The following is a 222,901-nucleotide window of genomic DNA, read 5'->3' on the forward strand; positions in this document are numbered from 1 at the left end:
ATATTATATCAGGAGTTTCTCGAGGAATTTCTAGGTTTTTTTCTTCTAGGGATTTCATAAGGAGTTCCTCTAGAGATTCCATCAAAAATCTTATCGAAAAATCCCTCCAGGGATATAGAATTTCCATCAGGAGTTCTTCTAGGGAATTCATCAGGAGTTCCTCCAATAATCCCATCAAAAGTTTCTTCAAGAATATCTCTGGGAATACCACCAAGGATTCCATCAGGAATTCCCCTAGGCATTCCATCAGGAATTCCCCTAGGCATTCCATCAGGAGTTCCTATAAGGATCCTATCAGGAGTACCTATAGGGCTGCCATCAGAGTTCTTCTGATGATATCATCTGGAGTACCTCCAGGGATTCAATCAAAAGTTCCTTCAGAGATTCTATCAGGAGTTTCTCCAGAGATTCCATCTGGAGTTGCTCTAGAGATTATATCAGGAGGTCCACAAGCAATTCTATCAGGATTTCTTCTAGGCATATAAAAGGAATTCTTCTAGGGATTGTATCAGGAGTTCCATCAGGAATCTTATTAGGAATTCATCTAGGGATTTCATCAGGGGTTTCTATAGGCATTCCATCAGGAGCTCTTCAAGGGATTTCATCAGGAGTTCCTCCAATGATTCTATCTGGAGTTCCTTCAATTATATCTTTAGGAATTCCTCCAGGGATTCCATCAAAAGTTTTTTTAGAGATTTCACCTAGAATCCCTCCAGAGATTCTATCTTCTTCTTCTTGGCATTAACGTCCTCACTGGGACAGAGCCTGCTTCTCAAGTGTTCAATGAGCACTTCCACAGTTATTAACTGAGAGCTTTCTTTGCCAAAGCTGCCATTTTCGCATTCGTATATCGTGTGGCAGGTACGATGATACTCTATGCCCAGGGAAGTCGAGGAAATTTCCATTACGAAAAGATCCTGGACCGACCGGGAATCGAACCCAGACACCTTCAGCATGGCTTTGCTTTGTAACCGCGGACTCTAACCACTCGGCTAAGGAAGGTCCCTGTCAGGTGCTTCTATCAGGTGTTCCAGAAATCTTATCAGGAATTCCTCCAGGGATTTCATGAGGAGTTTCTCCAGAGATTCCATTAGAGGTTTCTTCAGAGATTCCACCTGGAATTCCTCCAGAGCATATATCAGGAGCTCCTCAAGGAAATGTATCAGGATTTCTTTAAGAGATTACATCAGGAATTCCTTAAGGAAACTTATCTAAAATTTCTTCAATCAGGAGTTCCTTTAGATATTCCACTTAGAAATCCTCCAGGGATTCTATCGAATGTTTCTTTAGGAATTTCATCAGAGATTCCACCTGGCATTCTTATAAGAGTTCTTTCAACTGTTTCCCTTGGGATTACATAAGGAGCCCATTCGGAGATTGCACCTGTAATTTCTCCAGAGATTATATCAGAGGTTCCTCAAGGAATTCCATCAGGATTTCTTCTTGGGATTTTTTAAGGAATTCCACCAGACATATTATCAGGAATTCCTCCAAGGATTTTATCAGGAGTTCGAATAAGGATCCCTCCAGAAGTTCCTTCAGAGATTCCATTAGGATTTCAACATCAGAAGTTCTTCTAGGAATTACTGCAGGAGATCCTCTAGGGATTCCATTAGGAGTCCTTCTATGGATTTTATTAGGAATTGTTCCGGGGTTTTCATCAAGAGTTCCTTCAGAGAATCTAATTCCTACAGGAATTCTATCAAGAGATACTCTAGGGATTCCACCAGAAATTGCTCCAAGGATTACATCAGAAGTTCTTCCAAGGATGCCATCAAAAAGTTTCTTCTAAAGATTTCATCAGGAATCTTTCAATAGATTTCATAAGGAGTTTTGCAGGGTTTCCATAAGAAATTCTTCCATGGATTCCTTCTGAAATACTTTTTAGATTTTATTATAAAATCCTTCCGGGACTCCATCATGAGCGCCTTTGGGGGGGATTCCAACAGGGATTATATCAGAAATTCTTCCAAAGGTTCCTTCAGGAAATCCTTTAGGATTATTTTGGGTTTCATCAGGCTATTTGCTACGGATTCACACCGGTAATTATAAAGGGATTTAACCGTAATTTCCTTCAGGGGTTTGACTATTTTCAAAGGATTCCGCCAGGAGTTCTTCGGTGGAGTCCTCCCAGAATTAATCAAATGATGCCTCCCGTAATTCCTCATGGAAATTATCTCGGTCGAATGCCTTGTCCCTCCAGGGTTACGAAGAAGAATCTTTGAAGGGAACACTGGAAGAATTTACAAATGAACTTATTGAAGATTCCTTAGAAAAATCCCCGGGAAATACCCTAAGGGAACCTCTCAATAAATTGCAAGCGGACTCTCTAAAAGAGTTGCTGGTGGAATCTATAGTAGGAAATTTTTTAAACTCTTTTGCAGTATTTTTTGTGGAGACTCTGAAGGCTTCCTCTTGGAATCCCAGGAAGAATTCCTTGACGAATCCTTGGAGAACTTCTGGGTAGAATCACTGTTAGAGTTCATGGATTAAATCCATCCATGTATTTTTGTAGGAATTCTGTAGGATTTTCTGGAGTTATTCCTAGAGAAATTACTGTATGACTAAAAGATTTTTGATAGAAGCAATTCCTGGTGAAATTTTTGGAGGAATTCTTGTATTGATTTTTTGGGAGGGAATCATTTTGCAATCTCTTTAAGAATTTCTAGAGGAATTCCCGGTGGAATTGCAGGAAAAGTATCATTATAGAATATGTTTAGCAAATCCTGAAGTTTCGCTCGAGGAATTCCTGAATCATTGAATAAATAAAGCATTGAATAAATCACTGCAGAAATCCCTTTGGAATTTGTTGGACAAATCCCTGGGGGAATCTGTAAAAAAAATTACAAGTATGAATCACTGAATTCCTTTTGAAATTTCTGAAGCAACTCCTGGTGGAATTTAAGGAAGAGTCCTAGGAGGAAATCCTGAAAAAAGTACTGGTGAAATTCTTGGGGGAATTAATGGTGATGGATTTCTTAAGGAACCCCTTTAGTACCATCTGAAAAAAAAAATCGTTTTGTGATTTCTGGATAATGCATGATTGAATCCTTGGAACTAACTTCTAGAATAATTCCTGAAAGAATCTTTGAAAAAAATGTTATAGGTAGCCATCTCTGGAGTACTTTTTGGAGTAAGCTCTGAAGAAATCACTTGCGAAATTTTTAGAATTGATTTTTGAATGAATAAATGGAGGAAATCCTGAATAAATAGTAGAGGAATGTTTGAAAGAACCTCTGGAAGAATGTCACCTGAATTTCTAGTTGAATCGTTTTATAAATTCCCAGAGGAATTATTGATAAAATTGCTGGTAAAATTCCAGGAATGATGTTTGGTGGAATTGTTACTATAACCTATGAATTCCTGGAAAATTTTCAAAGTAGAATAACTAGAATAAACAACAAAAGATTCTAAATAGAATCTGTTCGGAAATTACCATATCGATGACTGTTCAGAATAATCCCCGACAGAGACCCCTTATAATTAAAGAATTATAACTGGAATACTTAATCAATATCCATTTCTTCCGGTACTTAAATTTTGGAAGTTCTGCTCTTCCTCACTACGATTATTGCCTAAAAATCGTTGGAATAATTCCTCCCAGAGACACAGAATTCGAAAAAAATACCAATCACATATTCACTAGACTTTTCGAGATCATTCAAAACAAGCGAAGAGTTACACTGTTGCGGCAACAAATTTTGATAGTAGGTCAAACGGTTGCAGCAACATAAATCGGTTTGACTAACTTGGTCAAACCGTCTGAGCGTGTGTGGGCTCCATTAGCCAAATGTCCTTAATGCCAAACAACGTTATGCCTAATGACCTTATTCAAAATGACCTTATGTCATAGAATTCTATGCCAAATGACGCAGCGCAGACCCGTTTGAATCCCATTTATCCAATAAATGGAGTCGGAAAAAAAAACTAGCGATTTTCATTACCTGTGTGTTAATTTTGACCAGACGGAATGCCAAAAATTCATTCAAATTCTTCAATAGAGGCAAAACCGTTCCTTGTGTAAATCTGAGAAGACGATCGTGATCGGGGGAGCGATCCAAGCCGGAGGTCCGTTAAAAATTTCAATTACTTCCTAATATAGTCAAGTTTTTGCGTTCCATTTCTTACCCTCGTACTAAACAGCTATGAACAACGAAGAGAATGACACAATTCCGCACAGATAGGGATATCGCTGAAACCAGGGACACCCCTTTTTTTCGCGTACAATTAATTTCGACCGCGCACAAAACAGAAAATCGCCGGACTGCGGCGACCGCTTACATCGAACCCGACTTGGGATAGTTGCGCAGACCGGATTTGCCGCTGCTCCCGCTCCCACTACCTCCGCCTCCACCACTACTATCGTTTCCGGTGGGGGCAGGATTTTCCGCCGACTGCCTTTCGTGGTATTCCTGGAAGCAGGGAACGATGCACAAGTTCGTCTGGCACTCGGGACAGTGGTACTTGGTTTTCCGCCTCAGAATTCGCCCATGAGCGTCGATGGTGTTCCAACAAAAGTTGCACCCCAGCGCAGGGCCCTCCCGTACCACCGGGCAATGGCTGGATCGTTGGCTGTCCAAGCCGGGAATTTCGGTCGATCGGCTGCTTGTCTAAAAAGTGAACGATTAGTTGTAGAAGTAACACCACAGACAAACAGACGTAACACTTAGAACAAATCGCGATCAAAATCATAGTCACGAGGACATGTACGCCCAACAGATGGCGTTAGTGTGTAAACGTCAAACGCGAACAAAAACGATGCGAGCGCTGCGGGTGGCGAATTGGCCACCTACCATATTTTTGAATCATCCGTTAAAAAGGTGGTCGATACACAATGATGAGAGTGTGACGTCTGTTTGTCTGTGGTAACACTCTCCACTCATTGACCCACAATGATCAAACTACAAAAATCTTATGGTACACTACAAAATTTGTTCTTTTGGACCCCCCCCCCCCCTGAGCTATTGTGAAAATTTTAGCGGACTAAACCATGTATATGCAGGACTGGTAACGACTGACTTGAAATTAGGAACTATAACGACCTCTTGTCTGAAAAAGAGTACAAGAAGATACCAAAAGAGGACCAAATGTGAACCACATATTTGCTCAAAGTTTGCTTCAAATAATACTCCAAAGATTTTCTCTGGAGCTTGTTTAGTGAATTTTAAGAATTTATGAAAATTGAAAGAGTTTCGTTTTAGATTTAAGAATTCAACCTGAAATTATTCTAAGGATAACCACAGAAGTTACTTCAGAGATTCCATCAGAAAATTCTTCAAAGATTATTTTAAAAAAATTCCAAGAAAGTGCTAAGTCCTTTAGGATTTTTTTCAAATTCTCAATCCGTTCTCCAAGATTCCTCAAGAATTCAATCTGTATTTCAAGCTCGTTTTGTCCCCTCTCTAAGAGTTGACGGAGTCCGCTCATTTTTTTCCAGTAGCTGATGGGGGTCCAAATGAACAAGTTTCGAGGGTGTAACTTAAATGTTCCACAAGTTGATCATAAAAATGGTCTAACCCTTCATACTTACCAAAGGGGATGAAGCAGACCGGGAAAGTTCTTCGCCTTTCACGCGAATCGAACTCGGTGCGGTTGAACTCAAATCGGATAGCAGTGCTGTAGCGGATGATGAGCTGGTGGTGCTGCTGGTGGTGATCGTTGTGGTAATAGCACTAGATCCACCTGTACTTGTCAGCGTGCCTCCCGATAGATGATGCTGCTGTTGCAGTGATTCCATATCGGGAACCAGAACAACTGTTGGGCTCGATGTACGGTCGGTTTGTAAGTGGATTTGTGGGATCGTTGATGCGGGAGTCGACGGTTCTTCGTCGGAATCGGTTTTCAGTGAAGAGGACGGCGTTAGGTAGTGGGTAGACCCACTACTGCTGGTGACCAAGGTCAGCGGAGTTGAGCTTTGCGTAGTGGTCATTGGGTGAGAGAGCTGACGTTGCAGAGAGTATGACGAGATGGTCTGGAACGCCTGATGAGGTGCCAGGGAACTTGACGTCTGGCTAGGCAACAACGGGTGGGAGTGTTGTTTCACAAGATATGGCTGCTGGGAAACGGCTAGATGATGTCCACCGTGAGACCGCTCTGCGCCCGCTATGCGAGCTTCCGGTGGAGATGATACGGCGGGAGATGTAGGAATGATCGGTTCGGAAACCTGCCTCTCGAACCGATGGTGCGTCGGGACCGTTAGTAGGTTCTGCGAGTACATCGTAGTTCCGTCCGGGGTATCCAAGTCGGAGCCGTACTGCTGGCCGGACGAAGACGAATCGCTTTCTTTCTTTATCCGCTGTTGACGGATCAGCAGACGACCTCGTTTTGCGGCTGAAGGCATGCCGCCGACCGACGAAGATGACTCCAAGCTGGCAGATAGGCTGGATGTGCCACTGGTACTGGACTGGCCGGGTGTCAATCCGAGGGCAATCTTAGCCATTTCGACAACTGGAATTGAGAAATGAAAATACAAGATTAACGAAATTGCTTAACTAATTTACATACGTTTCATATATGTGTAGCATAGAAAGATTCGGGAAATAAATCATTTGAATCGACATGTGAATGTATAAGTAGTGTAGTGATTTCAGTAGTGGTGTTATCCTTTCATTCCGATATCCCGACCCACGATATACAGTCCACCCCGACCCGACCGGAGTTGGCCACGGTGAACAGCGCCAACATAGTGGTCCTTCGAGCCGGATCCAGTGCCGCCCCCGCCTTTGGAAAGGATTCAACACCACCGCTACTCGACACGTTTGCGTGGCGCTTCAGCCAGAACGTGTACCGCCCAAGGATTTGATCAGTCACTACCGTCGCCGCCGCTTGTGAATTGTTGCGTACCGACCACCAATCGCCGAAGGAGTACTCTGCACCGCCGTTCTGACCCGATACTCGCTACTGGTGATTTTTCCGACCAAAATTCGACATGTCGCAAGGACGCTCACCGAAGACCAAGTCGGCTGCTAAGGCAGCAGCTGAAACCGTCAAGCAGATACAGAATAGAGACGCCGAGCAACACAACTGGGAGATCACTGCCGATGCCGAAACGCTGAAAGCACTATCATCGCTATCCCGCCAACGTGACCAAGTGAGCCTAAAGCTTACACGAGTGCACAGGGCACTTGCCGCCGCTCAGAACCAGCTCAGCCTGCCACAGTTGAAGACGTTCCTGAAAAGAGTAGACGATGCGTACGCCGAGTTCAGCGCCGTGCACACCAAGCTGGTTGCCATTATCCCAAATGAGGCCTTTCGACAGCAGGAGGAGATCTACATAGCTTTTGAAGAACGATACGACTACGCTCGCACGGCCATAGAAGAACTTATTCTGGAACACGAACCGAACACCAACAAGACTCCAACGACGCAACCGCAAGTGATAGTGCAACAGCAACCATTGAAGGCTCCAATCCCTACCTTCGATGGGTCTTACACCAACTGGCCGAAATTCAAGGCCATCTTCCAGGACTTGATGGCCAACTCAGGAGATTCGGACGCCATCAAGTTGTACCATCTCGACAAGGCACTTGTTGGTGACGCGGCTGGAGTTTTAGATGCGAAAGTGATCAGCGAAGGAAACTACCAGCAAGCATGGGCTATTCTCACCGAACGCTACGAAAATAAAAGGATCATTGTGGAGGCACACATCCGTGGCCTGTTCGATGTGAAGCCAATGACATCCGGATCATCCAAGGACTTGCGACGCCTACTCGACGAGTGCACCAACCACGTGGAGAGCCTGAAGTACCTTGAACAGGACTTTCTGGGTATTTCCGATTTGTTCCTCGTCCACATCGTGTCAAACGCAATGGATCAACCGACCAGGATGACGTGGGAAGCCACGCAGAAGAAAGGTGAGCTACCAAACTATGCGCAGACCATCTCGTTCCTGCAGACAAGATGCCAGATGCTGGAGAATTGTGAAGTTGCATTCCAGCAAACCCACTCCGAGACTCAACGGATCCCAAACACAACAGGCCCAGCGTCATTGCAAGCACCCAACGTGAAGGTTTACACCACTTCAACCGAGCCGAAGAAGGATAGTTGCGATTTCTGCCAGGGACCACATCGCAACTATCAATGCAACGTAATAAGTGTTATGCCGTTCGACCAAAGGATAGAGAAGGTGCGAGCATCTGGCTTCTGCTTCAATTGTCTCCGCAAAGGACATAGCGCCAGAGACTGCTATTCGACAAAATCGTGCCAAAAGTGCCAAAGACGACATCACACACAGCTCCACAACGAGGAAGTAGAGCTTGAGCCAAAACCCAGTGTGTCCCTTCCAGCACAAGAACCTAAGCCTGTGACTCCCCAAAGAACAGTATCCGCTTCAACTTCCACCAGAGACTCTCCGATCATGCCGCTCTCTTGCAACTACGTTGACTCTTCGAAGACTGTGTTCTTGCTAACTGCTATGGTCCAAGCCTTGGATGAGAACAATCAACCGTATCCCTGCCGTGTGCTCCTGGACAGTGGCTCACAGGTAAACTTCGTCACAGCTGATCTTGCGAACCGTCTTGGAAGTACGAAACGACGAGTCAATATCCCGATCAGAGGAATCCACGATGTGAGGACCGTCGCATACGACAAAGTAACGATCAAATTCCGATCCCGTGTGTCCGAGTTTGAATCCCAGGTGCAGTGCCTCGTAACACCAAACGTGACCGGGTTCATTCCTGCTACGAAAGTCGACGTTTCGTCCTGGAGTATCCCCTCTGGTGGTCAACTCGCTGATCCAGAGTTCCACAAGCCAGAGAAGATCGACATGCTTCTCGGTGCAGAATTATTCTTGCAGCTGCTACGACCTGGTTTCATCAAACTCAACGACGATTTTCCAGAGCTTCGCGAAACCACTCTAGGATGGGTGGTAGCCGAAGTGTTCCGAGAGAAACCCGTTGCCAGCAAGACTCAGCATTCGTTAGTCGCATCGATAGACGATACCGAGAAGACTTCACAACAATCGAACACCGAAGAGCTAGCAAGTCCGAACCCGTTACCCAAGCAGATTTGTAAGCAATGCGGGGAGTGGAGGCAACGCCGAGAAATACGAAGCGAATGTGACAACCCGAATCAACGAAACCTTCCTCCGCAAGACGCCATCTTCCGACCTTCAAGTTTGCCCTACACACTTCGGGTACCCGACGCTAGCCTGAAGACAACCGCCGTTAGTAATCCGCTCAACGAGCCACCATGTACTGCCAATCACCAACAAGGATCAAGGAGAACGACAGGATTTCGCCCTGGATTGAACGTGCTGAAAAATACACCACGAACATGGCGCGACCAGAAGGTAGGACGCATGACACGAGAGTATGCTGAACCAGGCGAAGTAGCACGCTCACTCGATGCGCATTCGAATGGACCTACCTATCGACGAGGAAGCATTCCGACCAAGAGCAACGAATCACGACCACCGGAAAATGTTGAAACTTCGTGTCAACCGGGGGGAGTATGTTCCGTACGGAACGTGCGGAAAAGGCGCAAATGACTATCCGTTCGCAAATCCAACCCAAATGTAACACGCACCGAATACAGCCCCCTGTGTGTCCCAGCATAGCTACGTCACTGTGATCGCGAGTTACTTCAATTGACGTGAGTTCCACTCGTGAGTGCCTGCGAGAGATTCCCGCCATCATTGTCATCGTCATCAAGGTACTCACTGGAACTCACCACAACAGCAGCGAAACGATGAGTGCAGACGCGTCGCGAATGTTCCACGCGCGTCTGGAACACGTGTCGCGCCAAGACGCGAACATTCCAGAACGCATACGCCTCGATATAAATATGAGACCGTTCCGACCGCACAGTCAGTATTGCTTTAACCTCCGCGCGATTATAATCGAAGTGTGTAACAGTGACTAAGTGAACAAATAAGTGTAAAAAGTGAAAGTGCAGAGTGTAATAAAGTAGTGTAGTGATTTCAGTAGTGGTGTTATCCTTTCATTCCGATATCCCGACCCACGATATACAGTCCACCCCGACCCGACCGGAGTTGGCCACGGTGAACAGCGCCAACATCTACAAAAACCATACACACTTAAATTATTGTACCGACCTCAGTAAAACTTTTCGCCGAGAACCCAACAGCTGAGAATTTGGTAATTTTTAACGCCGAATCTCGGTACTTATTTTACCGAGATTTCAGCAATCCGATTTTTTTTGCCGAGATCTCGGAGAACGTTATCAAGATTCGGCAAACGTTTACCGAGATCTCGGTAAAAGTTTTACCGAAAATCGTCAAATTATTACCGAGATATCAGCTGTTGGGTTCTCGGCGAAACCGTTTAAGTGTGTATATCTGCAAGTAGCTCTGAACAAGCGATATGGTGCCGTTTTCAAAGTGCCTTAGCCCCCTGGTGAGCCAACCGGCACATCAGGATGGATGTCAGTAAAATCATGATTATGGAATACTGGCCGCAACCAACATGGACACGATTACGGAATATATACGTATAGACACCGATGATGCAGAGATGACAGCCGTGCTATTCCACTTCCCTAGTAAGGAAGGATGACATCTCCTCCCTGAAACGGTGAATGGGAAAATATTGCGATTGCCCCCGTCCCGTTGGCAAGCCTCCAAGTACATTTCAAATCCGCCACCTTAGCCAGTGGAAGTAGGCACAATTGAACGTTTCCTGCCTTTCACCGATCTGGCTCTGAATACGATACCCCATGAAGGACTGTGTCAACCCTAGCATGGCTCTCACTGCTTGCAAAGATCACCATGGGATCACGAAGGCGACTATTTACATCGGAGGAAGATGGCGGCGTCGAGGGGCCAACAAAATGGAGAACATCTCAGACAATACCATAATGGAGGTTGAAGCAGAAATTGAGAACGCAAATGCTTCGCAAGAAGCGGAAAGCTACAACAGTAACACAGCAGAAGACACCAGCAAGTAACAGCAGGGAAGGCGAGAATGCTAGACTCCACTATATTCAGGACCGCTATATTCACACCGAATTCGAGCAGCTACATTTGCCAGGAAGGCCTAACGAGGAATTCTAAGATGAAGGAGGTCAACAAACTCTACGAGTACATGAAGCACAAGACTAATGTGCATCGCAAGAATAGAAATCTGGTAACGAGCAGAAAATGCGCCATGAACGCAGCCGAAAACGAATAGAAAGCGCTTAAAATGGGAGCCTATAAAATGCTAAGGAACAAACAGTTGCTGACGCGTCGAAAAAGCGTGAAAGAGACTCGGATAAGATGCGGAATCGAAAAAAAAAACAGAGGAACGAGCAGAGTAACTACATGCTGAACGGAGCAGGAAACGATGAAAAATGGCAAACCGTCAGGAACCAGAAAAAGAGAATTAAGAAACACTGCGAAGGAAGTAAAAAAAGGGGGCGAAGAAAGTGACTAGTCGCTCGCGCCGTAAGTAATCACCATCAGTGCTGGAATAGTTCGCATCACGAAGCAGCTCACGAGTGTATACCAACGCATAACAAACATCACAGACTCGGGATCTGGCTAGGTGTGAGTAAGCCCGCACCCGTCTGCTCGGGAGAACATGTCAAAAGAAGTAGCAACAAGCTCGCGAGCGTTTACTCGCGAGTAACCGAGCAAGGTGTGATTTATTATGGTTTTGATAGACAAATTAATTGTATAACCATCATATCGATAGTAAACTACTATTTTGTAGTCAAAAGCCCTTGCAAACCATAAATCTCGGAGGGTAAGCACCTTTTTTCCCAAAAGCACAATATAACTCTGAGCAGCTCCGAACACGTTCGCGAATCACTTTTTGCTTCAGTTACTCGGGAGTCGACAGATGCGAGTAAGCCAGCGCTTTGACGCTCGGGAGCGTTCGGTTTTGGTTTTGTTCCAGTTCAGATGAAGCGTTCGCCACTTTCCATCACTGATCACCATACTTATTCAGGGGTGATCCAAAGCTGAAAATTCTCGGAAAGAACGTGGTCAGAACGAGGCGTACTCAGAAAGGAGCAATGCTCTTCGAGCTGAATAACGCTACGGTGATCAAGAGCTCGGCCTACTAGGAGTTGATTGCTGAGTCGTTGGCAAACGAGGCAAGCGTAAAAGCTTTAACTCAGGAGGCAGTGGTTGAGTGCAGATATCTGGACGAGATCACATCCAACTATGATCTGCAACAGTAGTCTGCGATATTGGCGATGTGGCCATGAAAAACAATAGAAATATTAGTAGTAGAACGCTAGTAGCGCTGTTGTCACAAAACTGATTTTAATTATTCGTACCTTTAATTATGGTTTTCGTTGTTTGTTCAATGCCTTGTCGTTGTTTATGTTTTCATAATTAATTTGACACTTTGATGCCCGGTACTCAGCCTGTCAGTTCGTGGCAAACTAGATGTTGGTAACACGAACAGCAGCGACATTAGAATTCTTAGGTTAATGCTTCTACTTGAAAAACCGACTTTCAAAGTTGTAAGCAGGGTAGACAATCGTCACCGTCAAATGGAAAAAGTCGTCGACGAAACTAATAAAAGAATCGTCGTCGTCACTCAACCAGCGTTGGATGACGATTTGCTGCAGTGGTCCGCCACAAAGGCTCGGCGTCATGACGAACAAATAAGCCTCCTTCGTTACGGTCGAATCTTCGTTCGAGAGCTCTGAGCCGACTGAAAATATGAACCGTGGCGTCGATAGGTTATGAGCCTTTTTTGAAAAAATAAAACAAAATCAAAAATAAAACAAAACGTGTCCGGATTTGAACAAACGACCTCTGAATCGTCAATGTCTCGCGCTTATCAACAGAGTTATTATTGAAGCTTGAGGAGTACGGGTTAAATTGCCAACAAAAGCAATTCTGGTATGGCATTCGCCGTTTTGTACATAGCAAGCGAATATACAAAAAACGCCTCCTTCGTTTGAGAAAGGGGAGCGAATGGAATGAAGACAAAGTTGTTCGTTGACGATTTTGGATTGACGTTCGTCGTGCATTCTATCGTCGATGACGAGACGATGACCTGCCTGAGTTATTATACTGGATGACGATGTCTTTTTTTATTTCGTCATCGCACTGTGACGAATCTGAAGATTGCCTGCCCTGGTTGTAAGATAGCATACAGCCTAAGTATATTGACAGCTATAGAAGATATGCTATTCATGACTGTGCATAAGTATTGGTAGATAGTTATGAACTTTTTCCAAATTTGTATGGCATTTGTTATATTTTAATGCAATTTAAGTAAATTTAGGTAATTAAGATAACAAAATATCGATATTTCAGCAGAATAATTTGTTACGTATCTGATTGGGAGGTCATTTAATGCATTCGTCCTATTTATAAGAAGTATTTTTCATGTTTCTCGTCACAATGCATTACCTCCCTCAGAAATAACTATTACACGGTTAGTTTTTAATTTATATAAAAGAATATATTTACTATATGTACAAAGAAAGGCCTTATTGTGCGGAATTAAATAGGAATTAAATCTATTATAAGTTGGGAAATTTGAACGAATGTCTAGATCACACGAGGGGCCCAAATTACCAAGGAGTGAGAGTGACATTTAGGTCGGTTTTGAGTAAAGTATACTGAAAAGCTTCAAGCTTTACAACAGTGTTCCCGGAAGATTTTCGATCGACCCTTTCGATATTTTAGATAGGTATAATATAATGAATAACACAAGGTGCATTTGCTTGTTGTTTATTGTTCAGTGTAATTTAACTTTCGATACTTGTTCAAAACATACATCAGGATTTTCATTATTTTCTTCCGCTATGCTCCTGCTATCTGATTTTCGGCTTGGAACAAACGAAAAGATTCGTGGTATTTGTTTTCAAGTTTTACGCCAAAAATGTTAGCCATCGGTTTCTCTGCGCATTGATCGTTGGAAAACTATGGAACGTAACCGGTTCACATAGTTCTGTTTTAGGGTTTCTTCGAATATAATTTGCTCCGGCTTGTCGGAACATGACACAACATTTTAATGGTGAAATTTAAGCACTTTTTTAGTTGCAAACAGGTTTTCACTGGCACTGAAAAAGTTTTCGTTGCTTGACCGAAAGAGTACATTTTTCTAAGTATAATATAATTTGATGGCGCTTCAATATCTTAATTTTGTTAATATTATTTAATTGTTATAAATTAAATTATTTCAGTTTACATAATGACAGCTCGTTCCGTACTAACATTTGCCGAGCAATGATTCAAAAGCTATTTCCATGCTAACTTTAAATGTATTTTAAAAATAGTTCTAGGGCACGGAAACTTATGAAACTTTGGGTTCTGGCTCAATTTTTCACGTAGTATCGTAGTATATGTAAAAAACTTGATACCCCTAAACAAGCCAATTGAATAAATTGAATTTATATTCCGATTTCAGTACAAATCTGACGGATTTTCATAACTATTTTATCTGTGTGAGTATTTTCGTGTAAGATACACAAAAATGCAGCGTACCTTTAGTAGCTGTCAAAATACGTTGGCATACAGCGGCGATTCGGCTACCAATGGCCGCAGCAAAAAAAAAACTGGTGGAGAAATAAAAAAAGAAATTTAGATGATCGTTTTGCTCGCAGAGACTCGTCTCTCGAGCCCCATCCAAAAAGTGGTTTCTAGCACCGAAGAAAAATTCCTGATCGCGGAAGTCAATGGTGTCTACGTAGGCAGCTCCTACGCTCCTCTAAGGTGTGACGAATCCAGGCAGATGTTAGAGGAGTTGACCGATGAGCTTGTCGTTCGGAAGCCAGTACTAATTGGAGAAGACTTCTATGCATGAGCTGTGAAGCAGGATAACCAATGCCAGAGGTTACAGCCTGCCGGAGGTCCTGACAAAGCTAGATCTCCAACTGTGCAATGAAGGTACCGTTTGCACATTTAGGAGAAACGGACGAGAATCGATAATTTCATTTAATTCATTTATTTAGTTAACATCTAAACAGATAACACTGAATCAACAATTTCACGCCACAATACTCAGTTCGTGGCCGCATCTCTCCATCCTCGGTTCTGCCCCACCGCTCGCCAAATCGAGGCGCCCTTGATCCGCCCACCTAGCTCACTACGCTCCACGCCTTCTTGTACCAACCGGATCCAAAGCGAACACCATCTTTGCAGGTTTGCTGCCTAGCATTCTCGCAACAAGCCCCATCGTATCCTTCCAGCTTTGGCCACTGGGTTCGCCGTAGGTGGGCGAGCTCGTGGTTCATCCTTCGCCGCCACATACCGTTTTCCTGCACACCGCCAAAGATCGTCCTTGCAGGTCCTCGAGCATCGTCCACATTTCATGCCAGTAGAGGACTACCGGCCTTATGAGCGTTTTGTACATGGTACATTTGGTGCGGGTGTGAATCTTTTTTGACCGCAGCTTTTTGTGGGGGGCATAGTAGGTCCGACTTCCACTGATGATGTGCCTCCGTATTTCACGGCTAACGTTATTGTCAGCTGTCAGCAAGGATCCAAGGTAGACGTACTCGTCGACCACCTCGAATGTATCCCCGTCTATCGTAACACTGCTACCTAGGAGAGCCCTGTCGCGCTCGGCCCCACCAGCTAGCATGTACTGTGTCTTGGCTGCATTCACCACCAAACCAACCTTTGCTCCCTCGCGTTCCAGGCGGGTGTATAGGTCTGCCACCTTTTCAAATCTTCGGCCGACAATGTCCATATCATCCACGAAGCAAACAAATTGACTGGATCTCGTAAAAATCATACCCCGGCTGTTAAGCCCGGCTCTCCTCATAACACCTTCTAGCGCAATATTGACCAACAGGCACGAAAGTCCATCACCTTGTCGTAGTCCCCGGCGGGATCTAAACGAACTGGAGTGTTCGCCTGGAGCCTTCACACAGTTTTGCACACCTTCCATCGTCGCTCTTATCAGTCTCGTGAGCTTTCCGGGAAAGCTGTTCTCTTCCATGATTTTCCATAGCTCTACGCGGTCGATACTATCGTATGTAAAATCGATGAAAAGGTGATGCGTTGGGACCTGGTATTCACGACATTTTTGGAGGATTTGCTGTACAGTAAAGATCTGGTTCGTTGTCGATCGGCCGTCAACGAAGCCGGCTTGATAACTTCTCACGAACTCGTTTTTCTACAGGTGACAAACGACGGAAGATGATCTGTGATAATACTCGCCGTAGGCCGCATTTAGAATGGTGATCGCTCGAAAGTTCTCACAATCTAACTTGTCGCCTTTCTTGTAGATGGGGCATATTACCCCTTCCTTCTACTCCTCCGGTAGCTGTTCTGTTTCCCAGATTGTGCCTATCAGCCGGTGCAGACAAATGGCCAGCCTCCCTCAAAGTGGGGACTGGTTGGTTTCCATCCTCCGCAGTACCGACGAAGGCATTTCCTCCGTTGTCCCGACCTTCATTGCCTGTGCTCTCAGCGCCATTCAGATGTTCGTCGAAGTGCTGCTTCCACCTTTCGATCACCTCACGCTCGTCCGTCAAAATGCTCCCATCCTTATCCCTGCACATCTCGGCTCGCGACACAAAGCCGTTGCGGGATGCGTTGAGCTTCTGATAGAACTTGCGTGTTTCTTGACACCGGCACAGCTGTTCCATCTCCTCGCACTCCGTATCCTCCAGGCGGCGTTTTTTCTCCCGAAAGAGGCGGGTCTGATGTTGCCGTTTCCGTCTATAAAAAGATACTGACAAAAGCATGATACTGACAATTAAAACTTGATTTTGACTTGATAGATATAAGAGATAAAAGATCTAAAGATTAGATCAAAATTGCCTTCCTGAAACTTCTGAAAAATAACAAAATTTGATTTTTTAAGATCTAATGAATAACTCGTTGCTATTGGTTTGATCTTACAAAAGCTAAACATGATATGCAAATGATGTTCCAGGAGTAAATTTCAGATATCATTTTCAGATCGTTTATCTCTCATATCTATCAAGTTAATATCTCATTTAGCTATCCATATCAAATTTTTCTATTACCGTAATACGGAACAAAGCAGCAACAAAGCGACCTTCAGTTAAAAATGCGACTACAGTGAAACCTCCATGAGTCGATATTGAAGGGACCATCGACTCATGGAAATATCGAGTCATGGAACAGCAATCCTTTGGAAAGCTGCTTCTAGGGACCATCATAGTAACCATGATATTTTGTTTTTAGTATGGTTCCATGAGTTGATATCGAGTCATAGAACATCGACTCATGGAGGTATCACTGTATCATGTAATGATAAACTTTAAAAACTTACTGAAATATATATATATATATATATATATATATATATATATATATATATATATATATATATATATATATATATATATATATATATATATATATATATATATATATATATATATATATATATATATATATATATATATATATATATATATATATATATATATATATATATATATATATATATATATATATATATATATATATATATATATATATATATATATATATATATCTTTTCATTAGATAATAACAACAGAGTATCGCTAGACTATTTTCAAATTAAAAATTTTCTATATTTCTCATTAACAAATTGGGAAGAAAATATTGAAATCTCAATCATTTTTGATAGCTTAAAACATCCACCATTTTGGCAGATTTCAAAATTGATCGAAAATTGAACTTAGTTTTAAAAATTTTAATTTTTTTCTTCACTAAGTAAATACATGTTGATATATCTTCAAGATGTACTTAAAAATGTGTTTATTTTTCCATAAAAATGTAAGAAGAATTGATATTTACTGAACAGTGTTTCTATTCGCCCCATTGCGGGGTGAATAGAAACATACAACATTTTCATAAATCATTGTACGATATAATTTTTATTTTTTACAGTAATAAAGGAAGACGCGACCCATATTTAAGGCTAAAAATATTGGTTGTTATCCACACGGTTTAAGTTGTACACATTCAAACATTTCGGAAAGTGTTGTCTTGTTGTCTATTGTTTTTGTTCATCGACAGCTGCAATGAGCACAAAATTTCAAAGTCTGTATCAATGATTCAGTATAGATATAGGTGATATAGATGTTAGACAGGTGATATTATTTTTCTTCGTCAGCTTCATCACAAAATAGAAACAAGATGAATGATTTTCATTGTATTTTATTAGATTTTCTTTAAATTAATTTTATTACTCACATAAGTAAATACTTGCTTTTTCATTGGATGTCCGTGTGTTGAATTTCATACCATTCAAGGTTTGCTCAAATTTACTTCGTTTAAGTAAGTTTACTATGTGTGTAGTATGTGTCATTCCGCATTTTCTTCTTTTATACTTAACCTTATGTAAGAAGATATTGATTCTATACATTCTTAAAGTATTTTCATTACGCTCAGTTTTCAATAATGTTCATTATATTTGCAAAGTTTCCTTTTTTCCAGTGTTTTCCTTCATTTCAGCTATTGATATTTGTTTCTCTTAAACGCTATAGTTTAACCCTTTCACTGCGTTTCTCCACCCTTCTACACCACCGTATAGTTTTACCGTGCAGAAACATTCCGTTTTCCAATTACATTAAAAGTTATCCTTTACTTTAGATTTTATTTAATTTAGTTAAATATACACATGTATTTAAATTGCTAAAAAAGAGTTAACAAAAATACTAGTTTTCACTACGTTTGCGTATTTTTTGGGGGGTGGTGTAGAATGTACACTTACACACCATCCTTTTTTTCCTAACATTACTCTGGTTGCGAATCACTGTCGCTCAGTGCATCTAATTTGGTTGACTGAGTTAAACTAGTTTAAGGAATATATAAGGGTTTACTTTTTACACTTCTTCATGCTAAATTGATGCTAGAAAACAAAATAAATCTGTACGGGGTTTTCACGAGGATGCAAATCGAACGCCATACACCGTGTTTCACGATTTATATGGCGCGTGATAGTGAAAATGTACAAAAGTAGTATAATTTTTGCTATTTGTAAGTGTTATGAGAATGGAAAATGCCTTGTCGATCGACATTGTTACGAAACGCTACATCCTAGGTTCATGAATTGCATGGAAAATTAGACACGGAGAACACAGTCGAGCCCTGTTGGTTTATGAATGCACCTTTTTAACGTGCATATACAGCTTTTATGGTAGAATTGCCGTCGTCGTAAGCGTTAGAGAAAGTACGATATTGTTCAACGAAACTCAACACGACCTGTTAGAACTGGAACTGAATATTTAAGATCGAAACGATAAAAACAGTCAAAATAATCTCATTTATTGCACATAGCTAACTTTTCACAACATGCTTAAATCGGTATCTAGCTGATCAGTATGAAGGTAGTTTTTAATTACAACTAAAGATACCATCAAAGTGACTCACGACACGATCGGCAAAACCCCAAACCCAGAGACATGTGTGTATTTGAATAATTCTAATGGAAACAGTCACGCTCTGAAAATAATCACTGGGCTTTCGACGAGCGAGACGGTTAGGAATCAAAGCTTGAATAGACATAGGTTTTTCATAATTCTCAGTTTCATTGATCAACAAAAGTGAGTTGAGCTTCACACATTCTGCCAAACTGGTGTAGATGAAGAATTTTCGAGTTACTGTGAAAGCTCCCACAATAATGGTTAAAACAGAAACAAGACTATTATTCCACATTGTTTTCTGTTGCTGTGACATATACATACGATGATTAATACGGCATTACCTATATAAATTTTGCCTTCGCTTCGCTTTCTACAAGATGAAAAATTGTGTTCCGATTTTCTTCCGGGTTTTCTCCGATTCGATACTGCCTCGTTAAGGTTTCTCCATAATGCTATTATAGTACAACAGTCGTGGTGATTGAATGCTTTCTCGTCTGCTCGGTAGACACATCTCTATAGATAGAAGCGGTGCTCGCTGGTAGTGAGTGCTCTGAGAATATGTCAATGCCAATGCTAATATGGACCGTATAATTACGGTCCTGTTTACTAAGCTAGTGCACCGGTTTGCTGCCACAGGGTTCTACTTCGTTTTGGCTATCAATCTGCTAACAATATCACTTGACCGGTTTCGAGGGTGGACCTTGAGAATAACAATGGGGAATGAACTTGTTCTTCTTTAGGAACTGCATGGAGCGGATATGGTAAGGAGAGATTGATTCGAGAGTGGCTATTTTTGAATAATTTTAAATGGAACCATAAACATTTGATTGTGAAATTTTTCCAGAGGATTGATTGTACAGAATCTTACATCAATCCTGAAAACATATATTCAGAAAATTGAAGTAACAACTTTTCAGATAATCAAACTTCCAGGAATCCTTCGTGGATTTCGTTGATATTTTTAATGTCCCTCTGATAATTATCATCGAATTATAATTTGTTCAAATGTTTCCACATGTTTTTTTTTCGACATTTTTTTGGTAGAACTTCTCTTAGGGATTACTCTAGGAAATGTTTCTGGAATCATTTCGATAATTCTTTCAGGTACTCTACCTGAAGAAGTTTTTTGAAGATGTTTCCTCTGAATCCTATCATAATTGAAGGAATTTAGGGATTGTTGTTTTATAAATACTTTCCTATTTGAAATTTCTTTTAAATGCCTTAATTTATTTAAATCTTGGCAATTTTAAATGCTCTACATTTTTATTCCTCCAGTGATTCACCCAACTTCCCAAGAAGTTTTTTTTTTTCAGGATTTGATAGAGAAATTCCTGGAAGAACTCCTATAAATACTTAAAAAAATGGTGGGAGCTTTGGGTAAATTCTCTGATGAAACTGCTATTTATTATTTTCTGTTCTACTTGATCTACAGGATTTCTTAAAGAAGTTATTCAATAAATTTCTAAACGAATGCCGGTAGGAGTTCCTGAAGAAACTCTTGAAAAAATAACTTCAAGTTATTGAAGTTATTCTTGAAGTATTTTCTGGAGGAATTCCTCCAGAATCTCCTTGAAGACTTCTTGAAGAAACTGCTTAAGTAAAAGAAAAAAAGAAAAAAATACTAAGCGATTTTCTGAACAAAGGTATGGAGGACTTCCAGAAAGGTGCTCATAAGATCACTAAGCTGAGAAGTAGGCTTTTTATCCCAGTGGGGACATTACGCCAGAAAGAAGAAGATACAACCATTCTAAGGGGTTTTTCTATGGAATTACTCTGAGAAATCATGCTGGAACTATTCCAATAGGGTCTACCACAAAAGGCCGAATCACATAAAGCCGAATCGCAAAAGGCCGAATACACAAAAGGCTGAAACATACAGGTACTCTACCTGAAGATCATCGAAAAGTTTTTTAAATGGTTTTTTTTCTGAATCCTATCATTACACATGCAAAAATGGTCAATTGATAAAGAAAAACGCTCAGTTCATGAATAGGAAAGTGCTCGTAAGATCACTAAACTGAGAAGCAGGCTTTTTGTCCCAGTGGGGACGTTACGCCAGAGAGAAGAAGATACAACCATTTTAAGGTAGGGGGGTCTGTAGCCTTGAGGTTACGCTTTCGCTTCATAAGCGGAAGGTCATGGGTTCGATTCCCAGCCCCTCCACAAAAAAAACCCGTCCAGCCACCAGAAGACGCCTCACGGAGGACCGTGCTTTGGGGAGCACATCCATCCTCCGTCAGTATCAGATGGTGACTGAGACAAACTGACCCTCTTCGCAGGCAGCTAGCCTCACTAACAGCAGAGCTCTCTCCTACCTGCTCGGTGTGAGAGTGAAAGGGTAGGAGAGAATGAAACTAGATGTAAATATAGATAAGTTGAAAATAGATCTGTATCGATAAAGAAGCTACAGATCAACCGAGTCCGGCACAGTAGTGGCCACGAGCACGGAGTGCCAAAAAAAAAAACATTTTAAGGTATCTTTTTTTTAAGATTACTCTAAGACATTGTTCTGGAACTATTCCAATAATTCCTTCAGGTACTCTACCTCGAGAAATTCTTTGAAGATTTCTCTATTAATCCGTAATCGTAATCATAGTTACAGAAATTTAGGGGCAGTTTATCTATAAATCCCATGTTATTTGAAATTTTCTCTAAAATGTATGACATTGTATATTTTAGAATTGCTCTAGACTTTCCTTATAAAACTTCTCCAGTGAAATAATTATTATTCAAAGATTTTTTTGGACTCTTACAGGAGCTTCTCCGTTCATTTAGGAACTCCATTTGAGTTTTCCTCAGGAATTTTTCCATCAAAAAAATCTTTGCTTGATTGCTTGAGTCGGAGAAAAAAAAGGTTTCTGAAGAGATTTATAGAAAAATCTCAAAAGGGGTTTCTGAAAAAATCGTTCGCGAATGGGACTCTATAGGAAGTCCTGGAGGAATCGAATAAATTGTTGTAGACATTATCGAAACCATTTTTGGATCTCTAAAAGAACTAAGACTTCTAAAGAAATATTGATTATTTGTTTTGTGGATTTACCGATACAGGAGGAGTTTTTGGAGAAATTTACGTAAACATTTTTTGAAAAATTCTTAGGGGGAATTATTTTAAACAACTTCTTAAGTAATCTCAAGAGAAACTTTTTGTGGATTTTTTGCAGGAATCTCATCTTAGAAGAAATGCCTGAAGCGTTTATGGAATTGTTAAAGGTATTCCTGGTAAAGCTTGTTAAGATTTCCAAGAGATTGTTAAAAAAATAATGGAGAAATACATAAAGGAGCTATTGGAGATGTACCAAAAAGAATATCTAGAAGAGCTTTTTTGAAAGGAATTTTTGGATTTATTTCCTAATGACAATCTTATGGAGGAAACCCCAGAAGAAAAATGTCTAGAGAATTATCAGATGAAAGCATCTCTGGAGAAACCCATCCATGAACTATTGGAAAATAACCTCGTGGAAATTTTAAGTTACATCAGAGATTATTTTTTCCAATAAATTCCTACTGGAACTTGTTAAGGCCTCTCTGGACGTATTTCTTTAGTAACTACATTAATCTTCAAGATAAGCTGAAGGAATGACTCCAGGAGATCGTACAAGAATATCTCAATGAGAATCCTTAAAAGAGTTCTCCGCAAATTTCTCCGGGAATACTCCTGAAATTCTTTGAAAATCTCAGTAAAAATTTTCCCAAAAATTCTTCCCGTAATTATCCTTCAAGTTCCTTTGAAACCCTTCGCTTGAAATAACTCATCGACGAATGCATTAAAAATTTCAAGATGTTTCTCTGAAAATAATGTTTTTTTTTTTTTTTTTTTTGTTTTTTTTTGTCGGTAGCGATAGGGGTAGTACTGGCACTCTTAATCTGCCCTAAGCTCCTTCCCAGCATTTGCTTTTATAAGCCTCTATTGCGTTCATCACACAGACGTTCCTAAGCAATGTTGCTCAAATGGTCACTGTGTACGCTAGCAGCAATCAGCCCTTGCCGTAGTTTTGCAGTCTAGTAGTTCAGACTACTATCAAACTATGATAAGGCCTGAAATGCTACTAGAGTGGTTAAAGTGAAGAACGAAATAGTTTTATTAAAAGGTCCTCATTCCCCATTTCATTTCATCACTCACTATCGTCACTTTTATTTTCGACACTATCACGTATTTCACCGATTATCACTCATCAACTTTCGTAATACACTTCAGATATACCTATATCACTTTTCACATCACACCATTTTCATATAAATTCATTGTTATTATCATTTACTATCTGTTAGCATTACTAAGTAATTAAAAGATATTCAATTTAAATATTTAATTATTTTTGTTGCTGTAGAGTCATTACTATTCAAACTACAATTTAGCACTATTAACAAAGTTACAGTAAAACAAAATCACTTCGATCCATTTTTCTGCACTCGCTGTCATTATTAACACTTTTATCATGCATGTTTGAAGAACTAGGCAATAATGTTTATATTCAGAGAAATGGTTACAAAATGTATTATGGACTTTATTAAATTAGTAGAGTTCACATCATTATACATCATCATTATTATATTTCTAACAAAACTATCAGAATCATTTCCAATTTAATTTTCAAATTTTCATCACCATAGATTTTATTATGAACACACCATTAGCACACCATTGGCGCGGTAAATGGCTGGGCATGGCGTACCATTGGTACCTCGCGTACCTGCAGGAATAAAATAGACCCCTTTGTGCGGTCCTTAGCCTCTTGCCCAGCAACTCCTATCCCTACCTCCTCGTGGTACTGGCCGGGGTACGAGTAACCTTGGGGAAGATCGGGTAACCAACCCCCGGTGGGAACTTTGGTCGTATGCTGACAGGGAAGGGGGGGTTTGCTTTTGCTTTGCTTCTGCAAACCTTGAGCGTCTGTACTCCACGTTAGGAGCGGCTCACAACAGCGTCTGTTCCCCATGTCAGGGGCGGCTGATCATCGTCCGAGTGCCAGAGAAGGACTCTAAGCTAAACTGCGCACTATGGCCCTCCGAACATTTAGGGGGAATGGTCCTCCGGAAATTTAGGGGGTTGGTGTCAGGCCCTGCGAGCCAGCCGTAAAAACACATCAGCACAGGAACGTCAACGAGAGAATACGGACCGGAACAATCGGCAAAGACCACAGCGACGAAAATGGACTAGCGATTGGAAACTCGGTACGTGGAACTGCAAATCTCTCAACTTCATTGGAAGTACTCGCATACTCTCCGATGTACTGAAGACCCGCGGTTTCGACATCGTAGCGCTGCAGGAGGTGTGCTGGACAGGAGCATTGGTGCGAACGTTTAGGGGTAATCATACCATCTACCAGAGCTGCGGCAACACACGCGAGCTGGGAACAGCTTTTATAGTGATGGGTGATATGCAAAGGCGCGTGATCGGGTGGTGGCCGATCAATGAACGAATGTGCAAGTTAAGAATCAAAGGCCGATTCTTTAACTTCAGCATAATTAACGTGCATAGCCCACACTCCGGAAGCACTGATGATGACAAGGACGCATTTTACGCGCAGCTCGAACGCGAGTACGACCGCTGCCCAAGCCACGACGTCAAGATCATCATAGGAGATTTGAACGCTCAGGTTGGCCAGGAGGAGGAGTTCAGACCGACGATTGGAAAGTTCAGCGCCCACCGGCTGACGAACGAGAACGGCCTACGACTGATAGATTTTGCCGCCTCCAAGAACATGGCCATTCGTAGCACCTATTTCCAGCACAGCCTCCCGTATCGGTACACCTGGAGATCACCTCAGCAGACAGAATCGCAAATCGACCACGTTTTGATCGATGGACGGCACTTCTCCGACATAACCGACGTCAGAACCTATCGTGGCGCCAACATTGACTCCGACCACTACCTGGTGATGGTGAAACTGCGCCCAAAACTATCCGTCATCAACAATGTACGGTACCGACGCCCGCCCCGGTACAATCTCGAGCGGCTGAAACAACCGGATGTCGCCAATGCGTACGCGCAGCATCTTGAGGCAGCGTTGCCGGATGAGGGCGAGCTCGATAGGGCCCCTCTTGAGGACTGCTGGAGGACAGTCAAAGCAGCCATTAACGACGCTGCCGAAAGCGTTGTCGGATATGTGGAACGGAGCTCAAGAAACGATTGGTTCGACGAGGAGTGCCAAGAGGTTTTAGAGGAGAAGAATGCAGCGCGGGCTGCAATGCTGCAGCATGGTACGCGGCAAAACGTGGAACGATACAGACTGAAGCGGAAACAGCAAACCCGCCTATTCCAGGACAAAAAGCGCCGCCTGGAAGAGGTGGAATGCCAAGAGATGGAGTTGCTGTACCGTTCTCGAGAAACGCGGAAGTTCTATCAGAAGCTCAACACATCCCGCAAAGGCTTCGTGCCGCGAGCTGAGATGTGCCGGGATAAGGATGGGAGCATCTTGACGGACGGACGCGAGGTGATCGAAAGGTGGAAGCAGCACTACGATGAACACCTGAATGGCGCAGAGAACACAGGCACAGAAGGTCAGGACAGCGAAGGCGATGGCTACGTCAGCACAGCGGACAGCGGAAATCAACCAGCTCCCACGATGGGGGAAGTTAAGGATGCCATTCAACAGCTCAAGAACAACAAAGCCGCTGGCAAGGATGGTATCGGAGCCGAACTCATCAAGATGGGCCCGGACAGGTTGGCCGCTTGTCTGCATCGGCTGATAGTCAGAATCTGGGAAACGGAACAGCTACCGGAGGAGTGGAAGCAAGGCGTTATATGCCCTATCTACAAAAAGGGCGACAAACTGGAGTGTGAAAATTATCGTGCAATCACCATCCTAAACGCCGCCTATAAAGTACTATCACAGATTCTCTTCCGTCGTCTATCACCTATAGCAAACGAGTTCGTGGGAAGTTATCAAGCAGGTTTCATCGACGGCCGCTCGACAACGGACCAGATCTTTTCCGTGCGGCAAATCCTCCAGAAATGCCGTGAGTACCAGGTCCCTACGCACCATTTGTTCATCGATTTCAAGGCGGCATACGATAGTATCGACCGCATAGAGCTATGGAAAATCATGGACGAGAACAGCTTTCCCGGGAAGCTCACAAGATTGATCAGAGCAACGATGGACGGTGTGCAAAACTGCGTGAAGATCTCGGGCGAACACTCCAGTTCGTTCGAGTCTCGGCGGGGACTACGACAGGGCGACGGACTTTCGTGCCTGTTGTTCAATATTGCGCTTGAAGGTGTCATGCGGAGAGCCGGACTTAACAGTCGAGGCACGATTTTCACGAGATCCGGACAATTTGTTTGCTTCGCGGACGACATGGATATTATTGGGAGAAAATTTGAAACGGTGGCAGATTTGTTCACCCGCCTGAAACGCGAAGCAACAAAAGTCGGGCTAATGGTGAATGCCTCGAAAACAAAGTACATGCTGGTTGGCGGAACTGAGCGCGACAGGACCCGCCTAGGAAGCAGTGTTACGATAGACGGGGATACCTTCGAGGTGGTGGACGAGTTCGTCTACCTCGGATCCTTGTTGACGGCTGACAACAATGTTAGTCGGGAAATACGAAGGCGCATCATCAGCGGAAGTCGTGCCTACTATGGGCTCCAGAAGAAACTGCGGTCAAGAAAGATTCACCCCCGCACCAAATGCACGATGTACAAAACGCTTATAAGACCGGTAGTCCTCTATGGGCATGAGGCGTGGACTATGCTCGAGGAGGACTTGCAAGCTCTTGGGGTTTTCGAACGCCGAGTGCTAAGGACGATCTTCGGCGGCGTGCAGGAGAACGGCGTGTGGCGGCGAAGGATGAACCACGAGCTCGCTCAACTCTACGGCGAACCCAGTATCGTGAAGGTAGCTAAAGCTGGAAGGATACGCTGGGCAGGGCATGTTGCAAGAATGCCGGACAACAACCCTGTAAAGATGGTGTTCGCCACGAATCCGGTCGGAACAAGAAGGCGTGGGGCGCAGCGAGCTAGGTGGATTGACCAGGTACACCAGGACCTGGAGAGCGTGGGTCACAGTCGAGGATGGAGAGAAGCGGCCATGAACCGAGGGAATTGGCGAAATATTGTTGGCGAGGCTTTATCAAGATAATTGATGTAAAGCCAAATAAGTAAGTAAGTAAGTACCATTAGATGTAAAGCCAAATAAGTAAGTAAGTAAGTACCATTAGCACCAACACAATCACTAAATTTAATAACAAGTGTTACGCGCAGCTCCACCAAACTTCCATTATTATATTGCATTATAAAACGATTGATCACACGTTAGCTTCGAAACTTAACAACCATTACTGATTAGTACAAAGGATGCTACAGCTCGTGGTAAACGAACTGAACCATCAACAACCCGCACTGGTTTATAAGTAACTAATGAGCCCTGGCGGTCCCTCCGTTCGAAGAGGACCTGATAATATGCCGAAACATATTAACAGATCCTCCGCCTGAATGCAGCCGTTTCATGATAAATCATGAACCGTTAGAGGTGTGCCAAAGTATTGGGAAGGTGATATGTTTCACAGACGGATATTATTATGGTGCACCTTCTACTTTGGCACCGTCAAACCCTGTGATCGTGGCCAGGGTTTATGACCTTTTACCCTTCCCCATGTTTCTCTGAAAATAATGTTAATCATTTAAGTACAGTCGCCTCTCCACATCTCGATATCGAAGGGACCATCGAGATAGGGAGAGATCGAGACAAAGAACAAATTTTTGATGAATACTAGATTGAAAAACACTCCGTTGCCAAGAAAGTAATACACAAACAGACGTCATTTTGCGCTCCTAATTTGTTTTGAATCCCAAAACTTTGGTCTAGTAACCTTCGATATTGGTCATATCGACATACGGAGAGAAAATTGAGATTGAAAAATCAACAGAGACGCATCGAGATATGGAGATATCGAGATAAGGAGGATATCGAGATATGGAAAGTGAAAATGTATGCAGACTGAAGGGACTTATGAAATCATCGACATACGGAGAGATATCGAGATGTAGAACATCGAGATGTGGAGAGTCGACTGTATTATTTTTCTTGAATGAAAATTTCTCGTGAGAACCCTTAAGAAATTCTCGGAGCAACTTCCTAAAAGAACTTATACATTCCTATTCACATTTTTTTTTTTATATTCTGTTGATTCTAGAGGAATTTTTAGGGTAAAATGTCGGTAAGAGTAGTTGAAAAATTCCCAGAAGAAGTTCAAGTGTGAGTTCATGAAAAAACCTGGTGGAATTCCTGTAGGAACAGTTGAATGAATTCTTTGGAACCATCTTTCACAGTGTATTTAAAATAATAGTGTATTTGAAATAAAACTTCTGGAGTAAATTTCAAAGGAGTAAACAATTTCTCAAAAAAAATTTGCTGCATTTTCTGGATTAATTTCTGCATGAACTCCTGAAAGTCTTCTTGTGTAATTCCAATAGTAATTGCTAGAAGATTCCCTGAAGAAATTCTTGAAGGACTCACATGATTGTTTCTGATGAAATTGCTCTAAAAATGTCTGTGCATAGTCCATAGAGTAATCCTTGGACGAACTTGTCGATGAATGCTTGAAGACATAAGAAATTAATATATATATATATATATATTTTTTTTTTATTTTAATTTGGCAGCTTTTGGTGGGGAAATAAGAGCGCAAGTCAACCCAAAACCGACGATCGGAAGGGTAATGTCCGAATGCTCTATGCTGACCATGCAAACACCCCAAAAATACCAAGAGAAACTACCAAGACTTTTCTGAATTTCTGTAAGAACTTTTAGAGAAAATCGTTTAGAAATGCCTAAACTTTTGTTTTTTTGGAACAATTTCGAAAGGAATCCGTGCAAAAAAAAAAGATCTGGAAGAACTTTTGGTGGAGTACCTAGACTGCCCATAAACGCATGTCAGTTCCACGATTGCTGGATTTCCTATTCACATGGGACAATTATGCGTTTATGGGCAGTAGAGGTCTGCAATCTTTTTTTTTTAAGAAGAACTTCTTTAAGATTGAATGGAGAAATTCCATGAATCCATGAAGGAACTATTGAAACAATTTTTGAAGAAATTCATGTAGATATCAGTAGAGAAATTCTTATAAGGAAATATTTGTTGGAAGGACCTTTAAAAGGTATGTTAGAGGAATTTGCAGAACATCTCCTGGCAGATTTAATTGACGAACTTCTAATGAAATTCCTGTGTATTTAATGAATTCTAATTGGATGATCATGGAAATTTACTGAAGCAACTTTCTATGTATAAGTAGGAAGGAACCATGGAGAACCTTCTAGAAATCTTAGAACTTAAGGAAGTATTCTTGTAGGATCCTTTCGAGGACACAATAGAACACCGTTTGTGATAAAAAATCCTTGAGGAGCTTCTGTAAATACTGCTGGCAGAACATCTGGCAAAATTTTTGGATGAATACCAGAAAGGATTCATGAACGATTCAAGGAACTTTTGCCGTTACCTTTGGGAATTGCATGAATAAATTATTAACGAAATTCTTGCTTACCATGATCTTCCTGGAACATGGAAATGAGACAAATAACTTATTTTGTTATTTTCTCTTATCGATATTTTTGCCATTGGTTTGTTATTACAATGGCAGAACGAGTTATTTTTTAGTATTATGCCATACAAACTTAGTTATTATTTTTTCTTTTATTTCAAACAATCAATTAAAAAAAATTAACATTCAAACCATTGAAGATAGAATTCGATATTAATTTGCAATTCTCCTCTACCCGGGAGGTATACGGAGATACTCTATGCTCTGGAGGGTCGAGAATATATCCAATCCAAAAAGATTCTTGACCAGAGATATTCGTACCCATGCCCCTCAGCTTGGTCTTGCTGTAATGTTATCCACGCGTTAAAAAAGAGATTCTGTAGAATGCATCTCAATATGCATCTTCAGAGATTCTTCCAGAGATTTCTCCAGGGATTCCTTCAAAGATTCCTCCAAAGATTTTACCAAAAATTCCACCAAGATAATCTCAACTGTAATCCCTACAGCATTTTCTCTAGGAATTCCACTAGGGATTTTGCCAGAGATTACATCACGAAGAACTTTTATTCGCTACGAGATTTTTTAGATAGGACTTCAACAATATTTTCCGAAATTTTGTCAGGAATTGTTGGCGAGGAGATCTAGTTGGCAACTATTATTCATAGCACACATAGATTAGTAAATTATGTTAACCCTCTCTTTCTTACGACTTTGATCGACTATTTCTTTACGAAAAAAGCGTTTTTATCAAAAGTACTTGAACAAACAATGTTGCAAATGGTCTTAAATTTTCGAATTCGGTAAAAAAGTGTTTGGTTGTTTTTCAATAGTAAATTGATTGTTTATCAATAGTTTTAATATTGAAACAGTTAGTTTACTTTTGGATTAATCTGATGAGTATATAAACATATTCTAGTAACTATTACTAAGTATTCATCTAATTCGGGTTGTCTCCAGTTCGTCGAAAACTAGTGGAGCTCTGGAGCTACCATGGGAAAGAGAGGGTTAAATAAATTGCATCCCAAGTTTGTCTCATATCAAGATCAGAAGTTTTATTTCAACCAAGAGTAGAATACTCGTTCTACGGCCATTCACAATCCCAGAGGATTTGACAAGAATTTTTGCAGGGACATTCCTACAAGGATTCCTCGAGCGATTACGCGAGGAATTGTGCCTCCAGTGATTCTTCCATAGATTTCTCCAGTACAAACTATACTGGGATTTCTTCAGGAATTTCTCCAAGGACTCCTCCATGATCTTTTCTAAAAATTCTTGCAGAGATTACTTCAAGGACCCCTCCAGAGATTTTTTAAATGATTTTTTTATATTTCTCCAAACATATTTTCAAAGAATCTTATTAGAATTCCTCCAGGGAAATCTCAACAGGGATTCTTGCAGAGATGTCTTCAAAGCTTTCTCCAGGTTACACTACGACAATCTATTCAATGATTACTTCAGATATTTCTCTAATGGTTTCTCCGTGAATATTTGCAGGAATTTCCTCAGGTAGTCCTTTCGAGATTTCTCTAGGAATTATTCCTGAGATTTCCTCATGGATTATCCAGGGATCGCTCCAGGAATTTTATCAGGAATTCCTCCAGAGGTTCTACAAGAAATAACTTCACGTAGGGAGTTTCCTGGCCGTGCGAAGCATTTAGCCGCATCGATCCTAGAAGCGTGGATTTCGGTGTATCATTGGGCGTTGCATGCTAGTTCGTTGTCTAGTGTGGTGCTTCGAAGGGCAAATCGTTCACTGGAAGCATAAACGTGTCGTCGGTGTTTTTCGAGTGTTATAAAAAAAATCCTATAGGCATTCTTCAAGGAATTTTCCCAGGTATACTCCCAGAAAATCGGTACATGAATAATTCCAAGGATTTTTTCAGGTAATCCCTCTGATATAACTCGAATGATTCGTTCCAGGCCTCAAAAAATCATCCGGTGATTCCTTCAAGAATTCCTCTAAAAATTTCTTCAAAGATTCTCCCAAAAATTCCAGGGATTTCATCAGAAACGATTATTTCCAAAATGCCATCCAGAAACTCCTTTCCTGAAGATATGTTTGAAGAAATATTTGGATAAATTCCTGGAACGGTTCCTGGAGCATTGTTCCATCCCTAGAAAATTTTCTAAAATAATCCCTACATACCCTTGAGGAATCCCCGGTTAAATCCCTGGAGAAATTCCTGCAGGAACCATGCATGCAAAGGGAAATCTCTTAAGAAATTCTTGAAGAAATTGCTGTGAATCTCTTCAGGAATCCCTGTACAGATTAACCTAGAGAAAATTCCGGAGGAGTCTCTGAAAAAAAAATCCTGTAGGAATCTCTGAAGGATTATCTGGGAAAATTGCCACTGGAATCAATGTAGGGTTAACTGGGTAAATTGCTGAAGGAGCCTCTGAAGGATTATCTGAGTTAATTATCTCTGTGGCAATCCCTGGAGAACCCTTAGGGGTGTCCCAGGAAGAATCACTATAGAGATTTTGCTGGAGGAATTCTGAGAGAAATCCCAGGAGAAAAACCTGTAAAGATTTTCTGGAGCAATCCCAGTAATAAACTATGAAGGAATCCATGGCAAAATATTCTGAAAAATCCCAGACGAGATTCCTGGAGGAACCCATATAGATTTGTTCCAAAAGGAATTTGTTTAGAGACTACTGGAGGAATCCGTGTAGAGATTTTCCTAATATAATCCCTGGAGAAAGTCTTAGAATAGTTTCTGATGAAATTCTTGATCGAATTCTGAGGAAATTTCTATAGGAACTCTTGGAGCAATCCCCGGAGGATTTTTTGAAGGCCCAGAACGATTCTCTGGAGAAATTCCTGACAATTCCCTGCAAAATTTTAAACTCATGGGTCATTTTTTACCCTTAATGCATGCTTTTTTGCATGCCTTAGGAAGGTTAATGAGGATTCATGACGGAATTCCTCTTAGAATCTTTCGAAGCATCCTTAGAATTCTTGGAAAAGTCTTCGTAGGTGTCACTGACGTAACCACTGATGAACTACCAAAGCAAAATTCCTGGAAGAACTTCTGGCGGATTTTCTTGAGGAGATCCAGTTGAGATCCACGGATACATTTCAAAAATATCTTGTAATGGATTTTGCAAAGGATTGTTTGGAGGAATATAGTAGAACATTCTTGGAGGAACTTATTAAGCAAGATCTAAAGATGTTCCTGATGGAATGATTCGGGAAATTCCCTGAAAATATCTGCGGCAATCCCTGGAAAAATTCCCGCAAAAACTTCTTAATGTTTTTCTTAAACAATTTCTACAACTTTCAGGTATAGCAGGATAGGATAGATATTTGATTATTTTGAGTAAAATTTTTACTTCTCAACACAATTATCCAAATTAGAAGTAAAATTTATATTCCACAACATCCTACTGACTGGATTCTTTAAGTACCGTCAAACGGGGTGACTTGCAACACTTTTCAACTTCAATCAGCCAAAACCATGATCTAAACATCATCTAAAAATCTAAATTCCTTTTTGTACTTTTAATGGCCGGCCCGCCTACAGAATGTGATGACAGAAGATTGAATCCTAATATTTTATCATATCAAAAGTAATAATAAAGATGAATTTTTAAGAATGTACTCGTGCGGGGTGACATGCAACACTCAATGTTAATTTAGATTTTGCTAACAAAATGCTGATATTTTTTATTAGTCGGACTTATTAACTATTGTTATTCATGTATTTAAAACATTCAAACCAGTACAAGAGCATTTTGATTACTTATTTGTAAGAAAATAATTGAAATATTTATGTATGGGAAAATGAGGTGTTAAATCATCAAGGTCCAATATCTTAACCAAACAATATTTTTAACGAGTGTTTGTAGTTGATTGATGAATTATTACTCGTTTGATTATAGAGTAGACCTAACACAAGACTTTTCCACTTTTATAAAACTCTAAATTGCTTGAAAATTAAGTGTTGCAAGTCACCCCGCATAGGTATATTCTTTTAAAAAGTATTTTTATTAAAAAGTTGTTGCTACAATTTTGTAAAATAAAATGCGTCGTATTATCACTTATTAGTTATAAAAACACCATGTAGAGTTTTAGTTTTGTAAATTAAATCTACCTCATTTTTTCAGGTCACGATTTGGACCTTCCATCAAGTATCAGTTTTTAAGACATTTAAAACAAAAATGTCTAATGTGTAAACATATTTCTAATAACTGCTTTAATTGTGGCCACTACTTGAATTGTAAGCCACACGTATTGTAGCACCGATTTATAACGAATATTTTTTTGATATTTGTGTTTTATAGTTAAATTTTGTTGTAAATTGCAATGTGTTGCAAGTCACCCCGCCGTTGCAAGTCACCCCGTTTGACGGTAAATATATTTCGAAACATTTACGACAATTATGTCTACATAATTTAAAATACTGTCTTCAGGTTCAGATCCACCCGTGTTGAAATGTGATATACCTGTAGAATGTAAAAAAAAATCACACACTAACTCGATCAAAATCAAAGCAAACGGCATCCCTCAACCCCAGAACAGCAAACCCATCTCGCCCCGGTCCACCCTGTCCACCTTTTCCCATTAATCCTAGCACTGTTCGCACCGATTGCCTTACATCGAGTTAAAGTTTAAGCCCTGCAAGTTGACCGCTCCGGTGTTCATGTTGACCGTAGTCGTGTCCGGGTACCTCTGTCGGGACATTTGGTGAATACCGGCGGCTGCCGTCGTGAAGTCTACGTGTCGCGTATCCAGGAAGCCCATCACTCCCATCGGGTGCGCATGCGGAGGACACATAAGCGGGGCGGCAGCGGACGACGCTGCCACTGCGGCCGCAGCTGCAGCCGCCGCCGCCGCCGTTGCAGCGTTCTCGTTTGTGGTTTGATGCTGGGTTTGCTGTTGCTGGGCTTGCTGCTGTTGTTGCTGCGCTGCCTGTTGCTGCTGGGCCGCTTGAGCCTGCTGCTGGGCTTGTTGCTGCTGTTGTTGCTGTTGCTGGTGCTGTTGCTGTAGGGACATGTTAAGCGCTGGGGACGATAGCGAGGTGTCGTAGTGTTCCAGCGAAGCATTTTCATCGCCAGTTGGGGTTGTTGAGGGAGGTGGTGAAATGTTCGGTTCCAGTTTTATCCTACTTTTTATACTGGGCCTACTGATGGGGTAACCTCGTTTCTTATATTCTAACCACAGGGTTCGGTTGTTCACTCCATACAGTCGTGCTGCCTTGCAGAAGCCAATTCCACCGAACCGGACGGCTTCGAGTGCTCGCAGGAAGTTCTCATCGCCTTGCGGGTTGACAGACCTTTTCCGTTTGACCGGCTGGATTATCGTTGTCCCACTAGCACTAGTAGTTCCGATTGTGGTTTGATTGGTATTTGCAGGATGACTGTAGACACTCTGGACCATTGCTGCCGCTGCCGCAGCCGCCGCTGAATCATTTCCGCCCTGCGGTGACGTTGGCGTCGAGATATTGGACGAACTGTAGCTGTTCACCATGTTGTTAGGATTGACGGAGATGATCTGCGGCGAGAACGGATGCTGGTAGATTTGTACTGGCGTCGTGGGCTGCGGCGTTGGAGCATTCGAATTGGTTGTCGAAGCATTCGATAGAGGATTACTACTGTTGCTGTTGTTGTTGGCGCCACCGCCTGCACTGTTGCTCAATGACTGACTATCACTCTGTTGCTGTTGCTGCTGCTGTGCCTGATGATGCTGAGCTGCAGCTGCTGCTGCTGCCGCCGCTGCTGCTTGCTGTTGCGCTTGGGCTTGCTGACTAGCTGCCGCTGCGGCTTGCGCTGCTTGTGCGGCTTGTTGCTGCTGCTGATGATGCTGTTGCTGTACGGCTGCGGCCGCATGTTGTTGCGCCTGAGCATGCTGCTGCTGGAGTCCTAAGTTTGTCTGACACGACGCGATACCAAACCTCGAGTAATTCGTATCGATTACAGTCCATTGCCCACCTGGGAACGGAAAAGAAGGAACAAGAGAGCTTGATTATTATTCGTTTTTTGATTGATTTCTTGTGGGGGGAATTTATTTTATGCAGTTTTTCTTCTACAGAATACAGAAATGTATAATTTTCCAAACTGAAAACTGTTTCCAACTATTGCTTCGTAATGTTTCTCTGATAGCTGATCAAATTGAGCAAATTAAACTTTGATAACGAATGCCATCGATTTCTCTGAACTCGAGCGCGTTTTCAGTCTTTTCTAGCCTCCGAGGTATTTTCATATCGTTTCTATTTCCGATTGGCCTGATTGATTTCTCGACTGCCTACATGGAACATTTGGAGCTTTCTGTGGCGGCAAGAGTCGGGGCTCCAGCGGAGGGTCACATTTTTTGCATTTTTCATTAACTGAATGTCATGTATGTTTTATTTGTTCAATCGCGAAAAAAAACCTCTCATCATCGATCGCGAAAATGTGCCGCGCGTAATTACCAAAAAAGTGAATGTGTTTGTGTGCGTACTGCCGCAACTGGGCACAACACAAAAAACTAATGAAAATTGGGAAAATTAAAATTGCTTCGATTCTCCCGGCACCATCCAACTTTTTGATTAATTAATCGATTGTATGTCTTTCTCTATCGCGTTTGGCTTACGGGGGGTGCATTACACTCTCTCTGTCTCTGTCTCCACCTCCTTCCAATGTCCATCGAATCGGCAAAAAGGACCATCCGGATGCAAAAAAAAGAACCAAATAAAAAACAAATAAAAACCGAGCTCTCTCTTTCTCTTTCTCTCTCGCTGATACACTCAAATTGGGGATTGAACCCCCCCTCTAGGTGTTGTGGGGGGGGGGATGCCATGCTTTGCATGGGTGGCAGGCAGGGAGGCCAATCTCTTCCTTTCGCGCTGTAAAACCACGCGCGCCCAGGTGGAGCAGGGATTTCTGTATTTCTGCGTTCGACTTTCTACTATCTAAAAGGACATCAGACAAAAAAAGGAGCCGGGATTGGTCCCCGATTGAACTGATTCACAGCCAGGTGACAAGGACACCGACGACGACGACGACGGACTCGATGTCGATGACGCTGGGATATGTGTGTGCTGAACTGATGAGCGATTGGCGCGTTTTTTTTTTGTTGGTGATGATGGTCATGATGGAAGCGATTACAAGAGTGAGTGCTGTTTGGTCGGTCTTTTTTTTGCATTTCTATTTATTCACGGCAGCTTCTATTTGAATGAGGTATATTTGGTACGGGGAAATTAATTACGGCAGAGTTTGATCCAGAAAATTGCTGTTAATTGCAGGAAGTTTGGTGTATCATTTAGCGTTCTTTTTTTTCTGGAATTATGTGACTGGCATTTTCTAGGTATTTTCGAAAACGGAAATTGGCGCGGAAGTTGCATATAAATAACAATGAACACATAGAATCTCACAGTATGACGGTTAAGAACATTGAAGCCACTAGTATGTATTACAAAATATTGATGTAAATTTATTTGTCATAACCAAACTAGGCAAATCACTACGAGCGTTAGGTTGTTATCGTAGATCAACAAAGTACAAATTGCAAATAAATTGTTTATATGCATGTACAGTAGGAACACTCGTTGCATTTTCTGCAGCTTTGTACTTTTTGCCATGGGGGTTTTCTAGAATTCATTGAGCTCAATCATATTATAGCATGGAAACACTTCTTACTACTGTATTTTAGAAGATTAAAAAAAAATAAAACCTTTGGGACGAAGAGAAACATATTGCAGAAAGCTTCCTGAAATCTTAATAATTGTAGATTTGCAGATTTCAAACATACAACAAGATTGAGAACGACTAAGTACCTAATCATCAAAACCATCCAGGAGACGAAGAGTGACCATTTAGCCTGGGACAAGGTTATATGAAAAATTTAGATTCTCGCTCCAGTCTACTTTTTGGATTGCATTTAGGTCCCATAACAACTGTGCAAAATTTCAGCTCGATCGGAGAAACTATATTTACGCGCCAGCCGTTCAAAGTTTGTATGGGATTTACTATGGGAAAACTTTCTTTTGCAAAGAAAAATCGTCAGAGGTCGCCCATTGCCCTCTATAAAAATTCTGAACACAGACCTCGATAGGTATTTTACCGATGAATAACATTGCTATAGACCATAAAGCAATCCGATGCTTGTGAAAAAAGTTATTAAGCATAGACTATTCGGAAATTTTGTCCGATTTTTTTATTATTGTTATTCCTTTACGTGTTATTCAACGTCACCTTGCCAAAAGGTTTTAATTGAATAACTTTTTTCACAAGTGTCGGATTGTTTCGCGGTCTTCGGTAATATTCTTCATCGTAAAAAAACCTATCGAGGTTTGTGTTCAGAATTTTTATAGAGGGCAATGGGCGACCTCTGGCGATTTTTCTTTGCAAAAGTAAGTTTTCCCATAGTAAATCCCATACAAACTTTGAACGGCCGGCGCGTAAATATAGTTTCTCCGATCGAGCTGAAATTTTGCACAGTTGTTATGGGACCTAAATGCAATCTAAAAAGTGGATTGGAGCGAGAATCTAAATTTTGTCCCACACTAGTGACCATGAACATCTACATATTGATATGTACTCATGAGACTAATGCAAATGTTAATGTTTTTGCTCCACTATGTTTAAAAGGTGTCCATTATGATGAAAATCATGCTCCCAAAGTTTAAAGTGATTTGGAAGAACAAACTCTTCTCAAGTTAAACCTTTTCAGCAAAAAGTTTGCGAAGGTCACATTTTGATTGGATGTCTGGATAATTTGTTATTATTTATTTCAAAGTCTAAATTATGCTGAGACGATCATTCAGTTACTTTCACAGCAACACTGTTTTTTTTGCAGTAGAACATAGTAGCCCTATTAAGATCCATTGTTGCCTGCCTTGGTGAAGCATGCTACATGCAAACTAACTGCAAACTTTATAATAATTAGAATAGATAGAGTGCTGGAAACGAAAGGTTTTCCTTTCCCATAACAATTTCTAGATTGACTTTAAGTGACGTGTGCACAGCTATATTTCTTCCAAGTCATTTCAAACTTTGGTAGGGTACTATTTACCCTTATTAACATCGTTTAACCATAGGGAAGCCAAAACTTCAAAATTTGCATCACTGTAGTGCCTATTATTTAATTTTATAACGCCTCAAGTGTTACGGTTAATAAAAAATAAATGTAGTACATACTATGGACATATAAAAAGCATTACAAAGGGATGGGAAGTTATGAAAAGGTTATTGTGGAGAAGAACGCAGTGTGTCAGAATATAAGTCTGTTCGGAATTTGAAACAAAACGGTATATTCGTACATAATAGAAAATCTGAAGTTTTCCATAAAACGTGACCGGCTGTTGAAGATAATCGGAACGGATTATTTTGCGTGTACCGTAATCCAGGGTAACATTGATCAGTTTTCAAGATATTTCTTGAATTTTTCATTTGAAAATGCAAATGTCGTATGTTTTATATTTTTAAAAGCAAGTACTGGCACTCACCGCTCGTAACAGTCTACTGTATTTTGCTTTTCAGAAGATTTAAGCAATTTCAAATAAATGTTTTAAATGATTTTTTGACTTAGCTGATATGGGGTAACATTGATCACCCATGTAAACAACGTTCGGTAATATTGAAAATGTCGTTGCTCACTTAAATCATGGCCCTGAAGCCGAATATGAAGACAAAACTCTTACAAGTCATTTACTTTTTGAGCTATTTCAGAAATATAAACACTTTGATCCGCGGCATACGCCTAAAGGTAGGCAATTTCCTAAGGTAATTCTGCATTCTTTGTAAAAATTCGTTAATGTTGCTTAAGTGAATAAACTTATGAAATATTTGACAACGGAATCGTTTTCGGCGATGCCATTTTTAAAAATAATCACATTTTCTTTGCTCATACCATTTGCAGAACTCATGTGAGACATGAATCTTCGGTAGTATCATCCATAATGATAAAAATCATTGATTCAAAAAGTTGATCAATGTTACCCCGGATTACAATATCACTTTTTTAATGTAATCTTCAACTATCCAATAATCATGTAACAGATATTCTTCCCTTGGGCAGTAAAGTCTGAATCGTAATCTACCTAAATCAACATCTGCCGATTCTGTTTTCCACGGCCGAATTTGAAAAAAAAAGCGGAACCAAAGTGGACATGGAGACTGCTAACATGTTGAAAAGGTCGATTTTATCTAAATTTAATCGTTCATTTTAACCTTTACAGTACAGGTCGGACTCGATTATCCGGAGACTCGATTATCCGGGGACTCGATTATCCGGGATTCGATTATCCGGAATTTTAGACTCGATTATCCGGAATTTGTTTTTTGATGTTCTTGTTTTTCAATTTTTATGCATAAATCTGAGATAATTTGGTATTCTAATATACAATATGAATGGTTTTGCAGTTTAAAACGTATTTAAGAAAAGGGGGGTTTGAAAAAGTGTTTTTTGTGTATGCTGGTCAAACATTTTTTTTTTTTTTTTTGTAGGGGTTCTGTCCCTAGGAAAAAATTCTGGCTACGCCACCGCATCATACAAATAAAATAACGAAAAAAAGATAATATTCAAGTTCTTTTGTCAAAGATTTCAATTTTTTCTTAGTGATTCGATTATCCGGAGGATTCGATTATCCGGAGTGAAAAAAAATCGATACTCCGGATAATCGAGTCCGACCTGTACTGTGTGCGACATCGAAGTTTCAAAATTCTGTATCTTCGCCATTGATCTATTGATTTTGATGAGATTTTCAGGAAAACTCACAAATGAGTTATATTTTTTATGCATGCATTTTTTTTTTAATTTGATAGCGGTTTCAGACTTAGGTACGAATTTTTTGGGATACCTAGGGTATTCATCAATTAGAAATGATGAAGAAATGCAAAAAAAAAATATCATAATGTCATAATAATCACATTTAACATAATTATATCTTGTTTACGTTCAATTGCGCTTTTGATCGAAAACCGTTACGCATGTGACATAACCTTTCATTTACGATTTTTTCCTAAAGCGTTACGTATTTCATGGTTGATCCCTTATGAACATCAAATATGTACTCAAAACAGAAAATCTATGATTTATGAATCCTATTATTGCAATGGTTGACTTACTGATGTGGTTTAACGCATGAAACTGGATGTGTCCCACTTGCCCCTTTTAGCGAGGTAACTGCGTCTTATGGCTCACTGTCCATTTTTCTTATTAGGTTTTCACAAATTTCGAAATTATTCGATCAAATTCATGCACACACCAGCACATATGTTGCCAAAATGTGACTGTGTTGTTGGATTTGCGAAATATTGACATTTTTAAATTATATTTAACAATCTGTTTGAACCAGTGGCGCAACCAGGGGGGGTATTTGGGGGTCAAACCCCCCCCCCCCCAGAGCCGAAAAAAAATTAGGAAAATCAAGTATATTTTTGAAACTCATCACTACACATCTTATGCAACTTCACAACAGTAATTTAGTTCGGTGCAAATTATCACTAAAATTTCAGTGATTTTTACAGTTATATCTTCGAAGTTATATCTCTCAGATCTCTGAAGAGTTTATTGAAAAAAAGGCCAATAAGCAACAAAATTTTCTTGCCTTTTCGGAATAGGAAAACTTTGTGTGGGAAGTTTGTCAAATATTTAGATATATTGGGGACTTTTAGATACTTCAGTAGTGGCGCTTTTGTATTTTGTACAACATCGATCTATATTCGTACTCAGGATCAGCGCGGTGCTTGTGAAGTGTTCAACGGAAAATTAACATAAGATGCAGAATCCGAAGCATCAAAAATATTTCAGTTAGCTCGGTATTTAACCAAATTTTACAACTATTTTTAGAACATATGAACTCCCGTATAAGCCATGCCTACAGAAAAAATAGTTTGTATAGTTTAGTATGCAAAATTATCGAAAACCATAATATAATGTTCCTACTTGAAAAAAAAGTAAAAAGATGTTCACACATATTTGGTTATCTAAATCTTCACAGTGAAAGAAAAGCTCGTTTTTGACTTTAAGACTCGATATTCTGGATTGTCGGTTCTTTAACATTAGATAATTATGTTCCCACTGGAAGTTAAGTTTAGCTGTGCTGATTTGCTTCCAACAATTCCGGCTGTAACAATAATTGAAATAATTCTATTGCAAAATTTTGCGCTAAAGATGATTCTCATCGTTGAAAAATTTGAAAAGACATTTAAAGTACACATATGGACGAACAAACGGTATCACGTCAATGCATTGTAAACTTGTTTCACAATGTTATACTATGCGTGTTAAATTCGTGAAGTTTGCTTAAATCTTCAAGTCGATTTTATTCTATTAAAAAAAATATATTTTCAAACTCAAGTTTACAAAACCCCCCCCAGAACCAAATTCTGGTTGCGCTACTGGTTTGATCTATCGTTTTTTTATGTCCCACTTGCCCCGGATACCTTATATTTTCTTATTCAGTTTTTTCTTCACGAATTAATCAATCGAGTTTTAGAGCAATCTTACAGAAATAATCTATCTGTCAAGAATCCAAATATATCATATATATTCCACAAGAACAATGTCAAACAATTCAGCAGAATACGCTCAGGGTCATACCAGTATCTGGCCGAAAATTAACAAAAGGGTCCCACCAAAATACCCCAAAACCTTGTAAGGAATGTGCTTGAAAGCAAGTACGTTACGTAAAAGTTTTATAGCATAACGTATTTTCGAAGAAAATTAAAATATTTCCGAGAATCCACCAAAGATCTAGCAAAGAACGTATATGTGGGTTCTATTCATCTTCTTTTGACCATCAATGCCCTAATAAATAGTGTACTTTATGAAATTGCACCACTTTTAAATGGTTGTAACTTTTTACCCTTTGGGTATTTTTTATTGAAAATTTGGGTGTAATTTGTTCAATGTGTATTTGTATACGCGCTTACGTATGGGATGTGATTATTGAAATCAAAGCCAAACAAGAAAGATGAATTCAAGTTAATTTTTCTACAAACTTCGTGTCTTCGACAAAGTTGTTGAGAAGCTTGAAAGCAATTTGAGGAAGCCCTGTTTAGTTGGCAATTTTGCCGCTACGTGGCGCTAGTGTGCATGTAATTTGGTCACATTCCAATAGATTCTAGCTCATGATCTTGACTACCTAGGAAGTTTTTCTCTTCAGCAAAGCTGTTTAGCAGCTTGAAAGCAATTTGAGGCAGCACTGTTTGGTGGGCAATTTTTCCGCTACGTGGCGCTAGTGTGTATGTAAATGTGGTCATATTCCATACTGTAGCTCATGATCCCGACCTAGATTTTTTTTTTCAAAAACAATTTGAGAAAACACGGTTTGGTATTTGGCAATTTTGATATTTGCATATTCTGAAAACAATTTCATCATTTCATTTTGCATCATTTCATTTTGTATTATATTATATTCCACCATGTTTTGAAATTTTTCCTAAGTGCACAAGTTTGTAGAAACATACCTTTTTCTTAACATTCGTGCTTCAAAAATATTTCTATGCGGATATTTTGCTATTTCTCTTAAAATTATATTTTTAACAACCTGTGCTAACAGCAAAATCACAAACAAAACAGTGCTGTCTCAAACTTTCAAAATTTGTAGTTAAAATAAAAAATAAATAGTGCTGTCTCAAACTGATTTCCAGCTTTCAAACAACTTGACTGAAGACATGAGCTTTCTAGGTGGTCAGGGTCATGAGCAAGAGCTTTCTAAAACATGACCAAATCACATGCACACTAGCGCCACGTTGCGCCAAAACTGCTAACTAAACAGGGCTGCCTCAAATTGCTTTCAAGCTTCTGAACAACCTTGCTGAAGACACGAGCTTTCTAAGTTGTCGGGATTATGAGAGATGGTACACAAATTAAGTCACGCTAAATTTCAACTCTTTTGAACTGTTTTTCAACTTTTTTCTAGGTGGTCGAGATCACGAGCTAGAATCTACTGGAATATGACCAAATTACATGTACACTAGCGCCACGAAGCAACAAAATTGCCAACTAAACAGTGCTGCCTCGAACTGCTTTCAAGCTTCTAAACAACTTTGCTGCAGCCAAGAACTTTCTAGGTGGTCGGGGTCATGAGCTAGAATCTGCTAGAAAATGGCCAAATAACATGCATACTAGCGCCACGTAGCGACAAAACTGCAAACTAAACAGTGCTGCCTCAAATTGCTTTCAAGCTTATGAACAAATTTGCTGAAGACACGAATTTTCTAGGGATCATGAGCTAGAGCCTGATTGGACATTACCAAATAACATGCACGCTAGCGACAAGTAGCCGCAAAGTCGCTAACTAAACAGTGCTTTTTCAAATTGCTTCCTTAACAACTTTGCTGACGACACGTACTTTTTAGGTGGTCAGGATCATGAGCTAGAGTATGATGAATTTAACCAAGTACCATGCACACTAGCACCACGTAGCGGCAAAATTACGCATTACAAATTTCACCAAATAAACGCTTTAAGGCTGCTGGACAACTTTGCCGAAGACCGCAACTTTGTAGAAAGTAAAGATTCCGAGATATTCCATCATAAATATTATTATTTTTAGGTGATGCTTAAGTTTTTGGGGGGTGCTGCAATACTCAACTTGGGTGTTGCAACTAGGTGATACGATTCCATACTTGAAGTAGTGTAGTCATTCGGGTTAACATCAGTCAGTCAGCGTTACCTATTCAAGGGCCAAAAATCGCATTCGTAGAAGTTGTTTGATCAATTACCACCGAAAGGCAAATTAAGCATAAAATCATCGAAACAAGATAAAAACCATGCTATTTTTTTCTTGTAAATCTTTTGACTACGAAAGATTTTGGGAAATAAGCCCAGTCATACTTAATGCCAGAGAGAAGTTTTATGGAACATACACTTTCAGTATCTATAGAAACAAACACTTAGCTTCCTAGATGAAACAGGTAACTTGGTAGCATATGGCCTTGAGTGGCATGATTTTTTTCTGCTCCTTTCAATCGACTTTTCCGCTCTGAGAGTGTTTGTGTAAGGATTAGGTGGAAAGTGGGGTAGACTTTCTTCTTTCTTTGGGGTTTCTTACTTTTACACACTCCCCTTTTAATGATGACATTGATTGATGTTGGGCCATCGATTTTCCTGGTAGTGTCTGCTGGCCTGCCTCGGACTGACTGACTGACGGTCAGTCGGACTCCGCTCTTTTCTGTCATATTTGTCTGCAGAGATTTTCCTCTATCTGCTACAATTTTCTTTATGCTAGTATACACAAAAGGGATACGGACTGTTTTTTCTGGACTAATGAGTGATTGGATTTGTATTCTTTGCGTTTGAAACAGATTTGAGATGTGAAATCCAACGGCTTTTCGAATTGGCTCTATTTAGGTAAAAACTGTTGTCGAAAGAAGACTGGCAAATATTAATTTTTGTTGTGAACTTTACAAATCAATTTCAAATTCAGGGAATTCAGTATTTTTTTTAGTAATCTTAGCTTTGTAAGCTCCCAGTTAATAACTATGTTAGTGCTCTTGGAACACTTAACTGAGAAATAAAGTCTGTCCCAGTAGAGATCAAATGTCAAAAATAAGAATCATAGCTCTCTATAAAAAATGTTTGAGATACAGAAAACTAACTTTCTTACACGTATTTCAAAAAAACAATTTTTTTTTATGCCCTCCACTCTCCCACACACCAAAAAGCTCGTAAATGAGCTTCCTGGTAGTGGGCTCAACTATCTCAGCTCAGTTGGCAACAAACTAAATATATATATACTTATTAAACTACAAGAGCTGAGACAAAGACAAGTACAAATTTTCAAACAAATAATGGAAGAGAGTAAAACAGAAAAGGAATCCCAGTGAAACAAACTCCTTTTAAGGGTTCCTTTGCCTGGCAACACTCAGAAGAAAAAATATAATAATTAAAATTTGAAAATCAAAACTGACAATGCGTTGTCTGACACAGTGTCCATAACAATAACTCAACTTTGAATCTTTAGCACAGACATCACAACAGTGTAGTGTAAGAAAATCATAAAAAGCTCAGCGAGTTAGTAGTAAAGGAAAATTTGGGTCTTCTATATAAAACTATTTCATCAAGATGCCGTACGTGAATGACAGGACTTCCATATGTATTGCTGATCCTTTAGCTCTTATCGTTTCAATGTCAATGCAGGACACACAATTCATCTGAACAAATATCGCAAAATTCATACAACCCATATGATAAATATAAATTATCAACCCCATTCTCATTTGAATGCATCCGTTGAAGCGATAATAAAAAATACCAAATTTTCACAAGCATAATTCAACGTTCTCACCCCCATTCAAGTACAACTTCGATGCCTCGGCAAAAAAATGCCCACCCCGCCCACAATTCATTATTTTTGGCTATCGAAGTTTGCATCCGCAATTTTATAAATTTTATATTATAACCATTATTTTATTGGATTGTGGCACCGTATCGTTAGGTAGGACGTTAATGTCCAGGCACAGAGCCATTGTCCGAAGGCTCCAATTCCAAAGCTGAATGGAAGGGGTTTGAACATTTTCATTTTTCAGCCCACTGACAGAAATTGTTAGGTGGACACTGAACAGGATCCTTTTCGGGCCGAAAACAATCACCAGTTTTTTTGCCACCTTCATTTAGAACAAAATATGTACGATTCACTGGATTCCAAGTACCGCATCTGTAAAAATTTGACCACGCATACAAAATGTCACGCCAATAAAGTTTAAATTGTCGCATTTGGGGCGTGTAATGAATGATAGATCAGTAAACTGAGTTTGATTCGAACCACACAGATTTTGAGGATTCGGACTATTAGACTTTCTCAGTGACAACTATTTTCAACAACAGTGAATACAAATTGCTGTCCCTTATTTAGACTGCAAGTGATATCAGAAACACGTGTATTTGTTAGAACTACTGAGAGGAATTAAAGGAGCTAAATTATTTATTCTACTGTCTCAAATCTTTTTACGAGAGAGTTCTTAGGGTGGGATGAATTAAGTAAAAGGACCCAAAAATATTCAATTGCTTGTCTTTGTTCAAAATGTTTATGATGGTTTGAAAGTTTCGCTACTAACATTGGCACGTCGAAAGGTACAAGCAGTAATACGATAAACACTTGAATAACGTCGATAGTACAGGCAATGGTCGTGGAGAATATTTCAGCGTTGATGAAATTGAAGCTTCACTAGCCCTGACTTAAATAGGTGAAAGTAACCGTTTCAATTTAGGCGGTTGCTAATAATGACCTCTTTAAGAAACGAACCAGTTCGGGCTGAAAGCCTCGACAATAGGCCAAAAGAAGAACAAGAATGATGGTGTCTTAGAAGAACGCATCAAGATGGGAGAAGCTATCTACTTGAGGAGTGGAAGGAAAGGGTCATGCAGCCCAGAGCCGATAAATGGGAAGTCGAGCAAAAAAGCAAAATTATCTCAAGGAAGTTTCAATGAATTTCCCCAGAAATTTTTTCATGGATATTCCTCCAAGATTTTGATTTCGGACTATTTCAAAAATTCAATCTGTAATTTCTATAATATATATCTTCAGAAATTACTGGAAAGATTCCTCCAGGGATTACTTACGATATTTCCCGAGAGATTCTTCCGAAAACTAATCGACAAATTTCTTGGGGAATTTTCCCAGGAGTTCTTTTCAGGATCATTCATAAGTTCATTAAGTGTATCCTCTACGCACTTTCCTTTTTATGCGTTACCTTAGTTCAAGATTTCTTTAAGAATTCAAGCCAGAAATTGCTCTACAGATATCTCCAGTAGTTTTACAGAGATAAGTCCAAAGCTTCAATCATTAATGCCATTAATAATTACGGAAATATATGAGATTTTGTTTGGTGAAATACCTGAAAAAAGTCAAGCTTTATTTAAAAAGGAAATCTTGGATTCATCTCTACTGATATACCTGATGAAATTCTGCATGAGAAAACTCCTGCAAGTGTCTCTGAACAAAACTTCTGGACTCTTGAGGTAGGTTTGATTGAGGTAGATTGATTGATTTTGAATGATTCTTCAAATAAAGATAAATTTCTGGAAACATTATCAAACAATACTTTTCATAATATTCTGCAGGGATTTCTGTAGGAATTCAAAAAAATCCAGTGGAATTTTTGAAGGGATGTGCAAATCTCATGTATTATTATATTTTCCTGCAAATTAGCATATTACTTGAGAAATTTTTGGAATGATATACTGGAGTAATAGGCCGTGTCGATTTTGGCAAATTTTCTAAATCGATAAACCGCACGGTCGAAGGGGCTCAAACGAAACCCTGCAAAATTTAACCGTTTCAAAAAATCGTTTAGCTACTCGGCAAGCGACTTGAAGTTTAGTATGGGAAAATGATTTATTCAGTATGGGGAAACGAACCCTTGCAAAAATAAATAGAAAAAGGTACATTAAGGACGTACTAAATATCCTCTCCCTAGCTGATAATTTAGGGCATGAAACAGTGAACATTTCGTTAGAACACAACTTTCTAGTAGCTCTTCAAATAAACGAGTTATAAAATTTGGAAGAATTGAAAATTTTATACGCATGATTTGCCATATTTTAATCTGGCATCACGGTGCAAAGCATCACCGCCCGCTGGATGGAGGTGCCAAGTAGTTGTTGAAAGTAGTTTTACTTCAATCTTAAATATTCATGTGATTTTTACTAGACAGAAGAACGGCGTCTACAGCAAAGTTGTTACCTAGTTCAAGAACTACCCCTTGGTGAGCCTTTTTTTTAGGAATTCAACCGCTAAGCGGCGCTAGTGAGCATACGTACTATACACAAGCTCTACAGATATATACTGATATCTCAAGATCCTGATCGTTTAGAAGGACGATTCATTCGACAAGTGTGTTCAGGTTGAAAATTACTATCAATTAAACATTTTGAAATTCAATATGGCGGCCTAGAAAACAAGATGGCGACTTCAGGTTTATAAAAATAATTGAATCTCAAAATCCTGATCATTTAGAAGGAAGATTTCTTCGACAAATTTGGTCAGGTTGAAATATGCTGTCAATTAAACATTTTGGAATCCAAGATGGCGGCCTAGAAAACAAGATGGCGACTTCCGGTTCATGACAATTATTGTATCTCAAGATCCTGATCAATTAGAAGCATGATTTTTTCTACAAGTTTGTCCAGGTTGAAAATTGCTTCAATTGAACATTTTGGAATCCAAGATGGCGGCCTGAAAAACAAGATGACGACTTGATTCCTGAAAATCATTGTAGCTCAAGATCCTGATCATTTAAAAAGACGATTCATTCGACAAATTTGGTCAGGTTGAAAAATGCTGTCAATTAAACATTTTGGAATCCAAGATAGGGCCTAGAAAACAAGATGGCGACTTCCGGTTCATGACAATTATTGTATCTCAAGATCCTGATCATTTAAAAGGAAGATTTCTTCGACAAATTTGGTCAGGTTGAAAATAGCAGTCAATTGAACATTTTGAAATCCAAGATGGCGGCCTAGATAACAAGATGGCGACTTGCGGTCCATGACAATTATTGTATCTCAAGATCCTGATCAATTAGAAACATGTTTTTTTCTACAAGTTTGTCCTGGTTGAAAATTGCTTTCAATTAAACATTTTTTTTTATCCAAGATGGCGGTCTAGAAAACAAGATGACGACTTCGGTTCATTACAATTATTGTATCTCAAGATCTTGCTAATTTAGAATGAAGATTTCTTCGACAAGTTTGTTCTGGTTAAAAATTGCAGTCAATTAAACATTTTGGAATCCAAGATGGCGGCCTAGAAAACAAGATGGCGATATTCGGTTCATGATAATCATTGTATCTCAAGATCCTGGTCATTTAAAAGAATGACTATAAAGTTGTGTTCTAACGAAATGTTCACAGTTTCATGTCCTAAATTATCAGCTAGAGAGAGAATTTTTAGTAAGTCCCTAAAGTACCCTTTTCTATTTATTTTTGAAAGCGTCCATTTCCCTATCTATATAAATAAAAATGGAGTGATAAAAACGGGCCAACGGATGGACGCAAGTTTTTCACTGTTGCACTCTCCAAGGGATGCGACGTGTTTGTGCGAGGAAAAAGATCAAGAAAGTCGCTGGAATACTCGGGAAAACGGGAGAAGACTAATGTGTCATTTTGTATGGTGCATTTCTTGACGTTTTCCAACAGCCTACTTGATGGCAAGACGAAGTTTGCCGGGACCACTAGTACTGAATAAATAATTTTCCCATAGTAAACTTCAAGTCGCTTTCCTAGTAGCTAAACGATTTCTTAGAATTTTGCAGGGTTTCGTTTGGCCCCATTTGCTACCATTTGTGACTATGCGGCTTTTCGATTCAGAAAATTTGTCAAAATCGATACAGTGCACTGGAGTAATCCTTGGATTAAATTTTGAGGAAATGCCTAAAAATTTCTTGGGGAAATTCCGCAAGAATCATAGTGATCGATTTTGTTGCAAAATTTTGGATGAAATTGTATAGGATATCTGGCCTGTATGGGGTAATTTCTGACACAAATTCTGTGAACATTACTGAATGTATTAGCGTTGAACTACTGGAGGACTCTTGTATGAATTCCTCATACTTTGAGAAATCGCAGGAGGAATTTGTGGATTGTTTGTTAGAGAAATCTCTACAGACATTTTTGGATGAAACCCTTGATTTTTTTTTTCTCGAGGAATCTGTGAGAGAATCTAGAAGCTATAAATTTTCGAAAAAGAAAGTTCGAAAAATAGGATTTATTAAAAGGTTAAGTGATTTATCTGAAACAACCGTTTTAGAAGTAGTTGATGGATAGTGCAGGGTTGCTAACAGCCTCTTTTTAGAGAGCATTCTGAAAAATGACTATTGTTTTCAATGAAATTTCGTCTCTTTCTTTGGAAAAATGGTCAGTTTTCAGACCTTTTTTGTTCGTCTTTCGCATGTTGTCTTCTGATTTCTGCATGCATTTTCTTCTTACAGTCATACATTATTTTTGAACGATGAAATTTTTTTTTGTAGTAAATTTAATATCACTCGAATCTTTTTTTTTTCTGTGATAGATCAATTCTGGTTTTGCAATATTTTGTACAAGATACCTACAATATATAGTTAACCTTCCAGTCGTCGCGCGGTTTTCCACTGTCAGAACCACCGCGACGACTGAAGTGTTAATAAAACTCAAGCTTATATAAATTGTAAAATAATTAAAATTTTTCAAACATTTTTTTTCGATCAACGATTAACGAGCAACTGATGGAACATACACTTCGTAGTTGCTCTTATGTTATCAATCAGGATAGTATTATTGCACAAAGAACCACTTAGATGGAGCTTGGGTTCTAGCTTTTTACCATCTTCAATGTACAACTACCCTTGATATTTCTAGATTGATAACGGCGCCAGCCACGTCCTTATGCCCATCGGGGAGAGGAAGGTATGTTAATTAGACAGCCGTTGTTACTAGGAAACCGGAAAATCTCCTGCATTTTCCACAGCTACCTTGGAAGTAGGAGTATTTTGTTAGTGATGGATAAGGTATTTGACCATATGGAAAGCGGTTAAGCCGATTTATTCAATTCTAGCGATAGATAGAACTGATGATGTTTGCGTCGAAATGACGCAGAGAGGATAGAGAAAGATAGCTATTAGGATGAATGTTGCAAATATGAGAAAGGGACGGGCCTGGTATTGAACCCACGACCTTCTGCTTGAGAAGCAGAAGACAATTTGCACCGTCTTCAGCCAATGGCTGCACAGACTGAACGATCACTAACATTAGGCAACGGACAACACATAACACCCAGTAGCCCTGTGATGAATTTTTCGTTTGACGAAAAGTTTCCACCGACCGGAGTGGGAATCGAACCCACACCCCGTGACACACGGCCACGAAGCCCACGGTAGCCATTAGACCACCAACCACGTCTCTAAAAAAAATTTCAAACACTTGTTTTGTAAATTTTTATTGTCATAAAAACTTCCCTGATATGCGTGTTGTGATCCTACCATTAACCGAAAAGAGCAATTTAATTCTTGATTTACAACAAAAAATATACAAAAAAACACCAGCCTGTTTGCAGTTAGAGGGTTAACCACTGCTAAATTATGAATAAAAAAAATTATCCCAACCTACAGCGAACTTCCCCATGATGCCATTTTGGATTTATGAGACTTTGCGGAGATCGTTATGCCCGCCGTTGTTCGTTGATTGTAGAAATTGAATCTTCTATGCAATTAGCCGCACCTTTCCCATTCAGTCAAAACTGACTATCCCCCACACAGGTGAACGTCCTTCGTCAAAGGCAAACGCTAAACAAGAGGGTCATCCACTTTACAGTGACTTTTCGTATTGTATTTAGATGTTCAACTTCACATGTTCCCTGGTAATGAAAATAAGCAAACTATTCTCTTGTTACTTGAGGCTTCTGAAATCCGATTTCGTTATCCAATAGGATTCCATTTTTTTTATAAATTCTGGTCTTTATACATTAACGCGATAAAAAGTGTTCTTGCAACTACACTGGCAAATTTTCCGCTTAAATAACGGCTAATTCGTAATAAAACTTTATTGTTATAGAATGGGACTAGAATTCAACTCTGACACTTTTGATCATCTTTGACGTTTATTTCGTCAACAAAAAATTCAATGGGGATTTTGACGGTGACATAAAATGTCCTTTTCTGACATTTCGAAAGATACACGGAAAACATAATTTTGAGTTTTAATCTAGAAATATGGGGCTGCACAAAAATCCATCTCTCTCTTTCACTCTACCTTGAAATTTGTAAACAACAAGGCTAGTAAACGTCAAAATCCTTAACTAAACCAAAACAGTGAAGTGCCCTATAGCATTAACTTGAAAAAACAAGAGAACTTGTTTTTTTTTCTTAAGGTGAAGATGAATCGAAGCCAAACATCAAACTTTCAAGAGCACCAATCTTGAAAACCGAACACCCGTTTGAGCTGAAAACTTAATCGATTGATCACACCCAGCTAATGACCAATCGATTAGGTTTTCAACATAAACGGATGTTTGGTTCTCCAGATTTGTGCCCTTGAAAATTTGAGGTTTGGCTTCGATCAATCTTCACCTTAAGAGGAAAATATCCATAATCGTTTTTCAAATTTTCAAAACCAGTTTTTTCCCTCAAAATTCAAGCAATGTTCATGACAATCTATCATTGCATTGCACTTATTATCTGTAATTCAATGATAGATTTGCATGAAGATTTCTTTAAATTTGAACGAAAAAACTGGTTTTTAGTTTTCGATGATTGCTGATGATTGAATGATGGATTCTTGAGCCTTAAACCAATGCCAATATTTAGAAAATTGAGAAAACAAGACAAGTATTTCTGACTAAAGCGTTTGGTAGGAAAATTTAGATAGGGTTTTGATACCATATTTGACTGCATTACGCTTACTATGCTTGTCAACGAGTGTTTTTGAAATCTACAAAGGCGGAACTACCTATTCAGAAGATAACTCAATAGAATTTTGGAGAGATACTTCACCCTTTCATTGCTGAACTATAAAGAAAGGAACAACTAGGTACGCTGGGATAATGACGCCCAAGGGAAAATCTCCCCCTTCCACGGATGCGCCCAGCCAGCCAGCCACAAACGAGCATATCCCCATCAGTCATACAACAAATCGTGCCTTTTCTTTTGCACAATTTTTTACGCTTTCTTGTGGCGCGTTACGAGTTATGGTTCCAAGTGGGTGTGTAAGCCAACCGACCGTCCAACCGCCAAGCAACGGGTACGTCAAGTGGAAAATCTTTCGGTTTTGTTCTCTACGGCGAGGCGCCCTTCTGCCCGCTTCACTTCTTTATAGCACTTGATTCTTGGCGTGGAAGTAAACGCGCGCGATATGAATCGGAACAGTAGGAAATTCGGCTGGCAGTTATGGGAATTATTACTAACGCATTTCTGAATGTGGAGGATAAGAGTGATGATGGGCTGGTGTGAATCGAATTTCACGCATTTAACTCAAGTCAAAGAAAGCAAAATTGTTGTGCTGAAAAAATGAAGAAAGCGAATCAAAAGAATCTCGCGTAACAATTCTAAAGGGCCAATGATCTAACTGTAAACAAATCGGATTACTAACCGTGCAAACAACCGGAACTACTAACCGTGCAAACATTGTTAACAGAGCCATAAAGTTTACTTTTATAAACCCGTTTTTTTAAAATGGCCAATAATCGCTTTTTTCTAATCATTCATGGGCCAACTACCGACCCTTTTAACTAAAAATGGCTTAGGGCAGATTTCTTCACCATAGCTTACCCATATATGTAGTTAAACTAGGTTTAAGGCTGCCATTGGACCAAGCGCAGAGAGAGAGAGAAAGAGAAATTTTCTCTCCATAAAACGGTCAATGATTCTCTTTCGTTCATTCGATGCAAACAAAAGGGCCATTAATTGGGCCAACGAACGCTAAAAAAATCAAGTTGGCCTATAAAAAGTGCTTCAAAGATTTCTCCGGGAAATCAACGATTTTGTTCACATGATTCAGCTAAATACTAGAATTTGTTAGTCATAATACAATGTTCTAGTTGTCAATCAATTTGAATTCCCTGATTTTTACTGAAATTCCCGAATGGATGCACACCCCGCATCTTCAGACCATCTATCATGCTCCATCTGATCTAAACGCCCAGTGAAGATAATCTTTGCAGTTTTTAATTGATCCTAATTTCACCGGAACACCTAGCCAAAAAGCGCAGCAATCATCGCAATAACTGCCCGCAATTAACCGAGCGCGGTAGTCTAATGGCTGCACCATTCATGTTACTGCACATCCACAACAGTTTCACTTCCGATCAATGCTCGCAAAAATCGATGCTTAATTTCACCTGCCTTTGGAGTAGTGCGCTTCGCCCCTCTATACTTACAACTATTTTTCTAGTCAGAGAACTCTACGTTCCCGCCACTCTTGGCGTGGTTAAATACGCTATGGCCTCACACCCTGCCGCTGTGTACAATAATTCAATTATCGGAAATAATTAGAAAAATCCAATTACTAAAGCTTTGCTACCGGCGAGTGTGCCCCTTCCGTTCTTACTTGAAGCCCATGAGGATCAGCAACATGGAGGCTTCCTTTTCGCGTACCGTAGAACGGGGGCGAATTGGTTCCTGATTAACGACTTTTTGTCATATTATCTTCATGAATTTGGATATCGTCAAACTAAACTAAACTGAATACTTCGTTGATCGTAATGAGCCTGCGTAATTAGTTTGTTGAAGAATAGCATATAACAACTCAAAATATTCTTGAGAATCAAACATTTAAAATGACACTCTGGGGTTAGCTATAGTTCTTTAGGATCCTACTCCAAGTTTGCCTGTAGAGATGTAGCATCAGCAGATTGTTAAGTGCTGACTCTTTCTTTTGTTAATTACACATTAAAAAAAACAGTGAAAAAAAACCATGAGATCAATTTAACCCTGGGTTACGGTATCAAAAGTTCTCACACCCGCTCAACAGTCGGCCTAGGACGACCAACCGGGCGTAACTCGAACTACTCCAACCACCCAGTAGAGTTCACCTCTTGATACCGAGGAAGTCGCAGTGCTGCTAGATACCGCCACTACTGAACGAAACACCTTTCGTCGTTTGGCTGACTTGGGGGGCCTTGCCCATCGTCGCGTCGTTCGTTTTAGGCGGCAGCGTTACGACATGAGATGGCTTGGTTCACATTCGTAGGCTAAGTACCGGGGACAAGTGTTGCGCCTTTCGAGTCGACCATACACGACAAATCATCGTCATCGCCCATTGTCGTCGGTATCATTGGAAGCTCACTCGCTTGGTCACTTGTCCCTGTTTGCCGGGCTTGGGTGAGCCAGTTGGTTACAGTGATGTGTGGTTACTGGTTTGAAAATTCAACTTCCGTTCCGACTAAACTGAGGGTGATGGAATGGAAGGAACGAATTCCAACGAAACTGCCTATAGTTCAATGCAGACATCAACGAGAATTTGGTTATTTGATTGTACCATAGTCATTTTATAGCACGGCTTTAAAAATCTGTCATCAAGAATCATCTCACGAGCTGCTATAAACCAAGTGATCAACCTTTTTTTCTTGATTTACTCTTTTGCAAAGATTAACTTTTTAAAGAAAATTATCGTCTAGAACCAGAACTTCAACTAGGAAGCGGCGATGGGCCTGTTCAAGTAAAATGAAAAATGTTGATGTATTTTTACAATATTTTACAAATTATGACCTAATTCTGCCAACATTTTTCTTACAAACTGACATTTGTAGACAGTGATGATTACACTATCTGAAGCAGCTCACACACTAATTTGAGAGAATTCAGTCTGATGGAATACTGATGTAGTACAGATCTTGAATTACAAAATATAGGAAATCGCCCAGCCTTCATGGTGTCTGATCTGCTAGAGAAGCTCTGTTTGATATAAAGCTTTACTCGAACTGAATTAGACACGAGTTGACAAACTGGCATGTGTCAGATGAGAAGTCATTACTAAACCACCAGTACATCAACTTTGTGCTCTCAAAAGTAACCTCACGGACCTATTTCATGGAAGCCTTTGAAGAAGCTCGCCCTTTGCGTTCTGCCAAGAAGAATTACATGGTTCCGACCTTATCAATCTCAGGAAGCAATGATAGATATGGAACACACGTCGTTTATCTGTATCAGAATCATTCAAGTCGACTTACAAGACGTACAAGAAGATTGTTCGGTCAACGAAGCGATCCAGCTGTAAAATTCTCTATTCAAATAATTCCAGTCCAAATAAAGTCGGTTTACAAAATTAATCGCGCTGCAATTTCATATCCCAGAATTCTATTTGCTCGACATGATTTCATGCGAGGTGAATGCATTCCGAGTATTAGTATATTCGAGTAAATAGATTTCGGGATCATAGCAGTCGAGTTAATAGCATTCGGGGTAATTGGATAGAATCTAACAAAATTCTACCCCATTAAACTTACGCTGAAATCCATTACCTCGAATGCCATTAACCCAGATATCCAAGATTACATTTCTCCGAAGTTACCATTACACACTGTAGCCGTCGCTGAAAAAACGTGATCGAAATTGTTTTGACCATGAAAACATGATTTTAGTACTATAGTGTCTTCGGGAAAGTTTTTCCATAAAATAATCGCTATTTTATGAAAGTGTCAGTTTGGTGATTAATCCACCTATAAGTGAGAACGAAATTTTATTTTTCGTATTTATGAATTTAAAAATAAACTTTATTCGGGAAAGTTGTAGGTAATATTAGAAAAAACAACTTTGCTGAAGACACCGTATGCATATTTTTTGATTTTCATGTACATTTGTGGAGTTTTTTGTGGAACACCCCTTAAAATCACTTTTTTCATCATAACTTGGTTGGATGATTTTGTACAATTTTCAATTGTTCTAGTGTTATTTGTTACTTGCAAAAACACATAACTTTCTCAAAAAGAGCATATTTTTATCTCTCATACTTTTCGAGTTATTGAAGGTTTTATATAAAATTTTGCACCTTTTTGACACTAAAAATCATTTGGACGCGCACATTTCCGCAGTCTGAAACATGTTCATCCAATGGTTTGAAACTAATACTATGAAATGCAGAGAAAGCCGTTTTTAGCCTGCTTTAGCCTGACGGTCGAAAGATAGTCTGAAAAAATGTTTACTTACATGCAGATATAATTTACACTTATTCACTACACCCTATATTGGCTTAACTTGAATATCTGACATCACTGTATCGAATTTTATGCAATAAAGTCAACAATATAATCAATCAACAAAAGGTTGGAATAATCTATTCAGACAAGTTTATCACAGACAAACAGACAACATATCCAACACACTTTTCGTCGTTCACCTTTCCAACGTTAGCTGTTTATTTTTTGCAGAAAAACACTTATTGCTATTTTTTCTGCAGGAAGTCTCAGTCCTTTCTTGAGAATTTTTCGGAGCTCGCAGCAAAAACTAAAATGTATAATATAACTATGAAACATTTATTTTTTCCTTTAAAACTCATATGCAATCCATAAATCAGTAAATATTAATGTTTAAGATTATCATCATTATTTTTGCTCCGCTATCACTGGTTTGTTCGTTATTTTTTTAACCAAAAGATTTTCCCATCCTGATAAGGAAACACTTTTTTCTCGGGAATGCTCTAATAGATGTAATCACAGGATTTGATGTCGCCAACAAACAGTGTAATAATTCTTAGTCAGTATCAATTCTGGAGATCCTCCCTGCAATTCTTAATATCCTTGTTACATCCTCTTGAGCCTCTTCGGTCAACTGTCCAATAGAGACCAAGAAAGAAATTACCTCACTAGTATTAAAGGGACGAATGACCTTCGGGTTAAAGTGCCTCTCAAACAACAACAACAACAATTACCTCACATCCTCGTATAAGGATTCAGTGTACAAAGCGTTGAGCAAATTTCTTCATAGCATCGATGTTACTGAATCGATTCACATTTGAACTGTCGAATCTATTTATCGATTTAATCGAATCCTTTGCATCTATATATTTGAATTGAAATTTATGAAGTTTGGGATGGGATCAAATGAATTAGCAGTCGACACCAACATCTTTCAATAAAATCAGTTTTCATATTCGATACAACAAATTCACTAATTAAAAATTTGGTTTCTCTCCCATCAATTCATTAAGAAACATTTATCGATTTCTACAAAATAAATCGAATCAAAAACTCGAATTAAGAAAATCAATTCATTCGATACTAGATGCTCCAAACATCGATTCAAAATACCGTCAAACGGGGTATCTTGCAACAGGGGTGAAACTTGCAACACTTCGACATGTAACCGTATAGTCGTTTCGTTCAGCATTGAGTTGAATTATTATGATTTATTCCGCCGTTTATTGACCTTAGGTATACAACAGAAGGTTTTGACAAGGGTTTGGGTATCGTTTCTTTTTTGGTGAGTTTGCTGGAGGTGAAAATCATATTAAAATTTGGATTGTATAAAACTAATCTTGAAAAACGTTCTTCGTACCACACAAACGGTAGAAATATGTCATTCGAGGCATTTGCTATCAGTTACAGTACTTAGTAGTGTACAAATTGACAACATAAAAGTTTTGATAATTTTTTGCTTAAACACTCTAAAAATTCAAAAACGTTTTTTGACTACCCTTGTGGGGTAACTTGCAACAGCAATTTTGATCTCAATTGTTTGATATTTCCTGCCGTTTGTCATCGGTAACACATGCAAAGGCAAAATTGAACGTATATTTGTACAGTAACATTAAAATTTTTGTACCTCAATAAATTCAATACACTGTTTGCATTAATTTTTGAAAAATTTAAATAAATCGTATTATTATTAGATTTAGTCTTATTTTTTTCATGAAAATAAAGAATAATTTAGAAAATCTGCAAAAAAATTAACTAACAGATCAGTCATTGGGAACTCTCAGCATGAAATATGATGAAAGTTATGTGAAACCAATTTTACATATCAATATGTTATACGTTGCTTTGATTTAAATATGTCTAAAAAATAAGTTATGTGAAGTAAAGCCTAAAATACCATTGTATTTGTAAAAAAGTTGCATTAAAACGTTTTGATGGCTTTCCAATAACTGTCAAGACTTATAATATGCTAGAATTTTCCAGTGTGGACACCCTATGCAATGCCAATGAAGCTTTCAATCAAATTGATTCAATACTCATAATACAATCGATAATAATTAGTTTTCTAAGAGAAAAGCAGCCTTTTTCTGATAATTGTCATGCTTTTACTGTAGACAATTATTAAATGACCATAATAACACAATATAGGATAATTTTTTAATAGTGTACTTCAAGTACCATTATGTGTTGCATGTTACTCCACATCAGGGGTAGCATTAAAAATGCATATTTTTCGTCTCTCCTGATTCCAGAAAACTAAATACTGATAAAATTAATACCGTGTGGTATTCTTTACGTAGCGATTAGGGTACCAGATGGATTTTGTTTCATCTGAATCCTCAATTTTTTCGTCCATATAGCTTTGAAGTTGAAAATTGTTGCAAGTTACCCCGTTTGACGGTATCGATTAATCGTGAATCTATGACAAAAGGTCGAAAGACAAAAGGTCGAAAGGACAAAAGGTCGAAAGGACAAAAGGTCGAAGAACAAAAAAGAAGGGACAAAAGGTCGAAAATCTTTTTTCAAAGAAGGAAAAATTTCTCACCAAGCAAATCATATTCGACCTTTTGTCCCTTCGACTTTTTGTCTTTCGACCTTTTGTCCTTTCGACGTTTTGCCTTTCGACCTTTTGTCCATGAACCCTACCGATTCTGATCGATGTAGTACCGTTGAATCGGTATTCAGCAAAAGTAGTCGGAGCCGGAATCCCTAATTGACCACCTACGTCATAAATGAAACTAACGTTAGAAAAGTGAACGATGAAAAGAGTGTATGATATTTAGTCTGTTTGTCTGTGGTAAACCTGTCTGAACAGATTATTCCGATCTGTTGTTGATTGATGTCATTGTTGATTTGATTGCATAAAATTCGATATAGTGATGCCAGATATTCAAGTTAAGCCAATATAGGGGGTAGTGAATAAGTGTAAATTATATCTGCATGTAAGTAAACATTTTTTCAGACTATCTTTTGACCGTCAGGCTAAAGCAGGCTAAAAACGGCTTTCTCTGCATTTCATAGTATTAGTTTCAAACCATTGGATGAACATGTTTCAGACTGCGGAAATGTGCGCGTCCAAATGATTTTTAGTGTCAAAAAGGTGCAAAATTTTATAAAAAATCTTCAATAACTCGAAAAGTATGAGAGATAAAAATATGCTCTTTTGGAGAAAGTTATGTGTTTTTGCAAGTAACAAATAACACTAGAACAATTGAAAATTGTACAAAATCATCCAACCAAGTTATGACGAAAAAAGTGATTTTTAGGGGTGTTCCACAAAAAACTCCACAAATGTATATGAAAATCAAAAAATATGCATACGGTGTCTTCAGCAAAGTTGTTTCTTCTAATATTACCTACAACTTTCCCGAATAAAGTTTATTTTTAAATTCATAAATACAAAAAATAAAATTTCGTTCTCACTTATAGGTGGATTAATCACCAAACTGACACTTTCATAAAATAGCGATTATTTTATGAAAAAACTTTCCCGAAGACACTATAGTACTAAAATCATGTTTTCATGGTCAAAACAATTTCGATCACGTTTTTTCAGCAACGGCTACAGTGTGCATTATCCCGGGTTACTGTCCTGTGAGGTAAGTGTGGATTCGGAGTAACTTAAGTACATCCAAACCCCTTTTTACGCTTCAAATTCCAACTTACGCTCCCTTTTATTGCGCTCCAAAAATTTCAACCTACGCTTCTGCCCACGAGAACCAATGTAATATGGGTATTTCTGGAGCGGGACCAAGGAGGAGCTACCGGAAATTGGTGTCTAACCCCATTTTGGATTCCAAGATGGCGACTTCCGGTTTGTAGAAATTACGCACAAACCATGCAATATGGGTATTTTTGAAACGGGAGCAATGAGTAGGTTATGGAAATCGATGTCTAGCGCCTTTAAACCTAAAATGGCGACTTCCGATTTGTACAAATCACTAGGAATCTATGCAATATGGGTATTTTTGGAACGGGAGCGATTTGTAGATGCCGGAAATTGATATGGCGACATTTTAGAATCCAGATAGCAACTCCTGGTTTATGAAAATCACTTGAAACCCATGCAATATTTATATTTTTGGAACGGGATCGATGAGTAGGAGGCGAAAGTCTATGGCAACTTCCGGTTTGGGAAAATCACTTTGAACCCATGCAATCAGTATTTTTGAAACGGGACCGATGAGTAGATGACGGAATCCCATCGATCCCGCTCCAAAAATAACCAGATTGCTTGGGATTTAAATGGTTCTAACAAACCGCTGTCTTGGATTTTAAAATGGCGATTTCTTCACCACCGCTTAAGCCTTAAACCTGGTTTAATCGTATGGGTAAACGTGGTTTACGGCTCAAGTGAAGGTGAAGAAATCGGCCCTAAGACTTTCACCTTGTACTCATCGATTCCGTTCCAAAAATACCCATATTGCATGGGTTTCGGGCAATGCTGTAAAACGGTGAACAGAGTCTGTTCATGCACTACAGAAAAATGCGGTGGTTCCTTTTGTGCGATAGCGTTCTTGCTTTCTTTGCTCACGATCGCCCAACAAACTGTAGAGGGCATCGCATCATTTTATTTTGACATGCACTCACGTATCCGATTCCTTGCGATGTTTCTACAATAACACCATATACCGTTCAATTTTCTCAATTCTGTAGTACATTAGTTTGTAATCTATTTATTATAATCATTATCCACCCAATTATTTACAAGAATAGCTATGAACGGAAAAAAGAACGGCTGTGAGCAGTCTCTGCTCATCCAACAATCACACTCTTTTTACATTTGTTTTGTTCTGGTTCTCCAATGCAAGAATCTGTGAGCAAATCGGTTACTGTTGGTTCGTGAGCGTGTGAGCGTGGACCCTGCTTAATATTGGTTCATTTTGCGAAAACGGCATGATGCTTTCCACCACTGATTTCAGGTGATTTTCACAACCGGAAGTGGCCATCTTGGATTCCAAAATGGCGTCAGATATCGATTTCCGGCATCAACTAATCGGTCCTTTTACTAAAATAACCATATTGTATAGGATCCAAGTGATTTTCATAAACCGGAAGTCGCCATCTTGAATTTCAAAGCGTCATACATAAACTTTCGCCTTCTACTCATCGGTCCCGTTCCAAAATTATCCATATTATATAGGTTCCATAGTGGGTTACCAGACGTACTATTTTTAGAGAACATGTACTCGTTTATGCCTTAAAATTTTGTGTACAATTCTTTCCTGGTAAACGGGCCCAAGTATACTCTTTTTCACATATTACTGACAATTGCCGAACAAATCAAATAATCTGTGGAAGTAACCAGATTATCCTCTGTGATCCATCGATTTTCGACAAATACGTATTGAATCGAATTGGTACTGATTAGAAACAATGTATACGCACTTTTATTTCATTCAATACAGAAAAAAGCGGTCAAATGCTAAAACTATTGATAAATAATCAATTTACTAATAATTTTAAGTTACAAATGGTTAAGGTGGTTTTAAATAGTTAATCCATTTTGTCGATTCAATTTTTGAGCGAAGCTATGGGGACGGAAGGATTTAATTTGAATGGATAGTATCCAAAACATAAATCTAGAGTATTAAAACGGTCCAGGTTCTATCTCTCATAACGTTCAATAAGTTTTTAGTGAAACTTAAATTTACGACAATGACTGAGGTTCTTTTCAGATCCAAGGTTTCAATATTCACTCTTCTTCGTTTTACTGGTTCCTTTACGTACAAATAGTGTTCAACATTTTGTTTAGAACATTCTTGCTTTATATTAGGAAAGGGTTTTCACAAACAAACCTTATGAACGATATTATTACAAAAATTACATTACTTAGTATAGTTAGCAAGCATATTACATAATTTATAAAAAGATAAGTGAAATTTCGTGATAACCATAATAATAAATTGAGACAGGGTGGCCAGTGAAAAGTCAATTTCAAATTCCCGGTTTTCTCCCGATATTTAAAAAATATTCCCGGTTTAATGATATGCTAAGAAACATTATTGCGATTTTTTTTACTATTTCAAATGACTTTTAAGTACGAGTTTTTTGTTTAAACCAAAGCATTTCTATTAGGGGTAGACGGAAATCAGATATTTTGCTGCGCATTCAAATTTTCTGCGCTTATACTGATTCTGCTAAATTTCAGTTTGATCTATGAAACGATATTTTACGACGGTCATTTTAGGTAATCGTAAAATTTGTTATGAAAAAGTTCAGTCTAAAAAAAGATTGACCCTTGTTTATATTATGGGATCGAGTCAATCTTTGAATGAATCATAGTTTAAATTTTAAACGGTCGCAGGTTTGGTAGACATAAAAATGAATATATCAATTCTTCAACATTTCGATCCATGGTCATCAGCATATAATTTTTTGTTATGTTTTATCCCCACAAATCTAGAACATTTTCTCAGGGCAATTATTTCTGATAAAAAATAAAGAATATGTTCTTGGCTTTATTGACTAACTTGGGATTCGAATTCAAAAACTTTAGTAAAAATCCACTAAAGTATAGATCAGTGATTCCCAAAGTGGGCGAATTCACCCCCTGGGGCGATTTTCAGGCTCAAGTGGGCGAAAATTTGTAAAACAGAATTGGGGGGGGGCGAAAAATCTAGAAAGGTGGCTAAAAAACTAACACGGGAGAATTTAAAAAAAAAATACTCATAACCTTTGGAGGACACATATCTGATGGTTAATCAATTCTAAACTTAACTATTTCCAGGACTATTTTACCTTAAACCGTTATATCTCTAATCATGATCATTTTCAAATTGTGATAGACAACACTTGATGATTGTGTGATGCATTCAGGTTTTTTAATATCATGAGTTTTTAGAACGGACAAAAATATCTAATGTGCCCATTTTGATGTTCCGGTTGCATTCTTTTTCATTAGTTATTATGGTACAAATCATTTTAGAAACAAATTTTAAAAAATTTAGCAAACAAAAATCGAGTTCCAACCTAAAGACGTAATTTCTTCAAATGTAGTGTTAGTGGTGTTAGAAAAATTACATTGAACAATGAGTTGAAAAACATTCTAGATTTTCATATATGTTTCAGGGTATTTGGATTGGATAAAAATGCGTTCCCAGAAACATCAAACATTTATTATTCACAATTTCTGAAAATTATTGCAGTAATTTTAGAAACGGCAGATGGTGGAATGACTGATTCAGTAGCCTGTAATGCACGCAAGATATTTTTAAAATCGATATTATAAATTACAATCCAATAAATCATTCATAGTTACTGTGGGGCCCAGATAGCTGTAGCGGTAAACGCGCAGCTATTCAGCATGACCATGCTGAGGGTCGTGGGTTCGAATCCCACTGGTCGAGGATCTTTTCGTAAAGGAAATTTCCTCGATTCCCAGGGCATAGAGTATCATCGTACCTGCCACACGATATACACATGCAAAAATGGTCAATCGGCAAAGAAAGCTCTCAGTTAATAACTGTGGAAGTGCTCATAAGAACACTAATCTGAGAAGCAGGCTATGTTCCAGTTGGGACGTAACGCCAGAAAGAAGAAGAAGTAACTGTGGGTTATCGATATTTAAGAAAATATTTTTAAATTTACATAAAAATTATTGTATTATTATTCTATGGATATGCGAGTCAAGGAAATTTTCTGGCGTACAGCGCTTAATTAAAATATGTGAATCACATATTAGGGGGCCTCAAGGGGGCGAAAGTTGAAAAAGTTTGGGAAGCACTGGTATAGATCGTGCTGGTTAAAACATTACTTGGTATGCAAAATTTTCCCGGTACTAATTGAAATTCCCGTATATTTCCCGGTGATTCGAAATTCCCGGCTTTTTCCCGGTTTTCCCGATTTCCCGGTGCGCTGGTCACCCTGTTGAGAGTATCGTTTTAGCTTTAGCTTAGCTTAGCTTAGCTTAGACTGACTACACATATCAATGGTTGCTATTCCGTGATTGACCGAAGTCAGTGAAAATGCACAAAGAATCAACTAGAAGTTCAGCTGGGATTGGCCATAATCTTCTTCAGTGTGCATAATTCAGTGCCTCTATTTATACAAGGTCAATAGCGGCGCCGGCCACGTCCTTGCAGTCAGGTGGGATTGAGGGAAGGAATGTTAGTGTGTAACCTTTGCTATTTGGAGACCGTGTTTGCCTCTGCATCTCCACAAAGGTTACTGGGAGGGATGTTTGTTAATGGGGAGGATCGTTGGGTCAAAGGATTCACTTTGATAAGCGATTAGACCATGATAAACAATGATTTGTGAGATATATACATGCTTATACGTAAATATAATTGTTCATATAATTTCTATGTAGAGGAAAATTATGCCGACACTTGAGGTGACGAACCATTCAAAGTTTGTTGAACAAATACCTAAATGTAACATTCCTACAGCTGTCAGTACGAAAGCATGTGTTATTATATTTTACTCTATATATATTTGAAAAGAAACAAAAGACTCAATTGGTTGGGACATCATAGAACACTCTTATTCTTATGCCGACACTTACAGTGGCGAACCATCCAAAGTTTGTTGAATAAAGTGAACCTTTCGCAAGTCTACACTTGTAGTGTCGAACCATTCAAAGTTTTTTTTAATTACAAAAATACAGGTATATAAGGGGTGTTCTGAAAAAAAAATGTTAAACATAAATAAATCATGAATCAGAGTTTGTGTCGACACTCACAGTGACGAACCATCCATAGTTTGTTGAAACATCATATTTACATCCCACCATTGTAACGATTAAATGTCAGTAATACATATTTTATAGATTAGAAATAGTAGCATGAAACGAGCTCACCAATTGATCCGTTATCCTTGACGGAGCAGCCACAATCCACTTTCAGCTTCACTCGTTTGCTCGGCTAACACTCAGAAAAAAAAAAAAAAAAAAAAAAAAAAAAAAAGTAGGCGCGCGACCCGAAAAAAAACACGGACGACAGCTCGGGCTTTCTTGACGCACTGCCCAGGAGCAAGCGTCAAGGTCGTCGAAAGATCAAAAAGAACGAACCGATCGCGACACTTTTTAACATACTCCAACCGAACTCCCCGATCACGCCACTTTTTCACTTACTAGACCGACGCGCGACATGTTTGATCCTGCCCTCGTCTAGAGTTACATATTTCTCAGGAGCACATAAATGTACTGACGAGCCTCCCACCAAACCGTCTCTCAGCTCATCGGAATCCTAGTGTGCTGCGCTAGACGGAGGCTCACGAAAATTCTAAAAGCGCGCGCAAGGCGATGTGCTCCCGGGGAGACTCGTCTCATGCGCTGCTCGGCGCTACGGCTCGCCATTGCACAGTGGTCCAGGAATCAGTTTTACGCGGAAAGATGCATTTTGAGCTTTAGAATGAAACATTAGACAAAAATGGTCTTCTACAAAGTTGTTTGTATTAGTTAAGCCCTTTGTTTGGTGTAATTGAAAATTAGGGTGGACCACATTTTCATAGAAATTGTGTAACTAACTTTCTTATTTGTAGAAATTATATTATACATGCTTCAGCAAAGTTATAGACCATTCAATTTCAAGCAACTTTGCCAAAAAAAGTTTTTTTGTATCTCTTGAATTGACCGATTTAGAGCTTTTTTCCTGCAGTGACATAGGGTGGTCCGAACAAAACTGGTTTTCTGGATCTAGAGTTTTCAATTCAAATTTCTCATCAAAGTAGTCTATGAAACACTTTTAGAGCTTTAAAAAATGCGTAATTTGGTGAGTGAAGAAACTCGCTATCTCCTTCCGTTTAGGAGTTATTGTTGTTTTTCTCTCAAAAACATGCCTACTTTGATTGTGAATATCTCTGATTGGGGCAAACATAAAAAATATCTTTCGACGGCAATCAAAAGACAATATACTATTGTATATTATATCAAAAAATTACAGATGTGTTATTTTTGTAACTCTAATAAAATGCCTTTAAAAACATAGGTTTTTAAGCAGAAAAACTTTAATAACTTTTGAACTAAAATAGATATCATCAATATTTTTGCATGAAAATTTGCGTTTTGTTAAGTTCCTAAAGTCGTTCATAGACCGCTTTGACGTGAAATCTGAAATAAGAAAGATAGGGCTCTAAAACTATTTTGAAGATTTTCATGGTATGTATTTCTTTATTATTTTACATTTTGAGCATGAAAATGAAATTTTAGACAAAAATGATCTTCAACAAAATTATTTCTAAAAATGTAAGCTTTCATACTGTGTCATTTGAAACTAGGGTGGTCCACAATATCACACATATCATAAAATCAACTTTTTTATTTGCAAAAATACTGGTATATGCTCTTAGGCAAAGCGGTAGAACTTGAAATTTTGATCAACTTTGCTTAAAAAAGTTTTTCTGTAGCTCAAAATTTGACCAATCTAGAGCATTTTTTCCTAATCATCGCAGGGTGGTCCAACAAAAATAAGTTTTTTAACTCTAGTTTTTTTAATATCATTTTCTCGTCAAAGTCGTCTATGAACGACTTTTAGAACTTAATAAAACGCAAATTTTCATGCAAAAAGATTGTTAATATCTATTTTAGTTCAAAAGTTATTAAAGTTTTTGTGATAAAAAATGTTTGACTTTCAAGAAGTTTTTTTAGAGTTACAAAAATAACACATCTGTAATTTTTGGATATAATATACAATTTTGTTTTGTCTTTTGAACGCCGTCAAAAGATTTTTTTTATGTTTGCCCCAATCAGAGAAATTTACAATCAAAGTAGGCATGATTTTGAGAGAAAAACAACAATAACTCCTAAACGGAAGGAGATAGCGAGTTTCTTCACTCACCAAATTACGTATTTTTTAAAGTTCTAAAAGTGTTTCATAGACTACTTTGATGAGAAATTTGAATTGAAAACTCTAGAGCCAGAAAACCAGTTTTGTTCGGACCACCCTATGTCACCGTAGGAAAAAAGCTCTAAATCGGTCAATTCAAGAGATACAAAAAAACTTTTTTTGGCAAAGTTGCTTGAAATTGAATGGTCTATAACTTTGCTCAAGCATGTATAATATAATTTCTACAAATAAGAAAGTTAGTTTAATCATTTCTATGAAAATGTGGTCCACCCTAATTTTCAATAAAACCAAACAAAGGGCTCAACTAATACAAACAACTTTGTAGAAGACCGTTTTTGTCTAATGTTTCATTCTAAAGCTCAGAATGCATCTTTCCGCGTAAAACTGATTCCTGGACCATAGTGCATTGGTATCTAAGTTGTGAAACAACTGCTTAGTAGCGAAAAGCCTCTACAACTATTTTCGCCTCATTATGCAGGTGTCTAGATGGCCTACATGATACGGTCGCGATTCGCGATTCGCGATCCAAGAGTTACAACTTCGATCCTCGTTGAAAACTTTTGTAATCACTTCAATTGTTGCGCTGAATTTTAAACAGCACATGTGACGGAGCGCATGAGACCGCAGTGAGACACATCTCAAGAAAAATGAGGCGCACCAAAAAAGGTCTCAAAATGTACAGCGCACCCGTGCGCTTGCAAGCAATGAGGCTCCTGCACCTAAGGCTACAGCACGTGCACAGTAACTCTACCCTCGTCGCTCGCTCCGGCAAAAGCAAGCGTCAAGGTCGAAAGATCAAACAGAACTCAGGGAGTCTATAGAAGATTTTTACAAATGATTAATAGGTCAAAACAAAAATAATTTAAAACAATCACAATCGATACCTTCTCCTTTGTGTCTAATTTTAAATATTTATTATCAGAGATCCACAGTATGCTTGATGAACCTAAAAGGGAATCGCCACTGCAACAAGCTTGGAAACCACCGCCATAAGCTGTCGACGACCGCACCGTTTCTATGCGTTTATCTCACCCTGTTGAGAGTATCGTTTTTCTGACAAACTTAACTGTGATTTGAATGTAATAGAAAGTAGCTGTGATTGTGAATTTGACAATTAATTCGATTATTTAGGTTAAAACAAGCCATAATTATTTCCATTTGTTCGAAGTTTAGTTAAGTGACCAACGACTTTAGAATTGAGAAACACAAAAGTTGTATACACGGAAAATTCAAGTGTACTCTTTATTACTCTTTTACAGAGTTTAAAAAATGTACTCTTTCTAGTGAGAGTAAATGTGGTAACCCTATCCATACACAATCTTTTAAATAATTTTTTTCTTGATTTTTCTGTACATGGGAAGAGTAGCATCGTGCCTGCCTGCCTGCAAAAAACAAGATCTCAGCCAATAAATGTGGAAGTGCTCTTTAAACACTAAACTAAAAAGTAATCTGTTCCATTTGGGATGTTATGCCAGGAAGAAGAAGCTGTTACGTAACTGTTTAGTTTTTGTGCAATCGAGAGAGCAATTTCTTAGTAAACACTTATTAACCTTCTGTCTGTGCGAAAAAAAGTTACGTTGTCTGTGTTTTGGGGTCATCTTCTTCTTCTTTCTTCTTTCTGGCGTTACGTCCCCACTGGGACAGAGCCTGCTTCTCAGCTTAGTGTTCTTATGAGCACTTCCACATTTATTAACTGAGAGCTTACTATGCCAATGACCATTTTTGCATGTGTATATTGTGTGGCAGGTACGAAGATACTCTATGCCCTGGGAAGGCGAGAAAATTTCCAATCCGAAAATATCCTCGACCGGTGGGATTCGAACCCACGACCCTCAGCTTGGTCTTGCGGAATAGCTGCGCGTTTACCACTACGGCTATCTGGGCCCCTTTGGGGTCATATTAAATTCAAATCGTAATAACTTCGCCAAATTTGAAAGGTTCGATTTTTCAGCAAAGCAAAGTTGATTGAGTTTATCTAAAAAATATAAGAACATTCAAAAGGGTCTGAAAACAGCGAATGTTTGAAACTTTGGGCACTTATATCTCAGAAGGGGGTTTTTATAAAATTATACTTTCTTTGGTGAAAATTTGTACCATCCCGAAAGGTATACTATACTACGCAATGGTTACTTGGGCATTTCAACGCATGATGGCGCTAGCTAAAAACATGGTTTTGTGATTCCCCTAAGCGTTCAGTAACTAGATCTTAGGATGGTTCTAATTCCTGATGATTTGAAATAGTGATGTCTTCGGCAAAATTGCTACATGTTTGCTTAGTTCAACATTCTACAACTAGTAGGCGCTAGTAATATTTCAAACTCACATATCTCACCATGTAGAACAGCTAAAAAGTCGGCATTCTCAGCAAAGTAGGTTTAGGACTAAGTGCTGCATATCTGGATAGTTCGGAATTCTGTAACTAGGAGGCGCCTTGAAAATTCAAAATTTAAATATTGGCTAACGTAGTTTCGATGGAAGGCTATTGTTTTCGGTGAACTTGTACGTTATGGCTATATATTGAATACCTAACATATAAACATTCTACCGCTTGGAGGTGCTAGTGAGCATCAAATATTTTTAGCCCATATCTCACGATGCAAATCAGCTATTGAGCCAATGTTTTCAGCAAAATTGTTTGTTAACTTCAGGACTATTTGTTTACGATATTCTGTTATTACGATATACAAAGTCCTGAACCTAACAAAGTAGTGTAGCTAATAAGCTTTAAAAAATTTGAAACTTTCATATCGGCCGATGCAGACCAGTAAGAAGATTGATGTTTTCGGTAAAATTATTTGATAGTAAATCTTTGGGATACATGTCTGATTAGATCGATTTTTGGCAACTGAGGGGACATAACGAGCTTAAAATTTCAAAACCTTGTGTATCGAAATGCTGATAACTTAGTTGTAGGTATTGTCGACAAAAATGTTTTTAACAACAGTTGCGAGATTATGGAAAAACACTATATGAATTTGATTTAATTCTAAATGGCAAACTAATGTACAACTTTTACGAGAATACCAATCTTCAGGATTGAGTTAGGAATTTTAAGGCGTATGGGTTTTAAATATTTGATGCTCATAAATGCCATCTAGTGACACTATTTCATACTAGTCAGGTATGCCAATCATTGCTCTTGGCCTAACTAGCAACTTTACTGAAAACACAGCCTGTTTTTTTTATCTTTATCCTGAAATAAATGAGTTTTTAATTTGAATACTCGCTAGCTCCTTCTACTGACAACATATAGAACCAACTGAAAAATCATTTTGTAGCCGTTGAACAAATGAAAAACATTGCCAAATACACTAGTCTTCTAACATAACTCAAATTTGTGATATATAAGTTTGAAATATTTGATGTTCAACAGCGCCTCCAATATCTCTCGCACACCATCGTATGAAAAAATTACACAGATCGGTTTACTGACAAAAAAAGTTACAACTTCGTCAAAGTGCTCTGGGATCATATTGACCCCAACACAGACAAAGGGTTAAATGAAGCTGATTTCAGAAACTTTCTTTTCAACATTGGGTAGTTCTTACCTCCTTGTGGTTAGGAGCAATAGGCTCTCTCTCGTGAATTGTACAGTGTTCTTCAGCATGAAGCCTTACAATCAGTAAAATTTTCCAACCAATAGTTAACATGCTAGCCATTGACCCATCGAAGCGTTGCAACGCCATCGTAAGCACCAAGGACGCGTCACCGTTCGAGAGGAATGAGCATTTAATTCCCGAACACACTCGTTTATTATGCAACAACGATGAGAGCACCGAAACCCCACCTACACACATGATTCACAGCCAGCGCGACCGTTGCTTGGTTAGGATTATATCTGGTGCTGGATCATTCGGAAAAGTGAGCCAAGACAAAGGTATTCCACCGGGGGGCAAATAGAGAAGAAGAATGGTCGTATGTTTGCTAGCCTCCGACATCGACGGCGCACAGTGGTTCCATATGCTCTACGAAACGGTCATAAATTATCATCAGTCATCATAAATCAGCTGAAAGAGACCATGGAATTTGAGAGCCTTCCTTAGTCGAGTGTTTAGAGTCCGCGGCTACAAAGCAAAGCCATAGTGAAGGGTATCTGGGTTCGATTCCCGACCGGTCCAGGATCTTTTCGCAATGGAAATTGTTTTGACTTCTCTGGGCATAGAGTATCATCGTACCTGTCACGAATGCGAAAATGGCAACTTTAACTAAGAAAGCTCCCTGCTAATAACTGTGGATTGCTTATTGAACACTAAGCTGAGAAGCAGGCTCTGTACCAGTGAGGACGTTATGCCAAAAAAGTGGAAGAGGTAAGGGAGGCAAAAACAAGGCAACACATTTTCCGATTTTTGGCCCATGGGTGGTACCACTGTGCCGTGCACTGAATGGAAAATAAGGTACAGACTGTGCGAGAAGGGCGGTCACTGGGGATTCCTTTTGAAATAGGGCCTTTGACGACACAGCGGGCAGCGCGTGGCTGTGGTGGATTGTGTTTGGTTGGATGGTGTGAAAGCAATTATCTCTTACACCCTCGACAAATGGGTTTTCCGAACTGTATCGATGGGGCGAACAACAAACGAGTTCCATTCATCGCACCAAGGACGTTTTGTTTCATCCACTCACTAGGTATGTCTCGAAAGCAGTATCGGAAAAGTTCAATTTTTGGTTGATAATACATAAACACAACCATTTTCACGAACATTTTTTAAATGTAGACGTTACAATACTTTGCAATTAGATTAAATGGATTACTGCGTTCTTGGACGTCGTGGCCTAATTGGTAGTGCCCCTGTCTAGCGAATTGGAAGTCGTGAGTTCGATTCTCACCGAGAAGCCGTGCAACTTGTAACCCGCTGGATAGCCGCAAACGCGACATATAATAGCCAAAGGAGCTAGGTATATTCTGTATTTCAAATACAACATGTGCAATCAAACCCATATCGTTCAAACCTTCTCTTAATTGGCCAAATTTCATCACAAAAATAGTCTTATTATACTGCTGTCACCAACTGCCCACACATCTTCGCAATTTGTCAACTTCACCATCATCAGCATCATCATCATCATGGCTGTCGGCGAGCAAACCAACGAAAATGCCCTCTAAATGAAAAACACGCGACGCGCGAGTGCGCCCAAAAAAAAGGATAATCAAGTGGAAGCCGAGAAGGCTATCTGCTCTGCATCGATGTCGCCACCCAACGCCACATTTCCCGACTCCAGCGACAAAAAACTGCTTATTTTTACTTCGCCAACCCTTTTATCGTCCACTCAGCAACACGACCCAGCCACACAGTGCCGGATTTAGGCTTCGGGATGGGCGGGTCAAATCTCATAAATGGCCTAAGAACGCGCCTTCCTGGGTCCGATTCCCGGTCAGTTCAGGATCTTTTCGTAACGGAAATTTTCTTGACCTCGATGTATGTACGAATGCTACAATGGCAACTTTGGAAAAGAAATCTGTGAAAGTGCTTAAACTTCGAGAGTCTCTCGTAGGTCCATTACTAATTTTAGGCAGCTTTCGTTTGTTGGTCGATTACATAGAAAAAAACGATAAATTTTTAAATTCAAACAGACAATTTTGTGGATTTCGTTCGAAGGTTACTCTAAGTATTTAGTGAATATTCGACAAAACCCAACAAGGCATACGAAATGTAAAAGCATTTTTAAATGCTGCCATCAGATTTCTGCTTACAGATTGATAGATATGCAAATAGAATTCTGATCTAAAACAAATAAACTCTATGAATCGAGCACTACCTCAGTAAGATAATTTATTGATATTGACTTCAACATTTCAAATTATTTGTCTACAAAGGAAACATTGAAAAGTATTTCAAACCATTTCTCTATTATTATTTTGGGTCTTTCAGGGGCCCCTCTAATCGGGAGGCCCGGTAAACTGCACACCCTTTGCCCCTCCCCTCAAATCCGGGCCTGCCACCACCACCCAATCGCTTGCGACGACCATTGGTCCATCCTCTTCCCGCTCGCTTCACTCCGCTGTAATGCAATCGATTTTTCATTAAACCGCTCTGTGCGATTCGACCAGACCACCACCAAGCACACACCCCTGCTTCCACTCCAATCGTGCTGCGGAGTGCTTCCATCCCTATTCCGACTCGTCCTCTCTTGCAATCATCCAACGCGAATCCGTACAATTTCACCCAATCAACCCTAATTTTTCGGTTTTATTTTTTATTTATTTTATTTTTTCTACCCCATCTCTACGCTTATCGCCGCACCACTTGGCGCTCATTTGGTCCTTTTACTGCATTGTTGCGTCGTCGTCGTCGCCGTCGTCCTCTGACTGTTCGATAAGCAGTGTTGTTTTTGTCGACGGATTTTTATTATTAAAATCCAATGACACTTTTGGGATCGATCATCAATATGCGAAAAAGGAGCAAGGGGGAGAGGCGTTTGGTTGCTGAACTGGCTCACACGTGGTATCTCACATGGATGAGGCTGCAGTAGTTTTTATCGGATATGGAAACACCAGGATCACATTACGTGATAAATTTTGGACAACGCAATCGAAATGTTGCGATGTTCATGCTATGAAAAAACGAGATCTGGCCTTTAGCTGACTGAACGGAAGGAAGCTTTTGACCTTTTCACAAAAGGGGACTCAGATTGGACTACGCTCATTAAGGAGGAATACAATACCTTATATAATGTCGAATTATGGAGCCACTGAAGAATTCCAAGTGAATATTAAGCTGGTTTTCGAGAAGGCCAGTCAACGAATTGAGTTGTCCGAATCTCAAGTATCAATGTTAGTTTTACTACGATATTATAATCCAAGTTTTGAATTGAAATCAGTTTGAAAACCGTGAGAAAACTTGAAACGTTACTTTGGATGTTAACAGAGCAGCGATGGTTACACGTAGACTGCGAAGAGCTACCAAAATTTGACCATTTGCATTACCTACCTATCATTATCACAGCAGATGGAATCACAAATAGACCTATGATCTATGAACAGCACAAACCCGATACAACCGACGTTAAAACTCATCGTGGCCCCAACATTGACTCTAAACACTATCGTGATGATAAAACAGTGCCCAAAAATATTCATCATCAACAATGTACAGTACCGACGCCTGCCTCATTACAACCTAGCGCGACTGACACAACCGAACCTTGCCACCGCATACGCGCAACATTTTGAGGCAGCGTTGTAAGAAGAAAACAAGCTTAACCTTTTACATTACCGACAAGAAAGCTGACGTATTTTTTTTTGTTCTTCAACTTGCAACAACTTTGTTAATTCTCAACCGATTTGGATGATTCCTCCACGGTTAGATTAGAGGTTAACATAGTTTTTAGAAAATTGTAAATAATGTCTAGAACTGGCCCAATTTCAAAAATGGGCCAAAGTCGCGTCGGCTACCAAAGGCAGCTAAAACAGAATACTTTGAATTACTCTGAAACTTCAAGTAAATCATTACATGATTAACACATACATACATACATACGGGGAAGAGATGGTTTGTCTATTTTATTTCAATTATATTAATGCCTCACTTTAGATCATGATCTAACAAATTCTGCACAACATAAATTAATGCGAATAAAACGTACCTTTTAAAGGGTATAAAATTATCGCACAGCATTACATCTTCTGTAGCATATCCTGTAGCCTGTAGCGTGGATATCATCAATGCCAATATGCGAAGCACCGGGTCATCTGTTCAAGTGCCAATCGTAGATGCAGCTAGCAAAAAAGTACAAAAACAAAGAAAAGTATCCAATACCCAACACGGAGCCACAAATCAACCCAAATTTGACTTCTATTGGCACAATTCGGCCCTCCCGTGAGATAACTCAAATTTGGGTTAACTCACATAAAGCTATCATTAGGTAGTTTTCGTTTGACAACACCGAAAAAAAAACTACCCAGCGTTAGCTTTCGAAGTCTCCGTAATGGGTTGAAACAACTTAAAGGGGGGTAAACTCAAAAGGACCCAAATTTGGCTTATTCCATTGAACTTTGACGCTGGGTCGGTGCGTCTCTCTCTGTTTTTGACAACATTGCTGTAGCGAGAGAGGCAAAACAACTCAACCGTGAGTAAAAACTAAATGCAGTTTACCCAAATTTGAGATTAAAAACCTATTTTTTGGGTAGTCTGATTTCTCCAAGGAGACCTGGACCGGTGAGGGAGAGAGAAAGAAAACACATTTTTATTCTGTTTTGCTCTTTTCAGAAGGCGTTACACTTTTTGAGAGTCAACGGCAACGTTTTTGAAGGTGTAGCATTAAAGAGAGATTTTCAGGATCAGGAGGCGTTACACTTTTTGACAGTCAACTGCAACGTTCCTGAAGGTGTAGCATTAAAGTAGCCCGTTTTTTACGTTTTGCAAGCATTTTTTACTTTGCTTTTAATGCGCATATAAAGCTGAATGTATGCTGGTTTAACTGCTCAATGGGTACTCTATGCCCTGGAAAGTGTGATTATGATCCCTCGTAGAATCTGTTTTGAATGGTTACTCAGCGGTAAAAAGTGCGATGAAACCAGAAAAATAAAGGTAGTCCGCTGATGCAAATTTTAGAACATTTCTCAATGTTACCAGAATAATATGGATATTAAACATTTGGAAATATTCTCATGCGTTCTTTTCTGGTCAATTTGATAATTGTGGTTGTCGAAATATAAGTGTCAATCCTTTGAAAATGCTTCCGATTTTTTTTTTGCTTATTAGGGATGCACTCAACTAATTGATTCTTGAGCGATTTGACCAGGGAAGGTTTCATGCAATGGAACCAATCATTTCAAATATCTTTTTTTTTTTAGATGATTTATCTTTCAGTTCAAAAAATAATTCAAAATCTAAATTCACAGATTGTTTTAGCCATACATATTATAGATATATTGGATCTCTGCAAGAATGGTTTAGTTTAGAACATAGGACTGTCATTCTAATCCAATTTCTAACTTGTCATCCGGAATCTAAACAAAAAATTGAAAATTTATGGTGATGGTGTTCTCGCATTATAATGACAGTTGTATTTGACGACAGTGTGTTTTTAACTTATAATAATCACTGTCTGATGTACCACGCTTTTTGATGGCGATAGTGCAATTGCGTTTTTAAGTATATCTCTTAGTATAAATAAGGCAAATGTTTCAGTGTTCCCTCGCAACGTTTATCGAGGATTTTCTTCAGAAATTCTCCCTGAAAGTATGCAAAACATTTGTTGAATAACGCTTCCGCAGATATCTACAAATAATCCACAAGGAATCCCTCAAAAATATCAAGAGATGTTTTCAGGAATCCAATACAAAATGTTGGTAAAAGTTGTCCCAGTTGAGGCCTACCGGAACCGATATCGTAACATCCGGATATGGCTTAAAGATAAAAAATCATGAACTATATGTCGTCGAACGTTACCAATATGTAAAATTCCCAAAGTGTCCTCTTAGGTTGCCTATCGCAACCTGTATCAGATTAGCGTGTAGCCACAATGGTCCTACATGGTCTTAAAATACTCATATAGTACACCCCACGCGACTTTGGCCCTATTTTGAAATTAAGCCGTTTTTAGAAATAATTTACAAATTTCTGAGAACTATATTAGATTCTTGATCTAACCGTTGTGGATTCATCAAAATCAGTTGAGAATCGACAAAATTATTGCAACCAAAACAAACTGATAGATTTTTTTGTTGGTACTGAAAAGGTTAAAAATGTATTTCTTGAGGACTGCTGGCGTATCATAAAAGCCCCGAGAGTATTGTCGGACACGTGGGTAGGATGAGGAAAGAATAAAATTAAGAAAATGGAAGCATCTTGACGGACCGACGAGAGGTGATCGAAAGGTGGAAACAGCACAACGACATACACCTGAATAGTACAGAAGGTCACAATATCGAAGAAAAGGACTACGTTACGGTGGGCGAAGGAAACCAACCTGCTCCCGCATTGAAACAAGTTAAGGATGCTATCCACCAGCTCAAGAACAACAAGGCGACTGGGTAAGGATAGTATTGAAGTTGAACTTATCAAGATGGACGTGGATATGTTGGCCGACTGTCTGCACCGGTTAGAAACGAGGGATGGAACAGCTACCGGAGGAGTGAAAGCAAGGAGGTATCCCCCTAACTCAGGGCTGGTAGTGACTAAGTGTCACGAAAAAAGGAACTTTTTGTGGGCTTCGTGGACGTGCGGTTAAGTGTCATCAGGCAGTTAAGTGTATTGTGTCATGGGGTGTGGGTTCGATTCCCGCTTCAGCTGTTAGAACTTTTCGTAGGGAATGTTTATCGACTGTGCCACCGAAGTGACAGTCTGTGCAGCTCAATGGCTGAAGACGGCGTTCGTGTCTTTTTTTAGATACCTATTGCCTGAAAAAACTAACAAAGTTTATGATTTTTACGAACTTCCAATGGAATCCCTCCAAGCGTTTGGTTTTAGATACCTTCATGAATTCAACCTGGATTTTTTCTAAGGATAACCACAGAAGTTACCTCGAGAGATTCCATCAGGAATTCTTCCAGATTTTTTCCAAGAAAGTCCTCCAAGAATTTCTCCCATGATTCTACCATCGTGTTCTAAAAACTTCCACTTCCATAATTATGGTTTTTACAAACGTAATGTCCTATACAGTGACCGGCAGAAAAAGATCATTTTACCGTTTTTGGTCGGCTTTATTGAAGAATTCCTGAAAGAGTGTTACACATATTTCCTCAATTACCCTTGCAGGTATTTTTGGAGCAATTCCTGTGGTAAATGTAGATGAATTCTTGAAGGAATCCCAAGAAAATGTTCAATAATTAAATAATAACTGTAGACATTGGCGTAGGAATTATTGTGGATCTTCCGCGAAAATAGGGAATTTCACCAAATACTGTGGAATGATTCTTTGTAAATTGTCTATTGCAACCTGTAGGAATATTGGCGGAAATCAGTGGAAGAAATAATCAAAACATATCTGGAGTAAACCCTGAGATAGCCTCTGGGAAAATTTCCCTTGTAAAAATTATAAAAGGCAGAAGCTTTGGAGTGTTTAAAGATTTTCTATATAAATTCCTCTAAGTATACCATGAAATATCGCGGTGCACCGCTGGAAGAGTTTTTGGGAGATTTGGTGGAGGAATGAATAGATAAATTTCTAATGTGATCTCCGGATGGGTCTCTGAAATAATGCCAGAAGAGAACTTTGCAGAAAACACTAAAAGAATTCCGGAAAGTTCTCCTAGATGAACCTGAGAAGAAATTCCTGAAGAATCTGTGAAATAGTAACGTGATGGTGATGGTTTCTCTGGAACCTCTATATTTTAGCAGACACAAGTATGGATTGATTAAATTGGCGTAACATCGTGAACGAAAGTCCATCCATCGAATTATCAAAAATAATAACATATTCCTAGCTAACAAGAAGCAAGTAATAGATAGATACCGTCAACGTACCAGTAGCCCGCTCACGAGTTTAAAAAGTAAGGTCATTTAAGTAAATACGCAAAAGATTGTGCACAGTATAATTCGATTGGTCGATTTGTTAACCGTCTAGTGGCTATAGTTTACATATTTACTTTGTTTAAACTTATCTTTTTTCGGTGTGAGCGGGCTACTGGAACATGAGCGGATACTGGTACACTGATGGTATCGAACGCCGGTAATAATCGGAGGAGACTTCAATGCGTGGGCCGTGGAGTGGGGTAGTAGACTGACCAACGCGAGAGGCTACAGTTTGCTTGAAGCTCTAACGAAGCTCGACGTAAGGCTTTGCAACGACGGTCTCGCTAGCACATTTCGCAAAAGCGGTAGGGAGTCCATCATAGACGTGACCTTTTGCAGCCCGTCGCTGATCACCAATATGAACTGGAGAGTTAGCGAAGAATACATCCACAGTGACCATCAGGCGATCCACTACTGCGTTAGCCAGAGAAGTTGTTCAGTATGGCAGAGGAGGAATGGAGAACGAAGGTGGAAGACGAAGCATTTCGATAAGGATCTTTTCGTCGAAGCACTCCGAGCAGTAAGCGACGCTCCAAACATGGATGCAGGAGAGCTGACAGAAGCGTTGGCGAGAGCGTGTGACGCAACTATGCCGAGAAAATTGGAGCCAAGGAATCAACGGCGTCCTGCATACTGGTGGAACGACAGACTCAGCACCCTTCGCGCAGCCTGCTTAAGAGCCAGAAGACGCGTGCAGAGAGCTAGATCCGAAGCCAGCATGGAAGGGCGTAAAGTGACCTACCGACTGGCCAGAGCCGCGTTCAAACGGGAAATATCGACGAGTAAAACGAACTGCTACAAGGAGTTGTGCCGGGAAGCTGACGCAAATCCCTGGGGCAACGCCTATCGAATAGTGATGGCGAAGATCAAGGGCCCAGTTACCCCAGCTGAAATGTGTCCCGACAAACTGAAGGCGATAGTGAACGGTCTCTTTCCTACGCATGCTCCAACAGCGTGGCCGCCCACACCGTACGCTGACTTAGATGAGGAAAATGCCGGTATACATGTGTCTAACGCCGAGCTGATAACTATTGCGAATGGATTGAAGCTGAACAAAGCTCCCGGACCAGATGGTATCCCTAATGTTGCGCTAGGGGCAGCAATCTTGGCGTTCCCAGACATATTCAGGACAGCGTTGCAGAAGTGTCTAGCGGAAGACCAGGTCCGTCACACTCGGGCTCAGATTGGGTACCACTTCTAGTACTGCATTTGGTCCCTCGGTAGTGCAAAAGGTACCCAAGTTTGACAGATCGCAGTACACTTTGAACGGCATTCTAGATTACCTTATGAGCTATAAAATTTTGAGCAACTGCAAGGGACATGGGGGTCTTTAATTTGTCTTTGGGAAGACTGCTTCCCAGACAGATGGAAGGTGCAGAAGCTGGTGTTACTGCCAAAACCGGGAAAACCGCCAGGAGATCCTGCTTCATATAGACCAATATGCTTGCTGGATACTCTTGGCAAACTTTTGGAGAAGGTCATCCTCGGCGTCTATACTGAGGTATGGAGTCCCGGCTTGGGCTGCAGCGTTGGGAACCAAACGTAATCGAGATAAGCTGGCAGGTACGTTCCGGCTCATGTCTATACGGGTTGCGAGTGCCTACCGCACTATATCATCGGAGGCAGTGTGCGTTATCGCCGGAATGATTCCCATCTGCATCACTCTGGCTGAGGACATCGCATGTTACCAGCAAAGGAACACCAGGAATGTGAGGAATACCATTAGGTTCGACACAATGGCCAGGTGGCAGCAGGAGTGGGATAACTCGGAGAATGGAAGGTGGACCCACAGGCTCATTCCTAACGTGTCGGTGTGGACGACCAGAAAACATGGAGAAGTTAACTTCTTCCTGACCCAGTTTCTGTCAGGCCTCGGCAGGCTGACGATCTACACGGAAGGCGAGAACGGATTGTCGAAAAGGCAGTTCGGATTCCGTAAAAAGACTTCGACGGTGGATGCTATTCGGGCAGTCATCGCGTGCGCGGAGAAAGCGTCCAAGCAGAAGAGGAGAGACAATCGATACTGCGCAGTGGTAACAATAGACGTCAAGAACGCGTTCAACAGTGCCAGTTGGGAGGCTATCGCCGCAGCCCTACACAGAATGCGGGTTCCAGGATATCTATATAAAGTTCTGCAAAGTTTCTTTCAGAACCGGGAACTGGTCTACGACACAAACCAGGGACGGATGTCCATTGAAGTCACGGCGGGAGTTCCACAAGGATCCATACTTGGTCCAACATTGTGGAACATGATGTACGATGGAGTGCTAACCTTGTCAGTGTCAAATGGAGTCGAGATCGTCGGGTTCGCAGATGACGTCGTTCTTGCGCTAACTGGTGAGACTGCGGAGGAGGTGGAGTTGCTGACGGCGGAATCGCTAGACACCATCGAATCGTGGATGACTGGAGTCAAGCTGCAGTTGGCTCATCATAAAACGGAGGTGGTGCTGGTCAGCAACTGCAAGGAGGTACAGCAGTTGGAAATCAACGTCGGAGGGCACGCAATCCCTCGAAGCGCTCTCTAAAGCATCTCGGAGTAATGGTCGACGACAGGCTAAACTTCAACAGCCTGCGAAAAGGCGGCGAAAGCTGCTAACACCGTAGCCAGGATCATGCCCAACATTTGAGGACCAAGAAGCAGCACGAGGCGTCTTCTAGCGACCGTATCATCGTCTATACTGAGGTATGGAGTCCCGGCTTGGGCTGCAGCGTTGGGAACCAAACGTAATCGAGATAAGCTGGCAGGTACGTTCCGGCTCATGGCTATACGGGTTGCGAGTGCTTACCGCACTATATCATCGGAGGCAGTGTGCGTTATCACCGGAATGATTCCCATCTGCATCACTCTGGCTGAGGACATCGCATGTTACCAGCAAAGGGACACCAGGAATGTGAGGAATACCATTAGGTTCGACACAATGGCCAGGTGGCAGCAGGAGTGGGATAACTCGGAGAATGGAAGGTGGACCCACAGGCTCATTCCTAACGTGTCGGTGTGGACGACCAGAAAACATGGAGAAGTTAACTTCTTCCTGACCCAGTTTCTGTCAGGCCATGGATGCTTCCGGAAATATCTGCACAGATTCGGACACGCAGAATCTCCACATTGTCCGGCCTGTCCAAATATCGAGGAGACACCGGAGCACGTTATATTCGACTGCCCTCGATTCACGGATATACGAAACGAGATGATGCCAGAAACCGCAAACGTCCTAAATCCGGACAACATCGTGCAGAACATGTGCCAGCATGAAAGAACCTGGAATGCGGTGAACAGGGGAATAACGGCGATTATGTCGTTGCTGCAAAGGAGACGGCGTGAAGACCAGAGAGCTCCGGGTCGCGATCGGAGTAGGCTAGATCCTCCGTCGGGGACTAGACCGAGTAGAGCGGGCGTAGCGTAGTATCGGTTAATAGTCGTCGGGGCGCCTGCAAACCGGAAGCCATTCTCCAACCGGAATTGCAGAACCGACCCTGGCACTTGGCCAACCAACGTCGTGTCGGAGTAGGCTGAGTCCACTGCCGGGGTCCAGCTGAGTAATTCGCGAAATAGCACCGGCAAATGGTCGTCGGGGCGCCTGTGAACCGGAAGTTTCCCTCCACCGGAATCGCAGGACCGACCTCGGCATCTGCCCGGCCAGCTTCGGAGTAGGCTAAGTCCACCGCCGGGGACTAGTTGAGTAGATCGCGTTGTTGCACCGGCAAATGATCGTCGGGCGCCTGTGAACCGGAAGCTTCCCTCCACCGGAATCGCAGGACCGACCTCGGCATCTGCCCGGATAGCATCGGTTCGGGAGATCTTCCGCCGCCAGGGAAATCTTCGTCGGAGTAGGATAGATCCACCGTCGGGGACTACTCTGAGTAATACGTAGCGTATCACCGGCTTGAGTCGTCGGAACGCCAGTGCACCGGAAGCCATCCTCCAACCGGAATCGCTGGACCTACTTCGGCACTCCACCGGCCAGTATCGAATCATGAAGAAGCGCGTAGCCGGAGTAGGCTAGCTCCACCGTCGGGGACTAAGCCGAGTAGCATCGATCGTCACAAACCAGTTTTGGGTCGTCTGGGCGCCAGTGTACCGGAAGTCATCCTCCAACCGGAAGCGCTGGACCGACCTCGGCATCCAACTGGTCAACAAGGAGAGCTCGAACAGCAGCAGCGGAGAACGAGTCGTCGTAGAGCAACGAAGTGCACATGAGCGTCCAGTAGAAGATCAACAGAGCTCTGACGCGAGGCCAGCCCAAGGGAAGTATGCGTCGTCTCACAGAAAGCTGTCCAAAGTCCCGGCGAGATGTTCAACCGCCAATTGGGCAAAACGCTCCAACAGCGAACTAGCAGAACAGTTAGAGGCTGAGATTGAAGAAGTGCATGAGCACAGAAGTGCATGAGCACAGCCCTCCCCCGATCAAGTTGCCTGATGTAGTCTGGCAGAGACTTCTTACAATTCGAATCCGGCCGGTACAAGACGAAGGGGAGCGCAACGAGCTAGGTGGTTTGACCAAGTTGAGCAGGATCTTGGAAGTGTGGGGCGATCGAGAAATTGGAGGTTAGCAGCCATGAACCGAGTTAGTTGGCGTAACATTGTGGCGCAGGTCATGTCTTGAAGGACGTAGTGAAGTAAGACTTTTTGAATAATTTCTTACTTTTGTCATCTACGAGTTGTGTTTGATCCTTCGACCTTGACACTTGCTCCTGCGGGGGCGGGCGATGGGGGCAGGATGAAACATGTCGCGTGTCGTTCGTGTGTTCAAAAGAAAAAAGCGCCGCGGATCGTTAGTAGTGTTTGATCTATTGATCGCGTCGCTTGCTCTTCCGTGGTCGAGTAAGGAAGTGTTCGGCGTACAATGCGGTTATCGAATTACATCGCGAATCCAATTATGGATCACATCACCATCCATTTATGACTCTCAGATCTTTACCTTATCCCACTAACCCAATATCCTATCCATGACAACTGTGGAGATGCAGAGGTATGCTCGGTCTCTAGTAACAATGGGTGTCTAACTAACATTTCTTCCCTTCCCCGATAACTGTAAGGACGTGGCCGGCACCGTTATTGACTTTTAAAATATGAGCTCTCGATTTGTGCACATTGAGAATGGTAAGCTAATCCCAAGCCCGATTCATTAAATTTGCAACTTCGATTGTTCTGGTCAATCACGGAGTAGCAATTACGAATTGTGCTAAATTTCTTACTTTTGTAATCTACAAACTTATACGTCGTTTTATTCGTCCAAACAGTGAGTTTGATGAACGATTACATGGATGAATTGACGTAAACACCAGGTCACTATTATAGCAACCTGGTTTATACACTAAACTATCCAAATAAATACTCTTCAAACCGGGTGTTTCTTCGGGTAAGTTGCTCATGTCAATCCGTTTTCCTCTTATAATGTTCAATATAAGACCATTAACCTCGTATTAATTTCTATCTCGTGTGACAAACACGAAGATATTCTATGGCCACGCTAAAATGCATGAAAGTTCTTTCTTGACATTTGTCAATAGAGTTATAACTTGCAAAACGAATCATGTTTTATGCAAATTATACAATGCTTCAGAATACCAACAGCCAGCAATAACGTTAAAATTTTACGATGACCATAACATATAGTTAGTTTCAATAGTTCCCATAACACATGCCGAAACAAAGTATCCCCTTCGTTCGTATGTCCTCTCCAGTGCTGTTAAAAGTCAAAATTTTGGAAAAATTAGAATGCTCATAGCACCCTCCTATGCGAAATATCACATCAGCACATAATGCCAACCGATAGTAGTCTGGAAAACGTCACCGGAAAAATGCTTTTCCGATGACTTTTTCCACGGGGATCGATGATATTAGCAATATTCAAATATCAAAGTCGCGTGAAATTCATGACATTTAACAGCTCTGGTCCTCTCAACTCCGATAATGACGATCACGGTGAAAAATAATGATTGCCCCGGGAGAGAGAAAAAAAAACCTGCCGTTGCTTCACTGCGCACACATTTGAACGAAACGAGTGCAATTGAAAATAAAAAGGGACATTCGGGTCAAAAATTAAGCTTCTTTCCGACCCGCCGCCACACTCCATCACAACAACACAATTGCGAAAGTCGAAATGAACCACTCGTCTCTCTCTCGCTCACCATCTCGATTTTGATGACGGGGTTTGGCGATGATGCTGGAGGTGATGGAGTGGTTCCTCCTATAAATGTTGACTTTTTTCACAAGCATTTCGGCGACATCGAAAGCTAGGATGAGCAAACGTACACTCAAGAAACTGAGCATGCGAATATCAAAAGGTAAACCTTATGAAACAAGATGAATTAAGAAAATTGATTTCATAAGGCTCTTATTTTTTTTTCACAATTCCTGACACTGAATTTTCATTTCAGTTTCCGAAAGTAAGGAACTACAGACCTCATTGTATCAAAAATAGAATTTCATAAACCGCGTTGCGAATTTCTCTATCTCATTTGTGAATTACATAGTGTTCATTGTGATATTCAAAATGGACAAATTAAATTTATAGATGTTACTTCGTTGAATTGATACACTACATTTTAAAATGATAATACGATTTTATTGTTGTTAAATTATTGTTAGCTTGATTACATTTTCATAATTTGGAATAATGTCTTCCTTAGGTTTGAAAGTTGTACGTTACCTCATGTTCCTCAAAACCTTGTTTCAAGCTAATGGGTAATTTCCAAAAGGCAAATTAAAGGATTCCTTGAACTTATTTCCCCGAGTGTACCCTTCACATAAGCAAGTAGGGAACGATAACTAACAGCATCAGCAACGGGAGGACACGCCGCCAAAAAAAAACCTTATAATTGGCAAAGCGGGAATCATGTGTATGACACATATGCAAATTGTACCACGCGCCCGATGAACGAACGGCAACGAGGTGGATCGCTTTGTTCCAATCCCGGCAAACACCGCTGCTACAAGGTCTGCCTTCACAATAGCACAATGTCGTCATTGGAAGGGTTTGCTTTGGGGCAGATGGAGATGCGGAAACAAACATGCCAAATTGTGACTACTGCTGGTACCGTCGAGTGGAGTGGGATCGAGAAACTTTGTTTTGACTCGTCACCTAGTTTTCGGTCCATTCATAGGATTTTGTCCTACTTTGTATAAATGTTCAACGATTGGCATAGAATTCTTGTAGGTTGAAAATAGGTGCTTTTTTCCTATTTCAAATTTAAATATTTTTGTGCACTGCTTAAACTTTCAGCCTTTGTGAAGATAAAAGCATGAATTGTGAACAGAGTTACAACATGCCAGTTTTCCTATGCATCAGAAACGATGAATTTATCATCTTTTTTCTTCCTGGAGAGATGCCTGGGAAAGTTCCTGAAAGAAATCTAGAGGAAACACTGAAAGAATTTTTGAAGCTTTTCCTCGATGGAACTAAGAAAAAATCCTAAAGAATAGTGACGTAAGAGTCTTTGAAGGTTTCTCTAGAGTCTCTCAATTTTACAGCAGGATTCACTGCAAGAAGACTATGGAAAATAGTGATATTGGAGTTGAAAAGAGAATTTCCATTAAAAATAGAAACTTTTTTGAGACTTGCATTAAAATAGTTACTTGGATGCCATGTAACAAGTGAGTCTCTAACTTACTATTTTTAAAACAATATTTCCATTCCAATTTTTTATGAATGGAAACATTAATCATCAAGCAAGATAATCAATTACACACCATGCGACGGTCCCCACATCCCGGTTCCAAAAGGGGGCTGGCTTATAGTAGCAGGTGTGATTCCACCCGATTGCGTGCGTTTTCGCGAGAAACAAGAAATGAAAAAAAAACACAAATGTGAAGAACAAATGAGGCAGCAGGTGGAAGGGTCAGTCGGCAGCGAGTCGCGAGAATGTTTAATTTCGACGACAGCCAAAGGATGAGTCAGATATGACGAAATCAGCTCGTTATTTATGCATGAGAAAGCAAATGAAAAATAAAAATATTTATTAATAAAATTTTATGAATTCAAAAATCGGTTTGCGAAACGAAAAGGGGCACGCGTATGGGGAGAAAAAAAATTCCAGAGAAGAGAATAATTTCTGCAGGTTTGCACAAAAAAAGTGCGCAAATAAAAACGAGTTGAGAAACTGAAAAATTATGCTATAAAACAAGCTGGAAGCAATAGCACAACAAATCGGTACAGAAATCGAACTTTCCTGTGAACGAGAATAATGGAGACAAAAGTTCGACTGAGGCGACACGATATATAACGTCTGCTCGATTATACTAAAGCTTCTGCAGATACACTCTACGGGTGTCCCCATGGACTCGGACATAAATGGGTTTGGGCAATTTCTGCGTTTTTTTTTTGTATGGCTTCTCCCCTTGTTAATACAGCAGACTGAAGACGATCGATGACAGAATCGCGATGATGACTGAATCAATGAGATAATAATATCGACGCCAAATGGGACTTTGTTAGAGCGGGAACGTTTTGGCGACAGTGATATGACTTCAGCAGTCTTCGGGAGAAATTTGAATTTTTATGATGCGATGATGCAAAATTCGCGCGGAATTGATGGCGACTATCAATATGCAGCAATTCCAGCTTGAATGCAGACAAAATATTGCACAAGCTGAGGAATTCAAATGTGCCGTTGCACAAACTTTCAGGTTTTTTTTTCAGTACAAGATGAAGTTAGTAATCGCTCATTTGAATACGTTAAAATAATCAGGATGACTAGTAGTGAGATGCAGGTTTAACATTGACTATTCATTTATATACTGACATAATTAGGTGAATATGATGAACATTTTAGATGACAATTACCAAAAGCAGAGACAATAAGTTTGTCAGCTTATGACTCCTAGTGGAAGGAAAATTAATGAACTTTTCTGTTTTCAAAACATAAAAATCGGTACATCGATACGGGATAGTAGTTCAGGAGGAAAACAAAAGAAAGCTCCATAGAAGAGAAACGCACGTGTGTGAAAATGGACAATAAAATAGAAAAAAAGACACTCACCACTGTGCTGAGATTGCGACTGGGGGATATTGACTGCCGCCACGCTAGTCGACGTCGCGGAAATGTCCATCGGTATCGTTTGCGTCACACCACTCAAGTCCTCGGTTTTCTGTTTGAAAAGAGGAACGACATGAGCATGCCGCCAAAGCAGAGAAATCAATTAGCTTGGGCGATCATCGGACTTTCGTGACGAATTGACTCGTCGCACATTTGGTTCTACTCACGATGATACTTGGTATATGGTGACCGGACTCGTCCACACTTTCCTGGGACGATTCATGCTGCTGTTGGTCAACGTCGGAACTGGGACTTTCCTTGATTATTCGAATATTGTTACCAGCTCCGCCGGCCGCCCCAGCAAGTGACGCCAGCGCACTATGGCTGGTGCTGTACGATATGTTATCAACCTGTTGCTGTATGTGCAGATGTGGGACGATGTTTATCGTTCCATCCGTGTTGGTACCGTGCTCTTCCTGCTGTTGCTGATGCTGGTGATGCTGCTGCTGTTGTTGCTGGATGCGTTCGGTAGAGAGCGAACCCGACCCCGTTGAGGTTTTTCTTAACCGTTTCCGCCGTGCCGCCGGCGACATGTTGGTGGTGGGGGAGGGTGTCCTTCGCAGCTGGGGCTGTTGGGCTTGTAGCTGCTGATGGTATTGCTGTTGTTGTTGTTGCTGCTGGGCGGCGGCTTGCTGCTGTTGAGATTCTGCGCTGCCCCATATTGACTCTGGACCGCCTGTTCCACCCGGACCTAGGCCGGCGCCCACCAGGTCCGGATGGTCGAGCTTGCTCGGGTCGGCCTTACACACCGCCGAAGCGTCAGGCATTTCCGCGAGGCCTTTGATTTTTAGCATCTCTGCCGTTTTTAGCACCTGGGGCAACTGTTCCGTCGACACGTTCACCTCCCCGTAGTACATGAAATCTACCATCGTTTTGAGGTCGTTGTACTGTACGTCCTTTAGTATCACTATCGGGTGTTGGCAGGGATTAGCGGTGAACAAGGACTGTAAGTAAAGAGCAAAATCATCAAATTAGTATTTGAAAATGTTGATATTCTGATATTTTGACTAATAAGCACTCGAGTGAAGAAAAATACTTAGGAGTTGTATTCGCGATGGTTTTTGATTTAAAATAACTTTTTTCAAAAAAGTTTTTTGAATAAACCATGTTGCTAAAATCGATAATAAATATTCTCAAAACCTTGTTTAAGGGGTGTTTCATACGGAACGCTTTATAACTAGTGAAAGAAATGGAAGTGCCATTATCTACAACTTTGCTGAGGATAGCTACACGATTTGAGCATGTATTAAAACATGATTTTACAATGCCCTGCTAGGTGGTTAGATTACAAATATGTTTATGGAATACCCTCCAACTCTTCAGAAGCCACTCTCCTTCAAAATCACATTTAGATATCTAAACTAAAAAAAGGTATGTTTATCAAGTTCTGAGCTGCTGCACGCATCGAGGAAACAGTCACTTTTTCCAGGCGTTCTTTCAAAGATGTCTCCAGGGAAAGGTTAACACTTTTTTTTTCAAAAAATGTTGGAATAATTTTTTTTTTTTATGGTGTACTCAGCTGGAGCTGTATGACAGCTTCATTGTCTGTGCTGGACCCCGTAGTGCAAATTTTTACCTCTACTTTTGCCAATATTTAGACGGAATAGGCTATGTTGCCCGCTTTAACACTATTTTGGATGAATATTGTGCAGAAGTAGTTTTATTAAATTGTTTTTGCTTCAGTTTCCCTCCCGTAGTCATGTTTGTATAGTCATCCTATAGTTCTGAGCAATCGGATTCTAGTTTACGCATGGAGAAGCGACATGAAAATATTAATTGTTATTAATTAATGCATTTCTTGGAAATAACATACAGAGCTATGTTGTAGTAGTCTATGTTGACAAATTGTAGCACAGATGTCATCTCCAAGCATCTTTTGACAATGATAGACAGGAAATGTTAATTATACAGAATGCGGTCGTATATCAAACGATAGCGATAGGGAGATCCTTTTTTCCCGAATGGAATGAAGGTTATTGAAGTGAAAAACATGAAATGTACTTCCATCTATACGCGAACAAGAACTATCTGAAGTGCCTCGTCATTGTACGTCATGTATTCTCTAGTATTTTAGTCGTTTATGCTACTAGTCTGAAACGTGATGTGTTATACTATATGAATAAATTTCAAAATATGAATCAAGTGTTTGGTTTTAAATAGTCTTTATCTTCCGAAAGTCGTACTGGAATGCTAATCAATACAATACTTTTCTAGGAGAGATGATTGTTTATGTTGCCATCTTGTAGTACCGAATCCAAGTTGTAGATAATTAATATGAGGAGAAGTATCAAATCTAAATGTACTGTAAATGTGTTTGGTGTGGTCATCGATGTGCTTTATGTTCGTCTTATTGTTATTGTTCTGAGGTCTTCTCAAAATGAGAATTCAATTGAATAATGTCTCAAGTTAGTTTACAGTTTGGATAAACAAAATTATTAGTACGGTATTATGAATATATAGGGGGGCTGAAATGATATACAATATGTGTTCGCTAAGAACTAAAAATGTTACTTACCCCTTTCTTAGTATACCCACCAACGCATATGGATTGTTTTTACCTCAGTTTGATGGTAATTCGATCCGTGTCCGTGCTGATCTATGTGCTTCGGCTCCTAACACGACGTTTGATACATACGACAGACGACTTGCTCCCTCGTGATGGTGTTGTTGTTAGTTGTTATACATGAAAAGAAAGAAAGAAAGAAAGTTATTAGTATTAGGAATAAACAGGATTTAGTGAGTTTTCATTGAATTACATTTGACTACATCGCTGATTATAGTCAACGACATCGGAAACTTTATGTGTCGACTGTTGATCTAAATTTTCCTCATTCCCGTTGGTCAGTATTGCTAAAGGTCCTTTTTAACAAGTTTATTAGTACTTGGACAAATTGAATATTTTAAGTTTACTACTTTTGTCATGTTGGTCAATAATGATTTTGATCAGTTTGTTTTATACATCTATTCATATTCAAATCTGGTCTCGTCTGTTTTCATTTAGAATCGTCGTAAATACATTTCTATGTGTTAAAAACTATACTAGAAATAATAAAGAAATAGAAAGTCATTTTATTTTTGTCCGGATCCACTTTTCGGTGACAAAATAAAGCTTCATCGCGCCTAAGCCCTATCTATTTATTATAATTTTGCGAGAATGAAGTTGTTGTAGTTTTATGATACCAACATAATAAATGTGGTTTTTTATTATGATTCTAATGAGAGAAGCATAACAAATTAACATTTGTGTCACATTCTACTCGATGGATCCTCAGTCATTCTCCTCATTAGTCAATATTATAACCATTTGAACAAAATCTAACCTATCTGCATCAAAGCGTGGCTACGGCTCCTGTTACCCCGATGCCTGGTAACAGGATAACCGTTGGATCACATCCGTAAGATTGATGCATCTATGCCAGATGATTGATGACGCGGCATTAAACAAATATTTCCTGATGTGATACCACCACGACTGGACATGTCTTTGGTTCCCATATAAGTGCTAATGGGGTAAGCCCACCCATCGCGGCAAGATTACACGTCCTAGGGGAGGGATTTTTCAAAAAATGTTGGAATAATATTCAAAACAAAAAAAATGGGGAGGTATTTTTAAAGAAAACTCTAGGTTCTAAAATAAACCTTGATGAACTCCTTGAAGGTTTTCTGAAAGAACTTCTGAGAAACTTTGAGAAAATCTAAGAGCATTTCCTAGGATAAAACTAAGCGCATTATCTAGGATAAAACAATTTATCGAATCTCTGGATAATCTCCAGTAGATTTTCTAAAGGAATTCCGAACTGAGTCCCTGAAAAGGTTTGAGTGGAAGCCGAACTCGCTTACTATATGTGACAGGCGACGGACGATGATCTGGGATAATACTTTGTTGGCCGCATTTAGAATGGCGTGATCGCTTGAAAGTTCTCACAATTTAACTTGACGCCTTTCTTGTAGATGGGGCATATCACCCCTCCCTTCCACTCCTCCGGTAGCTGTTCTGTTTCCCAGATTGTGCCTATCAGCCGGTGCAAACAAATGGCCAGCCTCTCCGGGCCCATCTTTATGAGTTCAGCTCCGATACCATCCTTACCAGCAGCTTTATTGTTCTTGAGCTGGTGAATTGCATCTTTAACCTACCTCAAAGGTGGGGCTGGTTGGTTTCCATCCTCCGCAGTACCGACGAAGGCATTTCCTCCGTTGTCCCGACCTCCATTGCCTGTGGTCTCAGCGCCATTCAGAATGTCGTCGAAGTGCTGCTTCCACCTTTCGATCACCTCACGCTCGTCCGTCAAAATGCTCCCACCCTTATCCCTGCACATCTCGGCTCGCGTTTTTTCTCCCGTAAGAGGCGGGTCTGCTGTTGCCGTTTCCGTCTATAACGCTCCACGTTTTGTCGGGTCCCTTGCTGAAGCATTACCGCCCGCGCTGCGTTCTTCTCCTCCGGAATCTGCCCACATTCCTCGTCGAACCAATCGTTCCGTCGACTCCGTACCACGTACCCGACGTTACTCTCAGCTGCATTGTTGATGGCTGCCTTCACTGTTCTCCAGCAGTCCTTAACCTTTCAGTCGTCGCGCGGTTTGCCACCGTCAGAACCACCACGCTGCTGTTGTGAAAGAAAAGCGAAGTTTTTCCAACAGTGTTGTACGAAATACAACAGCGCGACGACTGAAGTGTTAAGAGGGGCTTCCTCCAGCTCACCCTCTTCCGGTAATGCAGCCTGCGCGTATGCCGCTGCGACATCCAGTTGCTTGAGCCACTCTAGGTCGTACCGGGCGGCCGTCGGTACCTACGTTGACGACGACGGAGAGTTTTGGGCGCAGTTTAACCATCACCAGATACTTAGTAGTCAGAGTCGATGTTGGCGCCACGATAGGTCTTGACGTCGATAATGTCGGAGAAGTGCCGTCCATCAATTAGAACTAGGTCGATTTGTGATTCTGTCTGCTGTGGTGATCTCCAGGTGTATCGGTATAGAAGGCTGTGCTGGAAGTAGGTGCTACGAATGGCCATATTCTACGGATCATTCTGGTTAGCAAAAGGTAAACTGATCGTCACCAATTGTATTAATGTCCACTTCGAATAGATTAATTATTTGAAATGGGCATCAATTCTATCAATGACGTAGAATGTCCGTTGGATCACATCCGAGATATTATTGCGTTTATGCCGGCTGCCAAAATGCCAAATGCCAAAATGTGATACCACCACTACAGGTTACGCCTTTGGTTTCCATCATATGGGCTAATGGATTATGCCCTCCCATCGCGGCAAGGTCGCATAACCAAAGGGAGGAAAGTATAAAAATCATTTCAAGACTATTTTTCGATGTATTGATAGTTTCCAATAGGATTAATAACTATGAAAGATTTAGCAGTTAAAATAAAACAGTTTGCAGGAGTTCCAAGTTCAATAATATTGATGTATTATCTGATTAAAGTTGAACATAACTTATGAAATTGAATGAAAGCATCTAAGTTATTGACCAAATAGATTATGTTTTGTTGTTGGCAAAATATGGTTTTATTTACGAAACTCAAATTCCTTAACACCCCATTTTGCATTTCCGTCAAAAATCACACATTTTCATGATTATCTCACAAATCTGTCATAGGATCCTCATAATTGTATTTGGATTTTGATATACACGACGTGAGCATGGTAGGGCTGTCCTTTGTTCAATTATTGACATACTAGAAGTTGCTTCTAATTCGAGTCGAAATTTTTTTCATCTCTTAACAGCCCATTTTACGGTACCTTATTGGAATCCCGTACTGGCTCACACAAGTCTTATCTATAGCATACCTTTTTTTCGTAATATACCATAATGAACACCTCTACCAGCAGCTTAATGTTTACCGCAAAAAAAATCAAATCGCGATAACTTTTGTTTTTCGAAATTTATACACTATTTTTTCAAAAAAGCAAGTAACACGTCAACATTTCCCTCCCATTCCCAAATTGACCTGCATTCGGACGCAGCCGGCGCCGGTATTGTTTGTTATAATAATGAGAGCACCAGTACTTACACATTGAAGATGCTACTGATCCTGAGTAACTCCTGTTGGTTCCTTGTGTAAGTACAGCTGTTCTGGCAATAACGGAGTAGCAACTGCGGGCGGTCAATCATGTTCATGCTCATGCTCATGCTCATTTATACACTATTTTTTTCAAAAGATCTCAAAATACTCTTCTACTTTTAGAATATGTGTCGATATTGATCATCTGGATCCGGAGATATTCCGAAATTCCTTGGGGGACCGATGCGTAGCCATAACCCACGTAAATTTATCATTTTTTATCGTATTCGGATATACACTAATGAGAGTCTGTTGTGAAAATATGAAGCAATTTGGTGTAGCCGTCTTTGAGTAATGAGCACCACGCTGACCCAATAAAGATCTTGAAAACTTCATCGTGGGCATTTTTTTTTATTATCGGACAGGTTTGGGCCAGAGGTTCTCCGATTTGTATGAAATTTTCACCAGAGGTAGAGCTTGAGGATACATGACCAAAAGTGAAATTCAAAAAAAATATATAGTGACCTATTTTCCCGGAAAACTTTAGATGAATTTTCACGATTTCCCTACATACCTCAAACTTCAAAAATTCATATCTCCTGAACTATGCATCGTAGAACGAAAGTCGTTTGGTGAAATCGAAAGGAAATTTCCTCAGCAATCTATTGAAAATATAAAAAGAAAAACATTTCCCGGAAAATTTTTCACAATGGAGAAAATCGTCGGAAAAGTAGCGGAAAAACTATCGTATGTATCACGAATTTTTTTTCGAAAAAATATTGTTTGTTTCATCAATCCATACTCTAACTTTCGTCCATAGACGCCAAAGTGGTATCTTTTACCGTTTAGGCAACAGAACTGAAAAACCGATAACCACCCGCACGCTTCCCATAGGAAAATGTGTTATATTGTGGGCCTCATAACCGTGTGCAAACGGCGGCAGGAATTTACACGCTTTGTAAGTGTAACGCAGTAAACCATCCTTCCCTTTCCAGTCAGAAGAAGCTTTTCGTCAATCGGAGCACTCTCCATTGGTCTGTTGGGTGTTTTGTATGTCCTTTATTCGTAACATTTACTATTGACACTAACAGTCTTTAATTGAAAACGATACTAACATTAAATAATATTGGTAATGATATACCGTTTTGTCTCAAATTCCGAACAGACTCATATTCCGAACACTCGGTTTTTGTATGGTGATTTGGTTGAAATGTTTCGCTGAAATATGTCACCAAATAACAAGGAAATGATAGTCAATTGCAATTCAATTTTAACATCTCCAATATAATGTATTCCGCGGGAGTAGTGATGATTCTCTCTCTAAACGAGTTCGTGGGAAGTTATCAAGCAAGTTTCATCGACGGCCGCTCGACAACGGACCAGATCTTTTCCGGGCGGCAAATCCTCCAGAAATGCCGTGAGTACCAGGTCCCTACGCACCATTTGTTCATCGATTTCAAGGCGGCATACGATAGTATCGACCGCATAGAGCTATGGAAAATCATGGACGAGAACAGCTTTCCCGGGAAGCTCACAAGATTGATCAGAGCAACGATGGACGGTGTGAAAAACTGCGTGAAGATCTCGGGCGAACACTCCAGTTCGTTCGAGTCTCGGCGGGGACTACGACAGGGCGACGGACTTTCGTGCCTGTTGTTCAATATTGCGCTTGAAGGTGTCATGCGGAGAGCCGGACTTAACAGTCGAGGCACGATTTTCACGAGATCCGGACAATTTGTTTGCTTCGCGGACGACATGGATATTATTGGGAGAAAATTTGAAACGGTGGCAGATTTGTTCACCCGCCTGAAACGCGAAGCAACAAGAGTCGGGCTAATGGTGAATGCGTCGAAAACAAAGTACATGCTGGTTGGCGGAACTGAGCGCGACAGGGCCCGCCTAGGAAGCAGTGTTACGATAGACGGGGATACCTTCGAGGTGGTGGACGAGTTCGTCTACCTCGGATCCTTGTTGACGGCTGACAACAATGTTAGTCGGGAAATACGAAGGCGCATAATCAGCGGAAGTCGTGCCTACTATGGGCTCCAGAAGAAACTGCGGTCAAGAAAGATTCACCCCCGCACCAAATGCACGATGTACAAAACGCTCATAAGACCGGTAGTCCTCTATGGGCATGAGGCGTGGACTATGCTCGAGGAGGACTTGCAAGCTCTTGGGGTTTTCGAACGCCGAGTGCTAAGGACGATCTTCGGCGGCGTGCAGTAGAACGGCGTGTGGCGGCGAAGGATGAACCACGAGCTCGCTCAACTCTACGGCGAACCCAGTATCGTGAAGGTAGCTAAAGCTGGAAGGATACGCTGGGCAGGGCATGTTGCAAGAATGCCGGACAACAACCCTGTAAAGATGGTGTTCGCCACGAATCCGGTCGGAACAAGAAGGCGTGGGGCGCAGCGAGCTAGGTGGATTGACCAGGTACACCAGGACCTGGAGAGCGTGGGTCACAGTCGAGGATGGAGAGAAGCGGCCATGAACCGAGGGAATTGGCGAAATATTGTTGGCGAGGCTTTATCAAGATAATTGATGTAAAGCCAAATAAGTAAGTAAGTAGTGATGATTCTCTAGTTTTAGACTAGTAGAACAAGCTCAGATAAATTTATATGCGAAATTATTCATTTGAATATGATTTATTCGTGCTGTTCGGAATTTGAATCAAGGTGTTCGGAATATGAGACAGAATGAACACAGTGTTTAGCATTCGAATCAAAATGTTGTTCCATACTTCTACGTAAAAACAATACTAAAACTAACTAAATCAACATTATTATCGGTACACCCAACAGCTAACAGTTAGACTTTGCGAAAAAATTAAAATTTACACAAATATAATCTAATTTATACCCGTCAGATGCATGTTGGCCTTAAGTGTTCGGAATATGAGTCAAAACGGTAGGTAATAGGTACTGAACCACAGTATCAAGAAGTAGCCAAGCAAAAAGGATGTTTATGAATACATAAAAAGCTATTGGTAATTTACTTGCTTTTTTCAATTTTGATCAATTTATTAAATGATTAAATAATGAACGAAAAGCGCGCATAAATTTTCGGTTTTGTTTTCTATACAAAGTGATATGTTTGATATAAATTCTGATTTTTGCTTTTATAGTATAGTATTTGCATGTATATAATATCGATCAACTGTATAACACTCAGGAACGCTATCTACTGTTCCATTAATGGCTGCTGTGGAATATTTCACTGCCAGTCAGCGTGCAGCCTCTACAGTTGGCGCCAACCCAACAGCGCGCCGAACTGTATTGAGAAGCGAACGCGCGTAATGAATAAGAAAGATATTGTATGTTTTTTATGTACTTATTGTGCGCCTATATCAGGCGCACTCATTTAACTTATAAGCATGTAGATTCTCTCGTTTCCCCACCGAGTAGGTATGCTGCTTCTCAGTGATAATAAATCAGTTAAAGTGAAAGTCGTTCGTTTGATTTGTCGTCCGTTGAATCGTAAAAGACACAACGTAGGAAAGACGTCCTGGCAAAAACAACAGATTTAGAATATATTGATAAGTTTTCAAGAAAGTGGATCTTGAAATTTGGTCCTTCAAACGTTAGCATAATGATTGATTGATACAAGAACTTCCCGTGCGGCTCCCATAGAGGCTGTTAGTTTAATACTAAATAACGTTGCTGATAAAGGGCTCACAAAACACCCAACAGACCAATGGAGAGTGCTCCGATTGACGAAAAGCTTCTCCTGACTGGAATGGGAAGTATGGTTTACTGTGTTACACTTACAATGCGTGTGAATTACTGCCGCCGTTAGCGCACGGTTATGAGGCCCACAATATAACACATTTCCCTATTTCCGTGCGATGACCCGATGACCCGTTTTTCAGTTCTGTCGCCTAAACGGTAAAAGATACCACTTTGGCGTCTATGGACGAAAGTTAAAGTATGGATTGATGAAACAAAAAAAATTTTTTTTTGGAAATTTAGACGATAGTTTTTCCGCTATTTTTCCAACAATTTTCTTCATCGTAAAAAATTTTCCGGGAAATGCTTCTTTTTAATTTTTATAGATTGCTGAGGAAATTTCCTTTCAATTTCACTAAAAGACTTTTGTTCTACGATGCATAGTTCAGGAGATATGATTTTTAAAGTTTGAGGTATATAGGCAAATCGTAAAAATTCATCTAGAAAATAGGCCACCATATTTTTTTTAACCTCCGGCCCAACTTGTCCGATAATAAAAAAAACCCCTCGTGCCAAAATGCTTCTTACAGAGTACAAACAAGCTTAGGATCTAATTCTTCCGATGGCTTCCGCCGGAAGCGATTCCATACCAATATCTCGATCGGGGGTTGAAGGTTACCAATACTCTAAATTTTTCAGTCTAGTCCACAGGACTAAGGAAAACCACAAACAATGAATATGTCAGTCAAGTGGTTTCAAATCATAGCTTCTCCCCTCGAGTCCCATGTCCCGGCACAGGCACTGCAGAATTTTGCAATGCAGCACCTACTTCATTTGCCTCTTCTGGTGCAACCCATTCGAACTGTATTGTGGAACAACGAGTGGACGTCTCTTCCACTGTTATTCCGTGCGCTGCTATACTGTGCAGCAATAATAAAAATGTGGCAATAACAACATCACTCACCTGAAAGTAGGAACTGCACGCCGACAGCACCACCTTATGGGCCTGCAGCTGTCGGCCCTCGGCAGCCAGTGTGACGTCCACCAGGCTCTCATTGTGCAGCAGGGTCGAGAAGACGGAGATGAAGTTCGGCTGGTGATTGTTCCAACGTAGACAGTACTGCTGCACCGACATTGTGGCTGCCAGGTTCCACCAGCGTAGTTTCGTTCCCGTGGCCAATATTAGTTGCGGGTAAAAACAACTAATAGGATACGAGCTCGACTACGGGCGCGCGTAGCAGCACCGCACTGCTGAAAAAAGAGGGGAGAGAAAGAGAAACCCAAATGAAAACAACAGTCATCATCATCGTCATCCATCGGCAAAGTGGGCAAAAACGTTCATCGGTGTGTGCATCAGGGTGGCCCAAAATTGTACTTCACCGGAGAGCTTGAGGGCCCAACCGCCAAATGGTAGTCAAGGATGTTACAAACTGACTTTTGTATGGGAGAATAATAATATCTGATCTTGTATGAAACTGCTTTATAAAAATGGAAACACCTGATTTATTCACGTTACGCAAATCCTTAGCGCTAAAAATATTCGTAGTTCTGAAAAAAAAAATGATCATAGCTTTCCTTGACGGGTGCGTAAAGGAATTCATTTCTTAAAACCTACAAGGTCTCCCCAATTCCCTAGGTCTTCTTAGTTTCCATCAGGAGGTTTCTCTATACATTCAATAGTAGTTTACGCAACAAGTTGCAGAATGATGATTTTTACAGCACGATTGTACATTTATCCAACTAGGCTCGTCGAGTTCTGCTACGAGTTACGTACAACATTTTTTGTAATTTCGTAGAAGATCACCTGAGGGTATCAGTAATCATATCAGAATGCATTCACTATTATTTTGATATTCCTGAAAACTGTTATGTAATGATTAATTACGCAACTCAAAACAGTTGCGCAAAGAAAAGGCGTTGCGTAATATTCATAACGCAACTGATTTCAGTTGCGTAATGACTATTACTGCACTGCCTAACTCAGTGCAGGAAAGTAGATCGCCCCATGACAGATTGGCGTGATGAAAAACAACCTATTACGATGAGAAATTGCAAAAAGATTCTTACAGTTTTTTCTCTTCAGATTCCAACAAAAATCTTTCAGAGATGAACTTCTCCATGAACCCAAGCATGAACCATGAACTTCTCTGTCGATTGTTTCTTGTAGTACCTGGGAAGACTTGAACCCACACTATTCTCTCGGAATCTGAACAAGTTAAATTCCAAGTAATTTTGTGCAATGCTTAATATTCGTATAGATAAATAGACGAAGAATGTTTTTTACCACATACTTAGGACCCCGAGGGATTCGAATAACATCCTTGGCTGCAATTGCAATTATGTGACACCCTAGTGCGTATGCTTTCACTGACTAGGACAGTACAGGGGTACAGGCTCTGTGGAATTCCTCGCGGGTTTTGCGATTATATTATTAGCCCACCGACGTCGAACCGGAGGCGAGAATTCCATTTCATATGTGAAGCGACGAAGATTACGCGTTTCGCCGGCACAAAAAAGGGAAACACAGCAGAAGGAGGAGCAAGGTCACAACCACAACACGCCGGCGACGAACGGCTAGGTCCTACAGCTATTAGGTATGCCGGTTGAATCACGATCAAAACGCCGGCATTTGAACACTCTTGCTATGAGCGTTTCGTTTTTCTTTCTGATTTGAAGCCATTATCTGTACTAGAAGTAATTTGTATGTATGCACTCGGTTGTTATTATTTACACGTTCACGTATGACGAAGCATTAATATCAGTGGCACAGTGCCGGCAGTAAAAACGGCAAGTACACGCTAGCTGCTAGTCACACTTAGCACCCCGTTGTGGATCTACGGGATCTTCCGAACGGTGAGTAAATATCAGTGCAAATAATGGGTAAAAGACGATGTTGGCGAATGAAAAGTTTGTATGATAATGAACCTGCTGCAAAATTAGGACACCTTCGTTTTAAGGCCAAGCAAAAATGCTGCAAAAGTCAAAACTGAAAAAGCAGTATTTTTTTTTCTTTTAAAACCAATAAATCGAAGAAAATACAAAACCTAAAGCTGTTTTTTCTTCGATTTGTTTATCCAAAACTGCTTTTTCAGTCTTGACTTTTGCACATATTTTACTTGGGCCTTAAGATAAAACATTTTGGAATCCAACTTCTATATTGTACCCAAACTACAAAGGTACACAACGCACGAAGAAAGCTGAATTCTGAGAAAATTGAGAGTATCTCTCACGTATCGCTCTCTGTAACAATCATTATCCGCAACACATCATGAGAGTCTGTTTATCGTCTACTACTATAGCTCTGATTACTTTCGGGGGATAGCAGTGCATGATAAAACCCATCTAAACAAGCTCCAAACACCTGCTCCCAATAGTAAATAAGCAAGAAAAATTAGTTTTATCATCGTTCTCTCTTTGGGGCTCTCGTTCGTGGCTGCTTTATCAGACTTGGTACAACTTGCGAAACATTTCGAATCATGGACCGATACAGATGAGATGATTTTCTTCGCTTGTTTCGATCGTGCTTCGAAATCAAATGAAAAAGAATTCGGCAATGCCTGCACAACAGGAATGGTAATAAGAAGACAGCACCTTTTCATTTTAGTACTACATGGTGAACATCTAATAAGAACGAAACACCTCATCCCCAACACGAAACACTGCAGTGTTCATCAAATCGCACTTCGAACTAGAAATTTAATAAAAGGAGTTTACAACTTTATAATCAGAAACTGCCGGATCTCGAATTATACACCGCCCACAATTTGTTTATAACGACTGACATCAACTCAGCTGAACTGCATTACCTTACACGAATTTTGGTGTTTAGCTTAAAATTATCCTAACTAAAAATGGATTTTATGTGTACGTAATATCGTGCATCTGGCTACATAAGACTTATATTTCACTTATTCAGATAAGGTATCCCGGGGCAAGCGGGACCAAGTGCGAGTGCGAAAAGATATTCGTGTTCGGGTCAAGGATGGTGAGCTCGTTTCATGCGTATGATAATCAACTTATCAAATTATGATATTTCAAACAAACTATGTACGGATCGTCACTTTGAGTGTCGGCATAAACCATTATTCTTGTTCTATATAATTTTATTATACATAGCTTTCTTGTCTCGTCATTTCTAAGAATAATAGTTGAATAGTTACACGGGCTTCAATGGGTAACAAAATACCTATTATCGAATAGCGTATCGATGTGGCAAAACATGGATGAATTTGAAAACTCGAAAAGAGTAACAAAATACCCATTTGTTGAAACCACTATCGATCTCATTAATGGGTGAAAAATACTTATGAAAAGTATACATCAATTTGCCGAGAAAAATATCGTATTACTCGATTCTTAGTAATTTTCGCATATTATCTGTTTCATTGAGTACCGGAATATTCCATAAAAGCGGTGAACGATGCTCGTTTTAAATATATTCAAATAACTAGAATTGTTTCGAATTTTTAGGAAATTTTAGATTACTTTGAGGGTTGCACCGGTTTGACAACGACTTTCGTTCCGGCACAATTTAACATTGCAACGACAGCAAAAACAGTTCTTAAAAGTATGTTCCGTATTTTTTTGCATTCAAATAAAGCATAAGCATTGATGACCGTACAATTCGTAGTTGCTACTCCGTGATTGACCAGAATATTCAAAATTGTACAAGGAACCAAGAGATGTAGCTTGGGAATAGCTTTGCATCTTCAATGTACACTTTCGAGAACTCCAAACATTAACAAGTCAATTATGGCGCCGGCCACGTCCTTACAGTCATCGGGGAAGGGAAGGAATGTTAGTGTGCCATCCATTGTTACTAGAGACCGAGATCACCTCTGCATCTCCATGATTGTCACAGGAAGGAGTCACTGGGGAGGGATCATAGCTGCATGATCAGGTAAGTGATGGAATTCATGCAACCTCAGTTAAAAAAATCACCTATCAGTGCTCTAAATACAACGTAAACATACGGTAAAGCAACACTTTTAGCGTCGTGCCATTTAAAGGTTATTTTTAATAATGATAAAAAGCAGGTATAAGGAAAGGTATGGGGCTTTTCAAGTTAATGTACAAGAGTCTATGTCGACACAGTGACGAACTGTTCATATTTTATAAAATCCATTCATTTAAGTAACATTCCCACCATTGTCATGGAAAAAATACGTTTCATAATATATTGTATGTATGTAGGTAACCACCATCCTAGCTTGAGTTTTGCTCTGCATGCAGTTCCACTTTACAGTAAAGTAAAACTTCATTATCAAACTGAATTCAATATAACATTGTTTGAAGGGTCAAAAGGAGGTTTAGCGGACCCGTAAGTAAAGGCACTTACGCGAAACCCGCGGGAAACAGAGAATCTCCTTCCAATAATATGATCCAACCGAAAGTATAATGAAATTTGCAATATCTGTCCACTTATCCACGGGATGGTTTGTTATAAGAAGGGCGCGTCAAATCCATTACAACTGTTGGGATAGAAGAACCCATCTACAAGGATGTTACGGTTACTTCAACCCTTGACTCCGGCTTGCACTCCACTCCATTGTCCAACTGTAACTTCAATAATGCACCATCCCGTTATCACCCATGTTATATGATAAAATTTAACCATTTGAATACGTTTCATAATATATTGTACATTTAGAATAAAAGCATGAAACGAGCTCACCAAATTGACCATCAATCCTTAGTCTGTAAGCTACTTTCATCAGCACGTTCATTTCACAAAAAACATATAACTCCGGCGACGCGACCTAAACTCGATTGCACACAGAACGCGTGCAAACTAAATCGAGAAAAAAAAAACTTCAACGACGACGAAAAAACGATTTTTCTGGTGAAGAATATGAAAGGTTTTTAGAGAATTCATTACCAAATTTACACACATTCTTCCAATGGCCGGTAGATGGTTTCTAAGAAGTCCATCAGCGAGCTACTTAATACGTTAAAGGCAGCTTAAGGAAATGAAGCTTGGTAGATACCTTAGCTTTTGATGGAAAATTTCTTGACAAGAATTTAAACGATTCTGATAAAATCCTTCGGAATACCCAAAGAAACCATCGAAATCACGCATAACTTACGATCTCGCCCTAAAAACCATTGGAAACGAAGTGTATAGCTTGTTGTTACTGAATAAAAGAATGGATTTACACGTTATTAAACACTGCTACGATAAGCAGATGAAAAAACCGGCTTTAGTACTATACCATTTAATTCCACTAGAGTTTGTATCGTTTGACAGATAATTATACATGCAATTTTTAGTGCTGCTTTCCATTAACTTCAAGTAATTTGTATCTTCTAGATTTACAATACCTATTCTTCACTGACAAAACTCCTTATTTGACAGCGGAGCTATCTATTGATTCAAAGATTTCTATCGATCCTAAGATTTCATAGGGTAACCAACTATGACTGCAACGCCAACACTCAGCCAGAGTGTCCGCATATTATCCGTACAAACTTTGAAGGCATGCATTTATGTAATCAAGCTGAACAAATTTAGCATTCGTACACGTTTAATATTTTGATATACAGGTATGTTCCGTTTTTATCACGTTCCGATTTTGTCACGCTCCGATTTTGTCACGTTCCGATTTCATCAACAAATTATTCCGTTTTTATCAACACAAAAAAAATATATATTTTTGAACTTTCGTAATTTTTAGAATATAAACTAAATACTTATTTTGAAGTAGCTTAAATGCTTTTCAATAGCCTCAGAATTAAATTTTCATCATTATGGTAATGATAAGCACCTACGATACATGGTAGGTGTCAAGTAATATACGATTCAAAGACCCTTCTTATCCACTAATCAATTGGAGTTTTCAAACTCAGCATGGTCTATCAGACAAGATTAATCCATCTTTCAGCAATCGAGAGTTACTCTGGCCACGTCCTAGCAGCAACTGGAATTTGTAATTAGTTGAATACGCACCAAACAGAGAGCTGCAAAGACCTCTCCTTTTTTGTATTTGACATGTCAAAGAATTTTATATGAAAATTTTATAGACATAGGGGCAGCCCTTTAATAACGTAAGACAATTTTGGCGGTTTTTCGACCCCCCCCCCCTCCCTCTATAGTACGATTTTTTTTATGAAAATAAAAAAAAAATGTATGGCACAAAAGATATTTCAAACCCTCTCCCCCTATAACCCCATACGTGATTGATAGACGATCTCATATATGTTAAGTTCTTTTTTATAATAGATGCACTTGGGAATGAACACAAGAATGTTTGGGCAACGGCAAGATACATGATCGAATTTATTTTATATTGGATAAGACTGTCGACCACGTCATATTTTGGACATTATCATCTATCTCTCAAACTCGATAGCATTGCACAAATTATGGCAAACAGCCATTGATTAGATCCTGTTCAAAGAGTAGGGGAACAACTCCAGCAAAACTAAGCAATCTGTAATAAATTTTGGAATCTCTATATAATAAGTTTGCATCAAGGAAGAGGGTGAAGGGCTGACAATTTGAGAAACTCTTGATACTGGACCTTCCCACGTAACCATCCCAAATTTACTAAAATCTTGATCTTTGGAGATCTTGGAGACTAAAAAGTTAATTAGGAGTCTTATACCAACAGCCATACGCTTACTCATAAAACTTTACAAAAGAGTTCCTTACCTAAAAGTTCTTGTCGCATCGTGTCTTGAGTACACACACCTTGTTATACACAGAATGGGCGTGGTGCTTTGGGCGATAACCGAGTAGACTCCAAGGCATCCAAGGCGTTACTGGAAGATTTTGTGAAGATTTTTTGAGCGATTCCCATAGAACTCCCGTAGGGTCTTAGAAATTTCAGGAAGTGATCCTTGATTAATTCCTGGGAAATTATAGGATCAAATTTTCCCAAATGTATTGTGGCATGATGTATATCTGGAATTCATGATTCGATTATTCCATATAATACTAGACAAAAAGCTGAGTATTATATGAAACATTTACTTGAAAATAAGCTTATCAGAATCACTCAGAATGCTATTAGAATTGTTATAGAAGTGTCAGCGAAATATTTTTAGGAATTTTTACAAGTTGATCCATTTATCAGGAGTCTTAAGCTTCTTAAAAAAATGCAACAAGTCTTGATTTGTTCTGTAATAGATTTACAAGTGTAATAAAAAATGAGCCGTGTTCTGAATATCTTTTAAATTTTCTCGGGAAGGTATCGGAGGGAAATTTTTTTTCTCCAAATTTCATTAGGATACTAAAATGTTCCAATCTTCTAATTTTTTTCAATATTTGTGTCAAAAACGTATTTGTAAATTTACTCAATGCCTACTTATTACATACACGGTAGTCTAAGAAGTGTTAGTTTCTTCTGGTAAGCTCTGCTAAGCTTCCTCGCTAAATAAGGAAATTATGGAACAACACTAACGACCGTTAGGTTTCACAGTTCATTATATTTTTTATAAATCTCTCCGAGTGAATTTTGACCAAATATGAAGTCACTAAATTGACCTTCTTAATGATCTTAAAGCTTTCTCAGTCTTGTAATAATGATCGGCTTTAAAAAACTTCCATAGATTTGAAAAATTCTCATGACATCCGTGGACATGAAGTTTTTGTTTGTCCTACCCATGGTTTGGAATGTGGACGTGCCTCTGACTTACATGATTAACTCACTGTTGCATTGGTCAAGTGTTCCGACGTGTTTGAGTGAAGGAAACGATTTTGAAAATTCTCTGTTTGAAAACTAATTTGTTGTTTCGTATGGGAGATTGCATGCCATTTTTCAGCAGCCTGATGGCAAAACGAAGTTTGACGGGACCACTTTTATTTAATATTATTTTTATTTAACAAAAAAATTAGAACTTTAGGTTAGTTTATTGCCAGTCTCTTCGTGTTCTAACGTAGAGCTTAAAGGCGATGGTGGCGCTGTTCTAGATCAGTGATTAGTGCATCCCTGTCAAAGGTGGTAGTAATGATAAAGATCACCACAATCATTTTACTGATAACATTTCGGCAATTCAAAGCATTGACAAATTTATTTCAGTTTGCAAAACTTTCGCAACATAACTCCACATTTAATCGCCAATCGAGTGTTGCCAAAAACGCAAAAAAAATGTATCTCGGCAAAAAAGGTCTCAGATGATAACTGCGAAAGTGTTAATAAGAACGCTAAGTTGAGAAGAAGGCTTTTCCTCAGTTGGGATATAATTCCAAAAATAAGAAGAAGCAGAAGGATGAGGATAAACAGTGGAAAAAAGATGTTTTTTGTTTAATCTTTACTGAAGAAAAAAAAACAAACGCAGTAATTTTTACAAGAATGACGCACATTATGATACAAAGGACATTCACTTGGCTGCTTGGGCACGTCAGGAGTTAATCATCAATATTAACCTCCTTTTCCCGAGCAGCCTAGATAGCCGCGTAGTGTCGGTAGCGGTTGTTTCAACTGGCTAAGAATTAACACTACGGATTGCCTGTTCCGGTGGTAAAAGTCCACCTCACAGGTGACCCCTAATTTATGGTGTGATGCGTACCGTGCCTAAGAATGAATGGTTAGGGGGGTCTAAATAAAACCTAACCGCAAACGGAGCCTGTGGGGTACCAGGGCGCCCTCCACAGTATTGAGTCCTTCCTGTGCTACCCGGAGCAATGGTGCAGGTGACCTTGTGTTTCTCCGAGATAATCGGCTGCCCTTCTTCAGTCTCTATCTTGAGGCTTAATAAGGGTGGGATTATGAATATGTTGACATTTAATTTAAATTATCACCTATATGGATTCGCATTATGCGTTTTACACAGTGTATTCTGTGCTCTTTCGCCTTTGGCGACTTTAAATAGATACCGATCTGGTTTTTTCGTTGCTGGTCTTTTTCGTGCTGAGATTGCAAAAAGCTTAATCCTGCCTAGTTTGGGTAGTGGCTACGGTTAGGTTAGCTCAGATCAATCTTCAGCATAAAAGAACAGCAACGATCAATCTTTGCAGACTCATGCAAAATGGTGCAGCCCAAGTGGCGCTAGTTCAAGAACCCTACTTTCGTAGAGGGAACTTCTATCTAGGTAACCTTGTGGACCCAGTTTTTGCTACTTTTAGCAAGCTTGAAATGGCAAACTCGCGCTCCATGCCCCGCGCATGCGTGCTCGTTAATAAAGCAATCGTTGCTACACTCATTTCTGAGTTAACTACCAGAGATGTATGTGCTGTCACAATCGATGTTTCTGTTGGTGACCTCAACAGGAAATACGTCTATTGTTCGGTATATTTACCACATGATGAACCATCCCCAACGGATGACTTCAAACGAGTTGTCGTACACTGCGTAACAAAAGGCCTTCCGCTGATTGTGGGCAGTGATGCCAATGCTCATCACATCATCTGGGGCAGCTCGGATATCAATTTGAGAGGCTCCAGTCTGATGGAATACTTAAGTAGTACAGACCTTGGATTACTTAACATAGGCAATCGCCCAACCTTCATGGTTTCTAATAGAGAAGAAGTGTTAGACATAACGCTCTGCTCGAATAGAATCAGTCACGAGTTGACGAATTGGCATGTATCAGATGAGGAATCATTATCTGATCATCGCTACATCTTCTTTGAACATTCAAATGTAACTGCGCAGACTTTGCGTTTTAGGAATCCCCGGTCAACAAACTGGGAACTCTACATTGAATTGGTTGCGACCAAATTTCATGGATATTCTCCGTCCATTGAAAATCCAAGTGATCTGGATGATGCCGTTGATACTACAACATCCTACATTATGGAAGCTTTTGAAGAAGCATGTCCTCTGCGGTCTGTAAAGACTACAAGAGGGACCCCATGGTGGAATTCCGATCTGACTAGACTCAGGAAACAATGTAGAAGGAGTTGGAACAGACGCCGTTCAGCTGGATCAGAGTCGTTCAAGTCAGCTCGCAAGGCTTACAAGAAGGCTCTTCGTTCTGCTGAACGATCCGGCTGGAAAAACCTTTGTACAAATGTTTCCAGTTTGAGTGAAGTCAGTCGGTTGAACAAAATTCTTGCAAAATCTAAGGATTTCCAAGTGAACGAAATTCGCTTACCTAATGGTGACTTTACTTCTTCCGATGAAGAAGTTTTAGAATGTTTATTCAATACACACTTCCCCGGATGTGTGGACATAGCATCTACGGATGAATCAAATGTCTTTTCATGTAGTTACGAGTCTCTGGCCTCGGCTCGCAGTATCGTAACTACTGAATCGATTCAATGGGCACTTAATAGTTTTGCTCCTTTCAAATCTCCAGGAGCGGATGGGATTTATCCTGTTCTGCTCCAAAAGGGATTTGAGTTTATCAAACATGTTTTGAAAAAGCTACTTGTAAGCAGTTTTGCTACCGGGTACATTCCCAAATCCTGGCGTGATATTACTGTAAAGTTTATCCCAAAAGGAGGACGTGCGTCGTATGAGGAAGCGAAGAGTTTTAGACCAATCAGTCTGACCTCTTTTCTTCTGAAATGTCTGGAACGGATTATCGATCATCACATCCGTGATGTTTATTTGGCAAACATGCCTCTTCATGTGAATCAACATGCTTACCAATCTGGAAAGTCCACTGTGACTCTTTTACACAAAGTTGTATACGATATCGAGAAAGCATTCGCTCAGAAGCAATCGTGCTTGGGTGTTTTCTTGGATATTGAGGGTGCCTTTGATAACGTGTCTTTCGATGCCATATTGGAAGCCGCACGAAACCATGGGCTACCTACAATGATTACCAATTGGATTCATCAAATGCTCAAAAACCGACATCTCTTCTCGACATTGCGTCAATCAGCGATTCGAAAATTGAGTGTTTGCGGATGCCCCCAAGGGGGAGTCTTGTCACCACTTTTGTGGAATCTCGTAGCAGATACGCTATTGAGGCAACTCAATAATTGCGGTTTTCCAACTTATGGATTTGCCGACGACTATCTAGCTCTGATAGTTGGTATGTGCATAAGCACCCTATTCGACCTGATGCAAAGTGCTCTTCAGGTAGTCGAGAGTTGGTGTCGCCAATATGGCCTTTCGGTTAACCCGAATAAAACATCTATTGTTCTTTTTACGGAAAGACGAAACCGCGATGGAATTCGACCTTTACGTCTTTTTGGCACTGAGATTAATGTGACTGATCAAGTAAAGTATGTCGGAGTCATTCTAGATTCCAAACTTTCATGGACACCTCACATTGATTTCAGAGTCAAAAAAGCTTGCATGGCCTTCGGTCAATGCCGGCGAACCTTTGGTAAAACTTGGGGCCTCAAACCCAAATATATCAAATGGATTTACACAACAGTTGTTCGACCAATATTGGCATATGGATGTCTTGTGTGGTGGCAAAAGGGCGAAGTGAGAACAATCCAATCAAAATTGGGCCATCTCCAAAGGATGTGCTTGATGGCGATGTCTGGTGCGTTCTCTACAACTCCCACAGCAGCGCTCGAGGCCCTTTTCGACGTTGCGCCACTACACATATATCTTAAACAAGAAGCACTTTCTTGCTCTTACCGTTTATGGGTACTGGATCTACTGGAGAAAAATCCAGTGAATCGTAGATCTACACACACTTCGTTGTTTCCACTTTTGGTGAATTGGGACAAAATTGTCCTTGCTCCAAGTGATCTCACAATTGCTTGTAACTTTCCTTACAGGACATTTACCACACAATTCCCTTCACGGGAAGAGTGGACGTCTGGCTATTTGGAAAGAAGTATATCAAACAATATAGTATGTTACACTGATGGCTCCCTTCTTGAAGGTAGAGCTGGTGCAGGAGTATATTCTCGTGAGCTAAGGCTGAATCAGTTTTACTCACTTGGTAGAAACTGCACCGTTTTTCAGGCGGAAATATTTGCTCTTATGTGTGGAGTGCAATCAGCACTTCAACAGCGCGTAATGGGTAAAGTCATATACTTCTGTTCAGATAGTCAGGCTGCTATAAAAGCTCTCGCTTCGGCCAACTCAAGGTCGAAGCTTGTTATCGCATGTCGAACTCAAATTGAGGAACTGAATTCAGTCAACTCTGTAAACCTTGTATGGGTACCTGGCCATTCTTCCATCGCTGGAAATGAATTGGCTGATGAGCTAGCTCGCGATGGAGCATCGCATGACTTCATTGGCCCTGAGCCGGCTATTCCAATTTCGAAGTGCTGGGTGAAGCTTCAGATAAACTCTTGGGCGGCAACTCAGCACAAGCAATATTGGAATAGTTTGGAGTCGTGTCGTCAAACAAAATTGTATATTACTGAGCCATCTCCAAAGGTGGCGAAGTATTTAACAAATCTGTCAAAGCAGAATTGCAGTCTCTTGGTCAGAGCGTTGACAGGCCACTGCCGACTCAACTATCACATGGCAAATATTCAGCGTGCTGACTCATTTGTGTGTGATAGTTGTGACTCCGATTATGGAACTTCGTATCACCTGATATGTAACTGTCCAGTTTTTGCGCAAATGCGATTCCAATTACTTGGTAAACACTTATTAAGTGAAACTGAATACAGAAGCCTGAATCTTCAGGACATCCTGTTATTCTTAACCCGCTGTGGTAATGAGCTATAGGCTCTCTTTACGCTCACGCGTTTTGCAGTGCCCTTTTTAGGGCGCTGTTCGAACCCATTGTGGTATGGAGCTACATGCTCTCATTTCGCTTATGCGATCTTCCCTCTTCAAGGGACCCACTCCTATTTCCTCCCATCTTTCCCTTCCCTTTCCTCTCCCATCGGGTAGATGATGAAATAGGCTCAAATATGGCGATGGCACAAATCTCCCAACTGGTGGGGAACGTGCCTTTGGAGCCGGCCTTCTGATACCTGATACCTGATACATTATGATACAAAGGACATTTATATGATTATCTTATTAATGATCTATATTACATTTATTGAAATTCTAAGCAAGAAAACTAAAACTATTATTGATTTATTACAAATTAATATTGATTGATAGGAGTCTGCAATCAACTCTCATTATGAACCTATAGGAATAACAATCTGAATGCTCCTTACAGCTCCTAAACACCAATACTGCGCATTTATATGATGAAAATATAATCCTGACAAAACTGCAATTTTATTTTCAAATTTGTAAAATATTTTGTCTAAGAAAATTATTCCGTTTTTGTCACGGTTCCGTTTTGCCGATCGTTTTGTTAAAAACGGAACATATCTGTATTATATTTATGATCAGTAAATCTGACACATTTCTGATTTCAAATATTTCAAAGCCAAGCCAAAGATGTTGAGTGGTCTTAAAGTGAAGATGAATCGAAGCCAAACTTCAAATTTTCAAGAGCACGGATCTGGAGAACCAAACATCCGTTTAAGCTGAAAACTTAATCAATTGGTCACTCGCTGGTGGTGACCAATCGATTATGTTTTCAACTCAAGTGGGTGTTCGGTTCTCCAGATTTGTGCTCCTGAAAATTTGAGGTTTGGCTTCGATTCATCTTCACCTTAAAGAGCGCCATTTTCTAAGATTTTTAACGGAAGAGAAATGTTCTTCGAACTCACAGGATTTGAACAGTATAATTTTCTAGTTCCAGTTTATCCTTAAGTCAAGAATCTATAGATCGCGACCCTCGAGAAAAATGATTTCAAATAAAATGAAAATGACTTACAAATAAAATGTTACTGCTTTTTATATTTCCCTGAACAGTATTTTTTATATCAGTGACTATACTAACTGAATTATACTGCTCGCGAGGAGAAGACTTGGATTTTCTGTTTTAAATAGAATTTTCTAATTATGAAATCCCGACTGTATGTATATAACTGCAATTTTTGCCGCATGATTAGGGAAATCCGCGATTTTTGCGACAGAATTTTATTCACCCGCGATTTTTGCACTTGGCTGGCCAAATCCACTATCAATCCGCGAAATCCGCGAAAATCGCGAGATTCGCGCCTGTTACAACAGCCCTGATTTTCTTTCCAAACTGTTCATACAAAACATTTTTCTAAAAAATGAATTTGACTTAGTTATTTAACAAAAACTACCCAAAAACATTATTTTTCAATTAAAAATTCTAATTTCTTCAGAATTTCCATTTTTTTTCGCCGGAAATAGCATTTTAACTATAAAACTCAAGTTTATAAAGCATTTAATTAATTACAAGTTGAATAGTGCATATATTTTTTAACATTCGCAAAAATATTTTTGGTTCAAAATTAGTTTAAAATTTAATCAAAGGTTTAACAAATGAGTAAACCCAGTTTCAGCTTAGAAGATATTGTTTATCTAGCAAAAATTGAAAAAACTGTAATGTTTCGTTGAAAAATCATTGAGCAGTTTTTGTTGAATAATTTGGTCAAAACAATTGTTTAGTAGAACATGTTGTATGAACAGTTTGAAAACAAATAAATAAGCTTCAAAAGCATGCTAAAAAGTTTGGAATCGGTTGAGTATTCATGAAGTTGTGGTCAAACAAAGATAATTTTTTTAGGAAAATGAGGAAAAATGTGGAGTACTTAAACTACTTTCAATTAAAACTAGTTTTGTTTTTAGACAAATTTGGTATTCTACAAAGTTTTTATAAATTTTGAAGATAATGATGCTAAAAGTTTAAAAATTGGTTAGAAACTAATGAAGTGACTTTACTGAAGGTCATTTTTTAAAACTTGAAAATTCACCTTCAAGACGCTTGCGCCACCTCTAAATCTTAATTTTTAGCTCAAGTTTTGAGGTTTCTCTTTTAATGTGATTTAAATTCATAAGAACACAAGAATTCTGTTTTGAGAACTTTTGAAAAATAAGCCGCACTCATGGTCAAAATGATTTTGACAAAATCAGTATCTTAGTGGCCGATTCTGAAAGAGGGGCGCGCTTTTGAGAGTTTAATGGTGACGAAACTGTTTTCTCCAAAAGGTATAAATAGCGGTATCTTTTTCTAAAGAGGCTCTATGCAAAATGGTAAAGAATGATAATTGTACAAAAAACGACTACTTCATATTGCATCAATAGTAATGGAGTAGAACGACATGCACTAAACAAATGACACGGGTATACCACAAAAGATCAAAGAAAACTGGTCGCAGTGGTTCATCCCGAACAAAAACAGATTGCCACAGTTTGTGACAATCGTATTCGATTTTGTGTGACTAAAACAAAGCGTACGACAAAACTGTCGATTTTGCGTAAATTTCGCTAATTATTGCTTTAATTAGTTTTAGCGAGTTAGTCAGCATTGAGCACCATTGTGCGCAAACCACTACGAACTACGAATAGTAGCACGGACCATCGCAGCGTTTTACTCGCAAGTGAAATCGCCACGAAGTTCGTACGATATCAAAGCGTTTTGTCATCGATGTCGCCTCGTCATCATTACAGTCGTGGTCGTCTCGTTGGCGTTGTCGATGTCGCCCCGTGAGACACGCGAGACAATGTTTTTGTTATCGATCGTCTTTCGTCTTCGACGTCCGGCTAAAAGCTTTTTGACTTTTTCACTCGTTCGTTCGACCGTTACATTACTCACAATGTCTGGCGATACTCGTTACTTTTCGTATAGCTTATGAAACCATAGACACGGTTTACTTAAAATTAATAGTATTATACATAATTTCAATACACGCAAAATTAAAAATATTCATAAAATTTCATAACTTCGCATAGCGTTAGAAAATTCAACTATTGTGGCTTGTATCGATTGCATTTGAAAAAAGTTCAGTGTACATTTTAAATAAAATAAACTTTTTGTTCTATTCAAGACAGCACTGAATATCTCAACTGATTCTCATTGAAAAATTTGACTCATCCACCAACAGCGTTCTATCTTAACCCATCAATCTAAACATTCGATCCGCCTTCGACTGTTTACCAACTGCCCCCAGAAATTCCAGATATCGGCACCATCTTGAGTCACACTTTCGTAACAGAAGCTCGCTCTCTCGCGACCTCTCACTGTCTGTCACTTCACTACTCTCCCGTGGATCAAATCCTTCTCTGCCAACAAAAACCAAGCTATATACGTAAAGAGCGCGCTCAGCAGACATGTGGGGGCTGGAATATTGGCGATAGATTCCCAACACCACCGTTTCAACACCACCACATTATTGTTGCCACTGCATTGTGTGAATGGCAAACACTTCTATCCCATCGCAGCGCTAACCTGGCTGGGGGGACGGCAACGACGCACTATGGGACAGAAACGTACTTTGGTTGGCCAAAACCTCTGCGAATGCTTCTTAGGGATGGTACACAAATTATGTCACGCTAAATTTCAACTTTTCCAACCCCCCCCCCCCCCCCCCTTTGTCACACTTTTTGTATGAGTCCTCCGAAAATTTTGTAAGGCTTGTCACGCTTAGCTCGACCCCCTCCCCCCCCCTTGGAGCGTGACGTAATTTGTGCATGACCCCTTAGAAGATTGCAGACTTCGGCAAATTATCTTGAATGGATCATAGCTTTATTTCGACAGTATTTAATTTGATTTTAACCTGCAACTTATATAGATCAGTTCAATCTTTTGATTGAAATGGTTCTGACAAATTTTCCGAAGACACATATGTTCGAAAATCTTAAACAATTACACTGTTTGACATTTAAAGTAACATTGTCTTCTGAACCGGTTTTAACCGTTTTCTGTGAGAAATTATTTGACAAAACATGTTTTTGCCATTCCGTTGGATATCAGCCTACGTTCTATCAAAAGAATGGACAACCCACAAAGAAAAGGGCTACTTTTCGGCACTGTTTCATAACGGTGCTGTAAAGTAGCACTTTTTAGTTCTGCGTTGGGAATTGGCAGATTATTATCTGAGTGCCTCCATCGAATTGCTCTAGAGTTTTGAATGCCTTCGCCAACTAGTTTCTGAATCTACATCCTTTGGACCAGGGGTTTTCAGCCTTTATTGCTCGCGGAGCACTTTATAAAATGAAATTGTTGCGCGGAGCACCAGTTTTTCATTACCACTCCCTTTAAAATCTAGTTTTTTTTACGAGCCAAATTCCTGCGAAAATCGTGAAGTAAGATTCATGTTAAACAATCTTTCATTATGGTGAAGACTGAAGATTTTTCAAAATCAAACTAGTAATTTTCAATAATACCAGTCTGGTGAACAAAACGTTCGTTTAAGCTGAAAACTTGATCGACTGGTCACTCGCTGTTGGTTACTAATCGATCAAGTTTCCAGCTAAAATGGGTCATCGATTCTCCAGATATGTGCTAGAGAAAATTTGAGGTTTGGCTTCGATTCATCTTCACCTTAATTTTTATTTTTTTTTTAAATTATAATTCTAACCTAAAAGGATGCGTTTAATTTGATTGAGAAAGTTTTCTTTTATTTCAAGCTTAAAGTGTGAATCTTTATTTGGTTTTTCGTTAAATATTTCAAATGTTTTGGTTTGGAAACGATAGAATTGCTTTGGTTAAGAAATTTTAGAGGGACTTCCTGTAGCGTAATATTTCTTTTTCAATCCGATATTAATATGTTTGAATGAATTAACCAGAAGTTCAGCACTCACGCAAATATTCATAATTTTGATAAAACAAGTGAAATATTCTTAATTTTGATCACGGTACCAAAATTTCTACTACAGTCGCCTCTCCACTTCTCGATATCGAAGGGACCATCGAGATAGGGAGAGATCGAGACAAAGAACAAATTTTTGATGAATACTAGATTGAAAAGCACTCCGTTGCCAAGAAAGTAATACACAAACAGACGTCATTTTGCACTCCTAACTTGTTTGGAATCCCAAAACTTTGGTCTAGTAACCTTCGATGTTGGTCATATCGACATACGGAGAGAAAATTGAGAACAAAGAATCAACAGAAACACATCGAGATAAGGAGATATTGAGATAAAGAGGATATCGAGATATGGAGAGAGAAAATGTATGCAGACTGAAGGGACCTATGAAATCATCGACATAAGGAGAGATATCGAGATGTAGAACATCGAGATGTGGAGAGTCGACTGTATTATCGAAGTTGCATATTCCTCAGATATTATATTATTATGAGAATAAGTATCCAGACAAGACTTTTACAACCAGAAAGTTTCAAAATATTCTGTCGGGGTACCTAAATTGAAAATCTTTAAAACTTCAAAGAGTTGTTTCCCATACTAAGTTCAAGAAAACCCATTCTGGGTTTGGCATAGTTTCAGGGCATTGATTCAAATTTTCAAATTTTCTGTCGCGGAGCACCTGCCAAGACCACGAGCACGAGATGAAAACCACTGCTTTGGACGATTCGAATTCGACTCAGGCGAGGGATTCTGAGTGAAAATAGGATCGATGCCCATAGAAATAATCCAACTACAACAACAATTTTCGTAATTGCAAAAGAAAAATGTTTGCAACGTGTTGTATAAATAACTAAAATCGCCCTAGCAATTTTAAGTTTTACATTTTCAAACTGTTTGTTTCAAATTTACAGTAAAATTTAGTTGCTTCATCGATACATCGAAGCACTCCAACAGCACTAGAGGTGTTGGCCAAACAAGGTAGGTTAATGTCCCATAGTGTGACGCTGGTTTCGCCTCATTCACGTCACTGTGGATTATAATCGTCGCACGGATGTGGGAGTGAAGAGAAAAAAAAATCACGCTTTTCGCCACCGACACTTTGCCACCAGCAGTAATAATAATAGTGCTCGCCACACACAAGCGCACCCAGTAGACGATGGCTCAACAGCAATCAATGATCCAACGTTCTGATTTTTTACTACTTCCTGGACATTCTCGACTTTCTAGAGGAGTGCAAAAAATATCTTCTATTCAGTCTTCTTTTATACATTCCCACTGGGAGGCTCTTCGATTCAAGTGAGGAAACGAAGGGTGCTGACAATCGTGGTCAGAATTTCCGAATATTTGGTTCTTTGGATTCTATTAGGACAATCAAAGGTTCATTCCATTTTGAAAAGAGGAGACTGACTGAAAAAAAATATAGGCTCTTAAGAAATTTCGAACAAACTTTCCTCAAAGAACGATTCTGAGAGTCCCAATGAGGATTCTTTTTGATTACGCCAGACATCACTCGGGATTTTTTATGATTTCTTCATAAATAACATCAAAAACAAATTAGAGTAAGGTGGGGCCAAAGGTCGACCTTAGTGGTATAATCAAAGTTTCCAGGAAAACAATAGCAGTTAAAACAAAACAAATACCATACAGCGAACCTTCAACATTTTGCTGAACAAACTTGTGTTAAAATATTTACCCATTTTTAGTTATAACAGTTTCAAAATTGATTGTCTTATTCGAACTTTTGCCCCACTGGTGGGGCAACAGTTCGAATCTAGTGTGGGGCAAAAGTTCGCTAGCTAAAACACAAAATATCGATCCTTTTATGACATACATACTTTACACCAGCAGTAAACTTAAGTTTAACGAAAAATACACACTAAATTTTCATCAAAAAATTGCCCAAAACCGAGTTAATTGTAATATACTCAAAACTAGCAGTTTTTCGCAAAACTAAGCGAAAATGTAAAATTTTGGTGGCAGTTTTCACACGATCAGACAAATTTAACTAAATTTGAAGATAATATGTGGATTTTAGGCAATTTGAAAATTTTACCGTGATTTTAAACATGGGTCGAACTTTTGCCCCGCTGATTCGAACTTTTGCCCCACTATGGACCAAAAATTGTTTTCAAGCATTTATGCAAAAACTAATACACCTCAAAGCAACCTTATGATAGGCCTAGAAACGCCCTAACATAAAATATTGACATAGATTTTATTTTCAATTGGTTCCATGCAACGAAAGTTTGACCAAAAATTACAATATTCACGTTGAAAAACTACAAATAGCCATAACTTTTCCAAATCTCAATAAATTTTTATGATTTTTGGATTGAAAGTCTCTTACTTGAATAGCATTCAAACCACCATGACATTTATGAGATTTGTTTTGAATTGAGCTAGAAATCCTAAAAAGAATATCTTACCCCACTCGAACTTTTGCCCCACTTTACTCTAGGCATTTCATCAAAAAAATCTTCCAAAGTTTGTTCTGGAATTCATCTAGTAATTTTTCACGGATTTCCCAAGGAATCAGTTCTTCAGATCATTCATAGAATTTCTTCCAGGAATTTTCCAGAGAATGTTGCCACACGATATACACATGCAAAAATGCTCAATCAGAAGAAAATCTCTCAGTTAATAACTGTGAAAGTGTGCTGGCCGATGAAGGGGGCCCCGAGGAATCAAAATTAAGAACAAAAAAAAAATTAAATACGTTACAATAGTTTCTCTTTCGACATTTTGACATATAATTCTAACGTCAAAGTCTACTTTCCAATATTTGAGTTATATTTTTTTATTACCTGATCGCACAGTATGGTTTCGTTAATTGTTATCCTTCAGTATATTACAAATTACAAAAAAAGTCATGAATATTAAGCCAAAATCTTTGAAATTCTTCTCAGTTAGTTTGTAGCATGGTCACTTTTGTGTAAATATTATTTTAAGATCTATTCAATATAAATATAGATGTACATAAATTGTTATATAATTATATTGTTTTTCATGTTCTTCAATGTTAATTTATTATTCGTGTTAATTTATTTTTCGTGTTAATCATATATTATTTCATTGTCAAAATTAACAAATTCATTAGTTCACTTAAATATATGCGATATTCAATATCACAGTTCAAAATGAAATGCATTTTTCCAAAACCGCATACAAAACTTGCATACAAGTCGCCTTCTACCAATACAATATCAAATAAAAGTCCCTGTCGCCTTACACACTACACCACGAAACACGAATAAGCCTAAGGTTCAAAGTTCGAGCCCGAACGTTAACGATCGTTATAAATAGATCGGAGTCCAAAAATAGACGGAACGATACAGGTCAGGAATGGTAGCGAAAGAGATAGCGCTTCAATCGGTTCTCATTCGTAGTTGATGAGGATCGTCGTTTGAAAAGGTCGTGAACTTACTTCGGTGATTTTACGTACTTCCGTCCACGAAGATGTAAAATCACACCTTATCTGAGGACTTTCAGAATCTCTACTCGTCCATTTTGACCTGGACCGTGGAAGAGGCGAGAGTGCGTGAATAATCGTTAAGGGTCGCGGTGTGTTTAATTTGGTAATAGTTTAAAATGTGAGAAGTCTTTTAGATTAGAAATAATGTTACTTTTTGTTCCTTTCTGTAGTGTAGTAAAGTTAGCCTAAGTTCAAAAGGTTAGGTGTGGTCAAGCTAGTTTGTGTGTGCGTTTGTGAATAAAAAAGGTAATTGTGATTTTGTTATTTTTGTTGTGTGGAGAATTTTTGTTAATGCGTCGAACAGCCGTTCGACGGCTTTTTATTCAGGATCTGCGTCTAGCGATCTACGGCCCAAGCTCGGCACACCGCTTCTACTCGCTAAACGCTGCTCTCGACCCCACGCTTCAGCGTTCAAAAGTCCCGGTTTGAGGGGAAAGCCGGAAGGGAACAAACCGTTCCGACAGAGCGCCCATCACCAATTTCTATTACCGTGGACAGGCCACGTGTGAAGCCTCTGACGATCCCCACCGTCGTCAACTGCGTCATCCGTCACCGACGCAAGTGATTTCCGGCGTGCGACACTTCACCAAGAGGTAATTCCAAAAAGTCGCAGTTCGTTGCTGTATTTGGAGTGGTAGTCGCAATACCACCATCATCGATTTGCTAAATCTGGATTTCTACTTTGCCGTCGCATTCTTCGTCCGGCACTTCTACTTTGCCAACCCATTCAACGGCCGTCGCTTCTGCTTTGCCGGCGGCATCTAAAAGGGTCCGTGAGTACAAGCCAAACAAACTAACCATGCGCATGCGTTAAATCTCCACACAAATAACCGAGCTCGAAGACAAGAAGAAGATGATCGTTGAACATCGATAGAAGTAGATTAGAAAATCCGCACACACATTAGGGAAAGTAGGAAGAAGAATGAAGGAAAGGAACACACAAATATGAATAAAACCTAGGTTATCAAATTTGAATAAAGTTCTAAATGTTTTTGCTGTTCTCAACTAAATTATGTATTTTTGTAGTATGTTAAAGCTTTCCCTGTAACAGTTTTTGGTCTTTGAGATTTCTCACGTTTCGCGTCGTTCTACCTGTTTCTTTTTCTGTTTTTTTGTACGCCAGGATAGACTGCCTGAAAAATCAGTCTCTCCACTCACGTGTCTGAAGCGGACAGAGAAATTTGAATTAGTGAGTTCTTCCAGTGATGATACTCGTGAGTGGTGTCTTTTTGTGTCGGTAGAACGACGGTCAGCATCAGCTATTTTTTGAGAATCGCTTAAAGCGACCTCTATAACTGAGAAATCTCGATCCACTATACCTTTTGAGTTTTCTGTATCGTTTCCTAAATTACTATTTGGACTCTTATAAAACAAACCCGCCCTGAGATTGGGTTTCTTGCCGGGCAAACATAACTCGACAGACGGTCCTCTTCGGAAGTGGCGCTAAAGCCGTCTGTTTCTTGAGCCAGGGAACGAAACAGGGGACGTAAAATCTTTAGCCGTATTTTACGTGCTACAAGTTATCAAAAAATATTTGAATAGAAAATGCGCTTAACGTATTTGCAGGATCTTAAAAAATGCGACTAAACCTATAAAGCACTGCTCAATTCAAAGAGTTTATCTGGTACCTATCAGAACTTTGAAATTTAATTATATTTGCAATTCTATCAGAAACATGAAGCGTAAGAGAAATTCAGTAAAGATTTATAGTAAACTTTGAATATAATATATAGAATAAATATACAGTACTGCCAAGAATAAAGTACATGAAGGCCGATTTTCATACAAAAATGGTCAAGTTAAGAACACTGTATAACAGCTTTTAATGAACCGATTGACCTGAAATTCGTACATCTCATAAATAACTTGAAATTTGATTTATGAGCAATTATCCAAAATCTATTCAAGAGTTTTGAAGCTTTTAGAAAAATGCTTTTTTGGGAAAAAAATTTGAATATTTTTCAAATGTTAATATTTAGAAAAAGGCATGCTTCAGCAAATAGATTCACTTAAATTAATTGCAAAACTTTGTAGAAGATTATACTGTTTGTTTTCAAAATATTCAAGTATCAACATTTGGACATTTTTGTCGACATGGGTGGATTTTAAGAACTTAGATACTTTGCATAGAATTTGGTGATTCATTTACAAATGAAGCTTTTTCCAACATGCAGTTCAATTTTCAGGTCAATCGGCCTTGTATACTGTATTCTTGCCAATACTGTAAATATTTTTTTTCCAGAGAATGCGGAAACCGAGACAAACTGGAAACTTGTAATAAATAGAGTCAAAAAAAAGGAAAGGCTTTGAAGATTTTCAGCAATTTTTTACTCTACACAAATTATTTAGCCAATAAAAACAGCCAATCTGCTAAGAATTATTATATTTTTCACTTTGGACGAAACAATCACTACAAAACACTATTGAAAAGCTTGAAAACAGACGAATTTCGCAATGTATATAGCTCACAACCGAAAATGTCACTTACACTACTTTGAATTTGGGCCCCTTATATGTTTGGACCGACCTTCTCGTTCAAAACTCAAATTCAATACGTTAGTTTGTGGAATCCCAAAACGTGCTGAATTTTGTATAAAGGGGCCCCTTTATGAGATCTGACCCGGGCCCCCCGAAGCCCAAATTCGGTACTGCTCTGACGAAAGTTATGTCAAAAAAAATCTGTTAAGAATTATAGGCAAGACTCTAGCAAAATCCTGGGCGTTCATTTCGAACAATTCAGGGAAGAATCATTTAAAATATTAGGAACATTTATTACAAAATCTTAAACAGGATTCTCAAAGAATCACTGACATAAGTTTTACTGAAGTCTTGGGTATGATTCTCAAAAAGTCTTCAGCAGTATCCTGGACAAAATAAAACACTGAATCTGAAACATACCTTTAACAAAATCCTAGGCAGGGCATCCAAACAATCCTAGATTGGATTCTGGAGGATGTCTCAACAAGATTCATGTAAAATGCGAAACCATAAATTCCCAGATTCCTGGTCGGGATTACGGAATATATCTCGAGAAAGGTTCTGACAAATTGTACAGAATCCGGTGCATGCATCTTATTTAATCCTGGGAAAGCAAAATGCACACAAAATCTCATGCAGCATTTTCAAAAAACTTAGGACATGATTCTATTAGAATTCTGGACAGCACTTTCATGGGTAGGAAGGATTTCGACAGAATTCCGAGTAGGTTTCTAATATAATCTTTGACTCCATTCTCATATACTAAAGGACAATTTCCATTAAAACACAGTTCTCATATGATATTTTGTAAAAATGGATTTGTATGTGGACTACAAAAGAAAAATTGGCCCGCCACCTATGACTGCTTCTGAGATTTGACCCGCGGTTCGAAAAAGTTAGGCAGGCCTGTTCTAGAGGATCCCTGGGCATGTCCTTTAATTTGATTACGTAACGGGGAAGGGGGGTAGGCTCAAGAGTTACGGCTCATACAAAAATTAGAAATTTTCCATACAAAAAGTGTTACGGACGGGGGGAGGGCGTCGAAAACTGCCAATTTTAGCGTTACGTAATAGAATGCTGCCTAAGCACTTAAAATATGCTGAAATGGTTTTTCGATGAATCTATGCTGGAATTCCTGAAAAACCTGTGGGAAAGTCTTGTATGAATTACCAGATTTATAGGATTTATACTAGGATTCTCATTCTGTGGATTTTTGAGAATGCTGTGAATATTAATGGAATAATCAATTAAGTAAATAAAATGAAAAAGTGCAAAAACACTTAGAAATTGTTTCAGAAATTCTATTGCAATTACTCAACGGCGCCGGCCACGTCCTTAAGGCAGGGTGGCCAGTGAGAAGTCAATTTCAAAATACCGGTTTTCTCCCGATTTTTTCCTGGTATTTCAAGAATATTCCCGATTTAATGATATGCTAAGAAACATTATTGCGATTTTTTTACCATTTCAAACGACTTTTAAGTACGAATTTTTGGTCATAAACCAAAGCATTTCTATTAGGGGTAGACGGAAATCAGATATTTTGCTGCGCATTAAAATTTTCTAGGCTTATACTTATTCTTCTAAATTCCAGTTTGATCTATGAAACGATATTTTACGACGGCCATTTTAAGCTTTTGTAAAAATCTACTAAAATATAGTTCGGTCAAAACATTACTTGGTAGCAAAATTTTCCCGGTGCTAATTGAAATTCCCGTATATTTCCCGGTGATTCGAAATTCCCGGCTTTTTCCCGGTTTTCCCGATTTCCCGGTGCGCTGGTCACCCTATTACGGTCATCGGGAAGGGAGGAATGTTAATGTGGCATCCATTATCATTACACACTTAAATTATTTCACCGACCTCAGCAAATTTTTTCGCCGAGAACCCAACAGCTGAGAGCTCGGTAAATTAAAACGCCGAATCTCGGTACTTATTTTACCGAGATTTCGGCAATCCGAATTTTTTGCCGAGATCTCGGCGAACGTTACCGAGATTCGGTAAACGTTTACCGAGATCTCGGTAAAAGTTTTACCGAGAATCGTCAAATTATTACCGAGATATCAGCTGTTGGGTTCTCGGCGAAACCGTTTAAGTGTGTAGAGACCGACATCCCCTCGGCATTTTCATGGCTGTCTTGGGAAGGAATTTTGTTAGTAGGGAGGGATCATAGCTGCATGATCAGGATTCATTTTTGTAAGTGATGCGATTCATGCAAACTCAGTTCAAAAAATCACCTATCAGTACTCTAAAGACAACGTCAACGTTAAGTCTCTTTTAGCGTCCAATCATTCAAAGGTTATTTTTTCAAACGATAGTCATCAGGTAAAAGAAAAACCCGATTTTAATGCAGCTTTAGCTACTTTAATCAGCATGCTCATTTCACAAAAGGAAAATATCACTCCGGCGACCCAATAACCTGAACCCGGTTGCACTCATAACGCGTACAAACTAAACCGAGAAGAAAAAAACTCCGACAACGCGATGATGCAAAAACAAACGATTTTTCTAGTGAAGATGAAAAGAAGCAAAACTCAAACCCCTAAGAGCACAAATCTAGAGAACCAGACAGCTGTTCGAGCAGAAAATCTGACAAAATCATGCCCTTCTCGACCAACATACCAGGTGTATAATTTTGACACATGCTGATAAACCTGCTCCGCAATACTAAACACCTCTGTACGTCGCGAAGCTTGAGAAAATTAAACAGAAATCAGCAAAAAAATGATTTTTCAGGATGTGTAGAAATAACACACATGATGTGTTATCCCAGAAGTACTCAATTTTCAGTAACTTTATTTTAAAGAATACGAAAAGATTCTGAACTTACAGGGAATCGAATCCAGACAACTTCAGCATGGCTCTGATTTGTACGCCTGGGCTTTACCACTAGGCTAAGGAAGACCTCAATGCTAAATACAATGATTTGCATTGTATCATAAAAAATGCCATTCTTTCACCGATACTAATCGTTCGTCACACTACACACCGCACATATCAGCACCCATTTGGAATTCCTACGCAGACGGTGGGCATATTGCAGGCAGGAGAAGATACACGTTGTTATCATTACATTGCACAAAAAGAAAGAAGTCCACGGAGAAGAAACCAAACTTCGTTGCAAAGGTAGCAACAGCAGCAGTAGCAGCATTCAATATAATTAGAGAGAGGAAAAATTGCGGTGCAGCGAAGCGATGCGAAGAAAACTGGCGAAACGCGGTGAAAACATCATCGATTCAATTGGAGCCATTAGCTGAATTCGACCGACACTCACACACAGTAGTCGACCATGCTGCGAATATAAAAGATAAGAGGGACGTGGCTCTATCAGACCTACAGTTACGGACAAAACTTGGAGAACACCTTGCCAAACATATTCATAATCGTTGAATAGTTGTACTTTTAGTATATTTCTATTGTGATTGCGTCTAAATTCAGTTTTACGAATAATACATTTGCAAAGCGAATAAGCAGGAACATAAAAGCATGCGATTCTTAAAAATGAACGAGAAAAACGTAAGACCGCTACTGTAAAAATAGAGTTTCAATAAAAAAAAAATTCTCTACCAACCATGATTTCTTGTAGAATACACTTTTTCTTCTAGCAGTACACTGTTTTTTCCAAAACACATGTCTTAGTGTTCTTATGATAACTTCCACAGTTATTAACGGAGAGCTTTCTTCAACTGAATAGTTTTACATGAGTATATCGTGTGGCAGGTACAAGGATACTCTATGCCCAGGTTAGTCTTTACGGATCTATATGGGTCCCAAAATAAATTCATATACGTAACATAATACTGTTGCCTCGATAAAGATGTGTGTTAACATGTAAAATTACTTGCAATAGAAGCATGAAACGAGCTCACCAATCGATAATCCATCGTCGACAGGGCAACTACGAATCACTTTCAATTTCGTCCCAAATACTCCCCAATAATCTTTACCTGGAACTGCAGTGTGCTGCAAGAAGATAAAGAGTTTTCTGCTTCAAAATTCATATAGTTTTAGTAGAACACCAGTAGTGATCTTATTGTTTTTGTACTGCATTTTAGTGAGCTATTCTTGAACCTCCGTCCATCACTGTATACCGTGTAGCAGGCGGCCGGTAAAAATGATGTTACCGAAGAAGGTGCAATAATAATGATACAAGATGTGCGTCTCGGTGCGGTGGACGGCCGATGATGGAACGACGATTCACTCTGGCGAAGAAGAGGAGGAATCCATCAACAGCGTTTTCCCATCATCGATGATGCCATGCAGCAGTACCCATTATTCGCTGAGGCTTTTTCACGGATTATCCGTCGTAGGTTAGGGTCGTTTTCGATAGAAATGAAGCAATGACGGCGAGCAGACGGGCAAGGTGAAGGGAACAGCAGTGATGAAAAGAAAAAGCTCAGTCGCGTCGGTCCTTGCGAAAATTGCTGCTCGTTTTGGCTGAGCTTCATGCGTTTATCCGTGGATGAGTGGGCAATCGGTAGCTGCGAAAAGAGCCTCGATAATAATGATGATGAACCGAAACGAGAATCATTCGAAAATTCACACAGCGATGAATTGACACGCTTGATGTTTTCTTTGGGAAAGTAAGATGAAACAGCTTGGATACCTTCAAGAATTCAACCAGGAGTTTTACTAAGTATACATCCATAAATTCCTCCAGGTATTTCCAGGAACTCCTTCAATGGTTCAAATCTGTCAAGGAAGTCCTCCGCACTTCAAGATTTTTCCAGTGACTATTTAATGAATTTCCCTAAAGCTAGTTTCGCCTGCTAGATTTTCGTTTAATACTTCTTCAAGACTTCATCCAGTATCTACGATGTTCCTATAAACTCCTACAAGATTGTCGTTCAATCAAGATCCCCAATATCAATGAGAAATATTCCTTTAAGAACTTTTTAAAGAATTCTTTTGAAGCTTATGTTAGAAATTTCTAAAAGAATTCCTACAAGAAATCATTTGGTGATTCTTCCATGGATTTTTCTGGCCTGTCCTTCAAGATTTTCGTTTATGACTCCTTCAAAAACTCAATCACTAATTTATCTTCAGCATTTCTCAATAAATTATCAAGGGTTTAACTCCGAAATTGTTTGGAAAATTTCTGAAAATAAACAGAAGTAGGTATCGCTAAATGAAACCTTAAAATTATCTGTGATAAAACTCCTGGAGAAATATCTGATATCTTTTGGAAAATACCATGCGGCCATCTGGATAATATCGTGCTGGATTTTCTGTACAAATTCCTGAAAAAAACATGGAATGGATTCTCTGGAATTAAATTTTGATCCCTGGAACAAACTTTTGGAGAATCAATGGAGAATTTACTTGAGATTTTTTTGGAAAAAACTACAGGAGTAACCACTAGTTTAAATGCTGGTGAAATTCTCAGTGAAATCTATGCATGACATACTTACAGAAGTTTCATTAGGAATCCCTGAATGACTTCATTTCGAAAAAAATGGAGCTATTCTTAAAAGAATTTATGGAAGATTGTTTTAAATATAAAATAGTTTCATGAACTCCTAGATTTTTTCAAACCCCTTTTAATACTTCGTAGGTTTTCCTAGAAGAATTCCTGCAAAAAACCTCTGGAAGCTAAACTGGAAAACAATTAGAGAAATCGGTGGAACAATCAATGAAGAAAATCCAAGGAGTGTCGACTCAATTTTGAGAATAAAATTCTCTAACTTTCTCTGAACTTCAAGACGATTACCAGGAAAATTCTAGACCGAAGATTATTTTATTTGAATGAACAAGTATGATTTTTACAAGATACTTGAATTATGCAAACTATTTTTTTTTTGGTAGAAAAAAAAAATACATACCGATTTCAGTTCTCAGAAAACTGTTACGGCAAATTCTATTAACGAACAAGACAGAAATCAGCTAGGGTGATTGAAAACGAAACACTTCTCAGAATATTACCGATTAGGTTTACCGTCATTGCATCAGCACTCGCTTACGTTACGGTCAAAACATAAAGGCTTTCATATTTGTAGTACATTCTCTTGGAGCTCCATGGATTTTCGACGAGAAATCGATTCAAATGAATACTAGGTATGTCATAGATATCGGAATAAGATTCATGTCCATTAACCTTCTTTCCCACGGCTTTGATCGATTACTTCTTTACGAAAAATGCGTTTTTATAAAAAAAAAAATGCTTGAGCAAACAATGCAAATGAGCTAACTTTTCGGAATCAGTTTTAAAAAAAAATAGTTGCTTCTCAATAATCAACAAACTTTGAATGGTTCGTCACTTCAAGTGTCGACATTATTTTCTTCTACTTGTAAATTTTTCATACCAGTTGAAAATATTATGTTTGAAGGCATGTTTATATCTCACAAATAATTATTTACTATGGTCTTATCGCTTATCAAAGTGAATCATGTGACCCAAAAACCTTCCTATTAACAAACATTCCTCCCAAAAACTTTTGTGTAGATGCAGAGGTAAACACGGTCTCCAAATAGCAAAGGTTACACACTAACATTCCTTACCCCAATCCCACCTAACTTCAAGGACGTGGCTGGCGCCGTTATTGACCCTGAGGCACTGAATTATGCACACTGAAGAAGATTATGGCCAATCCCAGCCGAACTGCTAGTTGGTTTTTTGTGCATCTTCACTGACTTCGGTCAATCACGGAATAGCAATCATTGTAGTCAGTCTAAGCTAAGCTAATAGTCAACTGATTATTTCATTAGAAAAAATATTGCTGAACAGTCAAATTACTATTGATAAACTACTAAAAAGAATAAACCTTCATGTAAAATTGTTTGTTCCAACACTTTTTTTAGAAACATTTTTTTATATAGAAATAGTAAATCAATGAGTCAATCCAAGTCGTGGGAATGGATGCTTCCCATAGGGTTAACCTTTTCAAACATTCTTGAATAACGGAGTAATTAAATAAAAATCTTCAGGTTCAATCAACATGCTTTCCTGGGTTTACCTAAGGAGTTTGTTATCTCAAAATATTGATTCCTGAAATAATACTTAAAAATTAGCGCGTTTGGAAAGAATAGGTGATGCTTCGAAAATTTAGAATTTTTAGAATTAGGCCAAACATTGATTGACCATTTCGTCAAAAAATATCGGAATCTGAGTCAATGCGAAGAAAATAAATACATGAATACCCGTAACGCGGGTAGATCACCTTTTCGTGATGCGTTACGGGATAAGATCTACCAATATGAACCCTAGTCTCATCTTGTTTGTCGGGCTAGGCGCTAGGGTAATATGTTCTGGTAATTCAAGGATTCACGGTACAAAGTCCTTATTACTGGTGACAGTTTCTGAAATTCAATCTAATTTTGAGTGATAGAATTTGCGTTAAAACAATCCAAAATTGAGTTGAATACACAATAATTGTTTATTATTTTAGACTTTAGTTCGTTCATTGATTGTGAGAATGAGAAAGACATCGTTAGTAGTACATAATAGTAGCGTTTTCCACAAATCCAACATAATCATTATAGGGCGTCCGTGCCAGTGATAGAGGCAATAGTCCAATCCAATTTCCTGCATAGAAGTGCAATGTTGACAGAATTGCTGCCGAGCATTCACTTCCCTCACACTTAAACAGACTGTGAGTGTTCGGTAAATAAAATTACTGAAACTAATCGGTAAATTTGCGAAATACCGTCGTTTCGGTAAACGACCGCTTTTTGACAGTGCGCCATCCTCGTAATTACTGATTTTCGGTAAACCATGATACGTCTGTCAAATTTTCCACCGACGGATCTGTGAATCTCTACAGTTACCGAAAACTGTAAAATATTGAACTGAAGTTTCGGTAATTGTCCTAATAGATTACCGACATCGGTAATTGGCTAGATGACAGCGTTAAATCCTCACACATTTGTTTTTTTTTTCTGCTGCCATGGGATTGTGGTTGGTGTTCATTCGATATTAATTTACCAAATTGAGAAGTAGTGCACTATAACACGATGGAGGTAAGTCAATCCAGTCTAAGCATGGTTATTGTAATAACTCTTGAAATTATTCGCAGTACCAGCAATGGCATTTGAACATTCTGAATCGCAAGCATTGGCGATTATGTTGGAACCGGCATCCCATCAAGTGAGAACTATCTGGAGAGAAACCATTGTTTGGTGGATTCTGTGATTGTTCTATGGTTTCATGAAGCAGCTTGAAAAATGTCCTGTAGGTTGCCCGCATCGAGCTTGAATAAAATGTATGATTTATCAAAAAGAATAAAGCCTAATAATTGGTAAACATTGTCAACCTCTTTTTCTTTTTCTGAGTGAGAATGTGAGATTCCTAGAGAAAACGTGAGCACTAGGATTACCGTTGTTCGGTAAACGGTTACCGAAGATTCGGTTATTTTGACAACTGACCTGCAATATACGAATTACCGAACGGTCTGTAATCTGTTCGTTTACCGAACGATTTACCGACCGTTCAGCTGTTGAGATTTCGGTCAACAGATTACCGACTTCGGTGATTTGAGCTTAGTGTGCTGTTGGGCTGACGTTGACCAAAAGCTCAAATGACGTCAAACAAACATCGATACGTTTTCATTCTGAGGAAATCGACTTGCGTTAGATTTTTCGTGCGTTGGTATTCGTGACAGTTTGCTTGTAGACCTCTATAGTAACGAGTTGAGGAAAATAAATCGTTAAAAATAACGGAAGCTCGTTTCTAATGTCTGATTACGTCATTCGAAAACTTTTATACAGTATGGACCCGATTTTGTCAGCCCATCGATGAATTTTAGGATGACAAAATGGGGAACCTGACAAAATCGGGTCATTTTATTTTGTTCCTGTTGTTTAAATTTTGACGTGTTACATGGTTAGTTGGACTTTTAAGAGGTCGATGGAGGTGGGCGTAGCCAATTTTTTTTTATCAGGGACTCCCCCCTCCCCTTATATTGGTAATATCGATTTTTAACACTTAATAAAAGGCATTGTCGTTCCCCCTATGGCTACGCCCATGCTTGCATGACATCAAACATCATCATTAATTTTAATGTAAGCGTAGTAAAACATGACGATAACAATTTTTTGACAAATTTAAAATAGGCTGACAAATTCGGGGGTAGACAAAATCGGGGGCAGACAAAATCGGAGGCTGACAAAATCGGGTCAGTACTGTATTCTATTTCACGTAAAAAATAATCTTGGAATGATGAAATCATTGAATCACGTCCTCCATTACTGGAACATGTTCCAGTAATAATGTTATTTGCTAACTCAATGTCGTATATAACATGTCCGGCTCTTAGTATGTGTTTGCTTGTATTAGTCACGGAAAAGATGTAAACAAATCAATCAGCTGATGGTGACAAGGCTGCGAAAAATTTGTTCGCGGCTTGCCAAACATGACGTCGAAGATGACTACCTCGGGAACTTTCGGCTCACCGAAGTTGGCATTGCACAACTACCACTTCAAAACTAATGTTATCACAAATACGAAATTGTGTGGCGCGATAAGTGAGAATCGATAAAGCGCGCTCAACTGGCGTCGAGACGCCTGCTGATACGAGAGAGATACCAACAACGACATGCTCACGTAAGTATATGTTGCGTAGCGCTTCCGGATGTCGCACGATATTTGTTTGGACTGTGGAGCAACATATGAAAATTTAAGGCCATAACTCCAAAAGATATACAGCGCGGATTCGCTGGCTGGAACATGACTGCCTTTAATCTAGCGAATTCGACTAGTTAGTTGGAACGACTGACAGCTAATGAAAACGCTCCAGACTCACGCATCTGGAGAGCAAATCGTCACGATTCGCACATATAAAAAGACAATTTACACCGTCTTCAGCCAAAGGCTGCACAGACTGAACATTCACGAACATTAGGCAACGGACAACACGGAACACCCAGTAGTCCAGTGATGAATTTTTCGTTTGACGAAAATTTTTCACCGACTGGACCGGGAATCGAACCCACGCTTCGTGGCACTCACAATACGCTTAAACGACTGACGCCGCTAACCGCACGGCCACGAAACCCACATATACATGTACATTTGTTATATATATGGAGACTTCGATGCAACGATGCTCAGACGTCGAAGCCAGTTGAACATCTACTCTTGACATTCGAGTGCCTTTTAGATGGAATATTTGCCAACCAGCGAACATCCAACCATCGAGTCATTCCATGTAGCGGAGCTCCAACCAGTAAATCAAATTTATATTATAAAATTAAGCATTGTTTGTTATTCTACTAACTTAAAAGTTGCTGAACAAATTGATTTATAGCAATGAATATTCATTACTATTATACAGTCAACCCTCCATGAGTCGATATTGAAGGGGCCATCGACTCATGGAAATATCGAGTCATGCAACAGCAATGCTATGACAATCATGAGTATTAACTCAGCCGTTTGATGGGACAATCATAGTAACCATGAAATTTGTTTTTTAATATGGTTCCATGAGTCGATATCGAGTAATGGAACATCGTCTCATGGAGGTTTAACTGTATTTACCGAAAATCCTTCTAGACAAATGAGGATAATTCAAATAATATAAATGCAAATTACCTCAGCTCTACAACTGTTTTAATAAAATTTGAACAAACTTGAGAATTGAATTGATGAATAAAAACATTGGCTCAAAGCCCTCAAATAAAATTCAACAGATCAATTTACACGAATCAATAATCCAGAACATAGATTTTTGCAACTTGCATAATAAATATCACTAGTAAGTTATTTTGACCTAGGGATTTATCCAGAAATTCTAAATGAATTGTCAAAGTTTGCAGGAAATTTGTCCGACCCAATAGTTCCAATAGTCCAACAGTTATTTCACCAGATATTTTTTAAAGAGGGCCTACCTTAGCCGAGTGGTTAGAGCCCGCGCCTACAAAGCAAAGTCATGCTGAAGGTGTCTGGGCTCGATTCCCGGTCGGTCCAGGATCTTTTCGTAATGAAGATTACCTGGACTTCCCTGGGCATAGAGTATCATCGTACCCTGCCTCAGGATATGCGAATGCGAAAATGACTTTAGCAAAAAAAGCTCTCAGTTAATAACTGTGGAAGTGCTCATTGAACACTTAACTGAAGTAGTGTTACCAGACGTACTCTTTTTAGAGTACATGTACTCTTTTTTGTCTTAAAAATTTGTGTACTATTCTTTTTGCTAAATGGGCTCAATTGCACTCTTTTCTAGTTATCACTGACGATTGCCGAACAAATCAATTCATATATTGAAGAAACCGGATATTTACCATGAAAACAAGGATCCAACGATTTTCGTAAAATTATAGCTGATTCGAATTGGTACGATTAGCTCAATAATGATCATCAAATATCCATAAGCTCATATATCTCTCTAAAAATAGATATAAGTGACCCAACGGTAAAACTATTGTTAAATAATTAGTTAACTATTGATTTTTAGTTTATTGCTCATTATTGATTATTGATTTAGTTTTGAACTATTGGGAACAACTTTTGCTCAGGCACTTTTATCAGCACGTCGTTTTCCAATGGTCCAATGGTTGAACACAGCTGTGGGAATGGAAGGATTTAACTTTAAAATATAGTGCCTAAAAGAGGAAAATAATCTATTAAACTAATCAAGCTTGCGTTTTCTATATTGCTTCAACAATTCACTACAAAAACTTAATTCAATGACAATACTCGAGATTCTTTTGAGATTCAAGGTTTAAAAAAGCGTTATTCTCAGTTCTAGTTTCCTGTACAAATCAATATTGTTCTACATTTGGTATAGATCATTCTTGCTGAGTACTAAAAAAATAATTGATAGACTTTAATATTGGCAAAATTTGAACGGCTTTCTCATAAAAAAAAAATAACTGAACAAATTTAATCACTTAGAATCAATGTCATTAAAATTAATATGAGCTACTACTTGAGATTGAAAATTATATAAAAATTATCAAAACAAGGAAATTCAGGTAAACACGTTAGTAAAAAGCGCATTTACAAAATTGTAAGCTATTAGGCTAAGTGTACTCTTCAGTACTCTTTTATAAAGTTCGAAAAAATGTACTATTTTCGGTAAGAGCAAATATGGTAACCCTAAGCTGAAGCAGTCTCTGTCCCAGTGAGGACGTAATGCTAAGGAGAAGCATTTAAAAAATGAATCCGAAATTTTCAGACCTTAAGACACATAATGCAGCTTCAGCTTCATTTCATGACTTTTCGATAGATTTTAACTAATGGAATGCTTTTGAGTTTAGACCCATTTTACGTTAGGCGGAAAAACATCAAAACTTTTCGTTTTCCGTTAAAATTGAAACAATGAATGAAATGAATGTAATTAATTGTGATTATATTTCACATCCCTGAAGTATGGAATTCCTAATCTACAAACACCCAACTAGTCAAGAAATGAACACCTTCTGTTGATCGCATCGCAATCGAAAACAACAAATGCTACCCAAAGGCTCGGATCGATACTGAACGTGAAAGTATCTCAATCTCTCGAAAATGTAATCCACATTGCCCTTCTCCTTCAATTACTGCCAGCCCCCCAACTCATTCGCATTCCAACCTTCGAATTCATCAACGAAACACTATGAAACAAAAAAAAAGACGAACAAGTATTGAAAGATTTATTACCTACGGAACTTGCAGGAGCACAAACGCAGCGTACGTCATCAGCGTCGGAACGAAAAAAACAAAAAGAAAATTAAATCCTTCCTCGCGTTGCTTGGTTCCTTCCGCGCCCAGGTCAATAAAAAGCGGAACCCCTTTCTTCACTTGGCACTCTGTGTGTTCGCTGCTGTTGCCTCTGCGCGTATTCAAGAGTCAATTAGCTGTTGTTCGGGGCAATCCTACTCCGGAAGATGGATGGATGGATTGATGATGGCTGTGGGACTTCGGTTGGTGGCTGATTCGCCAAAAAGAGCACTTCCACTAACACTCGCGCGGGGCCCGCAATGACAGACACACAACACCCAACAGGATAACGCGATATAGCCCGCAGTACGAAGGGCAAACGGGATCACTTTTCGATTGATGAACGATGAATCGTTGCTCTTCTTCGGCACGTTTGCTGCGCTCTCTTTTCTCTTGTAACCAACTCCGTAGGTGTAAAAATTCGGTAAGACGGACCACAATACACACTATCTTCACACAATGGTGCCCTTCTGCTGGCTGGAACACCCTTTCGGACACTATTCGAGCTCGTAGCTAGAGGAAGAACACCAACACTGTTATGCACCAGCGCGATTGATTGTATGATGTTTTTGAATGAAACGCGAAGAACGCACAGTGGGACGAGTTCTAAGAATTTGTTGAAACCATCGAAGAATTCACGAAATTATATTTTTAAAGTGTCATTAAATTTACTAGAATATTGCGGCGCTTAATATCCACATCCAGCGGCGGCGGTTACGCGCAGAAGATATGCGCGCAATTCAAACGCAACGTCAAAATTCAAGTAGACTTGGATTTTTTCGTTCTTCAAAGACGCAAATGTTTCAAATTTGCTAAATCTGAAACATTTGGTGATTTTCATTATCACTGCGACGGTATATCGACATTTTCAGATAATCGTATTACGTGGATTTATCTTGCAGAGCACAATATCATATTTTAGGTTATCATTATTCACATCAAACATATATTGTAATCTTACTAATTCTCTCCCATAATGGTGTGTTATGATTTTCATATGGGAACTCCAGAAATATTTCAGTAAGTTTGTTTTATGTAACTTGAGAAAAAAATGTGATCTAAGAAAATCTGCTTTAGCTGCACTTGTTAGTGACCAAATAAGAATGTTGAAACTTAATCTTTTGTTGTGTACCGTGTAAGCAGCACCTTATGATAGTTTCTTATTCTGGATAGCCTTTTCCCTTAGTCTGAACATATCTCGTTTTTCTGTAGAAATAGTGAAATGAAAGTTCAGAACATGGTTTATTGCAAAATTTGTAAACTTTGAGAAACGATGGAAATAGTTTTCAAATAAATTTTACACGCAAGGTTAGCTTGCTGTTTTCAATGAGGTTCGGATATGGTCATAAAAAAGACCATTGATTCAAATGGCGACCATAATGAGGAACCTACATGCTGCTAAACGATTTATTTCCATCTATAATGTTCACACTATTCCTATTTCGCTTAAAACAGCAAACTTTGCGGGATTTTTACATTTTGAGAATACAAAATATTTGTTGCTGAACTTTTGGCATTTTACCATATTTTAAAGCTAAATTTTCCGTCAGTCGCCATAGCTAATACTTAGGGCCGCACGGGACGTCATCATAATCACCCTATCCATTTCAAGAAGCAAATCTCAAGAACCACTCCATATATCGATGCGAAAAATGTATCACTATGATTCAATATATGTAGAGCACAACCCAATAAATTTTCAGCTTCATCGGTTCACTAAAACTCGACATTTGCTTCCACAAAGTTTTGATGATAATTGTTAGAGTGAGACAAAAGATAGGAAAAATAACTCGGTCTCCCGTGTCATCTTAATCAGAAAAGTATCACTATTAGCACCTACATTCAAAAAGTATACCGTGCACAACCATCGGTTTCATAATCGTGAGACGAATTAGTCACAATCATCATTGGCCAATACAAATTACAATGATGGTTTACTTCGCCTTAATGTAGGGGATCATTCAAAGATGACGTCCATCATTTTGGGTACGAAAGTGTGACAGTACGTGCGTATTTGGAAAAAGCTTGGCAGTGAGGGGAGCGGAGTTCTGGAATTTCTGAAAAATGATAGATGTCATTATTGAATCTTCCCCAGGATGATTGCAGTTCGAAAAGACCGTTCAATTTTGACACGGATCGTTTTTGGGAAGCATATATCAAGCGTATTTTCAAATAAAGGCGTAATTACCAAGATCGATTCTCTTCATTGATCATCTCTTTGGTGGAAAAAAAAAATTACAAGATGCAATTTTCTTATCGGTTTTTATTAGTTTTAAAATGTAGCTCAAAGGTTTATAACGAAACAAAGTAAACTTGTTTGACAATGAGGAAGGCATGTTACAATATTATCCTCAACGTTAATGAAACTCAGCACTGCCGGTCAAATCAATCAAATTTATTTCCCACTTCAAATCAATCCATTTTTTTCCCATAGAATATAGTATCTTTTGTGCTGGCAAACTATATGCAAATGCAATAAATTCGATTATAGGTATTATGTATCCGGTAGAAATCAAGACCAACATTTATTTATAATTATTGTTTTCTCGGGCCCCGTGCGTCGCAGCTAATATGTGAATAGTGCGCTGTGTTCATAAAAATCGTAAGAATGCAGCGCCACACTAAAAAACTGATTTCAAAATCGCGCGAGTTGAGGCGCGTCGCGAGTCTCACTGGCGCGATCCGGTTTGGTGGCGGTGCGACAATATAGAAACCACAAATCTCGCACAGCTCATTTAACAATGTAAATTGTACAACCAAAAATAAACATGATATTTTATTGGCAATAGCTCATAAATTTCATCACGCATTCATGAGGAAAGATTTCAGTGAAGCGTGACGATTCATTCCAAATTTTCGAAGCCTTCGTACAGAAAGTTTGACATATATCGGCAGTGAAACTAAAATGCTTCGAGGCTCTAGTTTCCTCCACAGCTTATGGTACATCAAAAACATTCCAGTTCATAAAACACTTGTAATTGTAATTTTATTGATCACGGTATCCTATCAGTGTATACTCTTTACTAGGACTAATTGAGTTTTCATCTAATCATTCACTTTTATGCAACAATTATCTATGAAAGATTAGTGCTATGTGTTAAGAATTAATTCAAAAAATCAAATTCCCATTATAAACAATTTCACCACACTAATTCCGATATCGTCCCACTGTGCATTGCAATCGCGCGACACGCAACACTCTGGTGATGGTCTTCACCTTCTCAACTTTGACGGCGAACTTTACTGCACACGCACACCACTGAACAAAAACCGCGACGCAGAACAACGCGACACGCGACGAGGTGCGACCGACAGCTATCTATCTACTATCTGCCGCCGCCACCACCGGCTGAATGCTGAAGCTGGGCTGGCTGGATGCCACTGATGGATGTTGTTTTTGCTGTTGTCGCTGATGCGATGCAAACTACTGCGCGAACAACGCACACACAAACACACACTTTACTGACGACGTCCACGAAATCCACACCAACACCAATGCGTCGTTTGCTCCCGAGACGCGACGACGATGACGACCAAAACTGCAAACGCGAGAGCAAGAGAATGCGACCACCACCGGGAGAGGGTGAGCGAAAAAAAAATGTCAGCAAGAAAAGACTTCTTCGCTAATGGAGGCTGAGAATCCGCAGGAAAAAAATCCACTTTTAGCCACTTTACCAAATTCGTCAGCGGTTGAAAATATCACTTCCGCAACGTACGCGTTTCCGGCCAACCGGGGAGACACTTTTCAGACACGTTCGAGTGCGTTTTCACCCGCACAGTACGGACTTTTCCGCGAGCACAGAGACGATGTGTGTTTCTTTCCTCGAGACGATAATCGCAACATACAGAAGTAAAGACGAACGAAACGCGCACAACCCGCGGATCCTCGAATGAATGTTTTTTTTTCCGTGCTTTTCGCTCCGTCGCCGATGATGATGACGCTCGCGATGATGGATGGATGCGCAAGCTTTTGATGGGAGCTTTCCAGACTGTCAATTTTTTTACAGTAGAGGCTGCACTTTATACCATGCATCTCCGCTAATTTGAACGCACGGCATAAAAAATTAACAAGGCAGGCTCTTTGCTGATATAAACATCAAGTTTGGTTGTAAACATGTGACGTCACTCCTATCGTATCATATACCATCCGGATCACTAGATCATTTTTTTTGAAAATTTGTTCGAGGTGGATAGGAATGACGTCGTCAAGTAGCTGTCAGTTTTCGGAATATATTGCAGTTTCAGAGAAAACTTTCCGTTTTACGGTTCAATGGAAAGCTACCGCAGCTGTCACATCACTGATTTGCACTGGTAAATCATCAGTAGGCTTCAATGATACCTTGGATACCGTCTTGATGATTGTTGTTTGTTGGTCTTTTCCATAGCGCTTTCTCTTTCAAGCATACTATGATTGAATTGTTTGCTTCAATGATGGAATGATTTCGAAGCCTGCGGTAGAACTTTGACAGCTGCGGTAGAACTCGGCGGCTACCGTAAAACGGAAAATTTTCTCAACAACCGTAATATCACCTTCTTAATTTAGTACACCGTGATTAGAACGGAAGTTCATGAAAACCATCGGGATTAATTTTTTAAAGGGCCCATTCACATATTTCATAACGCTGAAGGGGGTGTCTTCAAGATGTTACAGGTCATACAAAATTCGGAAAATATTTTTACAAAATACGTTATGAGGGGGTGGATGGGCGTTGAAAATGGCCATTTTTAGCGTTAGGGGCCGTCCACAAATGACGTAGCATTTTTTCACTGAATTTTTACACCCCCCTCCCCCCTCGTAGCATATCGTCACAAATGCTGATACCCCCCTTGGAAAATACGTAGCATATCAAGCAACCCCCCCCCCTATATTTTTTTTTATTTGTTTTCCTTAGCAATTGGGTTAAAAAAAATAGAATTCAAGAGTTCAATACAAAGTTTGATAATAATTACTGACTGAAACGTAAGGATAATCTAACGAATAAAAGTTTGATAAGCAGTAGCGCTCAAAAGTAATTTGGAAAACAGTTTTAAATAAACTTTTTCCTTTTTATAATGTTGTTAGCTAAATTGTATTACTTTTGCTGTTGTTACCATGAAAAACAAGTTTACATCTGAAAACATGAAAAATGGAAAAATCTTCGATTGAATTGATGAAGCTAACAGTAACGTGTGAGGGTACAATAGATTTTATAATATGTTGAAAAAAAATTCGTTATATCATAGGATTGTTATTTTAATTATTCGTTGTTAGGAAATAGATTTAAATAGATTTAAATGACCAACAATATATCCTAATTTGAAAAGGATATACCTCATTATTATCCAAATTGAAATCCATTTAGCAATCAGGTGCCAGATGTAGAAAAGATTGCACTTGTAATATTTGGATTGTTCAGTAAATCTTAGCGATTATTATACAAATTATTCATCTTTCTTAATATTTCAGCTTAACTTCATAATCGTTCGCCAAACAGAAATAATCTTACACAACCTATAACGAAACAATTAAATACTAAAAATAATATTTCTTCAAATTACCATGTTTTTAAGAAAGTTGAATGACAGACAATTTTGATAACACTCGAATTTGTTGTCAATCAAGTTGTATTCAGGCTATTCAACATTGAGAGCTTAATTCACGAAATAAATATCTTGTTTTAATGTAATATTTGCCAAAACGAACGTATGTTTTTTTAAGAAATAAGCTTTAACAGAAAATATGGATGAAACTAAAACAATGTTTTCCATGTGGTTGAAGCATTGATTTTTAATGAATTTATTTATCTCCTAATTTATTTATTTATAAATTTATTTATTAAGACATGAATATAATGTTCACATAATTAAAGCATTGAAAAAAACTGTTTGATGCACTACAGAAAATCTTAAATTTCATAGATTTTTTTCAATCTTGTCATATGAATGTTTTGAAGCTGAATCCTCATTTGATAACCCAACTTCATAAGTAAGTAAAACAAAGAAAAAAGAAGTTTGATAAAAAATAATAGTACCGTAAATTCGGGTGTAATTGATCAGTAGGGTGAAATTGATCACCGTGTCACGCGATTTTATTTCTTACTTATAGTGCACCAAGCTCATCGCAACCTATAGTAAATGAACGTTGTTTGTCTTAAATAATGTCTAATTGTGTATAGTGAAGTTTTTTGTGCCACAGAATGTTTATTTCTATGAAAATAATGTAAAATTCTAGAATCAAGTTTAGTGTGAAATTGATCATCATCTATAAACTTCTAGTTCTAAACAAAGATTTGGACATGGTGTAAACCTGAAAGTTTGTGAGGATGTTAACAATATAACTCCAAAACAGATTTTACTATCGAAACTCTTACCAATTTGCTCGTTTTGTTGAAAAATTCAATTTTCTGCAACAAAGTAGGGAAATCCTTTGGAAATTGCCTACATTTAGGCGTTTTTCGCGGTATTCTTGAAATTTAATTATTGATTATTTCCATAAATATTGTCTCGTTAAGAATTTGGCAAGCATATTTGGATTCAGGAGACCCACATTAAGGATGTAAAGTTGATTTCGAAACTAACAATATTAACAATGGTAAGTGATCAATTTCACCCCGGAATTGGATTCCCCGATTTTTAATTTTAGACCGGATATTTGGCACTAACATCACATTTGTTAAAAAATTTCGGTGCATGAGCCAATGAGGTTCACCGTCGTACTTGTTTTCCTGCATTTAGTTGTATGATATTGATAACATTTAAGAAAGCATACCAAGAAAACAGTGAAAAATGATCAATTTCACCCGAAATTACGGTACGTCCTTTTTTTCAGCACCTCTCATTTTACCGACGTGATTCAAAATGCTACGTCGACTAGCTAGGACCCCTCCCTCCCCCTCGTCACACATCGTCACAAATTCTTGAAGCCCCCCCTCCCCCCTAAAAAGCTACGTCATTTATGGACGACCCCTTATGAAATTTGTGAATAAATCCAAATTGAACTTCTGTTTACCGTATACGGAAACGCGAATCAACTCAAATCTTAAGTTGTTTCATCGCAAAACGGTAGTTGCGCCCAATAATCCAAAATTTTCAAAATTTCTTAAGTTGGTAGGGTAGGCTCCACACCACTCGTAAGTTTTAAGTTAAAATTCTGAATGTCCTCCCAACACATGGATTTGAACTCATTTGGTTGAAAACTGACACTGCACAGTTTGCTCAGGTCCGTCACACTCGGGCTCAGATTGGGTACCACTTCTAGTACTGCATTTGGTCCCTCGGTAGTGCAAAAGGTACCCAAGTTTGACAGATCGCAGTACACTTTGAACGGCATTCTAGATTACTTTATGAGCCATAAAATTTTCGGCAATTGCAAGGGACATGGGGGTCTTTAATTTGTCTTTGGTTTGCTGCTGACAAGTAATTTCTTAGCCTATCTTGAAGCGTGGAAAATTTTAGGTTTGCGGTACCCGCCTAGTTCTACCGCAGCTGTCAAAGTTCTACCGCAGGCTTCGAAATCATTCTATCATTGATGCAAACAATTCAATCATAGTATGCTTGAAAGAGCAGTAACAACAACTTTCCCATCAAGTACCTCCCATAACACGTAACACTCTCCGGAACCTACTCTATCAAAATCCTCAAAAAAAAAATGGTTCCGCAGGATCGTAGCATTCAAATAGCTCGAGAAGTACGTTCTTTTTCATGGGTGATGAAAACAACATTCGCTTGGTAATTTCACTTTCGCAATTTCTAGTGTTTTACCAACTTTGCGTGAAACAGCTTCTATCCTAGTAATCAGTGTTGATCATTTTCCAGAACTGGGGCAGGATGGAAATTTGTGGAACGATGCTGTGTCCGGAACGCCTTTTGAATTATTACATTCATTTTTGTTCGATATTTCAATTTGAAACAGCTGAAATTCCAAATCCACAGCCATCGAAATTCTCTGCTTTTTTTTCTTCTTCTCTGGGTCGGGTGGCAAGACTGCTGTCTCCGGTAGGTGCAGTTGCTTTGACGACCTCCAACAAAGGTCAAATTTTGAATCTCACCCACTATCAAGCAGCACCCACAAGACGCCATTCCCGCTCGCGGATAACTGGATATGCGTGCTAGAGATCTTCTGTCCATTTGGAGACATATTTTTACTAAACGAAACTAACCTAAAATGTATAGATGCATTATTTTTTACGTTATCATTGTTTGAATCAAGCCGACACCCTAAGCATATTGATAAAATTTGTGTACTTTCGCTTGTTAAACGAACCAAAAATTGTTGTAGAATCACATATTGGTTATAGATCTATCAATCCTTGCGATCGCTGGATGATATATTAAAGTTATATATTGATTTAAATCGAATTGATATTTCATCATTGTAGGGATTGAGAGGGGTACTAGAGAAGATAAAAACTAAGCAGAAGGGCATATAGTTTGAGTAACAAGGAAAACCTAAGCAAACGGGAAGAGACGAATGACACGTCAGTCTTGTAAAGTGTTTCGAGCGATGAAGTTGCGCTAGAATTGCTCCTGTTGCAATTCGGCTGATTGAGCCACTAACTTTGTATATGCCGGTTCCTCCCTCCGGACACTACAATGGCACAGTTGGTAAGTGTATTGTGCGCTCCCAAACATTTGAAGCCTCGGCCTGGAACGGAAGACAGAACGACTTGAGTCGATGCTGATTGCTGTTTATTTTCGTTCAGGGTGAGTCGTCATATTTTCGGCACTAAACGGAAGACATGTGTTAATTGTTGATTTTATGCTAGATTCCTGTGATGGAGTTACGATAAAAGTATCTTAAAATATGTTTTGTTGCTTGAGTGAATTTAAATGTTCGATAAGATTTTACTTCATTTTATGTTTATGAACGATACAGCGTAATGTAAATAACTAACTTGGAACATAATCATAAAACAGTATTGTGACAGCGACAGTGAAATACGTCAAGGCAATGCATGAGTTCTCCTGAGAGGGTAAATCAATTCCCCCGAGAGGGTAAAGTAACACCCCCGAGAGGGTAAAGTAATTCCCCCGAGAGGGTAAAGCAATTCCCCCGAGAGGGTAAAGTAATTCCCCCGAGAGGGTAAAGTAATTTCCCCGAGAGGGTAAAGTAATTCCCCCGAGAGGGTAAAGTAATTCCCCCGAGAGGGTAAAGCAATTCCCCCGAGAGGGTAAAGTAATTCCCCCGAGAGGGTAAAGTAACACCCCCGAGAGGGTAAAATAATTCCCCCGAGAGGGTAAATCTATTAAGAGTGACGAATATGGAATGAGGAGCAAGAAATGAGAAATGAAGAGTGAGGAATGATAAGAGAGGAATAAGATGTGAGAAGTGAGTAAAAACTAGTGAAGAATGAGGACTGAGAGATGAGAAATAAGGAATTAGGAGTGAGGAATAAGGAATGGGGGCTGAGTAATGACAAGTGAGGAGTGAAGAATAAAGAATGAAGAGTGAGGAATGAGGAGTGAGGACTGAGGTGTAAGTAATGAGAAATGAGGAGTTAGGTATGAGGAATGAGGAGTGAGGATTGAAGAGTGAGAAGGGAGGAATAAGGAATGCGGAATGATGAGTGAGGAATGAGAAATGAGGAGTGATAAGTGAGAAGTGAGAATTGAAGAGTGAGAAGGGAGAAATGAGGAATGAAAAGTGAAGAATGAGGATTGATGAGTAAGGAATAAAGAATGAGAAATGAGGAGTGAGAAGTGGGGAGTGAGAATTGAGAAGTAAGGTATGTGGAAAGAGTAGTGAAGAAGTAGGAATGAATGGGAAATGAGGAATGAAACATTTTTCATTCTCTCATTACTTACTACTAATGGGGAATGAGGAGTGAGGTATGAAGAGTGATAAGTGAGGAATGAGGAATAAGGAATGATGAGTAAGGAATAACGAATGAGAAATGAGGAGTGAGAAGTGAGGAAGGAGAAATGGGATGTGAGGAGTAAGAATGAGGAAAGAGGATTGAAGAATGAGGAATGAGAAATGAGAGATGATGAATGAAAACTAAGGAATGAGTAGTGAAGAGTTAGCAATGAGGAGTAAGAAATGAGCAACGAGGAGTGAGAAGTGTAGAACGAGGAAAGAGGAGTAAGAAATAAGGAATGATTAAAGAAGAATGAGGAGTGAAGAGTGAAGAAAGAGGAGTGAGGGATGAACAGTGAGATGTGAGGAATGAGGAGTAATGCATGAGGAATGAGGAATAGAATGACTCTGTAGATTGAGGAGTTAGGACTGGGGAGTGAAAAATGAGGAGTGAGGTATGAGCAGTAAGGAGTATGTTATAAGGAATGAGGAGTGAGGAGTAAGTAATAACGAATGAGGAAGGAAGTGAAGAAAGAGGAATGAGGTATGAAGAGTGAGAGGTGAGAAATGAGGAGTGAGAAGTGAGGAATGAAGAATGAAGAATGCGGAATGAGGAGTGAGATATGAAGAGTGATAAGTGAGGAATGAGGAATGAAGAGTAAGGAATGACGAATGAAAAATGAGGAGTGAGAAGTGAGGAAGAAGAAATGGGAAGTGAGGAGTAAGAATTGAGGGAAGAGGAGTGAAGAATGAGGAATGAGAAATGAGAAATGATGAATGAAAAGTGAGGAATGAGGAGTGAAGAGTTAGCAATGAGGAGTGATAAATGAGCAACGAAGAGTGAGGAGTGAATAACGAGTAGTGAGGAGTGAAGAACGAGGAAAGAGGAGTAAGAAATAAGGAATGATTAAAGAAGAATGATGAGTGAAGCGTGAAGAACGAAGAGTGAGGGTTGAAGAGTGAGATGTAAGGAATGAGGAATGAAGCATGAGGAATGAGGAATATTATGATTGAGGAGTTAGGAATGGGCAGTGAAAAATGAGGAGTGAGGAATGATGAGTAAGGAGTTATAAGAAATGAGGAATGAGGAGTGAGGAGTAAGTAATAACGAATGAGGAAGGAAGTGAAGTAAGAGGAATGAGGTATGAAGAGTGAGAGGTTAGAAATGAGGAGTGCGAAGTGAGGAATGAAGAGTGAAGAATGAGGAATGAGGTATAAAGAGTGATAAGTGAGGAATGAGGAATGAAGAGTAAGGAATAAGGAATGATGAGTAAGGAATGACGAATGAGAAATGAGGAGTAAGAAGTGAGGAAGAAGAAATGGGAAGTGAGGAGTAAGAATTGAGGAAAGAGGAGTGAAGAATGAGGATTGAGAAATGAGAGATGATGAAAAGTGAGGAATGAGGAGTGAAGAGTTAGCAATAAGGAGTGAAGAGTTAGCAATGAGGAATAAGAAATGAGCAACGAGGAGTGAGGAGTGAAGAACGAGTAGTGAGGAGTGAAAAACGAGGAAAGAGGAGTAAGAAGTAAGGAATGATTGAAGAAGAATGATGAATGAAGAGTGAAGAACGAGGAGTGAGAAGAGTGAGAGGTGAGGAATGAGGAGTGAAGCATAAGGAATGAGGAATAGAATGAGTCTGTAGATTGAGGAGTTAGGAATGGGGAGTGAAAAATGACGAGTGAGAAATGAGGAGTAAGGAGTATGTTATAAGGAATGAGGAATGAGGAGTGAGGAGTGAGGAGTAAGTAATAACGAATGAGGAAGGAAGTGAAGAAAGAGGAATGAGGTATGAAGAGTGAGAGGTGAGAAATAAGGAGTGAGAAGTGAGGAATGAAGAGTGAAGAATGAGGAATGAGGAGTAATAAATGAGGAATGATAGATGAAGGATGAGGAGTGAGGAATGAGGAATGAGAAGTAAGGAGTGAGAAATGAAGAATAAAGTGTGAGGAATGATAAGTGAGGAGTGAGAAATGAGGAATGAAGTGTGAGGAATGCAGTGTGAGGAATGAGGAATAAGGAAAAAAATAATTAGGAGTGAGAAGCGAGTAATGAGGAATGAGGAATGATGATGTGGAAGATGATGATGATGATGTTAGAACAAAATGTTCTAACATTTTTGGAAAATATGTATGTTATCTTTAGCATGAAAGAACACAAGGAAAGCAAAAGATGAATGAAAGATAATATAAATTTAAATTTCCATTGAAAAATAATAGAAGAAACGATCTTATTATTATAAGAGTAGATCAGGAGGAGAATGTAGGGATTGAGAGGGGTACTAGAGAAGATAAAAACTAAGCAGAAGGGCATATAGTTTGAGTAACAAGGAAAACCTAAGCAAACGGGAAGAGACGAATGACACGTCAGTCTTGTAAAGTGTTTCGAGCGATGAAGTTGCGCTAGAATTGCTCCTGTTGCAATTCGGCTGATTGAGCCACTAACTTTGTATATGCCGGTTCCTCCCTCCGGACACTACAATCATTTTTAGGTGAGACAAATTAGAGTGCGGGTAAGATCGACACCCTGTTGGGGTAAAACCGACACATGCACTTTGAGTAGAATTTATACGTTGTGAACATCACCATCACATGGCATATTGAAAAAAAAAAATGCTTTAAACATAGCTTTAGACTTGTATTACGTAAATTATTGAAGAGAGGCCGAAAATTCACTAAATATATGTGAAAATTTCAAATGTCACATGCTAAGATAATAAAGTTGGGGTGAATTCACATGGATATGATTAATTTGTGTTCATGGAATGTTTACGAAGATGAAGTTGTGGCGAATGATTGGTTTTAAAATTAAATACTGTTTATTTAAACAAGACAGAAAAGTGTAATTATTTTCAGTTATTGAAAACTGACGAACCTCATGGTTGGTAAACAAACAATTAGATTATTTTATGTAAAAACATTTCAAATTCTATTTATTCTTCAATTTCAAATGAGAAAAATTTCTGCAAGTCATATAGTGTCATATTTTACATGTTAGCAAGTTCGCCATTCATGAACTTCACTGGAATTCGAAAATAAAGACTCACATAAACTACAGAAGAAGTCTTCCGACGAGAAAGATTCTCTGAAGTTAGATTATGAAGCAAAGAAAGGTGTCGATTTTACCCCAAATGAAAGTGTCGATCTTACCCCGAGTGGACATTTATTTCTCAATAGCGTTTTCAGCTGTCGAAAAACCAAAAATTAAATTCTCCTTCATGTTGTATGAACGTAATAATAGTAAATGATGATGTAGACTCAGAGCAAATAATGACATTTTAAAAATTTCACATGCGAAATAGTAAAAGAATAACAGTGAAATATTGCAACTGCTGTTGCTTCTATGTTATCCAATATGATTTTGTTGTTTATTTTGGCAGTTTATTGGTAGAGTCAGTTGTAATGTCATCCGAAACACAACATTTCACATGTAAAGATAGACCGTGGTGGAAACTGCATGAAAATCTATTCAAAACATGGAATATTGAAGGGTGTCGATCTTACTCACAGTGTCGGTTTTACCCTGATTTCCCCTACCCCCGTTGGTTTGACGTTTGACCACATTCAATCTGAACACTTTATTTGTATCCCGCTAATTTACACCTCGCTCAGATTAAAAATTGTTTAAACGTCATTTATCTCATGGAACGCAGTAAAGTGTAATGGAACGCTGTGGAACGGAACACAAAATCCAAACAAAACAGTGAAGGAGGTTATCAAAAACACGATTCTAAAGTGCCTAGATGTTCAAATTAAAAATAAACCCCGATGGTTTGCAAAAAACAGATTTTTTACGAATCCAAGCGTCGGAGCTACGTCTGTCTAGGTGCGTTGTGCAGTACACCATATCTCCTGTCCAGCGCACTATGCCCGAAGTTAGGTTCGACGTATATTTGGAGAACAATCGATTTTCGCGTATCGATGGTTCCGGCTTTGAACTGGCGACGCGATGACTTATACCAAACTTTATGGCAAATTAGCTATTCCCTAATCTAGTACTTCTCAAATTGAAAAACGCTGATCTACTACTGCTCTCCATTCTGTCATTTCTACAGTGCCCAATGTTTACAATTTTCTGTGTTGGCAAGCAAAAAGTTACAACTAATATTCGAAAAATATCGCAAAAATTCCTGTACGAACAGTTTTCTCTGCTGTACTCCCTCAATTATGAGCAGCAGACCGACAATATCCTGCGTGAGGTGGATGGACTTCAGTGATCACATGGTAAGCATCTTTCTGGATGTGTACGCGAATGAGCTCTACTCGGATGTCACCCTCGTCTCATCGGACGGAGCGGAACAACTGAGGGCCAGCCGGATGGTCCTATCCATGGCTTCCAAGTTTTTCGAGGACATTTTCCGGACCGCTCTCAGCACGGTACCAAGCCACCACATTCAGGGAGGAGGCCGAGCGGACACTATACCGGATGTGGTCCTGGTGGTTCCCGATGTTAGTTTTACGGTCCTGAAGAACGTCCTGCATTTTATCTACACCGGAGAGGTTCACATGAATGCCCGGGAAATGTCGGATTTTTTCGAAGCCTGCCAGTTGTTCCAGCTGAAGGGACTCGAGTACACCAATGGCAATATTAATGGAGTGAAGATCGCTGGATCGAACATTATCACACCGGATCAGTACGAGTATGAGGTTTTGCAAGACACGTCGTTCGGAGAGGAAGGCGCCACGGAATCCAGAAGTGGGGACATGGAGCAGACGATCGGGACGGAGATGCATGACGAGGAGGTGTTTCATGTGGAGGAAGAAATGCAGAAGCATGGCAGTGAGACGGAAGCAATCAATCAGTATTACGAGGTAAGTGTTATATAGTTGCCTGGGGGTGTCCAGTCCATCCATCCGGGGAAACCCGGAAATTTCAAATGATCAGGAAATTATAGGACACATCAATTAAGATTACCAAGACTGAATGACTAAAAATAGAGAATTTTCTACAAAAAAATTATTTATTTAAATATTTAAAAAATATCAAATCGCAAGATCATATTGTCATTTGGTTTGAAATCTGAAAAATCTGAGAATCGAAAAACGGACTTTGAATGGACACCCTGTAGCCTACACGGAATGGTAGGGAGCAATGATGAAACCAAAAAGTTTTTTTTTTCAGATGGACGTAAGTATAGTGGATCTAGATTCGGCGAACAGCAACCAGGAAAGCAACGATCTTATGGTAACAAAAGAGGATTTGACCGCAGCAGGAAATCAATCGAACCTTTCGGACGCGGAAACAAGTGGCGAATCTTCCGGGTTGTTCAAAAAACGGTTGAAGAATGTCGAATACGGGGATAAGCTGGACGAGGCCATCAATACGATAATCCATGGAGGAGCCAGTTTCCGGACAGCATCCATACAGTACGGAATTCCAAAAACGGTTCTTTGGAGAAAAGCAGTCAAAGCGCCAAACTACAAGGCAGATCGATTCGAGCTACCATCGCCGCGGAAGGAAGCTATCGAAGCGTTGAAGGCAGGGGAAAAACTTTTGAACATCAGTAAGCGATTTGATATACCACTGTCGACGCTACATCGGGATAAGATCAAGCTGTACAGCGAAGGCGCTCTTCCGGAAAATGTCATACTGAAACAGAGGGACAAGGGCTCGGATTTCAAGGACCGCGTTCTGGTTGCGGCTCAGCAGTGTTTGTCCGGGGTAATGTCCCAATCGGAAGCTTCCAAGTTTTACGGACTACCAAAGACCACCATCTGGAGGAAGATTAAAGCACTGAGGGCGAGCGATGGTGGCCACCAAATGGATGCCAGTGGCAGTTCGGAGATTGGAGCGGACATGATGATGAACGTGAAGCCGGAACTGGTGGAAGGGCTGGAAAGTCCTGACGATGACACGATGGAACAGGAAGAACAGCTTGAGCCAGATTTCGTGGTTTTGGTATAGTATGGACAATATAATGAATAGTTTCGGAAAAATGAAGTGTGTTTTTTGCGATGACACTATACACGTATTACTGAATAAAGTATCGTTTTCGATACAGTTCCTGTTTTGTTTATTCATAATCAATTAAGTTACTATTTAGAAATATCAAAAAACGAAAAAGTTACAGCCCAAAACGTGTTTTTTTCCAACACTCGTTTAGGGGGGTTGGTAATGGAAGGGCTAATCACTGTTCCTATATTCTCTCTTTCTCTCCTTCTTATCTGTTGCATGATTATAAGCATCACTAATATAATGCATGAGCATGCACAATAAGAATAATTTCAGGATTGAAAGCAGTATATGGATACCTGGATAGAATCGCTTCGAAAAGGATGCTCAAAATAAAATATTTCTGGTCAGGGAAGTATTATCATCAAGGGTATGTAAATTTTTTCCATTATTAACTCATAGATCACACAAACAAATGAACTAATAATATCAAATATTTTTATATAAATCAGCATCGTCAAGCAGTACAAAAACAGATAAAGCTTGTAAAGTTATCACCATCGATTGAATTGCGCTCTTTATAGTAATGTTCAATCAGTATCATAATCTCCTAAAGCGTCGCATCGTGCCATCAGCAGCCCTTAGCATCACTCTCATATTGTTATTATTTTGTTGTTTATAAAATTTCTAGAAAGCGATCAGCATGTTCTTTCTTACTTGTACAATGGCCGATCTATTTGGAATTTTAATAAGTCAAATCAAACTTCAAAACTCAAATTAAATTGCTTTCAGCACATTTACATTTTGCAGCATTAATCGCATTACTGTGTCAAGTCTTCTCCAATTCCCTATACCCTACCCCAACCCTTCTTATCCTTTCCGATGGTGTTCAAGTGGTCCGCATAGACTATTACGGCCATTACCTATCCCTTCCCCCGGCTTTGAACTGACTTGCGCTCTCATTGCCCCACCAAACGCTGCAAAATGAAAATGAAAATGAAAATGATTTATAACCTCTATCAATTACAGCACGCGAAGGCTACAACAAGACAGACCAAACTCAAAAAATTGGGGAAACAGGATTCAAAATACTCAGATTGACAATAAAAATATCACAATCTTTTAAGTTTGTTTACATTTTCCAATTGGGAATTAGTTTTCTTCCAAAGCCTATTAGAAATAAGATTGGTCTTTATTACAGTTAAATTTAATGCAAAACCATCTAGGCCCTATTGAAACGCTTCGTAAAGGCTACCGGAAAATCTACGTAGCTCTTACGTTTAGCGACAGTGGAATGGACGAACTTCCAAAGTTCATGCGTTCATTCTGGGCTCATTTCTTTTTAAACTGAATCAGCCTTCTAAACCCAAATAATATTTTACTGAGTTTTGTTATTCTGATAAAACAAATTTTGATCTGAACATCAAAGTGCCGAGAAAAAGGCATTCTTTGCTAACTTTATGGATGGATTCAGGATAAAATTGCTAAGAAATTTCGTACAGAATGTTTAACATTTATTCGTTGGAATGTGTGTTTTTTTTTTTCAAAACTTCCAAATATTAATGTCGGCTTAATTTACTGGCGAAGGAGTTGGACAGAAAACCTGGACGGATGTCTGACAAACGAACAGCTAGAAGCTGGCCTAGCTTTTGATGAATTTCAACAACATTCTATCAGGAAAGAAGCCTTAAACTTTTTTCCAACTCAGAAACTTATTCAGAAATTAAACCCTCTAGTTCAACGAAACTCGTTCCGTGAATTCAAGAGGTTGACTACAAATTCGAACAAAATGAGCCAGGCATTCATTCGCGAATCAAGTATTCTAATTCAAATAGGCGTTTCTCTTAAGGGTAGTTAAACAAGCATTCGGAATCAATTATAAAAGTGTTAATTTTTAGTCTTTAGTGATATGATTTTTAAGATACTTCGAATAATGAACAATAACTAGATTTTTCTAGCATTTTCTAATTACTATGGCATAATATTTACCTGATTCAAATTTTACCGTGGATTGTACGATATTTGCCAGAAAACCATTCGCCAGAAAACTATTCGCCAGAATGACATCTGTCAGAAAACCATTCGCCAGAAAGTACCATTCAAAAGAATTATTTTTATTGTCAGTTTTGATTCAATAATGCATGGTGAAATATCTCGGAATCCAAAGATGGCCGTCACAATATTGGACTTGGGCCACTTTTCACACCTTCAACAGCACTAATATTGAACTAATAGTACGTTAACCATCTCGTTTTTTTTTTTAAATTTTAGGCTTTTTGCTAGTGCACAAATAGGAGACTATATAACACTGTTATTCTAATATTTGCAAGATTTTTGCCAATGCAGTTTTGATACAATATTCTAAGCTATTCGTCATGAGCATTTTTTATTATACAGAATTTCTAGTACAACGACCAGATAAGTTCTACTTTTCAATGGGCAGTTAATAAGGGTTGTGCTATTTTCTCCCAAATATCAATTCCCCGAATGTCGTTTCCCGGAACACCAGTTCCGCAAATGCTAGTTCCCTAAATAACCCGTTTTCTCAAATGGTATATCCTCAAAAACGGTTTGACACTCTTAATTGTCATAACTTTTTATATTTCAAGGTGATGAACGGTTCATGATATGATATGCAACCTTCTTGTTTTATCAGCGGTTCTTTAAAGTTTCACCGAAATCCGCATTTTTTCTTGTTTTCTTTATCGTTTTTTCTAGTTCACCAGTCTGTCACTGAAGATTGTTTCTTTTCCATTTTCAACTGCATCTATTTTGGGGACGTCCATAAACCACGTGGTCGTTCAAAAGAGATAGAAGGGGGTGATTCTATTCAAATGCAACAATCCGTACCAACTTCGAGTCATTCGGAAGAATGGATTGCGGGGAAAAGTGCCATTCGGGTAAAAGGCGTTCGGGGAAATGACATTCGATGGAACGACATTCGGGTAAAAATAGCACAAAACGTTTTTAGTGATAATGGTCGCCTTAATTTCATTGCGTGACAAAATATTCAAAAAAGAGTAATTTCATATCGCTACTTGATATGGTTTGCGGCTAATAAAAATTCTCCATTATTCATATACAGGTATGTTCCGTCACGTTCCGATTTTGCCACGTTCCGATTTCGTCAACAAATTATTCTGTTTTTATCGTTATTATTATATATTTTTATTTTATGTTGATAAACACGGAACACATATGTATAGGATGTTCTTGATATTTTACAACTGTATTATTAGTCTGAAAGCTCATGAAAGTTGTTATAGTAAATGTAACTTTGGCTTGCGAGTGGAGGAATTGATAACTTTATAGAACAGTTTGCCTAAATAGTTGCAACGTATATCGAAATTTTGCAAATATCTAATGAACTTTTCCTTAAGAAGCAACAAAACTTTAAAGAACTGCTTATGATGAAAAGAAGGGAAAATCTCTTGTGAAATATTCCAAACCATAATATTTAAAAAATAAAATATATTTTAACTGAAACTGAAAATTCTATGAAAATACATCGTTGTTTAAAATCGTATCGATAATAGTTGCAAAGTTAATTGAAACCTCGCTAATATCTCATGAACTAGTTCAAAAGAAGCAACAAAACTTTGAAGAACAGCTCATGATGTAAAGAAGGGGGAATCTCTTGTGAAGTCTTCCAACCCGTAATACCATTGTACAGGGACCATTTATGTTTAAAAAAAAAACCTTCCTTTATTATCTGCATGCTGAATATCAAATCTTTACATCAGTAGCAGTCATACATAGTGGAGCAGCTTTTAATGATTGAAATTGTTATTCTAATTTTTGTTTCTCTTCTTTCTAGTTCCACGTTCCCTCAGTATTAAGTGCTGTCTGTTAAATTCATATTCATAAAGTTACAAATGTTGATGTTGATCGTTGAATGCCCTAAAAGTCGATATTTCTTTAAACCTTAAGAAAGTCATTTGTACCTGATCTAAGAATTAGAATACTAGAACCACAATACCAAAAACTGGATATTCGAAGCTGGTACACTAAAGGCCCAAACGCAATGATAGCGGAACGGCAACGGAATGCGGAACCGGTTAAATTAATTAACTCATTACGCGTGGTAAAGATGGACAAATTATGGGTGAAAGTGGCTCGGTAGCTTAGTTGGTAAAGCGCTCGTCTAGCATACAAGAGTCCTGGGTTCAAATCCCAGCCGAGCACGTGGATTTTTTTCATAATTTCACCCATAATTTGTCCATCTTTACCACGCGTAATGAGTTAATTAATTTAATAACCATGTGGATTGGATTACCGAACAGCTCAATATAAGTGTCAGTTTATATTAGAGTGTACTGCCTCTCTGTAGTAGTCATGTCGTCACTTGAGTGAGAACGACACGTTGATAGCCTTCCCACATCTTTACTCTTCCACAATACAGTTGTTGTGGAAGCGATGTAGGTACGATAGGCAAACAGTTTCAACACTAAATAAATCGCACTCGCTCGCTCCGCGTGTGTAGGAACAAGAGATGGATGGATATTGGTTATGAAAGGGGTCCGCGTGGTCTGTAGGGATTTGAATTCTAAACTTGTAACCAACTCAGTTATTGGGTCACCAAGTGGCTCGGTAGCTTAGTTGGTAAAGCGCTCGTCTAGCATACAAGAGTCCTGGGTTCAAATCCCAGCCGAGCACGTGGATTTTTTTCATAATTTCACCCATAATTTGTCCATCTTTACCACGCGTAATGAGTTAATTAATTTAATAACCATGTGGATTGGATTACCGAACAGCTCAATATAAGTGTCAGTTTATATTAGAGTGTACTGCCTCTCTGTAGTAGTCATGTCGTCACTTGAGTGAGAACGACACGTTGATAGCCTTCCCACATCTTTACTCTTCCACAATACAGTTGTTGTGGAAGCGATGTAGGTACGATAGGCAAACAGTTTCAACACTAAATAAATCGCACTCGCTCGCTCCGCGTGTGTAGGAACATGGATATTGGTTATGAAAGGGGTCCGCGTGGTCTGTAGGGATTTGAATTCTAAACTTGTAACCAACTCAGTTATTGGGTCACCAAGTGGCTCGGTAGCTTAGTTGGTAAAGCGCTCGTCTAGCATACAAGAGTCCTGGGTTCAAATCCCAGCCGAGCACGTGGATTTTTTTCATAATTTCACCCATAATTTGTCCATCTTTACCACGCGTAATGAGTTAATTAATTTAATAACCATGTGGATTGGATTACCGAACAGCTCAATATAAGTGTCAGTTTATATTAGAGTGTACTGCCTCTCTGTAGTAGTCATGTCGTCACTTGAGTGAGAACGACACGTTGATAGCCTTCCCACATCTTTACTCTTCCACAATACAGTTGTTGTGGAAGCGATGTAGGTACGATAGGCAAACAGTTTCAACACTAAATAAATCGCACTCGCTCGCTCCGCGTGTGTAGGAACAAGAGATGGATGGATATTGGTTATGAAAGGGGTCCGCGTGGTCTGTAGGGATTTGAATTCTAAACTTGTAACCAACTCAGTTATTGGGTCACCAAGTGGCTCGGTAGCTTAGTTGGTAAAGCGCTCGTCTAGCATACAAGAGTCCTGGGTTCAAATCCCAGCCGAGCACGTGGATTTTTTTCATAATTTCACCCATAATTTGTCCATCTTTACCACGCGTAATGAGTTAATTAATTTAATAACCATGTGGATTGGATTACCGAACAGCTCAATATAAGTGTCAGTTTATGTTTACTTAATTTTCTAATGTTTTCCGTTGGTTTAAGCCCAAAAAACATTTTATTAGATTTTGTCACATCCTTTGACTTAAACTCAAATTTTGGGTGTATTTTGTTTTCCGTGTCGCTTACGAAATGTCAGATAGGAACAACCCCAGTGGTCGAACTAAAACCCCTGTGGTGTTTTTGTCCACTAAGCGAACGTCAAACATGATCAAAAGTGTCAAGGTTCATTTATAGACCAAATTTTTAAATTAAATTTCAAACATGATATAGCCATTATTTGAGCGGGAAAAATTGCTAAAGTAGTTATAGTAACATGCTTTTTCGTGTTATTAAATAAAAACAAGATTTCATTAAAAATTTTAGGACCCAATTTTAACATAAATTCTCACTAACATTTTTTCTTCTGCTACTTTTAAATTGTCAATTCAAGGAATTCCACAGATACGTTTAAAAAAGTTATCCACATAGATATCGTCAATCATTCTTATTTAATTACCGTCGAACTCCTGGAATTTCTCTAGAAAAGCGCAAAGCATTTTTTCCACTTTTTTTTTTTTTGCAATTCTATGGCATATAGAAAACCAATGAATATTGGCGAATAAGCCAATAATAATTAATTATTTTGCCATAAATGCGTTCACGAGTTTCTTTCTTCGGTGTTAATGAATTTGGAACTTTCAAGAGTTCTTTTATACTGAATGGAATCCAAGATTTAAAGTTTCAGGCCACTGTTCTATTCCGGTTTTATGCCGATGCCGAATGCCAATCAACATATTCAACCAATTTGTCCTTGTAAAGGTGTTGCTCGTGATCTAGTCTATGTGCTGCATATAATAGACCATTTCCGTGAAATTTTTTTATTGGCATATATGCTTTCTTCAATTTACTGAACAAACTTTCCTAAGGAACCTATATGATCTGGAGCCTTTAACTATTAGAAAACAATGAAAAACTTGCGGCACGTTAGTTCACCCCTCGGTCCCCTACAATTTGTTTCACCTCGAAAAAAATGCAGACCCCTTTTTCCCCTATGGTTTTGCCACCACGTTGTGGTGAATTTAATATCAGCTGGCATGACCAGATGATTTTTGTTTATGTTTTCATTCATCATAATGGGCTCCGCTGGTTTTGTTCCCTCCTTCCTTCACGGTTCCTGAAGTCTCCGTAATCACCGCGGAAACCACCTTCACCGCTTCGGCCGGTTATGACCGCACCCGGCGAACACTATACGATTCTGTTACGCAAGGATTGTAGTCGACAGATGCCTGATCTCTCTGTTTTGTGCCGACGAGGATTGAATAAGCCGGAAGATTCCCGCCTAGAGCCAGCAACAGCCGCTCTAAAATTCCTTGCCCGGCTGTTGCTGCCTCCAGGCGGAAATCCTCCGGATCAACAGCCTCTAATTGAACTAGCGGTACCGTGACTGTTGGGTGGATGAGAGATTTGTTGTTAAGGGGTGGTTTTGAATCTGTGGAGGAAAATATATTTTCCTAAAGGAAGTCCTGAATCGGTTTGGGGTTGAAACTGTGATTCAGAATGGGTTGCGCAAGTTCCAACCTGTTTCAAAAACGTTTGTTTAAGTAACTTCAAATTACTTTCGTTGGCGCTTCTGTATGGGGCACCCTGACCGGGATCACGGCAATGAGAATATATACCGAGGTGGGGAAGAAGACATTTAGTGTGCGTGACATCCGTGTACGGTGAAAAATGTTTCACAACTACAAACGAGCGAGCTCCCATAAGAAGCCGTGTAAATTAGTGACGTAGTTATTTTTGTTTACGTTTTTTCTCTTTACTAATACATAGCCGTTGCTTCTTCTTCCACACCTTAGTATATATTCTCATTGAGATCACGGTCAGTTTGAGCGCGCACCTGATTTGACGTTTCCAAATGTAAACAAGCATCCCCATGCAGGGGTGGAATTGAAAAACTGTTGCAAAATCACCACGCTGATACCCATAGGGTTGAACAAACTGTGCCGCATCTCCAATTATTTTTCAAAATGTGGTGTGTATCCATGTTTTCAAAAATTTGTAAAAAAAATCAGGAGTGCATATAAACAGAATCTGAAAGCGTTAACATTCATTAAAAATGATTGTCTTTTGAAGAAAAATAAGAAACCTGGGGGTTAGATCTGACGGAAATGGTCTATTGCCCTCAGTTTGGCTTAATTGGGAAAGTTCAAGATAACAAACTTCGGTGGAAAGTGGGCGTGACAAAACTGAAACGTCACTTAATGCCCAATTTTTGAGTCACAATAGATCGAACTGATCACAGTGAATAAAATACCCAACAAGGATTAAAAAATGGCTAGTTTTTATTCACCCTGCCCAAAATTTACGTGATCTTTTCAAGGCATACTCTGCCCCTTGTTGATGTTTCATATCTATTGTAGTTCGATTATATGTTTTGTATACGTGTAAAGCAAATTTATTTTAAATGTTACATAAAATGTAGATTTACTAAATCTGATTTAGTAATATTTCTGATATTAAGTATCATATGTTCGGGCCCAGATAGCCGTAGCGGTAAACGCGCAGCTATTCAGCAAGACCAAGCTGAGGGTCGTGGGTTCGAATCCCACCGGTTGAGGATCTTTTCGGGTTGGAAATTTTCTCGACTTCCCAGAGCATAGAGTATCTTCGTACCTGCCACACGATATACGCATGCAAAAATGGTCATTGGCATAGTAAGCTCTCAGTTAATAACTGTGGAAGTGCTCATAAGAACACTAAGCTGAGAAGCAGGCTCTGTCCCAGTGGGGACGAACGCCAGAAAAGAAGAAGAAGATGTTCGTTTATGAACATATATTCTGGACTAAATTTTATAGTTATGAAGTCGCTTTTTAGTCACTATTTGGTCATTTTTTCATATTTCTAGTCACTAAAGTCACTATTATTTTGCTGTCTGACTTCTACCACCCCTGCTTGTAGAATGTCAAGTATCCTATTGTCAATTAATCATTTATGCGACGTCCACAAATTATGTAACTCTCTAGGGGAGAGTTAAAGTACGCTGAAGCGTTACGGCTCATCAAAAACATAAATGTTCATACAAAAAGCGTTTCGGATGGGGAAGGGGGGTCAAAAATCCTCAATTTTAGCGTTACGTAACAGATGGATACTGCCTTTGAAATTCCGAAAGAATCCCATGGAAAACACTTAGAGTAATGGCGTTCATAAACCATGAAATAAAAGCATTCTAGGAGTGGGGTTTTCCTGGATAAGTTTTTACTGATATTTCTTGTGACATATCTTGAGGAGTCCGCAGATGAGTTACAAAATTTCTATAGAAATTCATGAAAAATTCCAAGAAGAACTAATAAAGTTTTGGAATGTTTTTCTGGCGAAAACCTAAAAATTGGAATAATGGTTGATAATGGAATTATCTGAAAAATTTGAGTACTTAGAGCTATTTTCGGAAATGCTAGAGCAATAAAAGGTTTTTGTTGAAATTCGTGAAGAAATGCTAGAAAAAATTTTAGCACGAAATCTTGATGGAGTTCATGATGCATTCTCTGTGGATATTCCAAGATGAAACACAGCAGAACTTGTTTGTGAGATCCCTGGAGAATCTAACTCACCAAGTGCGCCACTCGACTACAGCTCCACATGAGGAATGTCGTCCTTTCTACCATTTTTCACAAACAATTTATCTGTAATCCGGACACGAAGTCAAATGAACATTCTATGGTTAAATATTTAAGACTATGAATGAAATTAAGAATCACGTCGAATTAAAACATAAAAAATGTATGTTTTTCACGTACTTTTATGAATAAAAGTCATTTAAATTTAGTCAAAACTGCATCTATTAGGCATACAATGTTCACAACAAAGAATGTATGCATAATACGTTCAATTAGTACCATTTTTTTTTTTTATTACTGCTGTTTCAATTCTTATTTTGTTGGGAGGTGTTCGAGGCAGCATAACGAAAAACCAGATTCTGGAGTACTGTTGTTCGACACACTCAAAACTAGAAATATTCTTCTTCTTCTTTCTGGCGTTACGTCCCCACTGGGACAGAGCCTGCTTTCAGCTTAGTGTTCTTATGAGCACTTCCACAATTATTAACTGAGAGCTTACTATGCCAATGACCATTTTTGCATGCGTATATCGTGTGGCAAGTACGAAGATACTCTATGCCCTGGGAAGTCGAGAAAATTTCCAACCCGAAAAGATCCTCGACCGGTGGGATTCGAACCCACGACCCTCAGCTTGGTCTTGCTGAATAGCTGCACGTTTACCGCTACGGCTATCTGGGCCCCATAAAAAAAAAAACTAGAAATATATTGGTTCTTTAAATTCACAACATTACACGTATTACAATAACTTACAAATCTAGTCTTCGCAATACCAATCCATCCTTCGAACAATTCAAGCTCCCTACAATTTCCTTCCTATTATAAATCAACATTGTACCATTAGTATTTTAATTTGTAAACTTACGGCAACTATCAATCACTTCGGTATCGTTTTCGTAAAGCCTTTCTCCTTACCACGAAACTCAAATCGCTCGTATAGAAAGAGTGCAACGATGCTTCGTCCGATATGCCCTGAGGAGATTACCGTGGTCAAACCCGATCGTGCTGCCTGCGTATGAGAGTCGGCGCCAACTAATAGGGCTGGAGTCACTACGCCATCGAAGAGTTTACCTTCAAAGGATGTTCGCATATGACGTAATAAGTAGCCGGATCGACTGCCCAGAGCTTCTGCAACAGGCGAATTTCTTTGTCCCAGCGCGTCTTTTACGTCAACGTTCTTTAATCAGGATAAGTCGACACCGTACTGTTTTCGGCCAAAATCATCCACTCGAAAAATGTTTTAATCTTTTAAATGATGTAGATATTTTTGATTTTACTATTGATAGAAATCGTTTTAAGAATATTGTGAGACAAATTTATTAGTAAGATAAGGGGTATTCAGTCTGTACAGCAAAGCTGAAGACGGTGTTAAATAAATAAATAAATAAATAAATTCTTCTAGCTATTCCAACACTTGCAGCTCTACGGTTAAGGCAATTAGTTAGATAAACAGATTCAATGGTTACAACTTCTATACTTACTTTTTGTTTAAATACAATTCAAATTCAATTTTATTATATTAATTATTCTTTCTCAATTCTTTTATGTTTAATAATTCAATTAAAGGACGGTTATCTAATCAACAACGTCTTGTACACATCAAAGATGTCAGCGCCCTAGATTTGTCAGTCATTGCATCTGTCTACCACCTTGACATATTCCACCACACACTTTGAAGGTCGCGTCCACGGAGCGCACTCTTTCTATCCCGGCGTAACACCCCCTGCTTTCTATCAATATGAGATGAACCTGCCTAGGGCTGAAAATCTCAATAATAAAGAAAAAAAAAGTTATTCAGATATACAAGATAGTTAATAGGTAGATTATCATTATCAAGCGATTTGGGACGTATTTGAGGTTTTGTGCGACTTTTGTATGAATGCCCGCCACTGTTCGGTGTTCAAACCGGTGTTTGAACCGATGTTCTCTTTACCTACACATGTTTGCGTATAGGCACAGAACAGATAGGAAAGATGAAAACAAAAACAGCTGCCAGAATTAACACGAACACTAGCGCACCTGGTGGCGGCGGGCAAGCTTTGTAGACTGTAGATTTTTCGAAAAATGTACAGAATTAGACAAGAAAACCCGTCTAAATCGTTTTTCAGATTTATACTCCAAGGTTGTTGCAAAGAAGGTAATCTCCAGAATGGGTGAAATATTTTCACTGAATTTAAGTTTAACAAAAAATGGTTTTACATTTCCTCCACAGACAAACAGACGTAACACTTAGAACAAATGTCGATCAAAATCATAGTCACGAGGACATGTACGCCCAATGCTAAAATCAGTGTGTTTGGCCGATAGGTCAACAGATGACGGTAGTGTGCAAACGTCAAACACGAACAAAAACGATGCGAGCGCTGCGGGTGGTGAATCAGCCACCTACCATATTTTTGAACCGACCGTTAAAAAGGTGGTCGATGGCCAATGATGAGAGTGTGACGTCTGTTTGTCTGTGTTTCCTCCCTGTTTTATAAATCAGATCCTACAATAGTGTATTTGAATGAATTTAAATATAAATTAATTAAATGTTCTTAAAATGGTCTAGCTCTGGATCTAGTGCCCCAATTAAGTGGTATATTTTGTAATTCGAGCGAGTTCACGTGACTCGTCTGTAAACATTGTCGATCAAAGTAAGCATGCAGATTTCAGATGTCACCCGTCGACTCCCATAGTAATCCAGTCACATAGAGTGACAACTGTCCATAAACTCAAGTGACAGAGCCAATTCGAGCGAAATTTTTGGTCGACGGTGACTCCAGTCGAGTCGTTTATGATCGACTCGACTTATAAAATAGGGCCCTACATGAAATTTTAATCGCAGTTCAGACATAGCTTGAATTTTACTTAGCGAAAAAATCACAATTTTGTACACACGTTACCGCAGCTGTCATACGGTAATATAAAGCATGGCAGATTTAAATTAGCATGCAGAACAAATAAAAGAGCTATTTGATTATTTATAGTGTAGTTTAGTTAGTTGTACAAATGTACACTCCAAATAATCCAAACGTCATAGGTACGTGAAAAATCACGTACATCATTGCGAATTCATTTTGCCTCCCATTCACCTGACTAAGGTGATTGTTACTGCGACTGTCAATCGCACTTACGTGGAATTCACGTAGGCCCATAAGTTCATTTGGACATCGGCATTTCGTGTTCATTCTCACTTGAGTGCATATTTCAAGCTAGGTATGCTGTTCCGCTCAAGAAAAGTAAAAATTCTGCTCAAGAAATGGTCAAGAAATTTCCTACAGTGAGCTTCATTTGAAATGACATTTCTTTTCAACTTGCAAGTAATACTTTGCTTAAAGATGGTGGCCGCAAGTATTTCAGGAGCTGCTTTTAAGCCCAGCAATAGCTGTTTTCAAGGTAAATATGTGACTGATAATTCAGAATCATGTTTTTATACCTTATGTTATCAATTATAGCTTATGCAACGTTGAGCAGCAAGTCCGGGAAGAACCAGACATTGCCATCGTGTGAGCGAGGGGGAGGAGACGAGGTTTGGCCTACGAAAGTGTAACAGTGCATACATTGGGTTTTGGAAAAAGCTTGACGGAGAGGCGAGGGAGGGTATTCCCGAAAATGCTGGATATTTTATTGGAAATAAATATTTAATACCGTGATGCATCAATACCCGGACGCTTAAGTGGACACAAATGTTCAAATTCGAATATGAGTCTGTAGTTTTAGAAAAGTCCTAATGTAATATTGTTTGAAACATTATTTCAAATAAGATCTTCACGAAAGTAATGAACTTTTTGGTAAAAACCATGATTTTAACATGAAAATCATTAAAATATTAGAGCATATCTTGTCTTTATATCCGGACACCTGATGCAAACGATGTCTTTAAATCCGGACACTTTTGAATCGAAATCCGGACATCTGTATTGTAGCTTGTAAAATTCGTTTAATTTTAATGAAAACCATATCAACACACAATTGAATATAAATATTAAATAAGCTTGATGTTCGCGTTTGCCCTACAATGTCAAAAATAATAGCACTTCTGAAATATTAGTGGTTTGATTACCTGAGCCGAAGTGTATGTGGCTGGAACTGCAGTCGATGTGGCTCTAGCTGTTATTATGAAAGTTATTCACTATTTATTTCACAACCAATTGGATTTTGATAGCTCACTTCGCTTCCTAAAGTCATTTTTCAAGTTTTCTCTCATTTTTTCTTGCTTGAAACTCACTTACACTAGTTAAACGTTGCTCTTTTAGACGATGTCCGGTTCTTGAAACACTGGCTCGTAATCCCGGAAGTCTCTTTATACACCAATAAATGTTTATTTTCAGATTATTCAACAACAGTCCACTCACCAAACTTTTAAAATTTATTTTCTCAAACACTTATAATGGAAACTTGCTCTAAAAATACATTTCACGATCTTTTTCTCCAATCGAACGATGTTCGCGCGTTCATCGATCGTCAAACTTGAGTTAGAGTTGGGCCACGGCAAAAAGACGTCCAACTCGAACACATTATTTGTTTTTATTTTTATTAATTATTTGACGATGGTTACTAGATTAAAAATAAATGTATAATGATTAGCATGGTTATTAATACAAGCAAGAAATAAAAACCTAATATTTTATCACTTAATTCTAACTCTAATTTACGCATGTAATCAGAGTGTCCGGATATTGGTACCGTCCGGATTTTGATTCACCACGGTATAATAAATAGGTTGATCACTTCAGTTGTTTATTTTTTTTAAATTTAAAAGCTATTTGATTGCGTAAGCCTATGCAAAACTGAATTGGTTTCTATGCAAACATTCTGATAACATTTAATGAATAATAATTTATGATATGTTGAGACGCTTCGTAAAAGCTACGTGGAAATTCATGTAGCTTTTACTTGAAACTTCGATGGATCTAATGAGGTCCATGCGTTCATTCGGTGCTACCTATGATTAACGTAAGTGCTACGTGAAAAGTGGGATGGAAAAAAACACACGTACGTTTTCACGTAACAGTGACGTAAGTGTAAATTTACAAAAACTATATTCAAAACCTTTTCCCATGTTGTTTTTCAATTCGAAAGTTATTTTGCTTCGGACACATTTTGACGTTTGAGAAGCCTGCTCGTTTTCTAAACTAGGTAATTGCTAGGACAGGACGTGACAGCTGCCCCGTTGTTTTTCAGTTGATAACCTTGACGATACAAAAGCCAGTGTTACCAGTGTCCTTTTTAAACAAATCTTGTGAACAAATTCAAATATCAAGACCAATAATTCGATCGTTTCTTGCACGCTTCATTCCTTTAGTGCAATGGAGGATGCTATATTTAAAAAAAAAAAATAGGTGAAAATCCAAATCCAGCGATATTTTTAAAGAGAATTGACACAATTTTCATTGTATTGGTCTCCGTTAGGTATTAGGCGGCGTCCATTTATTACGTAACGCTAAAATTGGAAATTTTTGAACCCCTCCCCCCCCCCTCCGTAACGCTTTTTGTATGAAAAATTTTAAATTTTTGTATGAGCCGTAACGCTTGAGCCTACTCCCCCCCTCCCCCTTGAGCGTTACGTAATTTATGGATGCCGCCTTATTAATTTATTTAAGCATTGTAAAAGAACATGCTTTGAACTTAACATTGAATATAAATAGATTTGAAACAAAAAGACTTCATGAAAAATTTCCAAACTTTTGATAAAAACTCTAATTTATAAACTAGCAACACGGCCGGGCTAGCAACAAACGCCCTGTTGCAATTCAACTCAACGATGCGAAAGTAGGCCTTTGCCAAAACGACCAATAGGCCTATTCACATGACGTCTCAAATCAGCTGATCGGGAAGCACTTTGACATTTCTTCTATGAAAATGACAGGCCCGTGTTAGCACCGGTCCTCCACCGATGTAAACAAATGCATAGACGGATCTGTCACATGAAAAGGCCTATGAGAAGTGGTCTTTTTTGACAGGAAATTAGTTTCGTTTTTGTACTTTCACCTGTCACGTCTTGTCTTAGGGTAATTGCAGTTACAGTCGCCTCTCCACATCTCGATATCGAAGGGACCATCGAGATAGGGAGAGATCGAGACGAAGAACAAATTTTTAATGAATACTAGATTGAAAAACACTCCGTTACCAAGAAAATAATAAACAATCAGACGTCATTGCACGTTCCTAATTTGTTTTGAATCCCAAAAATTGGGTCTAGTAACCTTTGATATTGGTCATATCGAAATACAGAGAGAAAATTGGGAACAAAAATTAAACAGCAACACATCGAGTTACGGGGATATCGAGATAAGGAGGATATCGAGATGTAGAGAGAGAAATTGTATGCAGACTGAAGGGACCTAAGAAATCATCGACATACGGAGAGATATCGAGATATAGAACATCGAGATGTGGAGAGTCGACTGTACTTCTGGCGAAACTTTTTTTTTGAATTTTGATACCATACAAACAATAATTATTCTGTATACAGTTGACTCTCCCTTACTCGATATTCCGTATCTCGATATCGAGTTAGAGAACCATAGTAAAAGTTGGTTTTCATGGCTAACTCGATGGTCCCTTGGATCGCAGTTGCACTGGTTTTGTGTTCTGTAACTCGATACCTCCCTAACTCGATGGTCCCTTCAATATCGAGTAAGGGAGAGTTAACTGTATAATGAAAATCAGAAATAATCAAGAGGGTAAACAATGTTTTATTCGCCTACTGATCTTCACATTTTCATGTACTCTAGGCGAAAATTAGGTACTTATTGTTCTAGGATGGCTATCTGTTCTGTGGTTTAGGTTCAGGTTCGAGAGTTTCGGTTTGACAGGAGAACAAAGTACAAGAAGAGTACGAAACCGCCTGAACCAACATGTTCGATGTTAATTTGGGAAGACTGTTAGGGGTGGTCCATTAATTACGTAACGGTTTATGGGGGGAGGGGGGTTGAAGATTTCTTACGCGCCATACAAATTATTTTTGGTTTTCATACAAAAAATCTTACCATGGGGGGAGGGGGGGTTGAAAAACCGCTAAAATTGTCTTACGTAATTAATGGACAGCCCCTTACGGTATACATAAATTTACTACAGCTGTGGAGCTCTAATCACGCCAGGGAGAAGGTTCGGATCATTTCCGTACACCGTATTGTACAGTTAAATTCCCATACATCTATTTCTTTGCCATACATAATAAGAGCTACGCTCAATACTCACATGCGTCGTTTTCGTCCGGCAGTTCCCCAGCGGGTCCATCCTTCTCCATGCAGCGTTTCCTGTGCTTGTAGTAGGTCGGTTGATCGCCGAAGCTTCTGCCACACGCCGGACACGTAAAGGGTCGCTCTCCGGTGTGCGTTCGCCTGTGGTTCATCAGCTGCCCCTTCTGCGAGAAGCCTTTGCCACAGAACTCGCACTTGAAGCGTTTGTCGGCCTGATGAATCAACCGATGGCGCGAAAAGTTCGACTGCAGGCTGAATCGCTTTAGGCAGATGTTACATTGCCACGGCTGCGAAGGATTGTGCGACTCCATGTGATCGCGCAACTGAGCCGCGGACGAGTGATGTTTGCTGCACACGGTGCAAACGTACAGATCGGTGTGGACATTCCGATGGGTAATGAGCTGTTGCTCTTGCAGGAACTGCTCTGGACATTCCGAGCATGTTAGATACGGATAAGCAACATCCGTGTGGCCGTCGTTGATGTGTTTCTGAAGATCGCTGGATCGGGTGAACACTTCCGAGCAGAGCGCACAAGGAAGGGATCGGGAAATCACTTCCCGTTGGGCAAACTTCGCCATTTGGCTGTTGTGGTTCAATACACGGTGTTTTGCGTATTGGCCTTGGGTAAGGAAGCGTTCCTCGCAGTAGCGACACTCGTACGGCAGGAGATTATCGTGCAGAAGCGAGTGCTTTGTAAGGGCGGTAGATGTTTTGTAGGCGGCGGAACATTTGTCACACTTGTAGGGCCGTTCGTTGGAATGAACAATGTAGTGCTTCTCTAGATTGGCTTTGGTGGCGAATGTCTTACCACAAAGCTTACAAGTTGCAGCCGGGAGCTTTTTGTGTTGGTACAGATCGTGTTGCCTTAGCAAGGCATCGTTCAGGAAGATCTTTCCACACTGCTCGCATTGATAGATTTTGGTTCTGCGTTTGTATCGCTTCGGCAGGGGGTGATTTGCCCCATGAACTTTGTTCTCGTGGATGTTCAAGCTCTCCTTGGCGCTGAAGCAGAGCGAACAGAAAGCGCACTTTCTGGGCCGGACTGTTATGTCGTGGCAACTCAGATGACGATTGTATATTGTCACTTTCCCGAAGGTCTTGTTACAATCGTCACATTTATAGTCAACTTTTCCGGCATGAATCTCGGTGAGATGAGCCACCAATCCGTCGATGTCGTCCATCGATGTGTTGCATATGTAGCACTTTTTCGCAAGGATATCTCGTAGATATTCCTGTCTAAGTGGTTTAGGAGACCCTGGTTTACGGCCCCGTTTTTTAGGAGTTGTATCTTTTGGGAACGTTTGCTTTCTTTGACGAACTTTCTTAGATTTTGGGTCAGTCTTCGATGGTTTCTTAACCCTTTTCTTCCTACATGTTTTCCGTAATTTTGCCAATGGTACATCATCTTCTTCACTAGACGATTGAACTTCTATAACGGAATCATTCTTCGATTCCTTTTTAACTTCTTTCCTATCCGTTGCCTCTATATTGGGAGTTGCTCTGTCCATTTCTCCATCATCAATAGCAGGGCTAACTTCTCTCGATACAGGCCCCCGTAACTCTTCATCCGGAATCTCTTCCTTCGTCTCCATCAGTACAGCCTCCACCTTCATTTCCATAACCGTCGATTGGCATTCCTGTCGCGCAAAGCTCATCAACTCCCTAAAATCCATTTCCTGCTGTAAGGTCTCCCGAGCCCAGGCCTTCAACACGTCCACCTTCACCAAGCAGCGCTCGCAGATTTCCGTCAAGAAATCATCCATCGTCAACGACACTTTCATAACCGCTCGAATGGTGCTACTCAGCGAAACATGTTCCATCTTGCCGGCCTTGGGGAACATCCGGGACCGTAGCTCAAAACGAAGACACAATCTACAGCTGGATACGTCGACAATGTTGCTTTGCCTAAAACAAGAACCCATTGATTACATTCTTACATTCCTTTGTATTGAATCGAACTTACCGATCGCGGAACAACGACGGTTCGCGGTAGCCAATCGTTCCGGCATGGCCATCCGTAGCGAAGTGCGACAGACACAGCTGCTGCAATTGATTCTGCCCTTCCTGGGCGACGAGCACCGGCCTTCCGGTCCCGTACTCGATTGCGTTCCTCCATCGCTCGGCTAGCTTTGGATTCCTCGGAAATTCAACCAGATATTCCTGATCGGAGGCATCACAGCCGGGAACTGCACAACTCATAGCTCTTCCGGGCGACAATTTGAAGCTATTTTCTACTATTTTTATAACTTTTTAAAACGAAAGCGTTCAGAATTTGCAATCCGCCAACGCCACAGCATAAACACTAGTATTGGGCGATGCACTGCTTGTCAAAAGATGAGCCTGTACTGTATTCGTGATCAAACGTCAACATCCCACCGCAAAATCGCTAGTGTTTGGAGGTGATTTTAACCTCCAAATTGCGAAATCATCACCTCCAAGTTAGTTGTAATACCCACCGTTATATGAATTATGGTGGCGCGTCGATCGTCGCAAGTTTCTCGTTAAACAGTCAATATTCGTGATCAAACGTCAACATCCCACCGCAAAATCGCTAGTGTTTGGAGGTGATTTTAACCTCCAAATTGCGAAATCATCACCTCCAAGTTAGTTGTAATACCCACCGTTATATGAATTATGGTGGCGCGTCGATCGTCGCAAGTTTCTCGTTAAACAGTCAATACATAAAAACCTCCGCGGAGTCCGCGGAGGCGATGGAAGTGTGCAGTACTAGCACATCCAGATGATTTTGTTTTCATTTTTCCCACCCCTGATGACTTGAATGACAGCCGATCGCTGGTCGTCGCTCGCGCAATCCGTCATTTTTCAGCCTCGCAAACGGAATTACATAAAAGTGAAGTGGCAGAGCTGAAAAACATTTCGGTAAACTTTTTCCGCTTTTCCGAACGATGGCATCGTTACTGCGTTCGATTTCCGCAGTTGCCCGCAGCAGCATCTTGAGCGGAAATGGTAAGTTGTGCAATTTAGTGTATTGGTTTTCACGGGGGGATTCTAATCGAATGTTTTTCTGCTTTGTAGCTCTATCCCGTGCAGCTGTCGCTCCATCGTCGTCCATCGTGAGATTCAAGTCGGAAGCTGCCGCTGAAACACGACGTAAATTAATGCCTTTCTCAAGTGTAGGGCTGGTAGTAGGTCTCATTTTAACAAATTGGTTCGATATTCCTATACTGTGGGATACTTGGGGATAAGTCTCTAAAAAGTGTATTTTTAATGGAAGGTCTCTAAAGCCCCTGTAAACCAATCACTATTTTCCTCTTTCGCCCTGCAATGAATCTTGGTGCATAATTCTAGAGGCCCCAGAGAAATCTTCATAGACCCTTACGCGGTTATTCTCCAGGAATTTATTTTAATCTCTTCCTGGAGGAAAAACTTCTATTGATTTCTCCAGAGATTTCTTCTGGAATTCTTTCAGGAGGTCCTCCAAGGATCCCTCCAGAAATTCCTCTATAGATATCTCACAAACTCTTCTAGAAATTCCTCCAGAGATTTTTAAAGGAACAATTAAAGGAGTTTATCCGGCTACAGGAAGTTTATCACAACAACTGATTACCACATGAATTACTATTTAAGCTTTCCCAGATAGTATTTCAAGATTTTCCTCAGAGATTTTTCTATCGATTCCACCTGTTGTTACTCTAGCATACCTTCCATAGAAAATCTTTCTATCAAGGAAATCCCCAAATATTCATTGTTGATGAGGAGCAGATCTCTTTTTAGATACTTGATTCCTATTTTAATGCTAGTCTATTAATCAAAATTTTCTCTAAAATCTATTTTGTTCATTATTTTTTGTGCAATCAATCCTGATGCAAAATTCAACTGCTCCATAGAAACTTGCAGAGACTGCACAGGTCGCTCCAGATTTCTCGAGGAAAAGTTTCAGGGATTATCTTAGTGAATCTCCAGACATTTTATCTAGAATACTTTGGTGGACTTCTACATGAATCTCTCGAAAAATTCTAGAGATTCGTCTATCAATTCTTCTAGAAATTCTTCCTGCAATTTTTCAAAGGATACTTAGAGATTTTTCTCCAGAATTTGCTTTAGGAAATCCTTGAGTACTCCAAAACTACTACTTGCAGTAATTTCCTCACGTATTGCTTTTTTTTCCAAAGGCTATTCTGGAATCCTCCAGTTTTTTTTTTCTTTAATTCTTCAATCAAATTCTGCAGTTGTTACTCTAGGAGTTCTTCCAATTATTCCTACATAATTTCTCCCGGAAATTTCACTAAAGGTTGTTCCAGAGTTTCTGAATAAAATACTTAAGAAACCATGCAAGAGTTCTTTCGCATATTCGTGTGGATTCTTTCAAGAATTCACCCTCTTTTACTCCCGTAAATCAAAAATTCCTTCTGGAGTTTTTCCAGACTTTTTTTAGAAATTTCTTCAACCATTCACTCCTGCAACTTTTACAAACATTTCTTAAGGAGTTTCCCAAAAATCCCTTTAGGATCCCTTTAGGATTTCCTTTAGAAAAATTTCTGAAAAATTTCTTTGACATTCCCTAATGCCATGCTTCGAAGAAAGCATGGAAAAAATCTTTGCAGACTTTCTTGAGAACATCGCGAAGGATTACTGGAAAAATTCCGAAGAAATCTCTGGAGTAGTTCCCGAAAGTGTTCTTAGAGAAATCCCTAGTTGAAATTTTAGAGAAATCGTGAAAGACAAATTCATAGAAAATTCCTGGAGGAATTTCAGGAGAAGTTATTGTTCGAATTTTAGAAGATGTTCAGACGGGGAATCCTAGAGAAGTTAGGATTTTCATGAAAATATGAAAGAATTTTAACGGAGGAGTTATGATGGTTTCTGAAAAAATCTTTGCTTTGGAGATGTTTCTGATGATCATATCTGTGGTTATGGGAAAATCAAAGTTGAATTTTTGGGGTATCCAAAAGAAAATTCTTGGAGAAATTTCTAAAGAAATTCCATAAGAAATAATCAAAAATAATCACTAAATGAACTCCTTATGAGTCTTCGGAGTAATATTTTAATCTTTGCTCATGAAATTCTTAGAGAAAATCGTAACTAACACCTACAGTAATACGGGGCCTTCCTTAGCCGAGTTGCCCGCGGCTACAGAGCAAACCCATGCTGAAGGTGTCTGGGTTCAATTCCCGGTCGGTAATGGAAATTTCCTTGACTTCCCTGGGCATAGAGTATAATCGTACCTGCCACACGATATACGAATGCGAAAATGGCAACTTTGGCATAGAAAGCTCTCAGTTAATAACTGTGGAAGTGCTCATAAGAACACTAAGCTGAGAAGCATTCTCTTTGCCAGTGGGGACGTTAATGCCAAGAAGAAGAACCTACAGTAATACAAGCAGTAAAACTTATAATAATGTCACGAGGAATTCTTAAAAACCCGACCGTCTTAGATCTTAGAAAAATGTCTGCTTTTATGCTATAAAGAATCTAATTTTTATCTCCTGGCGCATATTGGGCTTCGTTTTCTTAATTGCTGTTTAGTCTCTTTTCGGTTCATTTTTGGTTCCAGTTAGGTATCTTTTTTTCATGCAAGAAGTCTCGAAGTTCCTTTCTCTAAGGCACTCAATCGCTACCAGGCATGATAATAGAGTATTTGAGTAAATTTGTTAAGGTATTTTTCCAGGAAACCTCAAAAATATTCTCCACGCAGTTCCTACACTAAGTTTCTCAATTCTTCATTTAGTTACTTTCATATGGATTCCTTTACGAATTTATCAACAGATTGTCTCAAGAATTGCTCCAAAATTGCTTCAAGAATTATTCTACAAAATCTATTAATCTGCCGTCAATAAATTCGATCAGAGACTCATTCTCTGATTTACAAAGAATAAGTCCCCCATAGACACCTACCCGATTTGATGCCATTGCGCACTTTTATTGGCGTTTCCGCACTTGTAAAAACTTCTGCGATAGTCCAGTGGTGAAAGAAGTGCGCAATATGTATCAACAAATGTAAATAAAATGACTGTGAACGAAATTCGGAGCGCGCGCGAAATGTGGTAGCATCACGGTACTCATTTTCCAAAAACGATTGATCTATTTCGAAACATGGAAATCATTTTTCATAGGCTTATAATGGTTATTGTCATAATTTATTAACATAAAATACTTTTGTGGGAGATTTACTCTATAAATTCTGTACTTTAATGCATAAAATCTACTCTCCGTTTCCTGTTAACATTCTTCGATCAAGTTCAAACTGAGATTATTTCAAACAGTAGTTTGGTAGTGGATTTCCATGTGAATCAATACCCATTATCAAAGTTACTCCAAAACCGAAAATCGACTTCCGACTATATTAAATTGTTAAGCTCCATTCACAATTAATCGTTAAGCATTATTTGAACTTCAACTAATAACTAAGATTCCAACAAAAATGAAAACCTTTATGACAGAGTGCAAAATCAATTCTTTCTTCCAAAAAAACTAACAAAGTAATCCCATTTTACGGTACAGGAATGCTTCCAATGATTTTCCCAGAAAACCCTTCAAAAATATATTCGGGGGTACATCCTTTAAAGATTTCTCCAGAAAATTCTTTTAGGTGTCCTTCCAAACATTTCTCTTAACACTTCAGTCGTCGCGCTGTTGTATTTTGTACAACACTGTTGAAAAGACCTCGCTTCTCGCCCACAACAGCAGCGTGGTGGTTCTGACGGCGGCAAACCGCGTGACGACTGGAAGGTTAACTATTTTATTAGGTATGGGTGAGTTCTTCAACATAACAATACATTTCCACAGGAAATTTCTCCCAGCATTCTTTTGTGGATTTTAAATTATTTCTCCAGTTGTTATTCGAAAAAAAAAACCTTTTAAAGACTATAAAAATCCTGAATGACAATTCGCAACGATATATTTGAAGGTTTTTTTGAGAAATTGTTCAGGCATTTTTCTAAATATCATTCTTCCAACAATTTTCACCGGAATTCCAATAATTTCTTTTTCGAATGTTTTCTTTAAATAAATAAATAAATAATTAGTAATTCCTCCGATTATTTCTTCACGTTTTTCTCCTGAGATTATGACCAATATTTTCCAGAGGAGAAATTTTAAGAAAATGCTGCAGTATTTTATCCAATCTGAAGTATCTTTCTAGATTAAGATGGGGCAAAAGTTCGACCTTAGTGGAATAATCAATATATTTAGAAAAACTGTAACAGTTGGAAAAAATAAATACCGCACTGCGAACCTTCAACATATTGGCTACAATTTTGCTGAACAAACTTGTGCCAAAATATTCACCCATTTAAAGTGACTACAATTTTAAAGTTAATTGTCTTAAACGAACTATTGCCTCATCGGTGGGGTAGAGTTCTGATCTAGTGTGGGGCAAAAGTTCGCTGCCTATGCAACACGAACTATCGAAACTTTTACAGGCATAAACTTATGTTTGCAGACCACACTACATTTTCATAAAAACATTGCCTAAAACATGGTTAATTAAAGTATATCTAAACTCGAACTTTTGCCCCGCCGAACTTCCAAGAATTTACGCCAAAACTAATACACCTCGAAGCTTCCTTATGACAAGCCTAAGTACGAATAAATAAGATTTTCTTTTTATTTTGTTCAATGCAATGGAAGTTCAACCGAATATTACAATTTGCACGTCTAGAAACAACAAATATTTCTCCAGAAGTTTAATCATATATTACATTACAATTTCCTTTAGTTTCCCGGTTGTTACGAATTCTTCATCAAATTCGGGTAAACAAATTGACAATTCTTTTAACTGTTTTATTGACAGATGCTTTGAGGACTACCTATGAATTATTGAAGGAAATCCGTGCATGATACATTGGATAAACGTAAAAAAATCTAAGAAGATACATTTCTGGTGATATCAAAAGTTAGCGGAAATTGATAACGAAATTCACAAAGGATTTATCAATATAATTTCAAATAGAATCTCTTTTAGAAATCCATAAATGAAATTCATGAATAATTTCTTTGCTTCACCTGAGAAAGTCACTGGTTCAATTTTAGAAGAATCAAAAATCTCGAAGAAATGCTTTGAGAAATTCGTAAAGGAATTTACAAGAAGGGGGGGGGGAGACCTTGTAGCTTGACATAATTTGTGCACGACCCCTATATAATTGTTATACGCTTGATGTTTTTCTAGAAATTCTTAAAGATAATCCTACAGGATATCATGCAGCAATAAGATTGTTTCTTGTTCAATAAACATCTTAGCAATGTATCTAGAAAATCCGCCATGAAAAAATACATATGGTACCTATTGTCGTAATGTCACGAATAATAACTGTTGCAATAAAAAAAAAGAAAAAGGTATAGAGAAATGTCTTGCAGGATTGTCTGAAAAAATCTTATCTTTTGATTTTTGTATGGTCTCCATTTAATTCTAGTTTGGTTTTTTTTTATTGCATTTTTCAAACTTGAGGCATCTAAAGCTCCTATTTATGAGACACTTAGCCACTACCAGCTCTGCAAGCGTATTCTTTCATCCAGACATATATAGCTAATCGTAACTCCATTTGTAGCAACTGTCCGCAAGCCAGATGTCGTGGCCCGCTCGGATTTGGCCGACTTTGGAAAGTACGTCGCCGAATGTCTCCCGAAGTACGTACAGAAAGTGCAGCTCACTGCCGGCGACGAGCTGGAAGTGCTGATTGCCCCGGAGGGCGTCGTGCCAGTGCTCCAGTTCTTGAAGGATAACCACCAGGCTCAGTTTGCGAACCTGGTCGACATCGCCGGAATGGATATCCCCAGTCGCCAGTACCGTTTCGAGGTGATCTACAATATTCTTTCCCTTCGGTACAACTCGCGCATCCGGGTCAAGACCTACACGGACGAGTTGACCCCGATTGATTCGGTCAACGAAGTCTTCAAGGCGGCCAACTGGTACGAGCGCGAGATCTGGGACATGTACGGTGTGTTCTTCGCCAACCATCCCGACCTGCGCCGTATTCTGACCGATTACGGTTTCGAGGGTCACCCACAACGTCGCGATTTCCCGTTGAGCGGATACGTCGAGCTGCGGTATGACGACGAGAAGAAACGGGTCGTCTGTGAACCACTTGAATTGGCTCAGGAGTTCCGCAAGTTCGACCTGTCGGCACCGTGGGAACAGTTCCCGAACTTCCGGGATGCCAATCCGCCCACCGAAGAGGTACCCACTAAGCCAGAGGAAAAGAAGTAAGAATTTAGGGGAGAGAGATCCGTTGTATATGCAATTTTCGATGAAAACGAAACGTAGAAGTTGATGAAATCAATTATTTGGCGCGTTTTTCATGATTCCCGAAATGTCCGTACTAATTAGGTTTAAGAATTCTTGCCAATTTTTTTTTTTTGTTACAATAAGTATGTCTTTTTCTATTACACAACAGGCAAAAACCAGGACTAGTAGCAATTCTCTTTTCAGTGCTCTCCGCAGGTTCTTCCGAAATATCTTTATAAATTGGTCAAAGAAAAGTTCCAGGAATACTCGAAGTGATGTCTGCACAGATTTATTCAGGGATAATTTCCACCATTTCTTCAGGGATCACTCAAGAAATTTCTTCTTAAGGTGATTATAGAACGATGCCACACCTCAAAATTTCAAGCACACAAGACTTGAGAACCAAACAGCGCTCCGCGTTGAAAATTTATCCCATTGATCACCAGCAGCAAGCAAATCGTTTGATTGATTTGCAACGCGAACTGTTGTCATATTCTCCAGTCTTGTGCACTTGAAAATTCAAGGTTTGGCTTCGTTTTATAATCACCTTAAAGGCTGGTTTGCTACTGACAAGAAAAGGAATCGCCTATCTCGATGCGTGGAAAATTTCTTCCAAGAAATGGTCAAGAAAATCACATTTTTCTGATCGCAGTACGCAGTTGAAAAGAAATGTCACTTCAAAGGGGGCTCTTTGTAGGAAATTTCTTGACCCATTCAGTCAAGGAATTTCTTTACTTTTCTTGAGCGAAACAGCATACTTAGCTTAAGTTTCTATCATCAATGGTTACAGAAATTCTTAAAAGAATTTTTCAAGGACTTCTTAGATGAATTTTATTTCTATGAAATCTCTGAGCACTTCCCGAAATTCCTCAACAAATTCGTTCTAAAATTCTTCATGAATTGTCTTTAAGTTTAGCAGCATTTCAATCAGGGATTACTATTGCATTAAACTCCAAGAATATTTCAAAAGCTCAGAAAATTTCCCAAGTAATCAATAAGCCGTGAAGTTTGGCACCAAGTCGGTTCTATAGTCGAATAAATGACATGGCTAACAAAGCTAATCTTTAATTAAGGCCTGTAAAATGCCACTTTTAAGTATCAGCATAAGCATAGATGACCGTACAATTCGTAGTTGCTACTCCGTGATTGACCAGAACAATCGAAGTTGCACAGAGATTTAATGAATGGGGCTTGGGATAAGCTTACCATTCTTCAATGTGCACAAATCAAGAGCTCAAATTTTATAAGCCAATAACGGCGTCGGCCACGTCCTTACGGTCATCGGGGAAGGGAAGGAATGTTAGTTCGACAATTGTTGTTACTAGAAACCGAGATCAACTCTGCATCTCCACAGTTGTCATGGAAAGGATATTGGGTTAGTTGGATAAAGTAAAGATCTGGGAGTCACCAATGTTTGGTGATGCGATCCATGATATAATCACGCCTAACCGGATTCGCGAAATAATTCTATAATCGCATTGTACGCCGAACAAGTTTTCGTCACTCGCCCACGCGGGAGCAAGCGACACGATCAATAGATCAAACACTACTAACGGACCGAGCACCTTCTCACTACTGCACTACCGACGCGCGACCTGTTTGATCCTGCCCTAATCGCCCGCCCCCGCAGGAGCAAGCTAAGGCCTGTAAAATACCACTTTTGGCGAATTATTTGTACCGAGTATCTGGAGCGAGAGACGTCGAAATTTTATAGCACGTTGGTTAAAGAATAGAGAAAAAAATGGTCTGTTCATCTCCTGCACTTGTCTCTCTTTCTTTGACCTCTTTCAAGTTATTTTTTCTTTGTTTAGTACCTTAGACTCTAACTGATTTTTTCCAGACTCCTTTTAGATGATTCGGTCACCTTTTCCATTTGCTCCATCTAAGCTGTTATGAGTTGCCTTGCTCACCATCGTTTATAAGGCAAAGAATTATTGGAGGCTACATTTATACCACATTGCAAAGGGAGTCAAAAAGAAGTATGGATGCTTAGGAGAATGAAAACTTTGAGAAAACCGTAAAAATATCAAGAATAACTGCTACATTCTAACTGCATTGATGTTTCCAGGCGTACAAATTTAAGCTAAAAACGATTGATATGAAATGCTTTATTTTTTCAGTTTGGTAGTGAGAAAATAAGGGAGCCCAGATAACCGTAGCAGTAAACGCGCAGCTATTCAGCATGACTATGCTGAGGGTCGTGGATTCGAATCCCGATGGTCGAGGATCTTTTCGTAAAGGAAATTTTCTCGGTTCCCAGGGCACAGAGTATCTTCGTACCTGCCACACGATATACACATGCAAAAATAGTCAATCGGCAAAGAAAGCTCTCCGTGAATAACTGTGGAAGTGCTCATAAGAATACTAATCTGAGAAGCAGGCTTTGTCCCAGTTGGGACGTAACGCCAGAAAGAAGCATAATCTGAGATAACGCCCTAAAAGCCATTGGTAGCCACTTGTATAACTCGTTGTTTCTGAGCAAATGAATGAATAAGCATCAAAACCAACACCACTGCAGGAAGAAAATGATCCTTTCTTCACCATAGAGTTGTTAAATAACATGTAAATCCATTCAAATGCTCAGAAACAACGAGCTACACACATGGTTACCAATGGCTTTTAGGGCGAGATCATTAGTTATGCGAGAACTTCACATTAAAAACAACATGCCAAAATAGTGATTCTTTGAATTGAAAATAGTCTTGCAGTTGTGTTAACTCAAGTTTTATGTCCTTGAAAATATTGTGGTTAACAGGCACCATCTGGCTTTATAAATAAGAAAAAATGCCACATTTGAGGAACAGAAAATCTATTTGAGATTCAAGAAACATCAATCCATGACCAAGAAGTAACAGTGTGGACCAGCATTTGCGCCAAAAAAAATGATTCGTGTTTTTTTTTCAAGCAGTACGAAACAGACGATGGAATTCGAAATCTCCGAAAGTTTATTCATTATGTCTCTGCAACGGAAATTCCATGGACATCTGATATCAAAAAGAAGGGACATATGATTTGATTTTGAAGCACTTAATTTAACTCCTCCTGGCTTAAGTTTATGGAGCTATTTGAAAAGCTAAAAAGCTATATTTTCGAATGGTGAAAGATTTAGCGATGCCTATTTTTTTTGTGGTGAACCCTTCCCATATACACGCCGTGTGAGAAAGGCTTGATCAGAAAATTTATGCCTCAGAAATTTCCGACGGCGTCGACGGGTATTGATATCCGACCGACTTGGGTGAGAGGCAATCACGCTTACCACTACTCCACCGACGCCGCTCCTCCTATGAATGAATTCAATCATCACGGGATTTGTTTTGAGTGAAGCCATATTTTATCCGATTGACATAAACATCACGTATACCATTCTTCCAACAGCATTGACAGCCTTTGTATGCGTCTTATGGGTACAGAGCTTCACTGCGGTATGGCCATGGCGTTATATACGCATATACGGCTTATTTCATTGCTCGAAGGTGACTGTGCCTAAAAGCACTTGAAAATGACAATGCTTATTGGTTACCTGTGTAGCTGAACTCACGAAATGTAGGCTAACCAAACATTTTGTAATTTGTTTATTTATTCTTACGGTAACTTGTTAGTTTACACTTTTTATCAAGTCAAGGAAATTTTAAGGAAACTTGAAGTCGAAACCACCAAAAACCATTCAAACTGCATTGACGAACAAAAGTTGGGTGATGCTTTAGAAAATTTGGAAATTGAATTAGCTAATTCTGACTTGCTATCGCCTAAATGATGAAAAATTTGTCGTGATGTCAATGAAAAACAATTTTCCAACATTTTATATTTACAAACAAAGTTGTCTGGCAAACGCCAATTTTGAATTTTCAAAATAGTTTTTGCAAAATTTAATCTCACTCTGATTTTTTAATTAAACTAACCAAATTTAAAATTGTACGAAAATTTTAACCGTTCCTGTTCAATAAATCAGTATAGTCGAAATCCTGGATGTTGTGAGCTGTCTTAAGTGAATTCACTTCCGTAACACCCACCCACTCCCTCGCAACACTTTTTGTATTAATATTCTACATGTAACAATTTGGGTTCATTCACAAATTTGATTGATTGATTGATTTGACTTTATTAACGAGATTTTTAGCCCTGGGCTAGTTCATCTCGGGACCAACGGCTTTACTTCCCTTCCGAAGGAAGTCGTCACTATAACTTTTTACGTCATAAGTGACTATGTCGGGGATGGGATTCGATCCCAGGTCCTCGGCGTGAGAGGCGAGTGTTCTAACCACTACACCAGGTCCGTCCCCATTCACAAATTTCATAAAGTTGAAAATGACCATTTTTGACACCCAACTCCTCGTAACAGATTTTGCATAATTATTTTTTTCACAAATTTTGTGTTGTAATATTCGAGGACACCCACTCACCTCCATCAGCGTTAAGCTAAGTATGCTGTTTCGCTCAAGAAAAGTAAAGAAATTCCTTGACTGAATGGGTCAAGAAATTTCCTACAGAGAGCCCCCTTTGAAGTGACATTTCTTTTCAACTGCGTACTGCGATCAGAAAGAAATTTTCCACGCATCGAGATAGGCGATTCCTTTTCTTGTCAGTAGCAAACCAGCCTTTAGGGTCTATTCAAAAATATCATAACGCTGATGGAGGTGGGTGGGTGTCCGTAAGATGATACAGTTCATACAAAATTTGAAACATATTCATACAAAATGCGTTACAAGGGAGTGGGTGGGTGTCAAAAAAGGCCATTTTTGGCGTTATGAAATTTGTGAATGATCCCTTATGAAATTTGTAGACAAGCCTTACGGGATGGCATGGTATCACCTTAACAATCAATATCGATTTTCTTTTCAGTGTAGTTGAGGTTCGCTGAATTTCCGCTGAGTTTTGACAGCCCAGCGAAGTACTAGAATTCGAACAAATGTCAAAATGTCACTTCCCCTCCATCAACGTGCACGCACGACGAAACGAACGAACATCCCAAGCCGCTTCGGCCCTGTTTCATTCAACGTCGGTCAGGCAAGCCAGCAAGAAGCCACGCGTAGTGTGTGTGATTGAAAATCACCAAGAGTGAGAGAAAAAGAGCAAAGCAGAAAAAAACTTCACAGGGAAGAAAGCAGCCCTCGTTTCCACACGCCAAGTGAACCCAAAAGCGGAATCCCAAGTTTTCCCAGCGCGAAGGCCACAGAAGGCAGAGCTTAGTTTTCTTCTCCGTGTAAATTTTGTTTATCGTATGTCCATCCAGAATCTAAATACATTCGGTAAGTACCCTCCGCAAAAAGCGGAACAGTCTCGATGTGGGAAATTCCATTGAATGGCTGCTGCTTTGGCGGATTAGCGATATTCCAAGATGGCCGCTGTCGGGTGGTAATTAAAATGCTTACTTGCGTTTGTACCGCGGAAGCAGTGCGGTCACGTTTACGACAAGTGACTGGTTATTTTTATATTCAATTGATTTGATTGGAATGAAGACGATTGAAAGGTCTTCGATTCCAGAAAGTTCGTATCTTAGAGCATGTGAATCATCCGTCTTCTGCGAGAATGCACTTCACCTTGACGAGTGCATCGATGATTGATATTGATTGCTTCTTGGCCACAAACCAGATGACGGAGCACTGGATAGTGTGCTTTTCGTTTTTGGGTCATCTTCGGGAACGATATCGCCGCTTGAGGGTGATGGAAAAGTACAGTGATGATGACGCATTCCATTTCCTGGGTTTCCTGTTTTAGTTGATTCCACTACCTGCCTGCCCACTTTCTCCTCGCGATTCGAATACATCAGAAGAGGTAGCCTTCCGCAAACCAACACCATTCCACTCCGTACCTAGTCATACGGTGGCCACTATCTATCATCGCTTGATTGCGAGGGGCAGAATCGATTGTATTGGTGAGAATGTGGGTAGCAAGGATAACGGGATGAAAGTTTGGGAGATTATCGTGAAATGCGATTTACTACGTCACTACCTTCTAAAAATAGCTTCCTCCCCCTTCAGTGTCCTGGAACCGTTATATCAAAGGAATTACGCATTACTTGTTTCACGTCAGGTAGTGCAGACAGATCCTTGAATTGCAGTGTCTGTCTTTTAAATACCAGACATTGATCAGCTATTCCTTCATTTGATAGCATTTTAAACCAGTTCATTTGATCTTCACATAAACCTTGTTAGTTGACACGATTGGTCAATCAATTTCAAATTTGCCAATGTGCGTAACGCAATTTCGCGTTTCTCATTCCACGCTTCATTACACAGTGGTTCGATCACGAGCAAATGTTGGTCAAAACCTCGAACAATCATTTAAATGGTAAATATTTTTGTTGGGCCTTCCCGAGTGGTTAGAGTCCGCTGCTACAAAGCATAGCCATGCTGAAGGTGTCTGGGTTCGATTCCCGATCGGTTTAGGATCTTTTCGTAATGGAGTTTTCCTTGACTTCCCTGGGCATCGAGTATGAGTGCTTTGTGAAGCCCAAGCAGGACAGTTCGGTTTTGCGTCGTCCGATTGATTTTGCTGACGGATTCGCGCGTATTTTCGTTGCCGGAGAATTTTTTCCCCTGTTTTGCAGTAGTGTGTGATCCTTTGACTGCGACGCTTGCTCCTGCGGGGGCGGGTGATGCGGTCAGGATCGAACGTGTTACGCGCGAAGTGCAGGGAAAAAAAAAGTGGCGTGACTCGCGGATCGGTTCAGTAGTGTGTGATCCTTTGACTACGACACTTGCTCCTGCGGGGCGGGTGATGCGGTCAGGATCGAACGTGTTACGCGTGGAGTGCGGTGAAAAAGTGTATAGTATTTTACGGAAACCCCAGTGCGGCGACGGAGAAAATCTGCTTCACATCCTGGTAAAATCGTTCTTTATTATTGTTTACTTTACTCACTTATTACCAATTCAAACTAAATACGTGCCAGGGTCGAAAATATAATTTTCGATTCGGGAAGTGTAAAAACATTGCATATATCCATTTGATATCTGGATGTTTTTATGCGGGGCTTACTGTAAATGAAAATGACCTCAGAATGTGTGTGTATTTACTGCCATTCTTGAAATGGGTCGTTGGAATTTCAGTAGAGCTATCACCTTTCATCTCCTGGGCTAAAATTGTCTGCAGATATAAAGATATCGAAGGGTATTATTAAATACATGCATACAATTTTCTTCCATAAAAGCACTGCCGGCCAGTGGGAGGTGGATTGTATCACACACACACACACACACACACACTTCCCTGGGCATCGAGTATCATCGTACCTGCAACACGGTATACGAATATGAAAATGGCAACTTTGGCAAAAAAAAGCTCTCGGTTAATAACTGTGGAAGTGCTCATTGAACACTAAGCTAAGAAGCAGGCTTTGTCCCAGTGAGGACGTAATGCCAGGAAGAAGATTGTTGTTATTTAACTTATATATTTTAAAGGAAGTTTCTTAAAGCCTATTTTTAATGGAAGGTCTCTAAAATATCTATTTTTACCAACATCGTATCTGAAGTCCCTATTTTTCCTCTACTCGCAGTGAATTCTGATTCGAAATACCTAACCAGGAATTAACACAGGGATTACATTATTCCAGTAGTTGCTTTAGCAGATCTTCCGAAGATACAGAAGTTCCAAGAAAATTCCCAACGATTTGTTCCAGAGTTTTTGAAGAAACTTGTTGATGGTTTTTCCCTGAGACGAGACTCGCGAAGACGGTCTTCTTTTTCTGTGATTGCTGAGTTTTTTCTTATTCCTTTTTGTGTTTATACCAATTATGCGCATGCTGTTCAAATCCTCACATGAACCTCTCAGCAAAAATGGTTAAGTTTGCATCACATCGAATCATAAATAGCCGTTTGAGTGGAATTTCATGCCAGCAATCGTAGCAGACATTAAAAATAATTAATCTTTTACTTAGATTTATCAGCAACTTTGGAAAAACTGCTCCGCAGACTGAGTTTTTTAATAACAGTTTACTTTGAACACAATATTAACTTTTTCAGCCATAAAAACGGTGGGCTGCATTTGACGTTTCGTGAGAGGGGAATCTGGGCTGCATATGACGTTGATATTTTTCCTCTTCGCGAGTCTCTCTCAGGTTTTTCCAAGAACTCCTCAAAGAGTTTCTATGCTGATTTTTTCAGTTATTTATCCAATCATTAAAGGTAATTAGTAACTCCTCTCCATCGAGAATTCAGACCAATGACAGCAACTATTCCGACCATTTTTTCACAAGTTTCCTCAGGTGTGTCCTACAATGTTTATTCAATGAATGCCTCCAGAAAATCAGGCAGTAATTTTTCAAAGAATTCCTGCTGGACTTTCTGAAGAAATCATCAGGAGGAATCACTGGAATAACTTCTGAAGGTGTCCGTAGTTCTTCTTCTTGGTTAACATTTTTGAAAAAAAAAACTGAACGACAATTATGAAGGAAATCCTAAGAAATCAGTGGAGACATCATTTCTTGAGTTCTTAGAAAGGTCCTATGCGGAAATCTTGGGCAAACTCCTAGTGGGAAGAAAAAGTAGATGAATACCAGAATTTTCTTGGGAAATTTGGAAAACAATCTTTGGAGGAATTTCTGTACAGATTCATGGTGGAGTCGCTGGTGTAACTTCTGGAATTATCTCTAAAAATACCTGGGTAAACTTCCTTGAGAAGAATGTTGAAGAATGGATTCATTTGCCCCAAGAATTCATTTATTGATTCTTCAACGGTCTTCTCAAGGAATTTCAACCAGGTATTTTTAGAGATAACCCCAGAAATGAATCCAGCGACTTCACCATGATTTGAATTAGGAATTCCTCCAAAGATTTCCTACGGAAATTCTGAAATTCATCCAGTGATTCTTTCCGCTACTTACAAATACACAGCCAATTCAGATTACCGACCCCAGTAAAATTTTACTGGGTTTTAGAACTACGGATTTTTCGGTAATTTTTACGATTGGATTATGTTTCCGAAAATTTGGAAATTGAATACGTTAGTTCTGACATGCTATCGCCTAAATGTTTTAAAATTTGTCAAGATTTTAATAAAGACCATTTTTTTTTTTATTTTCATCATAATCAAAGTTGTATGACAAATGCCTATTTTGAGTTACCAAAAAACATTTTGAAAAAAAAAATCTCACTTTTATTCACCAATTGGAATTGGTCACAAAAAAACACTTTAGTAAAACCGTTATTGCTTTTGACCTCGTGCTTGGAAAAATCACTTAATGTAGGTATATCGTAAATAACGGATAATTTCATTTAAATCAAAAAGTTGCAAGTGTATTATCCAATACTGTATTTGACATCCTTTTTTTTTGGAATATTAAGCGCTATGGACTTTATGTTAAAAATTTTGTTGTTGTTGACTTATAATTTGGTCATAGTCAATACGATTCTTTACACTAACGTCTTGTTTGTAGACATATAAAATCTCAACCATAAAAAATGTCACACTAGTTGTTTTTATGTTAAATGGGCTTATTCTACGAGTGGCGTGAGATGAGAATTTTCACCTCGCTATACGAGATCGACAATTCTCATCTCACGCCACTCGTAGAATAAACCCAACTACTTCTGCACTTCAGTGGAAGACAAATTAACTAGGTAGGACCGGATCCTATTCTTGGCACTTTTGATTCATTTCGGCAGTGGGCTCAATCTTTTAGTCTTCGCCCCCCAAGAAATTTGCACTTAACTTTGCCCCTGAATTTGTATGAACGGAGCGAAAACTAATACATCGACCCTATGATTTTTTTTGTATAAAAAAAAATGTGTGACACGTAAGATATCTCAAACAACCCCACATTGACAGTGGGCTCATATTTTGCCAAAATAAGCGTCGTATTAAAGTGATTCTTATTGCAAAGTTTCCGACTAGGTAAAATGGTCTCTAAAGTCTCCTTTTAAGCGAAATTGTCTCTAAATTCCTTTTCTTCTTGTTCTTCTTGTCGCAAATCATAGTAATAATTCTGAGGCTCTAGAGTTGTCTACGTGACTATTTCATAGTTTCTTCGGGAATTAACAAAATTTTGAACTGAAAAAAAAATCAAGAATTAATGAACTCATCGTATTTGTGAAGAAATTTTCTGAAAACCTTAAATTTTTGATAAATACTTTGTGGACTACCCCACTCAAAATGCAAAGTTTGACCGAAAATGTTGTAGTGGGGCATCCAAATCCAATCATTAACTGTATGTTTTATGCTCTAAACATGACGAAGTAGCAATTTTTAGATTTGTGGAACAAGTAAAATTCAACTTAACACTTCAGTCGTTGCGCTGTTGGGTTTTCAGTAGTGAAAAAACCTCGCTTATCGTACACAGCTTCAGCGTGGTGGTTCTAACGGTGGCGAACCGCGCGGTGACTGAAGGGTTAAGAGTCGTTACTGTTTCCTTCACAGAATGCTCTAATAAAAGCTTTGAGGATTCTCCCCCTGTTTGATCAGGAATACATTTACAGACTCAACTAGGGATATATCCAGACTCCTGTGGCAATTTCTCAAGAGATGATCAGACGATTTCTTTCTGGGATTTTTTCAGTTAATATCATTTTTAATTTCCACAAGGATTACTCCAAAAACCTCGTGTGGATTGTTCCAGGATTTCCTTCATATTCTTCCAGTACTTCTACCGATTTCTTTGTTTTTTTTTTCTTAAATATCCTTCCTTTCTAAAAATTCTGGATTCGATGATTGAAGCAGTTCTTTTTCAGTAATTCTTCCGGCTTTTTGCAAAGTGATTCCTTCACGAATGGATTGTTTTCAGGAACTGCTCTGGAATTACTTCCTGGGATAATTCCACGAAATCTTAACGAATTCTTCCTTAGATTCCTCAACATATTTTTTTTTAACCCAAAGATTTTTCGATTTATTTCTCAAGTAAATTGTCCATGGATTCCTAAAAAGTGTTTGTAAGGTTTCACGTCCTAATAAGTCGTATCGGTAAACATCCGGAAAACAGTTTTTATTTGCAAGGTTTTGGTCGCCTTCAAACCACTGTGCAAATATTCCTCAGTCACTATTCGTGCACAGTGATGGAAAGAGATTGCCAACCTGAGACGCAAAAGCGGCATCTTGCATGTTTTCGTAAGGCAGGTCGTGAGTCAGCTCACGAATCAGCAACAGCGCAGTCATTCAACGGTAGTCTTCATTTTTTAATGTATGCATAGGTACTGATTGAACAACGAACAATTCTTGTAGTGTACTCCTCTAGAACGAATGAGTTTACACCGTAATAGTAGTTCTTTGTCAGTGTTGTTCACCCAGTACAAAGTGCAGATTAGTGCCACCGCCAATTTCATCACATTTCGTCATTCTTTGTTTTCCCCTGTCCTGTCTAGACCCATTTGCGGATGCAATAAAGGGTGCTGATGATGATGTACAAGACGGACTCGTGCACATAAGAATCCAGCAGAGAAATGGTCGCAAAACACTAACCACCGTTCAGGGCCTGTCAGCGGAGTACGACCTGAAGAAGATCGTGCGAGCATGTAAGAAGGTGAGTAAATAGCAAGGATATTGGAAAATTTACTTTTCAGGATCGAACAGCGAGAAATCCAGCTTTGAAAAATTGATTATTCATAGAAAAATGTCATTCTCAGTTGATTTATAAGTGTGAGGTGACTGTACCCAAAACATACATCATAAGTTCTATCAGTACAGCTTTCGTTGGACAATAATAGCTTCTATCAGAGTGAAACATCTTGGAATCTAAAGATAGCCGTCACAATGTCAGGCTCACGTTTTCGAAGGCACTAAACTGAATAGGACCCATATAAGGTACAGTGGGGGAAGTGTATCAGTGGGGTAAGTGGATCATTTGTCCATATTAAGCATAAATACTTGAATATGTTGAATGTTTTCACACCATTGCTTCGTTTTAGGTTATATTCTTACGTCCACACTAATACTATTGCAAAACTGGTACTACACATACACTAACACAAGCAAACTTATTAGCAGCAAAAATCAATTAGTTTCAAAATTGTTTTCTACCAATCAAAAATCCATTGTATCTCAGTCTAAAATCGAATACTATTAGTTTTTTCAACACATGGTGAGCATATCAGTTCTAATTTAATGATTATCGATGAAAAATATGTGATTTTTATAAATGAATACAGATATATTGGACATGGTACACTTACCCCTACTTCTTCATGGGGTGGGGTAAGTGGATCAAGTATTATTTCATTTGTTGGCAGACTACTTACAAGAAATTAAATAAGTTTCAATATCCGCAAATTATGTTTTCCTTTAACTTTGTCCATTCCTAGCTTAAATTTGTCAAAGTGGCCATAGAAAATTTGAATTAATCCACCTAAAAGGTATATCAATCTTTCTGGTATAAAAAATATAAAAGAATGAATATTGCAAAATTCAAACAAAACTTTTTGTGGTATATCTTTTGTTTAATTGCAAGAGAGGCAAAGTATGCAATTTTTTCAATTGAAAGCATATTAAGGAACCTTATTTGACCATATTAATTGTTCTAGACAGATGGAACAACTAAATTAATAAATAGAATTAAAAGATTTCAGTATGTTAATCAAAAGTAAATGTAACTAATATTTTTAAATTATGAATGTTTTTCAAAAACATCGTTAGGAATAATCCTACAATACTTCTGTACAACTTATGAGTATTGAATGGATGATTTTTCTCCAAATTACTCTAGTTACAATTTTTTTTGTTCGAATTAGTGTAAACTAAAGTTTAAATATGTTTCATAATATTTTGGTAAAATAAAGTTACTTTTTAATTTTAAAGGTATCAAAATGTAACGTAAATTGCACTAATAACAAGAACAAGAGTAATGTCATTCATACTATACATAATTACACCACATCTGTTTCGAGAACAGATTTATTTTAATGGTGATCCACTTACCCCACCATGGTGGGGCAAGTGGATCATTTGGCGCAAATTTTCAAGTTCCTCATACTCATTACATAACAATCAAAAAAATCAAAATAAATGGTGATTTGAAATATAGTGATCCCTCACATCTCATCCACAGAAAAAAGTTTGATTAACATTATTAACGTTAGCTGTACATAACAATGAAGTTGACTATTGATTTTTCTGTATCCACTTACCCCACGGTACCTTACAGCATTTTACAGCATACAGCACAGCTTCAGCTTGAACAAAGTGTCTGGTTCTCCAGATTTGTGCTCCTGAAAGTTCCTGTGGCATCATTTACAATCAAACTACAATTAGTCGATGTTCCATTACTCGATATCGACTCATGGAACCATACTAAAAAGAAAAAAAAACGTGGTTTTCATGATGGTTCTTTCAAACATTTTTCCAAAGAACATCCGTTCCATGTTCGATAGTCTGCTGAGTCGATAGTCCCTTCAATATCTAGAATCGATCCAAACACGTTTTTGGGTATAATTAATTTTATTTGCGATTTTATAATTTCAAATTTTTGATTTCCATTTTCGAACACCTCTATGTTTTTTATTATTATTTTATTTAAATCCTCTTCTGGGTATTGATTTTTGATAATAATAATAATAATACCATATTATAGACAGTGTCATATTTTGAATGATCTGTTCAATATACTGAACATTCATCTTTTTTACATTCAAAATAGTAAACTGAAGGATCAAAACAAGCTTCAGTGTAACATTATAAAATTAAAAGACATGATTAAGTTGTTTTTTTTTACCAAATTTTATACGTAATGTCCATAATAATTAGGAACATGCGACAATTATAATTTTTTTACATCTACAAACCCCATCGGAGTACAAAGTATATTATGTGCTGATAAATGAACATTATATGAAGTATTGAGAAGGTATCGACCATGATTGTTTCATATTACTTTCAGGGATTTAATTCGTCGAGAATTGATAATATCTCTCACTATCGCTCTCTGTAACAATCATAAGAGTCTGTTTATCATCTTCTGCTACAACTCTGACTTGATCGTGGGGATAACAGTGCATGATAAAATCCATCTAAACATGCTCCAAATCTGGGAAACTCTGCCATAGGATGTTGAGGATTTTTTTTATCATCTTCTTCTTTCTGGCTTGCTTCTCAGCTTTACAGATATGTTCCTTCACTTGCTTTGATCGGTCTTCAAAATCAAAAGAGAGCGAATTCTGCAATACCTATTTATGGCTATGCGGATCAGAGGCAAAGGAAGTCTGTAGACAAGATTTAAGTTAATAAGGTGGTAAAAATTTAGCAAGCCATAGGGGAGCAGCGAAGCTTCCTTCTCTACTGGAGAAGGATTGGCTCAAAGCTGTTGGCTTTGCTAAACTCAGGCAGCATATGAGTACATTGAAGTCTCCTTATTTCCTGCATTTAGGATGGATTCGAAAATTTATTGCTTTATACTTATATATTTAGTGTGCTGCCAACGTTCGTATGGCCGACTAGCACTACCATTGTTACGGAAATCCGTTTTTTTACTCACAGTGTGACCAGCGCACCGGGAAAAAAATGTTGCTAGTATGCATGAATCTGTTTAGTAGATTTTTACTATAGATTCAACATTTGAAACCCAAGCTAGTCAATAAAACCAGAGATTTGATCAATATTTTATAAATAGTCTAAACGAAGATTTACTTTATTCCAGTAATTCATTAACCAATAAGTTAAAAATTAATGAAGAAAAATCTTGCGAATAGTGTTTTTTTTTTCAAGAAATTTTAAAAAGCATTTCATGTTACAAAATACAATGTTAGGGGTGTTATCAATTACATTTTTCTAAGCAAGCTTGCAATTCGCGAAGCTCGAACTTTGCAAAACCAACATTCTATGAATCTTAGCTGGAAGTCCATCCACTCAATACTTAAGTTTTATTGCTAACATTATGTTTTTGGCATCCTTAGGATAATATTACAGTGGGATTCCGTTTTTGGCATGCTCCATTTTTGCCACTTCCCGATTCTGGCAACAAAATGGATCCGTTTTTGGTAACATTTTTAAAGACCATTGAAATTTGTATTTTTTTTTCTAAATATTATTGTGTCTGTTGCTCTAGTCATTTAAATAGCAAGTCAACAACTCAACGACTTCATTTCCGAGCTCCATTTTCATCGATATTCCCCCAAATCCCATCAACTACTAAGGGCTCTCGCCTATTTATTTCGTATTGGTCATGCATTCGCAACGTTTCATGAGGCTATTAATCTCCACCAGTATCTCAACTACAAAACAACCCTTTTTCTTAGGCATTCATACCCACTTGAGTCTACCAGTAGGTGATACACTTATTGAAACCGCTTTGCTTCAGATTTGAAACAGCCCGTTTGTGCAAAACGCAAGCACTAGCACAAGAGCAACAACAGATCTATGACTCATAAATAGTTCCAATCATAAATTTCGTCTCATCCTTTTAGTTCATAATTTTTCAAGAATTTCATAAAATAAATTTACTGTATTCTTGTAAATTAATTGCAGAAGTGTCAACATAAATTAAAAAAAAATTGCATATTTTACTATATTGCGTTTCATTTTTGAAGAATCACAATGTGCCATTTAATACCGCCAAATGCGACCACAGTCCAAACTACACTTTTTGCTGAATAATATCATTGAAGCGGGCGATAAAAACGCTTGAGAGTGTTTAAACTTTTTGTCTGTTGTATTGATGTGTATATTGATCTTCCTGCGTCAACTATTCAACATACCCTTTTTGTTAGAGATTCTGTAAAACGTTATATTTTTTTTAAATACGATCTAACATTCTATAGAAGATTTTTAACCAAGAATACGGGTCTCATAAAATAATCATTATGTATCTTACGAGCTGTTTTGTCCGCAAGTAGGCTGTTTAATAATGTGAAACATAATTCTACTGAAAAAGTGTCAGTTTCCTACCCCTGTTTTCCATATTCTGACGTGAAGTTCTTCGTCTTTTTGTACACGATAACACGTCGGAACACTTCAAGAACCGAACTGTGAAAGAAATTTACCTGATTTTCGTTGACTCGTTCTCATGTTACTTTGTGACATACGAACACCATTCAATTTTTTTTATATAGATTACGTCCAAAATCTAGTGATTTCTTGCAAACTCTTAAGACTTCTAAAACGTCCTATCAATTCCTAGCGAGATAATGTGGATTTCTGGTATTTCTGGCGAAATTTTGAGAATTTGGAAAGGTTTCCAGAGTAATTTGGGGAAGTGATAGTGGTAGCTTGAGAATTATGAACTTTTGAAAATTTTAACGGAGACTAGAGAATTTTCAGCAATATCGCAGTGAAATAAAATCCTAAGCGAGATCCTGAGAATTCTAGGCGGGATCCTGCGCAAGATGCTTCAGAGTCCAAGCATGTTCCTGAAGATCCCTTACGGGCACCCGAAGATTCCTATAATATGTATATATTGAGTTCAATTAAAACATTGATGAAATAAACATGATAAGAAGCTTGTCTGTATATTTTACGAGCCGTTTTTATGGATGGAGCAATTCTAAACATAATTTTGTCAAACTTTACGCTAGAGCCTAAATGTTAAATTGATTTCCAATGTTCATTAAATAAAAAAAACTCATGCAGTTTTGTAATACCCCCTCTAATACCCAAATTTTTATTTTTGATCTAAATAACATTTTTAGTTACCTAAAATCGTTCTAAACACGTTTTGAGCAATGATTTATTTTTATTCGCAAATCTATGAATTTTGGTTTTTGATTTTTATAATTTTTATTTTTGAACATCCTTATCTTTTTTCAATCTTCTAGTTACTGATTTTTGGAAATAATAAGAATTCAAGTTTTTACAGATTTTTTAAAAATAATAAATTTTTAATATTTTTCTTGAAATATTTTTATTTTCCGTGTAATTAACGGAAACCCAGGTTTCACATTATTTTAATACCACCAAGCTCTTCTTCTGTGATAGGTTGATAGTAGAAAAATATAAAAGGCACTACTTTTTATATTACACGTTAAATAAACCTTAGGCATTTGTAGGTTATATAAGAATACAATTTTTCAAACAATTTAAAAAAATACAAAAAAGTTTCAAAAGTCATAAAATACTTTTCTCATATGCGTGTTATGAGTCAAAATTTAAGCCAAAAATAAAATCATTTTGATTTCCGAGCTACGAAAAAAAAACACAAAATTCAAAAGTATACCCCGTCTAAAGGCGGGGTTGGGTATTAGAGGGTTAAGTACGTTTTTGTAAGAATATAGAAATACATTTCATTTATTTTGTATTTTTACATAGTTGTAAGGAAATGCTTAGTTCATGAATAAAGGTCATTTATGCGATTAGTGATTCTACATGGCCCTCACATACAGCTAGTGTGCATAAATTTTCTAAAAAAAATATTGAAGACATTAATGTGAAAAAAGTAAGTAGAACGTTTGTCACAATTAACGTTACTGGGCCATAGATTCATGACATACCTAGTCCAACTCAACGGAAATCTGCTTCTAAGTGAATTGTTTCGAAGTCTCGATGCTATATGGTTCCATAAGGACTATGTAATAACATTCTATTGATGTTTTCAAAACCAATAGTTGAAAAATAAAATAAATGGTTCCGATTTTGGCACGGTTCCGTTTTTGGCAACTGAAAATTTCGATTTTGTTGCCAAAAACGGAATCCTACTGTATATCAATCATTTTTAGGAAGCAACTTATAGGAACGTTTACCTAATTTTTAAAATACATCATTTCTATGAATTTGAAATATAAATATAAATATAACAACGCTTCTTTTTGGAATCTTGAAAAATATCTTTCCGAATTCTTGATATTTTTGGAAAATTTAAACCATTGATCGTGGTAAAAGATTTAATATTCGCTTCTTGTTTGATAATGGTAAAGAGTAGTATAAAACTCTAATCCATTCTAGAATTATAACTATCTGTGTTATTTTTCGCGACAAAAATTGCCCTGAGAAAAACTGCTATGTTTTAAGGGCATATAATATATTGAATTGGTTTCGCGTGCTTTGTGAATTTCATACTGATGAACGAAATTTTAGACAATTGATAAACTCTTTTAAAGTCTACCAAGTCTGTGTGGCTGTTTAATATTAAAACTATGGTTTATTATAAGGTTGGCTAGATCATCATACACGCAGTGGTCAAATTTTTAATGAAACTAAACTTTTTCATCAAAATAATAAATTCCACGATTAAGTTAAGTATGCTGTTCCCATCAAGACAAGTAAAAATTTCTGCGATAGAATTAGCCAAGAAATTTTCTACTGCGCGCTCAATTTGAAATGAAATTTCACCTCAACTGCGTACTGCAATAAACCAAAATGATTTTGTTAATCATTTAAAACAAGGCTGGTAGCGAGTCACTTTTTAGTGACTTGGTCACTTTTTTTAAGCCAGTCACTTTAAAGTCTCTTTTTTAAAGCCATTTCAACTAAAGTCACTTTTTTCGTCAAAAAGTCACTTTTTTCAACTATTTTGAGCAAAATTTTCGGGACAAAATTATGATTCGGTCTTTTTTAATTTAGGCTAAGTTTTAAGTTAGGTCATAACCTGGGAGGGAGGCACCGATATTACACACGAAATATAACACAAAGTTATTTCGAATTGCAAGAAAACTCGAGCTTTCCAACGACAATCAAGGCAGACTTGATGAAAATCGCTAGTTTTCTTTTGTTGTGTTCCTTCGATCGTTCTGGACAAACTTGGGAAAAGGGCCAAAGTTTTCTGTGCATTTAATTTTCTTTTTTATTGGAAAAAGTAAAATAATGCGTATTTGAACACTTTATATTCAATCAGGATAAAAGGTGTTATTGTGACATTACTTTTGAATAAGCATGAATAGCTTTTCAATCGATTTTTTGTCACATTTGATAAAATGCAAAAATACGTTTTAATCAATTACGCGCTTTTATCATGTTTGTCCATTGTTTTAGATCTGAACTCACAGTGACAGTTCGTGACAGCAGAATCTCGGCTCACCTTGACGTACATAAATTTCGTATTGGTTTCTCCCTGGGAGGTTTCTACGCATTATTTTTAGGTAATACGCATTATTTTACTTTTTCCAATAAAAACGAAAATTAAATGCACAGAAAACTTTGGCCCTTTTCCCAAGTTTGTCCAGAACGATCGAAGGAACACAACAAAAGAAAACTAGCGATTTTCATCAGGTCTGCCTTGATTGTCGTTGGCAAGCTGGAGTTTTCTTGCAATTCGAAATAACTTTGTGTTATATTTCGTGTGTAATATCGGTGCCTCCCTCCCAGGTTTCTCCCTCCCAGGTCATAACCAGAACAACTTCATGTCAGTATCAAAATATTGGTTCATGGTTTTCTTGTGAAAAAAGCTTGGAAAAAAGTTAATATTTCATAGAGTTCCACGTAATCTGTAATAGTATCTAAGTTATTATTAGTATGGTGCAGGTTCATTGATAGAAAACTAGAAGTTTAAATGTTTAGTACTCTTTTTGAATATCTTTTATGCATTCTGTTTTAGTAGAATGTTTAATACCTTGTGGTGGATAATAAGATGTTTGTCTTATATTGTCGAACACTACGTTTGTATCGTAATTATTCTCTTTGTCTTCCAAATTCATTTTATTAATCAAGCCATCCTGGTATAAAGCACAATACCTCTTTAAAATTTTTCAAAATCTATAATATAGATATTTAACACTTAAAACGCAAAACAAAGAATATTTTTTTAATATTCTATTTGAGAGTAAAACTTATCATACTTCTTAAAACAGATTCTTTTATAATTTCCGGAATGGTCTATAATGTGGCCACTTTTGAGAAACGTTTGATTTGGATAACCATGTGTCCTGCATTTGTTTAATAATTCAAATTTTCGGGTCACCGGGCGCCTCAAATTTACAATAAAGTAGTTATTTTGTATCTAAAAATCTGTGCTTACAGGAACGCATTTTAGTGATCTATACTTTGAGAGAATTGAAACGGTTCAACTTTTTTAAAGCGAGTAGCCAATCCGGTACATTCTAAATGGTGAAAAACTCTCCATTTATAATGTTAAGTATCAGATCTAAATAATTTATGAAAATTGAAATGATTGCCATTGCATTGGTTTTGAACAGTATTTTAATCATAATCGATCTTCTATTATCATTTTTAATTTGAAATATTGATGAATGCCCAAGTATTGCATTTTCCGTAATCTTGATCTAATCACACAAAATATTGACCTTGATAGGTTGAAGCTTTAAAGTAGAATCTAATGAAGCTGAATAGAAAATATTCTTCTGTGAATATTACGTTTGACGGAAGCTTATAATTTTTCTAGACTGAATCTTAAATTCTTATCTATTTAAAGTCATGGAAAAGTTATGGGATCTACACAGTTTAACGTTTTGTCTCAAATTTCGAACAATACTCATATCCCGCACAGTGGCGCTTATAAAGATTGAAATTAATATTTTCAATGCTTTTTAATATGGAGGACTTGAATTGAAAAAGAGTTGACATCCTGTCCCGAAATTTTGAAGATTCATTTGAAAATGGTTGATTAAAGTCGAGTGTACGGAATATGCGTCATGTTCGGAATTTGAGACAAAACGGTACAATGAATTTAATTTTAGTGGTTTTATACATGTATTTTTTTTTTGGAAGTTTGGATAGAAATGTAAAATGAGATTTTTTTATTTCACAAATGCGAAATTCTTTTTGAAATTTACAAAATAGAATGCATAAAATTTCGAAAAGATTGATAACCTGGTAAAAAGGATTATTTAAATAAATGTTAATTTTTCTGTTTGAAAAAAAAATAGGCAACGTCTTGAAATTTTGGAAGCACAATAAAAATTTCCAAACATGGTACTCAACTAGACCTTCTACCTGCAGTAGATCATGTTGAATCAATTTATTGTAAAACAGTATAATAGAATTGAAATAAAACTGATTACGGTTTGATTTCAAGTCACTTTTAGTCACTTTTTCGAGAAACGAAAGTCACTTTTTAGTCACTTATTTCTGAAATCTGGTCACTAAAATAACTTTTTTCGGTGCCACTTTTTGCTACCAGCCCTGATCATTTATGAAAACAAATTTAATGAAAAAGTCGCGGCAACAAATCTGTTTTCTGTTTTTTTTTTCGGATTCACCCTAATAGTAATGCTTTGGTATATGTCTGGTAAAAAAAAAATCAAGGAGTTTTTAAACTTTTAAATACCTGCTGTTTGCATTGAAACAAAAGAAAACAACTACAAAATTTGAAGAGATGTGATTTTGTTTACTTCCTTCTTTTTTTTTTCAACCACTTGATCACTAGGCACATCTCACTATACAATTTCAAAAGCTTTTTGTAGGTAGATCGCTAATATATGTGTAAAAAAGTGAATAGATTTCATAAACTTTTGAAGTAGGTATCATTACTTACTTACTTACTTATTTGGCTTTACATCAATTATCTTGATAAAGCCTCGCCAACAATATTTCGCCAATTCCCTCGGTTCATCGCCGCTTCTCTCCATCCTCGACTGTGACCCACGCTCTCCAGGTCCTGGTGTACCTGGTCAATCCATCTAGCTCGCTGCGCCCCACGCCTTCTTGTTCCGACCGGATTCGTGGCGAACACCATCTTTACAGGGTTGTTGTCCGGCATTCTTGCAACATGTCCTGCCCAGCGTATCCTTCCAGCTTTAGCAACCTTCACGATACTGGATTCGCCGTAGAGTTGAGGGAGCTCGTGGTTCATCCTTCGCCGCCACACACCGTTCTCCTGCACGCCGCCGAAGATCGTCCTTAGCACTCGGCGTTCGAAAACCCCAAGAGCTTGCAAGTCCTCCTCGAGTATAGTCCACGCCTCATGCCCATAGAGGACTACCGGTCTTATGAGCGTTTTGCACATCGTGCATATTTTGGTGCGGGGGTGAATCTTTCTTGACCGCAGTTTCTTCTGGAGCCCATAGTAGGCACGACTTCCGCTGATGATGCGCCTTCGTATTTCCCGACTAACATTGTTGTCAGCCGTCAACAAGGATCCGAGGTAGACGAACTCGTCCACCACCTCGAAGGTATCCCTGTCTATCGTAACACTGCTTCCTAGGCGGGCCCTGTCGCGCTCAGTTCCGCCAACCAGCATGTACTTTGTTTTTGACGCATTCACCATTAGCCCGACTCTTGTTGCTTCGCGTTTCAGGCGGGTGAACAAATCTGCCACCGTTTCAAATTTTCTCCCAATAATATCCATGTCGTCCGCGAAGCAAACAAATTGTCCGGATCTCGTGAAAATCGTGCCTCGACTGTTAAGTCCGGCTCTCCGCAAGACACCTTCAAGCGCAATATTGAACAACAGGCACGAAAGTCCGTCGCCCTGTCGTAGTCCCCGCCGAGACTCGAACGAACTGGAGTGTTCGCCCGAGATCTTCACGCAGTTTTTCACACCGTCCATCGTTGCTCTGATCAATCTTGTGAGCTTCCCGGGAAAGCTGTTCTCGTCCATGATTTTCCATAGCTCTATGCGGTCGATACTATCGTATGCCGCCTTGAAATCGATGAACAAATGGTGCGTAGGGACCTGGTACTCACGGCATTTCTGGAGGATTTGCCGCACGGAAAAGATCTGGTCCGTTGTCGAGCGACCGTCGATGAAACCTGCTTGTAGGTAGTAGGTATCATTATACTGAATAAATACAAATTATCGGTTATTTAGTCTTTTAGAGAAGTTTGCGTTTTCCGAGTTTTTGGTGATAATGATTAGAAGGCAGAGGACTGACACGGCTGTCATGCTGCATACATTTCGGCTCTTCCTCACATCGTTTTTGGTACTTCGCGTTTTGGTACCCACTTTCTGGTCAGTTTGCCCTAACTTGCTCTCGATTATCGAGTATACGGCTCATGTGCTGCTAGTGCTAGTTTCTGGCAATTAAATATATTGCATTGAATCGTCGTATTTGATGACGCTTTTCCTCTTTTCAACATTTTGTTGAATGTTTTACGCATCAGTGAGGTATCATTGATGTCTCCTAGCCAAAAAATAATATGTTTTGTCAATTCAAAAAGAATCAAAACAAAGACAATGGACGCCATGTTGAATCAATGTTGGGTAGCTAATTATTGGCTCATTTCACCCCCCTGTTAGAAGGAGACAATAGATAGGGAAAACTCAAAACTATAGAATTCTAGCATGAACTACATTCAATCGGTCAAAACATCAATAAGTTATGAATGATTAAACTTTTTGTCAGTAAGTTATCAATTAGTCATCTTTAATATTTTAAATGAATTCAGAAGATCCCATTATTATAGAATAACATAAATAAAGATGATAATAAATCTTCTAGCTTGTTTAGTGGAATACCTATAAGTAGATGACTAGTCGAGTCTAGTACACGACACTGAAGTCGGCCTTACGTCGAAATACGCGTATCTGTCAAAGGATACACACTGTAGTGGAATTAAATGGTATTGTACTAAATTCGGGTTTTCGTCAACTTATAAATAAAGTAATAACAGCTTCAAGAAAACCTCAATCTTCACCCTTAACTTTAAACCAGAGCTTAAGTTTCCTTCCTAACGTCTGTTTTTTCTCTTCGTTCCCAGGAATTTGCGTGCAATGGCACTGTGATTGAGCATCCCGAGTACGGCGAGGTTCTCCAACTGCAGGGCGATCAGCGGGAAAACATTTGCCAGTGGCTAACCAAGTCGGGCCTGGCGAAACCTGACCAGTTGAAGGTGCACGGTTTCTAAGCTGACGACACACTAGAAGGGAATACAGCACATAAACCAATAGCGACAGCAGCAGTAACAGCAAGCAGTAAATTCAAGTGAACAGAAGCTTAACAGGAAACCGAGTAGGTGCGTTGTTGTACATCGTCGAGGAAAATTGTGGATCAAGGACGAAGGTGTTCAAATGAACAGCAAACCACAACTTTAAGTAACAGAAAACCCTTTTTGCTACCAACGTTAAGAAACTCCAACAATATTCTGAGTGTAATAAATGAGATCCCCCACGCCCAGCGCTTTATATTGCTAGCCAAAACATTACAACTGTGTGCTAACGGGACGCAAGTAAAGCAGTCATGGTGTGTGGATTGGATATGTTAGTACAATGAATTTCACGTTTGAACTTTACTGCTGAGAAATCGACGGTGCGGATGAAACTATCCCTAAGAAGTAGAGGATGATGATGAAACACGAGTCGTTAGACGAAACAACAGTTATTTACTAAATGCATATTAGTCACGAAATTTAACACAATTCCATTGCAATAGAAAGTATAACATCCATCAGACCAGCCAAAACTAATTGATGAGCGTGGGCGTAGTCAATCAGTACTCGCGAGAGCATAGACGAATTTAATTGTGAATGTTCTTCGGTGTAATGGTAGAGGAAGCACGCACCTTTTGTTGGTTGATTGAATGCTAGGTTTCACACATTTCGTCTCCATAATTTCCATATCTCAAGTCATCCGAATCAAGTAGTCGAATGCTAAGATAGTAGCAAAATTCATAAGCATCAGTAAAAAGACACCAATTTGAAACACAATTTTGTTAGATTGAAAGTTGATAACAGCAAAAGGAGTTAGTTGAAAGTTTTCAATGACAAACTAATTGTAAACCAACCAGTTCAATCTGTAAGGCCAAGCTGTTGTAAAGTTCTTTATTTTTAATTTTCCCTCCCTCATTTCTTCTCTTATGTTTGAATTCAGTTGATTCCCATTCCGAGGACATATTTCGTCGACAGTGCAAAAATGATTAGCTGATGATTTTTTTCGAATACACTTTCCACTTGAAAACGTTGTTGCGGTAGATAACTATGTTAACTATGTTAAGTAGATTTCTTCTTAGATGATGTAGTTCATGCACACACGCTTCAAGCGAAGGAATCATGTATTTAAATGCAATTGATGTGTTCAGAGAGGATAGTTTAATCCGGCTTTCAAATGAGTTTCCTAATAAGTATTTTCCTCCTTTACTAAAGCTACTATGAAATGGAGTTTGTTCACCATACAATTAACTTCTTCTTGATTCCGGTATTACACCCCCCAAAATGTCGAATTCAACTGCTGATTTCTGTTCTTCTCTTATGGTTTTGTTCAGTTCTCTGTGTCCACTGTTTGTATCTCAAAGTATAGGCAAAATGTAACTGTTCCACAAAGAAATAATAAACAAAATATTCACTTAATCATCCTCATCGTTGATCACATTTTTCACTCAGTATCCGAAAAAGCAAAATGGTGGTAGGCTACGGCGGGTCAAGATGGGTCATCCAAGGAATAGATCTTTGTAGCTTGCTGAATACAAACTGAATACTCCCCAGAAGCCAGGGTTATTAAAAAAAACAAAATCTGGATGATTCTAAAATTTTTATCTGGAAAAGTCTAGATGTCCTGTGTCGTATAATTTCCTTACTCCCCTCCTATGCCCTAAAAATTCAAAGCAACTTTCTATCTGGATCTTCCAGATTTTTGTTAAATGTAGACTCAAAAATCTGTAATATTCCATACAAATTTAGAAGTTTGGCAACGCTGATACTCCGCTACCTTTCAAATATACAGTTCTGCTCGGAATAATCGTGTCTATTCTGCGCGGCGTGTAAGGTGACACGAATCGAATGAGGTGACAATTGTCGACTCGCTCCCATTTGATTAACATTAGTCGTCTCACGTCACTCGCGGTGAGAGCAACTCGTCTCGACTCACACGCCGCGCAGAATAAGCACGAATAGCAGCGTATGTGCATGTTAATATAAAATGTTCAACTTTCATATGCTCTAAGTTTGACCACCGTACAAGTAATTAAGCATACATTTTCTACACATAACTTGTTCACTTTTCGCGCAATACCAAACTGGTTTTCATGAAGGCCGCTCGACAATGGACCATATGTTTACCTTGCGAAAGAACCTTAATAAATTCCGGAAGTATAACTTGCAGACTCATCATCTGTTTTTTTTATTTCAAGACGGCGTACGACTCAGTGAAAAGAAATGAGCTGTGACAGGCCAAATTATTTTATGCCAAATGACTTTATGTCAAATGGCGTCCCCCCTTTGTGCCTATTCTGCGCGGCGTGTGAGGTGACACGAGTCGAATAAGGTGACAATTGTCGAATCGCTCCCATTTGATTAACATTAGTCGTCTCACGTCACTCGCGGTGAGAGCGAGTCGTCTCGACTCACACGCCGCGCAGAATGAGCACAAGTAGGGGGGACGCCATTTGACATAAAGTCATTTGGCATAAAGCCGTTTGGCATAAAATAATTTGGCATAACGGTCGTTTGGCATAATAGTCATTTGGCATAATCATTGAAAACTGAGTTGCTATGTTTTTGGCATTACCATTGCTAACATTCTCATATGTGATTTTCCCATCTTTTGATCATAGGCTGTTCTTTCTCATGACGTTTTTAAACTAATGGTTTGCATTGTGACTACTAACATTTTCATTGACAATTTTGCCTTCTTTCCTACGTTGGCATTATAACTACTAACATTTTCATCGACGATTTTCCCCTTTTTTGATCACCAGATCTTCTTGTAAGTAGCACTACCATCAGTGCACCAGTATCCGCTCATGTTCCAGTAGTCCGCTCACACTGAAAAAAGATAAGTTAGCAATAAGTTAACTCGAAAACTACAGCCGCTATACTGTTCAAATCGACAAATTGAATCATACTGTAAACATTGTTTTGTTTATTTACTCAAATTAGCGGGCTACTGGAACATGAGCGGGTACTGGTACGTTGACGGTATTTAAATTTCTAATTTCTTTTCTTTTATGCCAAACGTCCATTATGCCAAATGACCATTATGCCAAACGACTTTATGCCAAATGACTTTATGCCAAACGGGGTAGCCCCGCACAAGTATCTATTGAGAAGAGATCTGTTAGAAAGGACGATTCCAATGATTTACGGTTTGTTTTATTATTTAATTATGTTGAATTAACCATTTTTAGATTCGTAGAACAGGTAAAAAGTGAGGTTACGAGTCGCCTCTGGTCTGAACATGGTTTTCCGGTGAAACTAATTAGGCTGATACTTGCTACGCTGGATGGGTCGAAATCAAGTTCATGACGTTAGACGGATTGAAGCAGGGAGACACACTTTCGTATTTACTGTTCAACATTGCACTCGAGAGTGCTATTAGAAGATCTGGCGTGCAGAGAAACGGCACTATTAGCACACGGTCGCCTATGCTCCTTGGCTTTACGGACGATATCGACGATATTGAAAGCGATCGCAGGTCAGTGGAGGAGGCCTTCGTTCCTCTGAAAAGGGAGACAGCGAGGTTAGGCCTGACAATTAGTTCTACCCAAACGAAGTACATGGTTGCAGGTAGAGATAGGGGTAGGTTTGGTGGTATAGATGCTGAAGTAGTGTTTGAAGTTGTACAAGAATTTGATTACCTTTGAACACTTGCGACATGTGACAACGACGTTTCCCGCGAAGTGAAAATACATGTGGCCGCTGCGAACAGGGCTTTTAACGGTCCCGCAACTTGCAAACGGAAATAAAATTCGCCCTGTATAAAACATTGATTCTCCCGGTTGCTCTCTACAGACACGAAGCGTGGACGTTGAAAGAGGCAGACCGGAAAGTCTTCGGTGTTTTCGAGCGTGAAATGCTGCGGACAATACATGCGAATACATAGTATCAAGCGTGTGAAATACAGTAGACTTCAGTGGGTTGGTCACGTAGTGCGAATGTCGGAAGAAAGAATTGCGAAAATAATATTCATCAGGGAAACAGGTAGAGTCTGGCGACTTCGTGGAAGACACACAGAATGGCGTTCGGGGAACAGGAGATGTATCGCCCAAGATTGACGAAGCTCTTCAATATTTACGCCCGGCAATGTCGTAACGCTACGCTGTAGCCATCAAGGTACCAAGGTAGGTAGCTTGTTGTACACTTTAGTAAACACATTTCAAATATTAGTAACTTTTCGAAGCTTTATTTCTGTTTAGGTTAATGAAACTAGCCATATGATCACAAGAAAATGTAAGTTTCAAGTTCTACGACTGTCCTATATTAGTTATCTATTAAAAAAGTTGGTGTATAGACTATCAGATCTTCAGACTAATCTGCACCAAGTTTTGAGTACAGAAACTGTTTAGGGTTATTCAAAAACCTTTGAGCTTTGAACCTTAGTTCTACAAGGTTAATCAGGGCTGAGTGGTAGCAGATCTGCAAAACGGTGAGTCGACAACTAGGAAGGAGCGTTCAACACAGCTCTGGTCCTCACAAGTTCCTACCTCACGCTTCCACGGGTCAAACGATGACAAAGACCGCCAGCTAAGGGTTGCGTACTTAGCTGGTAGTGCAGCCTGGGCACTGCTGTCCTTCTGACATCAGCTAGATTGAGGAGGTACGTCTCGAGCGTCTGTTCACCAGGAGGTGCGGCTCAAACAACGTCTGTTCTGGTATCCAGCGGCTGAGTAAGAAATGCTGAATCGCGCACAGCTAAATCCAAGGTGGTAGCCCCATCAACGCGATCGTCCTAGTGTTAGTTGGGACGTTAAACAGAGCTGGCACGATGGCGCTCCGGCGAGACAGGAGTGTTAGCGTAGGCCCAATAAGCCACCCGTAAAAAACCTTATTGCGAATAACATAGGAGATAATACGACCCGGAACAATCGGCAAAGACCCACGCGACGAAATAAGGATTACGATTGGAAACTTGGAACATGGAACTGCAAGTCACTTGGTTTCGCAGGTTGCGACAGGATAATCTATGACGAACTACATCCCCGTAACTTCAATATCGTAGCGCTGCAGGAACTTTGTTGGACTGGACATAAGGTGTGGAAAAGCGGGCATCGAGCGGCTACCTTCTAGCAAAGCTGTGGCACCATAAATGAGCTAGGAACTGGCTTCATAGTGTTGGGCAAGATGCGACAACGCGTTATCGGGTGGCAGCCGATCAATGCAAGGATGTGCAAGATAAGGATAAAAGGCCGTTTCTTCAACTACAGCATCATCAACGTACACTGTCCACACGAAGGGAGACCCGAGGACGAGAAGGAGACGTTTTACGCGCAGCTGGAGCAGATTTATGACGGATGCTCTCCACGTGACGTGAAACTCGTTGTTGGCGACACGAACGCACAGGTAGGGCGAGAGGAGATGTACAGACCAGTGATCGGGCGGTACAGTCTGCACGCCGTATTTAACGACAACGGCCAACGATGCGTCAACTTTGCAGCCTCTCGTGGTATGGTAGTCCGAAGCACCTTCTTCCCCCGCAAAGATATCCATAAGACCACCTGGAGATCTCCCGATAACCTAACCGAGAACCAAATCGACCACGTTCTAATCGACGGAAAATTCTTTTCTGACATTACCAATGTTCGCACATACCATAGTGCGAATATAGATTCGGATCACTACCTAGTTGCTGTATGTATGCGCTCAAAACTTTCGACGGGGAACAACTCGCGTCGAAGCCAAACGCCGCGGCTTAACATCGAGCGGCTACGGGACTCAGAAGTGGCCCTACCAACGGAAGAGCAGCTTGGCGCCGCCACTCTTGAAGATGGCTGGAGGCACATAAGATCCGCCATAGGTAGCACCGCAACAGCAGCACTAGGTCCAGCGGCCCCGAATCAGAGAAACGACTGGTACGACGGCGAATGCGAGCAGTTGAAGGAGAAGAATGCAGCATGGGCGAGAATGCTGCAACACCGCACGAGAGCGAACGAGGCACGGTATAAACAGGCGCGGAACAGACAAAACTCGATCTTCCGAAGAAACAAGCGCCATCAAGAAGAACGAGATCGCGAAGCGATGGAAGAGCTATTCCGCGCTAAAGACACTCGGAAGTTCTACGAGAAGCTTAACCGTTCGCGCAAAGGCTTTGTGCCACAAGCCGACATGTGCAGAGACTGTGACGGAAATCTTCTCACGAACGAACGTGAGATGGTCGAAAGGTGGCGGCAGCACTACGACGAGCACCTTAATGGTGATATGGCCAGTAGCGGAGGTGGCACGGAATAACTTTGGGAGCACGCGCGGATGACGAAAGACTTCCGCCTCTAGATCTCCAAGAGGTAGAAACGGAGATTAGACGGTTGAAAAACAACAAAGCCGCTGGAGTGGACCAACTTCCGAGCGAGTTGCTAAAATACGGTGGTGATGCACTGGCAAGAGCGCTGCACTGGGTTATTTCCAAGATTTGGGAGGAGGAAGTATTGCCAAGGTGTCGTGTGTCCCATCTACAAAAAGGGCGACAAGTTGGATTGCGCCAATTATCGTGCGATCACAATTTTGAGCGCCGCCTACAAGGTACTCTCCCAAATTCTATGCCGCCGTCTATCACCAATTGCTAGAGAATTCGTTGGACAATATCAGGCAGGATTTATGGGCGAACGAGCAACAACGGACCAGATATTCGCCATCCGCCAGGTGCTGCAGAAATACCGCGAATACAATGTACACTCCAACCTCTTTTTACGACCATTTTTTTACCGACGGTTCTTTTTCCGACCACTTTTTTACGACCGAAATTCAGATTAACGACCGTTTTTATAAATGATCATTATCTTAAAAAGTATTCAAAACAGAGGATCATGATGTTCAGCAAAATTGTTCAGTAGTTCAAGGGCTAACATATGGTGGTCATTCAATAGGGTCCTAAAGGCCTGTCCCAATTTTAATGCCAAACGCTTAAGTTTAGGCTAAAAACACATGTTTACTCAATTTTTTAATGTTTTTCTTTTGTTTAAGTTCAAAAAACATTTTTTTAGATTTTGTCACACTCCTTAGCTTAAACTCATATTTTGGGTGTATTTTGCTTTCCGTGTCCCTTCCGAAATGTCAGATAGGAACAACCCCAGTGTTAAAACTAAATGCCCTGTGGTGTTTTTGTCGATTAAGCGTACGTCAAACATGATCAAAAATGTCAAGGTTCATTCATGGACCCAATTTTAAAATTAAAGTTTAAATATGATGTAGCCGTTATTTGAGCGGGAAAAATTGTTAAAATAGTTGCAGTAACATGCTCTTTCGTGTCATTAAATGAAAACAAGATTTCATTAAACATTTTAGGACCCAATTGCGGAATTTTGCCACTAGGCGGCGCTAGTGAGCATAGACCTTTTGTTTTGCGGATAGCTCAGGATCCTGACCACTTAGAGAGATGGCGTCTTCGGCAAAGTTGTTCAGTAGCTCAAGGACTATCATTATAAACGCTATGAAGGTCAAAATTTTGCCACCAGGCGGCGATAGTGAGCATGAAACTTTTGTTTTGCGGATATCTCAAGATCCTGGCCACTTATAAAGATGGCGCCTTCGGCAAAGTTGTTCAATAACTTAAGCGCTATCATTATAAAAGTTATGATATTCGAAATTTTGCCATCAGGCAGCGCTAGTGAGCATAAAATTTATGTTTTGCGGATAGCTCAGGATCCTGGCCACTTAGAAAGATGGCGTCTTCGGCAAAGTTGTTCAGTAGCTCAAGGACTATCATTATTCTAGCCAAGAGATTCGAGATTTTGCCACCAGGCGGCGCTAGTGAGCATTAAATTTTTTGTATCTCAGGATCCTGGCCACTTAGAAAGATGGCGTCTTCGACAAAGTTGTTCAGTATACCCCAACCTCTTTTTACGACCGTTATCGGGGGGTCGTAAAAAAAATCGGTCGTAAAAAAAATCAGAATTATAATTATGTTTTTGAAAAATGCAACGTCTAGATGCGGAAATACTGATTCGACATATTCGGCAAAATTAAAGCACGGGGTGAGAACTTTCCAAAATGGCCGTTCAAGTTTTCATATTTTGGTAATAGATGGCAACACTGCTCGATTGTTATCAAAAGAGCCAATTTTATGGGGGTGTGATATGCAAATACCAAAAAATTTTAAAGATAACGATACCGAATGTTCACCAAAGTTGAAGGCAGTGTTGCGTGCCATACAGTCGGCCGAATCACAAATGTTCATGTGGCTGGCAACACTGTTTTAGAAGAATAAAGAAAAGATCAAAAGCATCAAACTTGAGCGGAACAGAAAATTATAATGCTTAGCAACATAGCAATACTCTTCAACAGTAATCCAGTTTTTCATGAAGGGTTCAAATTTTTTTTCGTAGCTGGCAACACTGCTTATGTGAAATTGCGCCACCATGCAGTACAAGTGTCTATTGTTTTGCGGATATCTCAGGATCCTGACCACTTAGAAAGATTGCGTCTTCGGCAAAGTTGTTCAGTAGCTCAAGGACTATCATTATTCAAGCCAAGAGATTCGGGATTTTGCCACCAGGCGGCGCTAGTGAGCATATATTTTTTGTTTTCCAGATAGCTCAGGATCCTGGCCACTTAGAAAGATGGCGTCTGCGGCAAAGTTGTTCAGTAGCTCAAGGACTATCATTATAAAACCTATGAGATTCGAGATTTTGCCACCAGGCAGCGCTAGTGAGCATGAATTTTTGTTTTGCGGATAGCTCAGGATCCTGGCCACTTAGAAAGATGGCGTCTTCGGCAAAGTTGTTCAGTAGCTCAAGGACTATCATTATTCTAGCCAAGAGATTCGAGATTTTGCCACCAGGCTGCGCTAGTGAGCATAGAATTTTTGTTTTCCGGAGAGCTCAGCATCCTGACCAATTAGAAAGATGGCGTCTTCTGCAAAGTTGTTCAGTAGCTCAAGGACTATCATTATTAAAGCTATGAGATTTAAAATTTTACCACCAGATGGCGCTAGTGCGCATAAAACTTTTGTTTTGTGGATAGTTCAGTATCCTGGCCACTTAGAGATGGCGCCTTCGGCAAAGATGTTCAGTAGCTCAAGTGCTATTATTATAAAAGTATTGAGATTCAAAATTTTGCCACCAGGCGGCGCTAGTGAGCATGAAACTTTTGTTTTGCGAATATATCAGAATCCTGACTACATAGACATTGCGTCAAAGTTGAGCTTATCAACAACTTTGCCGAAGGCGCCATCTTTCTAAGTGGCCAGGATCCTGAGATATCCGCAAAACAAAAGTTTCATGCTCACTAGCGCCGCCTGGTGGCAAAATTTCGAATCTCATAACTTTTTTAATGATAGCGCTTGAGCTACTGAACAACTTTGTCGAAGACGCCATCTTTCTAAGTGGTCAGGATCCTGAGCTATCGGGAAAACAAAAATTATATGCTCAAAAGCCTGGTGGCAAAATCTCGAATCTCTTGACTAGAATAATGATAGTCCTTGAGCTACTGAATAACTTTGCCGAAGACGCCATCATTCTAAGTGGTCAGGATCCTGAGCTATCCGGAAAACAAAAAATCTATGCTCACTAGCGCCGCCTGGTGGCAAAATTTCGAATCTCATAACTTTTATAATGATAGCGCTTGGGCTACTGAACAACTTTGGTGAAGGCGCCATCTTTCTAAGTGGTCAGGATCCTGAGCTATCCGCAAAACAAACATTCTATTCTCACTAGCGCCGCCTGGTGGCAACTTTTCGAATCTCATAACTTTGAAAATGATAGCGCTTGAGCTACTGAACAACTTTGCCGAATGCGCCATCTTTCTAAGTGGCCAGGATCTTGAGATATCCGCAAACAAAAGTTTCATGCTCACTAGCGCCGCCTGGTGGCAAAATTTTGAACCTCATAGCGTTTATAATGATAGCGCTTGAGCTACTGAACAATTTTGCCGAAGGCGCCATCTTTCTAAGTGGTCAGGATCCTGAGCTATCCGCAAAACAAACATTCTATGCTCACTAGCGCCGCCTGGTGGCAAAATCTCGAATCTCTTGGCTAGAATAATGATAGCGCTTGAGCTACTTAACAACTTTGCCGAAGGCGCCATCTTTCTAAGTGGCCAGGATCCTGAGATATCCGCAAAACAAAATTTCATGCTCACTAGCGCTGCCTGGTGGCAAAATCTCGAATCTCATAGGTTTTATAATGATAGTCCTTGAGCTACTGAACAACTTTGCCGAAGACGTCATCTTTCTAAGTGGCCAGGATCCTGAGCTATCTGGAAAACAAAAAATATATGCTCACTAGCGCCGCCTGGTGGCAAAATCTCGAATCTCTTGGCTTGAATAATGATAGTCCTTGAGCTACTGAACAACTTTGCCGAAGACGCAATCTTTCTAAGTGGTCAGGATCCTGAGATATCCGCAAAACAATAGTTGCATGCACACTTGTACTGCCTGGTGGCGCATTTTCACTTAAGCAGTGTTGCCAGCTACGAAAAAAATTTTGAACCCTTCATGAAAAACTGGATTACTGTTGAAGAGTATTGCTATGTTGCTAAGCATTATAATTTTCTGTTCCGCTCAAGTTTGATGCTTTTGATCTTTTCTTTATTCTTCTTAAACAGTGTTGCCAGCCACATGAACATTTGTGATTCGGCCGACTGTATGGCACGCAACACTGGCTTCAACTTTGGTGAACATTCGGTATCGTTATCTTTAAAATTTTTTGGTATTTGCATATCACACCCCCATAAAATTGGCTCTTTTGATAACAATCGAGCAGTGTTGCCATCTATTACCAAAATATGAAAACTTGAACGGCCATTTTGGAAAGTTCTCAACCCATGCTTTAATTTTGCCGAATATGTCGAATCAGTATTTCCGCACCTAGACGTTGCATTTTTCAAAAACATAATTATAATTCTGATTTTTTTACGACCGATTTTTTTTACGACCCCCCGATAACGGTCGTAAAAAGAGGTTGGGGTGTACCCACACATCATTTATTCATCGATTTTAAATCGGCCTATGATACAATCGATCGAGAACAGCTATGGCAGATTATGTACGAATACGGTTTCCGGACAAACTGATAAGATTGATCAAGGCGACGATGGAGCGAGTGATGTGCGTAGTCCGAGTATCAGGGACACTCTCGAGTCTCTTCGAATCTTGCAGAGGGTTACGGCAAGGTGATGGCCTTTCGTGTTTACTGTTCAACATTGCTTTAGAGGGTGTGTTAAGAAGAGCGGGGATAGACACGAGTGGCACGATTTTCAGAAAGTCCGTTCAGTTACTTGGTTTCGCCGACGACATTGATATTGTTGCACGCAACTTTTAGACGATGGCGGACGCGTACATCCGACTAAGGGCTGAAGCTAGGCGAATTGGACTGAACATCAATGTGTCAAAGACGAAGTACATGATGGCGAGGGACTCAAGAGAAGACACGGCACGCCCCCCACCTCGAGTTCATATTGACGGTGATGAAATCGAGGTTGTCGAAGAATTCGTGTACTTGGGCTCACTGGTGACCGCCAACAACGACACCAGCAGAGAAATCCAGAGACGCATCGTTGCTGGAAATCGTGCCTACTTTGGACTCCGCAGAACGCTCCGATCGAGCAAAGTTCGCCATCGCACGAAGTTGACCATCTACAAGACGCTGATTAGACCGGTACTCCTCTATGGGCACGAAACATGGACCCTACGTGCAGAAAATCAACGCGCCCTTGGTGTTTTCGAACGGAAGTTGTTACGGACCATCTACGGCGGAGTACAGATGGAAGACGGAACGTGGAGAAGGCGGATGAACCATGAATTGCACCAGCTGCTGGGAGAACCAACCATTGTCCACTTCGCAAAAATTGGGAGGCTGCGGTGGGCCGGGCATGTCACCAGAATGTCGGATACCAACCCGGTGACAATGGTTCTCGAAAACAATCCGACCGGCACAAGACGACGTGGTGCGCAGCGAGCAAGATGGGTCGATCAAGTTGAGGACGATCTGCGGACCCTTCGCAGAATGCGTGGCTGGCGACAGGCAGCCATGGACCGAGTCGAATGGAGACGTCTCCTACGTACAGCAGAGGCCACCCAGGCCTTAGCCTGACTGATGATGATGAGCAGATCTCGTTTTGGAGGCTTGTTCACTGTTTTAATACAAATCCCTAAAAAGTCTTTTTTTGATGAATGTATCTGGTAATTTCTCCACAGGTTTCTTTTGTAATGCTTACAGACTTCTCCAGAAACCCCTTCTGATTTTTGTTTTAACCTAATTCTCCATGGATTTCGTACAAAAATAATTCCAGAGAATTTTGAAGGGATGCTTAAACTAATTTCTACAAAATTTGCTCCATGGAATTCAACGCTACTGCCACCAGCAATTTCCACAGGGATTGCTCTTAATTTTTCCCACAGACTACCATAGGAATTTTTCCAAAGCTTTTCAATTATTCTTCTACCGATTTCTCCAGTTGTTACTAGGTTATAGGACTGAGTGAAAGCAAAAATACTAAAACTCTTACCACTCAGCAAATACTTAACGGATTCAAATAATTTTAAGTCAGTATAGAGAGCCGGATCCTATTCTTGGTATTTTTGATTCACTTCGGCAGTGGGCTTTTTTGAAAGCTACTGACCTCATATTTTGCCACAATATGCGTCGTACTGAAGTGCTTCTTGTTGCAAAGTTTCAGATCATTCGGTAGAGAAAAACCCCCTATGCCAAAGTGAATCATGGAAGTGCCCAAGTAGCTCTGTACCCTACTGGCCCACATTTCTAGTTTCTAAAAGTGGTCGGACGAACTCGGGAATACTCCTGTAGCCGGAGTTATTGCGGTGGGCAAGTCTGGTAGAAAAAGGCGTTTTTTGGGACATGTCAAGTTATCTTAATTTATTTCCAATGGCAAGAATTTTAATTTGCATAAATCTTTAAGATTCGATATTCAACATTATAAATGAAGAGTATTGCACCGTATAGAATGTTCTGGATGTGGCTACTCGGACTTAATGCCCTGAAGAACCGGCTCTTTTTTTTTACCATTGATTTATTTATTAGGCTCATTTGTTTAATGAAAAACTTTACGGAGCCGACATCATTGTTAACAAAAAGTTACAAAAAATTTCAATAAGCTCAATAGTACTTAATAAAGAGCTTTACGAGCACACTTCTTCTTCGGGCGTGTACCTGATCCGGAACCAGAGCTGGAATGAGAAGCCGCAGATTGAGCTCGTCGCTGGTTGGCATGTGGGTTTCCCATTAACTCTTGAATTGCCTTGGCCGCCAGTTCCACTTTCTCCGCTGTGAGCGTAAAACACCTTCTGCTCCCTTGTGATTTTGTTGTTTCGTCCGATATAGGATGGGGTTCCTCCTCTTCCGATTCTGAACCGCTCGTATCCTGTTCGATGAGCTCCTCTTCTAATACTTCGATTATTTCATTATCCGTCGCATACAATGACATCTGCTCAACTGGCACGGCGACCTTTCTCGCAACAACACCAGCATAAGAGCAATCCTCCGACTTTTCCTGGCGTGCTTTTCGCTGATCGTTCTTCCGAATTCGACGCTCAGGGCAAGAGCTCTTCCGGTGACCCTCTGCTTGGCATAAAAAACAAGTATCCTTAAGCTCCTCGTAAAAGACTCTTCCTTTCAGGCCAACAACATCAATTGACGGTGGGATACTTTTTTCAACCTCCATATACACACCACGTACTCCAGTGTACATGTGATCGAGACCCAGTTCCGCGGGAAATTTCTCTCTAACCACACGTTCAATCTTTCCGAACTCTTCCAGTACCAGAGTCAAGCGATCGTCCTTTAGCTCCGGTGGAAGGTCAAAAACACGGACGTACCCGCGATCGACATCCGTACTTCTACCGATTTACCACTTGCATAAGCGAATTTCCTTGGCTCCGCATTTTTTCTCAACGAAGCTTCCATTGCCTCAAGTGAAGCAAACTTTATAAACAGCGACCGATCGTATGCAGTTTTATATGCTGATTCCATCAGCAACACGTCCGTGTCCAACTGCTTGAGAAAGTTGGCGATTTCCACCCAGGAGGGTCGTGGACTACCAACTGGGAAACGGAATTGAACCGTGTTAACAAACATCTCACTGACATTCATAGTGGATGTTCTGTGTGATTCTGATAGAATGCACCACAAACGACCGACAAATTTGCACGTCCGAGCACAAAACAAAATCAAGGGTAACAACTACCGAAAAGCTAAACATTACATATAATTTGCAATTGGATTAGATGGACAAATTGATGTGAAGATTTGCGAAAAAGTTACACGTCTTCTCAGTGAGAATCGAACTCACGACTCCCCGATCTCTAGTTGGGGCGCGTTAACCACTACGCCATGAGAGGACTCATGAACGCAGAAGTTAACCTGAATTCGATTTCAGCTCAATAATCACGTGGTCCTCTTTCGCAAAGTGCACCTCTTTCGGAAGAATTAGATGCCCATCCAAACACAACGCTTTCTATATATATCCAATGCCTAGCCCGAGAGCGCATTGTTTTTTAGATATAGGAATAGCACACTACACTAGCCAGCAACTGCGCTGGCTGAGGTTTCTATTGTGTGGGCTTCCAATGGGTCGCGACGTTCTCAAACGACCGGTTACGGAACATGAGTCCGTTGCTCGATAAATACTTGTTTTAATTATGAATCGTAGTTTACGGCCAACCAGCCGAGTGGAAGTTTAACAACTACCGAAAAGCTAAACATTACATATAATTTGCAATTGGATTAGATGGACAAATTGATGTGAAGATTTGCGAAAAAGTTACACGTCTTCTCAGTGAGAATCGAACTCACGACTCCCCGATCTCTAGTTGGGGCGCGTTAACCACTACGCCATGAGAGGACTCATGAACGCAGAAGTTAACCTGAATTCGATTTCAGCTCAATAATCACGTGGTCCTCTTTCGCAAAGTGCACCTCTTTCGGAAGAATTAGATGCCCATCCAAACACAACGCTTTCTATATATATCCAATGCCTAGCCCGAGAGCGCATTGTTTTTTAGATATAGGAATAGCACACTACACTAGCCAGCAACTGCGCTGGCTGAGGTTTCTATTGTGTGGGCTTCCAATGGGTCGCGACGTTCTCAAACGACCGGTTACGGAACATGAGTCCGTTGCTCGATAAATACTTGTTTTAATTATGAATCGTAGTTTACGGCCAACCAGCCGAGTGGAAGTTTAACAACTACCGAAAAGCTAAACATTACATATAATTTGCAATTGGATTAGATGGACAAATTGATGTGAAGATTTGCGAAAAAGTTACACGTCTTCTCAGTGAGAATCGAACTCACGACTCCCCGATCTCTAGTTGGGGCGCGTTAACCACTACGCCATGAGAGGACTCATGAACGCAGAAGTTAACCTGAATTCGATTTCAGCTCAATAATCACGTGGTCCTCTTTCGCAAAGTGCACCTCTTTCGGAAGAATTAGATGCCCATCCAAACACAACGCTTTCTATATATATCCAATGCCTAGCCCGAGAGCGCATTGTTTTTTAGATATAGGAATAGCACACTACACAATAGAAACCTCAGCCAGCGCAGTTGCTGGCTAGTGTAGTGTGCTATTCCTATATCTAAAAAACAATGCGCTCTCGGGCTAGGCATTGGATATATATAGAAAGCGTTGTGTTTGGATGGGCATCTAATTCTTCCGAAAGAGGTGCACTTTGCGAAAGAGGACCACGTGATTATTGAGCTGAAATCGAATTCAGGTTAACTTCTGCGTTCATGAGTCCTCTCATGGCGTAGTGGTTAACGCGCCCCAACTAGAGATCGGGGAGTCGTGAGTTCGATTCTCACTGAGAAGACGTGTAACTTTTTCGCAAATCTTCACATCAATTTGTCCATCTAATCCAATTGCAAATTATATGTAATGTTTAGCTTTTCGGTAGTTGTTAAACTTCCACTCGGCTGGTTGGCCGTAAACTACGATTCATAATTAAAACAAGTATTTATCGAGCAACGGACTCATGTTCCGTAACCGGTCGTTTGAGAACGTCGCGACCCATTGGAAGCCCACACAATAGAAACCTCAGCCAGCGCAGTTGCTGGCTAGTGTAGTGTGCTATTCCTATATCTAAAAAACAATGCGCTCTCGGGCTAGGCATTGGATATATATAGAAAGCGTTGTGTTTGGATGGGCATCTAATTCTTCCGAAAGAGGTGCACTTTGCGAAAGAGGACCACGTGATTATTGAGCTGAAATCGAATTCAGGTTAACTTCTGCGTTCATGAGTCCTCTCATGGCGTAGTGGTTAACGCGCCCCAACTAGAGATCGGGGAGTCGTGAGTTCGATTCTCACTGAGAAGACGTGTAACTTTTTCGCAAATCTTCACATCAATTTGTCCATCTAATCCAATTGCAAATTATATGTAATGTTTAGCTTTTCGGTAGTTGTTAAACTTCCACTCGGCTGGTTGGCCGTAAACTACGATTCATAATTAAAACAAGAAAATCAAGGGTTCTTGATTTCGGCTACCTACGCAGCACAAGCTGAAGGCAAACAAAGCTATCAGAAGAGCGAGCACCAAACTCGTCTGCACCGAACGACTCTTGCGACAGAACTGAAGAACCGGCTCTTGATTTGTAAGGTGCTAAACTGTTTCAAATATCTAAAAGTATAGATCGAACATAATAGTTCACTAAAATGCGGTCCCATTAGCTTGCAACAGATGTTGAGATACAAATTGTGCATTTTATCCTAAATTTGAAGCATCCCGGGCACCCGGAAATTGTCATTTGTAGGATCAATTACATGCAGTTGACATAATTATTCAATTTAATCGAATATCAGAAGGTTTACGTTGATGCGTTTTTCTTAAAACTCCTTGATATAGTGGCCACATTATAGCCGATTCTGGAAATTATCTGTGTCTTGAAATTTGCCTACCTTCAGGGGCACAGAAGCACGGTACCCTTGTCACCCTACCTGACCACCGTGATCCACCGCAATAACTCCGGCCACAGGAACATTCCCGAGATCCTATGACCACTTTTAGAAACTAGATATGTGTACCAGTATACTGACAAAAATCAGAGGGGGTTGTGTACAAGACACGACCGCATGACGTTAACTACGCCAAGTGATTTTCTACATTTGAATTTTTGTCGATTGTCATAATTGGGTCCTAAAATTTTTAATGAAATCTTGTTTTTATTTAATAACACGAAAAAGCATGTTACTGTAACTACTTTAGCAATTTTTCCCGCTCAAATAATGGCTATATCATGTTTAAACTTGAATTTAAAAATTTGGTCCATAAATGAACCTTGACACTTAAGATCATGTTTGACGTTCGCTTAGTCGACAAAAACACCACAGGGGTTTTAGTTCGACCACTGGGGTTGTTCCTATCTGACATTTCGTAAGGGACACGGAAAACAAAATACACCCAAAATTTGAGTTCAAGCCAAAGGATGTGACAAAATCTAAAAAAAATGTTTTTGGGCTTAAACCAACAGAAAACATTATAAAATTGAGTAAACATGTGTTTTTGGCCTAAACTTAAGCGTTTGGCACTAAAATTGGGACAGGGCTTTAGGACCCTATTGCAGCCTTCCTATAGTTCGAAATCTAACATCATATCATGACGGTCGCAACATTTTAGATTTTCAATAGGGTCCTAAAATGTTGAATGAAATCTTGTTTTTATTTAATAACACGAAAGAGCATGTTACTGTAACTACTTTAGCAAGTTTTCCCGCTCAAAAAACGGCTATATCATATTTAAACTTTAATTTAAAAATTGGGTCCATAAATGAACCATAACACTTTTGATCATGTTTGACGTTCGCTCAGTCGACAAAAACACCACAGGGGTTATAGTTTTTTCACTGGGGTTGTTCCTATATGACTTTTCGGAAGGGACACGGAAAACAAAATACACCCAAAATTTGAGTTTAAGCCAAGGGGTGTGACAAAATCTAATAAAATATATAAAAAATGTTTTGTGGATTTAAACAAACAGAAAACATTAAAAAATTGAGTAAACATGTGTTTGTGGCTTAAACTTAAGCGTTTGACACTAAAATTGGGACAGGGCCTTAGGACCCTATTGACGCCCAGTATATTGCCGTAAGACGCAGTTAACGTCAAAAGAAGAATGCGCAAAGAAGCAGAAATCGGTCTGCTTTTGTAGTGCACTTGCCAACCCAAAAGAATCGTGGGTTTGGTTGCGTAAGAAAGGGGTCGACATTTTCCCAATTTTCGATAGTCTATCGTCAAAATTCAAAAGTTTTCTCCATTTGAGTAAAATGTTGTATAAATTTCCGACCAATTGGTGGGAAAATATTGAAAACCTACCGATAAATGACTGAGTTAATAGTATTCAAAATCTTACATAATTTCGTGACGGTCGCAATATTTTAGATTTTCAATTGACACCCAGTATATTGCCGTAAGACGTAGTTAACATCAAAATAATTGAAATCCGTTAAGTATTCGCTGAGCGGTGAGAGTTTTAGTAATTTTTCTTTCACTCAGGCCTATACGGGTTAATAAAAAAATTTGAAAGAGGAAAAAACTCCTTTAAGTGATTTCTTTTCAGAAATCTTTCTCAAAGAGGCACAACACCTCTTTATCTTTTCATAAAACGTTATAAAACAGACTTAAAACTAAAGGCTCACACGGTAACGAACCTGTTATGGTCTTTGCCATTGTATTGGAAGGGACAATAATTAGGTATGGGATACGCGTATTATAGGTAGATAAGAACAAATCTCATTTTTTGAATTTTCTTGCATTGATATTGGTAAATTTTGGAACATGTACGCTATCAGAAACTTTTTCACGCTCAAATAAAAAGTTTAAACTAAAGAATCTCTCAAAGACCTGGCTGTGTTCATATATAAAAAAGTTACAAGATATGACAATTTTGTTGTGTTCATCATCGAAGTTTATTTTTTGTTGAACTAATTCTTCAAAATTTAGCACTAAGCTGTTTTTATGATTTAGATAGGGTGTTTTATGTATTTTGGACAGTGCGTTACACGTATATAATTTGGCCACTTCCATTTGATTTTGCCGTAAATGGCCAAATTATATTCGCGTAACGGTCTGTCCAAAATACTTTGATCACTCTACTACCCATTAAAAAGGATCGTCACTTCTAGCTTCTTCTTCTTCTTGGCATTAACGTCCTCACTGGGACAGAGCCTGCTTCTCAGCTTAGTAAGTAACACGTGTTCTTATGAGCTCTTCCACAGTTATGGGTTCATTCAAATATTTCATAACGCTAAAAATGGCAATTTTTGACATCCACCCACCCCCTCGTAACACTTTATGTATGAATATTCTACAAATTTTGTATGGGCCGTAACACCAACAGAACACCCACCCACCCCCTTCAGCGTTATGAAATTTGTGAACAAGCCCTATTAACTGAGAGCTTTCTTTGCCAAAGTTGCCATTTTCGCATTTATATGTTGTGTGGCAGGTACGATTATATTCTATGCCCAGGGTCAAGGAAATATCCATTACGAAAAGTTCTTGGACCGACCGGGAATCGAACCCAGACACCTTTAGCAAGGCTGTGCTTTGTAGCTGTGGACTCTAACCACTTGGCTAAGGAAGGCCCCCACTTCTAGCCACATTGTAATTTAAAAAACATGAATTGACTCAACAGTTATTATAAAACATGTTTGAAATCAGAATATTGAATTTGCGGAATCTGATACAGAAAGAGTAACGGAATACATTATAGTTTATATTTATATATAAATGAGGATTTTTCATTTTTGGTCATTTTGTATCGTTGGTGGATTCTCCCCTACTTTTCCAGAACAGAGACAGATTTTCCACCCTGTGATAAGTCCGTGACAATACAACACCCTCATGTCTCTTTAACCACTGTCAAACAATGCTACTCAACAACATAGTGACACCACATGTTCTATTGGGGCAAAGCGTGGGTGACTGTATATCGCTCACCGATGGGTGGGAGGATCCACTCGCGTGTTCTTCTCTTCTGAGCATCCACTAATGCATTGCGCGGGTAAGTGGCAACGTTTGCCCAATATTGATTTCAGAGACTTACTCACTGCTGCATGCAACCACTTGTCGCCTCTGCTTCCCTTATACTAAACATTGCGGATTTGCTGCGATGACTTGACGGCCAAATAAATGAGTACCGCATATGTACTAGCGTGGTAGTGTCTCACTAGTTAGAGCAGGCCTGCCCAACCTTTTTGAACCGCGGGCCAAATCGCAGGAAAAAAATTATGACGTGGGCCACATTTTTTATCGACTGGTCACCACCAGCAGATGACAATTTGACCAAATTTTCACTTCGAATGGTTGTTTAGTTCCCTATATTTGTGCCGTTGAAAATTCGAGGTTTGGCCTCGATGTATTTTCGTCTTAAGTTCCGAAATTTTTTATCACTCGTAATGTTCTCATAAAATAAACACAGTTTCAGCGAAAAAAAAAATCTATGGTCAGGATCCCAAAAATAAATCTTAGAAGTGTGACAAAAGTTAGTTAACGAAGGTCAAGAAATATGACAAAAATCAGTGAATCAAGCAAATTTCATTTGGAAAAACCGAAAAACAAATGAAACATCCTGCTAGATATCGTGAAAGCCTCTTTCAAAATTATGAAATAAACTATTCCAGCATTTTTTGGAAGATCTACTCCAGAAATTCAAAACCCTGTGAGAATAATGCCTAGGATTTTATGGAATAAAATTGCCTAGGATTTTATGGAATAAAATATTCATTTAATGTTGAAAGAAGGCACGGTAGAAACATTTGTGTTGTAATCCCAATAATGTTAATCTGATATTTGTGTTTAATCAACCTCAAATCATTATCTCATGTCAGATTTATAAGTAGAACAATTTTAACCTCCGAGATGAACTAGCCCAGGGCTAAAAGTCTCGTTAATAAAGATAAAAAAATAACCTTTACAAAAACTGCAATCGGCAGTGCTTAAATCTAGCTGCAAAATGCCCAGACTCTAAAGTTAAGAACTCAAATCATTCAAAAAATAAACTATATAACTAATTACTGAGCTAAAATGTAAGCTAGAAACTAAAATGATTAGTCTTGGTATGTTCTTTTTGACTTCGGGTTGGCCAACGGGCCAAATATAAGAAGAAGAATCTTCGAACCCTCCGCGGGCCGTACAAAATGGGGTCGGGGGCCGGACGCGGCCCGCGAGCCGTACGTTTGGCAGGCCTGAGTTAGAGGTTCACAACTTGTTACAGAATATATTTCATTTCTAAGGTAAAACTTTACTGAGATATACCCTTAACAATATGCTGTTTTAAATGTTTTATCATAAAGCAGTATATTTACTGCATCATGATTTCCCATATTTTTGGAGGATTCCCTGCTTGAAAAAATCGACTACAGTTTATTTTTTATTCCAGTAATAAATCATTTCGATGATTTTGCATCATTTTTAAAGTATTTTCGCATGAACAAACTCATTGCTTAAACACTTTCTTAAAATATTCCAAAACATTGTTGACTGATTTCCAACAGATTTATAGCAAAATTTGTTTAGTCACTACACAAATGATTTTGATATTTTTTATCGTTTAAAAAATATCTATTGTAATATATTATCATAATCCGTGATTGAAATTGATCTAAAATTTAAATTTCTTTGACTTTTATGCCGTCAAATTGGCTTAAGTCAAAAATTGAAAAATGTTATAGTAAAGTAAATAACAAAATTAATATTTATGAATGCAATATTTCCATAATTCTTTGCGCCATCTGAAAGTTTATGGTTCAACACTTTCATCGAGCATAAGAAATAAACAAATATTGATTGAAGTATTTTGTAACTATGTATAGTACTATGCAATAAAATATTTAACTAATTTTGATGATTTTAAACATAAAAAAAACTCTTGTCGCTCCATGTCGCCGCCATTTCGAATGATATACATCAAAAAACATCCTTAGATCTTACAAAAAACGTTTAATTTTGTTTGCAGAAATTTGCTGTTTTTTTAATAAATAATTGAATATTTTACATATACTTTGACGACATTTTTCATACTAAGTTCGTTGAAAATATATTTATCCACTTTTCATCCATCGTCCAATCTCAATCAATTGCAAACCAAACTTGTGCATTCAACGAAATTTGGTTTGGTTTGGAAAATTCCTGAGTTTCCGATATGAGTTTAGAATTTTTTTCCAATTTCAATTCAAACCGTAATCATTAAATCATGTGTTACCACGGGCTTCTCCAATTAGTTTTTCATTCATGAACCATTCCACACAAGACGGGAAAGATTTGACTAGATGGAATCCATCGCCGTTTCGGGTTCATAATTATAATATGTGTGGGAAATTTCAATTCGGCTGAGTCGACAGACATCATGATGGTATCAATATTAGGGGTATTCACTTAATGCTGCGTAACTAAGGTTCTGCGTAATATTGGCAAAAGAAATATTTCAAATGAAATAATTCCATTTTTGACTGTGATTGTTGACAAATGACAAATTTTATAATCTAGTTACCCAACCAATGAAGTTTGGAAAATTTGTTATTGTATGAACTCAGTCATATTTCATAAAATTTTGTACATTTTTGTTCGTGGAACCCATAATTTATTGCTGCCCTAGAAGGATCGGAACCCTCCGCTGTTCAAGAAGAACATCTTGGCACCGAACCAGATCGTGACCAAGTGCCGTTTCTGGTACTTCTTGTGGCAGCAGCGTAAACTCGAGGAAACTACCGGTGAAATCGTTTCAGTCAAGCGCATCATGGTAAAGACTCCATTAGGTACTCGTCATGAAATTTGACATCTGCCTG

The 222,901-nt window shown here is 39.2% G+C and overlaps 5 protein-coding genes across 11 annotated transcripts; 3 read left to right on the top strand and 2 right to left on the bottom strand.

Annotated features, from left to right (window-relative positions):
• Positions 1 to 3,891: 3,891 nt before the first annotated feature.
• Positions 3,892 to 139,128, bottom strand: LOC5576179 (protein tramtrack, beta isoform). 6 transcript variants are annotated; one of them, XM_021842286.1, is made up of 7 exons: positions 138,457 to 139,128; positions 135,180 to 135,752; positions 99,178 to 99,464; positions 88,699 to 89,475; positions 88,475 to 88,583; positions 5,531 to 6,447; positions 3,892 to 4,610 (listed from the first exon to the last, which is right to left on the bottom strand). In XM_021842286.1, the coding sequence occupies exons 3-7, from the start codon at positions 99,346 to 99,348 to the stop codon at positions 4,278 to 4,280; spliced, it is 2,307 nt and encodes a 768-aa protein (XP_021697978.1). In that variant the 5' UTR covers positions 99,349 to 99,464; positions 135,180 to 135,752; positions 138,457 to 139,128; the 3' UTR covers positions 3,892 to 4,277. The 6 variants fall into 6 exon arrangements, with proteins under 6 accessions (XP_021697978.1, XP_021697974.1, XP_021697973.1 ...); XM_021842282.1 differs by lacking the exons at positions 3,892 to 4,610; positions 5,531 to 6,447 and adding an exon at positions 34,052 to 35,653 and having other exon boundaries at positions 99,178 to 99,461; positions 138,457 to 139,126; XM_021842281.1 differs by lacking the exons at positions 3,892 to 4,610; positions 5,531 to 6,447 and adding an exon at positions 34,052 to 35,653 and having other exon boundaries at positions 138,457 to 139,126.
• A 9,919-nt stretch (positions 139,129 to 149,047) lies between these two features.
• Positions 149,048 to 150,947, top strand: LOC5573992. Its single transcript, XM_001661027.2, has 2 exons — positions 149,048 to 149,822; positions 150,133 to 150,947. Exons 1-2 carry the CDS (start codon positions 149,178 to 149,180, stop codon positions 150,913 to 150,915), a joined length of 1,428 nt encoding a protein of 475 aa, XP_001661077.1. The 5' UTR covers positions 149,048 to 149,177; the 3' UTR covers positions 150,916 to 150,947.
• Positions 150,948 to 167,314: 16,367 nt separating this feature from the next.
• On the bottom strand, positions 167,315 to 169,713 carry LOC5573991 (zinc finger protein 708). Its single transcript, XM_001661028.2, has 2 exons — positions 169,345 to 169,713; positions 167,315 to 169,286 (listed from the first exon to the last, which is right to left on the bottom strand). Exons 1-2 carry the CDS (start codon positions 169,578 to 169,580, stop codon positions 167,369 to 167,371), a joined length of 2,154 nt encoding a protein of 717 aa, XP_001661078.1. The 5' UTR covers positions 169,581 to 169,713; the 3' UTR covers positions 167,315 to 167,368.
• Positions 169,714 to 170,168: 455 nt separating this feature from the next.
• On the top strand, positions 170,169 to 176,623 carry LOC5573990 (NADH dehydrogenase [ubiquinone] iron-sulfur protein 3, mitochondrial). Of its 2 annotated transcripts, none has more exons than XM_021842287.1 (3): positions 170,169 to 170,348; positions 170,415 to 170,492; positions 175,889 to 176,623. In XM_021842287.1, exons 1-3 carry the CDS (start codon positions 170,288 to 170,290, stop codon positions 176,545 to 176,547), a joined length of 798 nt encoding a protein of 265 aa, XP_021697979.1. In that variant the 5' UTR covers positions 170,169 to 170,287; the 3' UTR covers positions 176,548 to 176,623. The 2 variants fall into 2 exon arrangements, with proteins under 2 accessions (XP_021697979.1, XP_021697980.1); XM_021842288.1 differs by having other exon boundaries at positions 170,170 to 170,348; positions 170,418 to 170,492.
• Positions 176,624 to 181,539: 4,916 nt separating this feature from the next.
• Positions 181,540 to 201,585, top strand: LOC5573994 (eukaryotic translation initiation factor eIF1). Its single transcript, XM_001661030.2, has 3 exons — positions 181,540 to 181,811; positions 187,854 to 188,011; positions 200,002 to 201,585. The coding sequence occupies exons 1-3, from the start codon at positions 181,784 to 181,786 to the stop codon at positions 200,146 to 200,148; spliced, it is 333 nt and encodes a 110-aa protein (XP_001661080.1). The 5' UTR covers positions 181,540 to 181,783; the 3' UTR covers positions 200,149 to 201,585.
• The last annotated feature ends 21,316 nt before the right edge of the window (positions 201,586 to 222,901 follow it).

The sequence above is a fragment of the Aedes aegypti genome, chromosome 2 (genome assembly GCF_002204515.2).
Source record: "Aedes aegypti strain LVP_AGWG chromosome 2, AaegL5.0 Primary Assembly, whole genome shotgun sequence".
Taxonomy (NCBI): Eukaryota; Metazoa; Arthropoda; class Insecta; order Diptera; family Culicidae; genus Aedes; species Aedes aegypti.

Bases quoted from the DNA above. Each gene is read 5' to 3' on its own strand.
- LOC5576179 (XM_021842282.1), bottom strand. From the start codon at position 99,348: ATGTCGGTGCAGCAGTACTGTCTACGTTGGAACAATCACCAGCCGAAC. The intron at 88,584-88,698 runs GTGAGTAGAACC...CTTTTCAAACAG, and splicing joins ACCATATACCAAGTATCATC to AAAACCGAGGACTTGAGTGG. The intron at 35,654-88,474 runs GTGAGTGTCTTT...TTCCGTTCCCAG, and splicing joins GTCGCAATCTCAGCACAGTG to GTGGGCAATGGACTGTAATC.
- LOC5573992 (XM_001661027.2), top strand. From the start codon at position 149,178: ATGAGCAGCAGACCGACAATATCCTGCGTGAGGTGGATGGACTTCAGT. The intron at 149,823-150,132 runs GTAAGTGTTATA...TTTTTTTTTCAG, and splicing joins CAATCAATCAGTATTACGAG to ATGGACGTAAGTATAGTGGA.
- LOC5573991 (XM_001661028.2), bottom strand. From the start codon at position 169,580: ATGAGTTGTGCAGTTCCCGGCTGTGATGCCTCCGATCAGGAATATCTG. The intron at 169,287-169,344 runs GTAAGTTCGATT...TTCTTGTTTTAG, and splicing joins CCGTCGTTGTTCCGCGATCG to GCAAAGCAACATTGTCGACG.
- LOC5573990 (XM_021842287.1), top strand. From the start codon at position 170,288: ATGGCATCGTTACTGCGTTCGATTTCCGCAGTTGCCCGCAGCAGCATC. The intron at 170,349-170,414 runs GTAAGTTGTGCA...TTTTCTGCTTTG, and splicing joins CAGCATCTTGAGCGGAAATG to TAGCTCTATCCCGTGCAGCT. The intron at 170,493-175,888 runs GTAAATTAATGC...CTCCATTTGTAG, and splicing joins AGCTGCCGCTGAAACACGAC to CAACTGTCCGCAAGCCAGAT.
- LOC5573994 (XM_001661030.2), top strand. From the start codon at position 181,784: ATGTCCATCCAGAATCTAAATACATTCG. The intron at 181,812-187,853 runs GTAAGTACCCTC...TGTCCTGTCTAG, and splicing joins CCAGAATCTAAATACATTCG to ACCCATTTGCGGATGCAATA. The intron at 188,012-200,001 runs GTGAGTAAATAG...CTTCGTTCCCAG, and splicing joins TCGTGCGAGCATGTAAGAAG to GAATTTGCGTGCAATGGCAC.